This window comes from Diceros bicornis, chromosome 6 (assembly GCF_020826845.1).
Source record: "Diceros bicornis minor isolate mBicDic1 chromosome 6, mDicBic1.mat.cur, whole genome shotgun sequence".
NCBI classification, from domain to species: domain Eukaryota; kingdom Metazoa; phylum Chordata; class Mammalia; order Perissodactyla; family Rhinocerotidae; genus Diceros; species Diceros bicornis.
In genome coordinates, this window is record NC_080745.1 from 58,526,590 (window position 1) to 58,814,947 (window position 288,358).

General features: G+C 38.5%; 3 protein-coding genes across 6 annotated transcripts; all 3 read left to right on the forward strand.

Moving 5' to 3' along the window:
- Nucleotides 1-7,418: 7,418 nt before the first annotated feature.
- EXOC6 (exocyst complex component 6) lies at nucleotides 7,419-190,153 on the forward strand. Of its 4 annotated transcripts, XM_058543542.1 has the most exons (22): nucleotides 7,419-7,538; nucleotides 39,209-39,380; nucleotides 40,647-40,694; nucleotides 40,784-40,874; nucleotides 44,620-44,665; nucleotides 58,887-59,091; nucleotides 68,826-68,978; nucleotides 71,186-71,254; nucleotides 83,122-83,205; nucleotides 87,992-88,038; nucleotides 88,152-88,272; nucleotides 89,771-89,842; nucleotides 92,527-92,624; nucleotides 97,838-97,943; nucleotides 99,712-99,821; nucleotides 105,455-105,566; nucleotides 106,157-106,291; nucleotides 130,982-131,161; nucleotides 147,309-147,450; nucleotides 160,824-160,897; nucleotides 187,661-187,773; nucleotides 188,894-190,153. In XM_058543542.1, the coding sequence occupies exons 1-22, from the start codon at nucleotides 7,438-7,440 to the stop codon at nucleotides 189,024-189,026; spliced, it is 2,412 nt and encodes an 803-aa protein (XP_058399525.1). In that variant the 5' UTR covers nucleotides 7,419-7,437; the 3' UTR covers nucleotides 189,027-190,153. The 4 variants fall into 4 exon arrangements, with proteins under 4 accessions (XP_058399525.1, XP_058399526.1, XP_058399527.1 ...); XM_058543543.1 differs by lacking the exons at nucleotides 187,661-187,773; nucleotides 188,894-190,153 and adding an exon at nucleotides 163,893-164,537; XM_058543544.1 differs by lacking the exons at nucleotides 147,309-147,450; nucleotides 188,894-190,153 and having other exon boundaries at nucleotides 187,661-187,750.
- A 1,260-nt stretch (nucleotides 190,154-191,413) lies between these two features.
- LOC131407264 (cytochrome P450 26C1) lies at nucleotides 191,414-199,824 on the forward strand. The gene is made up of 6 exons (XM_058543547.1): nucleotides 191,414-192,070; nucleotides 192,621-192,845; nucleotides 193,321-193,596; nucleotides 194,981-195,136; nucleotides 197,106-197,435; nucleotides 199,447-199,824. Exons 1-6 carry the CDS (start codon nucleotides 191,867-191,869, stop codon nucleotides 199,822-199,824), a joined length of 1,569 nt encoding a protein of 522 aa, XP_058399530.1. The 5' UTR covers nucleotides 191,414-191,866.
- Nucleotides 199,825-204,078: 4,254 nt separating this feature from the next.
- LOC131406803 (cytochrome P450 26A1) lies at nucleotides 204,079-208,512 on the forward strand. The gene is made up of 7 exons (XM_058542685.1): nucleotides 204,079-204,795; nucleotides 204,993-205,217; nucleotides 205,467-205,757; nucleotides 205,846-206,004; nucleotides 206,507-206,641; nucleotides 207,216-207,368; nucleotides 207,617-208,512. The coding sequence occupies exons 1-7, from the start codon at nucleotides 204,607-204,609 to the stop codon at nucleotides 207,956-207,958; spliced, it is 1,494 nt and encodes a 497-aa protein (XP_058398668.1). The 5' UTR covers nucleotides 204,079-204,606; the 3' UTR covers nucleotides 207,959-208,512.
- Nucleotides 208,513-288,358: the final 79,846 nt, after the last annotated feature.

Below are 288,358 nucleotides of genomic sequence, written 5' to 3' on the forward strand. Positions count from 1 at the left end.
GAAAACATTAAAACACATACACACACACACAAAACAACAACTACAGCCTAAACTGTATACACAATAAAATCTTAGGATGATATACTGAAAAATATACTATAAATATAGTTAAATTCAGTTGTAGACATTCTAGAAGACTCTTGCTGCTTATATCTTCGGAAACGTAAGATTCTATTAAAACTTATTCCATTAAATATATTGATTAAGATCAAAGGTCTAAGTTTTATTAGTTGTTTGATTTTGGCCTTAGTTTCTGAAACTATAAAATGGGAATTATAATAAAACCTATCTCAAATGGTTAAATATGAAGTGCTTAGCACAATGCCTGCTTAGCACATTGTAAATGCTCAATAAATATTAGCTATTATTATTATGTCTAATTTACATCTGGGATATATACTCCAGTATAATTTAATGAGTATATACCTTACAGTGTTGAAATAAACAAGTGCTAGAGTGTCTTAAAATTCTGAGCTGGTGGGAAATATTGAGTAATATAAGTTTTATTTTCATTACATAATAGTCAGGGGACAGAGGTATCCTTTTTGCAAAATCATATTTACTAGTGCTTATATTTTATGCTAATATAATATCATGACCTCATTTAACATCTAATGAGAGTGGAGTAGTGTGCTCCATGTTGTGCATATAAAATGGAGTCCAGAGAAATTATTCAGAAATAAATGCAGGTGTAACCATGACTGAGGCCGCCCACCTCTGTAGCACCTCAGGAAAGCCTGGGGCCCCTGATGAGAGTGGGCTGTGTAGTTGCCACATTTTCACTGAACATTTAAATGATACCATTAGCTGTTTGATCTTTAGTGCAACATTAGAGAGAAGTTAAAAACATTTTTATGTTTGGGAACCACATATTCAATCAGGGAGACAGTTTTGTTTATTTAGTGGTTAAGACAATGGCCTCTGGAGCCATAAGGACATGGGTTCAAATTTTACCTCTATAACTCTGAATAGAGCTATTGAAAAAATTACATGAATTAGGCATAAAATGTATTTAATATAATGCCTCATACATAGCAAATGTTCATTTACTTATTCATTAAGTAAATAAATATTTATGGAGCATCTATAGCATGGTAGGCAGTGGTCTACAATGGTCAATGGTCTTGTTGAAACAGCAAGATCAAGACCTGGAAATTCCCTGCTCCTAGGGAGCTTGTATTTTACCAAAGGGAGCTAGAAATAAGCACACAAAAAAGTGGTAATAAGTGCTATAAAGAGTAACAAAACAGGACAAGGGATAGGGAGGTCCAGGGATGATATTTTGCAGAGAGTGGCCGGGGAGTGTCAGCTATTATTATCATTATTATTTCATTACATTACATTAGTTACATTTCCAAATCCACTTTGCTGAGAGAAGAAAAAGAAAAATAGGACAAGTGAGAGGAGAAGGAGAAAGGGCAACAGGCAATAAAGGAAAGCTAAGTGGGAAATGAGTGAGGACTAGAGAGGGCATTGAACAGGATGAGGAATAAAAAAACCAACAAGGAGGAGAAGGAAGGAAAGAGGAGAGAGAAAAGAAAATGGTGTTATAAGCTGGGGGGAAAAAAGAGGAAGGAAAGAGGGAGAACAGAACACAGAGAAAATAATAATGCTCTTTAGTTGCTTGGTGGACTGCAAAATGTTTAGCTTTGGGATAAGCAAGCTAATGTGCTTTCTGGGCATTGTTCTGAGGGCAGAACTAGTGACACAACTTGTGGGACCCAATGCAAAACGAAAATGCAGGCCCCCTTGTTCAAAAATTATTAAGAATTACAAGATGGTGATGGCAGAGCATTAAGCCAAGCACAACTGCATACATTACACACAGACGAGCCAGCCCTGTATGAGAGCTTAGCACAGAGCCTGGCACACAGCAAGCATTCAATAAAAATAGTTGTCGAATGAACAGAACCTGGGGCTAATTACGTTTGAACTTCTCTGAGGATTGGCCTATATTTCAGAAAACCTGATTTTATTTGGCTTCAATTTCAAATTTCCTTCTATTGTTCTCCACTGTGGGGTCTAGATCTTTATGGAACAACAAATTCCCGGACACGGTTTTGCAACAGGAATCCTCCCAGGCCTGGCTGGGCTTTGTTCATATTCTCTTGCACCTACAGAGTGTGGCCACTTGGGGTCATTGCACCAACCAGGCAGAAGCTAGGGGAGTGCAGCTATCTTGAAGTCCCCAAAGAGTGGCTAAAAGGCACCAGGAAGGATTAGTTTTTTAGAGCCAATGTATAAACACCCCTTGTACTTTACATTTTGATAAAGTTCTGCAATTATATAATAAGGGCTCTTAAACTCTTTAAGAAACATCTGAATGTTTCTTTAATTAATTAAAGTAATTAATGTTTCTTTAATTTTTTAAAGAAATATCTGAATGATATTAGCAAAGCCTTGAGAGGGTAAAGATCAGGAAGTCTGCTATAGGGTTCCCAGGAGTGGGGAGAGGAATCTTTTTGTAGAGATGTACCATTCCTCATGAAACATGGTTTTATAACATTAAGCTTAACCTCAGATGTATTTGCATGTGGATCATTCACTTAACAACCATTAACTGGGCTGGGTAGTAAACAATAGAGACAATTGTCCCTGTGCCTGGAAGTGGAGACAGACTCAGTGATTTACCACCAAGAGATGTGCCTCAAAGGATGAGCACTGCCTCTAAGGACAGTGAAGAGGCACTTGAATTAGAAGCAAGGTCCAGAGGGTTCACTGAAGTGGATCAGGAACCAAGAGTCTAATCCAAAGGCATGGTCCTGTTTCCCCCTCCAAAACAGGAAAAAAACTTCAGGCAGTTACCACTCATTGAGCATTCAGAAAAAATAAGGTCCATGTTCAGAGAACTCTGAATCAAAATTAGGATATTTTGTTAAGGATTAGAAAAAAGAACATTTATGTGTCTGGTTTTTATTCTTATTTTATCAAAGAGGAAGCTAAATTCTGGGCTTCCTGGTTTAATAACAAATGTCTGATAATCCTAGTCTCCAATGCTATTGTTGATTGAGCTCTGGGCTAACCATTACACATGTATTATTTCCTTTAATCCCCACACAACTTGCTTAGCTAGCGACTGTTTAATTCACGCTTGAAGAAACTGAGGCTTAGACAAGTTAAATAACTCTCCTGAAGGCCAACATCTAGTAAGAGATGAGTTGGAATTTGAACCCAGACACTTAAGCACCAGACCAGTACAGCTGCATTCTACAGCGTCCTTCTGAGGGAGGGGCTTTCCCAAGATAACTTGTAAACAAGTGACTCAAAGTATAAGTCATTAGTGACTAAGAGTTTATTTACAGGTTAAATCCTTACTTTGCTGGTTAGTTTCATACTGGACACAGAATGCATCTCCTGCCCTGCCAGTCCTCCTTTTCCCTCCTTGGAGTGCTGAAGAGAGATTTTGGGTAGATTTCTGGAAGTCAGTATCCACTGCCTGAAAAGTAACTCAACATTCGAGTGCAATCTGCCTATGTGTGCCCTACTACCCCTCAAGCTCCTCAGACCAGACTGACCACATTATTATCCCTTGGGTAAAACAACATTGGAATACTCTTCTTGGCTGACTTTTTTATTAACGGGAAGGACAGGAACTGGTTAATAACTCCATTTTTCTCCAACTCACTAGCTGCGCCACCTTGGAAAAGTGACTTAATCCTTCCAAGTCTCAGTTTCTTCAAATTAAGTTGGAGATAGTAAAATTACCCCACAGGATTAAATTATATTCTAGTAAAATTAGTACTAATTTAATTACCAGTTAAATTGCTAATTAAATTAGTAAAGATTAAATTAGATAATATAAAGGGCTTAGCAAATAGTGCTCAGTAAATAGCTATTATGGTTCTTATTTTGGCCTATAGCTGAAATTCCTTATTTTAGAGCCTTTTAGAAATGTACCACTTTAGAATAGACCTTTTTTTTTTTTGCATGTTTATGTATTTGTTATGTCCATAATTAAATTTACACAGTTATTTAGGACACTTGGCTTTAAATTCTTAGCAAAAGCCTTCAGGTACTAATGGAACTGTCAGAAGTCACTAGAGGGAACCAGCAAAAGCTGTTTCGGAAGGAGAAGTGGTAATGGACTTCCTTCCATCTTGACTTGAATTGAGGGGAAGATACTGCTGCTTACGTTGAGGTAATCTCTATGGGCAGGTGTTGAAACAGGCCTGGAGTGAGGAGCGCCTGCCTAAGCAGGGCTGGCTTCCCAGAGCTGGGGCATTTGGAGCTGCATTTGGATAGATGGTGTCAGGTTTGGTGAAGAGAAGGGGCAGAGCTCTGGATGGTGAATGCTCAGGAAATGAATGCCCCATCAGGAGACAGTTGCCAAATAAGAAGCTGGCCTGTGCCACACGCCCTGCTCTCCTCACAGGCCCTGCTCTCCTCACTGCACTTAGAACTTTTCAGAACAATGCATTCTGGCCATGCACATCGACTGAGCTAAGATAGTCTGCTATTTCCTGCAGAGAGAACTGGCTTTCTATTCTCTTTGTAGGAAGATATAAAATTTGTCCTAATTTCTTATGTTTGGGTTTCAGATTCAATTTTCAAAAGGTTTATTTTTTCCTCTCAAGAGCTGAATCTGGAATTCAGATGTGCTAACACCAGGGGGTGGTACCTCAGTAATTGGAGAGCCAGTCAGCTAAGAAAAAATTCAGTTTTTTACTACTTAGTGAAAATCAACTGCATGTAGGGCCAAAACACTGGGGTCTAGGTACAGGGATTTGGCTTGATCCAAGGATAAAATTTTAAGTAACCAGAGGAATGGATATAACCTTCGTTATATCCTCTGACCAAAGTCCATAAATATTGTTTCAACTGAATACACCCACATTATAGGATATTATATTTAATGTCAATATATAAAGAGCTTGAAGAAGTTTGTTTGTTTGAAGAAACTAACTTTTTACAATTTGATATTGTTCTAATTCCTAAGTGTTACCAATGACAGATTAACCAAACTCCTACTTTATGCTTAGACCTGTTCGGAATGCTCCTTTCTAATTCATCCTGAACTCTTTCCAATGGCTCAGAGCTTCAGCATTGTCTGGTTTCAAAACCCCTCCAGCTTTCTCTCAACTACATGCAGAACTCTATGAGGAACCATAGGAAATTGCAAAATTAAAAAAAACTCATCTCCGAACTCAAGGACCTTAAGATGATGTGACAGACCTGGTGGACTTGGGAAGATTTTTTTGTTTCTGTATATTCTTGAAACATGAGGAAGTGGGATTTCTTACAAGAGATCTGGATTCTCCTGTACCATCAAGGCTGTGGAAACAGGCTGGGGGGGTTTCTTGGTAGAATGAGCAGTTGGATCTATAATTCCTTGGTCTTCCAAGCCAGCATGCACTGAGGTCAGCAACATTTCGGTTCCCTTGGGGCTCAGTGTACAAAAACAAAGAAAACTCACAAAGGTATGAAAAGGAACCAATCAAAACAAGTGCAAACTATTAAAACAGTTGTTGGTGGAGTGGATAAATATGCTAAATTGAATCTAGAGTTAGCAGAGAAGGTTGTGATTAGTTAGGGTAATCTTTATGGAGACAAATCTGAGTTGAATTTTCCAAGGAGGACAGAAATGTCATAGTAATAGGAAGGAGAACATTTATATATGTTAGTAATATTTGTTGGGCCCTTACTAAGTGTGGCAGGCAGAATAATGGCTCCCCAAAGATGTCCATGTCATAATCCCCGGAACCTGTAAATATGTTACCTTACATGTCAAAAGGGATGTTGCAGATGTGATTAAGGTTAAGACCTTGAGGTGGAAGATTATCCAGAATTATATGGTTGGGTCCAACCTAATCACATGGGTCCTTAAAAGCAGAGAATCTTTCCTGGCCTACGGCAGAGTCAGAGAGAAATGTGACTACAGAAGAATGGTCAGAGAGATGCAATGTTGCTGCCTTTAAAGCTGGAGAAAGGGGGCCATAAGCCAAGGAATGTGGGTGGCCTCTTGAAGCCGAGAAAGGTAAGCAAATGAATTCTCCCCTAGAGTCTCTGGAAAGGAACACAGTCGTGCAGACACTTTGATTTTAGCCCAGTGAGACTCATGTCGAACTTCTAATCTACAGAACTGTAAGATGATAAATTTGAGTTGTTTTAAGCTACTAAGTTTGTAGTAATTTGTTACAGCAGCAATAGAAAACTAATACACGATGGGACAGCAATATGATGTAGACACTACTATTATGGTCATTTACAGATGGGGCAACTGAAATCCAAAGGGATTAGGTTCTTGCCCAATGTCACTCAGCAGTGAAGTGAAGGAGATGGGAATTAAATTGAGGACACCTGTCGTCAACAATCATGCTCTTAACTATCATGCAATATCACCTCCCAGGATTTTTGTGGGGAGCAGAATGGAGGGAGGCTTCTAGTAAAGGGGATGAGTTACACAGCTGGATAGTAAAGAGCTTGGTTGACTCAAAGGGAAGTTTAGCCCTGGATTAATGGAGACCAGAAAATAGTTGTCCCTCAGGGCTAGGTTTGCACTCTCTTCCGGATTAATATTCCTCAGTCACTGCTTTGATCATGACAAACTGGTTTATTCAGTGTCCCACAAACATGGCATTAAATAGGACTCTTCTACACTAGCACCTTTGCCCAAGCCACCCCACCTCTCTTTCCCATTTCTCTGATGCCTACTCCTCTCAAGAGCTTCCATCCCTCCTCATCTCAGCTACAGCAACTTGGGGGCACTAGGGCTCAAGGACTTTGGCATGAAATCACACATTGCCCTGTTGTCTCTTGTGCCTTTGCCATAGAGTGTCATAGTTTTTTGTCATTTAATTTTTCTGGCTAATTTATTTCCAAGTTGATCAGCCTCTGAACTCTGTGGGCAGGGACATGAATCCACCCAGAGCGGTCGTCATGGTGGTCAGCTGGGATCTTCTTGGTTCATGCCTAAAATAAATCTTACTCCCACACACAATTTTGCGTTTCCTGAGAGTGCGTTTTCCTTTTTTTGACTCTCCACCACCCACGGTACATCAGGCCTCCTTGTTAAACGTTCCCGTCGCTTTTGTTACAGATTGAGGGTTATTTGATTGTCGACCTCTCTCATTACTAAGCTATCCCCAGAGCACAGCAGAGGTTCTGCCACACAGAATACAAGAAAATGTGAAAGCCAGGCTAGTCACTAGTCAGCAACGAGGAGCAAGTGGCGGGGGAGAGCGCGAGGCGACGCCTCTCCACTCCTCGCCGCCGCGGACAACACCATGGCCTCCGGCAGGCGCAAAGATCACAACCTGAGGCTAGATCGCGCGCCCCTGTGCTGCCTCTCCCGCGGTCCACGCGCCCCCGCCCCGCCCCGCCCCTTCTCCCGCCCCGCCCCTTCTCCCGCCCCCTCGCGCTCGCGCTCGCGCCGCATGCCGCTCGCCCCCGCCGTCCGCGCGGCGCCGCGCTTCGCTGGCTCCTCAGCGTCCAGCCAAGATGGCGGAGAGCGGTGAGGCTCTGGGCACCGTCCCGGAGCACGAGCGGATCTTGCAGGAGATCGAGAGCACCGACACCGCCTGCGTGGGGCCTACCCTCCGGTAAAGATCTCATCCCCCCCAGGACCTCGGGCTGTCCCCGCCGGCCGCTCGTCAGGAGCCAGGCGTGGCGTCTGCCGCCGGCCGCGCGCGAAGCCGCTCGACAGGTGGTGCGCGCGGAGGCGGGCGGGGGCGCTCCAGGGCGGCGGGCCGGTACCAGGGGCGGGGCGGAACCGACCACTGCACCTGTCGGCGCGGCCCGCCTCAGCCGCGGGGGCTGTCACTGCGCAGCCGGTGGGTGTGGCTGCCGCGGCGCCTCTGACCCCCGGAGCTGCGGCGCCGCCGGTCCCTGGCCTGGGGACGGTCCTCGGGCCTGCCGGGCGCCCGGATCGCGGCTGGGCTGAGGGGGTCTTGGCCGCGGGCGTGGTGGGAGCCAAGGTTAACTGCTGGTAGCCGGCGCGACGGAGGTGCCGAGGCGCGCGCAGGTGGAACGCCTGACGCGCTGGGTTGCGGCGGGCGTGGGAGAATGAAATGGAGTGGGAGACGCGGGCACCATTACACCCCGCCCCGCGGCCAGAGGGGGCGAGAAGGGAGGGTGGTTGGCGGGGAGGAGCTGATGCTCAGGAACGCCCTGCTGAGACCGTGTGCTCACCGGGCAAGCCTCTCTGGAGTCAGGGAAGCTTTTACTTATTTACGAACGTTTCATTAATTTTGCATTAGTTTTCCCGTTTATTTTAAAAAGGATCTCTGCCCTTGAAAAATAGTACCAGGTAATGAATATTCCAGACTGAGTATCTGCTGCCCTAATAGAATATTAGCCGGGCGCTGTACTGATCTATTAGATTAGGTTAGGGACTCTCTTGAAGAATAAGTGCCTTTTAAATATAAGGCTTCATTTTTCGTAGTGAGGATAATGAAATTATGATTCACTTAGGGAAGTTAGGACTGATTGTACTTGATCATTATTATTTTCTTCAGGATACACTTCCTAGAAATGGAGTGCTGTGTGTTTTGTGGACCTGGGGATGTAGCTTAAAGTGAAGCCAGTTCAAGTTATAATGTAAATCCATCTTGCCCTGAGAGTCTGGAGACCTGGGTTCTTGTTTTGCCGTAGTCCTACCACTGATGAAGTGTGCAGTCATGAGCAAAAATCATTTATCCTCTCTGGACTTCGATTTCCTTATTCGTAGACTGGGGAGGGTGAGGATTAGATGCCCAGAACGCCCAGGACATTTGAGACCTTGCCTGTTTGTTCACTGATGTATCCCAAACACCAAGCATGTACTAGGCACCTGATAAATTTTTGTCACATAAAGTTCCTGCTATGACATGATAAGCATAGTTAATGCATTTCCTTAATTTTTCAACATAATTATTTCTTTATATGAAACACTGTACATTTGGTAATGCAAGTAGAAATCATAGATTGAAAGGAGGCTTTGTTTTCCTTGTTGCCTGGTGAAACTGAAACAGTACAGTATGTGGTATAGTTATCAGAACAGTCTATTTTTGAAACAGTATTGGTTATGACGGAGATGTTTCCAAGATGTTTCTTGGAAAAATGTGCTAGGAAATATCCTTGAAGAAAAGATGAAATTAATTTAGAAGAAAAATTTGAAATATGTTGAGAGATTTTTGTGACACAAATAGAATATATGTATGCACGGTGTTGTTATAATTCTGTTCTCTTTTGCGGGCAATTGTGTCACATACTGGTTTTGTTGAAACCCACGCTCTTTTCTTTAGCAAACTCCAGTGACTCATACTTATGCTATATATACACTTGTCACCTCTCATTTACAAGCAGACTTTTCCACACGCACATAGAAGGCACTGCTAGCAGTCCTTTCTCTTGAACGGTGTTTAAGCTACTATTTTTTTCCCTAGGTTTCACTGAGTGAAGTGCTAATATTAAAATTTTAAAAACTTTTTATTATGGGAAAATTTAAATGTTTTAAAAAGTAAAATAGTGTAATGAACCACCAGCAACCTGTCATCCAGCTTCAATTCAACCCCTGGCCAATCTCATTTGATCTTTTTCCCCATCAACTCTTCATCACCCTGGGTTATTTTGAAGCAAATCCCTGACATCAATTCATCCATAAATATTTCAGTGTTGAGATTAATTGTTCTTGTTATGTCTCAGTTATCTTTTAGCTGGCTTGTAGGCTTGTGTTGTTGTTGTTATTATTTTTCTTTTTCAGCCTGACTATTTCCTGATTCACTTTTATCAGATCTGGCTTCCTGGAAGAAGCCAGATGATTAAATGACAAGCATGTTATACACTTCTTACAGGGCCTGACATGTAATATGGTTCTTTGACCACAATGGGATTAAATTAGAAATCAATAATAGAAAACTATCTGGAAAATTCCCAAATATTTGGACACTGAATAATACACATCTAAATAACACATGGGTGAAAGAAGAAATCAAAAGAGAAGTTAGAAAGTGTTTTGAAATGAATAAAATGAAAACATAATATATCAGAATTTGTGGGATACAGCTAAAGCAATACTTAGAAATTTATAGCACTAAACACATCTACTGTAAAACGACAATTTCAAATAATGGCCTCAGCTTCTAACTTAAGAAACTAGAAAAAGAAGAGCAAATGAAATCAAAAAGAGCTAAAAAAAGGAGATGATAAAGATCAGAGTGGAAATCAGTGAAACAGCAAATAGAAAAACAACTGAGAAAACCAATAAAACCAAGCCTGGTTCTTTGAGATCAATAAAATTGATAAACCTCTAGGGGAAGAAAGAGAGCTGATACCAATTATCAGGAATTTCCATTTCCTGATACCAGTGTCAGGAATGAGAGAGGTAACATCACTACAGATTCTACAGATATTAAAAAAGATAATAAAGGAATATTATGAACAACTTCATGCCAGTACATTTGACAACTTAGAAGAAATGGACAGATTTCTTGAAAGAGACAGACTATCAAATCTCACTTAAGAAATAGATAACTAAATAGCCCTATATCAATTAAAGAAATTGAATTTGCTGTTAAAAACCTTCCTCAAAAGGAAACTCTAGGCCCACATGGCTTTACTGGTGAATTTTATAACATTTAAGGAGGAATTAATACCGGTTCTAAGATCAGGAATAAAGCAAGGATGTTGATTCCCACAACTTCTATTCAATACTGAACTGGAGGTCCTAGCCAGTATAATAAGACAAGAAAAAAAGTATCTAGATTGGAAAAACCATCTTTATTTGCAGACAATTTCATCTGTAGGGAAAATCATATGGAATATATAGAAAAGCTACTAGAACTGATAAGTGAGTTTAGCAAGGATGTGGGATACCAGATCAATATGCAAGAACCAGTTGTATTGCTATATGCTAGCAAGAGCAATCAGAAATTGAAATTAAAAAATTGAAAGCATCGGGGCGGGCCCCGTGGCGTAGCGGTCAAGTGCGTGAGCTCCGCTGCTGGTGGCCCACGTTCGGATCCTGGGTGCGCACCGATGCACCGCTTGTCAGGCCATGCTGTGGCGGCATCCCTTATAAAGTGGAGGAAGAAGGACACAGATGTTAGCCCAGGGCCTGTTTTCCTCAGCAAAAAGAGGAGAATTGGTGTGGATGTTAGCTCAGGGCTGATCTTCCTCACAAAAAAAAAAAAAATTGATAGCATCAAAAACTATGAAATACTTAAGGATAAATCTGATAAGAGATGTGAAAGGCTTGTACGTGAAAACTGTAAAGCGTTGCTGATAGAGATGAAAAAGGACCCAAATAAATGTACATGCGTTTTGTATTCATGGATCAGAAGACTCATTATTGTTAAGGTGTCAGTTTTCCCCAAATTGGTCTTTAGATGCAAGGTGATTCTAGTCAAAATCCCAGCAGAATTTTTTTTTTTTTTGTAGAAATCGACAAGCTGATTCTGAAGTTCATATGGAAAAGCAAAGGACCTAGAATAGCCAAACTAACTTGGAAAAAAGATAGAGTTGGAGGACTTAAACTACCTAGTTTTAAGATTTATTATAAAGCTACAGTGAATCAAGACAGGATGGTACTAGCATCAAGATAGACAGATCAGTGAAACTGAATAGAGACTCCATAAATAGATTCACACATATGGTCGACGAATTTTTGGCAAAGGTGCAAAGGCAATTTATTAGAAAAGGATAGTCTTTTAAAATAATGGTGGTAGAACAATTGGATATCCATATGCAAAATAATGAACTTTGATCCATACTTTGCACCATATTTAAAAATTAACTCAAAATGGATTATAAATGTAAATGTGAAATGCACAACTGTAAAACTCCTAGAAACCATGGGAGAAAACCTTTCTGACTTTGGGTTAGGCAAAGATTTCTTAGATGCTATTCCAAAAGCGTAATACATAAAAGAAAAAATTGATAAGTTGGACTTCATCAAAATTGAGAACATCTGGTCTTCAAAGATACTGTTAAGGAACTGAAAAGACAAGTCACAGACAGGGATAGAATATTTGCAAATCGCATATCTGATTTAAAAAATTGCATCCAAAATGTGTGAAAGAAGTCTTTGAGACTGATAAGAGAGCAAACAACCCAATTAAAAAAATGAGTAAATGGTTTGAACAGATACTTCACAAGAGAAGGTACACGGAGGGCAAATAAGCACATGAAAAGATGTTTAACATCATTAGTCATTAGAAAAATTCAAATCAAATCATACTTTGTATGATTCCAGTCCTTTTAAATTTACTGAGGCTTATTTTATGGCCTAACATATGGTCTATCTTGGAGAATGTTCCATGTGCACTTGAGAAGAATGTGTATCCTGCTGTGGTTGGATGGAATATCCTATAGATGTCTGTTAGGTCACATTAGATTATAGTTGTTCAAGTCTTCTATTTCCTTTCTGATATTTTGCTTAATTGTTCTATCCATTATTGGATAATGCATAGTTTTTGCTTCATGTATTTTTGGACCCTGTTGTTAGGTATATATATGTGCATGCTTGTTATATATTCCTGATTGACTTTTACCATCATTTTATGGTATTTTATATCCCTCTTTATTTAAAAACTTGTTTTAAAGTCTATTTTGTTTGATATTAGTATAGCTGCCCTAGCTTTCTTATGGTTGCTCTTTGCATATGTCTTTTTCTGTCTTTTAACTTTCAACTTGTTTTTATCTTTAAATCTAAAGTGTGTCTCCTATAGATAGCAAATTGTTGGGTCCTATTTTTTATCCACTTTGACAATCTCTGCTATTTGATTGGATTGTTTAATCCATTCATATTTAATGTTATTTATATTGTTGGATTTACATCTGCCATTTTACTCTCTGTTTTCTATATGTCTCATTTCCTTTTTCCTCCTCTGTTCCTTTTTCACTGCTCCTTTTCATTAAGTAAATGTTTTCTAATGTAACTTTTTTTTTATAATTTTATTTATTTATTTTTCCCCCAAAGCCCCAGTAGATAGTTGAATGTCATAGTTGCACATCCTTCTAGTTGCTGTATGTGGGACGCGGCCTCAGCATGGCCAGAGAAGCGGTGGGTCAGTGCGCGCCCGGGATCCGAACCCGGGCCGCCGGCAGCGGAGCGTGTGCACTTAACCGCTAAGCCACGGGGCCGGCCCTCTAATGTAACATTTTAATAACTTTAATGATCATTTCAATTACTTTAGTGATTTTTTTCAGTATTTTTTAAAAAGTTATTTCTTAGTGGTTACTCTCAGAATCAACTTCAGATTTATTATAACTTAATTCCAGTGAAATATAGAAATGTATCTCCTATATAGCTCTATTACGTCTTTCCTTTTTTTTGTGCTATTAATGTTATACATCTTACATCTATTTATATTACAAACCCAACAATACATTGTTATAATTGTTACTTTATATAACTTTTTGTCTTTTCAAGAAGCTGAGGGAAGAATGAAGTATATATTTATAAAGTTATAACCTAATTTACTATTTCTGATTTTCTTTATTTGTTGCTGGGTTTTTAGTTGTCATCTTGTGCCATTTTTTTACTCCAGGACAGCTTTGCTCCCACACACCTCCTTTGTGCTGTTATTGTCAAATATATTACATTTCTGTGTGTTGTACCCACCAATAGAATTATGTACATGTTGTTTTATGCAGTTGTTTTTAAAATCAGTTAAGAAAAATGCATTTGTATTGTCTTTTATAATTACATAGTTACCTTTACTGGTGCTCTTTTGTGTGTGTGTATTCATATTGCCACCTGGGTTCAGTGTTGTGATGGTGAGGAACTTCCATTAGTATTTCTTGTAAGGCTGGTCTGCTAGTAACTAATTCTCTCAGTTTTTGTTTATCTGGGAATGTGTTTATTTCACCTTCATTTTGAAAGGTAGTTTTGCTAGCTATAAGACTCTTGGTTGACACTTTTTTCTTTTAGCACTTTGAATATGTCACCCACTGCCTTTTGGCCTCCATTGTTTCTGATGTGAAGTCAGCTGTTAATGGCATTCCCTTGTACGTGATAAGTGGTTTTTCTTTTGCTGCTTTTGAGATTTTCCCTTTGTTTTTTATTATTTTTACTATGATATGCTTGGGTATGAATCTCTTTGTGTTTATCCTTCTTGGAATTCATTGATCATCTTTGATGTATAATGTTTTTCATCAAATTTGGGAAATTTTAGTCTATTTCTTCAAATATCTTTCTGTTCCTTTTTCTACTTTGGTGTTCCCATGATGTGTTTGTTGGTCCACATTTCCCTGAGGCTCTGTTCATTTTCTTCTTCTTTCTCTCTATTCTTTGGATTGCATCATCTCTATTAGTCTGTCTTCAAATAATCTGTCTTCTGCCAGTTCACATCTACTGTTGAGATCCTTTAATGACTTTTTCATTTCTGTTATTGAGTTCTCAACTCCAGAATTTCCATTTGGTTCTTTTTTATAATTCCTATTTATCAATATTCTCTATTTTATTAGATATTGTCATCATACCTTCTTTTACTTTTTAAAGCATGATATTCTTCAGTATTATGAACATAGTACTTTGAAGTCTTTGTTAAATCCAACATCTGGGCCCTCTCACAGGGCTTGTTTCTTTTCTTGTGTATGAGTCACAGTCTGCTGTTTCTTTGCTTTTTTCATAATTTGTTGTTGTTGGAAACTAGAAAGTTTAGGTAATATATTGTAGCAACTCTTTATACTGATTCCCACCACCCCACCACCCTCTGGGGCTTGTTCTTGTTTATGTTTGTTTGTTTAGTGGCTTGGCTGGACTATTTCAGTCAAGTGTATTTCCCTCACAGTGTGAAGCCACTGCTTTTGCTCCTCCGAGAGTGCAATCTTGGCATGTACACAGTCACTTGGAAATGATTGATTTTAGCAGAGTTCTCTTTTGTCTCCTTCTCTGATCTTTCTGTTAAGCTATCTGCCTCTGTTGGTATCACACTCAGCTGCTAGACTCCAGTAATTGCTGGTTGATTGATAGGTTGCTTTCAGCACTATCCTGGGGCATACGTTGTTTCACAGTCTGACCCAGTTAAACATGGCCCTCTTTGCAGTGGTAAGTTTTTTCTGGTTTTTGTTATGCAGGTGCTCTGTTGGGGGAATACTTTCAGAGGAAACCTGTAGAAGTGAGGGAAACAGGATAGGGAAGAGGAGATCAGCAAAACTGTGGGTTCACCTGAAGTCTAGCCTCCCCTGATCCCAGGGGGAGCTCTGGAGATAGAATGGTGTCACAGAGTTGTTCCACTTTGAGGCAAAAGGGCTTTATTTTTACCTACGCCTTCAACAATCTCTCATTGGCAGCAGGCTTCCCCCAGAATGTGTGTGTATTGGGGGGCATAACCTCCCAGGCATCATTGAGTGGAGTGCCTCCTGCTTGCAGATCTCCGGGGAAGAGAAGTGCAGGTCTCCAGAGAAGTGCAGCTGTGAGTCCTTAGCAGCTGGGAGATGAACTTACCACCAGGTAACAGGGATCTACTACACATCCCAGCAGCTAGAACACATCCAACCAGATTATGCTCAATAAATTTTGAAGGAATAAGTGACATAACTTTTTCATTTATCTTTGTATTTCACATTTATTCCTGGCTCAATGATTTTTCTAGTGGATTAAATCCCCTAATCTTCCCAATCTTGATTTTTTTAATCTTATTTCTTTAAAATTGTGTTAAAATATATGTAACATAAAATTTACCATTTTAACAATTTTTACATGTACAGTTCTGTCATTAAATACACACATTGTTTTGCAACCTTCACCACCATCCATCTCCAGAACTTTTTCATCTTTCCAAACTGAAACTGTATTCATTATATAGTAACTCCCCATTCCTCCTGGGGAGGATCCCACCAGCCCATGTCAATTACTATTCTATTTGTGTCTCTGTGAATTTGACTACTATAGATACCTCATATGAGTAGAATCATATAATGTTTGTCTTTTTGTGACTGGCTTTTTGACTTAGCATAATGTCCTCGAGGTTCATCTATGTTGTAGCATGTATCAGAATTTCCTTCCTTTTTAAGGCTGAGTAATATTCCGTTGTATGTATACGCCGCATTTTGCTTATCCATTATTCATCGATGGACACCTGGATTGCTTCCATCTTTTGGATGTTGTGTATAATGCTGCTATGAACATGGTGTCCAAATACGTGTTTGAGTGCAGTGGTAGTTTTTCAGGCTAATCTCTGATGTTTGTTTTGACTGCAGGAGGGCTCTTCTTCATCTTTTCTTTCCCTGGTTCTCTTTGGTAAACTAGCTGACCTGTGATTTAGCTTGTTGCTCTCCTGGAGCTACCAGCCTCTTCTCAATTGCTTACCACCAAAATCTGCATTGTTTTTGAGAATGCCCTTGTTTGCCCTTTGCCACACTCTGTCCTAAATAAAGTCAGTTTCTTTGGGGAGAACTGTGCAACTGTCTGCACTTCTTTCCTGCCTCTCGTCTTGGGTCTAATCTCTGAGCCACTGCTCCAGAGCAGAGGCAGGAACAGTGGCCTGCTTCTCTTAGAGTAACACCCTTGCTTTGAGAGCAGAACTCGGGGTAGGGCAGTAATCTTTGGTCTTCTTGGCTTGCCGCTCAGTGTGGAGCCTCTGTCCTATGAGTGAGCGAGGTGGGGCAGTTGGGACCCCAGTATTCTTGGCTGTCGCATCTGTGGTAGAACCTCTGTCCTGTGACACCCTTCATAGGGCTAGGTAGAGGAAGAGGGGCTGGGTGGGAGAATGGAGCCCTCACCCTCTTGGCAACACTCACCTGGATTTTAGCTTCTGCAACACAGAGCTGGAGGGATGGGGGTGAGAAATGCTGGATGCCTGACCTTTCTTTGACCCTTGACTGAAACCTGGGGGGAGAGGAAGCCCTGCCTTCTTAGCCACACCCACCCAGGATGGAGCTTCTATCATGCTGAGCTGGGGGTTAGGGAGGAAGGGTGTGGGTTGTGGTTTAAGGGCCACAAACTCTTACTGTTCTTACCAAATATTTAATAGGTATTCTTGATTAAATATTTCTTCATTTGCTGTATGCTCTTAGGACAATTTCCAGAGACTTCAAATGGTGTTTTTTTTCTTTTTTCTTAAATAATTTTCACTAGTTATGGTTGTTTCATTAGGAAGCATGTTCATGAATTCTGGAAGCTTCTTTTTCTTTTAAATAGAGATAAAATTCACAAAACATAAAATCTGCCATTTTAAAGGTACAAGTCAGTGACATTTGTACATTCACAATGTTGTACAACCATCACCTCTATCTAGTCCTAAAACATTTTCATCATTACAAAAGGAAACCCTATACGCATTAAACAGTCATTCCTCATTCCTTCTATTCTCCTAGCCTGATAATCTGCTTTCTGTCTCCATGGATTTCTCTAATCTGGATATCTAAATGAAATATCCAGATTCGTTTCGTTTAGATGGAAGCATACAATATGTGACTTGTTGTGTCTGACTTGTTTCACTTTAGCATAATGTTTTTGATATTCATCTGTGTTGTAGCGTGTATCAGTACTTCTTTCTTTTTTATGGCTGAATAATTCTCCATTTCTGTTCATAAGTTGATGGACATTTGGGTTGTTTCCACCTTTTGGCTGTTGTGAATATGCTGCTATGAATATTCATGTACAAGTTTTTGTTTGAACACTTGTTTTCAATTTTTGAGGGTATATACCTAAGAGTGGAATTCCTGGGTCATATGGTTATTGTGAAGTGTCGGTAGTTTGAAGTGCCACAAGCCTCTGAAACTATTCTTCATTGTTGGGGGAACAAACTCTGACTTATAGCTTATAGCAGAGCTTTCAGGCAAGCATCAGAGTAAAACAAAGACTATCTGTAGATGACAGAGGACTTAATGACTAGGGTTAATTTATTACTGTAACTAATAATATCAGAATGGAGGAGAGTAAAATTTTCTATCAGTACATTACTACTTAAAAGTTTTGATTAATGAAAATGTAATTATGGCTAGCAAGGGACTTCCCATAAATTGACAAATCTTCAGGGACTTCCCATAAAGAGTACAGTTTCAGAAATGTTTGTATTACATCGTTTTTTACCTATGCAAATTTAACCTAGGAAGGCTGAACATTTCTCTAATTTGACAACTCTTCCCATGCAACTTTTACTACAGTAACACATCAAGCCTAATTATTTCTAGCATATTTCCTTTTATAAGCTGCAAGAATAAATAACTGTGCTTTTCCAGGGTTCCTCTGGGAAATCGCAAAGACAGTTTTTGGTATAAAAGATATCTTGAACATTTTATTTTATTTTTTTTATATTTAGGATCCAAATTTGGGAAGGCCAAATCAAAACAGTTGTCAGAGGTGGTCTGAGAAGCAATACTTAGTTACCTATTTAATCAAAGTAAAAGTGAAGCATTTAAGAAACATAGATAACTTGATTGTGAAGAACCCCAGTTCCTTTATAAGTGAGAGGAAACCTTTTTTGTTTGTTTGTTTATTAAATGATCAAGAATATAATAAAGTCCACAAGAAGCACAGAAAATTATTCTGGCAAAACAGACTCACTGTTATCTAAGCAGATTACACAGAAGGTAAAGAATAACCTTTCATATTGTGGGCAAGTCATTAACCAGTAAACCAAGGAAGTAAACACAACAAAATTGAACAAATGTTGCTGAGTTTTAAACATATTTCACGGCTTATTTTGAGACTCAGATATTGTAAACCAAGGCAGATAAAATTCGTTTTCCATATCTGTCCTTCATTGTGCTCTTTCATGTTCTGAAACAGTTTGCTTTAGAGCATGATTCTGTGAGGTCAAAACTATTTTCAGATAATACTAAGAGGTTATTTATGTTAACATGCAATGCATTTATTACTATTATTTTAAAATGAATCAATATTTTTTAAAATTCTCAGTTTTAATTTTTAACATAAATATTGATATATCCACATATATAATCCACACGAACAAAAGCTTTTTGGAGTTCTCAGTAAGTTTTGAGAGTGTAAAAGAGACCCAAAAATTTGAGAACTACTGCTTTAGGACAAAACTACTCTTTTTCCTTAAAAATAAAAAGTGCAGTTGTATTTCTTACTGGCAGTTGTATTTCTCTGTCACTGTGGTTCCTAGTATAATCTTAACCACTGGTAATGATTTAAACTTTTAACCAAATAACTAATTTATGTTTCACATTGAAACACTGAGGTGGAACGTTGAGAACTATGTGTTATACACAAGCATTTTATCAGACTAGGAAAGCTCATGAGCACACATAATACAACTTCTACAGACGCAAACATCCCTTTTACCCCCTTCTTAAAGTGGCACAAATGAACACTTTCATTAGCGTGTCCCCAAACTGTAACTTCTCTATAGCATATAAAACTAAGCAAAAGTATATAAACTTAATTATGCTTAGTAATCAATCTTCTAAGATTCTGTTGTGCTTAAAAATTAACTAGGTATCCAACAGTTATCTGTTAATTAACTTAATATCAAGGTTTTAAGTTACCTAAAGATCTTGGAAATTATCTTCGATACATATTAAAATAAAAAGTTTGTTAGAATAATGATTCAGGGCTGGCCCTGTGGCTCAGTGGTTAAGTGCGTGCACTCCGCTGCTGGCGGCCCGGGTTCGGATCCTGGGCGCGCACCGACGCACCGCTTCTCCGGCCATGCTGAGGCCGTGTCCCACATACAGCAACTAGAAGGATGTGCAGCTATGACATACAACTATCTACTGGGGCTTTGGCGGGGGGTGGAATAAATAAATAAAATCTTTAAAAAAAAAAAAGAATAATGATTCAATTTAATTGAGCACAAATTTACTTTTTTAATCATCTTAAATATTTATGTAGGGTAATGTTAGCTTATATGATTAGTAAACATATATGTGTTTAGGACAGATAAACCTAAGTAGAATGAAATTATCAATCAGAGAGAATAAATAGCTGAATTTTGGTTTATAAATAAGCCAGTTAGAACAGAGTTCTTTTGATTTAAGAAATTTAAAATCTAAATTATTAATACCCTCTGTAGATAAATTATCACACACGATGAGAGGTAAAAGTCTTTCTGAATTATGGATGCAGAGCTTTATGTTTTTGTTTCTATAATTTTACCCACAGGTCAAGAGACATGAGTTGTAGAGATAAAAAAACTTGCTGGTCCAGATATCAAAGACCTGCTCTTGGTGGACGTGAAATTCTTAACTGATTTGAGCTCAAAATAGGCAAAAAGACAAACAAAATTAACAAACCAGGGTGTCTTTTATCTTGACCCAAGAGATCTCTGTTATCTATGTAGAGAGATCGTCAAATAAATGGTCAAACCATAAAACCAAATTCTCAGCCTTTGCTACCAGAGGTAAAAACTTACTGGCCATGTAGTAACTAGAAACCAAACCAAAGCATACAATCTGTAGAGAGGGAAAAAAACACCAGAGAAACAGAGATTCAGCAAAGTTAAAAGTTAATTGTTAAAATTGCCAGTTGGGTTTTACTTCTGGGAGCCGAGAAACGACATGCCTAAGCTTAAGCAGCCCATGAGGTACAATCCCCTGGCAATGCAGTTTCCTGGTTCTGGCAGGTGAATCTGCTGAGCATCTTGGTGAAACCTCCAAAACTATTAAAAGATAATTTTCAAAAAAGATAAAATCATGACCCTTATACAAATATAAAATGAATCCATGCCAAAAATTTTATTTAACTTGTTAATTAATGAGGGAACCAGTAAGATGTTACAGCTGTTTCAAAGGCAGTGGCAAAAAGCAATATAGGCATTTGGGAATGCTGAAATAGATTTATAAATAGGCATGTAACTGGTCAGTATCCGAAGGTCAGTAGTCAATTGCATTCCACAGGCCAAAATGTTTTGCATTTCTATGGACAAGAATAACTTGCATTACTATCAGTTTTCTACAATTTATATAGTTGTAAAATAGCCCAAAGAGAGTGAAAGGCACAGATGATCTAGAAGGATGTGCTAGATGGGACATTCAGTAATCATTTTTGTCCATTTTTCTTGCCATTAGTTGGAAATTTTTTTCTTCCTTTTGTCTTTTACTATGGTTACCCTTTTTTTTTGACCATGCAAAAGTTTTTTATTTTTATGAAAATAAAATTCATCAATCTTTCCCTTTTTTGCTTCTGGATTTTGGGTCTAAGAAAAGTTTTCCATACTACCAGATTATAAGAGAATCTACCCATGTTTTCTTTTGGTACTTGTATGGTTTTATTTTTTACTTTTACATTTCTGTTCCCTTTTGAATTTTCCTGGGATATGGTGTGATGAATGGTTCCAGTTTTATCTCTTTTTTTGCCTGAGAAAGATTAGCCCTGAGCTAACGTCTATGCCAATCTTCCTCTATTTTGTATGTGGGTTGCTGCCGCAGCATGGCTGACGAGTGGTTTAGGTCCGTGCATGGGATCTGAACCCGTGAACCTGGGCTGCCGAAGTGAAACTTGCCGAACTTAACCACTACACCACAGGGCCAGCCCCTAGTTATATCGTTTTTTTTATGTGGCAATCCCGCTATACTAACACTTCTTATTAAAAAGTAGGTCTTTTTCACATTGATTTGAGATGCTACCATTAGCATTTACTGAATTTTCATATGTGGTGGGTCTGTCTCTGGTTTTTCTATTCTGTTCATTGTCTATTTATGTACTATATCCCATGCTTTTAATTGTAGAGGCTTTATTGTTATATAGTAGTCCCCACTTATCTGTGGTTTCACTTTCCAAGGTTTCAGTTACCCCTGGTCAACCGCAGTCTGAAAATGTTAAATGGGAAATTCTAGAAATAATTCGTAAGTTTTTAATTGAGTGCTGTTATGAGTAGCATGATGAAATCTTGTGCTGTCCTGCTCCATCCAGCCCAGAACGTGAATCATCCCTTTGTCCACGCTGTATACTCTACCTGCCTGTTAGTCACTTAGAAGCTGTCTAGGTTATCAGATCTACTGTGGCGGTATCACAATGCTTGAGTTCACGTAACACTTATTTTACCTAATAACGGCCCCAAAGCGCAAGAGTAGTGATGTTGGCAATTTGGATATGCCAAAGCAAAGTTGTAAAGTGCTCCCTTTAAGTGAAAAGGTGAAAATTCTTGACTTAATAAGGAAAGAAAAACAACTGTATGTTAAGGTTGCTAAGATCTATGGTAACTTTTATTACAGTATATTGTTGTAATTGTTCTATTTTATTATTGGATTGTTGTTAATCTCTTACTATGCTGAACTTATAAATTAAACTTTATCATAGATATGTATGTATAGGAAAAAACAGTATATGTAGGGTTTGGTACTATCCGTGGTTTCAGGAATCCGGGGGTCTCGGAATGTATCCCCCTTGGATAAGAGGGGACTACTGTAATATCTGGTAGGGCTCCCCTCACCTCATTGCTTATCTTTTGTAGGTGTTTCTTGGTGACTCTTCCTGGTTTATTCTTCCAAATGAACTGAATAATAAACTTGTCTCACTCTAGAAAAATCCTCAAAGTAGTTTATTGATATTGAGTTAAACTTATAAATTAATTAGGGAGAACAGACATCTTGATGATGTTGAGTCTTCATATCCAAGAGTATGTTATGTCTTTAAGGAGAGTTAAAGTTTTCCACAAATAAATTTTAGAATTCCTTAAAATTTTGTGTATTTTTTTTGTTGTTATTTTAGTTGGGTGTTTTCTTACATTATGTCTTCTAACTGGTTTTTGCTTATATATATGAATGCTGGTGATCTTTGTTAATTTTTAACATTTTACTTTATTAAATTTTCTGATTTTGTGTAGTAATTTTTTTTCTCATTGATTCCTATGGGTTTTCCAGGAATGTAATTATATAATCCGTATTTAGAAATAATTTTACTTCTTCTTTTTCACCTCTTAAACTGTAGATTGCTTTGTCTAGTCTAACTTCATAGCCTAATAATTGCAACACAATAGTTGAGACAGTGGGCATCTTTATTTTTTTCCAGACTTCAGCAGGAAAGCCTTTAGTGTTTCCCTGTTAAGGAGGACTCTGGCTTTTGGGCTGAGGTATTTATATTTTATTATGCTGAGGAAGTATCTGTTAATACCTATTTTACTTAGTGTTTTTAACATGGAAGACTGCTGAATTTTATTTTGTCAGATGTCTTTTCTACCTTTGTGGAGATAGTCTTTGATTTTTCTCCTTTGCTCCATTAATATGATTAAATTTACTAATGCATTTCCTATTATCGAAATATTCCTGTCTTCGTAGAATAAATCCCACTTGGTCATGATGAATTGCTGTTTTTTTCTGTCGTTGGATTCTGTTTGCTAGTATGCTTTTAAAGATTTTTTTTGTGTTGATGTTTATAAGTGAGATTGGTCTGTAGTTTTCTTTTTTGGTGCAGTGTTTTTCAAGTCTTCAAATCAAGGTTATTTTCATTTCATTAAACAAAATTAGAAGTTTTCTTTCTTTTTCTATGCTTTTGAATAATATAATTAGCATTGATATTATCTGATCTATAAAGGTTTGTTAGAATTACACTGTGAAATCAACTGGGCCTGGTGCTTTCTTCTGTAGGAGAGTGTTTTGACTGTTTTCTCTATTTCTTCTGTAATAATTGGTCTCTTTTACAATTTCTGTCCCTAGAGGGTCAATAAGTTGTATTCTTTTGAAAAATTATCCATTTCTTCAAATTTATGTGAGTACAGTTGTACAAATGTAGTCTTATAACTACTTCTGTTTTGATGGTTCTCTGCCCCTTGTCAGTTCTGGTTTTGGGTATTTGTGATTTCACTCATTTTTCTCCTTGATTAGCTTAGCTGGTGGTTTGTCTGTTTTTTTGATTTTTTAAAAAATCTATTTTTGAGTTTATTCCGTGAGTTTTCTATTTTCTAAGTCTTTCCTTTATGCTTTTATCTGTAATGATTTATTTCTTCTGATTTATTTTATTCTTTTTCTAGCTTTTCGTATTTTGTACTTGATTCATTTATTTTGTTTTATTGATATAATTATTTAATGCTGTAAATTTTTGTCTGATGATTGCTCTAGCTATATCTCACATTCTGATATGTTTTTCTTATTGATATTTTAGAGAAATTCTGCTGTTTCATTTTGTATTTTCCCTTTGATCCAACAATTTCTTAATAGTGTTTTTTTTTAATTTCCAAATGTGAAGGGTCTTTTTTATTTTTAAAATTTTGCTATTAATTTTTAGTTTTATTGCATTATAGTTATATAAATCTGTATTATTTCTGTTCTTTGGAATTCGTTGAGGTTTTATTTGTGGTTAGTTTTCATGAGTGTTCCATGTACTCTTGAAAAAAAAGCATGTTCTTTTTTATTAGTACTCAGTTTTGTACACACAGACACAAACATGCTCTCCTTATTAATTAAGTTGTTTATACCTTCTAAGGCCTCATATTGTTTTTCACCTGATCTTTCTTGGATTGAGAGAGGTTTGTTTCTGTCTTTTCTTATATCTTTCATAGTTTCTGTTTTATGAGAGTTTGTTGCTAAAGTAATGGGTATATAGATATTAATGCTATATCTTTATTTTGAACTGTAGTCTTTAGCATAAAGTGCACAAATCATAAGTATAAAGTTCAATTAATTTTCTATTTTAGTTTCCATGGTGAATAGTGGTGTTTTTTTTTGGTTGTTTTGCTGAGAAGTCAATCCTTAAGTGAATTTCTCCTTAATTGTAGATTAATATTCCTGTAAAGGGCTGTGGTAGAGTTTGTAGATCATCTCTTAAACTATTAGACAAATTGCACATTAGGTCTACTCCAGGCAGTTTAATATTTTTGTTTAATTTTCTAAAGAATTCTAGAGAAGCAGTGTACATTGGCATTCATTAATCTGCTTCATTGTTTAAGCTTTTTGAATTAAATTTTATTTAGCAATTCAATTTGTTATCCTAGAGGACAAATAAAATTTGTATATATTGGGTGTTTCCATTTCTCATCTTTTGCATTTTAACAAGTAGCACAGAAGTCAACAGGAAGAGACATCTCCTTGGTCAGGAGTGTAAAAACAGGAAGGAGGAAGTCTATTGCAAATCTGTGTTAGCTGATTATCAATTCAGGGTTCACCATAGAGGATGTCCATTAATGATCATCATTATGCTATGTTATTATCCACAATTACAGTGAGTGTTAATGTGAGTATTACAAAATGTCAACCTTAGTTATAGGAAGTAATGTTAACTAACAAACTGCTCTAGGCTCTTTCCTATGCATGGAAACAGGATACTATTAGTGAGAACAAGTCATAGAAATTTCACATAGAGGGAAACAAGGCAAGTAAAATTCAACATCAGAAATATAGGGAAAATTATCCTTTATGTTTTGCCTTTGCTTGATCTTTATGCTTTGACAGATTGTATGATCTTTTAAGATATGATTTTACCCTTTTTAAAAAAAATTAGGGTATATCAACTCTGTCATTTAAAAAAATTGTTTGACGGAATGTCTTCAACTGAATTAGAGGAAGCACCTGGGCATTATTTTATAAAGCATTCTAAGAGCACATCTGGCAAACTAGATGAAATATTTCATGGGAAAATACACAGAAAGTGAATATTTTGTAAACAAGAAATCTTTTCAGTATTCTGTGATGAAAGAAATTGGATTCTCTGTTTATACGTTTTTTTTCCTCTTGGAGTTGCTAGATACTCTCAGTTCCCCTGCAGCTCCAGGTTACCTACTTCGTTTAGATACCCAGCAGTGGTAAGTTAGGACCTTATTACCTTATCCTGAATTCTTTACTTAGCTGTACAATGTTGTGGATGTTTTGCAAAACTTAAGTGTTATGTAAAAGCTAGATGACATTATATTGCTTATTATTATTATTATTCTAGAGACGTATTTGACATACTGTTTTCCTTAGGAGTCTATTAACTTAACCTATGCCTTTAGACCCTTATTTCTGGATTATTTTGTGGTAGTGCTCCCTGGCATTTTTTATGTTATGGCACGAACAGAAAGTTAGATTGAGGGCTGAGATGATCATTATTTTGATATTCTTGTAACCTATTCAGTTGGGAAGACGTGCTCTCACCTATTGGTCGGATGAAGGGGTTTGTAAACCTCTTATAATTGTAAGAAATGTGTGTTTGGGTGTGTACGTGCATGTGTGTCTTAGTCAAGGATTGTTTTTGGTTTTAGTTGTAGGTGCTACACCAACTTGAGTTAACTTAAGGAAAAGTGAAAAAAACTAGTGGAAGGTTACTGAGGTATCTCACAAAGTTCTTAGGGCAGTCGTACTTCTCAAAAGACTGGAACAAAGAAGTGGAAGACCATGTTTCTGTTTTTCTTTTATGTCTCCCTCTGTTTTCTTCATTCTTTGAAATCTGGCCCTCTCTGCTTCTCTCTGCGCTTGGTGGAGGACGATCACCCACAGCTTCCATATGTCAGTCAGCCGCATATATAGCTGGCTGTCTCCGAATTCTGATTCAGAATTCCTGAAAGAGTATATCTGAACCAGCTTGATCAGTTGTACACCTCTAATGCAATGTACTGTGATTGCAAGAGGTATTGCTCGTCCAGCCTCGTGGATGGTCAGCAGTTCTCAGAGAGAAAGTATATATTACAGTTGTGTTTGTGTGCTTTTCTGGGGAGAAGATCCATAACTTTTATCAAAATCACGAAGGAGGGTCTTACCATTCATCAGGCCATTGCCCAAATAAAGATTAAGAATGACTGCCGTAAAAAGTTATCATAAAATTCCTACTACTTAGAACAGGTATCCTTCATATCAGTTGGACTGTTTGTCTTTTTCACAATGCCATGTTTTTTCCTGCCTGTGTTTATCCATGATTGAATACCCCTCTCCTTATTTCTCCACCCACTTAAAAATTACCTATCATTGAATTCTCATCTCAGGTCCTATTTCCTCGATGAAATCTTTGCATCTTAGAACATCGCATTCTACATGGATACACACACATACACACACACGCGCGTGCGCGCATATTTTTGCTGTGTCTGAATTCTTATAGCATGGATTTTTAAAATGCTACACAATGTTATTTAGTTGCCTGTGAATGTTTGTCTTAGAATGTGTGTCTTAAATAAATGTCTTGAATGTAGGCTTAGTGAAGTTGTCCCTGAGGCCTATGATAGTCATACATGTCCGATTAAGTCCAGCTGTGCTACATAGCATAATGCCATGGGTACAACAGACTCTTAGTAAATACTTTTTGAACTGAATTAATGAAAAACAAAACCTTCATCATAGAAAACTTGAAAATATAGAGGAATAGAGAGAAGAAAAAAATCACATTTTTCCTACTACTCAGGGATAATCATAATTGACATTAATTCTAGTCTTATATTAGAAACAACATATCTATATGAATATTCATTGAATGAAGTTATGATATTCAACATATTAAATGTTATTAAACATTAAATGTTGGATATTGTTAAATATTTGTTAAATGAAATTATAATTACGTTGTATATGATTTTCATCCTGTTTTCTCTGTTTATTTGATTATTTCCTTATTGTTGCACATTTGGATAATTCTCATTTTTTGTGAAATTCTTTGAACAATGATATTACCTCTAAAATAATTTCTCAATCAGGATTTTTGTTCCCAGAAGTAAAAGTAATCATGTAGGTAATAATAGGTAATAGCTAACATCTATTGCGTATTTACTATGTGGCACTATTTTAGACACTTAAGTGTATTATTTCATTTAATTTTCACAAGAAGCAAATGAGGTGCCATTATTATACCCATTTTGCAGATGAAGCAATTGAGATGAGGTCATTTGCCCTGGGCATTCGATAAGTGGTGGACCTAGATGTGAACGCAAGCCATTTGGCTTCTGATACTATACTCTTTTTTTTTTTTTTTTTTGGCTGAGAAAGATTCCCTTTGAGCTAACATCTGTTGCCAATCTTCCTCTTTTTGTTTGAGGAAGATTCACCTTGAACTAACATCTGTGCCAGTCTTCCTCTGTTTTGTATGTGGGTTGCTGCCACATCATGGCCATTGACGAGTGGTGTAGGTTTATGTCCAGGAACCAAACCCGGGCTGCCACAGTGGAGTGCACCAAACTTAAGCACTAGGCCGTGGAGCTGACCCCTGGACTATACTCTTAATCATTATTCTTTGCCTTCTAATTTACAGTATTAGATAATGAAAGCTGCAATATAAAAACATAATTAAATTTTAACTTAAAAAAAAAGGAAAGGTTTACATTAAAGTTGTGAGTGGTAAGTAATCTGACCAGAACTGTACTCATGGAGGGAGGATCCTATATTTTGGACTTGTGCTAAGACAGAGGATGCTGAGATATTGAAATTAACTCACAAGAAAGTGATGTAGATCCACTATTCCTCTACAGTTCCCAGATACAGGCCTCCAGTAGCTTTAGGAAGGCCAATCTCCAGTTTGTTCTGTCCAGGAGATGGGGGCTGCTTGATGCAAGAAAAATCACTGGGCTTTTTATCCTCTCTCTGCCTTTTTCGGTTCTAAATGATGGGAAAAGCAAGACACCACTATCATTCTCTGCCTTCCCTTTTCATTCATATCCTCATTCATTCATTCCTATGATAAAAGAGAACATAAATCAGGTTTGTTTCTAGGCCTCTTACTAGAAGGGCTGGTTCTTTTCAGTTTGGTAGACCAGGCCTAGTACAATCTGTTCACAATGGTGTGTTTGTGATCTGTTTTTATCATGCCTGAATGTGAAGGCAGGCAACTATTCTTTGTGTGGTTTGTGAGAGAGTGTGTGTATGTATTGTCGATGTCTGGGTATTGCCAACTTCGTTATAAAGGAGCTTAATTTCGGGGGAATTCAATAGAAGCCTTGCCTTAGTAATAAGAAAGATACTCTGGAAATGAGCAATGAACATATTACTGACATATTTAAGGTAAACAGTTTTAGCAACTGGATGTTTGGTGATGTTTTGCAGTGAGCTCCTTTTATCCTTTTTTTGTGCGGTATCCTCCAACACGCCTTATGAGTCCAAGACTTGGATTGTATACATACCTGGCTCTGGCCATTAGTGTTGAGCAAATCCTTGAAAACTTCTCTGAGCCCCATTTCCTTCATCTGTGAGATGGAGATAAAACCAATTGCCCTCTCCACTTCCCGAGGGTTCTTGGCATCAAATACAATGATGTATGCAGAATTGCTTTGTGGGTTGCAAAGTACTAGTACAAATGTAAAAGGTGATTTTTACTTTTTGTTTTGTTACTTATATTCTGCCTTTGAGTGGACGCAGACTTGCTCTTCTCAACTTCTTGTTTCCTCTCTTTCGTCTGCAAAGCTGTGAAATGACCAACAGAAGTCTGGTCAGGATCGGTATTGGGAGTTGGGATCAGTCTTGTATCAGCGTAACCATGTTTCTGTTTTCCTCCATATTACTTCTGAATTATACTTATTTGGCAAAATTCTTTGTCTTTTGAAAAACACATTATAAAATTAAAGTAGTATTAATTAGTTAATATATATGTATTTTAAAACTGCATATTTCTGGAATCCTTTCTTCTAGGGTTAGAATTAAATACAGCTGCATCTGGCTTTCATTTTTAATATTTTCTGCAACTGGGGGCCGGCCCCGTGGAGTAGCGGTTAAGTGTGTGCGCTCTGCTGCTGGCGGCCCGGGTTCGGAACCCCAGGCGTGCACCGACACGCCGCTTGACAGGCCATGCTGTGGCGGCGTCCCATATAAAGTGGAGGAAGATGGGCACGGATGTTAGCCCAGGGCCAGTCTTCCTCAGCAAAAAGAGGGGGATTGGCAATAGATGTTAGCTCAGGGCCAGTTTTCCCTCAGCAAAAAGAGGAGGATTGGCATGGATGTCAGCTCAGGGCTGATCTTCCTTGCGTACGCGGGCGCACACACGCTAAATAAATAAATAAATATAAAAAAAAAATTTCTGCAACTTAGTAAAGTTCTTTTTTTTTTTTACTTCAGGATGGACTTATATAATGATATCTTTTCCAGGACCTCCAAGAATTATTTTTTAAAACATTAACTTTACTTGACACATATTTTTCCCCATAGAAATACTAATGTTATATGGTTTCGAGGTAATTTAAAAAACTCATAAATCTGTTAGAAGTTTTAAATTATTTTTTATTCAGTAATTTCAGCCTTATTCTCATATATGACACTTAACATGAATAAATCATAAAAATCATCTGTTTGTAGATTTTCCATTGCTAATAGAGAAGATGAGTGAAATACATTTTTGTTTGTATTTGACTGATTTTCAGTTTCTTTAGATCTTAGACTTATGAGTCAGTGCTAATTTCTAATCTGTTTTCAGTATAGTATATAAACCCTTTTATATATTTATTATAAATTCAAATACTGACTTTAAGATATTCTTTAGTAAAATTATTTTTGTGTGTCTTCTTTCAATATCTGAGTGTCTACAATATGTCAGGCACTATGTAATATGTAAAAGTTTATCCTATGCTAGATTGTCTGTGCTTACCCTAGGAACCCGGAATTGCCAGAGAATTTTTATGATGTTTATTGTTCTCTTCTGCTATTTTTAACCATTATATTAAAGTAATAGGTAACAGGATGAAGCAGCTTCAAAAAAGCTACTTATTTTTATTTTGATTTCATAGTTCTTAGTTTTTAATTTGATTGAGTATAAGCTACACACCATATTTTGATGCAGTAGTAAAAGAAAATATTTGGATTTCTAGAGGTTACTTTTTGGTGAAGGGTGCCCTCTAGTGAACCTGTTTTTTTAAATTCAGATTTGCAATTCTTTGCATCCTCATAGCATTTGTGAATTGAATATAGAAGTAAAAGATACCCTCAGTTCTTGAGGAATTTAGAAGATAAAACATAGACTAAATAATTGGAGAATAAATTTCATGTTTTATACAAATAAATAAAAAATAGTGTAGTATAAACTTGACATAAATAAAAAGCTGGGAAAATTCCAGAAAACTTCCAGGTAATGGGAAAGTTGTTATCCATTATGGTTATTAATGAAGTTATCCTGAAGGAACTTTCTTGAGCTGAATTTTGAAGGAAGTTTAAGATTGAGATTGAGGCATATTGTGGAGGAAGGGCATCTTGGGGGTGGAAAAAGAAGTTAAGGACAGTACCAAAAAGGATTAATGCCAAAAGGAAAAAAAAGAGAAAAAAGGAATTATTCTGGAAAAGATTTAAATTTAAATATATTTTAAATATTTGATGCAAATATCCAAATAATTTGTATTGTACTTGAAAACTTTTTTTCAAGAATTCGGGAAGAATTCGGCTGGGCAGTGTGGCTTAGGGTCTTTCATGCAGTTGCAGTCAGATATTGGTTGCTGCTTGAGCTGAAATCACCTGAAGGTTCAACTGGACTAGACAGCTCAGATGGCTCACTTGCATTGCTGGCAGTTGATACGGCTGTCATTTGAGAGTGCCCACATGTGGCCTCTCTAGCATGTCATTTTTAGGATTGTCAGATTTCTTGCACGGTGGATGGCTTTCCCCAGAGTGAGTGTCTAAAGAAGTCTAGGTGGAAGTTGCATGGCTTTTTCTAGCTTCTAAAGTAATATATTATTTTGTCATATTCCATTGGTCAAAATAGTCACAAGCCTGCCTAGATTCAAAGGAAGGGGGATATAGACCCCATCTCTCCATGGAAGGTGTGTCAAAGAATTTTGGACCTATGTTATAAAACTACTTCATTTACTTTCCTGCCTTCTTGAAGAATTAGGCTCAGTGCAGATAATTTAGGGACCAATTATTCTCTGTATGAAAGTTGCCTATGCAAATACCTGTTTTCTGCACTTGATTTCCAGTTACTATTGTACGTGGTTGGTACTTAATGAATATTATTGGAAAGAATCTTCTTTCCCTTTATCTAGATGTTACTGCCTTAGAGCTATTTCGTTTCTTGTTTGCTCTGTATTACAGAGTATCTGGGAAAGTTATGGGAAGGTTATTATTCGTGTTTGATATATTTAATAAAATGGTTGAAAAAATGTTAGGAGTACTGAGTATGATACTTTTATATTGATCATTTTCTTTCTTGCTAGTCTGTATTGCTAAGTAACTGTAGTAGAAATATTTTTTTTGCAAGGTTGAGTGGTACTTTGAGCAAGGCTTTTGTGTATTTAAGATAGGGCAAATGGTATCTTTGCTATTTGTTGTTTAAAAGAAAAGAATTCCAAATCATGTGACTTTATGGAAAAACAAGGCCTTCTCCCAAATGATAACTCATTTGCTATCTTTGAATAATATTTTAGCCCATTGTTTCTCACATGGATGTTACTGAAATTTTGGACACCTTAAATGTACCTAAAGGCTACTGAAGAGAGTCGCAGTGTTTCAAGTTTCACTTCTAACTCTAGCTGCAGGGTTTCCAGTGGGTTGTAAACTGGTGTTGAAGATACTGCTCCACTGAAAGATTAGATTAAATTTCCAATTTACATAGCCAAGGATACAAAAGCCAAGTAGTGACTCAGGTAGGAACAGATAGAATATCTCAATGTAGCTTTCTCTAGTTTCCAGGATCCATACAGGGGGCACAGAGAACTGCTGATGACTTTATCTGGGCAAAGTAGGATCTCACTGGATCTCAGAAGCTTCGTTTTTGCTATGTATCTGCCCTTTTATACTTGGGGCTTACGTACATCCCATTCTGAAAGAACTTCAACTAACAATTCATGTGCTTTTATTAAGGAAATGTTTTCACATTTTGGCTTTAAATTAATTGCCAAATGACTAATTTGTTGCGTGACCAATTTGCTAAATTTACCAAATTTAATGATATACCAAAAACCTATTTTTAAAACTATTTTTGAGGTAATGATTGAGCAAGCAATTTGTTTTAAAAGCTTTTGAAAATTTCTGATCAGTTTTTTTGTGATTACTTTTAACTTTGTCTTCAAAGCAGTATTTTTAGGAATTTTTAATATATCAAAAGCTGATAATCATAGAGTGGTTAATTGTCTTTTAAATATATTTTATCTTCAGAAGAGTATATTTCATAGTTAGTGACCAAAATTTCAGTACTAATTAGTAAGTTTGGTACCTAGAATCTGAAAAGCATTCAGTATAAATATGAAATTGCTGAAGAAGTATCATAAGCAATCTTGGTAATAAGGAAAACCAAGTCTTAATTACTAATTACTAGAAATATAAAATTAAGATTGGTATGTCAGAAATTAAGCTTGATATGCCATTTGAAATACTGTGAAAGAATAGTAAAAATGCCAATGGACTGAAAGAATAAAGAATGCTGAAAAGGATACAAAAGCAATTTTTATTACTAGAAATACAGAATTAAGGCTAATGTGTCATTTGAGGAACTGGCAAAAAAAATGTGGTTAATGTTTGAAAAAGTAGAAAATGACATTGAAAAGCATCCAGCGGAAGTCAGAAGTAGCTGATACAATTTTGTCAGCGATAAAAGAGTGACATTTTGTTTTCTGATAAATGTTTGTAGAAAGTATTGATGCCAGAAGGTAAAAGCAGTGTCAGTGCCCAGGGATTCCTGAACAGTATTTCTGCCTTTAGTTTTCTAGTATATTGAAAGTCCATTTCCTTACTAGAGTCATTGTTTTTCTTAAAAGCAATTGATTGACATTAATAAAATTCATAGGAAAGTCTGGCAATGGCTAGCATTTTAATGGTAGTCATTCTAGGTATCTTCTCACATTATTTTGTTTAGGCTTTAGCTATGCTCTTTTGTGGTTATGCAACTAGTGTATCCATTTTATTGGAGAACAGAGAATTCTGAGATAGAGAAAGGTCACTTTTATTTTGTTTAGAGAAGGAACTACAGTACTCCAGTAAATATAGGTAATTTGGAGAAATTGGGATTGGATACTTTGAGATTATACCAGTATTTCTCAAAGTGTAAACATTTTAGTAAAAGGAAGTTAAAAAATGTTTTCTCAGGAAAGTAATCCATTTTTGTTTTCTTCATAGTTATTGTGATGGGCGTTTTTTTAACAATGAAGATAGTGAAAGAAAAATACAATGAAAATAGTATAAGGATATTATGTACTTTTTGACAAAAAATAGCCTAATATGTTACCAGTAATAAGAGAATTCTTTTTCACTTAATATCTTGTGAATGTTGCTTGTTTTCCATCAAAAAGAGATGTTTTCCTTAAAAAGAAAAACAAAAAAACTGTAGAATATGATTAATAAATGTTTTATGTTAACAGAATATAGTATCTGTCCAAAAAATTGAAGTAGCCTGAGTTCCTCTAAGACATTTGATTTGATGATAAAAGCATTAATTTTCAATGAGCCAATTTTAACATTTTAATAACATCTTAGTTTTCTTATATTTGTTTTAGTACCACTAGGTGGAGCCCTATACATACAATTCAAGAAGGCTTTGTGAAAGATCACTTACTTCTTTCAATTCTATAAGCCTGATGTGTCAGATGATCAAATACTGTGTGGTAACTCATATTTGGTGTGGAAGTTTAGGTATAATGAAGATAGAAAATGTATTTGTACTTAAAAATTTTTTAGCTATGCTTTTAAGACATACACTTTGATTTTATGCATTACTAGTTGCTCAAATTAAAATATGTAAATAAAATCTTTACTGTAGCATTGTCCATCTTTGTTCTCTAGTCGTGAAGTTTTTAAGTCATCTCTTCTTTTAAAATTGATTTTGGATCTGCATTTTTGACTGATTAGCATTATATTTTGCCAGAAACAAGGTATTATTTTGCTGAGCTTTGGGAGGGATGACTGAACGCTCTTACACTGAAGTCATTATCTGTATGTGGAGCAGTAAGGTACAACCTGAATGGATGTGGGATAGTGGAAAATTTACCAACTTTCTAATGTTTGCTCTTTCTGCTTCTGTCATGTATCTGTGCGTATTTATTTATAGGAACTTGATTAAGCTTGCCAATGAACATTATAAAATTCTAGGGAAATTCTGAAAAAAGAAAAATTATTTTCATTAAAATTGTATATTGCTTGAGAATTTAGAGTAGTAATATGTCTCGCACATTAATGTATTAATTGGATGGGTACAACCATTAACCAATTTAGGGTTCAAAAAATGAATTGTGTTGAATGGTATTTCCTTTCTGGCCCTGTAAATCAGAATTTCAAAGAATAATGATTATCATTCAGAGATTAAAAAAAAAAAGAAAAGAGAAATATAGATTTTTCAGAGTCCCTTCAGTTGAAGTCAGACAAGTACAGGGCCCTCAGTTTTCTCTACTTCATGTTTTGCTCCTCCTGATTTCTGTTGGGTTTGTAATTTAATACTGCCTAACAATTAGCTATGCCTCAGTTCTCATCCCGTTTTTCTGCCCATTGGATGATTTCACCTGATGGGTGCCGCAGTGCACATCAGGGATTCCCTATTGAGTCATTCTCAATTGTTGATCTTCAAAGGTGATCTGGTTAGTTGCTGTGCTGGTAACTTCTTTACATTCCATACTGCTTATCACCATTTCTGATTGGAAAGTCTATATAATGTAATAGTTGAGAGTACTGGCTTTGGAGTCAGGTAGACCTGGGGTTAAATCTTGGTCCTATACTGTGTGACTTTGGACTTAAAGACTTAATCTTCCCAAACTACGTTTGTAAATTGGGATGCTATCAGAATCTACATCATAAAGCTTTAGTGAATATTAATGAGCTAATGCATGTAAAGCACTTAATAGTAAGTACCTGGTTGTATGTTACTGGTTTTTTTTTCTCTTCTCCACATTAAGCCAGAGGCAGCAGATATGATTCCTCTTTAAGTCAATTAAGTCACTGTGGGGAATTGTTGACAGGGAGTGCACATCTTCTTTGCTTCTCTCCGCATCCTTCCCTCTCCACTCTCTCTCCAGATTGTCTCTATAATTAAACCTAGATCCCGTCAGAGAAAAGATTGATAATTCCTTCTATGCATATGGTGTCAAGAAATTCTTGGGATGTGTTACTTTTGCTGTCTTCCCTTTTCCAGTGTTCTTATACATATCCACCCTTTCTCCCTTCTTGCCCCTCTCTATTCAGTCAGCTATTTATTACTGGCTTTATTAGCAAATTTTTAGACTAGTTATTCTTAATATTACTTTGCATCAGAGTGGGTACAGGGTTAAATCAACTGCATGTAGTGATTAATTCCATTTTGAGTTAATGCATGCTGGATTTTAGATTTGTGCTGCATCTGTTAAATTCAGAAAGTCAGAACTAGGAACTTTCTAGGATTTGTTCCAGGGCCAACTTTCTATCTTTTGATAAATTTTGGATTGTGGCGCTTGCCTGATCCTTCAATACCCTCTTTAAATGCAATTTATTCCTGTGGTTTAGAACATTTCTTCATCTTGACTTCTTTTTTTCTGTGTACTCTGCTCATAATGATCTCATTGATATGATTGTGGGTGACAAGTGCTTGTATCAGCTTGGTGCAGCTTGTACTCATGTCTGGAATAGCAAATGGTTATCAAGGGTCAGGAGAGACTAAGACTTAGTAATAGATAGATCAAGACCTACTCTTCTTTCTCATTTGCAGTACTATTTTCCTTAACGCTATTTTTATTTCCTTTGTTGGGACTTATGGTTCTATTTTAACAATACAAAGCATGGAATGTAAATAGTTTACCCATTTCAGGCTTTGGTTTTCTATTAATGGAGGGTGGATATTGCATATGTTCTGATATTGTTTTTCTCCATACTAATAACATCAATAGAAAAAGAGGCGTTCACCTGTGGTGTTGTAATAGATCCACTGGCAGTATCCTGAATTACTACTGTAAAACAGGAGTAGTTGTGGTTTTAAAACTCAAGAATAAATTGGAAAGACACACTAAAGGATGGATTTTAAGAACTTTCTAAAGTAAAATAGACTTCTGGGAAATAACTATTATTTCATCTTCCTATTTATTTATATGTTATTATTTTAAAAAGAGATTACAGCATTGTCTTTGCTCTCACAAACAGTCAGACCCTCCTTTGGAGGAACACTGTAGTAGGGCAGTCCTGAAATAGAAAAAAAAATAGCCAGTTGGGGAGATATATGAGTTTGAAGTTCAGGGCTAGAAATATACATTTGGGAGGTATCAGTGTGTTTATGGACTTCAAAGCTCCAAGTCTTGATGAAATCGAGAAAGTAGAAAGGAGAAGATGTCCAAGATCAGAGCCTAGTTCTAGCTCAGCTCTTAAAGGTCCAACTATTTAATAATTGCTGTCCTATATTATTGTCTCTAGTATTATAATAGGTACTTATTAAAAAGCTAAGGCATGGAGGCTGCCCTCAAGAAGCTTATGGTCTATGTGGAGAAACAAAATATATGGCATATAGTTGAGACATTTAAATTACATACAAAGTAATAAGGTGATTTTATGTCAGAATGAGTGGAGAGAACTATAAGTTTACCTGTCCTGTGGATGAAAAGATTACTTGGTTTGGAAATGATTGACAAAGGCCTGTTGGAGGAAATGGAACTTGAACTGAGCCTCAAATATGGGCCACAGATGGGGAGATGCACTTTTGTTCCTTGTGTTTTTTTAAAAGATAAAAACCATTTTATTATATCTTATGGTTTTGGGGGGTCATTTTACTCACCAGAAAATAACATGATCATGATTTTAAGAAATCTTTTATTTCAACCTCACATATCACATTCTGGTAGACTTTTACTGTACTGACCATGGTCTTGTGACCACTGGTAGAAACAGACCATTGTTTCATTTCTGTTGACCATTGTTCCATTTCTATTGCTATGAATTTTTTTTTATTGTGGTAACATTGGTTTATAGCATTATATAAATTTCAGTGGCTGGCCTGGTGGTGTAGAGGTTAAGTTCGCATGCTCTGTTTCAGTGGCCTGGGGTTCACCAGTTTGGATCCTGGGCGTGGACCTACACATTGCTCATCAAGCCATGCTGAGGCAGCGTCCCACATAGAAGGACTAGAAGGACATACAACTAGTATATACAGCTATGTACTGGGGCTTTGGGGAGAAAAAAAAAAAAAGGAATGGCGGCAACGTTATGTAAATTTCAGGTGTATATCATTGTATTTCGATTTCTGTGTAGATTACATCATGTTCACCACCCAAAGACTAATTACCATCCATCATGATACACATGTGCCTAATCACCCCTTTTGCCCTCCTCCCTCCCTCTGGTGACCACAAATCCAGTCTCTGTCTCTCTGTTTTTGTTTGTTGTTGTTTTTGTCTTCTATTTATGAGTGAGATCATACGGTATCTGACTTGGAGATGACCTTTCGGAAGGTCCCCAAGACTACCCTGAGGTTCAATAATTTACTAGGAGGACTCACAGAATTTAGCAAAGCTGTTATACTCACAGTACTGTTTGTTACAGCAAAAGGATACAGATTAAAATGTTAAACGACAGGAAAAGGCACATAAGGCAGGGTCTAGGAGAGGTCCAGGCAGGAGCTTCCAGTTCTTTTCCAATGGAGTCATATGGACAGCGCTTACCTATCTCAACACTCATAGAGTATTGCCAACCAGGGGAGCTCACCCAAGCCATGGTGTCCAGGGTTTTTACTGGAGGTTGGTCATATAGACGTGGCTGATTGCCCACATTGCTGACCTTTATCTCCAGCCCCTCCAGAGCTGATGCTGTGTGGCCCAAGGCCCCTACCCACCATAAATCACATTGTTAGTGTAGACTATTTGGCATTGCCCAAGGTCCCCAAGTAAATAAAGACATCTGTCAGGCAGAACATTCCAAAAACTTACCTCCCAGGAGCTGGGGGCAAGGGCCAAACCTTTTTTTGGACAAGGTTAATGTTTTCCTGCATGGCTGGTGGGGGCTGCCCTCTATGTGGAGACTGCATGAGCTGAGATACAGTAGGACTGTGTACGCCATTTTTAGAAAACATTGTGGTGACTGCAATATGGCCTTGTACTTGAGAGTGTAAACTCTGGAGCCAGACTACTAGGATTCATATCCCAGCTGTCACTTGCTAGTTGTATAATTAATGATAGTTACATAATCTGTAACTTATCTGTAAGGAAGGGTAATAACAATACCCACTTTATAGACTTGTTGTGAGGATTAAATAGTTAATGTATAAGGCACTTAGAATATGTCTGGACACATAGTAAATGCTATAGAAATCAGGAGTCTATTCATTGATTCACTTAATGATTCTTTTTTGAGCACTTCTATGTTAAAGGTTCATCTCCTGAGCCTCAGACCTTTATTTCCAGATACCTAGTGATATATCTAGAGGGCTTGTGGCTCTTTTAATATAAACATGTTCAAGAAAAAAGTAAATATTTTTCACCCATATTATTTCTACTAGTGGCAGCACGATCAACCCAGTTTATCTGTTCAGAGATTTTATTTCAAGATATCAGCTGTTGCAAAGATTGGGCTTAATAAAGAATAAATTTTGGTGAACTGGGAAATTAATGTTAGCTTTCTTTTTATATACTTACAGGTCTGTCTATGATGACCAACCAAATGCACACAAGAGGTTTATGGAAAAGTTAGATGCTTGTATCCGTAATCATGACAAGGAAATTGAAAAGATGTGTAATTTTCATCATCAGGGTTTTGTAGATGCTATTACAGAACTTCTTAAAGTAAGGGCTGATGCAGAAAAACTGAAGGTAAGAAATAGTACAAATTCTATTTACCTTTGCCCTCATTAAATTACTCAAGTATTAGTTTGTGGTGTATATGTACAAATCATTATTAAATGTACTACTTTCAAGAAGTCAATTAGTGTATATTTTTAGGAATGCTCTTTATGCTTTGTTAACCATGCTAATGACAGAAGTAATCTCTTTTTTTGTAAAGCAAGTAACGCATTGATTTAACAGGATTTCTTTCCATGCAAGGAAATGAACTAAAAAAATTCATACGATGAAAAGCCTCATTTGCAGTTTAAGAATTTTTAAAATGACAATTAGTACAATATTGATAAAAAGCTATCCTCTAAAAACTTTTAGGAACTTACTATAAATGATTGTGTTCTCAAAATTATTTAATAATACTGATACTGTTTTTTTTTTCAGTTTAATAGCAATGCATAATTTTATTAAAGAAAGTTGGTCTACATTTTCTGCCACAGCAAAACATTATTTATTAAAGGAGTCCTGGATATGTTCAGCCAGAATACAAAATATTTAGTTATAAGAACTGTCCTATTTATCTTTCTTTACATTTGGAGAGCTTAGCAGACAGAATGACTCTGGTTCACCAAAGGTTATGATTAGAAAATCATTATATAAAGGATATTCAGATAACGAGAGACCAAATACAGCATCAATGAGGTCACTGAGCATCTTTGTTTAGAAATTAATGAGATTTTTAATAAACCAGAATGTGCTTCCTTACTATGATGACCTAATGAGTCACTTAATATGTGGGAAAATTTGAGGTTGAGCTTTGCCTGCACCTGCAGCATTAAAATGTTGCTATGGATTGAGATTTCCATGTTTGATGTTAATCAACCACCCAGTGTTTGCATTCAGCAAAGTATGAATGTTTAATTACCATAAAATGCAATCACCATTTCCTACAGACAATGAATGGCACATAGACCTCATTGAAGTTATCAAAAAGGGACCAGTGGTCAATTGGGTCAGTGATTTGAATTGTTTGACAGACTTAGAGAAGCAAGTAAAGTTCAAAAATCTAGAGTAAATTTGAGAAGTTTGCCACAGAATCTGTTAAAAAGAACTGTCATAAGTAATTGAAGTTAACAAAAGCCCTTTTCAATCAAAAGTTCAAGTTCAAGCTGTAGAGTTAATTTGAATTTGCATTTCTTTGTCCTGAGTTTCTCATGAAGCATGATCTGATTACAAGGGTGAGCAGTTACATCAGGGCAGTTTTATGCATGTTTGTCTAACTAAGGTGAAATTATTTTTAAGGTGCAAGTTACTGACACCAACCGAAGATTTCAAGATGCTGGAAAGGAGGTGAGAAAGTGATACATATTTTGTGTACTCAATACATGGATGAGATTTAACTATTCATTTAAAAATATGAACATTTCCTCTTTTCTAAGGTGATAGTCCAAACAGAAGATATTATTCGATGTAGAATTCAGCAGAGGAATATTATAACTGTAGTAGAAAAATTGCAGTTATGCCTTCCAGGTGAGTTAAACTTGTCTATAATGTAACGTTTGGCTTGGTGACATTATAATTTGATGATAGTGTATAGTCATTATTCGTTATGAGAATTACAGATTATTTGGTGATTGCCCCCCAAAAGCCTATGGTTATCTTTCTTATCCACTTTATTTCCTGAATTTTCATGGTTTTCCTATATTATAAAGCCCTCGTTTGATGATCTGTCACATCAGTGTCCTGGAACAACCTCTACCTTTCCATTTCCTTTCTGCCTAGTTTGTCCTTTGTCTCTCACTGCCCCCTCCCCATCCCCAACTTTTTTTGTTTTTCCTCAGAATACGTTCCCATAGGGAGACTGTCTTTTGATTACATTTTCTCACCTTTTCTTAATTTGCCTAATTTTTTACCTCCAGTTTTCCGTTGTTTTCTGTTTGTCGCTTAAGCTGGTTCGTTGTGCTTTGCTTACAGTTTCCTTTGCTAATGAGGTAAGAAAACATCCAGAAGTGCTAGATCTTCTTCCTTCTTCAGTCTTGCCTTTCCTCCTATTTTTTGGAAAGACTGACTTTTTAGGTTTTTGAGTTTCTGGTCTATCTGTGGGGGCTCAGATATTACTGAGACGTCAAATAAATTCTGAAGAAGGTACCCAGTATTTGCTTTACCCGCATGTCCTGTTCAAACAAAAGGAAGCAGGTATATGTCATTTTTTTCTTCATGTCGTAAGCTAAATACATCTCGGTGTCCCATTTTTTAACTTATTTTTTTTAGGAAAGATCCTGAACCTCTATATCCAGGGGAATATAATGAGATGCTTTGTATAATAATTATGTAACATAAATTTAGCTTAGAGTACAAATTATCTGTTAAAACTGTCAGCAGATTTTATTAGCTAAAAAAATTGTTTTCTGACTTGTGAGAATAGCTTTTCTTTTTTTAGAATCACTGAAATTCTACTCAGTTTAATCTCCGATGGACCAGGGATATTTATTTGCACATTAACTTTGAGTAAATAAAATGTGTGCTTATTATGTTAGATTTCAGGGTTAAGAAACCTACTTCCTTACGGTAATGTTTAATACCTCTTTGCCAGCATCAGATACACTATAATAACCATGAAGACAGTCTCTAAGTTTGAATGCTTTGTCGCTGAATGGTAATAAGTCTAAAAAATGGGTACTGATAGAGTGAGAAAGGGCTGAATTCAGGTTATTCACCTAGTGGGCTATTTGAAATATAGAAATAAAGGGAAGTAAAGCTTAGATTTTTGTTACTACTACTGTCTTTGCTTTCAAGGCTGGAGATGAAATCTGAGTTCATATAAACATTGTGTTCCGAATAGCTACATTCAGAACAACCTCCTTTCCTCCATCTATCCTTCTATCTAATTATCCACTCATGAATACTTTTCTGTGTCAGGAGGCATTATGGTAGATTATTGGAAATACAAAGTTGAAAATGATATAATTCCAGCTCTGGAGGATCCTAAAATCTAATGTGAATAAAGACAAGTAAGCCATCAATTACTGTGCAATTGCTTAACTCCTCCTTAGATTAGGAGGAATATGAGAGGATGTAAGAAGTCACAGGGTCTAGAATGCATTTTCCTGATACATTATTTTTACTTAATTATTTTTGAGGAAAGCATTATTTTTATATGAAAACAATATGGAAATAATATAAAGTAGATGTGAAATTTACATGAATTGCTGAGATAAAACAGGGGACTTCAAAGGAAGTTTATACTTGTAGCAGCAGTTTTAGGCTCTTTCCCTGGTTATATGTTCACTCTAATGTTTTGGTTGGAAAATGTGAGAAATATTGCATTACAGTATAGGGGCTGTGATAAAGATATACATAGGGTCCACAGAGTTAGGGCTAGTTCACTATAGCCAGCATTGCAGTTTTTATGGTTTTCAGATAAGTAAACAATATCTTTTGTAAAGTTGAAAACCCCTGGGGAGTAGCCATAAAACTGTAGAAAATCTGGGGGAAAAAAGTCTGTCTCTCTAGTCTAGGAGTATATGAGCTGACTTGATGAGCCAGTAATAATTTAAAGTGGGTGACACTTTATACTTTGAAATTCTACTAAGGATGAATGGTAATCTATATAGTTGCATTAAAGCCTTTTTGGTGGCAGTATGTCATCTTGCTGAAGCTTATAACAATTTTATTGAATAATTGCATTTCTGAGCCTTTGATAGAAATGATAAAACGAATAAAGATGCTTTGTTTTGTTTATTTATGCCTTTATTATAATTCACTCTCTGCTGTAAGCTTTTGGGGTTTTTCTTTCTTCGGGTATTTGGTGTAAAATTTTGTTTAGTGAGCTATAATACAGTTGTGTCATTTTATAGTCATGCATTGCTTAACAACAGGGATATGTTCTGAGAAATGTATCATCAGGCAGTTTTGTTGTTATGCTAACATAGAATGTACTGAAGGGGGACAATATTTGTCACCCCAAAATGTATCTCTTGAACATGTGGATTATTTTAGGCTGATTTTTTTTTTTTTTCTTGGTGAGAGAGATTGGCCCTGAGCTACCCTCTGTTGCCAATCTTTCTCTTTTTGCTTGAGGAAGACCAGCCCTGAACTAACATCTGTGCGAGTCTTCCCTCTATTTTGTGTGTGGGTCACCATCACAGCATGGCTTGATGAGTGGTGTAGGTCCGCGTCAGGGATCTGAATCTGTGAACCTTGGGCTGCCAAAGTGGAGCGCACAAACTTAACCACTATGCCACCGGGCCAGCCCCTAGGCTGATTATTTTTAAGAAACAAGAGACTCAGAAAGTTTTTCTTGTTTAACTACCTAAAAGAATTCAGATAAGAAAAGCTGTCTCAGGAAGTGAGTTATCACCTTAGCAAAACATGAACTAGGTGGTAGAGAGGAACCTAGAAAAGCCTGTTTGTTGGGCTCCCCTCTGTGTTCTTCTGTTTCTGTGTGGCCAAACACTTGTTTTCCAAACATTTGCTCCTTTTTACCTACCTGTGAATTGCTTTCCTTCCCTTTCAAGTCCCTGACTCTCACCACCCCCAACATCTTCTTTTGTCTTTAGCTGAAGATGGTGTTGAACGTGAGGACTTTGGCCATTTTGGCGAGTTCCGTGGTTTTCCTGGGTTTCTCCCATGTACACGTTATTAAACTTTCGTTTGTTTTTCTCTTGTTGATCTGTCTCATGTCAATTTAATTCTTAGACCAGCCAGAAGAACCTGGAAGAGTAGAGGAAAGTTTCTTCCTCCACTACAGTACTTACACAAACCTAGATGGTATAGCCTACTACACACCTAGGCTATATGGTACTAATCTTATGGGGCCACTGTCGAATATTCAGTCTGTCGCTGATCAAAACGGTGTTATACAGCACATGGCTGTATTTGGTATATTGAATCAAAATCAATCAATCTCACTGTTGCTCAACTCTTTCTCTCAAATAACTAAATTCTAAACTTTCAATTCCCCTGCAGGGAAGAGATATTAGTAAGTTTCTGGATAGGATAATTGTTGGTAGGTTAATATCTCAATTATAGGTGTCAGCATATGCAAGTGTTTCAAGTTCAGTATAATGTATTAATATATATAATGTTCAACAGATGTAGAGATTAAAATGTTTTTCTTTACATGAAGTATAAAATTTTATTTGAAAATATAAGCCTAAATCAAAGTATAGAGAAAATGAATTTATAATATGCTCTTCCCTGCTTTAATTATTTTCATCTTTCAAAAAAGTTTTTTCATTTTGAAAGCTAAAATTAATTATATTTTTTAATGCAGTGCTGGAAATGTACAGTAAGCTAAAAGAACAGATGAGTGCAAAAAGGTGAGTTGGTTTCTTTCCTAATTGTTCTTCATAAGAATTTTTTTTTCTATTACGGAAGACATAGATAAACTTACTGTAAATTATAGTGAGTCACGTGAAGTTGTGCTTTCTACTTTTATTCTATGTTCGTGCAGTTTGCCCATCAGGGTCATCCAATAAAGCAATTCTTAGCCATTTATTTGTGGATCCTTGCCCTTTATAAGTGATATTAAAGGTTGATAATGTTGATGAAGAACAAATAGACAACTGAACAGGAATAAAAAATATTGATTAACTCACCAGCGTATTAATATAGCGTACAATCAAAGGCTTAGTTTGTATTATGGGTCCACAAGTGAAAAGTGTGGGTAGTTATATTTTGACAATCTGGGCTGGTATAGTTCATGTTCTGTTTTATAACGCAAATGAATGTATGACAAATGAAAAATAAAGTAATTCAGAGTAGTTTACTGATTGCCCTAGAAGCTTTAGAGGTAATAATGTTTAAAATATTTTAAAGATGAGCAATTTTAAAGTAAAGAGAAAAATCAGAATAAATGAGACATATTTGGGATAGGGAAATAATGATTTTCTCTTAGTTTATTAGTAACTACTTAATTATCACAGCACATTATATACAAATCTATACTCAAAAGATTTGTGTATGTGCTGCTTTATAGTGCTACACCTTGAATTTTATTGGGCTTTACCAATTAGTACTAATTAGTAGAGTGATTTTTTTCCTTCTTAATACATGAGCCATAAAGTATTCTGAAATAGTCTTTTATGTATATATTATTAATATATTCTATTTTTTCTATCAAAGTTATGTATACATCTTCATACGTTAAAGATCCAAATAAATAGTTCTATGTATTTGTTGCAAAAATAACCCAGGGATCACCTTCCCTACTTGCCATTCATCATTCCTCCTTCCTAGGGTGGAAAACTTTTACCTCTCTTAAGGGATTATTTTGGTATTTACATTTATGTCTTTAAATAACTAACTTTTATTATTACTTCACTATTTTCCAGTTTGGGACATTATGTATTTCTTCAATAACATAATCTAATATTTATATTCAGATTTCCCCAGTTATCCCCCAAATGTCTTATATCTCCTTTTCCTCCCTGAAACATTGGTTGGTATGTATTTTTTTGACCTTTTAATCTAGAACAGTCTTCCCACTTTCCTTTGTTTTTCATGAAAGAGTCTAAGTCAGTTGTCTTGTAGATCAGGGCATTCTGGAATTGTCTAATTACTTTCTTTCTAATTACTTTCAGATTAAATGTTTTTGGCTAGGATAGGACATAAGTGATATTGTGTACCTCTCATTGTATGACATCAGGAGGCATATACTGTCAGATTGTCTGTAAATTATGCTACATTTGATCATTTGGTTAAGGGAATGGCTACCAGATCTCTTTTGAAAAGGTGTATTTTTCTCTTTGCAATTAGTAAGTAATCTATGGGGTGGTATTTTGAGTCCTGTTTCCTAAGATCCTTTCACCCAGTGGTTTTAGGATTCTTGTTTTAATCAGTTACTGTATTGGGGTTACAAAATGGTGATTTTTATAATTCTGTGATTCCTTTTAACATTTATTAGCTGGCTTTTTTGTGTAAAGAAGAACTTTCCCCCTTTTTTTACCTCTTCCTTTTTATCCCCTTTTTTTTTCCTTCTTTTTCTGATTATTACTGTGGACTCAGGGATTTTTTTTTTTTTTGGTGAGGAAGATTGGCCCTGAGCTAACATCTATTGCCAGTCTTCCTCTTTTTGCTTGAGGAAGATTGTCCCTGAGCTAGCATCTGTGCCAGTCTTCCTCTATTGTATATGTGGGACACTGCCACAGCATGGCTTGATGAGTGGTGTGTAGGTCCGTGGCCAGGATTCGAACCCGCGAACCCTGGTCTGCTGAAGTGGAGCATGCAAACCTAACCACTATGCCACCGGGCCGGCCCCTGGATTTTTTTTTTTTTAATGAATGTGTTATATTCTGTTATTCTCATCATTCTTTTTGATACCCAAATTGTCCCAAATTTGACTAGGAGAACCCCTCAAGCTGGTTTCTTTGTCCTCATTTGTCTTTGAGTATTTTCTTGCTTATCATATGGTAAGATGTTCCAGGCTCACATTGTGCTTCTCTAGCCCTAGACCTGGAAATAACCATTCTCCAGGGTACCCTAGCACCTTTTAGTAAGTAGTTGTATTTGGAAACTAAGATCTGTGTGCTAGGTGGGCCTGTTACACACACACACACACACACCCACCCACCCACCTCTATCTCTCATGCCCTCTAGCTTCGAGGGTTGCTGCGAAGTTTGAAGTCATTCTGGTTTCTCATCCTTAGCTTGTGACCTACCTTTTGTCTCTTTTAGAATCTTCTTTTTGTCATCTGTGGTCTGTAATTTCCTGATGATGTGCTTTGATGTGGACCTGTTTACTTCCATTGTGCTGAGTGCTTGGTGAACCTACTTTTAATCTGGAAACTGTCTTTTAATCTGATAATGTCCTTAAGATTTAGGAAATTTTCTTGAATTAATTTTTTCCTTCTATTTTCTTTTTTTTTTTTTTAAATTATTTATTTATTGTTTTCCCCCCAAAGCCCCAGTAGATAGTTGTATGTCATAGCTGCATATCCTTCTAGTTGCTGTATGTGGGACACGGCCTCAGCATGGCCGGAGAAGCGGTGCGTCCGTGCGTGCCCGGGATCTGAACCCGGGCCGCCAGCAGCGAGCGCGTGCACTTAACCGCTAAGCCACGGGGCCAGCCCTCCTTCTGTTTTCTTGATTCTCTCTCCATGAGAGATATTGATAGTCAATCTTCTAGATTGGTCCTCTGATTTTCTTATTTCTTCTTTCACATTTTTGTCTTTTTGTCTCCTTGTTCTGCTTCTGTGAGATTTCTTCATCTTTATCTTTTAAAGATAATACTGATTTTATTTCATTGTGCTATCTGATTTTTAATTTCTAAGAACTCTTTTTTGATCTTCAAATGTTTCTTTTTTTTCCCAGGTAACCTGTTTTTCATTTATTCATTTCATTCATTGTTACAGTATTTTCTCTTACCTCTCTGAGATTTTAAATCTCTCTCTCTATATATCTCCTTGCATAATCTGTTTCCTTTAAGTCCCCCTTGCCACCGCCCCCGCCCCCCGCCAGTTTGTTTTTATCTCTGCCTTTCTTGTTGGAGGTGTTTCTCAAATGTCTGGTAATTCCTTGGTTGACTACTCATATTTAAGTGTAGTGGACATAAGCTGATTGCCATGGGTAGGACTTGTTGATTGTGAGTTTTACTGCAAGGTTATCTGGCTGGGCTGTTTAGTTGGGGAGCCTCTGATATTACTATCTGGTTATTTCTTCTGGGGCTGGTCAGAGGAGTCTAGAGGAGTCTAGAAGTCCTAGAGGAGACTTTTCCTGTCTCCTGTCTGGAGGGTAAGGATCTGACTGCCAGCATTCTGGGATCTGAGTTGGGGAAGAGGGCATCTATTATATATGGGCTCAACTAATCTTCTTGTTTTCACACCAGTACTGTTGCCCTCAACCTTGGGTGGTGTCCCCTTATTCATAAATTATCTATTTTAGTTTCTTTGGCATTTTGCCAAGATGGCGAAAGACAGTTGCTCAGATGCCTGGAGTGGAAGAGAGAATCTGGGATTTGTTTCGTAAACAGATTTTCAACCAATATTCCTTACTTTAACCCTCCTTTCATTCCCGCTTCCATGAGTAGTGGGATTCCTATCAGTTCCTGAGCTTTGTGGAGATTCTATAGAATAAATTAGGTTCTTAGCTTGTCATCTATGGACTTAGAATTCAGTTTTCTTAGGTCTGCTGAGTTTTTTTTTTTTTTTTTTTTTTTTTTTTACCACTTGTCCATTAGCTTTCCAGGTTCTAAAATTTGATCATTCTCACTTCTCCTTTTCTCTTCATCTGTATGGGTTTATGCTTTTTAAAAATCCCTTTGTGGTCATTTTACTGGTGTTTCAAGAAATAGTGAAAGTGTAAGCATGTATTCAATGAACCGTCTCACTGGATATTTAGAATCCCACTTCTATTTCCGTGGGCTTATGGTGCCCTGCCATATTTTTGTAAGGGTAAGTGTCCATATGGAGTAATGAAATAATGGGCATGGGCAGATGTTATTCCTGCTGATCAACTAGAGCTTGCAAATTAGTGACCTACAGAATCAAACTAGCCCCAAACTAGGTGTATTTTTTTGACTTGCAAAATGTTAAAAAGAAATTATTTTTTTATTAGTTACTGTTACTTCACATTTGTTAAAAAAAAAAGTTGGATTTATATTCAGATGACTCCCAAATCTGAACCTTGACTCTTGAGCTCAAGTTTGATATCTCTGATTCTTGTTGAATCTTTTCACTTGGGTGTTTGCTGAATAATATGGCCTTATATGGGTGTACTACAGTTTGTTTATCCATTCACCTGGTGAAGGACATTTTGGTTGCTTCCAATTTCTGGCAATTTTGAATAAAGCTGCTGTAAACTTGTGTGCATGTTTTCGGTTAGACATAAATTTCAGTTCATTTAAATAAATACCTAGGGGTGCAATTGCTAGATCATATGATAAGACTATGTTTAGCTTTGTAAGAAACTGTCAAACTGTCTTCCAAAGTGGCTTTACTATTTTACATTCCTACCAGTAATGAATGAGAGTTCCTGTTGCCCCACATCCTCACCAGGATTTGGTATTGTCATTGTTTTAGATTTTAGCCATTCTAACAGGTATATGGTGGTATCTCGTTGTTTTAATTTGCAATTCTCTAATGGCATGTGATGTTGAGCATTTTTTCCTGTTTATTTGTCATTTGTGTATCTTCTTTGGTGAGGTGCCTGTTCAGATGTTTTACCTACTTTTAAATTTGGTTATTTTCTTATTGTTGAGTTTTAAGTGTTCTTTGTATATTTTGGATGCTAGTCCTTTATCAAATATGTGTTTTGAAAATATTTTCCTCAAGTCTGTGGCTTGTCTTTTCATTCTCTTAACAGTGTCTTTCTAGAGCAGAAGATTTTAATTTTAATGAAGTCCAACTTACCATTTTTTTCCTCCGTGGATCATGCTTTGGTGTTGTTTCTGAAAACTCATTGCCAAACTCAAGGTCACCTAGATTTTCTCTTATGTTATTCTCTAGAGTTTTATAGTTTTATGTTTTATATTTAGGCCTATGATCCCTTTTGAGTTAATTTTTGTGAAATGTGAAGGTCAGTGTTTAGATTTTCTTTTTTGCATGTGGATGTCCAGTTGTAGCGTGTGGATGTTCATTTGTTGAAAAGACTACCTTTTCTCCATTAATTGCCTCTGTTCATTTGTCAAAGATCAGTTGACTATATTCATATGTGTCTGTTTCTGTGCTTTCTATTCTATCCCATTGATCTATTTGTCAGTCCTGTTGCCAGTACCACACTCTCTTGATTACTGTGGCTTTATAGTAAGTCTTGAGATTGGATAGTATCAGTCTTTTAACTTTGTTCTTCTTTAATATTGTGTTTGCTATTCTGGGTCTTTTGCCTTTCTGTATAAATTTTAGAATCAGTTTGTTGAAGTCCACAAAATATTTTGCTGGGATTTTTATTGGGATTGGGTTGAATCTATAATCAAATTGGGAAGAACTGACGTTTTGATGATATTGAGTCTCCTATCCATGAACATGGAATATCTCTTCATTTATTTAGATTATCTTTTGTTTCTTTCATCAGAGTTTTGTGGTTTTTTTCATATAGATCTTGTACATATTTGATTAAATTTATATATAAGTATTTCATTTTTTTGGTGCTAATGTAAATAGTATTGTGTTTTTAATTTCCAATTCTTGTTGCTCCTTGCTGGTTTACAGAAAGAAAATTGATTTTTATATGTTAACCTTGTATTCTGCACCCTTACTATATAATCACTTACTAGTCCTGAAAATTTTTTTGTCAGTTCTTTGGGATCTTCTACATAGACATGTTATCTGGAGACAAAGATTTTTAGTTCTTTCTTCTCAATATGAATACCTTTTATTTCCTGTTCTTGTCTTATTGAATTAGCTGTGACTTCCAGTATGGTGTTGAATCGGAGTGGTGAGGGGGGACATTCTTGCCTTGTTTCTGATCTCCTGGGGAAAAGTATCTTGTTTCTTGCCATTAAGTGTGATGTTAGCTTTGTATGATTTTTATTCTTTTAAATTTGTTAAGGTGTTTTTTATGGCCCAGAATATCGTCTATGTTAGTGAGTGTTCTATGTGACTTGAGCAGAATATGTATTCTGCTTTTATTGTCATCTATAAATGTCATTTAGATCCAGTTGACTGATGGTGCTGTTCAGTTCAACTATATCCTTGCTGAATTTCTGCCTGCTGGTTCTGTTAGTTACTGTTAGAGTGGTGTTCAAGTCTCCAACTATAACAGTGAATTTGTCTGTTTTGCCTTACGGTTCTATCAGTTTTTGCCTCACATATTTTGATGCTCTGTTACTAGGCACATATACATTAAGGATTGTTATGTCTTGTTGGAGATTGACCATTTGATCATTATATAATGCTCCTCTTTATCCCTCATAATTTTCTTTGCTCTAAAGTCTGCTTTGTCTGAAATTAATATAGGTACTCCACTTTTCTTTTGATTGATGTTAGCATGGTGTATCTTTCTCTGTCCCTCCACTTTTAATCTCTCTCTGTCTTTATGTTTAAAGTGGTTTCTTTTAGACAACGTGTAGCTGAGTCTTGTTTTTATAATCCACCTAGAATCATAAAACTTCTTGAAAAGAATGTAGGATGGTATCTTGACAACCCCAGGGTAAATAAAGATATTTTTTAGAAGAATGACAAACAGCTACTATAAAAAATTGATACATTGGACTTTAGATTAAAAATTTCCACTCATCCAAAGATACTTTTAAGAAAATTGATAGGCAAGCCACAGACTAGGAAAACATTTGCAGTATGTTTTCTGACAGGATTCATAACCACAATATATAAGGAGCTTCTATAAATTAAATATAAAAAGAAAAAATTAAAAATAAGGAATTTCTGTTTTCTGGTCTTACATATAAAGAGCTTTGAAGTCATCACTTCTGCCCCTAGAATAAGAAAAAAGCTAAACAAACTGAAAATTAAAAACCTTTTTTAAATCCATCGGAGAACTGAGATCATGTGGCAAACTGCTGCCCCCAAAACTGGAGAGAGAAGCAATACAGGCTGTCACAGTTTACTGAGAACAGAAGCCACTGCTGGAGTGTATAGGAACACTTAAAGGTGATTGAGTGTCTACGGGCTTGAGAGAGAAAAATTCCTGGGGTCCCAGCCTTGGGAGGACCCACACATTTTTGGGAATTTCACCTTCAGGAGCCCTCCCAGATTCTCAGGGTGAAGATCACAGGAAAGTACCAGCAGAGGGAGGAAGAAAAGTAACTAGTTTGAAATAAGCTCAGAGCGCTCTCTTCTCCTTGACAAAGGCGGCTGGCAAAATTTTGATATGAATTCCATTACCTTAATAGACTTTGAGCTATTAAGACTTATTTCTTCTTGAGTTAGTTTTTGTAATCTTATGTTTTTTCAAGGACTTGGACCACTTTATCTAAGTCGTTGAATTTATTGGCATAAAGCTATTCATAATATTGTCCTATTATCCTTTTAATGTCTGTAGGATATGTAGTAATATTTGTCTTTTTTATTCTCGATATTAGTAATTTGTGTCTTCTTTCTTTTTTCTTAAGGATATTTTCAAAGATCTAACATTTATTTTCTCTATTTTTTAAATAGAGAAAAAATTTGGTTTCTACCTTTGTTTTTATTTCTGTTCTTATACTTGGGGTTTAATTTGTTCTTTTTCTATCTTTATAAGGTAGAAATATAGAAAAGTGATTATATGCCTTTCTTCTTTTTCTATTTTAAGCATTTAAAATTATACATTTCCTTCTGAGTACTGCCTTAGTTGCATCCCACAATTTTTGAAATGTTATGTTTTCATTATCTTTTAGTTTCAAATATTTTCTAATTTTCCTTGTTTTTTTTTTTAACTCGGGTTATTTACAGGTGTGTTGTTCAATTTCCAAATATTTGGGAGATTATTTAGATATATTATAATCTTTATTATTAATTTTTAGTTTAATACTATTGGGCCAGTGAACATACTCTGTATGATTTTAGTTCTTTAACATTTACTGAGACTTGTTTAGTGGCCTATCATATTATCTGTCTTGGTGAGTATTTCATGTGTACTTGTAGAGACTGTATATTCTGCAACTGTAATTGGCTTTAGTGTTCTAGAAATATCAGTTAGGTCAAGTTAGTTGTTAGTGCAGTTTATTTTTTTATTTTTATTTTTTGTGAGGAAGATCAGCCCTGAGCTAACATCCATGCCAATCCTTCTCTTTTTGCTGAGGAAGACCGGCCCTGAGCTGACATCTATTGCCAATCCTCCTCCTTTTTTTTTTTTTTTTTCTCTCCAAAGTCCCAGTAGATAGTTGTATGTCATAGTTGCACATCCTTTTAGTAGCTGTATGCAAGATGTCGCCTCAGCATGGCCAGACAAACGGTGTGTCAGTGCGTGCCCGGGGTCCGAACCTGGGCCACCAGTAGTGGAGTGCGCGCACTTAACTGCTAAGCCACTGGGCCGGCCCCGGTGCAGTTTAAATTTTCTAAATCTTTAATGTTTTTTTTGTTTTGTTTTGAGGAAGATTGGCCCTGTGCTAACATCTGTTGCCAGTCTTCCTCTTTTTTGTTTTTTCTCTCCAAAACCCCAGTACATAGTTGTGTATCATAGTTGTAGAGTTGTAGCTCTGCTGTGTGGGACGCCACCTCAGCATGGCTTGATGAGCGGTGAGTAGGTCCACACCCTGGATCCAAACTGGCGAACCCCAGGCCACTGAAGCAGAACATGAGATCTTAACCGCTACGTCGCCAGTGTTTTTTTGGCCAGTTCTATCAGTGATAGAGAGGATGTTTTCAACTTTTGTGAGTTTATCTGTCTTCCCTTTTGTTCTTTAAATTTTGCTTTATATATTTCAAAGCTCTAATTTTAGATGCATTCACATTTATGATTATTTTATATTCTTAGTAGTTAGCCCTTTATAATTATGAAATATCTTTATCTTTGATAATATTCTGTGTCCTGAATTCTACTTTGCCTGATATTCATATAGTCATTATAGTTATTCGAGCATACTTATACTTAGTGTTTGCATGGTATATCTTTGATACTCTTTTACTTTTAACCTCAGTTTTTATAGTTAAAGTGTGTTTCTTGTCAATATTGTATAACTGGTTCTTACTTGAGTTTATCCAGTGGACAGTCTCTACTTTGTATGTGGAGTTTTTAGATCATTTACTTTTAATGTAATTATTATTGTGGTTGATTTTCAATTCATCATCTTGCTCTTTGTTTTCTCTTTGTCCCATCTATTTTTGGTTCTTATTATCCTTCTTCTTTTATGACTGAGTTTTTTAAATATGTATTCTTTATTTCCTCTATTCATTTATTAGGTATATTTCTTTGTTTAACTTTTTAGTGGCTACTTTAGAGATTACAATATGCATGTTTAACTTATCACAGCCCACTCTCAACTAATATTATTATATTTCATCAACAATATAAGAAACTTATAATAGTACAATTGTATTTATTGTCATCTTGCCTGTTGTACTCGTTTTCATATATTTTACTTGTAACGTGTTATAAACTATATGTGTGTACACACACACACACACACACACACATATGCATCATCATTAAAAAAACAGATTCTTTTATACTTACCAGTTTCTCCTTTCTGTTACTCTTTTTTCTTTTTTGCAGATCCAGGCTTCCAGCTGGTATAATTCCCTTATGCATGATAAACTTTGTTTAGCATTTATTGTAGTATACATCTATCAGCTGGAGAAAATTTTTTTTGCTTTTGTCTGTCTGGAAATGTGTTTATTTTCCTTCTCTTTTTCAACAATAGTTTTGTTGGCTATGGAGTTCTAGGTTGTCTCCCTCTCCAGCACTTCAAATATTATATTTTACTGTTTTCTGCTCTTCATTGTTTCTGTTGAGAAGTTCTGCTGTCATTCTTAGCAGTGTTAGAAATTCGTAATAGGTCTTTTTTTCTTATGGCAACTTTTGAGATTTTTCTCTTTATCTTTTGTTTTTATAAGTTTGACAATGATATGTTTAGGTGTGGTTTTCTTTGTAGTTACATTGTCTAGGGTTTGTTTAGCTTATTGGATCTGTGGGTTGATACTTTTCATCAATTTTGGAAATTTTTTGGCAATTATCTGTTCAAATATTTCTTTTGCTCTATTTCTTTCTCTGTTTTCTCTCTGGAACTCCAATTGTATGTATGTTAGATCATTTAATGTTGTCCCATAACTTCCAGGAACTCATTTCCCCCTTTTCATTTTTTTTTCTTTTTGTACTTCGTTAGATAATTTTTTAAACCTCTCTTCAAATTTACTGAGCCTGTTTCTACTGATGTCAGACATGACTCCTTTTTTTCATTCTTTGTACGAATGTGTTTCAGTTTACATAACTTCTGTTTAGCTGTCTTTACATTCTTGGATCATTTTTTCCCCTGTATCTAGTCTGCTATTAAGCCCATTGAATGAATGAATTTATTCTGATTTTTTTTATTTGAAGCATTTTCATTTGATTTTTTGTTACAATTTCTGTTTCTTCTCTAAAATTTCCCATGTCTTCATGCATATTGACTATCTTTTCTATTAGATTCTATAACATTTATAATAGTTATTTTAAAATTTTTGTTAATTCCAAGATGTAGGCCACTTATGTTTCCATTGACTTTTTTATTTTAATTATGGGTCACATTTTCTGCTTATTCGTGTATTTTGTAACTTTTTCTTATATGCAGGACATTGTATGTAAAAAGAATAGTAGAGACTGAAGTAACCACTTCTATCATAGGACAAACTCTGATGAATTGGAAATACTCAAGGGAAGGCAAATGAAATTTAAAACGTGGCATAATTTATACCTTGTGGACCAGAGAATTGTTAGAGTACTCACGTGTTTTCCATTTACCGATGACACACAAATTTTTTTGAAATGTCTCATATTTATAAAAACAGACAACTTGACAGAGGTTTAACATAGGGGGAAATTTACTGTGGTATTGTTTATAAAAAATAAAAAAATCAGTGATTTAAAAATCCCAACAATTAGGACATCATTAGATATGTTATAATAGACTTATAAATAGAGTAATAATCTGTTTCTAAATAATTTGGTTAAAGATAAATTCCATGATACACTGTTAAATAGGATATGAGCATATATAGAACTGGAAATGTTGTAGATAGGTGACTGGATACTCCATGGTAGCATCAGATCATGAGTGCCTCTGATTTTCTCTTTATAGTTTTTATATTTTTCCAGTGGTTATGGATTACTGTTATAATTTTTTTAAAACAGCATCATGTATACCAAAATAAAAATATAATATATTATGCAAAGTTTGCTTGCATTTAGAAATAGATAAAGCTTAGGAGATTTGTGGCTGAATTTTAGAAGGGATCCAAGGTCTGGTCCCTAGCTTCTGCTGTCTGCCTAAGATTGTAAATTTTCTGCATATCTTAGTCTGGTCTTCCCAGAAGCAAAGCCTGAGTTATAACCTTATATTTTACAACTTTTTTAGGGAGTATAATTCTAGAGAAGATTGAAGGAAAGAGAAATGAGATAGGGAACTTGGGAAAGCTGATATGAGGTTGTGTTATTGAGTTATATAATGCTTAATATTGATCAATTTCAAAGAACTTGGGCGAGTTTATATAAATTATGTACGTCAGAACATTTCATCCAGGAGAGGGAAAGGAGAATCTTCTCGTTTCCTTTTCTCATTAGTTAAGGATTCAACCCACTGGCATTAACTGCTCACATTTCTGGGTTGTACGTTTGGGTGCTAGGAAGGTCTTGTGATGTCTCATGGCTCAGTGACACAGGGAAGCCCAGGGTGGGAGGTGAGAGATGAGCAGCGTGAGGGAAGGCACAGCTGTGTTATGGACTCTGTTGATTGTGTCTATGGTATGTTGCAAAAGCTGCTGTGTAATACGTTTCGTTTAGCATCTGTCACTTATGATTTCAAACATGTTATAATTACCATGAATTTTCAGAAAGCATACCTGTTGTAGAGAGAATACTTTTGAGGTATACTAATTTAAATCAAATCAGGAAATAGTCACTTTGGCTATTAACTGATCTAATGTGCACTTTGACTATTAACTGATCTAATGTGCACTTTGACTATTAACTTATCTATTGTATTTGAAATGTTATTTTACTGAGAAAAGATATTATGCATTATTTCACATCATCTAAATCTTTAATGTCATAGATATAATCAAAATCATTGCAATGACATCTCTCTCTGTACTGTCTCTCCATATCACCTAAATATGTTAATTTCTCATGAAATGTATATTTTATTTGTTTATATTATAACAATTCTAATGATTTTAAATAACCAAGATACAATTTAGGTGTCTAATTTTTAAATTAGTGGTAAGATTTTGTGACAGTTTGCAAAATATACTCTTGTCTTTGAGAATATGGGCCAGAAAGCCAATAAATACCTTTAAAGAGCTTTTCAACGTACTGTCTTTTCAATTTACTTAAGTATTACTTTTTTTTGTTCTTTAGGTAGTGCTTTTTCTCATTTTAATATCCAATTCAATGGGAGAGTATAGAATATTATTTGATTAATTTAAAAAATTTAGCCACCTACTCTCAAATGGATTTTGGTGGTGAATATGATTGTAGGATACTGACAGTTTTGTAAAGTCTCAGTCTTACTACTAATTAATTATAATATCTTGGCCAAATTACAATAGTACCCCCTTATCTGTGGTTTTGCTTTTTGTGGGTTCAATTACTCCCTGTCAACCATCGTCCAAAAATATTAAATGGAAAATTCCAGAAATGAACAATTCATAAGTTTTAAATTGCGCTCTGTTCTGAGTAGCATGATGAAGTCTTGTGCCGTCCCTCCCAGGATGTGAATCATCCCTTCGTCCAGCATATCTGTGCTGTATATGCTACCTGCCTGTTAGTCACTTAGTAGCTGTCTCAGTTATCAGATTTATTATCATGGTATGGCAGTGCTTGCGTTCCACTAACCCTTATTTTACTGAAGAATGGCCCCAGAGCATAGGAGTAGTGATACTGGCAATTTGGATATGCCAAAGAGAAGCTGTAAAGTGCTTCCTTGAAGTGAAAAGGTGAAAGCTCTTGACTTAATAAGGAAAGAAAATAATGGTATGTTGAGGTTGCTAAGGCCTGTGGTAACTTTTATTACAGTATATTGTTATAATTGTTGTATTTTACTGTTAGTTACTGTTAATCTGTTACTGCACCTAATTTATAAATTAAACTTTATCAAAGGTATGTATGTATAGGAAAAAACATAGTATATGTAGGGTTCATACTATCTGTGGTTTCAGGCATCCACTGGGGGTCTTGGAATATATCCCCTGCAGATAAGGGGGGACTACTGTATATTCTCTTTCTCTGTGTTTCAGTTTTCTCATCTATAGATTAATAGTAATATCTGCCATGACATCTGTCTCATAGAGGTCTAGAGAAAATTAAAGTATGTATGTGAAAGTATATGTCAGTTTCTCTAGGGCACAGACTGTCCTTTGCTAATTGCTGCATACCCAGCGTTTAACCAGTGCCATGTAAGTAAAAACTAGCAGTTCCTCTCCTAGGCATTCAGTAAATATTTTATTCAATTGAAAAAAATCACTCTATCAGTGGTATTTCACTTGGTTTTTGTGACAATATTATATCTAATTGCCTTAAATAGCATAAAATTTTCAAAAAATTTCCTTAAAATATATTTTACTTTAATTTGAATTAAATATGTGCTGTGTACTTTTTGATGGTGATGGTATGTGAATGGGAGAGATATTATGAAATCACCTATCAAATAACTAAATATTTTAATTAAAAAATTAGAACTATTATACATACACATTGTATTGTGATGACTATGATAATGCTTGTGACGTTATAGATTTAGATGATGTGAAATAAGGAAGTTTTATATTAGTATAAGCCATGAGTTTTCAGCCTGCAACTTGTTCATATAGTTTATAGTTTGTGCTTAGTAAATAGAAATAAATGTTAATTTTACTTACTTTGACTATAACTATGTCCTTTTTAGTGGGAATGTTGGACTGATTAATTATTTGAACTTACTGGTAAAATTAATATAATTAGAACTTTTTATAGAGTTTTATTTTTGACTTCTCACAGGTATTACTCTGCTCTAAAAACTATGGAACAATTAGAGAATGTGTATTTTCCTCGGGTTAGTCAATACCGGTTTTGTCAGCTAATGATAGAAAATCTTCCTAAACTCCGTGAAGATATTAAAGAAATCTCCATGTCTGATCTCAAAGACTTTTTGGAAAGCATTCGAAAACATTCTGACAAAATAGGTGAAACAGCAATGAAACAGGTGAGATTAAAACGGAGAATTTTAATTTAATGTTATATAATAATCTGGGTTATAGAATGTATCTAAAATTTACTTTTTTTACCTGTATAAAATGCTTATTTTTGTTTAGTTTTTACCCTTTTCTTATCTTTCCTGATTCTTGATTAGAATGGATTTCATCAGCATTTTCTTTTGGTTTGCAGTTTATTCCTTATTTAAGTAAAAATCTAACTTGACTCACCAGCTGATCCCTCAACAATCTTCCCTGTGTATGTGGTATTACATTAACTTCTGCCAGCAGTCAAATTTGGTATAAAATTAGCTGAAAAGTGGCAGCCACAGAGGCAAATGTTAGCCCTGTTATACTAAGGTTCTAAATTGTTCTCTTTTTAAAACAGAGTATTATCTTTGAATTAATAACTACAGCTCAATAATAAAAAGACAAACAATGGGAAAAGATTTGGCAGTTATAAAGTTAACGTACCTACCTTTTGAGTCAGCAGTTCCTCTCCTAAGTATTTACCAGTGAGATATGACAAATCCTCACGATGTTCTTAGCAGCTTTGTTCACAATTGGCTAAAAACTGGAAACAACCCAAATGGACATCAAAAGGAGAATGGATACACAAATTGTGCTATACTCGTAAAATGGAATATTTCTTAGAAATAAAAAGGAGTGATTACTGATATGTGCAACAACATATATGACTCTTCCAGACATTATGCTGAGCTATAGAAGCTGGACACAAGGCACACCCCGTGTGTGATTTCATTTGTTTGCAGTTCTAAAGCAGGCAGAACTAATTTAAGGTGAAAAAAATCAGAGCGGTGGTTGCCTCTGGGTGGGAGATTGCCTGCAAAGGGACATAAGGGGACTTTCTGAGGAGATGAAAATGTTCTATACCATGATAAAAGTATAACCACTTGTCAAAAATTGTACTCTTAAGATCTGTAAATTTCAATGTATATAAATCTTGCCTTAAAGAAAATTGTAAAAAGTAATTGAGGTGTGTGTGGAGTGACTGAGTAAAGGTATAGATGAAATAAGAATGTATAAATATTACTTGCTGGAGATAGGTGATAAGTACTTGAGAGTTCTTTATATTAATCTGTTTACTTTGCTTATATTTGAAATTTTCAGTAATAAAAAGTTTTAAAATGATTATAATTTAATTAAAACTTCTAAGAGTTAGCTGTTAAAACGCCCAATAATCACAATGTTATAGAGATAAAACAATGGTCAACATGCTTTCTAACTCATGATTTTTTTTTCCTCAAGTATTACAGACTACTTTAGAGAAGCTTTTATTTTATTTTTCTAATTAGAGAAATATGTCTGTATCAGACTCTTGTCACATCAGAGGAAATAAAAATAAAAATTCAGTATATGAACTTTCTCCCAATTTAAATTTTTAAAGGACTATCTGTAAATCAGATAATCTCTATTATATTTCTGTTAATTGTTTCAGCTTTGCACAATACTATATTCTGTGTTAATTTGTTTTCTTTAATAGATTGTTTATTTTGAGGATGTACTGATTTTGAAAATTCTTTGCCAGGATCAATTTACTTTAATAAAATGAAAACTATATATAATAATGTAGGAGTCATGATGTACAATAATGTTTTTTAACGTTGCTTCTTTTTAAATTTGCAGTTAACTGTTGCTTGTCTGTAGGTAGACTACAGCAGATTTGATTTTCAAATTATTTTTTATAGTATCTCGTGTTCAGATTAGTTAAATGCTTGGTTGACAAAAATATCTTTATTTGCTGTAAATAAACAGAAGCTACAAAATAGAACTTAAGGCAAACTTATTACTCCTCTTTTCTATAGAAACTAGCCTGAGGCCATTTTCACTACCATTGGGATGAGGGGAAAATGGTTAGTTGTAGGGAGGTAGTATAGGAACAGAAATGGTAGAAGTGTAGGCCAGTGGGTTAGAGTTCAAACACCAGATGAGTAGCCTGGAAAAGAAAAAGACTAAGAAAGTGTAAGAGAATAAGATTTAAAGCCAAAGATCAGGAAAAGAATCCTGAGATTCTGAATCTAGAGACTGTAACTACCCCAGAGAACTATGTAGGTTAGGAAAGCCCCAGGAATAGAGCTAAGTAGAACCAAAAGTTGGATATTACCTCACTGTTAAGCTAGGCTAAAGTATGAGATTTCATAGTTTTCCTCTGAAATGGTAATCTTTCTTCTCCACTGTTCACACTTCAAGATACTAATAGGATTGATACATTTTTTTGATAACATGGGAATCAGAGGAGCCACTGATCCTTCCCATAGCACCTCCCATTTCTTCTCAGGATCCTAAGTTCTCCTGACTGCTTGCCTCTGGTCAGTGAGTGGTCTTCCCCACTGGAGAGCTCTTCAACATTACATTCTTGCCTTCAGTATCACAGTGTTTTCAGTACTTTTTCTCTTACGTCTGGCAAGGAATTCTGTGTATGCCATGGGGATAAAAAACACAATCCTTGGTAATGTTTTATAGTATGAGGATGTGAACAGTAGTTTAAAGTTCATGTTCCGTTATACATTTTAATTAAGAGTTTCATTATAATAGACTTATCTTCTCTGACCTGCTTTTCATAGACCAGTTTTGGACTCTCTCTGCTTAAGCAGTCCACTAAATCATGGGCCCTAGGATTTGAGGTTTCTGAGAATTTCCTGCTGGGAGAGAAGAGACTCTTCCTGGTTTTTGTTAGTGCTGTTGAGTCGATTCTGACTCCTGGTGACCCTGTGTACAGCAGAGCTGAACCCTGCCTGGTCGTTTTTGTACCATCCTCTCAGCTTCTGGTTCTATATTAGACAATGCTCTGTTGCTTTTCATGGCCAGTTGTTTCAGAAGGGGATGACCAGGTCCTTCTTCCTAGTCGGTGTTAGTCTGGAAGCTCCACTGAAACCTGTCCCCCATGGGTGACCCTGCTGGTATTTGAAATATTGGTGGCATAGCTTTCAACATCACGGCAATACACAGCCGCCACAGTATGACTGCCGACAGACCGATGGTGTGGTTCCCTGACTGGGAAATGAACCCGGGCCCCGGTGGTGAGACTGCTGAATCTTAACCACTACACCACCACTTCCTGCTTTACCACCATTTTTTTCTTATAAAAAGAATCAAGCTCCCTACCTCTGCAACTTAAACGCAGGCCTTTCATACAGAAAAACCATTCCTAATGGTCTTTCTATAGGGATTTTTTCTTTACAATTTCTCCTTTAGAAAGTGTCTCCCACTGAATTGAGAGGTTAGAGAGTTTTCTTATGGTGGGAGCTAAAGTCCTTAAGATCTAATAAGAAAAGTGGTTTTTGTTCTATTTTGGTATCCCTTCTGGCTCCCTTTTAATTTCTTGTGTTTTCTGAGCATTAGAAGTCTTCTGGAGTCTCTTATAAACTGTGGGCACTTCGGCAAAATCACAGTTTGGTTCTGGAGTATCCTTAGGCAATGTAAGTGGAAACCTCATACTTTGCAAAGTAGCTCCCTTCCTTGGATACTGTCTGTATCCTGTGCTTTATTCCATGATCTCATGTCTCATTTATGGATTTACTTGTTACATATTCACTTGAATGTCCTGTAGGCACCTCCATCCTAGCATTTCTAAAAGTAAACTTATTATCTTCTCACTAAATCTATTTTTCCGATATTTCCTGTCCCAGGTGGTAGTATATCCTATTTTCACAAGCCAGAAACTAAGAAGTACTTTAGACTTTTCAGGAGTATTTATACTCTATTTAATTTGTTATTGAGTCCTACTTAGTAACTATTAATTCTATTTTTAAATATCTGTAGATTCTGTATCTTCCTCTCTACATACCTGGACTGTTATTATATCAAATTAATTGTTCTCCTTATCTCTAGTCTTTTCTCCTTTTGCTTATTGTCCTAAAATGCAAGTATGACCACATCACTTTCTCTTTAGTGATTCCCAGTTACCCTTTACCTGAGTTCAAATTCCTCAGCATGAGACAAAAGCCTTATCTCTTGATACTCCCTCTCCCCCCTGTGCTATAGTAGTATCAGATCTCATAAGTTTTTGAATACACAAGTTGTTTCCTCTATCTGTTTGCCTTCCAGTCTTCCAAATTTCTTAGTCTGATGAATTCTTGCTTTTTTCCACCAAAAGCTGGCTTAAGTATCACCTTCTCTGTGAAATCTGCCTTCCTCTGTCTCACTAGTTCCAGCAAGAGATGGTCACTTCCTCCTCAGTGCATATATCTATTGTTGTACTTTTCACACTACATTATAATTGCTTATTTGGGTTTTTAACTAGACAATGAATTTTTTAAGTTAGGGATTATGTCGTATTTATTTTTGCCTTCCTTGGATCTACCACTGTGCCAAACATGAGTGGCACAAAAAGTTATTTTTTTGAAGGAGTTTGGAGCTGAATTTTAGCTTCTTTAGGGAGAATTTTTAAGAGTAAAAGACAGCCTTGCACTTGCAGTGTTTTTTTTCCTCATTCTAATGTGCGAGATGACTCCACTAGGAATAGTCTAATGTTTAATTAGCAGTTAAATACCTAAAATTCATAGTGTCTGTTAACATTTTCCAAATTATATTCCCTGATAACACATTTTAATGGTGTTCTTTAGGGGAAGACAAGAGACTAAATGGTCAAGTAAGTTTTAGAAATCTGGGTTAAATAAAGTTAAGCAGGTTTCCTTACTTATGAATTGTAAATCCCCTAGAAGAGAGATACAGTATGTAATATTTATCTAACTTATTTGAGCACAGAGCTCTTTTTTCAAGGAATACTTGATGATACTCTGTGAAACATTAGCTTTGTACATAACACAGTTGGGAAGCAATATGCTAATTAAGTGATTATATACTCTTAAAACAGAAAATCATTGACAAAGTTAGTTTGGACACAAAAGGAGAAAGGGAATTATTTCTTTTTTTTCAGTGGGTAGATTGATGGTTGTAATGGAGGAGCTGGGATAGTGATTTTCTCAAGTACAAGTGTCTGGAGGGCAGCCAGCATCAAGGTCTAGGTGAGAGGAGAGCTAGATTTCTGCGATTTGCATGGTCTGATTTCCTGGGAGTAGAAAGGTCTGATTAGCAGTTGTGTATCCCTTAAAGAGAATTCACTCTAAAAGAGACAGTCCTACATGCTAACAGAAGAGAGTAGCTACAATATGACCCATCAAACAGAGGGAATATTCCACTAATATGCATTATATAAGGAAATTAAAATCCTGGAATTAAGCTTATATTTTTTTCAAACTCTGAAGTGAAGTATCGCTAAAATGCATAAAGCAAAATATAAGAATTCTCAACTTCTTAATGTGTATAAGTGTTTATTTTTGTCAGTAATCAAGTCAATTGTGGGATAACAGCTTCTGCGTTCTTAGTCTTCACAAACTACAGGCATTTTCAGTGGAAAATTAAATGTGATGGCAGCTTGATACCATAGTTCCTTGCATGAGGTTAGTGGACATTTTGAGGAGTTGGGATTTTGGCCAAAGAGTGAACCAGTCCCTCTCACCAACAGACACACATGCCAACTCAGGAAATAAATGATCCCACATAATTTCAGGGCTTGAGGAAATTAAAAATTTTTCTCCTTTACAAATAATCAATTGGAGTTAAGGCCAGTGTATTTTGTGTATGTTCATGAATGTATCATATCTTTTTGATTTTTCTGGTATTTTTAAATTTATGTGTCTGGTTTTCTCCTTAAAAAAGAATTAGTGATAATTCCTTTGTAAAACTTTCACAGTGCTCTAAACCAAAAGTCATTAAAATAATTGAATCACTGTTTGACTTGAATCATTCAATGGAAGAGGAGTATTCTCTTTGGTAATTAATGTAAAGGTAACTCTAGGATGGGAAACAAAATCTAAGCAATGGAACTATTAGACATGGACTTTAAAATTAACATATTCAAGGAATTATAAGACAAGATTGAGAATTTTGGCAGATCATTGGAAACCATAAAGCAAGCCATCTGGAAATTCTAGATCTGAAAATACTTTGTCAAATTAAGAACTCAATGTATAGGTGGCAGAACTGATTAGGCACAGCTGAAGAGAGAATTAATGAACTAGAAGGTAGGTCAGAGGAAAATATCCAAATTGAAGCTCAGAGAGACAAAAGAACAGAAAGTACAGCAAAGAATTTAATGACATGAGATAAGATGAAAAGGTTTAACATATGTGTAATTGTAGTACCAAGAGGAGAAAAGAGAGAGAATAGGCCATAAACAACATGGACAGACCTTGAAGCCATGGATTCAAAAAGTTCTGTGAATTCTAAGCAGGAGAATTACAAAAACCCATAGTTAGGCATATAGTAGTAAAATGCTGAAAACTAAAAAGAAGAAAAATCTTAAAAGTGGCTGGGGGAAAAATACATGACCCTCAAAAGAGCAATAATAATAATGAATCAATAGCTAAATTCTCAGCAGAATCAATGGAAGCCAAAAGACAGTGAAAGAATATATCTGAAGTGCTGATAAACCTTATCTGCCAATCTAGAATTCTTTACCCAGCAATAATATCTTTTAGAAATGGAGTTGAAATTAAGATATTTTTCAGATAAGCAAAAACCCAGGGAACTTGTTTCTAGCAGACCTGGACTAAAGGAAATATTAGTGTTTTCAGACAGAAAGAAAATGATCTCATTTAGAAGCCCAGAGATTCAAGAAATAAATAGAAAGGGCAACTATTTTGGGTAAAATTACATATCTTTGGCTGTATAAAACAAAGCCCTCTTATAGGGTTTGCATATACATAGGCATACCTCATTTTATTCCACTTTGCTTTATTGCACTTTGCAGATACTGGGTTTTTTACAAGACCTTTGACCAGCAAAAAGATTATCACTCACTGAAGACTCAGATGATGGTTAGCATTTTTTAGTAATAAAATATTTTTTACTTAAGGTATGTACATTGTGTTTTTAGACATAATGCTATTGTACACTTAATAGATGACAGTATGGTGTAAACAGAACTTTTCTATGCACTGGGAAACCAAAAATTCACGTGACTCGCTTTATTGCGATATTTGCTTTATCGCAGTGGTCTGGAACTGAACCTGCAATATCATCGAGGTATGCATGTATAGAATTAACAGTGCAAAACAACAACCACATATAAGTTAAACTGGGATGGGAATTGATATGAGTTTAAAAGACTTTATTAAATTATACTGCTCACAGGAGACATACGTTACATATAAACATATAGGAAGATTGAAAGCAAAAGGATGGAAAAAATATTGCATGCAAACATTAACCAAAAGGAAGCTGATGTATGTATATTATTAACAAAGTAGGCTTTAAGACAAAAGCATTAGTAGAGAAAGAGCAACATTTCAAAATGATAAAAGGTTCAGTTCATTAGGAAAATAATTCTAAATGTGTTTCCATCTAATAACATAGGATCAAAATATATAAAGCAAAAATTTTCAGAATTAAAAGGAGAAATAGACAACTTGAAAATCATAGTGGGAGTTTTTTTTTTTTTTTTGCGGAGAAAGATTCGCCCTGAGCTAACATCTTTTGCCAGCCTTCCTCTTTTTTTTTTCCTCCCCAAAGCCCCAGTGCGTGGTTGTATATCCTAGTTGTAAAATGTTCTAGTTCTTCTATGTGAGCTGCTGCCACAGCGTGGCTACTGACAGACAGGTGGTGTGGTTCTGCGACCAGGAAACGAACCTGGGCTGCTAAAGCAGTGAGCATCAAACTTTAACCACTAGGCCATCAGGGCTGGCTCCATAGTGGGAGATTTTAATGCACTCCTCTTAGTAACTACTAGAGCCAGTAGACAAAAAAAAAATCAGTAATTAGTCCTTTTTTTTTTTTTAATTTTTTGTTTATTGCAGTAACATTGGTTTATAACATTGTAAAAATTTCAGGTGTACATCATTATACTTCTATTTCTGCATAGATTACATCATGTTCACCACCAAAATACTAATTACAACCCGTCACCACACACATGTACCGAATTATCCCTTTCACCCTCTATAGTCCTTTTAAATAATATGATTAACAACCCTGACCTAATTAACATATGTATCCCATGATTTCAGAATATACATTTTTTATGAACATTTACCAAAATTGATTATATTCTGGTCTATAGAGCAAATGTCAGTAAATTTCAAAGGATTGAAATAATACAGAGTATGCTCTCTGACCACAATGGAGTTGTTCCAGAAATCAATAATAGATAAGTAGAACTCCCTGTATGTTTGGAAATTAAGAAATAAAATTCTAAATAACCCGTGGGTCAAAGAAGAAACTCAATTGAAACTAGATAATATTTTGAATTGAATTATAATAAATATATGACATATCAAAACTTGTAGGATGCAGCAAAAGTCGCATTTAAGGGAAATTTATAGCCTTAACTTTATAAATTAGGAAAGAGAGACTGAAATCAATGATCTAAGTATCCGTCTCAAGAAGTTAGAAAAACAATAGCAAATTAAACTCAAAGGAAGTAGAAGGATATGACATAAAAAGCACAAGCAACAAAAACAAGTGGGATTACATCAAGCTGAAAAGCTTCTGCACAGCAAAGGAAACAATCAACAGAATGAAATGGCAACCTGTGAAATAGGAGAAAATATTTGCAAACTATATATCTTATTAGGGGTTAATCTCCAAAACACTTAAGGAACTCTTAAAACTCAATAGCAAAAAAAATTAATCACCTAAATAAAAAATGGTCTAAGGACTTGTGTAGCCATTTCTCCAAAGAAGATGTACAAATGGCCAACAGGTATGTGAGAAAATGCTCAGCATCACTAACCATCAGGGAAATGCAAAAGAAAATCACAATGGGATATCACCTCACATCTCTCAGGATGGCTGTTATCAAAAAAACAAAAGACAAGTGTTGTCAAGGATATGGAGAAATTGGAACCCTTGCATACTGTTGGTGGCAAAGCAAAATAGTGCACCTGCTATAGAAAACAGTATAGAGTGTCCTCAAAAAGCTAAAAATAGAACTGTTGTATGATCCAGCAATCCACTTCTAGGTATTTATCCAAAAGAATCGAAATCAGAATTTTGAAGAGATATTAGCACTCCCATGTTCATTGCAGCAGCATTCACAATATCCAAGATGTGAGAACAACCTAAATGTTTGTTGACAGATGAATGGATTAAGAAAATGTGGTATGTATGTACAATGGAATACTATTCAGCCTTTAAAAAGGAAATTATGAGGTATCTAAAATAGTCAAATTCATAGAGTGCAAGAGTGGAATAGTGGTTGCTGGGGGCTGGAGGGAGGGGAAAATGGGGAGTTACTAATCAAACAGGCATAAAGTTTCAGTTAAGCAAGATGAATAAGCTCTAGAGGTCTGCTGTACAACATTGTATCTATAGTTAACAATGTCTTATTAATATATTAATGGAATTCTAATATTAATATATGTTAAAAATTTGTTAAAAGGGTAGATCTCATGTTAAGTGCGCTTACCACAATAAAATACAATTTTGAAAGAAAATGGAAGGAAATAAGATAAGAATAGAAACCAAGTATAATAGAAAACAAAATACGGTAGGGAGGATCAAGAAAGTCACAAGTTGGTTCTTAGTCTTTTCAAATAAAATTGATAAATCCCTGTAATACTGTTCAAAAAAGAAGAGAGGGCTCAAATTATAAATTAAAAATGGGACATCACTTCAAATCCTACACCTACAGATATTAAAAAGAAAATATGAACAAATTCTTGAACCAATTTTGGCCATAATAAATTTTGAAATAATCTGTATTTTTCTTTTTCCAAAATAGGCACAACAGCAGAAAACCTTCAGTGTTGCTCTGCAGAAGCAAAATAATGTAAAATTTGGAAAGAATATGTATATAAATGATAGAATTCCAGAAGAAAGCAATGAAATTGTGTTGAAACACGCAATTGAGGAAGAGGATGAGAATGAAGAAGAGGTGATGGGAGTTCCTTTCTCTTCCTCTTTCTTTCATTCATTCATTCACTGGCTGAAGTTTGTCTTCTAAATTGTGATGTATATCTTTGTGACTCTCAGTCTTCCTGTGTGCAAAATGAATTTATGTGGATCAGTTTGTAGTGAGCTATTAGGACAGTAGAGTCATCTGAAGTATTAGACTGCATAATTGACAGATAAACAGGAAATATTGTAGATTATATTTCTAACCCATAGATAGTTGAATCTAAGTGTTCTGCATAATTAGCAGTAGAGTGTAAATGTAATGATTTTTTTTGTAGTGATCACTCATATTTGAATTATCTGTGGCAAACATTTAATTTCATGATGGCTTGACTTTGCCATTTAGACTAATTTTGGAGATAGCCTACCTTTTCTTTTTTTATTGGTGCTGCGATACTACAAAATAATTCCAATATGATTAAAGTTAAATTTTTTATTTCTTAAAAATGTGTTAATTCTAGAAACCTTGAAATTTCCTAAAATATTTATTTTCTTTCATCTTCTATATCCAAATTCATTTCTAGTCCTATTACTTCTTTTATTCTCTCCAGGAAGTCTTCTATTTAGCTTACTTTTATCTTTTCCTTTGAATTCCTTTTGAATTTAGTTAATACCATAAGGAGTCTAGTTATTTCCAAAAGTTTTGCCTTGTCAATGAGACTTTAAATTCTTTTTCTAAGGACCTAGTAAGAACTTTTAATTGATTGGTAAGAGGAACCATATGAATATGCACCCATAGTCCTCTCTGTGTTTGGGAAAGCAACTGAGCGTTCGCTGTGTACATATCTACTATATGCTGAGGATGAGTGAGAGTGTATGTATTTATGTGTGCGTGTGTGTGTATATAAGTGTGTATGTATGTATATATGTAAGTGTATATATATAGGTGTACATATATACGTATATGTACACATATCCAGTGGATATCTGATGTTGTTCTGAATACAGACAAATAAACAGCCTTGGAGAGTTTAATGTCCTCCTAAAATGGAATTAGTGTATCCCAATTAGTCCCTTGAAATTAATGTTTTTGAAATCTACTTTTTTGTTTTTTCTTAATTAGTATTCAGAGAATCTCTGTGTTCTCTTTTCCCTTAAAATTCGGAATGGTGAAAATGGACCATCTAGTATTCTTAACTCAATTTTCCCTAGTCTGTTTTGCATATCTTTAACTGCTGAGACCATAACCATAATGTCCCACCCCCAAATCCATACTCTAAGAAAAACTTCTTTTTTCCTCCTGTTCTTTCAGATCTAGTTTACTATTACTACATTTCATTTCTATCGTTTTCCCTAATAAGTAACAGTATAATAAAAATAATTTAAGTCTACTCTGGGGATTCATGAGAATAGAAATGTTTTCTTTTAAAAAGAGTTTATTTCTCGAGTTTGAAAAACTTGTACTACTCTGTTTCATGAATTTTGAGTTGCATTTTTAAAAATATTATAACACCTCAGAATCAGGATACATCTTAAAATTGATGATATCATAGTTTCAGGTGGTAGTGTTTTTTTCTTTCTTAGTTTTCCATAAAATAATAGTTATGATGTCTTTAATTTGATGAAATAATAATAAATCATATAACTTAGCTGTGTGAGAGAAGGAACTTTGTCTGTAGCTAAACCATAAATCCATGCATCATCTTTACCAAAAGCAATAATGATGTATCTAGTTATCCATAGCAATTTTCTGGTAATGTACCAAGCATGTTAAAGGTATACGGTCTCTCCCTTTTATTCCCTTATAATCTAAAATAGTCAATAATTGGGTCTGCCCCGTGGCTTAGCGGTTAAGTGCACGTGCTCCGCTACTGGTGGCCTGGGTTCGGATCCTGGGCACGCACTGACGCACCGCTTCTCCGGCCATGCTGAGGCTGCGTCCCACATACACCAACTAGAAGGATGTGCAGCTATGACATACAAATATCTACTGGTGCTTTGGGGGAAAAAAATAAATAAATAAAATTATAAAAAAAAAAATAGTCAACAATGAAGATAAATATATAAAGGATGAACTACTGAACAAATGCGAAAACAAAAAATGCATTATGTATTGTATGCTTTTTATCGGTGATAAATGTTATAATATGAAGTCCATGAATCTCCTTGTGTGTCTTTAACTTTACGTCATCCAACAGTGGACTAGTAGTTTGACCTTAATTTTTAAAAAAAGATTTTGTTTTTCAGGTCTTAAGTGTTCAGGATCTTGTTGATTTTTCCCCTGTTTACCGATGTTTGCACATTTATTCTGTTTTGGTAAGTATCTTTTGTATATGTGTATGTGTGTGTATATATGTGTGTGTGTGTATGTGTACATATGTGTGTGTGTGTGTATACACACATCCGTATTTGTATTATTAAAAAGACATGTATGCATTTTAGGCCTACTTTTCTAAAGGCTGACCATAAGCTCAGTGAGCTATTAATCTTCATGCAATAAATATTTGTGAAATATCCACTGTGTGTAAGGCACTTACTTTTTCTTTAACTTGTTTTTTAATTTTTATTTTTTTACATTCATGCTATACATTTTATTTTAATTTCAAACATAAATCTGCGTTTATTCCCCATTTTATAAAATTATTTCATTGAGGTCATATTGGCTTATAACATTTTGTAAATTTCATGTGTACGTTATTATATTTCATTTTCTGTATAGACTGCATTGTGTTCACCACCAATAGTCTAGTTTTTATCTGTCACCATATATACGTGCTCTTTTACCCCTTTCGCCCTCCGCCCACCCCCTTTCCCTCTGGTAACCACTAATCTGTTCTCCTTATCTATGTGTTTGTTTGTTTATCTTCTACATATGAGTGAAATCATACAGTATTTGTCTTTCTCTCACTTATTTCGCTTAGCATAACACCCTCAAGATCCATTCATGTTGTTGCAAATGGCACAGTTTTGTCTTTTTTTATGGCTGAGTAGTAGTCCATTGTATATAAATACCACATCTTCTTTATCCATTCATCCGTTGATGGGCATTTGGGTTGCTTCTACTTCTTGGCTATTGTGAATAATGCTGTGATGAACATAGGGGTTCATAAATCTCTTTGAATTACTGATTTTATGTTCTTTGGATAAATACCCAGTAGTGGAATTGCTGAATCATATGGTATTTCTATTTTTAATTTTTTGAGAAATCTCCATACTGTTTTCCATAGTGGCTGCACCAGTTTACATTCCTGCCAACAGTGTATGCGAGTTCCTTTTTCTCTACATCCTCTCCAACACTGCTTATTTCTTGTCTTGTGAATTATAGCCATTCTGACAGGTGTGAGGTCATATCGCATTGTAGTTTTGATTTGCATTTCCCTGATGATTAGTGATATTGAACATCTTTTCAATGTGCCTGTTGGCCATCTGTATATCTTTGGAAAAATTTTCATATCCTCTGCCCATTTTTTGATCCAGTTGTTCATTTTTTTTGTTGTTGAGTTGTATGAGCTCTTTATATGTTTTGGAAATTAACTCCTTGATGGAGATGTAGTTTGCAAATATTTTCTCCCAGTTGGTGGGTTGTCTTTTTGTTTTGTGGATGGTTTCCTTTGCTGTGCAGAAGCTTTTTAGTTTGATATAGTCCTATTTGTTTATTTTTTCTTTTGTTTCCCTTGCCTGAGTAGACATGGTATTTGAAAAGATACTATTAAGACCAATGTCAAAGAGCATACTGCCCATGTTTTCTTCTAGGAGTTTTATGGTTTCAGGTCTTACATCCAAGTCTTTAATCCATTTTGAGTTAGTTTTTGTGTATGGTGTAAGATAATGGTCTACTTTCATTCTTTGGTACGTGGTTGTCCAGTTTTCCCAACACCATTTATTGAAGAGACTTTCCTTTGTCTTATCATAGTCTACTTTCAAGTGATATACCACTTCATGTATATTATAAGATATTATAAGATGTATAAGATGTAAAGATGTATGTTATAAGAACTTCCATTTCTCCCTTCTTGCCTTTGTGCTGTTGTGGTATCAGTTACTTATACTTCTACACAGGCTACTTCTACGTTTGTTTATGCCACACTACATTGTTTTCATTTTTGGATTAAACAATTATCATTTTTTAAAAAATAATAGCATTATTGTGATAAAATTCATATTACAAAATATTTACCCTTTTAAAATGTACAATTCAATGGTTTTAGCATGTTCGTAAGGATATGCAACCATTACAACTAATTCCAGAAAATTTCATTACCACAAAAAGAAATCCCTTATCCATTAGCAGCCACTCCTCATTCTCCCCTCCCCCGAGTCCCTGGCAACAGCTAATTTACTTTTTGTCTCTATGGATTTTACCTAATCTGGATATTTCATATAAATGGAATCATACCACATGTGGCCTTTTGTGTCTGGCTTCTTTCATGTAGGTGGAAGTTTAGGTTATTGGTTGAGCTTGCTCTTTTTGAGCTTGCTCTTTTTTAATATAGACATTTTCAGCTATAAGTTTTCTTCTAACTGCTGCTTTAGCTGCATTCTGTGAGTTTTGGTATGTTTTATTTTTGTTTCCATTCATCTCAAAGTATTTTCTAATTTCTTGTGATTTCTTCTTTAACTTATTGGTTATTTGGGAGTGTGTTGTTTAATTTCCATATGTTTGTGAATTTCCCAAAAGTTTTTCTGTTTCTTGATTCCTAATTTAATCCCACTGTGGTCAGAGATCATACTTTGTATGATTTAAGTCCTTTTAAATTTATCGAGGCTTGTTTTATGACCTAACATATGGTTTATCCTGGAGAATGTTCCATGTACGCTTGAGAAGAACGTGTATCTGGCTGTTGTTGGGTGATGTGTTCTGTAGACATCTTTTGGGTCTAGTGTATTTATAGTGTTGTTCAAATCTTCTGTTTCCTTGTTGATCTTCTGCTTGTTCTCTCTGTTATTAAATTGGGGATGTTGAAGCCTTCAACTATAGCTGTTGAATTTTCTGTTCTTCCTTTAGTTCTTCCAGTTTTTGCTTCATGTATTTTTGAGGCTCTGTTGTTAGGTGAATATATGTTTATAATTGTTATGATTTAATGATGGATTGACCTTTTTTCATTATAAAATGGCCATCTTTGTGATGTTTTTTGGCTTAAAGTCTTTTTTGGCTGATACTACTGTAGCCACTCTAGTTCTCTTTTGGTTACTGTTGACATGGTATATTTTTTCCATTCTTTTAATTTTTTATTTATTTATTTTCCCCCAAAGCCCCAATAGATAGTTGTATGTCATAGCTGCACATCCTTCTAGTTGCTGTGTGTGGGACATGGCCTCAGCATGGCCGGAGAAGTGGTGTGTTGGTGTGCGCCCGGGATCTGAACCCGGGCCGCCAGCAGCAGAGCGCGCGCACTTAACCGCTAAGCCACGGGGCCGGTCCTATTTTTTCCATTCTTTTGTTGTGTCTTTGAATCTAAAGTGTGTCTCTTGTAGGATAGCATATAGATGGATCTTTTTTTTTTTTAATCCAGTCTGCCAATCACTGCCTTTTGATTGGAGCATTAGTTCGTTAACGTATAATGTAATTACTGATAAGGTAGGATTTATGTGTACAATTTGTTTTAATATGTCTTATGTGTTTTTTTCCCTCTATTCCTCCATTACTGCCTTCTTTTCATTAAATAGATATTTTCTCGTGTACCATTTTAATTCCCTTGTCATTTATTTATTTATTTTAGTATTTCCTTAGTGTTTACCCTGGGGATTACAATTAACATCTTACCTTAAAACAGTCTAGTTCATGTTAAACCCCCTCCTTTGTGTTATTGTTATACTAATTACATCTTCATACATTATAAGCTATTGACACAGTTTTATAGTTATTGCTTTATGCAGTTGTTTTTTAAATCAGAAGTAAGGAGTTACAAACAAAAATATGTTTATGCTGTCTTTAGACATTTACCTCTGTGTTTATCTTTATTGGTATTCTTTATTTCTCTATGTGAACTATAGTTACTGTCCAGTGCCCTTTCATTTCTGCCTGAGGGACTTCTTTTAGTATTTCTTTTAGGGAAGGTCTGTTAGCATCAAATTCTCTCAAATTTTTTTTTTTATTGGGAATGTCTTAATTTTTCCTTTGCTATTTAAGAGTAGTTTTGCTGGATATAGAATTCTTGGTCTTTTTCTTTCAGCACTTCAGATAGGTCATCTCACTGCCTTCTAAATGTGTTTACTTTTAAGGAGGTTTGAGGTTTGGCTTATTTGTGTAATTGAAAATGAATGATAATTATGTTAATTAGAGCAAATAGAACTATCTTTGTTAGTTAGCTTTTTTTCTTTTAGCCCTCTGTTAAAAGACAGGACCAACTCTGCTCTTATGAGCTGAGAGAAAAGTGATCTACAAGCACAATATCAATGTAAATTCATTGTTTTACAAATAAATTAGTGATGTTTCAAGTGTCTTGAGCTTTATTAAATAGACCTGTAAAAAGAATTTCTCTTTTTAAAGCTATAATAAATCATATTGTAGTGTAAAAACAATACTTTGTTCTATGATGAAATAATTCTTCAAATGTATGTGAGTGTAAAATACTTTAACTTCTCAGCTTCTTTTCAGATCTAGTATTTTATCTTTTATAATGTCGTGTGGTAGCATATCCATTTAACTGCATTTACAGTTGAGGCAAATAAAGGTAGGTTCTGTGAAGATTACACTGCTGTCTATAGTAACATTGAAAACTAGGCTTCCTGTTGTCTAATCTCATGTTTTTCTTTTTTTTGTTTTGTTTTGTTTTTAAACCAGATATATTGATTTCTAATCAAGATGAAGTTCTTAATTATCTCAGTTGTTAAAGTGGCCTGTGTTGTGGTTTGATTCTTTCACAACTCCTTTCAAATTAGTTGTTTTCGTATAGGTTTTTGGGTTCAGTGGAGAAGAATGATATTTTGCTTTGATAATGCTTAATTTTTCTGTCTTATACGGGCACTGTAAACTACAGTGAGTGCCAATAGGCCCTTCTGTTACTGTGTATTATCCTTGTTCTTATCTGTATGATCCACGAGGATAGAGACCATGAGAGTGTTGTTTATTGTTTTTCCCCCAGTGCCTTCTGTTGGGTCTGATACTTCATAAAGATTTGCTGAATTAGTAATTACCTTACTCTTTAACACCACATTCAGTTTTTAATAAAATAATTTTATGTTTCTTTATCTTGGTAGCTTCTATCAACAGGCAATAAGCCCTCTGGGAAAGAATATATCTTTATACCTTGTGCAACAAAAAGTGTTGAACCAACAGATATATGAGGTTTCAGTGTGGCATTCCCTGAGAGTGATACGTTGGGTATTAAAAGTTGCATTTCAGTGTTCATGGTTTAGAATTAAAGAAGTAAAAGCACAATTAAATGATCAGAATAATCAAAAGTCAATGATAGAGAACCAGTAGAATGATATAAAGGTTTAGACTCCATTCAGTCAGCTTTGTGATTATTCAAAAATAGTCTAAGATTTATTTTTCTCAAATATTCAAAATAAGTGGCATAAGTACTGATTACTATCAGAATTTATATGTTTCTGTAATTAACTGTATTAATTTATAATTTTCAGTAACTTTTCGTTCTTTGTATGTTTTTGTATCTTTATTACATGTAGAATTTAATAGATTTAAGAAAGCTACATTTTAAAATGTGTTGGTTTTTGACTAATTCGAGCAGGACTTTTTTTCCTTCTTTACTGTGTAAGTGAGGTTTTACTCTTCTATAGATGTAATAAACTTTCACTAGCATGATAACTTCTGGTTGGTATATATGACCAAAAATTATTTGATAAAGCTAATTCCTCTTTATTTTCATAATTACTCTTTCCATTTGTTATTTCATTTCTGTTAACTTCCCAACAGTATGGCATTGGGCAAATTACTTTTTTCGGTTGGTTTTCTTACTTGCAAAATATGGATAACAATTTATAAGGCTATGTTGGATATTTTTTGTTGTTGGTGCCATCAAGTTGATTCCAACTCCTAGCGACCCTGTGTACAGCAGAGCGGAACCCTACCTGGTCTTTTTGTGCCATCCTCTCACCTTCCGGTGCTATATCAGACAGTACTCGGCTGCCATTTATAGGGTTTTCATGGCCAGTTTTTTCGGAAGTGTGTGGCCAGGTCCTTCTTCCTAGTCTGTTTTAGTCTGGAAGCTCCGCTGAAACCTGTCCCATGGGTGACCCTGCTGCTATTTGAAATAACTGGTGGCATAGCTTTCAGCATCACAGCAACATGCAGCTGCCACAGTGTGATGACCAACAGATTGGTGGTGTGGTTTCCTGACTGGGAAATGAACCCAGGCCGAGGCAGTAGAGTGTTGAATCTTAACCACTAGACAATCATGTTGGATATTAGAGTAAATATAAATAATTAAGTGCTTAGCATAATACCCGGTATATGTAGCACTCAGTAAATGATAAAAGGCTTATTGTAAAAGGGTTACATTAATATGTATGATTTCAAGGACTAGGTCTTTTGACTATAAGTCCATTTTAGCCAAAAGAGCTCTATGTCTAAAATCCTTAAGGTAGCATTTTCCAAGCTCTGTTTGATCAAATATGTGTTCTTTGAAAGGAAAATAAATATACTGTGGAAAAAAAGGGTTCTCTTTGGAAAATGCTGCAACAGTATCCATAATATAACTTATCATTTTTAAGGCTTTGAGAAATCCTAAGACCTTGTGTGAATTTCCTTAGCTGGCCATGTCCTAAATTTTGTGAGTATAGGGACTATTTTTCTTAGAATAATGAGTACTGAATGTAATGTGAGAATTGCAGCCCTAGGGGTTTTAAGGGTGTGTGAAGGCTTTGCAAGGCGTTCTGGGCTAGAAATTTTAAGGAAATAATTTCTAGATCCTGAACTTTTCCCTAAAAATTATCTGTCTGGGAACCCCAGCCTACCTTCACAATAGTTCTTCTCTTACTGTTGGTGCTCTGCCCAAATCCCCTTGGATTCCTTTTCATAAGAGCTAGAAGTACCTCAGAGTTCTCAGCCCTGCGTGAGGCAATACTTAGACTGTATTGTCGCAGTGTTTTTGCACTTTTCAGACATTCTAGATAGTACATATTGTATATTGATAGTACATATTGCTTTGTTTATGTATTTGAGGTAAAGAAAGGCTTGAAACTTGAGAATATATATTTGGAATACAATGTTAGAACATTTTCCATACATGCGTTAAGGAGCTTTCACATCAATTTACATTTCATTGGGTCATCAGTTCTAGTACCTACCTGACACAGTGTCTGTGTTTGCTACTTTGTTTTCCCAATTTGATACATACCCGAACCCTAATGATGTTATGGTATTTTGAGATGGACTCTGAGTATAAAGCTGTATCATAATGCAGGATGTCAGTTGTTGATGTGACTGGACGTACTTGCATCATTAAAGAACACGTTGCTCCCCAAAAAACAACTCTGCAGGATAACTTGTACACTGAAGTTTCACTCTGGGATCAGGCTGAAGCCTCTTGGAGACTTTTTTTTTGCCTAAAATGGCCCCCTTGATTGGCTTCCTCTCATGCTTTCCTCACTTCTTGAACAGTCTTCCTTTTGAGTACTTCCTTATTGTAGCACTGGTCTCAGGGTCTGTTCCTAGGAAAGCTACCTAAGATACTGTATTAGTTATCTATTGCTGTAGTTAATAAATATTTATTATTTCACAGGCTCAGCTATCTGGGAGTGGTTTAGCTGTGTAGTTCTGGCTCAAGGTCTCTCATGAGGTGAGGGCTGCAGTCATCTGAATGCTTGGCAGGGGCTAGGGGGTTTGCTTGTATGGTGGCTTTTGGCAGAAGGCCTCAGTCGTTTGTCACATGGCTGTCTATGAGGCGGCCTGATAGTCCTCATGACATGGCAGCTGGCTTCCCCAGAATGAATGATCTGAAGGAGACCAAGATGGAAGCCGTATGTCTTTTATAACCTAATCTCAGAAGTGACATATCTTTACTTCTACTGCATCTTATTGGTCACATAGACCAACCCTGGTACAGTGTGGCAGGGGACTACACAAGGGATCCTAGGGGCCATCTTGGAGGCTACCACACTTACTTTGTAAAAGAAAGACATATCCTTCACTGATACCTGGTATTACTGTGGTGCATTGTCTTGATGTGTAAAAACTTCCAAGATGCCAAATAAAGGAGAAGTCTCCTTTAATGATTAATCAAGGGACTTTCTCTTCTTGCACAGATTAAGAGTAAACCGTGTTAGAAACAGTGTATTTTGTCCTATGGTGAGATATTCTTAGTTCTGATACATGGTAGACAGTAATGACATAAGTGGGAGTAATGACAGTTTCCATTTAATGACCTGATCTCTTTTATTCCCTAACTATTGATAATGAATATATTGCATTTTTTAAAAAATTTTTTGTTTATTGCAGTAACATTGGTTTATAACATTGTATAAATTTCAGGTGAACATCATTATACTTCTATTTCTGCATAGATGACGTCATGTTCACTACTCAAATACTAATTACAACCCATCACCACACACATGTGCGGAATTATCCCTTTCGCCCTCCTCCCTCCTCCCTTCCCCTCTAGTAACCGCCAATCCAATCTCCGTCTCTATGTGTTTGTTTGTTGTTGTTATTATCTACTAAATGAGTGAGATCATACGGTATTTGACCTTCTCCCTCTGACTTATTTCACTTTGCATAATACCTTCAGTGTCCATCCATGTTGTCACAAATGGCTGGATTTCATCATTTCTTGTGGCTGAGTAGTATTCCATTGTGTATATATACCACATCTTCTTTATCCATTCGTCCCTTGATGGGCACTTAGGTTGCTTCCAAGTCTTAGCTATTGTGAATAATGCTGCAATGAACACAGGGGTGCATGTATCTTTACGCATTGGTGTTTTCAAGTTCTTTGGATAAATACCCAGTAGTGGAATAGCTGGATCATATGGTAGTTCTATCCTTAATTTTTTGAGGAATCTCCATACTGTTTTCCATAGTGGCTGTACCAATTTGCACTCCAACCAGCAGTGTATGAGAGTTCCCTTCTCTCCACATCCTCTCCAACACATGTTGTTTCCTATCTTGTTAAGTATAGCCATTCTGACGGGCGTGAAGTGAAATCTCATTGTAGTGAATATATTGCATTTAAAAGAGAGTACGGTGAGAGTATAGCAATGAGAGCATAGGAAATTTTGAATGCTAAAACTATGTCCTGTGTGTTTAAATATAAACAATGCTCTTGGCTAATTTTAATACCCATACCTAGGATGTGTTATTTGCTATAAAGAAAAACACCTTTAAATAGCAAAAATAATATGAGTTAGTGAAGCTGAATCTTTTACATGTAACTGTATTGTTTTCTGGAGTTGCCAAAATTTTCAAGTTACGTTGATTAACCCATTCTTTCATATTCATGTAAGTTGTGATTCAGTAAAGTGATTTAAAGCTGTTTTGCCAAATTGTGTTGTAAGTGAAAGTCCAATTACATGTATGATATTTTCTACTTGATATTAAAAAGAAGTAAAAGCTGGCTGCCAGACTGATTTGTTTTTTTTGGCGAGGTAGGGGAAGATTGGCCCTGCGCTAACATCTGTTACCAGTCTTCCTCTTCTTCTTTTTTTCTCCCCAAAGCTCCAGTACATAGCTGTATATCATAGCTGTATAGTTGTAGCTCTTCTGTATGGGACGCTGCCTCAGCATGGCTTGACGAGCGGTGAATAGGTCCATGCCCAGGATCTGAACTGGCGAACCGTGGGCCACCGAAGTGGAACGTGTGAACTTAACTGCTGCGTGCCACTGGGCTGGGCCCCAGATTGATTAGTTTTTAGCATGATCATCATATCTAACAAAACTAATGGAGTTATACCTGATTTTTATACTTGGTTTTATTTACTTATTTCCAAAAATTGAACACCAAAGTTTAATGAATGCCACATATTTACTGAAGGCATATAGTATTTTTATCATACTCTTCCCTTCATAAATAACTTAGGATTCTATCCATATGTTACATTGCATTATTATAAATTAAGTAATGAGAAGCAGCATAAGTAATGAGAAACTGATTTATTACCTTGTTTTTAAGGTGCATGAGTGGATAAAACAATCACATTGGGTTTAAATAACCTTGATCTTGACTATTTTTTGTAATCTTGTAACTTATTTCTCAGTGGTTTTCATAACATATTTCCACAAAATGCATGTTAACATATTTATTTGAATTGAAATATGAAGTCAAACTTTTTCTGAGACATATTAAATACAGTTTCACTTACTAGTTTGACTGTGAGGACAAGCTTTGCTAATTAGGCTTTAGGTTTCAAGGTGAGCATTTTTTAAAATAAATACACTAAATCTGCAGCTCAGAGTTTTAACCAAAAAGTATATTGTTAATTGGGAAAAAAAAAACCCCACAAAAACCCATTCATCTTATTAATAAAAATCTACTTTTTGGTTTATTAATTATCAAAATGTATAATATACTTTGGTTTGATCAGTTATGTACTAATTATAGAGATAATTCAAGCCAGAAGAAAAAAACCACCTTAACACCTAAAGACTTATGATTTCAGAAGTAAAAACATATTACATTAGAAAATATAGCATTAGAAAAAAACACGTTAAATTAGAAAAAATTCTGTAAGGGTAATAGATTAGAAATATGAGTTTGAAAAATGAATGATGGTAGGTGTCCATTGGATATGTTTAAATGAAGATTTAAGATTTTATTTATAATATACTTGAAATGATATTCTTTGCATCTATTTAAACTCATAATGAAAAAAATTTAGTTACCAAAATAAAACTGTGAAGGGGACCATAGCTTTTTTTGAAATTCTTTTAATTGTTTGAGTGCAAAAAAATTGGAGGAACTGCCCTAGGGGATACCTAGGTAAAAATATTTTATGCATTATGAGTTTACTTTTGATGGCACTAAGAAAAGTCATGGTTTTTTTGTAGCTACTTAAGTATTAAAAATATCAGAAAATTTTTTTCAGTGAAAATATGAGTTTTGACTTTTTTTTGCCTATTGTTAATTTTTCTCTTTGTTTCTTTTGGGTTCTCTTTGGAGCCTTGAATAGAGGAATGGGTTCTCAACTTTTTCTTCTGACTCTGGATGGATTCTCTTTTAAGCAGAGAGGAAGACAGAGGAGATGAATATATAACCATTTACTTGTTCAATCATTCATTCATTCAACAAATATTTATTGAATGCCTTTCATGTGGCAAGCATTGTGCTAAGTGATGAGGATATGATGGTGAACTAGATGGACAGGGACCATGTTCTAACAGACTTAGAGTCAGGTGGAAAAGATGGATGTCTGTTTCTAATATGGTAGCCACTAGCAATATGTGGCTATTTAAATTTAAATTAATTAAAATTAAACAAAATTAAAATTCAGTGCCTCATTCCTGTTAGCCACATTTCAAATGCTCAGTAGCCACATGTGTCTAGTGGGTACCATATTAGACAGTGCAGATATAGAAAACTTTCATCATCACAGAAAGTGCTGTTGGAGAGTGGTGAGATAGACTAATAATCAGGAAGTTACAGTATAGTATGAGAAGTGCTATGATATGGAGGTACAGGTTGCTATGGGATAACATAGACAGTAACAAGCCTCAGAAAGTTGAGGAAGTCTTTCTAAAGGAAATGACCTTCATGGTGAGTCCTAAAGGGTGAATAAAAGTCATACAGGGAAAGGGAACTGGGAAGCATGTTTTAGGAACAGCTTGTACAAAAGCCTGGAAGTGAAAAGAAAATGGTATATTGAATATACTGAGATGAGGCAGGAGCTGGAGGAAGATGCCAGATCGTGTAGGACCTTGTACAACAAGTTCAGAAGTTTAGGCTTGACAGCTAATTTTATTTAGTTTCCCTCATGACAGCCATGTTTTCTTTGGTCAGTCAAAAATCTCTAAAGCCTAAATGACAAGTTGGGCAACTGTCCAATTGTTTGAAGTTACCTTTAGTCTTCCTAATTGTCATGATACTAAACAAGGTTACTATCTTTGAACTATAATGCCAAAAACTTGTTCTTGACGTTCAATATGAAAATACCATTCAGCATTTATATTCCAGTTTTCAGAAAATTAAAAATGACTCTTAAGGGGTAAAGAAGTTACCTGCTTAGCAGTGTGTGGGTGTAGGGGTGTGTATGTGTTTTTCATTTCTCTGCTGATTTTATTTCAGGGTGATGAGGAAACATTTGAAAATTATTACCGAAAACAAAGAAAGAAACAAGCAAGACTGGTATTGCAACCCCAGTCAAATATGGTACGTATGTGAAAATTTTCAATTGGTTATGCTGTTGCTTTTGATCCCCTTACCTGGCTTTAATTTCTTCTGAGCATGCATCACTATTCATTGAACTACAAATATTTATTGAACGCCTACTATTTCCAGTAATTGGTTTAGATGCTAAGGGTACAGCAGTGAATAAAACAAAGTCCCTTCTCTCGTGAGCTTATATTGTATTAGAGAAGATAGACAGTAAGCAGGTAAAATAGTGAATAAATAAAAAGATAAACAAGTAAATATATAAAGTGTCAGGTAGTGATAATTTCTGATAATCTGGTGGAATATGTACCTTGATTAATTGTCCCACTGAAAAAACAGCTAAAGATGCTGGGTAAAACATTTTTTTAAATCTTAACTTCTTTTTAAATGCACTGAGAATCTAGTAGGAAAGTATAGTCAGGACAAAAACTAAGTGAATATGGAACTGTTCTATATGTTGGTTATGGTGATAGTTACATGTACTGTTTCTATGACTAAAACTCATAGAAACAGTACATGAAAAAGAGTAAGTTTTATTATATGTAACTTATACCTCAATACATCTGACTATAAAACAAACAAAACAGGAAACCTAAGTGAAGGCAGAAATCCAGACAGGTTTAATGAAGCACTGAATGTAGCTTTTATCCTAGGGGATCTGCTGAATGGGAAAGCATGAGTTTTGAGGACATGAGAGTACAGAAGGCTAAGCCCAAAGCCACCCAAAGGAGGTGATAAGAGGTTGTCTCCCTTGTAAAGCTGAGACTCCAAAGAATTATAGCCCCATTATTAGGATGACCTAGAGATAAAAACCACCTAAAAAACCTCTCTGTTCCTTCTGCCAAATACTGTAAGGAAATTGCCTATCTCAAATCCTGGTGCTGAGTGAACAAAGAAAAAAAAATTTCTGGGAATTGATAGCAAACAGTTCCTCCTATGTGTTTGCAACCCAAATTCATTCCTCTTGGATAGTCAAAAAAATCTCAAGTTGAAAATTTCATTTAAAGTGATTCTATGCTAACATTGCCTCCAGGTGCCTAGTAGAAGCAAATGTAGATCTCTGAACCTTCATACCAGAGTTAAAGAATATCCACCATTAAAGTTTCGAGGAAAATTAGCAATTCACAGTCAAAAACAATTACCAAACAAGGGAGAATCATTAGAAATATTGACAACAGAAATAAATCCTAAAAGACGTTCCATATTTGAATTATTAGCGATAGAATATAAAATAACACTATTTAATATATTTAAAGAAATAAAAGGCAAGCTTGATATAAATAGGGAACAAGAATCTGTAAAGAATGACCACAATGTGTGAATAAAAATCAAGTAGACTACCTAGAAATTAAAGATATATTCACCAAAATTAAAACTTTATGAATAGATTTAACAGTTGATGAATTCTGTTAGTTGACCTGAAGAAATTGTCTAGAAAGCGTCACAGAGAGACAAAAGGATGAAAATAGAAGTGAGACAGAGGGAACACAGAGAGACGGTCTAACATATGGCTAGTTGGAGTTTCAGAAAGAAGATAGAACAAATAGGACAGAAGAATATTTGAGGATATAATGGCTGAGAATTTTCCAGAACAGATGAGAAATGGAAACCTACAGAGTCAGACCCAATGAATCCCAAGTAGGTTAAATAAAAAGAAATATACTGTTAGAGACCTTACAATGAAACTACAGAACACCAAAAGACAGACAAAGTAGAAGACCTGAAAAAGTTTTCAACTAACTTGATCTAATTGGCATTTATTGAATACTCCACCCAAAACTGCAGAATGCACATGCTTTTCAAGTACACATGGAAGGTTCCCCAAGATAGATCATATTCTGTTCTATAAAATAAATCTGAATGATTGTAAATCTTAAAGAATATAAAATACATGAAATCATCCCAAGTATGTCTTCTGACCACAGGAGAATTAAATTATCCATATGAATGAATATTGACAAAAAAATGAATATTGACTTTCATCTCATTCAACAATATAAGAAATGGATCATGGACCTAAATTTAAGAGCTAAAATTGTATAACTCTTAGAGAAAACAAAGGATAAAATCTTTGTGACCTTGGGTTAGGCAACACTTTCTTAGGTGAGATACATAAAGCAAGAACCGTAAAAGAAAGAAATTGATAAACCGAACATCAAAATGAAAAACTTGTGCTCTTCAAAAGGCATTGTTAAGAAAATCAAAAGACCAAACACAGATGGAGAGAAAATATTTGCAAAACTCACATCCAACAAAGGACTCGTATCCAGAGTATATAAAGAACTTGTATAACTAAGTAATTAAAGACAAACTAATGGACAAGAGATCCAAATAGACATTTTACCAAAGATATACAGATGAAAAATAAACACATGAAAACATGTAAATATCATTTTTCGTCAGGAAAATGCAAATTAAAACCACGATGAGACACCACTACATACCTATCAGAATGACCAAAATTAAAAAGATTGATAATAGCAAGTGCTGGTGAGGATGTGGAGCAACTAGAACTCTTATATACCTCTAATGGGTATAAAAGTTTTACTGCCACTTTGGAAAATAGTTTGACAATTTGTTATAATGTTAAGCATATGCTTATCTTACGACCCAGCAGTCCTGCTCCTAGATTTTTGCCCATGAGAAGTGAAACTGTATCTTCACACAGTGGCTCATATGTGAATGTTTACAGTAGCGTTATTGATAAATGCCAAAAACTGGAAACATCCCAAATGTCTATGAATTAGTGACTAGATAAATTGTTGTATGTACATATAATGAAGTACTACTCAGCAATAGAAAAGGAACTGGTAAATGCAGTGACATGGATGAATCTCAAAAGCATTATTCTAAGTGAAAAAATTCAGATGCCACAAAGTTATATATAGTATGATTTATATGACATTTTTGAAAAGGCAAAACTGTGGGACAGAATGGGATTGGTCTTCAAGGACTGGGGTTGCAGAGTGATTCACTACAAGGGGCATAAGGGAACTTTTTTATGAGATGGAAATTTTCTATGTCTCAATTTTGGCAGTGGTTACACAAATGTCTACATTTGTCAAAACTCATCAGACTCTACGTGTAAAAAGGGTTAATTTTACTCTATGTAAATTATACCTCAATAAACTTGACTTTAAAAATAAAGATAAAGAGAAGACCTTAAAAATACCCAGAGAGAAGAAATTATTTTCAGATAACTCAATGGAATATTTTCAATGCTGAGGGAAAATGACTGTCAACCTAGGATTCTACATCTAGTCAAACAAAGGCAAAAATAAACACTTGCAGACAAAGAAGAGGATAGCTTGCTGCTGAGACACCCTTACTAAGGAAATTCTAAAGGCTCTCTATGTTAGGCAAAAGGAAAATGATACGAAATGGAAGATATGAGATGCTAGAAGGAATAAATAGCAAAGAAAGTGTAAATACATGGGTAAATCTATGTTGCTTGTAGAAAATAATATTAATAAAATATTATGGACCTTAAAACAAGGCAAAATTAAAATATGAAACAAAAATAACATAAACATTAGAATGAGCTAGAAGTTAGTGAAATGAAGCTATTCTACAGTTTCTGAATTGTCCAGAAGAAGAGTAAAAATATTGATTAATTGTAGAGTTTGATTACTTAAGTATGCATTATGTAATTTCTGGAGTAACCACTAAAAGAGTAGAAACAGAGTATATACTTTCATATAATACAAAAAAGCTGGAATGATAAATAAAATACTCATGTCTTAGAGTTGATAAAAAATGGTAATTTAAACCCGTAAGCACTTGATAACATTGACTCAAAATATTGAAAGCAAAATTGCCACATTTAAAAGGATAATTAGAAAAATCTATAAGCATAGTGGATTTAAAACATGTCTCAGTATGTTATAAACCGAATAGAATATCAGGAAGAATACAAAACATGCTTAATAGGCTTGATCTAGTGGACTATATAGAATCCTGTTTCAACAACTGTAGAAACATACTCTTTTCAAGCACACATGGAACATTATAAAATGTGACTTTATACTATGTTCTAAAGCAAGTATCAAGAAGTATCAAACATCTGGTGTCATGTAGACTACATTCTCTGATCATAGTATTTTTAAGCTAAAAGTAATAACATTCCTCCCCCCACCAGGAAAAACCCCAGATATTTGAAAGTTTTGATCACATTTATGAAATATACAAAATATAACATTTGGACTTAATTGAAATAATGAAATATTTCATGTAATAAACTTTTCTGAATGAAATTCAAATGATCAAATATTTTCCTGTATGCCTTTTGTTAAAATTATAAACAATAGGCAATTATAGACCATTTTTAAAGAGTTTGACTTCTGTCATTAATCAGATGAAAGTCATTGGAAGGTTTTTAGCAGAAGATATAATGATCTGATTACTATTTGTAAAGTATCATTCTCACAGCTATCGGGAGAATAGACTGTAAGGAGCAAGCCTGGAAGCTGGGGAGACTAGGTAGGAGAATGATGTAGTAACCCAAGTGAGAGATGATAGTGGTTTGAATTAGCCTGCTGAGAAGGGGGTTCTGAAATCATATTTACTTTTTAACTTGTTTATTGTTCATCTCCTTTTGAATGCAAGTTCCATGAGGGTAAGGACTTTTATTATTTACCAGTTTATCCCTGGTGCCTTAAAAATATATGCAGCATATAGTAGACTTTCAATAAATATTTGTTAATAAATGTTGTAGTGACTTGGAACTTACTTTTATGTTACTGATATTTATTGGTTTAAATTGATTTTTATTTTTCATTTAAAGCATGAAACAGTTGATGGCTATAGAAGATATTTCACTCAAATTGTAGGGTATGTATCTAATATGGAAATAACTATTTTTATATTATGTTAAATGTCAGAAGTAATTATTTTCTATTTGGGTTTTGTTTTTTTTTTTTAACACATTATGTTACTGTTTTTAGGTTCTTTGTGGTGGAAGATCACATTTTACATGTGACCCAAGGATTAGTAACCAGGGCATACACTGATGAACTTTGGAACATGGCCCTCTCAAAGATAATTGCTGTCCTTAGAGCTCATTCAGTAAGTCAGACAATTTATGTTACTAGATTTTTAATTCAGTTACTTCAAGACCTTCTGAAATGCATAATATCAGAAGAAAACTGTACCTCCATCATTCTGCACTTTTTGTAATTGCTCAGATTTGGAAGTAGTAATGTCAGGCTTTTGTTTGTCTGGTAATATTGGGCTGTGATTTTGCAACTGACTGGTACTTCCCAAGACACTTTTAGTTCAGCATTATAGAAAATGAAGAATTAAGCTGGTCTCATTAGTCTCAACTGACCTCTTCATTAGATCACTGAAAAGCACCATGAAGCAAGGGTTTTTAATTATCATTCCAAATTCTTTGTTTCCAAAATAAACTCCACCATTAAAACTCAATAGAACTTGTTCTTCAATGTTTATAATTTGTTTGCAGTAATATAATTACAAATTTCTTAAAAATATGCAATTGTCAAAATTTGAACTCATTTGAAATAATGAACCTTTATGTAATGAGAGTTTTTTTATTAATGAAAGTAAAATAAAATATTTTTGTAATATACCTTTTATGGAAATAGTAAATATGTTAGTGTTATAAAGACTATTGAAATTAATAATTGCTCGGTGTAGACTTTTTCTTAAGACAATTTTAGTAGTTCACCTTCAGTAAAATCTTCCCTTACTTAAAATTTTGTAACCTATTATTTATAATTTTATTATTGAGAATAGAGATTGAAAATATTTTGGAGGATTATTAGTTTATGTGATATTTGGATTATAAATACACTACATTTTTATGTATCGGGAATGTAGATTCTTAATATACTATTTGTCCGATGAACTACAACTTTTTCTAACATATTAGTAAAGAACAATACGTTTTATCAGGGTTTATATTCAGACCAGCTCTGAATATGTAAAATTATAGTATGCTTCCTATTAATCCCATGATATCAAAGTCGTAATATATTAAATGCAACATATCATACTCCAAATCTGATTAAATGATGTTAAGGGGACAGTGACGTTTACTATCCCTTTGAAATTAATTATTTTCTTTTGATGAATTACTAAGAAAATACTTAAATTGTCATTCTTATATTGGAAAATAATATATCGTATCTCTTTTATAAGAAAATAAATAAATAATTGAAGAGTAGAAATATGTGGTCTATATGTAAAACATTTTTTAAGTTTAAAATAATGAGTTCCTTAAAATGTAAAAACTTTTAGAAAATAGGCATCATTACTTTGACTAAGGTTTAGTGTGTGTAAATTTCAGGAAAATTTCTTTTCATATAATACAGATACTTTAGGTATGTCATGTCATGATCTTTCCCTAAGAATTTTTACTGAATAGAGGAAGCCAGCCATGGATCTTACTAATAACCAAGATTTTTAATTTATTGTAAGTCTAGCAGATTAAAGAAAAAATTTTCAGGTTTTATTTCTCAATTTTTAATCAAATGACTCTGGTTTTTGTTTGTTTGTGTTTCCATCCCTATGTCCACCCTCCCCTCCCTCTACACACTCCCAGTCGTATTGTACTGATCCTGATCTTGTTCTGGAGCTGAAGAATCTCATTGTAATATTTGCAGATACTTTGCAGGTGGGTAGTAATCTAGCATTCAACTAATGGCTATTTTGAGCACTTAAAGATATACAAAATATAGAGCATGCTCATTTATTTTATTGTGGATTAATGTTAGTAAATTAGTAGTAACCAAATGTTTACTTATACATTGATATTCCCCTATTACCCAGGACTTTTCATACCACCTCCTTCCTGATTATGAGGTTTGGACGGACCTCAGTGAATTTTACCATCTTTTTAAATATTGGTCATTCAGTTAGAATAGAGAAAGTATTTATGTAGTTAAAAATAAGAGTACGTGGTGTAATGAAAAGAACCATGAACTAGAAATTAGAAGATACATGTTCTACCTCAAGACAACGAGCATGGGCTCTGAGAGTCACACAAACCCTCTGCTATTGACTAACTGTATGTCTACAGGTTTTCTAAACTTTAGATCTTCTTTTGTGAAAATGGGTTTATTACTAGTTTTCAGAATTTTTTTGAGTTTTAAATGTGATGATAAATATGAAAACACAGAGTTTGAAAGCTGTCTCCACTCATCTCCTTCCTAATTTCAAGTGTGCTATGACTGAGCAGATCACTTTACTTCTTTGAGTCTTGGTTTTTTCTTTTTAAAAATAAGATTAAAACAGAATTATCTCAAAACTCAATGTCTTTGTGATTTTCAGTATCAAAGTTTTAAGCTTGTCCCTCCTCCTTCCTGATCACAGATAATAAAGAATTGATTGCATTTTGTTTTCATGCTTAAATTTACGGCATTTTTTATGGTTGGAATAACGTTTCATGAAATATAGACTAGCATTTTCCAAAGTGTGATAATAGATGTTACTTAAAAAAGAGTTCTGTGGTCAAAAACGTTTGGGAAATGCTAAGTGAAGTAAAACAGATTTCTCCACTAAAAGCCTTTCTCAGAGCAAATTTATACCATATGTTTCCAAAAGGAAGATGATTGTGCAGCATTTTCCCAATATATTTGACCCTTGAATCTTTTTTTCCCCTTATAACATCTCTCAGATCTAAAGCTTCATATAATATGGAAATGATAATTTAAACTGTTTGCTTCATCATGAGTTCTTCCATCCTAGAATAATAGTTGTCTACTTTATTCTCAAACCTAAGCAGAACATTCTACAAGCTCCTTTAGTAAATTATTTTATTGCCTCATATCTTTATTAATTTGTATGCCTTATATACTGTAACACTCAGAATAATGTAGGGTTCTTTGTTTTCATGAATTTTGTGACAGGTGTATCTGGAATGCTGATCTCTCTGCAAAAAACCTTTGGAAGTTGTATTGGGGACTGCCTTCTTTTTTAGGCCCAGCTCTAAGTAACTTGAGGGAATTTTGCTATCCTTAATGATTTAAAGCATTGCTACTCAGAGTATGGTCCAGGAACAACTGGTCTGCAAATTGTTACTAGTCTGCAAATTGTTTGTGATTGATTTATAACAAAAAGGAGCTTCTGTCAGAATGTAAATCGACAACATCACTAACTACAAAGTTTAGCTTAATTGTCATTTGTTTTGTAGCAAGACTTTTTCGATGTATGTAGCAGCATTGATTTGTATTCTGGTGCAAGCTCCTTCTTTCTTTGTAAACCATAACAAACTGTTCTTGGACCGGCACTTTGAGTACTATTGAATCTAGAGTATTTGATGTGGTTCCAAGGAACTCTCCAGAGAATCAAAGAGGAGTAATAGACAATATAAAGTTAATAGAGGCATTAGAAAAGTAACAGTGGGGCCGGCCCGGTGGCTTAGCGGCTAAGTGCGCGTGCTCCGCTACAGGCGGCCCAGGTTCGGATCCCGGGCGCGCACCGACGCACCGCTTCTCCAGCCATGCTGAGGCCGCGTCCCACATACAGCAACTAGAAGGATGTGCAACTATGACATACAACTATCTACTGGGGCTTTGGGGGAAAAAAGGAGGAGGATTGGCAATAGATGTTAGCTCAGAGCTGGTCTTCCTCAGCAAAAAGAGGAGGATTAGCATAGATGTTAGCTCAGGGCTGATCTTCCTCACAAAAAAAAAAAAGAAAAGAAAAGTAACAGTGATGGGTACACAGACCCTTGTAAGTATATCTTTCTAATATTACTGCTTTGAAATAAGATTGAGGAAGACAAATAAGTCCTTATTACTTACTCAGAAATCCTGCAGCATTTTCATTTCACTGAAAATTGACAGGCTGAGTATTAGGGGGATCTTATACTGAATTAATAAATGCTGACTTTTCAAGTTATACCTATTAATTGAAGAATTGAGAGTCTTTTCAGAAAAAGTAGTTAAAGAATATTGCATAATATTTAGTTTTAGAAATTGACACTTCAGACAGAATATATTCCCTTTTTTTCTTGATCCTATTTAGGAATCACTTCCAAAGACACGGTTACGCAGATCACTAATCTTGAACTTTTCCTCTGGTCCTGACTTCTAATACTTTTTAAAGCTAACAATATAATCCAGACTGAAAAGAGAGAAGAAATGGAAAAATTATTCCAGTTTCATAAAACTCTTTCTAGACTCTCTCTTACTTAATGCAACCTAGTCGAAAGTCAAAAGGATATCTTTTTTTCATATGTTGGAATGGCATACAATGTGATATGGTGATTACTTTCAAACAATTCTCCAGTATTCCCAACATTTTTTTAATGAAGATCTTTACTTGTTTATCTGCTTTTGTGTGTGTGTGTTTTAGGGTTATGGTTTTCCAGTGAACCGACTTTTTGACCTTTTATTTGAAATAAGAGATCAATACAATGAAACACTGCTTAAGAAATGGGCTGGAGTTTTCAGGTTAGTCTAAGCCATGGTGCCTTAGTGTAATGAAAAAGTTTGTCAAATGCTAAAGTAATTGATTTTGCATTTAGCAATAAAAAATGTTTATACTTTTTTAATTGTAGTAAAATATACATAACATAAAATTTACCATTTTAACCTTTTTAAAATGTACAGTTCAGTGGCATTAAGTACATTCTCATTGTTGCAACAATTGCCACTATCCTTTTCCAGAACTTTTTCTTCTTCCTACACTGAAACTCTAAGTTAAACAATAACTGCTTCTTCCCTTCTTCTTCTAGCTTCTGGCAATCACATTCTACTTTGTCTCTGTGAATTTGGCTACTCTAGGTACTTGATGTAGGTGGAATCATACAATATTTGTCTGGATATTTCATGTAGCATAATGTCTTCAAGGTTCATCCATGTTGTAGCATGTGTCTGAATTTCATTTCTTTTTGAAGCTGAATAATATCCCATTGTATGTATATACCCCGTTTTATTTATCCATTCATCCATCTATAGATACTTGGGTTGTTTCCACCTTTTGGCTATTGTGAACTAATGCTGCTATAAACATTGGTTACAAATATCTGTTTGAGTCCTTGTTTTGAATTCTTTGGAGTATATACCCAGCAGTAGAATTGCTGGATTATATAGTAAATATAAGTTTAATATTTTATTAAAACACCATACTGTTTTCCACAGTGGCTACACCACTTATAATCAATTTTTAATTGTACTACTTTTAGTACTAAGCTCTGTAGGTTTGTTTCTCGGTAGATGATTGAGATATAAGGGTGTAAAGATTCAAAAGTATTTAGTATTAGAGACAGAAATTTATAGCTTTTAAATTTTGTTTGGGGAAAGTTCTGTTTTTACAAACAGCTTATCTAGATTAAAAATCTTAAAAGCACCTAATTAGGAAAATTACTTTTGCTTTAACCACTTGCCTGCAGAGCATGGACAAAGTATTTTAATATCTATATAATTTTGTATTGCCGTGAAAAGAGAAATCTGCTCCCTCCTTTTTAAATTCTAAAAACTTTTCTCCCTCCCTTCTTCTCTCGCTCCCCAGTTCCTTCCTTCCTTCCTTTTTTTTTTTCTTTCTTTCAAAAGAAGAGTCAATGTTGAGATCTTACATCTAGGTTACCCAAAATACGATAGAAGTAATGTAGCAATAATACTTGATGAGATTAAAATAGAAAATATGTCAGATGATTTACCATTTGGCATTTACCCTATCAATTTTTAAAAGTATGGAGGGCTGACCTTCTGAATACCATAATAGAAATCTTTAAAATACCTAAGTGGTTCACAAGGTGATACGCTTCTATTAAAATCAACTAAATAAATATTTGCTTGAGCTTTTTGTATTAACATTCCTTAGGAGTGATATTGTCAAGATGTTGTCCCACATGGATTATTGACAGTCTTGATGAGTCATGTATAAGTACCAACAATTTTTGATATTTAGTATTTTGGAAATAGAGGTAGTGCTTATTGATAGGGCTGGTAATCTATAATATATATCCTATGATGTAATGTGGTGATATAATATGATATCTTTATATATAATCTTTATAAAATTTTTATTTATATATATAAAACCTTTACTTGTAGAGTTGATGTTATTGTTAACTTGCCCTCCTCAGAAGTGTTTAAATTTTTACAATTGTTGATAGATTTGTATTGAGCCAGCTATTTCTCTCTTATCTATCTTAAGACTTTCGGTAGTGAGATTACTCCCCAAGATTGGAAGGTATTGTTTTCTCTCTGGGAAGCTAATAGGTTCATTCAGATAGAGATAGGATTAACGTTATCCTCCATTGTAATTGTGGAGGAGAACAAATGATAGCATGTCAGTTGTTAATACATAATTCACAAATATATTTTGACTTCTACTTTCAGTACCCTTCTAGATCATGCTTTTTGCTTTTTTAGGAAGTAGCAGAATTTAAGCTTTTATTATCCCTGACCTGTATTTTACAAGTACTAGTGAATTGACAATTTAACAATTAAATGGGAAAAAAGTAAAAGTTTTCATCAGTACTGAATAATTAAAATTTGACTACTTTCATGATAGAATTTATAATCTGACTACTGTCATAGTTTGTGTGTGTGTGGTTCTCTCCAACTATTGTGATCACCAAGTGTTTTATTTTTATTTATATTCTTGATTGCCTAGCCCCAATTATAGTGCCTTGCACAGAGTAGGAACTCAGTAAATGTTTATAGAATTCTGTTCAGTAAACAGATCACTTTTTGTGTGTGTGTGTGAGGAAGATTAGCCCTGAGCTAACATCTGTTTCCAATCCTCCTCTTTTTGCTGAGGAAGATTGGCCTTGGGCTAACAACAGTGCCCATCTTCCTCTACTTTTTTATATGTGGGATACCTGCCACAGCATGGCTTGATAAGTGGTATGTAGGTCCGCACCTGGGATCCGAACCTGAGAACCCTGTACTGCTGAAGCGGAGCTCGTGGACTTAACCGCTACGCCACTGGGCCGGCCCTGAAACAGATCACTTTTTTTTTTTTTTATTGATGTTTTAATGGTTTCTAACATTGTGAAATTTTGGGTTGTACATTTTTGTTTGTCCATCACCATATATATGACTCCCTTCACCCCTTGTGCACCCCCCACCCCCACTGCCCCTGGTAACCACAGTCCAGTTTTCTCTGTCCATGTGTTGGTTTATATTCCACATATGAGTGAGATCATACAGTGTTTGTCTTTCTCTTTCTGGCTTATTTCACTTACCATAATACGCTCCAGGCCCATCCATGTTGTTGCAAATGGGACAATTTTGTCTCTTTTTATGGCTGAGTAGTATTCCATTGTATATATATACCACATTTTCTTAATCCAATTGTCAGTTGAGGGACACTTATGTTGCTTCCACTTCTTGGCTATGGTGAATAATGCTGCAATGAACATAGGGGTGCATAAGCCTCTTTGGATTGTTGATTTCAGGTGCGTTGGATAGATTCCCAGTAGTGGGATGGCTGGATCATAGGGCATCTCTATTTTTAATTCTTTGAGGAATCTCCATACCGTTTTCCATAGAGGCTGCACCAATTTGCATTCCCACCAGCTGTGTATGAGGGTTCCAAACAGATCACTTTTAAGACTACGTTAACATTTTCAGAATTTGAATGTAACATTCATTAAATTATCTCTCTTTGCATATTAACTGATTTCCTGGCGTTTGTATAAAGTGAATAGTTTATGGTCTTCTAGTAGTTTTTTTCCCTGTAACTTGCCTTTTAACCCTTTATTTTTAAACACTGTTTAGAAGGAAATAGAATTACTTGAAGCCTCTCCCTATATTTTAGGTGAACAGAGCCTTATTTTAAGTGCATTGTGCACCACCATGATTTGCAAACTCGTGTCTTTATTTCCAGCCTCCCATCAAGACCCCAGACCCGTTTATCAATTAGATATCAATCATCTACTGCCCAAACCATATCCTTCCCTTACATTCCCTACCTCAGCAGATGTCTCTGATGAGGTAAGGTACACATCATTTGTCCATTTGCCATGTTTAGACACCACAGATTCATCAGGATTACACTTTCCCTCATAATCCTCATTTAGTTTTTAAATCCTATGTATTCTACTTCTTAAAAGCTCTTGTTTCTGTCACTTCCTTTCTACCCCCACTAGTACAGCTTTACTTCAAATTTTCATCAACTTTTATTCAGATTATTCTTCAGTCTTTCTAACTGGCCTCTCTGTGTTCATTATTGTCCTTTTCCCAGTTTATCCTCCACATGGTGAAAATCTTCCTATGACATTCCTCTGCCTAAAACCTGTTAATTGTATTCCATTGCCTACAGGATAAAATCTGAGTGCCTCAGTTTGTCCACCTGCCTAGCCTGATTTTATGGCCCTTCTCTACTTTACACTCCAGTAATACTGCACTACCTGTGGTTTTACTCCCCACTGCCACATTCATACTTTTCACCCCTTATGCTTTTGCATGTTATGTTCCATCTTTCTGAAATGGTATTCTCCCATAATCTCATTAGAAGTGTGTCTTTTCCTCTTTCAAGACCCTACAGAGCCCATAGCTTCTCTGTAAAACTTCCCATGAAATGTCCCCCACCTACTCTGATAAACTTAATCACTTCTTCCTTTGTCCTATTTCTAAACCTTGCACCTCTTTTACTGTATGTGTAACACATTATTATAAACATTATAATTTGTTTGCATGTCTGTCTGTCCTATTAGATTTGAGAACAAAGATCTTGCTTTTATCTTCATGAGTTATGGAGTTTTCATCACAGCCCAGAACCTAGCACATAATAGGTGCTCAATAAATATTAATCAAACTGAATTATTGATTAAAAGAAATTGATAATTGGACAGCAGGTATATTAAGACAGATTGGGTTATGCTACAGTAACAAAAATGCCCAAAATCTCAGTGGATGAACACAGACATTTTATTTCTCATTCCCATAGAAGACCCATAGTGGGTCTAGTAGTCCCAGATCTAGGCTGTTTGCATTTGTGATTCTACCTTCTCAACATGTGATCTCTCCTTTCACCATGGGAAGGAGGGTCACACAGTTAGCTCATAAATGCTTTAAACTTGAAGCAACCCGTATTGCTTCCATTCACAGCCCAATGGCCAGAACTAGTCATATGGCTGTCTGTAAGGGAGCTGTGTAGGACAGCACATGGATATTTGGTGAGTAAGAAATGTCTCTGCCTTACTAACTATAAAACGTCCTTTTCTAATTACAACATTAGGAGAGACTAAACAAATAGAAGACACATTTTCATCTTCAGGGAGCTTATGATCTAGTTGGGAAGAGAGAACATACAAGACATACAACCTGAGAATTGTCCCTATCAAGAAATACGACTGGAATACTCTTCATCACACAGCTTTGTTTTTGGGTGGTTATACATAATGAGTTTGTTCAGACTATATCATCTTGAGAATTGTTCTAGACTAGAAAACTAGAACTAAAGTGCTGAGAAGATGTAAAACAAACAAGTGGAAAGAAGAGATTGCACTTGAATTTTGAGGGACAAAGCTTATTTGGTATTGAATTTTAAAATTCTGGATGATTAGGCAGTGTTTTCCTATTTAGACCTTTAACCGACAAATGAAAAATGCTTTTGTAATAGTTGGGGTTTTTTTTAAAGTATTGTCCTAGGCACGTTAATGAAATATTTTCTAATATTAAATTTTTAATTGTCTCTTCTTTCTTAACAGGGACATTTTTGAAGAGGATAATTATAGCCCCATCCCTATTGTTAATGAAGAAGAATATAAAATAGTCATCAGTAAATTTCCCTTTCAAGATCCAGACCTTGAGAAGGTACAAGCTAGTTTTTAATTCAAGAATTTTCTTAAAAATTTGATATTCTTTTGCTACGTAATATTAACCTGATCCTGTAAGTAAGAATGGCTTCTTTTGAGGCAATTTTTTTGTTGTGTTATTTGAGGAAATTAATTATGTTCTGTTAACTTTTAAAGATTACGTTACTACTGCTACCACCACTGTTTTGGTGAAAAGTTAAGAAGGGACTTTCCTGGGGATACGAAGAGCAGTTGTTCCAAATGTTAGGTGTATTCCCAGGGCAAGTATTACTAACGCTGGGTGGATTCCAAATTAGGTATGCTAAATGTTGAATAGATTATAGGAATAAGAATAATATTCTGGGGAAAGAGAGGAGAATTTCTTTGAACCGCCCATCACTCTGGAAGATCTTATTTTGTGGCTTTTTTCCTAGAAATATACTTCTACAAAAAGTTTATCTCACTTATGTAAGAGGTATATGAAGGCAATAACCACCTGTAGATTTTTTCCTGAAGTAGGAATTTTTGGAGTCAAGATGTCTGAACAAAAGACAGGATAGAGAAAGGAAACAGACCAGTATGTAGAGTATTCTGGGAATACAGGTGATTGCACGTGTGCCCAAACACATACACAAACACACTCACTTGTACACCTATGTAGTATCTCTGGGTAGAAGCAGATCTCATGGGAAAAGGGTATCATATTTCCTGTTGTCACCTTTTTTATTCTCTTTATTTTTGTTTTTCCTCCTTACTCTTCATTATTTTTCCAACACTTTATAGGTTAGTCCTTGTCTACATTTTTATTCCTTCACAATGAACAAGAGTAAATTCTGAGTGAATTGTGTGGATTGTGACTGTAAATTTTTATGTTATATTTTTGTATACATATACTAAGCATATTATGTATAATAGTCGCTAAATATAGGACCAAGTAATTAAAAGCATAGCTTTTAGATTATAGCTAACACTGCCATTGCATATATCAAATAGTTGTATTCAAATACACACAAAAGAACGGAATAATTATTCTAATTCTATATTTTTGAAACCCCAGTCATAGCTGTCCCTGTCAAGAAATATTACCAGAATATTCTCCATCTCATGGCTTGGTTTTGTTTTGTTTTAGTTAGTGGTAATAAGTTTGTTCAGGCTATGGCATCTGTATAAAGAGCACTGGATTTGGTCTGGATTCACATGCCAGCTCTGCTTGTGGCTTGTTATGGGCAGGTGACTTACCCTATTTGGACATTTGTGTCTCATCTGTGAGGTTGAACTAAATAACCTCTAGTGTCCCTTCTAATTACATGAAACTATTCTACATAGGTTCATAGTTAAAAGGAAGTTTGACTTTTGCTTGTCGAGTGCTTCCAAAATAAGCAGTACCTCTTAGGATTAAGCTCGTTAGGAGTTGTATTCATTGGTCCACATATTACTTATCATTAAAAAGAAGAACTGTTAAGGTAAAGCCGTGTGGAAAATTTAAATGTGACAACTTAAAAAGAAATCCCCTAAATTATTTGGTATTGATATATGGTTTCTCTGCTTTTAGAAGTCTGACAATGTGATTTAAGAAACAGGTAAATTGCCACGTTATTTTCTTCGGAAATATTTTGGTTTTCTTAAGATCTCACAAATAATCTAGAAATATAACAGTGAACTTTGAGATGCAGGTATTTACTATTAATTCAAATGTGAAATCAATTTAATTTTTACATTTTTAGGTGACTAGCATATCTTTTGCTAAAATTTCAAAAACAATATTGACTTTGTTTTTCTTTCTACAGCAGTCTTTCCCAAAGAAATTCCCCATGTCTCAGTCAGTGCCTCATATTTACATTCAAGTTAAAGAATTTATTTATGCCAGCCTTAAATTTTCAGAGTCACTACACCGGAGGTAAGTTTACTAATGAGAGATGTATCTTTATCATAGCTAATTTTATGGAACATTAACACTTGATTTTCAGACCATAACTGGAACAGATTATTATCTCATTGGAAAGGCTTGCATATTTTAGTGACATTTGAGGTTAAGTTCTGTAATTCTGATGTTATATTTTTTTTCACTTTTTATTATGTAAATCTTCAAATAAACGTAAAAGTAGAGGTAAGATAATGGGAAACTCCTATGTTCTCAGCATCTAGATTTAACAATAATAAACATTTTGCCATACTTTATCTATTTTTTTGCTGAAGTATTTTAGAGCAAATTCCAGAAATAATGACATTTTATACCTAAATACTTCAGTATGTGTTTCTAAAAACAATAAGGACATTTTATCATTTAACCATACTTAACAAAATTAACGCTGTTCTATAATATCATCAATTCCCTAGTCTATATCAATATTTTTTTGATTGTCCCCAAAATGTCTTTTTGCAGTTGGTATGTTTGAATCAGGTCCAAATAAGATTCACACCTTGCATTTGATGTTCAATCTGTTTTGCCAATATCCTTTCTTATTTTTTTTTCTTTAGCTGTTTAGATCTTGTTTATTTTAGTTTTTCTATTGCTCAGGTTCCCAGGAGCTAAACAATATCTCTTCTTTATCTATGTCATTGATTTGTCAAAAAGCTGATATTCTTGGTAGTTTTATTTTTTCTCAAATGGGCTTAAAGTAAGGATTCATAAATCAATAGAATTAATAAAGAATGCTGTAGCAGCTTGGTATCATACTCAGTAATGGAGAGCAGCACAGCAACTGTTGGTGGCTAGAACTAATTTGATTTTATAGGCAAGAGAATACCATTTGTCTGGTGTGATGAAAGTAATACCCTACGTTTATGGAGATAGGAAATGTGATATTACCCCTATTTTGCTGATAAGGAAACTGAGGCTTAGAGAGGCTACATTCTTTATCCAGAATGACCCAGCTGGTTAGTTTGTGAGCTGGGATGAAGGAGCAGTTCTTCTGACTCCCATATTAATGAAAGTGTCTGGCATGTAAGGAACAATCAGTTTATGTTAGAGGAACATTAATCTTTATCTTGTTCCAGCTACCTAGGTGGACCCTGCATTTTAGTCACATGATAGATTTCTAATTGTGACTACTCTGTGGAGAAGAGAGTGGTGATGCTGGCTTCCATAATGTCTCCCTTTCTGAAATCCGTTCTTCTAAGTTTATATACTGAATAGCGGGAAATATCCTTCAGTGTAAAACTCTTCTGAATTTTAGGTCATAAAAGGCATGAAGGCAGTTCAGATACAACAATTATTTATTTTTCAATAGTGAGAACAATGACAGTTTTAATTTTATTGTATTGTATCTGTGTCTCTTATTGTAAGCTACCACTATTTTGGATTTAAATGATGTATAAATGGGGGAAAAATGTGAGTTCTGCTAGGGTAAAAGAGTTATCTGATTTTAAGTCTTACACTGCTTTTTCCTTGTGAATAGGGATTCTTTAAAAGATTTCTTAATTTTTATTCTTGAATAATAGGAGTTGGAGAGGAAAGGAAAAGAAAGGAAGATAAATATCTAATGCATAGCATCTGCTGTGCCATGTATTTCTCAAAAGCCAGTGATTCTCAAAATGTAGTCCCCAGAGCAGCAGTATTAACATCACATGGGAAATTGTTAGCAGTGCAACCTCAGACCTACTGAATTAGAAAATCTGGGGGTGAGGTCCCTGGTTTTACCAAGTTCTCTGGGTGATTCTGACGCACTCTAAAGTTTAAGAACCACTGCCTTAAGCTTCATCATATTCTACCAGCCTCTTATACCAAAGTTTCTAAAGATATATTTTAAAGACATTAGCTTTTAACCTCAATCATAAAACTCACAGAGGTAATGTATACTCTGTACTGCACAACATGACACACATATAATCTAGCATTTGAAAAAGATGAATACAAGTGAGTATTAACTGAAAAGGAATAACGAACTATTACAATGGTGGTTTTCAATAGTGGAGCTTGAATGGTCTGAGAGCCACCAACAATTTATGCCTATCTTGTTTTTCATTTTACATTCTAAAGTTCTGATCTAAGACAGAGGCAGTATAATGCAGTGTTAAGAACATAAGCTTCAGACTTAGACTTTAATTTGAGTCTTGATGCTGATACTCACTAGCTGAAGTAGGATCTTGGGCAAGTCACTTACTCTGTTTAAATTGCAGTTTCCTCATCTGTAAAATGAGGGAAATAATTCATAGGGTGGTTGTAAGAATTAAATGAGGTAATGTGTGTGTATAAAGCACTCAGTATAGTGCCTGGCGCTGGGATACTACAATATTAGACGTGATACTGGAGCTTGGAGTGTTTGTATTTTATTTTGTAAGCATTGAGGAACTGTTGAAGGGTTTTTAACTAAGGAATGGCATGACTAGAGTTATATTTTAAAAAGTTTACTTTGGTCTTAATGTGGATGGTAGATTGGAGAGGGATAAAAAAAAATAATCATGTTGAATTGGTGAAGGCAATGATTCAAGACAGAGATGAAGAAAGACTGAAATAGTCAGAGTCAGTGGTGAGGAAGAGGAAGGAACATACGCAAGAAGTGTTTAAGAGCCTGAAATTAGAGTACTTGTGAATAATTAGATTAAGAAGTTAAGGGATAGAGAACAGTTTGACTTAGATTTGGATAGACTTGGATTTGTTTATTTACTCTCAAATAGATTCTGGTTACAGTTAGTCATCTTTGAAAACAATGATGTATGCATTCATCCTTTATTTTGAGGTAAAGATATGCAAGTGAGAGGGAGAAACAAGAAGTCTCTCTTTAACAGTCATCCTACAACTTTGCTCAAATTTTATATTTGAGAATTATTCTTGAAGCTCCAATCCTGAATCCATAACATTAGTCCCTCTCATTTTTCCCTTTAAATGTAGGTTACTTTAATATTTTCTAAATTGGTAGTGTGTACAATTTGCATGTTCTAACAAGTACTTTTTATTACCTAATCTACATGTTGATTCTTGAAAAATAGGACTAATATCTAATTGAGATAATGTTACACTGTAGAAAGTATAGAAATTTAGCACTTTACTATTAAGTTTTATTTTGTTTTATTTACAGAGGAGTGACAGTGGCTCTCTATTTGATTTTTTTACTGCATTTATAACACCAAAGATAAAAACCATTTATCATAATGTTATGTATAATTTTCCCTAAAGCCTCCCTAATGACTGACTAGAACTAGAATTGCTACCTCAGTTCTGACTCTTTTTGTATACGAACTCCTGGCATTCTAAAAGATAAATGTTATGTACCAATGCTACAGAAGAAAAGATTGTCAATTTTTTCCTTCTATCTTTGATAAAAATATTTGTCACTTTTCTTAGTTCAATATCCAGTCATTGTAATTAACTGTCTATAATCATAAGTTATGCATTCAACTTTATGCTTTTATGTAAATGTAAGACTTTTATGCTTACATTTTTTAAAAAAATATGCTTTACTAAATACATTGGCTGTTTTCACTTTGTTAATGAGAGTAATACACAGTTCAGAATACAGAGGCAGCAGTTAATTTGAAAATATGTAAATCTAAATTTATTTTAGATTATCAGCTTTCTGACATATATTTTTATTTTAAAAATTTACATCTGTTACCTAAAGTTGACCTATTAGAGTTGCTTTATTTTTTTATTTGTCATTAAAGAATTAGGGAAAAATCACTTTCTGTGTTTAAAGTTCTTTTGTTATGTTTAAATATATTTTGGGGTTAGATTTTTGGAACTAGAAAATGCTTCAGAACTTTTATAGTGCAGATGTTTGGGTTTGTTTTTATACATGAATAAAAGCAAGGCTAGAGAATGAAGTGACTTCATTAAGAAACTCCAAAGTCTCAATTATTTAGCTGCAGAAGAAACATCTGGCCTAATATGATCTTTAAGAAATTTTCAGTTTGCTTAAGAGCTTAAGCTGTAAAATACTTTAGGAGATTTAGTGTATATTAAGATTTAATTACTGTGAAATGTTCTTTAAAAGTTAGGAAGAGTACAAGTTATAGGCTTAGAGGACAAGGACTTAAGAAAAAAGCCTGCTCAATTGGGATAAAAACCTCTTGGGGGAAATACTTGTCATTGTCAGGTAAATTTTGCTGGCACAAATAGGAGATAGGTGCTGATAGGTTTTCTTTCTCTTCTTTTACTTATGGAAGAAAAAGTATACATTGACTCAGCATTCAAGGAAGTTCAGGGAAATTAAACAAAAGACATTATCTATCATGGATAACTTTTCATCTGAGAAGGGAGCTATACAGGGTGTCTTTAAGCATAATTTGAATGCCTCAGAAAGGAAGGCAGAGGAGTTGGCAACCACTTCTTTTTTATGAGAGTGAGTACCTTGCTTGTTCTAGGGATGCTATTGGTAGATTAGAAAGAGTTTTCTGTCTGAGAGTTTGATGCCAAGTAACCCTGAAGCTGTACTGGTGGTATGCACATTCCCTGGGAAGTCTTGATTTTAGATATAAAGAATCAGCAAGAAATATTCTCCTCAGGTCTGCCAGAATTAGGGTTAGCAGAAATTGAAGAGTGCCTGCATTAAAATGGAGAACACTAGAGTAGTAGTGAGAAGTACCTGTGTTCTGTCAAATCTTGCTCTATTTCCATTTTTAAAGCAAATGTAAGCTAGTAAATATTTGTGCTTCATATATTTTTAAGAGTTATATTAAAAAAAACAAAGTAAAAGGGTGCTAAAATTTTAGCCTGTGTTTAAGGCAGTGGTTCTCAACTGGAGTGATTTTGCCCCGCAGTGTACATTTAGCAATGTCTAGAGACATTTTGTGTTGTCACAACTAGGGGGAGAAGTGCTACTTTCATCTAGTGGGTAGAGCACAGGGATGCTGCTGAACATCCTTCAATGCACAGGACAGCCGCACAGTGAAGAATTATCTAGCCTAAAATGTCAATAGTGCTGAGACTGACAAAGCTTGGTCTGAGGACAGCTTAACTGTTTTGATAATGAAACTATACAACAATAAATCATTATTTACTTAAATTGAAGGCCTAGTGGTTAGGAGAAAATAATAAGCTTTTTAGTGCTAGCCTAGCAATCTTTAGGATGTTAAGAAACATCATAGGATTCTTTTTTTTTGGCACCAAATTAAAACTAGTGTAAAGTAATTAAATTTATTTTTTGAATCTCTTTTAAAAATCTCAGTGGAAATGGATAGCTTAGTTATATTAAAATTAAATCTAGTAATTAATTATACCTAGAAAGAGCTCACATCAATTTGCATTTTAAAAGTAATTAGTTGTACATGAAGTGTCTTTGAAAGTGGCCCACAATGGAGTCATAATTTAAGAAGTTTTATTTCCTTAAACTAAGTACCCCATGGTTTTACTGGTTAATTGAATACATTTAAATTATACCATAAATGAACATTCTACTTTATTGAAATTGTCCCTTTTGTGAAATTAAATTGAATTGAAATTTGTGATTTAATGACTGTGGATGATTGTAATTTATTTAAGGAGATAAAGGAATGAGGTGGAGCAAGTTATTTTAGTAAATTATGTTAAATTATTTAGAAAGCTAACTGTACCCTTGTGGAAAGCTTAATAATATCAACCTTTGTTTTTAGCTCAACAGAAATAGATGATATGCTTAGAAAATCTACAAATCTGCTGCTGACCAGAACTTTGTGTAGCTGTTTACTGAACCTTATTAGAAAACCTCATATAGGTTTGACAGAGGTAGGTTAAAAAGATACTTATAGCTAAATCTTTCGTTATATGAAACAATTATAATAAATTAAGTTATTGCTGAACATCAGCCTGTAAAACTAGCCTTCTATTTTAAATTTATTAATGAAGTGGATTTGTTTTAAAATAGAAGCATCAGTGTAAATTCATGCAATGTGAGGGAAAAGAGTTTACATGGGAATGGTAGGTAATCGAAGATGTTAGATTTATAGATATGTAATCTATAATCTATAGGTTATAATCTATAATCATGTATAGATTTATGATTGCCTAACTTTACATGAAAAGTGAAAATACTCATTTTTTTTACTTGGTGAATGTATAAAATTTGAAAAACTACTTCGAAAAGTTATTTTAAATTAATTGGCAGTTAGACTCTTTGTTAGTTTTTAAAAAATGATAGCATTCATAAGCATTATTTGCAGCAGGCTTTTGAAATCAGATAATCAGTTGTATCCTGTAATGCTATAATTATGCAGAAATGGTACAGTTGCTGCAAGTAATAATCCTATTTAAAAAAATGAAATGGGCTTTGTGTACATGTAACCTGCATTTTAATAGATATATTTTGTATTTTGTAGCTAGTGCAAATCATCATAAACACAACACACCTGGAACAAGCTTGTAAATACCTTGAGGACTTTATAACTAACATTACAAATATTTCTCAAGAAACTGTTCATACGACAAGACTTTATGGACTTTCTACTTTTAAGGTATGTAAAAATCTGACCAAAAGTTTTTATTTCAATCACTGTAAGCAAACTCCTAAAAATTAGAGACAATTTATTATATTATATACATGATTCCATTATATTCCTAACAATTGAAAATTATTGGTAATCGTCAACAATTAGCAGATAAATATCAATTCCTTTTTGGCAATTTAAACATCTTATTAAAATGGAGAAAAGTATATTTTATTCACGTTTTGAAGACTTACAGTAGTGCTGAATTGGTCTAAGTGGATTTCCATTAATGTCTCACACTTCAATAATTAATTTTATATGTAATGTGTGTATGTGTGTTTGTGTTTTGAAATTAACAATGTAGGACAAATTAGATAAGTGTAAGATTTACTTTGCATCCTTTATTAGCTCTGGTCTGAATAAAAATTAATATTACATTATTACATGTTATTGTAGTCCTACTTTTTTCTGAATGGAAAGATTTCTGTTTGTGTAATACCGTGGGATATACCAAAAGGCTATTTAGTGGTTGTTGTAAGCAGAATGAAAGATTAAATAATTTCATAAATTTGTTTTATAAACTATTTTATTGATTTTGGGTTGTATAGATGAGACATTGGCATGGTTAGTAATATAAATCCTACATCTCCGTGCATTGAATATTTTGTTAAACTAATATAAACCACTTACTGATCCCTTATGTATAAAATAGGCTTGCTAGTTTAACCTCATAGCCCTTAATAGTTTATATTAAAGAGAATTCTCATCTTCCTACTCTTGCTATATTATAAATTACCCAGCTTATCTCCTAAAATTATAGTATAATCATTTACGTTTAAAAAATTCAGTATACTTGTATTTAGAAATAACTAATTTAATGTTGGTAGGAACCAGACTTTGAAAGTGTGAAGTCCAGAAATGACCCTTGCTTCCTAAAATTATCTGCTTAGCCCCCAAATCTTATGCTTCTCTTGTGATTCTTGAGTTCATGTAGTCATTGTGATACATAAGGCGCAAATGCAGATGATATCTGAGTGAGCAGATTGATAAAATTAGTTATTAAAACTGACACAGAAGCTGGACAAAACAGGCATTCATTTATTCAGATAGTATAGTATAGTAATTAAGGGCTTATACTCTGGAGTTAGACTGCTGTGTGACTTTGGGCACATTCTTTAATTTTAATGATTCCTGATTTTGTTATCTATAAAATTAGAGTAGCAATATATTACCTACCTCATACAATTATTATGAGGATTAAAAGGGATACTTTGCACAGTGCCATTTATTGTACATCATCTATGCTCTGAGCACTCTATTAGGTGTTGAGAATATAGAAATGTATCCCTGCCCTCAAGAAGCTCACAGGAGAAAAAACTATAAAAAGACACTTGACAATATGTTGTGATAAGTACCATAATATAGGAAGAAACTGCACAAGTTTTTGGACATTTGTTTATACAAGGACAAATTGATTCTTTGCTTTTAAGTTAGATTTTACACAATCTTTCTTCGTTTTCTTTATTGCTCTCTGTCCTTATATCCATGTGTTACTCATATGCTGTCCAGAAGGGATTTACTAAGGACCAGAGTTGTAAGCATATTTAACTGTGAACATTAAATTTAATAGGCTAACTCTGTACTCTGATTAAAACATGAATTGCCTTGACATCTGGTGTATCTAGGGATCTTCATGCAATTTTTCTTATCAATAATAAGTTGAAAAACCAGATACCAGAACATGATGCTTTTAGATTAAGGGATCTTGGAACTATACTTCTCAAAATCTGCCTGTTGGGAGGGAATGTTTAGAAATGTTAGCTCTGGTCCATCATTCCAGTGGTTCCTTAAGGTGCAGATATTTAGTTGAAACTACAATTGCCGTAGACTATCCCTTGGGTTTTCTTGGAAATCAGCAAATCAAGTTCAGTCTGTACAAAGAGTGGAGAATCCTGCTTTTTTGTTGTTGTTTTTTGTTTTATTTTTACACAGAACTCAGGAAACCCTTTCTGTTTTATGGTGTGAGAACAGGAGCTGTTTCAAGCTCAATATATGAAGGTCAATATTATTCATTTCTACCTTTGGTCTATTTCTTTTTTTTTTTTTGTATGAGGAAGATCAGCCCTGAGCTAACATCCATGCTAATCCTCCTCTGTTTTTTTGCTGAGGAAGACCAGCTCTGCGCTAACATCTATTGCCAATCCTCCTCCTTTTGTTCCCCCAAAGCCCCAGTAGATAGTTGTATGTCATAGTTGCACGTCCTTCTAGTTGCTGTATGTGGGACGCGGCCTCAGCATGGCCGGAGAAGCAGTGTGTCGGTGTGCACCCGGGATCCAAACCTGGGCCGCCAGTAGCGGAGTGCCCGCACTTAACCACTAAGCCACGGGGCGGGCCCCTTTGGTCTATTTCAAGAAGAATTTGTCTTAAACTGTGATATGAGGAAGCAATTCAACAGTGAGAATTGTTGAATAGATATTAAAGTGAATTACTGAGGGAGACTGGGGGAATTTCCATTCATAGTGAATAGTCTCTCTGTCACCTCTTTCACAGAGATGATTAAAGTACAGTCTTGATTACACAGACGTTAGTATGGATTGCTTAGTTAACCTCTTCGCCTAATTCTTTTCGGTCCAGTGATGCTACCAAACATACTCCTATTTAGTTGCTTAATGATTATGGAAATAAGCACTTACAGGATCCTTTTACCCACACCTCCATTTGCTTCCCATTCAGAAAGAACATATGCACCACAGTGTGCTTGATTTTATATTTGTTTATGTTATGAAATATTATGTAGACTATCTTGTTAGCTTGCCTTTCATCTTGCAAAATCTGTGAGTGATACAAACGAGGTAAAGTAAGTTAGTTCCTGCACTCAAGCAGTACTCAGCTTTTTGAATTAACCTGGACCCACACTGAGAGCTACTTGAAGCTAATATTACGACTTCTGACTGAAAAGATTTTGCAGTAGAATAGAGGGGAAAAAATGAGAATACCATTCGCTTTTTAATCTATGCAGTAGAGAAATGGTGCAATTCTTTTTATTTGGCATCAGAACTCTTTAACTTTGCTCCATGGAGCTGTTCCAACCTGCCACTCTGAAGAGTCGTTTCCTTTTTGAGTCCTGGCAGTGATTGCAACTGTAAGTACCTAGGAGGAATATGCTTCTTATTCTTTCTCTAATTTGCCTTTTTTAAAATCTGTTGATGACTGTGTAGCAAAATGTTTTTTTAGGATTATGGCTAAAGTGACAGTGGTCACTTTCTCTGATTAAGGGTTTGAAATTCTCTTCCTGTGGAGCAGGACAAGGACATGGTACATTGACTTTTAAAAAATCTTTTTTTATTGAAGTGTAATATACATATATAAACATGTACAATTTATAAATGCACAAATTATAAAAATATATAGCTCAATTAATTATTAAAAAGTGAACACAGACTTCTGGTTTCCTGTCAGGCATGTAAAGAGCTTGGAAGTTGTCACTGTGTCCTAACAAGTAAAAAGCTGAGAAAACTGAAAAATCAAGAACCCTCCTTTGATGTACCAGAGAAATGAGATCACAGGGCAAACTGCTGCCCCCAAATTGGAGAGATAGACAGGCAGATACAGAGAATCACAACTTAGTGGAGCAGAAGCCTCTGCAGGAACCACTACCTGCATAGGAAAACCTAACTTTAATTGATGAATTACTAGAAGCTCAGTGTGGACAAGTCTGAGAGTTAAAATTCCAGGGGGACCTAGTCTTTGGGGGGGTCCCACACTTTTGTGAGTTTTACCTCCTGCAGCTCTACCAGATTCTCCCAGTGAAGATTGGAGAAAAATCCTCTTGTGCTTCCAGCAGAGGGAAGAGAAAAGGAACCATTTTGAAAAATGCACCAGAGCCTTGTGTTCTTTAAGCGTTCTGTTCTTCTCACCAAGACCTAACCTCAAAAGAAATTATTTACCAGTGTCTAAACAATTGGAGTTTTATCAGAGCCTGACCTAACTGGGAGAAGGGAAATACTCAATTCCAGTCTGTTCTAGCCATCCTATCCCACCTAAGGGGTGGAAATGAGAAGCTCTTATGAAGTTCACAGCCAAGGGGCAAAGGCTTACTTAAAGACTGACACTTAATCATAGGACTGTAGAATGCATCACTTCCCTCTATGCCTTACCACCACATTACTAAAGACCTATTTACTGCAGTTCCTTTCATCTAGTACGTTATGTCTAGCTACCAAGAAAAAAATTACAAGGCAGACTAAAGGCAAAAAACGCAGTTTGAAGAGATAGAGTAAGTATTAGAACCAGATTCAGATATGTCAGGGATATTGGAATTATCAGACCAGGAATTTAAAAAAAAACAATGATTAAATGATGTCAGCCTCATGGCAGAGTGCGCTCTCCCCCTTAAACTCTCCTCCTAAAATACAACAAAACGGACATTCATTTACAAACAGTGGACATTCACACAACACAAAAGGCGTCTGAGAGACCCATGCAGCCTTACATCTGAAGGTGGAGGTGCTGGAAACCCTGGAGGAAGTGGAAGGAGGTAAGGAGAGCTCCTCTCCCTTCCTGAACTGCAGTGACTCTGGGTCTGTGCGACTCTTGGGGTGGGGGAGGGGCGGCCCTCCAAGTTCCCTCATAGCCCATGGGAAACTCCCACATGGAGGAGACTGAACTGTTGCAGGGGTGTCTTCATCAAGTTAGTACCCCAGGAGAGCAGATAACGAGGGAAGAGTGAGAAGCCTCTGGGACCAGGCAGACGAAAGAAAGTGCCCCTCCCCCTGCCTGGTGCTTCAGCTCAGCTAGTGGTTCAGAGAGCCCGCGGATTGTGGCAGACTCAGAATACACAGCTCTTGACCCCCACCCAGTGGCGGCAGATGGAAGCTGTGACCAGATATTTTCATTATGAGGAAAAACAAACCATGCCGTCAAACAGTATGCAAAAATATATTAAATCTCCAGACCAGAAGGAAAATGGCAGATACACTGAAATCAATCCTGAAGGCACAGAAATTTATAATCTAAACAACAGAGAATTCAAAATAGTTATCGTAGGGCCAGCCCCGTGGCGTAGCAATGAAGTGTGCACTTTCCGCTGCTGGTGGCCTGGGTTCGGATCCTGGGTGTGCAGCGACACACTGCTTGTCAGGCCATGCTGTGGCGGTGTCCCACATAAAGTGGAGGAAGATGGGCATGGATGTTAGCTCAGGGCCAGTCTTCCTCAGCAAAAAGAGGAGGATTGGCATGGATGTTAGCTCAAGGCTGACCTTCCTCACAAAAAATAAATAAATAAATAAATAAGCTAAAAAAAGAAATACTACAAAATAGCTATCATAAAAAAGCTCAACGAGGGGCTGGCCTGGTGGCACAAGCAGTTAAGTGTGTGTGCTCCGCTGAGGCGGCCCGTGGTTCGCCAGTTCGGATCCTGGGTGCGCACCGACACACTGCTTGTCAAGCCATGCTGTGGCGGCATCCCATATAAAGTAGAGGAAGATGGGCATGGGTGTTAGCCCAGGGCCAGTCTTCCTCAGCAAAAAGAGGAGGATTGGCAGATGTTAGCTCAGGGCCGATCTTCCTCACAAAAAAAAAAATCTCAGCGAGTTACAATAAAATACGGATAGACGATTTAATGAAGTCAGGAACTTCTTCACAGAAGAGATTGAAACTATAAAGAAAAACCAATCAGAAATGTTGGAGGTGGAAAACATAGTGGAGGAAATAAAGAAAAATCTGGAATCTTTAAAGAACAGAGCTGACAATATGTAGGAAAGAATTAGCAATATAGAGGATAGAAATGCAGAAATGCTCCACATGAAGGAAGAGAGAGAACTAAGACTAAAAAGAAATGAAGAAATTCTCTGAGAAATATCCGACTCAATTAGGAAATGCAATACAAGGATTATAGGTATTCCAGAGGGAGAAGAGAGGGAAAAAGGAGCAGAGAGCTTGTTCAAAGAAATAATAGCTGAGAACTTCCCAAACCTGGGGAAGGAGCTGGAAATACAAGTGAATGAATAGATGTCCTAACTATGTCAACATAAAAAGACCCTCTCCAAGGCGTATAGTAGTAAAGCTGGAAAAAGTCAATGACAAAGAAAAGATATTAAGGCCAGCAAGACAAAGAAAAAATAATAATAATAATAACATACAAAGGAATTCCTATTTGGCTGTCAGCGGATTTCTCAGCAAAAAAACCAATGATTAATATTTTAAGGACTTTAATGGATAAAGTAGACAATATGCAAGAACAGATGGATCATGTAAGCAGTGAGATGGAAAAATCTAAGAAAGAATCAAAAAGAAATGCTAGAAATCATAGAAATGAAGACTACCTTTAATGGACTCATTAGTAGACTAGACACAGCTGACGAAAGAATCACTGAATTTGGGAATATGTCAGTAGAAACTTCCAAAACAGAAAAGCAAAGAGAAAAAAACAGTGAAAAAAACTGAAGAGGGTATCCAAGAACTGTGGGACAACTATAAAAGGTGTAACAGACAAGAAATAGGAATATTAGAAGGAGAAGCAAGAGAGAGAGGAACAGAAGCAATATTTGATGCAATAATGACTAAGATTTTACCCAAATGAATGTCAGACACCAAACCATGGATCCCAGAAAGCTTGGAGAACAAGCAGGATAAATGCCAAAATAATTATACCAAGGCATATCATATTCAAACTGTACAAAATTAAAGATAAAGTCAAAATCCTGAAGAAAGCTAGAGGAAAAAACACTTTACCTAGAGTAACAAAGAATTACATCTGACTTCTCTGTAAACCATGCAAGCAAGAAGAGAATGGAGTGAAATAACATGTTGAGAGAAAACACCCACAAACCTCTAGGTTTTATGTACTATGAAATTATCCTTCAAAAGTGAAGGAGAAATCAAGACTTTCTCAGACAAACAAAAATTGAGGAATGTTGTTGCTAGTAGACCTGCCCTGCAAGAAATGTTAAGAGCACTTCAGAGATAAAGAAAATGATGTGGGTCAGAAACTTGGATCAACATAAAGAAAGGAAGAGCATTAGAGAAAAGTATAAGTGAAAGTAAAATAAAAACTTATTTTTCTTATTCTTAATTCATCTAATAGATAACAGTCTGTTCAAATAATAATAGCAACAATGTATTCAATTAGGTATGCTTTTATATATATGTTTATGTATGTGTATAAAAAAAGTGAATGACAGCAATAATACAGGGGTTGGGAGGAAGGAATTAGGATTATTTTATTATAAAGTACTTGTACTACTCATGAAGTAGTATAGTGTTATTTGAAAGTGGACTTGGAATAATTGTACTACATATGCATTGGAAACTCTAGGGCAATGACTAAAAAGAGTAAAAAAAAAACAAAAAGAAAGAAAAAATATAACTGATATGCTAAGAAAGGAGAGAAAATGGAATCATACACATGCTCAATTAATATCACAAAAGGCAGAAGAAGAGTGCAGCACATAAGTAGGAACAAAGAACAAATGCAATGCATAGAAAACAGTAACAAATATGGTAGATATTAATCCAGTGACATCAATAATCAGTTTATACATCAATGTTATAAAAACACCAATTGAAAGGCAGAGACTGTCAGAGTGGGTCAATAAAACAGGACCCAACTATATGTTGTTTACAAAACCCTCTTTAAATATAAAGATACATATAGATTAAAAGTAAACAGGTGGAGAACGATATACCGTGTTAACACTAATCAAAAAATTGGTAGTGAGTATGTTAATTTCAGACAGAGCAGACTTCAGAGCAGAGAAGGTTATCAGGGATAAAGAGGGGCATTACATAATGATAAAGGAGTCAATTCTCCAAGAAAACATAACAATCCTTAATGTGCATGTACCTGACAATAGAGGGTCAAAATATGTAAAGCAAAAACTGATGCACTTTCAAGGAGAAACAGATGAATCCACTGTTATAGTTGGATGACTGGGTGACTTCAACACCCAGTTATCAGAAATGGACAAATCCAGCAGACAGAAAATCAGTAAGGACATAGTTGAACTCAACAACACCATCAGTCAACTGGATATAGTTGACATCTATAGACTACTTCATCTAGCAACAGCAGAATATACATTCTTCTCAAGCTCACATGGAACATTCATCAAGATAGACCACATTCGGGGCCATGAAACACACCTTAACAAATTTAAAAGAACAGAAATCATACAGTGGCTGCTCTCAGACCACAATGGAATTAAAGAAGAAATCAATAACAGGAAGATTGCTGGTAAATCCCCAAATACTTGATGTTTAAACAACACACTTCTAAATAACACATGGGTCAAGGAAGAAAAGGATAATAATGGAATATTATTAACAGCTCTATGCCCACAAATTTGATAACCTAGATGAATAAACCAATTCCTTGAAAGACACAACCTGCCAAAACTCACACAAGAAGAAATAGAAAATTTGAATAGGCCTATGTCTATTAAAGAAATTGAATCAATGATTAACAACCTTCCAAAACAGAAAGCACCAGGCCCAGATGGGTTCCCTGGTGAATTGTACCAAACATTTAAGGAAGAAATTATACTAACTCTCTGCAATATCTTTCAGATAGAAAGAGAGAGAATACTTCCTAATTGATTCTATGAGGCCAGCATTACCTTAATACCAAAACCAGACAAAGACATTATAAGAAAAGAAAACTATATAGTGTCTTTTGTGAACACTGATGTAAAAATCCTCAACAAAATATTATCAAATTAAATCCAACAATTTATAAAAGGAATTCTACATCGTGACCTAGTGGGATTTATCCCAGATATGCAAGGCTGGTTCAACAGTCAAAGGTTAGTTAATATAATCTATCACATCAACAAGCTAAAGAAGAAAATCACATGATCATTTCAATAGATAACAGAAAAAGCATTTGACAAAATTCAGCACCCATTCATGACAAAAATTCTCGATAAGCTATAAATAGAGGGGAACTTCCTTAGCTTGATAAGGAATGTCTACAAAAAACCTACAGCTAACATCATACTTAATGGTGAGAAATTTGAAGCTTTCCCAATAAGATCAGAAACAAGGCAAGGATGTCCCGTCTCACCCCTCCTTTTCAACATCATACAGGAAGTCATAGCTAATGCAATAAGACAAGAAAAGGAAATAAAAGATATACTGATTAGGAAGGGAGAAATAAAACCATCTTTGTTTGCAGATGACATGATTATCTATGTAGAAAATCCAAAAAAAAAAAAACCTGGAACTGATTAACAACTGTAGCAAGGTTTCAAGATACACGGGTAATGTACAAAAGTCAACAGTTTTCCTATTTACCAGTGCATTAGTCAGCTTAGGCTGCCATAAAAAAAATACCATGTACTGGGTGGCTTAAACAACAAAAATTTGTTTTCTCATAGTACTTGAGGCTGGAAGTCTGAGATCAGGGTACCAGCAAGATAGGGTTCTGATGAGGACTCTCTTCCTCGCTTACAGCTGGCCACCTTCTCACTGTGTCCTCATATGGCAAAGAGAGAGCTCTGTTGTCTCTTTTCTCTTCTTATAAGGTCACTAATCCCATCATGAGGGTCCCACCCTTATGACCTCATCTAAACCTAATTATCTCCCAAAGTCCCTATCTCCAAATACCATCACATTGGGAGTTAGGGTTTCAACATGAATTTTGGAGGGACAGAATTCAGTTCATAACATTCTGCCTTGCATTCAGAATACGCTCATTTCATTCCAAGAGCCCCCAAAGTCTTAACTTGTTTCAGCATTAACTCTAAGGTTTCACATCCTGTCTCATCTAAATATCATCTAAATTATATATGGGTGAAACTCCAGGTATGATTCACCGTGAGCAGAATTCCTCTCTACCTGTGAACCTGTGAAACCAGACAAGTTATGTGCTTCCAAAATATAATGGTGGTACAGGCATAAGATAGACATACCCATTCCCATAGGGGGAAATAGGAAAGAAGAAAGGGGTGATGGGTCCCAAGCAAGTCCAAAACTTAGCAAGGCAAATTTCATTAGATCTTAAGGCCCAAGACTATTTCTCTTTGGTTTGATGTTCTGCCTTCTAGACTCACTGGGGCGGGGGTTGTGCCTCTGCAGCTCTGCCTGGAGGGGGCCTACCCACAAGGCTCTGCGTGGCTCCCTTCTGACCTATTGAAACTGAGACAGTGGTCTCCACCTTTTTGAACCAAAGAGGCAGCTCTGATGATCTCTGAATTACCTTAGTGGTAATTCTTTTCTTGTCTTAAAGAATAGTGCATAGTTAACAGCCAATAGCTCTGTGGTTCGGTCCTGCAGGATCTAAGAAGTCCAACAGCCTTAGGATGTGCAACTATGATGCACAACTATCTACTGGGGCTTTGGGGAGAAAAAGGGAAAAAAAGGAGGAAGATTAGCAATAGATGTTAGCTCAGGGCTGGTCTTCCTCAGCAAAAAGAGGAGCATTGGCATGGATGTTAGCTCAGGGCTGATCTTCCTCACAAAAAAAAAAAGTCGGACAGCCTTCCTTCATTTTTTTTTTCTGTGTCCATCTCCTTCCCTTCAAACTGGCAGTGTTTCTGCTCATATAATTCCATGATCTCTTTATCAACTGATAGTCCAGCCACACCCTTGGTGTTCTCATGCAAACACACTTTCTCATTTTTTGTAACGTGGACAAGTTGAGAATTTTCCAAATCTTTAAGTTATGATTCCTTTTTGCTTAACAATTCCTTATTCAATTCATTTCTCTCTTCTCTCATTTTACTGTAAGCAGTCAGTAGGAACCAAGCCACTTCTTCAACACTTTGCTTAGAAATCTCCTCAGCTAAATATCCAATTTCATTGCTCAGAGGTTCTGTCTTCCACGAAACACTAGAACGTGAACATAATTCAACCATGTTCTTTGCCACTTTATAACAAAGATCTCCTTTCCTCCAGGTACCAATAGCATGTTCTTCATTTCCATCTGAGATTTCATCAGAATTGTCCTTAATACATCCATATTTCTGGCATTCACCTCAAAACTCCACCAGTCTCTACCCATTATTCAGGTCCAGAGCTGCTTCCACATTTTTAGATATTTGTTACAGCAGCACCTCACTCTCAGTACCAATATCTGTATTAGTCAGCTAGGGCTTCCGTAAGAAAATACAAGATTGAGTGGCTTAAACAATAGAAATTAATTTTCTCATAATTCTAGAGGCTGGAAATCCAAGATCAGGGTGCCAGCATGATTGGGTTCTGGTGAGGACTTTCTTCCTGGCTTGCAGATGACTGCCTTCTCACTATGTCCATAGCAACCAGCAACAAACAAATGGAATTTGAAATTAAAAACATAGTACCATTTACATTAGCAGCATCAAAGTTGAAATACTTAGGTATAAACCTAATAAAATATGTATATGATCTATATGAGGAAGATACAAAGCTGTGATCAAAGAAATCAAAAAAGAATTAAATGAATGGAGAGATGTTTCATGTTCATGGATACGAAGACTCAATATTGTCAAGATGTCAGTTCTTCCCAACTTGTTCTTTACATTCAAGGCATTCCTCATCAAAATCTCAGCAAGTTATTTTGTGGATATTGACAAACTGATTCTAAAGTTTATACGGAGAGGCAAAAGCCCCAGAATAGCCAACACAATATTGAAGGAGAGGAACAAAATTGGAGGATTGATGCTACTGACTTTAAGACTTATTATAAAGGCAGTGTGGTATTGGCCAAAAAATAGACACATAGATCAATGGAACAGGATAGAGAGCCTGGCAATAGACCCACATAAATATATTCAACTGATCTTTGACAAAGGAGCGAAGGCCATACAATGGAGCAAAGACAGTCTTTTCAACAAATGGTGCTGGAACAACTGGACATCTGCATGCAAAGAAATGATTACAGTTACAGACCTTACACTATTCACAGAAATTAACTCAAAATGGATCATAGACCTAAATGTAAAATGCAAAATGATAAAACTCCTAGAAGTTAACGTTGGAGAAAATTTTGGAAGGCATTGACTTTTTAGATACAACACCAAAGACACAATCCATAAAAGAAATAACTGATCAACTGGACTTTATTAAAATTAAAAACTTATGTTTTGTGAAGGACATCATCAAGAGAATGAGAAGACAAGCCACAGACTGGGAGAAAATACTTGCAAAAGACATATCAGATAAAGGATTGTTATTCGAAATATACATACAAAGAACTTTTAAAATCCAACAGTAAGAAAATGAACAACTCTATTAAAAAGTGGACAAAAGAACCTGAACAGACACCACGCCAGAGAAGATATACAAATGGCAAATACGCATGTGAAAATGTGTTCCATATCACACCTATTAGAATGGCCCAAATCCAAAACACTAACACCACCAAATGCTGGTGAGGATATGAAACAACAGGCACTCTCATCCATTGCTAGTGGGAATGCAAAATGGTACAGCCACTTTGGAAGACAGTTTGACAATTTCTTATAAAACTGAACGTACTCTTACCATGCATTCCAGCAGTTACACTCCTTGTTATTTACCCAAATGAGTTGAAAACTTATGTCCACACAAAAACCCACACAAATGTTTATAGCAGCTTTATTGCTAATTGGCAAAACGTGGAAGCAATCAAGATGTCCTTCAGTAAGTGAATGGATAAATAAACTGTGGTACATCCAGACGGAGGAATATTATTCAACACTAAAAAGCCGTGAGCCATCAAGCCATGAAAAGACATGGAGGAACTTTAAATGCCATATTAGTAAGTGAAAGAAGCCTATCTGAAAAGGCTACATATTGTATGACTCCAACTATGTGATATCCTGGAAAAGGCAAAACTATGGAGACAGTAAAAAGATCAGTGGTTGCCACAGGTTGGGGGAGACAGGAAGGATGAATAGATGGAGCACAGGATTTTTAGGCAGTGAAACTACTCTGTATGATAGTATAAGGTGGATACGTGTCATTTGTCCAAGCCCATAGGATGTACAACACCGAGAGTGAACCCTAATGCAACCTGTGGACTTTGGATGATGATGATGTGTCAATGTAGGTTGGTCGATTATAACAAATGTACCACTCTGGTGGGGCATTTTGATAGTTGGGGAGACTGCATGAATGTGTGGGCAGGGAGTATATGGGATGTCTCTGTACTGTTCCCTCAATTTTGCTGTGAACCTAAAACTGTTCTAAAAAATAAGTTCTATTTAAATTGAAAAAAAAAAGTGAACTCACCCGTGTAATAAAGAAATAAAGCATTAGTAGCGTTGTAAAAGTTTCCGTTATCCCTCCTCCCAGTCATTATCTCTTCTCAATATGCACTGATTTTAACAGCACTGGTTAGTTTTGTCTGTTTTTGAGCTCAATTTATATGGAATCATCCAGAGTGTATGTTTTTGTGTGTCTAGCTTCTTTCATTCAGCATCACTGAATTTCCAATGTGGTATAGTATTCCTTTATAGAATTTACTACAACTTATTTATTGGTGTGTGAACTGTAATATCAATTTTGGCTGCTCAGAGACTTTTTTGCTTTTTTCTGGTTATTGACTGCATATGTGACCTCTAAATAACTGAGATGTTTACTGTATGAGTAAAATAAAATTTATGTTTATTTAGTTTTTAGTAGTAAAGATATAAATTCATAAACTGGTATAATCATACATTTAAAACTAGTAAAGTATTAGGAAGTTTTTAAATTTCTCATTTAAATTATAATTGTTCTATTACATATATGAAGTTGATTTATTATTGCTTTGCCAGAACACTTGCAAGATTACTTCTTGACTGATTAATTGCATTTCAGCTTCTGATTACTTATATGTTTTGTGTATAGTCTTTTGTATTATTGGTGGAGTGTTCCTTTGTACAGTTTCTTGTTTTGTTTGTGCAACTCCATTGTCATTTTTTAAAGGCAATACATGTAAGATTTATTTCTTTTGTCATCCATTACCAGCTTTTCCTCTTCTTATCTTCTCCCATTAGAGAGGGCTGCATAAAGCAGTTTTAGGCCTGCAGCTGATTTAATACATTTGAACGAGATAAAATCCTAAAAGGTAAAAACCAGAAGAAAATAAAAAGCAAAAGCTTAAATATTTATTGAATAGAATAATTAGGTCAATTATACAGAAAAGTAAATAGTGGGGATGCTACTATGCTGAAAACATAAAAGCTAACAAAAAACAAAAGCATTTTTCAGTTCTATAAGCAAAAGAGGGAGATCAACAAAATTTATAGACTACCTCAATCCCATTGATACATTAAAGTGCTCAGCTTCTGTTTTTCTGTAATTTATCATCAGTAATCAGTTAATCATAGCAAGTGCCTCTTATAAAGGTGGTGGAAAGCAGAAATAGAATAGGGAAGGAAATGGTTGAGGAGTACTTTAAAAAGCTATTTATATCAGATGATTTGCAAAGCTGACGACAGACAACCTAGATTACCTAAGAAGTGGCAGATGCTACTACAAAGCCCCCAGCCATTCTTTAACATTTTAAAGGTACAAAAGCCTCTGAAAACTGTAAAGGTAAAAGTGTAGCACCCACCTTTTAAAAAAGGAAAAGGAGATGATTTAGGTAATTTGAGAATTAGAAAATTATTCAATTTATGAAGACCCACAACAATCCCAGATAATCCAGAAGCTGGATTTTGAATTATTCTCGACTCTGATTCCAACTGAAAACCTATATTGCCCTTTCCTGTGTATCACTAGAAGTGGAGTAGCTAGCACATGGCTCCATGATGGATTTAGGTTTTTCTAGTACTTTGATAAGGAACAAGAAATGAAATATTTTGTCCTGTCTAAAGTAAGGCTTTGATTGTGTCCCAAAAGACATTCCTGTGAACAAAGCAGTAATTACTTGTAAATTTTCATCTAAACTGGTAGTCAGTTTTGGCCTGGAGGATATATTAAATGATGTTTATTGAGCAAAAATATATTTCTGTTGTACTGTGCTAGTTGCTGAGGAGAAGATGCAGAATGGTTCTTAATCACTAGAATTTTTTAATCGGAAAGGGCGGATAACTACAAACGAATAACTACAGTTAATAAGTAGGTAAATGTGGTCCTGTAGACATATTTGATTTTGTTTTGTAGCTTTTTGAATTTGAATACCTTTAGATGAGATTTATGCTCTGTAATCATCCTGCCTGCCACAGTCACCTTGCCTGCCATACTCATTTGTGTTACCGGCCTGGGCCATGAAGGTGTTTGGGTATTTGCATCAGTTTGGAGCATGGATAGGGTTGCAATCAGCAGAGATGAGGAAAGGGAGGAACTTCTAGAAACTCATTCACAGAAGCTAGAAAGCTCAAGATCAGAAAGTTCAGAGATCCTGAATGTAAAATACAATGACCCAGAAGAAGGAATATAAAATCATATGTGTTAATAAGCATGCATATTGTATTTAAAAGTCATATTTGGTTTACATGTGTTTTGAATGTTTATTCTGGGAAAAATATAATTCTTTGAAGCAGTTGGTGTCAGGTTCCTTAAATTTCTGTCTTCAGCTTATCTCTCATCTGGGCCATAGCTTTCTATGTGATACTTTAGCTTGCTTTATCTAGCTCTAGTTACCTGAAGAAGTGCTTTGGATTTGCCCCATGGAAATTGTTTTGGTATAATTAAATATAACTCCTACAGTAACCTGTATCTCTAGTGGAACATTTAGTATGCTATTTGTGACATGCTGACTTGAGAACTATGAGATTATGCATCCCTGACTTAAACTTCATGTTGACTGTGTTCTTTTATGAAGAAAAATATTTTAAAGAGATTTCTAGAACTTTATGAAAACTTCAAGTCTTCTAATTAATATAAGCTTTCCTTGGCTTTTTACATTTGTATTCTTAGTTCATGTGGAGCAGATCTTGAGCTTTGTTTAATCCAGAGTGTTATTGATCAAGTGGTAGTATATGATTTGCATGTGTATGAGGCACAATACAAATTCTAAAACCTCTGACTTTTTTTTTTGAATCACAATAATATAATGAAAAACCCTAGTGAAAAGTAGCCATCCCACTAAATTAATTTGAAGCATAGGCAAGCAAATTTTTTTTCATTTTTTGATTCATTTTAGGTACCAAATATAAGAATAAATTGTTACACTGACTGCTAAAATATCTAAATAAAAAATTGTAATTTCTTAAATTGGCTCCTCTCTCTGCCTATCTAATTTTTTATGATGGTACCACCATTTTTCTTGCCTCCTTTCCTGGACAATCTAGAGTTATCTTCGATGTATTTCTTTTTAACTGCTCCCATCACACTCCTTTCCCCATCATAACTAATTATAGTTTTCCCGGTTTGCTGTTATATGCTGTTTTTTTGCTTTTTCCCCCTCTGTCTGTAGGGTCATTAGTGACATTGGCTAATAAGATGGATACTATATGCTACTGACATTTAGAAATTTCTAGGTCAGGATCATAGATTATTGGAGCATCATTTCTTGAAGTAGAGCAGGAAGAAATTGTCTAGGGAGGAGGACACCTTCGTTTTGGCAGTTCCAACGTCATCTCCTGCTTAGATTTTTAAAGCTCAGAAAAGTGTCATAGAAGTGTTCCCCTTGCTCCAAATGAGTAATATTAAATGGAACTTTTTTTTCTTTTCTAGAATGTTCAATAAAATGTTTGAAATAAGGTACTTGTATTAATCAGGGCTATAAACAGAAAATTGACAAGAACTGACAGAAAAATCAACTCAGACTGTCTTAAAGAATAAAGGGAAATTATTAACTAGCGTGACAGTAAAGTCCAAGAATAGGGCAGATTTCATGTGAGGCTGAAGCTAGCTGCTCAGGAGATATCACTAAAGACCCAGAGTTCCTCCATTTTTCAACTCTGCTTTATGCAATTTTGGCCTAATCTTCAGACAGCACATGGTAACCCAGCAGCTGTAGATTCTCTCCTTCTGGTAGCAGAATGGCTGCCAGGTCACAGTTCCAAACTTCGTATCGTCATGCCCTGTGATCTAAAGGAAGAGAGAGTGTGTGCCTCCACTAATTGCTATGGAACTCCCTGTGAGTAAGTGGGTGATAATTGCTAATTGACTTAAACTCATCAGAATCCATCCTGGGAGCTAGATATATGTTCAGTCCCATCTAGACCAAATAGAGCTGTGAATGGGGGCAGAGTGATTTTCCAAAATGTATTTGGAAACTGTTCCAAGAAGAGGAAATGGATGATAGTAAATCATAGATGTTTACTAAAATGTTTAGCTATTACTACTTAACTTTTATTCAGAACACACATACTTATGGTGCAGGAGGTCTAGGGTGGAGTTTGTGCCTGTATATGTTTTAAAAAGTTCCTCAGGTAGTTCCGTTGCACACCTGTGGTTGCAAACCACTGATAGTATGGTATCATTTAATTCTTATATATTGAAATAAAAAATAGTTCTCATATTATGTTAGATACATTTCTGCCTTCAGAGGGCACTGTTTCTTTAAAAGCAAAGGAATTATTGGTTTGCTTATAGGCCGAATCTTTTAAAATTTAATTTAGGAGTTAGTTGATATGTTCCTGACATTCTGATGAGATCATAAGGATTGAGAGTATTTTGGTTTCAACTGTAGCAGAACTCCCCAGGAAGTCCATACGAATTTTCATAACAGTTTCTAAATTACCATCAGTAATCTTTTTTAGAAATGTATTACCAAATAATTCAGTGTATCCCTGTGTATAATTACAGGAAAAGTTACAATGAAAGCTTTTTCTGTCTTTCTTTCCTTGCTCTTGTTTTTTAAAAAATAAAATGTATTGAGTCAGTTCATGCAGTTCATGTACATATGTTTTCTAATGATTATATTAGTCTAGATTATAAACTAAGCAGAATCCTTAGTCCTTAGCAAAGTCCTTTTGATTGTTACCTTTAAAACATGTTCCTGCCTAGAACTGCTCTCTGAAATTTTTCTTTCACACAGCACAGCTGCTGACTCCCTGAGAATTCTTTGTTTGCTATTATAGCCTGTGGAAAGCATTAATAAACTTTTTTTTTTTTTGTGAGGAAGATCAGCCCTGAGCTAACATCTGATACCAATCTTCCTCTTTTTGCCAAGGAAGATTGGCCCTGGGCTAACATCCGTGTCCATCTTCCTCTGCTTTATATGGGGCACCGCCACAGCATGGCTAGACAAGCGCTGTGTTGGTGCGTGCTCAGGATCTGAACCTGTGAACCCTTGGGCCGCCGAAGCGGAGCATGCGCACTTAACCAGTACGACACTGGGCCGGCCCCCATTAATAAACTTTTAAAAATATAAGATAACCCTCTCCTCAAAATTTCATTTCAACATGTTGAGAAAAGTTATCTTGACCTGGATTGTTTATGGAAAAAGTGGAACCTTCTCTTGGTGTCACCTCAGAAAAGTAGATTAATTAGCAAAGTTTTAGATAGTAACAACAAAAATTAATAAATAAGTTTTTGTTTTTTCCCTTATTTTTGCTTAGTTCTTTTTCAGAAAATTAGTGGTTTTTGAATCACTTTATCCAGAAAGCATATAGTTATAATGACTTCATTCGACTATAATGTGAATGGTTTCATCATCATCATTTTTATAATTTTTCTCCCTTGAGATAAATACAGTGTTTGTTTTCCCTCGTGACTTCAAAATTTCTAGATATATCATCCCTCTCCCCATCTCAACTTTTGGTTAATGTTTTAATTGTTCCATATTGCTTTAAAAAAAATCCAGGAAAATATGAAATAACATCTTTATTTTTTTTAATAAAATTCTATATGGTAAAAAGAAGAATTAAGAAGTATAACATTGATTTTAAAGGTGGATTTAAATTAGGATTTTAAAACAATAGCCATTTTTTAACAAATCTAAAATTTCACCAAGTACTTTAGCTCTGTGAGTTTGGAAGAGAGGAGTCTCTCTCTCTTTCTCTCTCTCTCTCTCTCTTTTTTTTTTTTTTTGGTGAGGAAGACTGGCTCTGAGCTAACATCCATTGCCAATCCTCCTCTTTTTGCTGAGGAAGATTAGCCCTGAGCTAACATCTGTGCCCATCTTCCTCTATTTTGTATATGGGATGCACGCCAAGACTGGCCTGATGAGCAGTGCATAGGTCTGCACCCCGGATCTGAACTCGTGAACCCCGGGCTGCTGGGGCGGAGTGCGTGAACTTAACCACTATGCCACCAGGCTGGCCCTGAGAGGAGTCTCTTGATATTGGTTATTAAAATTTTGTTAGGCATCTCTTTCCCTTCCTGCCTACATTAGAGACATCTCAGAAAAGCAAGAGAAATCATATATAGCAGTCTGAGTGCAGATAGGGAATGTAGTAGAGGGTAGGAGCAATCAGACTCCAAGTTGTTTTTGCCTGGTGATAGAAGGGAAGTGGGTTGAGTATTATGGGATGATTATACAGTTCTGAGCTTTAGGCTTCCCTTATCTGGCTGCCTTCTGGAATTGCAGTTTGGCTTCAATTCTATAGTAATCCATATTAATCTGCCTAGATTCAGTAAAGGTAGTGAGACATGAAATAGAGGGGGCTGATGATGAATGCTGGGGCAAAATGTAAAGTGGTAAATACTCATTTTTTATATTGCTTTGAGAAATTGGTACATAAGTGGTATTGGTAAGGAAGATGTATGGTGTAGTTCTGTAGGCCGTAAGCATTTGCCTTCTTAGATAACTGCCCCTAATGCTGTTATGGCTAATGCACATTAAATATGACCCCCTTTTCCATTTCCCTATTGTTTCATGTTTAAAAAAATCCTTCTGTGAAAATAATACCCACTTGTTTTCTCCCTCACATGCAAATAACTACAGTAAGTTAAGCTAACTTGGGCAATTTGGATGGCTTGGAATTCTGATATACTAATTGTGTTCATGCAGTTCACTTAATAAACATCTATTAGGCGTTACTAGGTACCCAACACTAGTAGGTTTAAGGAAACGAACACTTTTTTGAGCGCCTAACTGTGTGCCAAGTACTGTTAGATACTTTAATTACAGAAGCTTATATAATGCTCTAAACAGCCCTCTGAGAGAGTGATGATGATTCTATTTTCATAAATGAGAAAACTAGGATTTACAAAAGTTAAGTAATTTGCTCAAGATACAAAGATAAATAAAATAGTGGAAATCAAACCCCTTCCCATTGTCTCAACCCCCTGGCCCATATTCTTTATAGGCCATTTCTCCATTATTCATTATTAGCAGGATGGTGATTGTTAAAATGGCCACAAATTCTTTGACACCTTTCTCATTGAGAAATGGAGGTCTGTGTCCCCTCCCCTTGAGTCTGGGCAGGCTTGTGACTGCTTTAACCAATGGAGTACAGTGAAAATAATGTTGTGCGACTTCTGAGGCTAGGACATAAAGGCACTGTTGTTTCCCCCTTATTCCAAGCATGAAACACATGCTTGGATGCCTGAGATGCCATGTGAGAAGTCCAGGTATCCTGTAGCCACCATGTTGTGAGGAAGCCAAGCCACGTAGAGAGGCTACCCATCCCAGGTGCCAGACATGTGAGTGAAGAAACCTTTAGGTTATTCTAATCTCCAGCTCTTGAGTCTCGTTCCCAGCCTTCAAGTCGTCTCAGCTGAGCTCCCAGATATAGTGGAGCAAAATCATCCCCTCTGTACCCTACCTGCATTCATAACCCATAGAACCTGTGAGCATAATAAAATGCTTGTTATTTTAAGGCACTAAGATTTGGGGGGTAATTTGGTACTCAGCAGTAGTAATTGGAACAGCAAGTGACTTAAGCCTTCTTTCCAACCCAACATGATCTCTACTTTTTCACTGCACTTTTACTATACATATAGTCAATACTAATTATTACTAATATATAATAATTATTACTAATATATACTAATTATTATTATTTGTTAATATTTATTCATTCTGTGATTATTTTATTTGTGGTACTTTTCTATCCCAACTAGATTATAAACTTCTTCAAGACAGGAACGATGTTTCAGATTTTTTTAACAAGTACTTAATCTACTGCCTACTCTGTTGCAAGCACTGTTCTAGGTATTGGGGATACGTCAGTGAACAAAAACAGACACAAACTTCCTGTGTTAATGGAGCTTCCATATTAGTGGATATTTTGTACCTACATTACTCAGAGTGCCAAATTTATAGTGGCCGATATAGTGTTGTTGATAAACACTGTTAAGCTTCTCAATCATAAGATTTTTCTGAGAGATTTGCATTGCATTAGAAATTTTAGTAGAGTGACACTAATAGCTTAAGTTGCTATAAATAACTTTATTTTGAGTCAGAATTCATTCTGCTACTGCCATATTTTATGCTTCATTAAAATTTCAGTTTATAACATTAACATAACTTATCTTAAATTCTTGTTTTATTTAAAGTAGTGTTTACTTTCTTCTGTAGTTGAGGAGAGATACTATTGAAAGTTTTTATTGTCTGTGTCAAATTTGTGTTAGACCTCTGAGTGGGGAGAGAAGAAAAATCTTTCTTGGACTTCCTATTCCAATCCTACTGTGAAGGCAGGCATGCACATGGAAAGATGTTTGCCAGTAGTTGGTCTTCTTCAGCCCAACGTGGCAGTGTGTAGTAAGTGATTAGATGTTGTGAAAATCGGAGAGGGAGCCAACAAAGCATTGAAATGTGAAAGTGGTACATTTTGATTGTTCATGTTTACCTTTTCTTACACTGTTCTTCTTTTGAAAATTTCTTAAGGCACACGAACCAAAATACCAAAGTGAGGGTTCCTGATTATATTTTTTAAAGTTCCAACTCAAATGACATCCCTCTACAAAGCTTTTTACCAAATAAGTACAGTCATTTATTCTTATCCACGGGGGGTACATTCCAAGACCCCCAGTGGATGTCTGAAACCTCAGATGGTACCACACTCTGTACCGAACCTAATACCAAGACAGTTGATCTGATAACCGAGACGGCTTAAAGTGACTAATGGGCAGGTAGCGTATACAGCATGGATATGCTGGACAAAGGGATGATTCATATCTCAAGCAGGATGGCGTGAGATTTCAACATGCTTCTCAGAATGGCGTGCAATTTAAAACTTATGAATTGTTTATTTCTGGAATTTTCCATTTAATATTTTCAGACCGTGGTTGACCATGGGTAACTGAAACCATGGAAAGTGAAACCATGGATAAGAGGGGACAATTGTAGTAATTATTTCCTCCTTTGTTTACTCAGGATTCTTTGTTAAACCTCTAATATAACACTAGTCATGTTTTGTAATATTGTATCTCTTCCTGGATTGTGAGATCTTTGAGGGTGGGAGCTGTCTTAGTCATCTTAGTGTCTTTATAGTGATCTTATTCATAGACATGATACAAATGATATATTAGGTTAAATTGTATTCAGAAATAATATATGACTAATCATACTTAGGTTTCTTCTTAGTCAGTGATGTGTATCAGGTTTATGTGATCCTTTAAAAGAAAATCATAGACATGGGGATCTTTTGCCTTGATTCCAAAGGCCGCAATGCATAGTCTTCAGTTCTCCAATATTTCTCATGCCATTCTATCAGAGTGCTGTTGTCTCTCTAAGCACTGTTTTCATTGCAAGTTTTGGTATTGTGTTTTTTGTTTTCATTTATCTCAAAGTATTTTCTGATTTTGATCATGATTTCTTCTTTGACTCACTGGTTATTTATTTGAGTCTGTTGTTTAATTTCTACATATTTGCGAATTTTTCAAATGTCCTTCTGGTCTTAATTTCTAATTCAATTCCATTGTGGCCAGAGGACATGCTTTGTATGATTTCCATCTTTTTAAGGCTTGTTATATGGCCTAATGTGTTCTATTCTGGATAGCATTCCATGGTCACTTGAGAATAGTGTATGATCTGCTACTGTTGAGTTGGGTGTTCTATAGATGTCTGTTAGGTCTAGTTGGTTTATATTGTTGATCAAATCTTCTTTGTCTTCTGCCTGCTCATATCTGCTGTTGAGCCCCTGTAGTGATTTTTTTCATTTCATTTATTGTACTTTTCAACTGCAGAATTTCTATTTGGTGTTTTTTTTTTTTTTCTTTTTTAATTTCTGTCTGTTTATTTATGTTCTCTATTTTGTGAGGCATTGTTCTCATATTTTCCTTCAGTTCTTTAGACATGGTTTACTTTAGTTCCTTGGACATATTTTAAATAGCTTATTTTAAAGGCTTTGTCTTCTAAGTCCAATGTCTGGGCTTCCTCAGGGACAATTTCTATTGATTAGTTTTTTTCCCTATGTATGGGTCCTAGTTTCTTGTTTCTTTGTGCAGCTTGTAAATTTTGTTGAAAAGTGGACATTTAAAATAATATAATGTGGCAGCTCTGGAAATCAGATTCTCCTGTCTCTCCAAGGTTTGTTGTGTTTTCCTGGTAGTTGGCTGGTTGGTTGTTTTGTGACTTTTCTGAATTAATTCTGTAAAGTCTGTATTCTTTGTCATGTGTGGCCACTAAAGTCTCTGCTTGGTTAGCTTAGTGGCCAGCTAATGATTAGATAACAGGTTTCCTTAAAAGCCTGGAATCAATAAGTCCCCCAGTCTTTGCCAAGGAACTCTGTGTATGTATTGGGGCAGGCTTTCAACACTCAGGCACTTGACAACTGTGCTTTAGCCTTCACTTCCTGCTTGTACAGAGCTTCAAGGTCAGTCAGAAACAGGAGTTTAGAACCTTCTTACGTCTTTCCTGAGCATGTGCACAGCCCTACATGTGTATATAGCCTTCTAGATTTCCAGGAATATGTCAGAGCTTTTCAAAGCCATTTAGGGACATCTTATTCCCCAGTTTTTTCTTTTAAGCTTTTTGGTTAGGCTGTTGTGTGCCCTGTTATCCGCCGCCAAAGGCATCTGTCATGTTAAACAGTTGCCTCTAGTTGTTTTCAACAAACGCCCCCAGGGAAAAGGCTTTTTGCACTGGACAAGCCCCAATTTAGGTCATATAAAGACATCCCTGCAAGTGGGGTCATCCAGGGAACCACCAGATAGGTCAAATAATGATCATTCTCTGGGAATGTGGCTTTGAAGGAGCTCCAAGCCCATTCTGCCCCCTTTGGTGGCTGATAGGCTGCTAGTTTTCACCACAGTTGTAGGATGTTGATTTTCAAGGGTACCGTGGACCAGGAGGTGGGGGGAGAATGGAAATAGGGGACATTAAAATGCCACAAAGCTTGTTTTCTTACCAAGATTTGGTTGTTTTTCATGAGTAAATGCTGCCTGGATTGCTGCAAGTTTTGAATTAATTTCCAGACTTCTGGAAAAGTTGATTTTGACAATTTTTGCTAGTTATCTTGTTGCTTTTGTGGAGGAAAGAATTTTGGAGATTCTTACTCTGCTATTTTTGCATCAATTCCTTCATTTCTTTTCTCCTCCTCTGAGAAGTTAACTCTCTCTCTCTCTTTTTTTTTTTTCCTCTTCAACTCAACATACCAGCAACTATTCCATTTCTTCTGTAGTAATCCAATTTAATTTCCCTTAGCGAGTCAGTGAATGGGAGTGGTCTTCTGAATTCTTGACAACTTCTGGTTCTCCTAAGGATCTTCTTAGAGCTGTGAGAATAATTCAGAGTTAATAACTCATAAAGTGTCCTACCACATAAAGATGAAAAAGGTGATAGTGAGATTGGAAAGAAGAAAAGTGATGTCCAGTCAAATAAATAGAGTACTGCCAGCCAAAAAACCAAATATTCTTGGACTTTAAATAAGTGGCTAAAATATTAGACCAAAGAAAAATATAAAATAAAATTTATAATTCGAAGAAAATTTGTTTTATTATCTGCTTCTGTATCTGTTTCTTATTTTTTGTTGTTGTTTTGTCCTCTGTCAGGATGCCCGACATGCAGCAGAAGGAGAAATATATACTAAACTTAATCAAAAAATTGATGAATTTGTTCAGCTTGCTGATTATGACTGGACAATGTCTGAGCCAGATGGAAGAGCTAGTGGTTACTTAATGGATCTTATTAATTTTTTGAGAAGCATCTTTCAAGTGTTCACTCATTTGCCTGTAAGTATAAAAAAATTTCAAAAAATTGTATTATGATTTTTCTTACTAAAGTATATTTTAGAATTCCATTTTAGTTTGAGGTTTACTTGTTTAAACCAACTTCCTGGCTTGAATATTTTTTTCCCATTATTTTAAATCAATTTGTGAAGAATCCTAACTTAACCAGTTGTTTGAAGTTTTCATTTGTTTTACTTTTTAACCAAAATAACTGCAACTCTCTTCCCACCAAAACCAGAACAAAACCCTGAAATTGACAGTGTAGACTTAAATAGAAATAAACTCTAATAAGAGTAGTTTTCATACAAGTCAATATAATCAATGGCTTTTCCAGTTAGAAAAGACCAAGAAATTATTGGACATTTTTAGGCCAGAGATTAAAAGTAAAAAGGGGCATTGTTCTATCCTGATATGTGGTTGTATACATCTTGAACAATCTATTGATGAGACATTAAGGGAAAAAAAGATGTAACAGGGACATTTGGGGATGAATAGACTGAAACATTGGATTCTTCAGATGAGGAATACAAAGACCAAAGCATGGGATGAACGTGCTCTCATTAGCTATGTTCAGAAATAATAGAATTACTGTTAAAATGTGAATGGAGTAGTTTTTGAACAAATAAAATAGGAAGAAATTTTATTGATCTTTTTTATCTCATGATAAGAGATAGCTGAAGGCAAAAAATAACGTATTTAATCTGGAGCCCACCCAACTGCCCCCAGCCGTCTCACTGGTTTAAAAAAAAAAAAAAAGTCTTATTCTGTTTACTCTTTCCCCATGAAAGGGCAGATTAGAATAGTTGAAGGAAGGTGTTTCTAAAAAATACATAGCAGAATTTCTTAAGGAGATTTTAATAGTGAATCTGTGCCAAAGAACTTCTAGAAGCTTAGCCAGGGTTGATATTATATTCCCAACTGCTGTCCTTGAGTTGAAAAAGAGAACCCATATATATATTTAATTTTTTTATCAACTAATTTCTAAATAAGTGCTCCTCATATGGTTATGCATTAAATAATTGTTTAATTAATTTGGGTTCACTTTGTCACTATAAATCTCCATACTTCCAGCCAAAAGCAATCCTCAAGAATAAACACATGTGGATGCATGCATACACACACAAATACACACACATCATGTTTTTATGTTGCAGTATCTGCTTCATGGGTTGGTATGAGGTGATGGTAGGACTTTTGTGCATAACTGGGGTAGGCTTAAGAGAGGTTATATGTTAAGAAAGTTTAGGGTAAATGCTTCACCTCTGGAGGCTGACACCTCAAGGGAAATCCTGCTTTCTCATAGAGCATACTCTGGTGACATTGGGAATGGCAGACTGCTGGCCTATTATGTGACCTCTTATGATATTTTACATAGTTTTAGATGACTCTTTGTGTTCCATTTTGCATTTTTATGTCATCTAACATGGTTTTTCTATAAAGGAAATACATTTTTATACAATGTAAACCAACAAATTTAACGATAGATATACGGCATGGCCAAATAAAGAAAATTATAATTCATAACTAAGAAAAGAAAACATGGCCCTAACAACAGTATATTCTTAAGGGATCTCAAGGGATGAATTAAAAGCATAATTCCCAAGCAAAAATATTAAATTATTGACTTCGGTTAATTTTAGCTAGAGTTGATGATTATATTATGGCTTAGTGTATTAATTCTCTGAAACCCTGAAATTGTATAAAATATTAACCTAGATTGTTTTCTTTCAAGAGAACAGAGGTGATGTTATTAAATATATTATTTTTCTAAGCAATATATGGCATTGTATAAGCTACCATTTTTACTTAAATGTCTTAACCTGAAAATAAGTTTCAGGTTACCCATGGACCCAAATAGAGAGAGGGGCCAGTTCTGCACTCCTTCAACCTTCAAAGAAGCTTCAGAAGATATTTATTTATCACATTCAGTCCCAAGTCAGTCAGCTTAAGCAGAACTAGCTATCCCACTTATAGACAAGAGGAGTTACGTAGTGGGGCTAGTTTTGGCCCTGTTCCCTATCCTTGATTTTGGCAGTGTTCAGGAACAGTGCCGTGAGTTAGAGTCAATGGGAGCTGTGAAACCAAGGGCCACTCTTTCAAATAGTGCAAAGATTGGCCAGTTGTGCAGATAATTGGACAGAAGTAGATTCTGTGGGATAAACGTGACTTTCTCACTCCCCACCCCTAAAAAGTACCTAAGAGAGAACACTTAGTTTAAAAGCTTCACTCTTAGCTTTATTGCATAGTTTCCCTATCATTGTTGCAAAAGACTATTTCCTCAGTCAAATATAGTCATGATGTGCAGTTGCTGACCACACTGTCCAGTAAAAGTTCCATTGGTTCCAGAAAAGTTATAATCCACCCAATAGAATTTTCTTCTCTGCTCACAGGGTATGAGAACAATAGAAGTTAGTGGATGATAATGGTTTTGATGGAGCCCAGGGAAAGAACATTGCCATTTTCACTTTTCTGCTACACTGTGGTAGCAGTAGAAAGCTGTAGGTTTTGGAGGACAATCAATAATGTCTGCTTTAAATACCTCTTATCTCTAGGGTTGGATGAGTGAGAGAATTGGTATATTACTTCTTTCACCTGATTCTTTTAAGAGTCAGCCAGTGCAAGCCTATGCAGAGGATGGAAAAGTAAAGAGCTCCTGATTAGTATATGAAATAAATATTATTTTATTCCCAAATTAGTACTCTTGGAATCAGCAATTTTTACTATTTCAAATGTGTAAGTGACCCTTCTTGTTGCCTGTGCTCTGTAGGTAAGGGATCATTGGGGCAGCTCCAGAAATCTTCAGTTCCTTTCCCTATTTTCCATCCTATTTCTCATTTCTTTCCTCTCTCATAGCTGCCAACTCTGCACCTCTAATGCACAACTGGCTCCCAGCTCCGCTGTAGTTCCCTGGTAGCATAAAATGGTCAGTGGCTTTCTCTTCTCTGTTTCCTCTGCTTTCTGTCTTCCAGAAAGTATCCCTTGATGAATTCTCCTATATACCTTTATTTTCTCTGCTGTTAAACATTTTATTCCTTTTTGGAATTCTGTGCTGTTTATTTCACTTGTGTCTCAGAATGGATGGGAAGCAAATGCATTAATTTAGTCTTATCATCTTGATTTTGAACAACCTGTTTCCTTCTCTTTGAACTAAAGTGATTGGATTAGATCATCTGTAAGGTCCCTATATATAATATCACGTTTCTAAGCATCATTATTTCATACAGAAGTAAAGTTCCAACCTAATGTAGATTTAATTCATTCTGGCACCTTATTTTGTCTTTTAGTCCTGGCTTTTTATATTGTTTATTCTTTGGTTCACACTTTTTTCTGAGTTAAGTGTGTGAGTTTATTTGTCCTTTTACTTGACTGAAAACTGCGAAGGAGAACTTGAATAGTTGACAGTACAATCACAGACTTTAACTGCCCTTTCTTTTATGTGACACCAGAAAGAATTGTATTAAAAATATGAGGATTGTCTTTTTTTTTTTTTTTTTTTTGTGAGGAGGATCAGCCCTGAGCTAACATCCATGCTAATCCTCCTCTTTTTGCTGAGGAAGACAGGCCCTGAGCTAACGTCTATTGCCAATCCTCCTCCTTTTTTTTCCCCAAAGCCCCAGTAGATAGCTGTATGTCATAGTTGCACATCCTTCTAGTTGCTGTATGTGTGACGCGGCCGCAGCATGGCTGGAGAAGAGGTGCGTCGGTGCGCGCCCAGGATCCGAACCCGGGCCGCCAGTAGCAGAGCGCGTGCACCCAACCGCTAAGCCACTGGGCCGGCCCGAGGATTGTCTTTTTTAAATTGTGGCGTAGACAGCTTTGAATACGTTTTAGTCCTTTCTTTATCAAATGAAGACACAACCATATATTGTATATATATGCTTACAAATTGGTTTTTCTTGTTTGGACGTTAATTTAAAAAATATATAATGGTAATGAATAGCATTGATCCGGTTTATTGACTGTAACTCATGTAAAAATGGTATGATGTGAACTATGGTGAAAGCATCACAAGTCCTATGGATTACATGGTGTTCATATGTTAAATGTTGTTGACTGACTTTTATGAACTAGCTTACTAAATTTTAGCTAAATTTCATCTTGACTTTGTGGCCTTTATATATCTCACAAAATACTTTTACATATACTTTGAAAGATTTTGTAAAAATAGTTGAATAAAATAACTGTGGTGGTGGGATAATTATACTAATCCAAACAAAATTTATTGGAAGTTAAATCTAGAAAGGACTTAGAGATTATCTAGAGACTGGTCCAGTCTTCCAGAAGAATGAATTGTCTGGCTAATACAGCTGCCAGCCCACTGCTTACTAGGGTTAACTAGGATGATTGGCCTGGGTAGTTGAGTGTCTCCTTCCTCCATTTCTCCTTGTGGTTTCTCCTTTACTCATTGTGTGTTTGGTGAAGAGGACAGCTTCCCCCATGGAGGGGGACCTTCATTGTAGGCTGTACCAGATGTTCAACTGCTACTAATAAATAGATTTTGAGTTTCATTGACCTAATAAGGTTAAATCCATGTTTCTGCGTAAATATCTTTTTCTAAAAAAAGGAAAAAAATAAATAGAGCTTTATTTGTTTATTACTGGAATTTGAAAAGTAAATTAGATAATTAAAAAACTAAACAGTACTTAGGCTATTTTAATTTAATTTTATTAATCTTTATTATTTTAAGGAATTAATATTTAATTAATTTAATTCTTAATATTTTAAAGGAATAAGCCAGTACTATATATTTAGTAAAGAACTTCATCAGGAGCTTATATGTGTTTAAATTGAGACCAATGATTTGGTTTTTACTTTGACTTGTTGTTCCTTTCTTAGGGGAGAAAATACATTTAAATGATTAGGTGTGAGATAATTTAGTGTGCAGTCTTTCCTTGAGTAATTTATTTTAAGCTGTAGTAGCAAACTATGTGGAAACATAGTGGCTTATCCTTTCAAATAAGATTCAGATTCCAGTGCTTGGCTCTAGACCTAAAGTTTCTGGAGCTTAGAAATCTGCATTTTTTGCTTAAAATTTGAGAACAACTGTTCTATAGCAACGAACCCTGTCAAAGAGCTGATGTTTTCTAGATTTGTCAGTTCAGTAGACATTTAGTAACTGCCAAAGTTCTCAGTATTTTAGTGCTGCCTAGATGACTTGATTAGGTAGATAAAAGTTTGGAGGAGGATTTATTTGATTAGTGTGGATGTAAGAACTCATATATAAATCTTCAAAATAAAATGATAGTCACATTTATGTGATAAATTAGTGCCTTTAAATTATAGCAACACACACAGAGCCAGCTTGCTTGTTTTATAGTGTATTTTGTTTTGTTACTTTAAACACTGCTTCTGCTGTTATTGGAATACATTTTCCTTTTTTATTTGATTGCCTGGCTGGCTTCCTTCTCAGACTAACAGCAGTGATCATGCAGCCATGTCGGTAAGTAGATTCACGTTAAAGCTAGCATGTGAATTAAAAAATAATGAACTTCCTGCAGGCTTATTTTTCTCTGCTTAGGTATTTATAGTACATTCTAATTATTTTGGCAATGTTCTTGATATATTTGTAGTTTTGTGGAAACTTAAGTTTGAAGATAATATTAGTTGTTTTGGTGAAGCAGTCAAGATTCTCTGGGACTTGATCGTGAAAGTTAATATTATGGTGCACCTGTGTGGAGTGCAATGCTTGGAAAACCTCTCTGTGGTCACTTCATGCATAACAGGGCACACTTTGCAGATATTTTCCTCCTCTGTAAAACGAAGTCAGTAAGACTATATACCCTATAGATTTTTGTGAGGATTAAATGAGATAGTATACATAAAATGTTTAGAAAAGTGCCTGGCATATAATAAACACTCAAAAATATTAGCTGTTATTATTATTTGCTTGTAAGACTATCTGTGGTTTTCCTGAATGCTTTTCTCTACAACCCTTACCCCAAACTCCACCTGTTGAAATCTAACTCAGTGCATAACCCAATGTGATTCATGTCCCAGTGCAAGTGTCTCTTTTTTCACTCCAAGCCCAGTCTTGCTCTCCTGAATTGCCTTAGCTTTTACCTTTTCTTATGCTTTGTCATGTTTTGCTATTTACTGTATTTGTTCATCCTTTCCATCTGCAGTTGTGAGTTCTTCACAGCCAGAATAAGAACTCAAATATTTTCTGAATATATAGATACTGAAAATTCTTCTTATCTTAAAAAAATCTCATTTAACATTTAAAATTTACATGTTCCTAAACTATATCCTCTTCTTTCTGTTCTTATACCTATTATCAAAGTTCAAATTTTGATTATTCTGATTGTCTTCTAATTAGTCCCTGCCAGTAGTCTCTCCTTACTTCAGTCCATCCTACAAACCAGTGACAGATTATTCTGTCTAAAGCACAGTCTAATCCTATTTCCCTATTCAGAAACTTCAGGGTCTCATGCTTATCTACTGAATTAAGTAAAAATTCCACAGGCTAACAAAAAAATGATCTCAGCCTCTTTCCAGATGTGTTCCTGACCATTACTGAACATGGGCATCCAAAGTGGAAAATTCATTGTGTCCTAGATCTGTCTTCGATTGTCTCCCTTGGCTTCATTTATACCTGTAAAGATCCTGGATCTCTTCCAAAAGCCGTCTTTAATGCTACCTCTTTCATGAAGCTTTTGCTAATTCTACTTAACCATGTGTGGATACTTTGTCCCACTTTCACAGTACCATTTATATTTTGTTTTGTACTATGGCTGTTTGTAGATTTGCCTTCTTTCCGCTATTAGAATTTAATCCCCTTATGTCAGAAACTGTATCTACTCAATCGTTATATCTTCTATAGCACCTAACAATGTCTTACGCAGGTTAAGTGCTTGATAAGTGTTTTTTAAGGTAATATGAGAGAAACAGTGAAGAAATATAAAAGTGATTTTCTTGTATGTATGAAGAGTGTAAAAAGTATACTGTAAAAATCAGAATTTATGAATCAAGAAATTTATTTGTCAAATATAGAATACTTTCTAGTTTCGAAGACAAAGTTTGTAGTCTGCTATTTGCAGGTAGCAATTTGGAAAATGTCTATATGAAGGTTATTTAGTAAAGATGATATCAGTAATGATTAGAAATATTTGTATGTTTACTCTTTCCTTGCACACCTCCATGAAAGAATAGTATAGTAATTCAGATCACAGTTCTCTAGACACAAATGTAAATTGAGTAGTGATTAAAACTAAATAAAAGATTAGATAGCATTAAAATAACTGTTGCAGGTTCCCAGCACTAAGGACAAATACTTTGTCCCATTGAAGAGACAGATCCTCAGGCTTTCACTTGACCTTTTTACTTATTTAATATAGTAATTGCTAAGTACTTATTAAGCTTGCTAACAGGTTTCCTGCAGATAAGCCATATACATATTCAAAATACAGAAGTGATACTAACCCTGCTATCCAAAAAAACCTCAAATTGTCTCTTGCCCTCTATTTAAGAAGACAGGGGTAGATTTTGGGATTGGCTTTAGATAAATTTTCATGAGAAATTTAAAAAGGTTTTACATTTGAGTGTCCAGTGTTTTGGAAAAGTTAATTATGTAAGATAGTTCTTTCTTTGGTGATAAATGAGGTATTTCTGTGACATGTTTTGATATCTACTTCCTTACTTTTATAATAAGTTAATTCCAAGTACACAGAAATCAACAAGAACAAACCATTGACAGTATATCAAAGCCTTGGAGAAAGTTAAAGAGCTTTGAGAGAGAATGTAAATAACGAAGTTGAAAACATTCAAAGCCCATGATTGCGAATAGAATTTATATTTTTTTCTTGAGCTTTTTCTTAATGTAATAAAACAGTTAAGTGATTTTCACTGCTAGAAGTTAATTGCAAAAAAAAAGAATCTTGATTTTAGTTGAAAAGGAACATTCTTGAATTTTATAACTTTAATCCTTTTAGGTATTTATTAAGTTGATGTCTCTATTAGCTAAATGCTGACTAATCTTGGTGAGAAATTTAACTTCATAAGTTGTAAGCCTTATGTGTTATATAGCATAGCATACTTAACTATTTCCCTGCTGTCAGAGGTTGTAGAAAACAGTATTTTGAATTGCTCTTAATCAGGGCATAGTTGCAAGAAGTAATAGTAGTAATAGAGGGCTTTTAGAAGGAAACAGCATGAGAGTTTTAGTAGGAAGCCATTACATAAGGAGAGAACTACAAGACCTGACCTGTAAGTAACAGATCAGGGAGATATAAATGGAAATAATGAAAATGTACTATTCTCAGCCTATAGACTAAATTTATGTATATGTACAGTATTAGTGTACATACATACATATGCACACTTATAATAACTTTACTCTTGAACAGCTATAGATGAAATAGACTAGTTCATTGGTGCAGGGTTTATGAGCAAAGTACCATCTTGAACTGGAAGATTCAGTACTAAAAACAAATGAAAATGCACCATCTGGCAGTTTTACTACCAGATGGCAACAGAGAATTCATGTTTAGAAAGTTACTTGAGTTTTTGCAGATAGAAATGGTGAAGTTCTAAGAATGCAAATGATATCTTCCCCTTTAGCCTGTATTCCACAATAGAAAGAAAAAATAGAAGATACTTTTTCCCCCCTGAGTTAAATGGGCAAAAGTTGAAATGGGAGAAGAAAAGGGACTAAAATATATGGATAAGAGATTGTTTGAGTGGGAATTACATGTTATCGTGAGCAGATAAAGACAGCAAAAAGGAGGTCAGATTCCTTGAAGAGAAAGAAAGGAGACGGTAGGGAAAGATGTTGGAGTCAGAAGTTTCTTGTGCAAGCCACAATCTGGTGATGCTAAAGAGCCTCTATTTTTCTTCCATTTACGGAGCGAACAGGAATGGAAGGGGTGAGCTGATGGGAGAGGTGGAACAGCCTTGGTGCATTCATATTTACAGGATGTTTGCAGGTCAGGTAGAGATAACAGAAAATGCAGCAGGCCAAGATGCTGATATATACTTGTAAAAAACATATGCAAGGTACTATAATACAAAAAGTAAAGAGATTGAACTTTGCAGAATAAAGTCCCACCAAAGGAGCATGTTCAGATGAATATTACGTATAAGGGAGGAATTCAGAAGATGAGCAATAACGTTTTAATCATTTCCTTTTCTTTAGTTCAGGAAATTTAAGGCACTGTAGGAAAGCTATCATGTTGTTTTAAATCTTTCTGCGTCTTATGGAAATGAGTGTGGTAGTTGGTAGTGTTGAGATTAAAAGCCTCTGTCAATTCTTTGGAAGCAAGAGGGGAGCAGTTGGCGAAGGCCTACTGTAGATATCTGTAAGGACTTACTCTTTACTCTCAGAGTATTGTTGAATGTTATTTGCAAGATTGTCTCTAGAAAACAATGGTAAATAGATAAGTTACTTTGATGGCTCCCTCCAACTTCGTGTGGATTTGTTTTTGTTTTAATATGTATTCTCCCTTCACTTAATATATTTCCATTACTCTTTTAAAATCCCAACCCAGGTACTCCTTCAAATGGAAATGACTCTAATAGTATCTACTGCAACCTCATTCCCACAATCTAGGACTTAGCCTAGTGAAATGACCTGTTCAGAAAGCCCTTGACGTTCTGGATGAGTATACCCCAAAACCTTGAGAATTCCCAAATTTGAGAATCCTATGTCATGTAATTTCTTTCGGAAAATGCTATAAAATATAATTGAAAACTGTAGACCTTAGCAGCAGTTACTTTATCCATTACAAAAGACGGCAAAGCCACACTGAGTTGGGGAGGTTGGGACTTTGACTGCATTCAGTCTCAGAGTGATTTTCCCCACTCATGCCCTATTCACAGAGCATGCTATTCAAATGTGTGCCTGAGCAAATGAAGCCTTACTTGTACCGGACTCTCAGAGCCATTCTTAAAAGGTTGAGACCTAAATATAAACCTAAATATAAATCTTTGAGTGGCAAAGGCCTACTCGGTGCTATTTATATATATATATATCTGTTTATATGTATATATATATGGCTATGTTTATAATACATCAGCCACCTACCTACGTATATAATAAGAGAGAGTCAGTTAGCTTGGGTGACATTTCCCCATTTTACTAATGATCATGTGGAAACCACCTGTATTGTCTAATCTGTTAATGATTCTGGCAACTTCTTTGCAAATTTTAAGTCATCCTGGGGTTGCAAAATAGTTCATTTTAATGATTATATAGCCCTGATATCTGAGCTGGATGCTTATCTAAAGAAATGAGAATATGCTAATATAATCTGTTGTCACATAGCTGTTGCTTTAATAACAGTTTCTTGGATGCTTTAGTTTTTCAATCTTAATTCCATGGGTTGTCCGTAGTACTCAGTCACCACAGGGAGAATTACAGCTCATCTTTAACTTTCCTTGCTTTTCTTACATTTGCCAAGGGAGAAGAGTTATAGGGCCTTGATATTTTATCACTTCCCTATTTAAACATATGCCTAATTGCCCAACTTGCTGTTATCAAGTAAATTTAAGAGTTAGGAATAATCCCTGTCAGCTCCCACAAACTAGCACAAACTAGCTTCCTCTTGCTACTCTCTGCAAAAGTGCACGCAGCTTTCCTCACTTTATCTAGATTTCTGATGTAATCAGTAGCTTGGAAGCAGAGGCGTTTCTTCAAAGCCTTGACCTCTTCTAGACTTTCACCGCTCTGCTTGTCCTTGCATTCTCTTTTTGCCTATTAAAGTTAGGATGAGTTTGAAGATATCATGGGACTACTGTGACAGCAACAGTGATACCTGCAGAAAGCTAAAAATCTGGGTATTACGTGTCATCTAAGGCCATGTTCAAAAGATTGTTAAAAAAAAAAAAGAAAAGACCACCAAAGTTTGATGAGCCCTATGGTTGGGATAAGGATGTTTTGAGTGAAATAGAAATATGCCATATATTACAAGTGACCTGAAGTTTTCCAAGTTTGGGGAAATTTTTTTTCCAACTTTAAGATAATTGTATTCTCTTTGATGTCTGTCTGTGGTGTGTTTTTGTGTCCCAAGAGCAAGCATCTATGTTACTGTCTCGTATCCTTATGATTGGGAATTGTTAGGAGGAGAAAAGCCTAAGAGGGGAGAATGGGAACTCATAACTGACTATGGAGATTGTGGTTAACTGATGTGGTAATCAGTTCTTTTGGGGCTAGAGCTACTTAGATGGTAACAGAGAGTATGAGAGGAATGTAGAAGTCTAAAAGAGGTATTTTGGAGAATGTTGGGGGTGTTAGAGTGAGTATATTTTGACAGACCTATGAATTTTTTTGGCATAATCTCAAAAATCTGTCTTCAAGATAGTGTTAAAATTATTATTAAAATTCACTAAAGGAATTCATCTTGATATTTAAGCCTTTATAACTCATCCATTCTGTATTACTGGGAACCTGAGACACTTCCGAGTTACGCATTTCAGTGTTATACTGAGTGAGCATTCAGCCAGGAAATAGATTAAAACCTCTCTTACTAGATAGAGGATCTTTGTGCATTTGTGAATTCATCTTGGGGAAATTTTCATGTTTTATACTAATGTTTTAGTTATGCTTTTCTTCTGATTTAATAACATTCTTTACATTTGAGCAAGATGTAGTTTCATATAGTAAAACTTTAGATTAGTGGTTCCAATATAAAATAGCAAGAAGAGTAATAGATTTCTTAAATTAAAATGTCTACTTTTTAACTAGGCATCTTTTTTCATATTTCAATTAAGAATTTATTTCTAATTTTGTTAACTCCACATTTGATGAAAGACCTCACTCTTTCAGTCTATGTGTCTGAAAAGGCTATAAATTGTGGCTCTTTAGGAGACTAACGAATTCATCAAAATACTTTCCTTCCTCCTTTGCCTTCCCTCTGAAAAGACTATTTCACACTCTCATAATGGAAATTTATGTAGCAAGCTGAGAGGCAGTGAGTTTGAATAATACAGTAATATTTACCTGCTTTAATTTAAATAACTTTAAAAAATTAATAACTAAAAAGCCACAGAGAATCAGAATTAATAAGGTCACTTACCAATGTTAGATTTAATATTCAAATTGACCATGATTTTATTTCAGTTTTCCAGTTTTTCCTGACAAGAGTTATGTAACCTTTTAAAACAAAGCCTGTTATCAATTTAAAAAATAATAAATACAACGCATAATATTTCTGAGTCTATATATTTCTTTTTACTTAAATAAAAAAGTAGTTTATTGTGCAAAGTTGACCTTTTATGAGGATATGAATAAAGGAAAATGGTCTCTCCTGGGATCATTAAGGAAAGCAGACCAATACAGAAAGAATGGTTGTGATTTCAAGAGCAGATTTTCATGTTAAATGTACTTGAGAGAATGAAAGCAGCATTGAAAAATGCTTTCAAATAATTACTGTTGAAATCAAACCTTTTTATTAGATCTTTGAAATAAGAGAATGGTGAGACAGAAATGAAAACTTCAAATGAAAATTTAAATGTGTCAAATTAGTTTTTCAGTATTCTACGTTTCTTCTAGTATTATATTAGAGCAGATCTGTCAAAACATTACTTTGAAAGCAAAGCAGTTGTGAGCCATAATCTGATAAATGTGTTGTATTTTTGTTACCATGTCATTATATGGTGTTTCAAAGGAAACAGAGTATCTTTAGCGTAATCTGTAATAGTAAATTATTTTGGAAATTTGGCTTGACATACAAACAGATGTGTTTTCTTGATTCCTTTTAAACTGAGAGTTGGTGGTTTGTGGTTTATTGTTCCTGTGATTGGCATTAAAAGCCTTATTTCACAGCTTGCAGTGAGGGACTATTGGGTAAAGAGTGGCTGTGTTCCACAAACTAAATTCAAAAAATGTCAATCAAGGTCTCGCGTAGGTTACTTAGAGAATGAGTTTTCTTACTGATTTCACCAAATGTTGCCTCATGCTGTCTTTGATTGGCATAGCCTGGCAGGGAGGATGGATGAATCTGTCACCGACTGGTTAATTGTGTTGCTGGTCTCAGTCTGACACCAGGTCTTTGACTCTTAAGTGGCTCAATACAAAACAAATTAGCAGATTGTAGTCATATTTCTCATTCTATATGCTTTGACTTTGTTGAATGCGGTCCATAAATCATATTGACTGACACACAAGTAAATGATGAAAGCTGCTTTTGAGACATGGATCTAGAAAGCAGCACTGTGAAGGTGCCATGGAAGGATGCATATGGTTGACCCTTTGAGAATTTCCTAGGAGCCAAATGTCTCTTTACCACAATTGTTCTTAGAAGAAAAGCTTTTGGGTAATGCAAAAAGGATCTAATATGTCAGCAGATTCTCTTTTACAAGTTCCTTTGAAATATAAGAAGTTTGTCTTAGGGTTTTCTCTCTTTGCAAGTTGTTTTTCAGCAAAATGTTAGAGCAGGGCAAAAAAGTAGTTACCTTTAAAAGTTTGGCAGGTATTTTTACTTATTTATTGAACTTTATATTGTTAAAGAGAAAGATAAATGTTAAAAATAGCTGCAATTAATTTTTCAGATGGGGCAGCATAAATTTCTAGGTGCTTGAAATTTATTAAATGTGCTGTGTTTTCTCAGTCACTTCACTTAGTTATTTGGGCTTTGTTAAAATATTAAAAACTAGAGCATCTCAAATGAAAATAGCTAGTTTTTAAAGATGATTGTAAAAGTACTTAGACTATTTTTATTCTAGAAAATGATATATTATTAAAAACGTCAACCATAACAGCAATAATAGTGTTCAGAAAGGGGTGTTTTGGTTATACCAAAGTGTACTAAGAGCTATAGACATCAGAAATGAATTGTTGAAGATATTTTTTGGGTGTGCAAATTTCTGGAACATTAAAAATTTTCTATCTAAAAGTAAGGACATGAAATTTAAGAATATTTGTGCACATTTTATATTAGGAAGTAGATATTTTAAAAAATACTGTATAATCTTATAGAATATAACTTTTTAAAAATTTAAAGAATCTGAACCTTTGATATTAACTTTAATTTTGAGCTATAAAAGGAAGAATTAATCTCATTTGAAGATTTATAAAATATTTTACAGATATTTTAAACTTTTATCTTTGAGAACAATAAGCCTGTATTTAATGTGCATAATAAAAATAAATTTAATATTAGGATTTTATTATTACATGTGTTATTTAAACAAAAAGCTAAATTTGTGTGTGTGTGTTTTCATTACCTGTTTCCACCAAGTTTATGGAATAGCCTGTATTTCTATACTCTTACCATCATTTCGGCTCCAGTACTATTGCTACATAGTCATTTGAGCATCACCTAAACCCATGTTAAACTTTAAAGATCACCTTAAAATAATACAACATGTTCAGTGTGTTTGCTTATGAAATGAATATAGTAGTATTTTTTTTGGCAATTTATTAATCTGCTTTTGCAGTTAGTACGTGATAGTGGCAACATAAGTAGGACATGCAGCTGATTTGACGGAGAAGTACATTAAACTAAAATGTACTCATTCCGTTAGGTCAGAATGACATTTCCATTAAGTATTTTTCAAGCCTATTACATTGTAATTAAATTACATGCCATTGATTTCTCCCTTTGCTACTTTTTTCCCCCTCCCATTCATATTGATATTATTCTGCTTGGGGAATAGAGCTGCATGTCTCCTAGACTAATTCCTCTTGGGTTTGGGGGATTTGGAAGCATGCTGGGTTTTGCATTGTTTGTTACATTCCTTTTTGGCAGTTCATCAGTATCTGTCAAATATATTGTTTGCATCGGCTTTTATCTCTAAAGTTTTTGATTGAGAAATTGACATTCCATTTCAGATAGGCAGTTTTTCACTGTGCATGGTGTCTAAATGCTAAAGACTCATTCATAAAAGTTGCTGGTTTCTAGTCTGACTTTAAATGTGTAATTTAACGAACAAATCTTCTAGTAAACATCTTGAAAATATATTTATGTTCTTTCTTACTTTTCTAACAGATCAACTCTCTGTAAACATTTTTGTACCAATATATTGCAGCATTTATATTTGGGAGATTTTTCATGATTTCACTTTATTCACCTTTGTGATAAGTAGGAAAAAACATAATTATTAAATATCGCCGGGTAAATATTTGTTAATGCAAATGAGGCAAAATATGGCATATCTTCCAAAAGTCATTATTTCTAATCATGTTCATAGATCTTTGAATCCTATCATGGGAGTCAATGCATCACCAAACCACATAATTGTGGGTTAAAAATAGCCATAGTAGGAGCAGTATTACACTGGAAAACTTGACCTAAAAAGAGTCTTTATAATATTTTATCTTAAACTTCTAGTTGAGATATCATATTGTAATTCAGCTATGTAATCTAGAGGCTAACCATTTAAAATGATCATTTTTATCATTTTTTAGAAAATATAGCCTTAATTAAGCCTATGAGTGAAAATTCATGTAGTGTTTTAGGAGCTTATTATAGTAGAAAATATTTTATAATGATACATATAGTGAAAGAAGACCACAAGTATTTGTAGTATACTTAACTCCATATTTCTAAATTATCAGATGGTTTTAAAACTTAATTTCTAAAACTAAATGTAGATCTGTAGATGATTTTGAAATCATATTAGTAGGCAAGCCTTTTTTTTTCCCCTCGCTAATTGAAGCTATGCTACAAGCTAACGTTCTGATTATAAGTAAGGACTTATGACTCAAAATATATTTTGAATTTTAGGTACAGTTTAAATAATAATAAATTACACTGTTTATTAACTTCCTCTATTCTGGCTTGGTTAATTATATAAAGGAAAGCTTTTAAAAGAGTGTTATATGAATAAAATGTTCTATCAATATGACAGTTACTTTGTGTCATAAATGTCATATTTTAATGTGCATTTTTAAAAATACTTGAGACATTTCAAGAGATCTGAAATAATAATTAATGGTTTTTTTACTTGTATTTTAATTTTCCTGTGTGCAATTAGCACCTTAATGATACTTATATCCTGAGAAGGATAAGTGAACAAGAATATTAATTTTAATTTGTATGCTAAAAGGCATAGCCACTCAGAATACAGAAACAGAAAGGCCAATAGTCACTATCGTACCCAAAATAAAAGCAACAAAAAGAATGCCAGGCATATAATTTTTCTGATACTTTATGATGTATTTCTAAGTTTGTTTATTTGCTGTTTATTTTTTGGTTTGAATATTTGTTTTAAACAGGGGAAAGTTGCCCAGACTGCTTGCATGTCAGCCTGCCAGCATCTGTCAACATCCTTAATGCAGATGCTACTGGATAGTGAGTTAAAACAGATAAGCATGGGAGCCGTCCAGCAGTTTAACTTAGATGTCATACAGTGTGAATGTAAGTACCTTATTGGTTAAATCTCATGCATTTCTAGGAATCTGTATTTGAATTATATGGAAAAAAATAGTATGTAGTAGGACAGTTCAGAAAGGAGGGAAGAAGCCTGATTCAGCTAAACTTTTGGCAGCCTTAGAAGCAGCTTCCTTCCAGGAAGAGAAAAATATCTTAGCTTTACATTCAGGGCCTCTGGAGAGGCACTGAAGTGGCAGTCAGACTGGGATAATGAAAAAGATGCTTCATTATTCCCTTTATTTCTTCTTCTGGTCATTCTTGCCAGAACTCTCCTAATATTTGTCATAAATGGACGAAATCATTCTAAGTTTGTCATTCTTACTTTCCTTATAAATAACTTTTTAGATACTTGCTAGAAAGATAATCTTAGGACCCTGCATTCCAAATGAAGCTTCTTTTATATTCTGAATTTTTGGTTCTCTTCCCAAAGAACTTCTCAAGCCTTTACCTTTGCCATTGTTTTTCACTTTATTTTCTTTAGTTAATGAGTTAAGCAGATTCCATAATCTTGTGTTGACATTAGCCAGCCAGCTTCAAAATTTGATGTGCTCTTTGGTTATTAACCTTGTTATATGTGCTTCTGGATGTGGGTTTTATCACCCTTAAGTTATAACTCTTTAAATATGGGACATGAATATATGGAGCAATTTTTAAGCAGTGCTTTCAAATGAATGGTACACTGATTAAATGATGAAAATTCATCATTTTGCAGTTGACAATTCAGTCAGGCACCACTGTTGATAAATTGAAAATCGGTGGGGCACAAGAAGGATTATAAAATATTTGAGGCAAATTTTGCAATAATATATTCTGTGCTAAAGACATTAAAAAATTAAATGTCAGCAGCTTGCAACTGAAGCAGAAGTGACAGATTTTCTTTTCAACAAATATCAAATATTTGTCTGGCTGCTGTGTATAAGGCATTCTGCTAGGAGAAGCATAATATTAAAAAGAATAATTTTGTAGGCTCTTTGATCAGGATCAATTGTTTATTACATGAAAAAATAAATCCATAGTTTTTTGAAACCTACCTATTTCCTTCAGAAAAAGGGAAAGGCTTATCTATAAAGCCAAAAGATGGTTTTTCCCTAGGGAAGAGAAAAATTTATTTTCTTTTCCTAGAAAGCATTTCTAATTTTCTCAAATTAGAAAACCTTTATTATATTTCTTTCTCAAATTAAAACTATCATTTACAAAATGATATTTATTTTGTATTTACAAAAATATTTACCAAAAAACACTTTTTTACAAATTTCTAAGCTCAAATTGTTATTCCATTCTACAAATACTGATTTCTTAAAGTTTTTTAAAAGTCATCTTATGAAATCATTGCGTCTTATGAGATCGTTGCATATGGCGTTGCTTATATAAACATCTTACATAAATATTGCTTGAGTCATTTTGTATTGTTACATCTTTAATGTGGGTTCAGAATAAGTGGTTGAACCCTTTATTGGCATTTGGTTGTGTCTTCTCAATTAGATTTTTTGTTCAAAAATGGAAATTACCATTTGGTTAGGCAACTTCAGGTATCTAGATCTTCTCTCTGTTCTCTTACTTCTTCATGAAGGGCTAGCCTCACTATACTTAGAGAAAGGCACATAAAACCTGAAATTTTTGCCTCTCTATCGTGCCATAAGATGGTTTCTACCTTTAGTTACTTCTTTGGGTAGAGTTACTAAAGGTTCCTGTTAAAATGCTCATGTTTTCTTAAAGGGCTAATCTCTTGGAAGAGACCAAGAGAGATCCTAAGTATGAAATATAACTCAGTTAAGGAAGTCTAGGGTCAAGTGCAAGGGGGGTAAACCCTAGCCTGTTGGGGACCAAGGTTCTGGCACTATAGATATGGAAAGGGAGAGACTAGAACTCAAAGACAAACCACAGAAGATGACTCAGCTTCTTTTCAGATTATGTGTAAGGGTGGCTCTGCTCCTTAGTACTTACTGTGTCTTACTTAATCTATTTAATTAATACAATATCATGCATTCAGTACTCGCTGAACAAATATAAATTGACATTACATTTTTCATGTTTATGCCACTCTCTTTCTGGTGCAAAAGAATTATCTACCCCCCAACTCATGACTTTTAGTGATTGATACATAAATAATTTAAAAATGAAACTTAGCTGTCTCTAATGAATATGTTAAGAGAATTTTAAGTTTTCATCCTATTTTAAGTAGTGTTTGTGTTTTTTTAAATCTGGATGAAAGCAATTTTTTGAAATAGAAAGTTTATTTTCAGTATTAATGCAGCATGTTTTATTCTACATAGTGGGACAGGGAAAGGAGAAGAAAGAGACAGGAAGAGGAATTTGTCTAGGTGAGAGGAAGGCTAGAATGCATGGTAAATTTGTGAAGAGAAGGGATCTGGATACCATAGGAAGCAACTGGGATATGGAGAAGATGGGCAAGTAGTTGAGGTGCAGATCTTAGAAGCTAAAAGATCGTTGAGTTTCACCACTCACTTGATAATATACACACACGCACTCCACTACCTTGAAATCATCTCTGAAATAACCCTGCGAGGTAGTTGTCCAGCTATTCCTTGAACATCCAATTTGGGGGATTAACTACTCTTCAGAAAATGCATTTCAATACAATACATCACTCTATCAATTTTTTACATTGAGTTGAAATCGCTCTCTCTAAACTTCTCTTTATGGACCTAGTTCTACTTGAGGGCTAGAGTCACCGCTAGTCCATATTGTGCCTTTGTGCAAATTAGAAAAGTTAGCTCCACAAAAAGGAAAAAGTCCTCCAGAGTTGTCACCTTTATATGAATTAGAAAAAGTTTACTCTTTTTCCAGCTGAACTCAACTCCCAGCAAGGCACATGCTTATCAACTGAAATATGAGTTAGATAGCAGCCCTCCCCTTCCCCACTCCTCTCCTAGCTGGGCACCCGTGTGTAGTAAGCTGTCTGACAGCTATATGTGGCAGTTCTCCTTAGGGTCATACAGAAAAAACCACATCCTCATTCACAAGCCAATTATATGAAAACTCTTCTTATATCCATGTGAATTTTCTGAAGGCCAGACATCAGCAGTTCCTGTTACTGTTCTCAGGTGATATGATTTTATATCACCTTTGAACAAACTGGTTTGACTACCTTGTGTTTAATGTCTAATACCCAAAGTTGAATACAGAGATACTCAGGTATGGGAGAACCAGTATAATATGTAGTTGGACTATCAAATACGCTGTTCCATATTCTATACTTTATTAGTAAAGACTAAACTGTTATTAGCTTTTTTGATTGCCAGAGTATACTCTCAAATAGTTGAAGCTGTAGTATTCTAAAATCTGTATGTTTCTCTCTTTTTTGTGATTGTTAAGCTCTGTTTTTCTTATCCTATACTTGTATGATTAGTTCTTGTTTTAGGATTTTAAAATTATCCCTATTAAATTTTAAGATTTGTCCCACAACTAGCCTATTGAGATCTTTTTATATCAAAATTTAATATTATCTGCAGATTTGTGATCATGCTTTTTACATATTTAGCAAGGTTATTAGCAAAATGTTGAACAAAACCTGGTATCTATATCCTGAGATACAGTACATCAGGAATCCTCCAAATGTGGGCCCCAGAGAAGCAGCAACAGTATCACCTGAGAACTTGTTAGAAATGTGGATTCTTGGGCTCCACCTGCTGAATTGGGAACTCTGGGCACGAGACCCAGCAATTTCTCTTTGAATAGGCCTTCCAGGTGATTCTGATGCATGATAAAGTTAGAGAACCACAACATTACATGGATCGATCCCTTCATATTGACTTAGACCCATTATTCAGAATCTTGTGGGTATCTTACAAGTTTTTCCAGCCAGTTACTAATTCCCTAATTGAATCTAACTCATAATTTTGCTCAGTGTTATGAGCAACTTTTGTCAGATGCCTTGCTGGTATATAGGGATAATAGTGACTATTGAATTTTCCTCATCTACCAGTCTAATTACCCTTTCAAAGAAGAAAGTGATACTACCCTAATTCTTCATAAACCTATATTGATTCATAGTAATTACTTTCTCTTCAAGAGGTTCAGAAACCATACTTAAAAGTCTGTGACTGTTCTTGGAATTAACATAAAATTCTCCTAGTCTGTTTTGCACTAGCAAGAGATCCACAGTCCAAGGAAATCAGGTAGCAGGGATCAGGAGCTAGATACCACGAATCACCAAAGATCCTGGGCAACTCAGGAAAGGCTTAAGTCAAAGAATTTAAACAGTAGGGGGTGAGCATGAAATATGAGCATCAAGAATGGCCTTGATTCTGAGTTAGATTTTCCTTTGATTTGATCAGAAAGTTTCTTTTTCCATCCTCATTACTTTATAAAAACAGTATACATATGTTTCCTAGGCCTCGGAAAGTCAGTCCATAGGTAGAAACAAATACCACATCTAGCTGAGGTTGGGGAGGTGGAAAGTTAGAAATAATTCAGCTCCTCTTATCATTCAGCCGTGTGTTTTTAGTTTTTGTTTGTTTTGTTTTATTTTTCTGGTGCTGAAAGAATTAGCACTGATCCATCTGTTTGCTCACTTGTTTTTTTAAACCGTGTGTTGGTGCCCTTTTTCCCTGGTATTCCTTGTGACACACATAACTTGTGAATTCCACTGGCTTGAGCTAAAATTTCAGTCTGTAACTGAATATTTTCCATGTAAAGTCAACTGATTTGTAGGAAGATTCATTTATTCAAATGTTTAATGGGAACCTATTATCTGTTATACACTGGGAAATCAAAGATGAATCAGGCTTCCAAGATCTCACAGACTGGTTGGGGAAGAGACAGACGTGTAAATAACTGTAATAGAACATAAATTCTGTATCGAAGTATATAGTACTTGTAGAAAGGGAGGAATTAATTCTACATGGAGTTGAGATGATTGACTGTAATGGAAGTGAAACTTGAGCTGGATCTTAAAGGAGGAAGTAAGATATCATCAAAAGCAAGGAAGGGCATTCTGAGCTGAAAGAATGGCATAGGCAAAAGCACTGTGATGAGAATGCTTAGGAACTCTTCAAACAGTCTTGTGTGGCTAGACTACAAGATGCAAGATGAAAGTATGGAAAGATATGGCTGAAAAAAGTTAGACTCCTGAATGCTTGGACTTTATTTAATAAATTTTTTAATCAGGACCACTACATGGTGAAATCTATGTTATGGAAAGTTAACTCTGTGTCATGAGGAAGTAGAACTGAAATGAGAGAGATATTGCAAGTAGGAAAACCTGTTGAAAGACTATTGAACTTTTCATGCGAAGGATAAAGGGAACTTGACTTTGGTCAGTGAGAATGAAGAGAAGACAGATTCCAGACATTTTGGAGGAGGGAATACAGAAAATTAGTGAATGAGTAAATGTGATATGATTAAGATGGTTAGAACCCAAGAATCCTATGGAAGAGACCTGAGACTGCATCCCATGGTTGGGGTAGGGTTGGTGTGAAGAGGGAGAAAAGGAGAGAGGAAAGGGAAAGAGAGAAGAGATTTAACTATCAAGGATAGGTAGTTATTATAATTGTAGGCACCCTGCAGAATGCTGTGCTCATAGCATATTTGTTGAATAAATGAACAAAGTAACAAATTAAGAAGTCTCTATCATCTACATTTGTCTCTTCCAGAGTTCTTCCACCGTTGCTGTCAAAAAGTTAAGGCCAGCCAATACTGCTATACTCCAGACCATTTAGCTTCTTGATATGGATGTAACTGATCATTTATAAAAATTCTTCACGTATTTGACTGTGTTTAAGTGACCCTTTAATTTTACCTGTTCTGAGCTAAATAGTCATTTTCTTTTTTTAATGTTTTCTTAGGGGATTATTTTCACTTCCCTTTTGGTCTTCTTTTTTTTTAATCTTTTTCTGCTGTTCTTTTTTAACCCATACTAGGTCAAACTTGATAAAATGCCTGAGTTCAGGAATATAAAATCATATGAACTTATATGGAACTGTTTTTTTAAGTGCATCAAATCAATCTTAAGATGGTCTGAGCACTGGTGAGGAAGTTGAGACCATGGTTCTAGTCCTGAGCACTGCCTGTGTTTTGTGCAGGTGGCTTTGGACAAACCATTCAACAATCGAGAGGCCTCAATTTTACTGTAAAATAGGAGATTTGGAATCAATAATATCCAACATACATCCTAGTTCTAAGATTCAGAGGCAGCAAAATTTAAGGCAACGAAGGGTGTGGGGCTTTGGAGTTATATGTTAATTAATTTCTTCATATCTACTGTGTGCTTGGCATTTAGGGGATACAGTGATAAATAAAACAGAAAAGGTCCTAACTCTCTTGGGGTTTAAGCTCAGTGGGGAGGCAATCAGTAAATAACTGCAGTAATAAATATGATTATAAAGTGTTAAATTCTATAAAAGAAAAGTCTATGGTACTATGAGAAAATATAAGAAGCAGACCTAATTTAGATAAAAAGTTATATAGATTGAGAATCTGTGCATGCATGAAGTGGATACTTTTGGTTAACTTGATCATAACCATAATACTACTATAACTACATGGTTGGAGAAATCAGGAATGTATGGTATCCATTTGGAATTGCAAATGTAGCCCCCTCTGAAAACTGCACTGAACCTTTGATCCTATTATAGATTTTGTATAAGTTCAAGAGAAATCACTTCTTAGTTGGAGGAGCATTTGCCAAGCTTGGCATAAAGCTGATGTTCTAAATCTGTGTATGTGCTTTGTTTTATATTTTATACTTATTAAACACCTCTTATGTGTTGGGCCCTAGTAAAAGTACCTCACAAATGCAACTGTATAGAGGAAAACATCAGAATGTCCTCTTAAGTTCCTCTAAAGCTATCTCAGAAATCCTTCACTTCCCTAACAAAATACAGAATATTTCCAAAGCATCAGGCAATCAGAAAGATTTGAAGTACCCAGAATAGGTCTAGAATGTGCTTTTTCATGCATTCTACGCAGATACCTAAATGAAGTTACCAGCTCCTAAGAGTTTAAAATCTTAAATCCAAAGGCATTAGAAAAGCTCCAGTTTGAAGAGTACTGGCACCTGTTTCAATGGTGAGTATTGAGGAATAGGTGAATCTCTAGGTTTGAAGGCCTTGGTCTTTTTTCATTTTAGATAAAGGCTTAATTTCACCTCAAAAAAAAAACAAGATGAAACTTCTTTATAGGGGTGTGTGTGTGTGTGTGTGGCTGTGACCTCAGGGCCTCTAATTCTAGCTTTGAAAAAGGCCCAAACCCCAAAATAAAAGTATTCAGGGGACATCAGGTGGATGGTATGAGAAGAAATTTCAATGTCTTTGTTTAAAGTAAGCTGGATGCTATTACACTATTTCCCTACCTGGATTTCTTCCTGGTTTTAATGGCATTTAAGATATCAGATTGAGGCTACTTTGCCCATGTTTAATTCCAAGAAAGGGAGAGGACTAGAAACTACCTTATATAAAAGTGGGGTGATGAATGTAGAGGGGCAATTGGTCCTAGAGGCTTGCATCCCACTGCCGCCAACCACATGTCACAGAATATAAGTCTAAGAGCCAAGAATTCTAACTCTAAGACCCCTGACTCCCAGGCATGAATTCTTCTTCATCACCAGAAAAACCACTAGATGGTGCTCTTAGTCATTCCTTCTAATAACACATCTACTCCACATAGGATACTTACTTTGCCTCTCCGAAATTTGAGTTCTAATTAGATACTTTAAATCTTTAGAACTAGTAAGAAATGGAATTATAGGAAATCTATTTAATATGCAGACTATTGGTAAATGTATTCAGTCATTTATTTAGTTAACAAAATTATTCCATTTTATATGCCCTTGCCTTGTCATCCACAAGCAAAGTCTTGAGACTTGAGCCTAACCTCCTCACCTTCCCTTTCAATCATTTGTCAGTCTTTTGGTCTATTTGCTCTTATGATTCCATGGACACTCTTTCTTTCCCTTCCTGCTGCCCCTTGACAATTCTTCCTACCCTGTGTAGATGTTTTCCAAATAATCCACATTCTCTACCTTAGAGTAAAGATAACTGTCTGCCTAGGACAAGATTGTTCAAAGACTTATTCCTTCTGCGTTTAATTTCAGGGAAGGTTTTATATTTTCATGCCAGAATAAATACCTACAGCCTGACTTCCTAGCAATCTTCTTTCCCCACCGTACCAAACCCTGTGCATTTATGTATAGATCCTGAGGGCAAGAAGGGCCTATTTTCCTACTTATGGGAAAATTTTGTTATATATACAAATAACTCATGTTTTTGCTTATGGATATTCTTTATTCTCTTAAAACCTGACAGATTGCCAATTTGGAAGACTTTTTTTGTCATTATACTGATATAGCAAAGTTTTACCTTCCCAGTAAGATCAGATACCTCCCTCTGTAATCTTTCTTTTAGAATACTTTAAAATTTGGAATCATTTATTATTATTAAGTTCCATATTCTAGCGTAAAATAAGAGGAAATGAATATATCATGAAGTTTTGTTTTTAAAAAGAAATGGTCAAATTAGAGGCATTAAGAGAAAAGACCCAAAGATTCTGCCTAGCTTTCTTTAAAAAAAAGAACTTTAGAAAGCTTGGAAACTATTTTTAAGTATCTTATTGGAAGAGCAGGATCAATGTGTGTTTTTTAAAAATACCCTTTATGGCATGGCTAAATGACAAAGATATCATAATAGGGAAGTAGGTGTTATTAAATAAAAATAATAAAAAGATGAGCCAAGGAGGAGAACAAGGAGACCCCAAAATATGACAAATCATATACAAAATGAGAATCTGGATGAGCCAAGAAGGAATCTGAAGACAATATTTAAAGGGATTCCAAAAATTAGTCATCAAATCTTTAAAAACTTCAAAGGTTGAAATCTACCTCCAGAATTATTGAAACTATTAGACAATATTAGTAGAAATGAATTATTTGTATTCATTCATTAAACACATTTATTGAATATATCCTGTACACCAGGCATAGGGTATATAAAGGTAAAAGAAATTCCCTCTACCTCCCACGAATTTCTTGTTTGGTGAAAGAACTCACAATTTAGTTTGGGCTGAAGAAAACATTAGGGGTATTCTCACTCACCCTCAATTATTTTGAAATAAAGACACTAAATATTCACAGAATGTTCTCGATTTACACTGTCCAATAGACATATGTGGCTATTAAATTTAAATTAATGAAAATTAAATAAAAACTAAAAGTTCAGTGCAGGTATAGAACATTTCCATTATTGCAGAAAGTTCTGTTGGACAGCGTCGTTCTAGATCTAATCAACAAGCTAGATAATATATCAACTACTGGAACTGGACAGCATCCCCTTAGAATTTATTTGTTCGTTTGTTCAGTTTTCCTTCATTCATTTAAGAAACTTTCATTGACTATCCATTATGTATCAGGCATTGTGCTAGGTGATAGGGATGTAGAAATGGAAGTATATTCCCTACCTTCAGAGAGTTTATGGTCTGGTGGGAAGACCCAGACAGATAAACAATTATAAGACAGCAAAATGGATGGTGTAGTTAGGCTGTGCACAGGAGGTTGCAGTGAGAGCACAGAGGAGGGACCTAACCCAGCCTGCAGGGTAATGGAAGTCTTCCACAGAAGATGATGATTGAATGGAAGGATAAGTAAGAGTTATCCAATGGAAAAGAAGAGGAAAGATGCACTAGGCAGAAGGAGAGACTGTGGCATATGCAAGAAAGTGCAGGTGGTTTGGTATGGAAAGAGTTGAAGGTGTCTCTAGGGAAATGGTAAGAGATGAGGCTAGAGAGATAGGCCAGATTATAAAGGACCTTATTTGTCTTGCTTTATTGTGAAGGTGAAGGGGAACCATTGAAAGATGTTCAACTATAAAGTGGCACAAATCACATTTACATCTCAGGTAAATCACACTGGGAGAAGAGGATGCAGAGGTGGCACACAAGAAGCAGGGAGACAGATAAGAGTGTGTTTTAGTAATTCAAGCAAGAAATGATGATATTTTGAACTAAGGTAGAGATAGATTCAGACTCAAGACATTTTAGAAGGTAGAAACAACGGTAGTGACTACATTTGAGTTTTAAAGAAGGAAAAGAAATGAAGCTTCCTATCCCTAAAAAAAACATTTGATAAAAAGCCCTGAGGGCTATAAACTAGTGAGTTTCACTTCCATGTTGGTTAGGTTCTTGTGAGAGATGGGATAAAAGATGAAGAAAGAGGCTGAATACTTAATCAGATTCTGGATCAATGGATTCAGTGTCAGGAGATCTGAGTTAGCTATGTGATCCTGGGCAAGTCACTTCACTTTTAATTTTTCGACCCTATAAAATGAAGACCTGGGACCGGCCCCGTGGCTTAGTGGTTAACTGCGCGCGCTCCACTACTGGTGGCCCGGGTTCGGATCCCGGGCGCACACCGACGCATCACTTCTCTGGCCATGCTGAGGCCACGTCCCACATACAGCAGCTAGAAGGATGTGCAACTATGACATACAACTATCTACTGGGGCTTTGGGGGGAAAAAAAGGAGGAAGATTGGCAATAGATGTTAGCTCAGAGCCAGTCTTCCTCAGCAAAAAGAGGAGGATTAGCACAGATGTTAGCTCAGGGCTGATCTTCCTCACACAAAAAATAAATAAATAAAAATAAAAATAAATAAAATGAAGAACTGGGTGAGTTTTAAACTGAGCCTTCAGGGGACTCTTGGAGGTATTTCAAAGGAGGTGTCTCTTGTAGTTACTAAATTTTATGATCCATCATCTGCATGCCCTGTTTACTAAGAAAAGTTATTGTGATGATCAAAGCAGATGGTGTGTGAGAAAGTGCTTTGTAAACTATAAAGTGCTCTGTAAATTTATGGTACTATTATAATTTTGACACTAAGCTCTTTGGTTTAATTCCAAGCAGTGGGGCTTAAACTATAGTATCTTAAACAGGAACTGAGGGAGAAGAAAAAGACAGATTATTTTCAGTGTAGAAAAATTCTGGGAGATTAAGTGGATAAGAATCACAATATAATTGAAATGGAGCTGACTTTTATGCCTAGTATATAAAGTAAGTCTCTCTGTGTTATAGGAAGTCTTTGTTTATGTGTGTATGTGTATGTATATGTGGTGATGGAAGAAGCTGAGCTAACATTTACAGCCTTGGTCGGCGACCACTAGGGATTCATAGTTAGCTGTAACTTTGAAACAGTAACCTGAGGCCGTGGCCAAAAAAGCCAACAATATGCTGGATGGTCTTAAGAAAGGTATTTTTTAAATAAAAAAAAAAAAACTTTTAATAGCTATTATAATTTTGCTTATTATTTTTCAATTAATATCTGATAGTACTAGAGAAAAGCAACTCAATTATCTGGGATATGGTAGGGGGTGATGGGGTTGCCATGGTATAAAAGCATACCACTTTTCATTGAATGAAAAGACAGTGATGTGAGTAAATTGTACTAAATAATGAAAAGTGTGGCTAGATTTGCTCAATAAATCTTAGTTTTCTGGAAATAGGGGGCCTGAGAAAGGTGAGTATAGTCACCTCTCTAATGGCTATAACTACTTAGTATCTAGCAGAGAACCAATAAATAAGGGGAAAAAAATGTTGTAACTGAGTAACCAAAAGATTACTCATACTCAAAAGGTACATATACTCAACGACACATATAAAACCCATTCACCTTACTTGTGGGAGAGGCCCTTGCTCAGGCTGTATTTGCTCTTACTTTAGACACAATTCTAGTAATTGATTAGCTGACTTATCAGCTCAAGAAGATTAAAGATAACATAATAAGAGATGAGCAAGAGAGAGAGGAGTAGAATTTATGTTAAAAGTGCAGGAGAGGAGCAGAAAAATTATAAAAGCTAGACACACAAGAACTCCAAACTATTTAGTGGAACAGAAAACAGCTCTTGATGCCATAGCAGCCCTGGGAATTTATTGTATTGTATAGAATAAAAAGTGTTCTTGATGGTGATCCAGAGAATTAAGAAAAGTTTAATAATATTTAGTATACTCAAAAAAATAAGGGAAGTATTATGATGCAGTTTAAAATTCCATCAAAAAATGCTTAAGAAAAAAAAAGTTTGGATGCTTAAAGCAAAAATTAATCATTATCTTGAAAACAACAGCAATAACAAAAACTTAGTTTGAACTCTTCAGTTCCCAAAAATGCAAGATAAATTAAGCTATGCTAGGCTTCTGTATATTTATTGCCTTTAATTGTTGATTTTGAGCCTTTCTAAACTATATTTCACACAGAATCCACTAAACTTAATGTTTATTTTTGTTTTTCCAAGAACTATATAGGCTGAAAATTTAAATGGTTTCTAACATTCTGGCTCAGATGAATTCACAAGTGGGAAATGTATAATGTTCTCTAAGAGAACTCAGATATTAATGGGGAGGGAGAATGATTGCAGGCGTTCTTATTCTGATCAGAGAAGCTTGCATGTAAAATGATAATGTATTTTTAGGAGCCAAAAGTCTTTTGTCTTCAAAATAACTAATATTGGGTTTGTGTTTAACTTACTAAACAAGCTCTATTACTAGTACAGTCATGCATAACGACAGGGATACATTCTGAGAAATGCATCGTTAGGCATTTCGTCATGCAAACGTCATACAGTGTACTTACACAAACCTAGATGGTATAGCCTACTATAGCTAGGCTATATGGTACTAATTTTATGGGACCACCATTGTAAATGCAGTCTGTTGTTGACTGAAACATCTTTATGCAGTGCATGACTGTATTAAAATTTTTAAAGTACAAAAAAATTGTTGAAAAAGAATCTTTCAAAATATTTTTTTCAATCTTGTCATAAGATATCTTTTAGTTTTTAAAGAGGTGGGATTCTTTTATGGAAAATAATTATTAAAAGACAAACAGACATTCCTGCATCATCCTCATTTTGCTACTTAGAATATTTTACCTGTTGTCTGCGTGTAAAGCTGACTTCTTAACGTGTCTGCCTATTATTGCTGTTAGCTAGAAGAAGGATTTTTATAGAGCATATTCTGTAACAAAGCAGATGTTTTGAAATATGTTGACAGCCATGGAATTGGTATAGTTTCAAAATGCTTCTGTAATCGTTCACCTAAGGCTAAAAAGAGTCAGAAAACTTTTCTTGATTGAAGTATATTGCTACTCTTGAACTTTATGTAGGATAACGATTCTAAATTTATTGTAATTAAGGATTACAGTGATTAAATGGCAGATTAGAAGTTTAAAATTATTAAAATATTTGTGGTAATGGGTGTGGAGAACATTCTCAGTAGTGGAAATAGAAAGTTATAAATAGTCTTCATTGGAAATGGTTACTTGTAAATATTATAATACATTTGTAATGAGTAGAAATTAATTTAGTGGTTAAACCCTTGTATATTTTGCAATCTTGTCTGTCTTTTTTTTTTTTTAATAGTGTTTGCCAGCTCTGAGCCTGTGCCAGGATTTCAGGGGGATACCCTGCAGCTAGCATTCATTGACCTCAGACAAGTAAGATGTAATAATGTACTTCTCATTTATTGCCTCTTAGCTCTTGCATTTTTTTTTTTTTAATGCTACAGGAATGCTTGTTTGCCTTGAAACAACTTTTCTTTAGAAAAATACTTCTTTTATAACTGTGTGTTTAGTCCTTCTCTCTGAACCTATGTCCATTCAGTGTCTCAACTTCATGGAGCATTCTCATCGGTGAATATCTAACTTAGTCATTACCTGCTAAGCAGATGACTAAATAATAACTTTATACTTTGGTTTAGTGACACTTGAAGTTTATTTCATAATGATTTCATGGTCATATGTGAAAATTGGTGGTATAATGTTGGTGTCAGGACCCAAGTTAAATGTAACTTATTACAACCTAGAAAGGAGCCCCTTGCTTAAAATTTTGTCACTGGTAAAGAATGCTATTTTTATAAATTTTCTATATGCCTCCAGAAAAAAGAATAAAACTAATTTTAAAAAGGTAGTTATACATTTACATAATTCTTTTCTGGTCACATAACTCTAAGTGTAGTAACAAATATGAAAAATTTTAAATCTCTTCATTTTACTTCTCTTTAACATCTCTATTATCGTTTTCTTTATTTTCTTCCTATTACCTCTTTTCCATCTCCCTCATATTTTTTCTTCTTATTCCTTTCTTCCTCTTCCCCCCTCCTCCTTTTTCTTTTTCTTCCTTAATCCTAGGATTAAGGAGCTTAATAAAGCTGGGAGGCACAAGAGTGTGGAGGAGGGGTGGATCTAAGTTAGAGGGCTCAGGAGTACTAGAATTGACAACAGGAGTGACTGCTGCCCTTGGCAAAAAGAATGAAATGGAGATGGAATTAAACAAAGCCACTGTGATATCAGCCTATTAATGGTCCCATCCGCTTTGGGGGATGGAAATAAGTAGAGATAGGGCTGTTTCCACTGTTGGTAGAAATAGACTCTACCACAGTGATGTTTGGAGCAGGACCAATTTGAGCAGTTAAGGAGCTCTGATGTCAGTAAATGTTTGAGGTTAGAGCTATTTTTGCTCTGATTCCAAACAGTGTTCAGTAAGTATTTATGAACTACTATGTACTGACTATTTGGAGAGGAGAAGTGTGGTTGAAATAGACACAAAAGTAATATAAGAGGTAGTGTCATACTCATGAAACTTAAAAATCCTTTAGAGAAGCAAAACACCCATGAACTGGTTAGGAATACTTATAAGGCATTCAGTCATGTGGAAATAAATGGTATATCTTCAAGTAAGGTTTAGGAGGAAACTGAAAAAGCCATTTCTGTCTCCCAAGTATGTCTGTAAAGCACTGAACGTATAAAATATATTCATATTTATTTCTGTTTGCAATCAGTACTCATGTATTATGCCAAACAAGGAACACTGTTATGGATGAGCTAGATCTATAGAGGATTAGCCTTACTAAGTTAGGAAAGATAGTAGAAAATGAAGAAGTTTTATTCCAGTTTACCAGAAGATATTTTTCCATTCCAGTTTACCAGAAGATATTCTTTCTATTGAAGATAGATCCATTTCCTTTAGAAGGAGTTCTCTCTGTTGCAGTCCTGTTGCCCTGAACAAGATGATCTAATATAGAAAACTGAGTCCTTTAGCAAGTTGGAAATAGGTTTGGTTGTATATTCATTTCCCGATTAGGTTATGGCCGCTTACTGGGGTAAGTTTCCCTGTTACAAGGACCTGAATATGTTCTCCAATCCAAAGAGTATGTGATTTGAGGATAGCTCCCATTATATATGAATATTCTGTCCACAGAAAGTTTGAAATTTATTAAGTGCTATTTCCTCAGTTTTGTATGAATTTGTATGGTCTTAACTAGTTTGTTATCTCATTGTAGGATTGTGAATAGCACCACATAATTTATGAAGTTGTTGGTAAAGATTCTGTTCCTTGATTTGTCCAGATAGGTAATTGGTTCAATGCAGAGTAAAACTCTGATCCCTTTCTTCCTTCAAAGACAATCATCGTTTGACAGCAAAGAAAGCCTCTTTACAAGTGTTTGACTCACTAGGGAATTGTTACTAAGGCATACTTATAAATATTAATAAACATCTCCAGTCTTTTTGGTTGAATTTACTTTTCAAGTATGTGCGCTTAGAGGCATTAAGTCCTGGTTGACTTTTCTTCATCAATGTAATTTCTTTAAGAGACTTTTAAGTGAATAAAAAAATCTATTATGAAAGATTTAGAATCCCTGAAATCTTTTATGACACATGTAGAATGTTGAAACAAAAGATTTATATAGAAATGACTAATATAAAACAATTTTAAAGTATAGTAGTTAATATGCGGTAGAAGTGACTAGTGCATAGAAAATTTTGATGAGCTGATTTTTTATGTGTTAATTTTTCTGGTTTTAAAAGGGGCTTAAAATCATTTTCCCTGATTATTAATGTGAAAATTTAATCATACTCTATTCTTGTACTTCTATATTCTAAAACAAGAAGATGCAACTAATTCTTGTCTTTAGCTGCTGGACCACTGTGACATAACTTGAATTTTATGTTTTCAGAGGCCTTGGTTTAATAACTTGATAAGGATAGTTATTTTTCACCTATATTTGTTTTTCAAATTAATTTATAGACAGTTAAGTGCTGAAATGGTAAGTATGGGAAGTGGCCAAAAATAAAATTAGCCTTGAAAACTAAAGTCTCATATGAGGTGATACAAGTTTTTTGTATCAGATATCAGTGATTATTTAAGTAAGGATGCCTGAAAATTTCAATAGTGTTTTTATTTCCTGACTTCGTAAAGATATTTCATAGCATATTATTTTAACACTTTTATATGAAGTAGTATATCACCAAACATAAAGAGGGTGCTAACACTTTTATTTATATTTCAGTTGGGTTTCTGCACTTTTTTTTTTCCTAGTCTGTGATCCATTTCTGTCTTAATAGGGTAGCTGACAGTTCTTTTCAAGTATACTTAGAAAGGCAAAAGAGCCCTTTCATAGTACTTATAAGGGGTCATGCTTCTGTTTTTTAGTTTGAATTTGATACTGCTTCATGAATTGCTGGGTATGAAAGATTAGGAAGTAGGTCCAGTGGTCAAATTTTACCTGCCCACCCGGACTTTGCCCTGAGGTCAAACTCCTGATACTTGCTGTTCTGAATAGAGGAGTTGATGACAAGTATGAGCTGATACAAGAGGAAAGTTAGACCATATCAAAGCTGAAGGCAAGAGAATTGGGACTCAATGAGAGACTGTAGCTAAAAGATGGATCATCAGAATTGCCCCCTTCTAAAGAAAAGGAAATAGCTGACCTGTGAGTGAAAAGACTCTATCATCCTGCCAATCACATGCTTGCTAATGGAAGCCAGTTATCTCAACAACGTCTGAAAGCCTACTGCCCCAATAGACAGTGTGGAGGATTAGCAGTCCTGGCGCTGCATTATGTGAATATACTGCCTCAATCAATTTTAAATGTGTTGTTTGAACATGATTTGTATGTGTAAACTTGTTTACAAATAAAACCTATCATTCTCCTACCCCCAGTTCTGAAATTAAGTCACTAAATGATGAAGGACTTTGATATTCTTATGTGTGTCTGTTTTCTTTTGCAGAGACCATCTATTTTGTTAAATATAATCTTTCAAATGGATTTCAGATGAATATGTAAAATTCTTTTGACAATGCATGAAAATGTTAAAAATTTTAAACTATTTTTATTATAATACTCTATATAATACGTAGTATTCAGTGATAATTTTTTTATAACTCATTCTTAATACCTGGAAATATTTCTCTAAATATCACTGGAAAATGAAGTGTCCTATATAATTGAGTTTTCCAGGTAGATTAGTTTTATAATCACCAAAACTTTTAAAATGTAGCCAATTTAATGGGAAACTTTAAAAATATCTTTCTGTCCTTCATAGCTTCTTATTGAGCATAATTCTCACAGTAGATTGAGCATCCTTGGCTCACTAATCCTAATACTAAATCCTCTTTACTTGATCCTATTTCACTTTGTGATAAGTTATACTGGTAAGATATCATTGCTGCATTTGACAATATCTTGATAATCTTTTAGACAATATGGAGAAGTTTAGGTAGGTTGGATGATAATGCAGTTAGGTGTGTTTAAAACTAACAAAACAATCTCTTGCCCAAAGAATGTTGACTAATGTATAACACCCTAGAGCAGTATTTCCCAAAGTGTCTTTCCAGGAACAGTGATTTCTCGAGATGAGAAATGATTTAAAATGAGAAAAGATTTTTAAAAAAATTCCAAGTCAACTAAGTTTGGGAAACACTTTATACTCTAATTCCCTCTTAGAGACTTACCATGTGCATTAGAATTGTAAGAACTGAGAAATTTGGGAGTAACCCAGCATTTCCCAAACTTATATCACAGAACACCTCCCTCACTCATTTTGGATTGTATTACACGAAATTGGGAAATGCTGCTTTAAGTCAGGACTCTGGCAGCACCCTCTAGATGTCTGTCTTTGACAGTTTGGGATCAACATATTAATGACTTGGATAAATACATAGAAGAAATACAAATTATATGTGTAGATTACACAAAGCTAGGAGAGTTACCTAAGATGATAGAAGACAGAATTATAGTGCTCACAGTAGGCTTGAATGATAAGCCAAAGCCAACAAAGTTAACTTTAGCAAGGAAACTATTAAGTGCTGTATTTAACATTTTTAAAATTAAATTTTAAAAAATGTAGGGTGTAGGAAATCTGATTTATAATATGAAAAAGATCTGGTAGTCTTAGTTAACTTCCAAATGAACCAACAGTGTGCTGCGAATTCTTAGACTACATTAATGAAAGTGTGGTATTTGGGTTACACCACTGTGATTTTGGGCTGTTAAGACTGTGCCTCGAGTACTACATTATAATATAGACATTCACAAATTGAAGAACACATAAGAGGATTACAAGGCTAGTGAGGGATCAGGTGTCATATGAAGAGCCTTTTAGAAATCTGGGAATATTTCATCGAAAGCCTTAGAGAGGTATACCTTTGTAAGAAAATCAAATATATGGTTCTTATTAGCTTAGATTATGAGTCAAGTCTACCATTTTCTTCTTCCTATTACAATCCTAGGCCATAAAAATTATCTTGTAATTTTCCTTTCCCCATCCAGGATTAAATCCTGTTTTTAAGTATTTTATTTTGGGCAAACTAGGGAAAAAGAGGAGTGATCATTCCTCTGAACTATGTGTAGAGAATTTGAGAGAGAATTTTAATTGTGCAAAATATATTTGAATCTCATGGCACTTTTCAAATAAATGTTTTATTAAAGTATAACATACATTCAGGCAAATCATAAGTGTAGTATTGCTGATTTTTCACTAAGTGAATATATCTCTATAACAAGGTCAAGAAAGAGTACTTGACCAGTAAGTACCTCTGAAGAGACTCCCACCCCTCACTGCACTTCTTTTCAGTCATTACCCTTCTCCATCCCAAAGGATAACTACTATCATGACTTCTAACACCACAGATAAATTTAGCGTGGGTTTTCAACCTTGTATACATGAAATCATGCAGTATTAACTTTTTAGTTCTGCCTGCTTTTGCTCAATATTATGTTTGTGAAATTTATTCATGTTGTTACATGTAGTTGTGGTCCATTCATTCCCTCTGCTGTGTAGTCTGCCCTCATACAAATATACCATAATTTATGCATTCTACTGTTGATGGATATATGAATTGATTCCAATTTTACTGTTACAAACTGTGCTAATTATGACATTCTTTTCCATGTCTTTGGGTGAACATATGCATACATTTCTGTTGAGATATTTACCTAGGAGTGGAACTGCTGAGTCAGGGGGTATGTATATGGTCAGTTTTAATAGATACTGGCAAATAGTTTTCCGAAGCAAGAGTACTAATTTATATTTCAGCCAGCAGTGTAGAAGAATTCTTGTTGCACTACACCTTGTCATCACTTGATATCTCTCTCTTCCTTTTTAGCCATTCCATTGGATATACATTAGTTTCACATTGCGATTTTAATCTGTATTTCCTTGATGACTGATAAAATTGAACTCCTTGGTGCTGGCCCAGTGGCATAGTGGTTAAGTGCATGCTTGCTCTGCTTTGGCAGCCCAGGGTTCGCGGGTTCAGATCCCGGGCACGGACCTACACACAGCTCATCAAGCCATCCTGTGTTGGCGTCCCATATTCAAAATAGAGGAAGATTGGCACAGATGTTAGCTCAGGGCCAATCTTCCTCACCAAAAAATAAAAAAATAAAGAAAGAAAGAAAATTTAACTCCTTTTCATATGTTTATTGCTCATTTAAATATCCTCTTGTGTGAATAACCAGTTCAGATTTTTTCCATTTTTTTCTATTGGCTTGTCTACTTCTTACTGATTTGTAGAAGTTCTTTGTGTATTCTGAATATGAGTCCTTTGTCAAATATATGTGTTCAAATATCTTCTGCTCTGTGGCTTGTCTGTTCACTCTTAGTGATGTCTTTTGATGAAGAGAAGTTTGTAATTTTAATGAAATCCAATTTATCATTTGTTCCCTTTATGGTTAGTTCTTTTTAATGTTCTGTTTAAGAAGTCTTTGCCTACCCCTGAAATTATAAAGATATTTTCCTATGTTTTCTTCTGAAAGTTTTATTGTTTTACCATTCACATTTATGTTTACAATCCATCTGGAATTGATTTTTGTATATGGTGTAGGGTGTAAGGTTCAAGATTAATTTTGTTCCATATGGTTATCCAATTGACTCAGCACCATTTATTGAAAAGAATTGGATCTCATAGCATTTTAATGTAAAATAATTGTAAAACACAAGACTGTGAGACAGAAATGGTGTGTGCTTCTAATATACAAGTAAAATGTTTTCTATTTTCTTCCAGTTAACTGTATGCTTATATTTTATGGTTCATTCCATCCCTCATTAGCAAATTAGTTGTCGAGTTGAGGTTTTTTAATACCAGCCTAATTATACTTTCACCACATCAAACGTATTTTTTAAAAATAAAGTAATTTTAAGTATTCATAACAATATTGGCAATATAAAAGAAAAAAGCTAAACTACAAGCCCATGAAGACAAGAAATCATGCTTTTTTTTTGTTCTCTGCTGTACATCCATCGCTTAACACTATTCCTGGCACATAGCAAACATAGCAAACAATTAACAAATGTTGAATAAGTGAATGCAAATTTTTTTAGCTGTACTCACAAGCATATTTTGGTGTACAGAAACGCCTTATTATGAATTGAGATATTCTACATAAATTAATGTTCCTTATAAACAAACATTCTTTAAAAGCACTAATTTTTTTTCTATTTCAATTATTTTTGATGAGAGTATTTCTAAAAATACATGATACTTTTCTCTGCCTTCTCATGTAAAAGTGTAACAAATATAAACATATCTTGATTTATCTCGGTCATCATTAAGGATACTAAAATAGTAATATAAGTTATTTCTAAGAAATATCATTGCTCCAAAACCAACTGCTTATTCTTTTATGGTTGAAGAAATATTTTGGACAGGAGAATTATAGAAATTTAGATAAAGGCACCTTAATTAAGTGATCAGCAATCTTTGAATATAAAGCAGAACTTAAATAAAGCACGTTTCCTAAACTACTGTTGTTTGAAACAGTGAGTCATGAAGAAAGTAAATTATAGTCAAATAATTTTAGGAAATCCTGCATGTTGTGTCCCTCTCTTGTAAATTCACAATTTCGTTAGCACATTAAAGGCTTTGAGAGGTCCTGGAGTAAAGGTGTATCTCTTTTTTTTCACCTAAACCTGCTTGAGTACTGAATACTTTCCACAAATGAAAATCTCTTACTGTCCTGCAAAGCAGTGTTCTATGGCACACCCTTTGAAAACACTGAATTACTTGGACCAGTATTGCATTGTATTAATCTATGAATTCCTAGAACTATGATCTGGTTAAAACAGAGGGCTATAATGGCATATAGATAAGCCTTTCAGTAGATAGATGAAATTTAAATATTAAGATGCAAATAATACAAAAATGGTGAAAAAAGTAGTAAGTTTTCAAAAATAATTTGTTGAACTTCCTTTTTTTTAAACACTTAGATGGTTTTATGAAGGATGATAATTACTAGAGGATTAATGCTGCTTAGATGCTGTGAAGCAGTCAGTCAGTCATACAGAATAACTTGTTTTTAAGAAACATGAAACAGTAACACAGGATTGCTTGTGAAGAATGAAAAGATTTAAGTGGGAAATTAAAATACCAGCTCATGTGGAGTTCAAATCCTAACAGTTGTCAGATTCCTTAGTGAATCATCAAGACTATTGTTATTGAGCCACAGTATGCATGCTTGGAGGGAACTAAGATTGTATTTGCTGCTTTTTTTCTCTTACTAATACACTCTAAATGAGATGAGAAAAATTCGAAGGAGAGATAATTTTGATAAAATCATCAAGGTAAGTTCCATATTTTCTGTTTGTTGTAAAGAACATCACCTAGTATTAAAAAGGAAATACAGTTGAAGTGACTTTTTTCAAGATAATTGCACCTATCCTTTAGACAGAAGATCTACTACTTGCCAAAATAAGAACCTTAAAACAAAGCCAAAACTTCCACAAAGAAAATAGTGCATATTACTATTTAGTGGTACTAAAAATGTGGTGAAAAAATTCTAAGTCCTTTAGAACTTAGAGAAATTTTTTGCCCGGATGGTTTACTTTACACATCAACTTAGCTGTAAGCACCTACAGATACAAAAAGAGGAGGGATAGAGGAACAAAAGCTACTTTGTTCAGTTGGTCTCTTTTATGTGACACCAAGTCCTTCCTAGCAGGCAAAGGGGGAGTTTTATACTTAAATATATTCTTTTTCCTTCCATCACTTCTTTGATCTGACATAATTTAAAGAATACATTTTTTAAAGTTGTTTTGTGACCCTACACATTCATCTTTTTATTAATGGTACCCAGGAAAGAGTCTCTGCCTCCAGAAGAGTTCATGGACATTCTGAATATTAAGCCAATCTTTTCTAGTTTTTTTTTTAACTTTATCAGTTCCTGGAACTTGACTTGTTCTATCCACATCCTGATCCAATATGATCTCATTTAGCTGGAGCAAGTGTATATTCTGTACCATTTTTTAAAGAGACTACCCGTAAAACTACTCCTCCCTTCACAGATCTCTTTTCTTACTCTGTATGTCATCAACATATATGCCATTCTCTTTCATGATAAATTCTGAATCTGGACTTCTCAATATAGTATGCTGTATGAGGGTACTGAGCAGCCATTAGCCATGGCTATTACTCATTTAACTACTCTTATATTTTATCACTTTGTAGAGAAATCTGTTAGAAAAGATTTCCAGCTTTTTATTGATTTTTTTTTTTTTCCCCTCAACCTTCAACTCAATGGACAGGAATTGGTTATAACATAAATTGCATTGCATTAAGGATCTTTAGATGAGGGATTCTTACCTGGGGCCTATGGGTTGGTTTTAGGAAGTTCGTGCAAAATTTTGTTTGTATGTGCATTTTTCTGAGAAGAGGGTCTAATGTTTTCAGCGGATTCTCAAAGGATATGACCTAACAACGGTTATCTACCCACCACTGCTCTAGTGAAACTGAAAGCTGTCCAGATTAAGCTAGATCACCAAGAGCTGTCCCATTTTCAGATATTTCTTCATTTACTCAAATATTTGAGCACCTGCTCTGGGCACTGTTTTAAGTGCTGGGGATACGGTGGTGAACAAGGTCGGCAAGATTCCTTTTCTCATAATCTCATTTTGTTGGAAGGAGATCCACAACAGTGATGATTTCAAATAGCGTTAGATAGAACTTCAAATAGATTTAGATCCTGTGAGAAAAATAAAATAGATTAGTGTGATAGTCACTGGGGGTGAGGTGGACCACTTCAGATTGGGTTGTCAGGGAAAACCTCTTTAAGGAGGTGACATTTGAGTAGGTACCTGAATGAAATTGGGAGACATGGGGAAGTGGCATTCCTGGCAGAGGGAGTGCAAAGTTCTAGGGTGCTATCAAGGAAGAGAAAGGATAATAGTATGGCTATGACGTAGTGAGGAAGGGAAAAGAGATGCAAATAAAACTGGAAAGATTATCAGACCAAATCCTGTAGGGCCTTGAGGGCCTTGGCAAGGAGTTTGGGATGTTAAGTATGTTGGGAAACCCTTCAGAAGTTCTAAGCAGGTTAGTATCATGCTCTGAATTAACATTTTAAAAAGATTATTCTGGCTGCTCTAAGGAGAATAGATTGAAAAGGGACAAAATTAGAATCAGGAAGAACAGATGATTATTTTGGTAGTCTAGCTACAGATGACTGATTGCTGTTAATTACTGATAATGTGGTTCACTATATTTCACAGTGCCTTCTGCATGTGGACTCGGGAGTTTCTGTTTTCAATATTAGAAATAGTTGAATTTATCCTGAGCAAGTAGTTTGTTTTTATCTCAAGAATACTGTGAGTTATCTAACTAATTATATTTTCTTTATTTTGGAGCTAGAAAACTCAGGTGTGTAGGATAGCATCACATGCATTTTGTATACTAACCTCATCTTCTCTCTTACTTTCAGTTTCTCTTGGCCCTGGCTTTTTCAGTTACTAAGTTGTATTTATCTTGCATGTATTTTTGTAGGTTGCCTTAAAACCCCTTTGGAGCAAGGCAGTATGTAAATAAATAACATTTGTTAGTGGAATCCTAAAACTGTTTGCAGCAATAAGCATTATTTATGTATGGATTTTCATTTATTTCTTCATTTACTCATTCATTTATTCAGCAAATGTTTATTGAGTGCCTACTATAGCCAGCCACTGGGGACACATAGTTGAATAGTAGATGATAAAATAAGAGCTAGACAATTTGAGAGATGAGTTAGTTGGTATCAATGAAGATAAAGTTGAAGATAAAGACTATTAGATTCGGAAAGATATCTTGGCTAAAGGATAGAAATTAAGGCGTGTAAAAAGAAAGCCACTGAAGTATTCAAATGGTGTGTTGACAAGAACACTATTGTATAGTAGGAAACAGAGTGGAGTCCTACTTCTCTTAATAACTACTGTATGACCTTTGGAAACTGTTTCCTGAACTGTTTCAACTATATATTTTAATAGTTTAATGAAATCTGTGAGGAAAAATGTTGTACAGTTTACTTCTGAGAGAGAGATTTTTCATGGCATGCTTTAATCTTCATTGCTAAAATTAGTGAATTATGTAAAGCTTGCGTTGCACAGAAGTCATTAATTGATTGAGTCAGCAGTTACCATCTCTGTATTTACCATGCTTCATCAGAGTGACGGCAAGGCTGGTGTGCCAGATCTACATCATGGTGAACTATGAGGAGCATAGTTCCTTCCAACAGTATTGCTTGCTAAAGGAAGTACCCTGGGCACCCACCTCCTTGTTCTCATTATTCCCCTCACTTACCTACTTCGACTCTTTTATACATAGTCTGATAATCCCTCTCGCCATACCCCCAAATGGTTATAGAGTTTAGGAAAGAAGTTCAGATGTAATTCACCAGAGAAAGATAGGAGAACCCTGATAAATATATACTTGTGTTTGACTCAAAATGAACAACTTTGGATTCTACCTAAAGGGACATGAACAAGACTTGGAAGTTAATGAAGGAATTGTTTGGCCATAATGCTTGCCATGGAGACTGGGCGTCTGCCAAGACTTTACTTTGAAATTTCTGTCTTCTGTTTCTAATCTTAAGGCATCATAACATACAATTCTTTTACCAGTAGTCCAGTTTATTCTTTTATGATGAGGAAGAAGGCACTTTTAAATAACAATTATTTCCACTATAATTAAGCAAATCTTCTTTTGTTTGCATTATATTTGTTACTATATTGTATACACACTCTGCTTGCTTAAACTTGTCCCTGTGACTACTTCACAGGAACTTTCTTTAGAAGTTTTAAAGTCTTTGACTTCTTAAAGTATTAATGGGATTTGCCAAAGTTGTAGTATCCGAATGCTTGACTAGATATAGTAGCAGGACAACAAGCTTGTTCACACAGCTCCTCCAGCAAGCATTTTTTACTTAGACAATCCTAAATTCATTTGAAGTGCCAAAGAATTAAAGAAAGATGTATTTGGGTTTACTCCTGAATATAACAAGACCAGACATCTCACAAAATTTACCTCAAGGTCCAGATATTAGAAAAGTATGCTGCCCTTTGGGAGAGCTTAGATTATAAAGGATTAGTCTAAATCTAAATGACTTTTGCCTTTTTGTCCTCTTTTGTTCCAGTGTCATAATTCTGGAAGTTTGCGGTTTATGTGCTTAACTGCATATGTGATTTATGTTTATACCTTCAATTATTGATTTAAATTTTAAACTCAGATTTTTGTGATTATTTTAAGAGTAAAGATTAGAGCTGTTTTGTAGTTTGGAAAAATTGCCCTCTAAAGTGATTTTTTGAAAACCACAAAAACAAAAAAGCAAACAAACACCATAATAATTACAAAAATAATATATGCTGTTTCTTTTAATTTTCGTTATTAAGTAATTACAGACTCACAAGAAGTTACAAGTATAGTTCAGAGAGGTCCCATGTATACTTCACCCAGCTTTCACCCATGATAACTTTTTTTTTAGCTGTCTACAATTATCAAAATCAGAAAATTGACATTGCATGCTCACTGTTTAAAACAACAACAAAAAATAAAACATGTAGAAGTGTTTAAAGAGAAAGGTCTCATTTTTTTCCTCCTTCAATTTCTCAAGAGTCGTCAGTGTGTTTCCCTGCAGACCTTTTTTAATGTACAAACATACACGTATGCACCCACTTGTGTGCACACGTAGAGTTCTCTGCTTTGGGGGAAGAAATGGATCATTTATGCTATAATTACATTTTTTATGCAACACCACATGATTTTATATTGGTAAATGTGGATCTGCTTCATTCGTTTACATTTCATCATAATGTTCTATAGTATAAATATACCATAATTTATTGAACAAGTCCTCTTTTCTTGGACATTATGGAGTCTCCAGTTTTTGTATATATAAATAATGCTGCAGTTAATATCCTTATGCATGTATATCGAGCACTTGTGTAAGTATTTCTATAGGCCTTTAGAAGTAGAATTACTGGGTACTGCCAGAATAATACTCAAGAAAAGTATAGCAATCAGAATTATTTTCAAGAGAAGTGCTTAACTTAACAATAGGACAATAAAATTAACAGATTTTTGGGAAAAAATTATTTGTGTAAGTGTACATTTGGGTAAATATGGAATATTCCTTATTGATAATGTAAGCATTATCATACTGTGATTAATTTTGAGGTAAATTTTCAGTGTGTTACACAAGGAGTAAGTCTTTGTCTCCGCAGACTAGGAATTATAAGCCAATGCATAATGTAAAGAGCAGCAGTCCCAAATTTAAATGTTTTTAATCATCAATATTCTTGCTATTTTTTTAACTGAAAGGGATAGGTTAAAATTTTTAGAACAGTCTGTCAGCAATAAAGGATAGTGATATCTGACCTTTATAAATATTATACACCCATTAAACTAATTAATAGATGTGCACTCAGGATTAGCACGGAAACTTTATCCTTTCTCTCAAAATTAATTCACATTTTTGCCAAACTTCCTATTATTCATTTATAAGAAATATTTTTCTCTAATAATTGTTTTCTTTTGTTGAATGGAAATGTTTCTTTTTTGTTTTTACTGTTGTAGATTTCTTTGAGTTGGGAGGATAGTTTATGAATGGTTTAAATATTTAAATGCTTTGTCAGAAAAACAACAGTAATGCACTGTTTGTTGCACATACTAATGAGAATTATAACCAGAACCACCATAATCCCTGTTAAGATCTTTTTGCTATATAAAACAAAATTCCCTAGACTGCCTATATGAGATTTGCCATATCCTCTCTAGTCTCATTCTAGCTATTTCCAATCTCTTTTTTCTCCTTTGCATCCAGAATCCTTAAAAGAATGCTTTGTAATTGATCATATCCTTATTTCCTCATCTCTCATTCAATCCTCAATCCACTACTCTCTGCTTTGCCACACTGCTCAAACAGTATTCACTTAGGTCACCAGGGAAGGCCAGTAGATGTTTTTAACCCTTATCTTACTGGTTCTTTCTGCTGCATTTGATGATGTTGATCACGGCCTCCTTAAAATTCTCCCTTCCTCAAAGGCTGTACTCTCTTATTAATGTTCTTTTTCTGTCTCTTTTGTGGCTTCCTTTTCCTACCCCCCTAAATGCTGGCTTCGCTGAGGTTTTTGTTCTTAGAACGCTGGTCTCTATACACTTCACCTGGATGAACTCATCCACTCTCATCATATCTCTAGCACAAATGCTGTGTGCCTTACATACATATCCAGTTGCTTGGTGGACATTTCCACTGGGATGTGTGTCCCACATCCTATATGGCCTATGCTGTCAACATATTATCTTCCCTCACTCTCAAATCACATCTTCTTTTCATGTTCTCTGTTTTGGTTGATGGCACCACTTTGCCATGTCCCACATTCAATCAATCATCATGTCCTAGGGATTTTTCCTTCTAAATATTTCTCAAACTCATCCTGTTCTTTCCATCCTAACTACCTGCCTACTACCTATCCGTCCTCTTCTCTCTGTCCCAACTACCTACCTGTCTGTCCCAGTGTATTTCAAGGTTATCACAATAGTCTCCTAATTATTTTTCCTGCCTTTAGTTTTTTTCTCCTCAAATCCATTCTTCACAGAGTTGCTGGAGGTACCTATCTAAGTGATGAATCTGACCAGGTGAGCTCCTTTGTTTAACACTTTATACCAGTGTTCCTAAACAAGGCATACATGTTCTTTTTTGGTCCAGTCCCTGTCCCCTTCTCGAGCCTATCTTGTCCTACTCCCTTAGTTACATTTCAGTTTAGTAACACTAAAGTGCATGACACTCTCTCTAAGCACAACCATTTCCTGGGTTTACTTCTCACCCCCCAAAGAAGATTGAATGCTCTAATAATAATAACCTATACCTATAATAACCTATGGAGTTATCATCACTGTAGTTAGCATGTTGGTTCATAATTATGTTTGTATGAATATCTCTTCCATTATGCTTATGAAGTCCTTGAGTCCAAAGACTGGGTCATCCTCGTGTTTTCATTGCTAGTGTCAAATAGAGTGTTTGTCACATACAAACATGGTACCTTCATTTTACAGAAGAGAAAGTTGAGACCGAGTTTACAACTTCCTTTAAGGGTTAATTCAAAATGAAAGTAGCTTGAGTTTTTTAAAAAACTGAGTTGGGAGGGAATTGAATAGGGCATAGACATAAATACACTACTGGTATCATAAAAGAAACAGCACTTTTTATCCAAGTGAAATATAATCAAATAAGCAAATAATATCCATAGAATATTGATTAGGTGAGATATTGGAGGAGCTAGTTTTTTCCCAACCAAATGGTGCCGATTTCTAACATTCTGAAGCACTGTAACCAAATATTAGATATTTAAAAATTATTCTGAAAAAAAAAATGCTGACTCGTTTTAAGTTGTGGTATTTGTTGAGTATTTCCTTAAAATCATTGAATACTCTGTTTATTACCCCAGGTTGTTTTTAAAAGTATTTAAAAAGAATTAAATTCTTTTAAAAAGTATTTGGTTAATTTATTTTCAACTAATCTGTAAATACTCAAAGAATGCTTCCAACTTTCTTACCTGTTTGTTATCCATCTCTCCCCTTCTTCGTCCTAATTATCAACAATCTTTACCTCCTCAACTGTGTTGAGGGCACTGGGCCAGGCGCTGTCTTATGTGTTACAAAGAAAAGATGCTATGGCTTGAGTTTTTTCTGATGGCCTAATGTAAGATGTTTATGCAAAGTGTCAATGGAAACAATTATCTCAACAGGATGACACAGGCTGTTTTGCTTAGAAATATCCTAATTTCCTGTTTAGGTTATCCAGAGGTCAGGTACGGATTTCTATTTGCACTCTTATAGTGCAGATTCTCATCATGCAAGCGTTGTAGGACACAGACCACAATCCATTTAATTCTACTGGCTGCATTTATCTTACCAAGAAAATAAGTCCTTCCTCTGCTGTTTTTATTTAGTTTCTCTTTTTGTATTTTACTGCTTTAACCTTAGTCAAGGTGTGATGCCAATAGCTCTTTACCAATAACTGCTTCTTAACTAAGCTGTATCTTAAAGTTTGTCTGTTGCCCATTTTGAAGTTCATGTGGAAACCTACATTAGTCAGAATGTCACAGTGTTGTCACTGGTACCCTGTCCCAGAAATCTTTTATTAATTAAGAACTCTGGCAAGCATCAGGCCACAAAGTAAGTCATATCCACATGGTATACACTCCTGCCTTAGTGAATCTGCTTCAGTGTGGTTTGATAACTGCCCTTTTTTTTTCATATTTAACTATGCCTTGAAGCTGTGGAAAGAATGAATTTATCTGTTGAAACAGACTAAGCAGCAAGTGTTGTGACATGTTTATTGAGCAAATTATTATACCTGACAAAAGGTAATTACATGTATAGTCAGGTCTAGAAGTAACTGGATAATTAGGGGTTAATAAAATTGTCTCGCGTAAGAGAAGTGCCTTTTAGATTCTAGAAAAGTAAGCTAAATACGTATCTTTTTAAATTGTTTGAGTCTGGATTACAAAATCTCTTATAAGATTTGAAGGAAAGAAATGAGTAAGGATGCAAGCCCCCTTAAATACAAATACTCACCAAGATACTGTAATATTCTTTGTCTTTAATAGGAACCACAAGATCCTTATTTTCTTTATTTCATCATGCTAAGTATGGTGATCTAGCTAACTCTGCATTCCTTTGGGAATCCAAGGCAGATGGTGAAGGGTCTGTATTTATATTCTAGGACATAAAACTGAGACGTTGTCTCTAGAAAGCCAGACAAATGAGATAGGCATCTGAGATTCAGTTCCCCACTCTGCCAGAGATTTCTTGCAAGAACTAGAATGAGGTCTCTACTTTTGTCACTGCCTGCTAAGGTATTACCATAGAAACTATCCCCCTTTTCCTTCTGAGGCAGTTGGAATTTAATGGTCTTGGTTTGTTTCATTTATCTCAATGTCCTGAGTTCCATTTTAAAGAATAGAATGATAAGGTGGCTCTGGGGGCTGAAATATTTGTTTTTTGTTTGTTTGTTTGTTTTTTTGGTGAGGAAGATTAGCCCTGAGCTAACATCCACTGCCAATCGCCCTCTTTTTGCTGAGGAAGATTGGCCCTGGGCTAACATCTGTGCTAATCTTCTTCTACTTTGTATGTGGGATGCCTGCCACAGCATCGCTTGATAAGCAGTGCATAGGTCTGCACCCCGGATCCAAACCTGTGAACCCCGGGCTGCTGAATCAGAGCGTGCGAACTTAACCACTACACCACTGGGCCAGCCTCTGAAATATTTAGTTTTAATTTTAGTTTAGCTTTGTTTTTTCAAAAGCTGAAAGTCAGTGTTTATAACTAATGGCAAGTTATAAATAATATGTATTACTAAAATTTTAGAGTAAAACATACGACTAATTTTATTGAAGGCTAAATTAATCCATCTATTAGATTCACCAAGTTTTCATTTGCCTTATTTTAAACCACAACCATGGGGAGGAGGGGAAAGGAATATCTACTTAGATTCTTACAAAAGTGGTTATTCCCTCCCCCTTTTTCTTCTTTACGATTGCACTATAAAGGAGTAGGTAAACCCCAGTCTAGTCTAGCTTCCTTCATTGAAGCAACTAGTATTTCATGGAGTATACACACGTACGCATACAATTTTTCTTCATTGGCTAATCCATATTGTCTTCCTTTGTTGTTCAAGTTCTTCCAAAGTCAATTCATACAAGCAGATCTTATTTCTTCATAGCTTCAGTGAAGCAAAATGACTCATCAGAGAGAATTGAGTCTAGTGAACACCTCTCATCGTGAGTTTCAAGGTTTGATTTCCTTAGTATTGGAAGTCTGAGCTTCATTGGTGAAGTCATTACATAACTACCTGTTATATAAGTGTGGCAGGTGATGTAATGAATCTGGACAGAAAATTAACTGTATGACCCGGGAATGTTTATTTAACATGTTTGATGGTGGCATCACTGGTTTACAAAAGGTAATCTCAGTAGCAGAACTTTGGTTGTGAAATATTTTAATGCATTCTATAGCACAAATGAAATCAGTCAATAGACTGGCTGTCTTTCAGAATAGCTATAAGACATTACTAAAAATTCAGAGATGTCTTAATGATTAATAGTTTACATATAAAGTAAATGATAACATGGCCATCTTATTAGTATGTAAGATGTGGGTTCAGTGTAGACTTATAAAATTTTCTGTCCAAAGAAACATATGCAGTTATCTGAACATATGTTAGCTTGGCGTGTACTGTGTACCAGGTACTGGGCCAAATGTGAAGATACAAATATAAGCAAAACAAGTTGCCAGGTTTGAGACACTTACAAACGTACATTATTAGGAGGAAGTAGAGGCGCTTTAACCTATTGGGATATTGGAAAGAGACAGGGCTGAAATAGCCTTGAATCACCCAAACTACAAAAGGAATTATTGATATTTGATTCTTTAGTGGGTAGGTAGACACATTAACCCATGACGTCAATATACTGTGATAGAGGTATATGGAGAGTGCTATGAGGACATGAAAGAGGAACAGCTAACCCCAACCAAGGTGGTCTGGGGAGGCTTCCAGAGAGAGGTGAATTTAGACTTAAATGTTATGGAATAAGTAAGAGTTACCTGGGTAAAGAAGGAGGCGAAGGGACTCCACATAGAGGAGAAGAAAATGAGCAGTGTCCTGGGGTCATCATGGATTGTAAGAGAACTGTTAGGAGTTCCTTGTTTAGGAGCTTAAATTACAAGGCAGGAGAGGAAGCTAAAAGATTGACCTGAATCAGGGGCAAAATAGTTTTGCCTGTCATGTTAAGGAACTTGAACTTTTTCTTGTAGGAGTTGAGAAGCCATTGACAGTTTTAAGCAAGTGAATGGTGTAATCACATTTGTATTTTAGCGGGATCTCTGTGGCAGCAGTGTGGAGGTTGATGAACCTGGGGGGTTAAAAGGGAGAGGCAAGGGGATAGGCAATACCAAAGGCCCCAGAGTAGAGATTATGATATCTGAACTAGGACAGTAGTAGTAGTGGAGGGAGGGAAAGTAGGAAGCAAGTAGATTCAAGAAATATTTAGGAGATTAAATTGACACACTTTGGCCATAAGTGAGATGCAGGAGTTGTGAGAGAGGGGAGTCAAAGCAGACTGAATCCAGATTTCTGGTTTGGGTAATTAGGTTAAGAGCCTACCCCTCAATGTGTGACATGCCTACAATATCAGGAAGCTGAACTAGGTGCTCTTGTGACTGAAGAAAAGCAAGCCACGTATGTATGTAAAGGTATTATAAAAACCAAAATCATACTCAACTATTTGAGGTAAATCTACTTGAGGAAACTATCTGAAATGTTCTTTCCTGTTTTGGATAATTGTAGGGCTTTTTGTTTTTCAGAAATAGAAAATAAAAATTCTTGATAATTATTAACATCTTTCTGTATTCACAAAGAACTTTTAGGAAACTTTAGTTCAATATCTAATGTTATTTGGGCTCAAATACATAATATAAATATTTTATTTTATTTTATTTTGGCTGAGGAAGATTCGCCCTAAGCTGACATCTGTTGCCAGTCTTCCTCTTTCTTTTCTTTTTACGTGAGCCACCACCACAGCATGGCCACTAACGCGAGTGGTGTAGGTTCGTGCCTAGGAACCAAACCTGGGCCACTGAACCAGAGTGCCCCGAACTTAACCACTAGGCCATTGGGCTGGCCCAGTGTAAATATTTTAAACCCCAGTTGCCAAAAGAATTATTTTAAAATTCAACTATTTAATGTGCTAATATTCTTATATTACTAAGTGGAGTGTCAAAAGATCCTCTTAAAAGTTTATGGAAGAAATTCTACTCCCAGGTATGTGCCTAAGAGAAATAAAAACGTATGTCTACACAAAAACTTGTACATGAATGTTCATAGCAGTATTGTTCATAATAGGCAAAAAATGGAAATAACCCGAATATCCATTAACTGATGAATAAACAAACAATTGTGGTATATTCATACAATGGAATATTATTTGGCAATAAAAAGGAGTGAGGTACTGATACATACTACAATTTGGATGAACCTTGAAAACATTATGCTGAGTGAAAGAAGCCAGTCACAAAAGACCACGTGTTATATAACTCCTATTTGGAGAGTGACTGCTAATGGGTATGGGGATTCTTTTGGATGATAAAAATGTTCTAAAGTTGATTGAGATGGTTGCACAACTCTGTGAATACACTCAAAACCATTGATTTATACACTTTAAGTGGATGAATTATATGTGAAATATATCTCAAAACTGTTTAAAAAATTTTTTTAAAGATGATATAAGAAATAGAAGTTTAATTATATTAAAGTTATAAAAGCAAAAAAATAGGGAAAAATTGTTATAGCTACTAAAAATGAGGCAGTATAAGTAAGGTAAACCCTCATATGTAGTTGCCACAAGATGATAAATCAAAAATTAGAAGAGAAAGCATATTTAGAGACATTGAGGTAATGACCATAATTAAAAACAGAAGGAGTTAAATGTGTTTGCTTCTGAGAATGGAAAGGGTGGGCAGTGGACTGTTAGTTTTCATGAAATGCTGCATTTGATTATTAACCATGTATTACTTGATAAAATTAACTTTAATAAAGAAACCACATAAAATCATACATATGTATGGATCTGTATGCCATTTTAGCCATGGTAGTGATCAAAAAAATTAAAGATAAAGCAAATATGGGTATGTATAAATCTGATTATGTAAATTCCACTTTTTGCCTCCTTTCCCAAATTCCAAACCCACCTAGTAGTTATCTAGGACTACTACATAGCTTACCATCAAAAATACTTTAAGAACATTCTACTCCTGCTGTGTGCAGTTCACCTGAGTAAAGTGACTTGAAGAGGCCAGCGCCTTTAAACAACCTGTACAGCACAGTGTACTCAGAGCTCACTCCTGGTCCTACATAGGTGGGAGTGGAAAGGCTGGCTGAGGGCAGGCGTGGGTTAGGAGTCAGGTGTATCAGAGAGCATGAGGCAGCATGAGGGCAGTTAACACCTGAGGGCAAGAAGTGAGGTGGATGGAGGCACAATACTGCTTTTTTAGTTTTTGCCCAAGCCCTTCCTGGCTGCTACTTAAAATTTTCTTCTGTGCTGCATGTGGGGTTTTCCAAATGTGGTGCTTTCAGATAGCTGGAAAGGAGGTAAAGCCAAGAGCTTTAAAAATCATATGGAGCTCGTCATTTGATTTCAACATCTATTTAGAAAAAAGACTTATATTTTCCCCCATTGTGGCTAATTTCGTAAGACCCATTTTTCTTGAACCCCCAGTAATGACTCATATTTCTTCCTTAATGCTGTGTTAAGGTTTAGGATTTTTGTTGTTTAAATCTCTGAAGCACTCTAGGAACCCTTGCTTTGGTTTTGTTTTTTGGAGGTGAAGGAAAAATGATCCCCTGGTTTACCTTTGGAATCTGCAAAGCAACTCTGAGGTCCCAGGTGGGTTTGGTATTTGGAAAAGGGAATTTGGGGGACTAAGATTGACCCTGAGCCCCCAGGTCACTGTTCACATTTACAAAAGCAAACCTGGTATCCCCAATTGCTTTTCTCTTGAGGTTGGCTTAACTTTATTTATCTTCTGTCTTGGGTCATTGCCCCTGAGGTGCTTCAAAAGCCCAACCCAAAAGACCCAAAACAAAGAAAGCTAAACCAGATTCAAGGGAAAAATGACCTGGCACTCTGGGTTCACTTTTACAAAGGCAAAACGTCACTTCAAGAGTTCCACAGAATGGTTTTAAGTCGGCCTAGATTCATTGTGTCATTTGCACAAAGTGATCTCAACAGGTCTGAGACCCCGAGTTTCTTGGGTGTAGATCCGGAGTGAGCCTTAGGATGGAAAACTGTCAGCAAGCTAAATTCGATGACACAACGAATTCTTCAGTGATTCTGAAGTAATTCAACTATTTTGAGCATATAAATGGGACCACCCATGCAACCATTTCTTTCCTTAAGCTGAATCTTTTTGTTGCTGGACACACACGGGGAATGCTGAGGAAGTGAAACTTATAACTCACTCACAAATATTGGCATAAATCCACCTTATGTTATCAGATTAGTTATGAAGGGTATTTTTGAATCCTTGGTGAAAAAAAAAGTTAGGATACTAATTTTAGGTAATCTTATAAATCATGATGAGATAGAACTGAGGCACATTATTTTGCTATTCATTTTTATATGATCCATACTTTGCTTACTTCCCAAAAGGATTTAAGGTGGAATTACTTTACTTGACTATTGGAACAAACTCATTTATAGAACTTAATACCAATTTTCATTGTAATATGCCTGACTTTATCCTTTAATAAGTAATTGTAAAATTGCTTTTAGATAATCTAGGAGAGATTTTTGTTTTTGTTCATGTTTGATCTACATCTTTGAATTTCAGGTATATGCGTTAACTAATAAATTCACCTGTTGAGACTGTGTCTTACTGTTTATTTACAAGACTGAGAGAGATTTTGTGTGATTAATAACAAATGCATTGTTTGTGCACTGCCATCTGAAGGAAGCAAAACTTGAGATAGAGAAGTGAGGTTTTCCATAATTTAGGTTTTACTGTTAAGGGCATAGTACATCCTGTGAAACCTGACCGAATGTGAGAGGCAGACCTCAAGACAATGACAATTTACGTGGAGTGAAGGTGAGTGTCAGTGGTTGTACCTGGCACCACTCTAGTTTCCTTGTCCCTTCCTGTCACACTCTGCCTCCAGAGCAGTCATGTTCTTTTTAAACCATCCCAAAGACCAGGGATTGTGCTGCTTGGTCAAAACAGGCATGGATAGCACCCTATAGAAATGGGCTCAGTCCATAAATCTGGCTTGGCATAGTGTTAGGTAGGACCCAGGAATAATGTCCTAGTTTTTTTGTTACATCTTTCACTTCAATAGAACTGTGCTTTAAAAAGTCAAGAAGGACCTTATAATTGTTATGGATGAGGGACACTGGTGGACCATTCAGAAATATTAGTGCTTCTTTCGCCAGGAAGATCATTTAACTCAATTAACATTAGACCCAATGCTTTATCATCAGGGAATCTATCCTCTTTACCAATGCCCCAGTGAAAGCCTGGGAGAGATGAAGGGAAGTCAGTTGACTGCATTACTTGCCCTAGTTTGCCTGCAGGCCAATATTGGCCTTTTTCAGAGAGCTGTCAGCATAAGCCAAAGTGGTCTGTAGGTTGCTCATTTTTTGTACTGAGGAAACCTAAGAAAAAAGCTCCCAAGTAAGCCTGGAATAATGGTCTGGCATCATCAGTCAGTTATTTCTTGAATATATACTGAGTTGTTAGATTCTCCTGGACACACTTGATGAGTTTGTCTGCCTAGCTCTGTGAAGTTTGTTTCTATTTATTAAATGCAGTATTAAATGCATTCTATTTATTAAATGCATTTGAAAAACCTTTAGACACATGGAAATGAGAAATCAGAATATGAGATCAGCATGCTTGCTGGCCCCATCTTTCCTCTCCACCTAGATCCACCTTTGGGCATAGACTCTGAAATGGTGCTCAGGTCTACAGCCGCTGAATTCATGGTCTAAGAATAATGAGCAAGAAGTCACCAGCTCCTTCATAAATCAGTAGTTTCCATCTTCGTCTTAAATTGATAGTAGCTTCCTCATGTGTTACTGTAGTTTAAATTACTAGGATTTTGTGTGAATAGCATTTTTTCTTTATAATTTCTTCATATTAACATCAAAATATTACTTGTTTCCTCGTTAACTGTCTGCCTCCCCACTTGCCCCACTTAAAATGTAAACTCTTTGAGGACAGGAAGTTTGTCTCATTCAGTACTGTATCTCTGGGCTGGCCCCGTGGCTTAGCAGTTAAGTGCTTGTGCTCCACTGCTGGCGGCCCGGGTTCGGATCCTGGGCGCACACCGACGCACCGCTTCTCCGGCCATGCTGAGGCCAAGTCCCACATACAGCAACTAGAAGGATGTGCACCTATGACATACAACTATCTACTGGGACTTTGGGGGAAAAAAATAAATAAAAAATTATAAAAAAAAAATACTGTATCTCTGGTGCCTAGCACAGGAGCTAGCACGTTATAGGTGGGCAGGCAATATTTGTTGAATGAATAAATGAATCTTATCTACGTTCTTGGCCCTTTAATCCACACTGGCAATGCATTCCTTAACCATGAATGTGCAAATTTATGCAGATTTCCATAGAGTTCTGCAAGTTAACTATGCACGATATGTAATTCTGTGAAGTATGAGTGTAAATTTGAAAGCATGTACATTTAGATTTGTCTACATGTGAGCAGGTAGGTTAAATTTTATGATTCCTGTAATTTGTAGTGATAAGAGATTTGCATATGAGTCTGTTACCATATGTGAAAATTGTAAGCATAATATTTCTTTATCTAGGAAAGTCTGTTTTTGTGCTGTAGAAGAACCAGTTCTGTATTCACAGTTGGAGTTGGTGTAGGTTTTAAATTCATTAAGTGGGCTCCTTCTTTCCCACTTGGGGGTAAGTCAGCCCAAGAGAAAAAGAGACTTATTTTAAGGCCTCTTCCTCTTCCAAATCCCAGAGGTCATGTTGCTAATGCCTTTGGAAAGAAAGGGAGATTACAGCCAGTGTATTAAGTGGTTACTTTCTGCTGACTCTGCGCATGCCCACACACACTTGTGCAAATACATGCATATACCTGAAACAGGAGTCTTTCAAAATGAGGCTTTTGTTAACAATTGTGTGAGTATTCATTATTGAAATTTATTTTAATATATAAATACGTAAACCTTATTTCTAACTCTAGAGTTAACATGTGTCTGTTCTGGAATATTATGAAAATGAAGAAGACAATAACAGTTACCCATAATCCCACCACACAAATAACAACCATTCTTAACATTTTCTTCCAGTCTTTCTTGATGGGTTTTTTTGGTAATTTTAGTAGCAACATTTATCATAAGCATCTTCCCAAACTATTTGAAATTCTGTGTAAACATCCATTGTAATAACCACGTGATATTCGTCTTGTAGATAGATATACTTTACTACTTAATCATTCTCTTAATATTGAGATTGAGGCTGTTTTCAGCTGTATTTTTTTCGTTCAGTTTTTGATAACACAAATAACATTTTTGAGATTAATATCTTTGTTCATAAATTTTTGTTTACCATTTTTATTATTTCCTGAAGTTAGATTCCTAAAAGTAGGATTACTGAGTGAAAGGAATGGCCATTTTTATAAGGTTCTTAAACACATATTGCAAAATCACATTCCAGAGAAGTTATACCAATTTACATTTTCACCGTTGGAGTGTATGAAAGTAACTTTTCCTCCTTGTGAGAGAAGGGAAAAAAGTACTTGTTTCCAAGCAACAGTCAGAAATTACACAGAACTTGAAATAAGTTTCCTTTCTTTTTCAGACAGTATATTCTTTTAATATCATCTCAGTGTAGTTTCTATACCAGTGTTTTAATTTTTGGTATGGCCTAGAATGTTGTCTGAAAGAAGATAGTGTGACTTTATTAATTTAGGACTTAATATTTTCATTATAGAATTTTCCTCCTTTTACAGTGAAGTCTCTATTATTAGCTATCTGTTGGATGGAAATGAGTCACACAAGTCCAGTACCTTCCTAGGAAGAGCTGGTTTCTTGTAGCCTTTCTTTAGGTTTTAATCACCGCAGAAGTTTTATCTGTTGCAGAGTCAGTGGGTTGGCTCACATATCCTATGAGTAAATACAAATGCTTCCTTCATTTGAAAGCAAACCCAATACAATCCTTACTTATCAAGTGAGTTAAAACAAAAAGAAAGAACAATATAAAAACTGAAGGAAGGTAGTAAGTAAAGCATTTAACTTTCTGAAATGATTCAGATGGGGATAGGAAGTGGGTTTTAAATGGCTTAAAGGGGATTAGGGTTTTAAAGTTGGATAAAGAGTTTGGTGCTTTGGTTTAGGCATGGCATTGCTTTTAAAAGATTACTTCCATATTTGACAACAGTTCTAACTGGAGATTATAAAGCAAATAGTCGATTTTAAAACGCTACAGAAAACAAGAGGGTTTCTTTTTTGTTGTTGTTTGTTTATACAAAATGATCTGCTCGAGTTCACAGGCTGAGTCCTGAAGCCCTCATTTCATAACACTGTGGAGGATCTATCGCCAGGGAGAATCCAGCAGAGCTTGTTTAATGCACTTAATTGAGATTATCTGAGCTTTTGTTTTAAATTACTTTGGGAAAAGTCTAGGTGCAAACGGCTTCTTTAAAAAGGTAAACATACTTAACCTCTAAGAAAAAAAGGTTAAATTTAAGTTCTTTAAAATTCTTCAGTTAGCAGCACCAACCCTTATTAATTAAATTTGAGTAGGAACTGAAATTTGAGTAGGAACTGAATAAGTATAAAGATTAAATCTCTATACATCAGTACAGTGTTAATGTATTAACTGTTTTCATTATTTTCCAATTATTTGAAAACGCAATCAAGTATTTTATTAGAAAAGCAACCCCTGACAATTTTAGTAATTTCAAAAGTAAAAAGATAGTATATTTTATTTTGGTTATAAAGTGTAGTTAATGAAGTTTAAAAAGTGAATTTTCTTATTCTGTTCCATCTAAGAAGCAGGTCGTATTAAAATGGATCAAGAATGGCATATACTTTACGTATTAGCTGTGGGCAAGTAGCCAGAGGTTGGTTTAACCTTTTCCCCCATCTTCCTCAGCTCCTTGACCTGTTTATGGTTTGGGATTGGTCTACTTATCTAGCTGATTATGGACAGCCAGCTTCTAAGTACCTTCGGGTGAATCCAAACACAGCCCTTACTCTTTTGGAGAAGTGAGTATCTTCTGAAAACTTTTTTGAGTAACATTTTAGTATTTTGTGATTCAGTGATAATTGAAGAACTAGAGATCTTCATCAAAAGAGAAGTGTCTATATGGAGCTTAAAAACTCAGTCCATTTTAATGACCAAAGCACAAGCCTCTTTCTTTCTTGCCTTTCAGTGTTGGTGTAGTTTTATACGAGATTGCTGTTTATGTTGATATGAACAAAACATTTTCCCTATTATATCCTCAATAGCAGGCTTAATTGACCTTAAAAATATGTTTATGGAGATAAGTGAGAATTGGAGCTATTTTTTAAAAAATACTATAATAACAGGAAAGAAAGTATTTTGTGAAATGTGGCTAGGAATTGGAGTGTTTGCTACCAGTGCTGTCTAAATCCTACCATTATGGACTTGGATTCTTTGCAAGTAGAGAAGTATGTAATTTGTAAAAATAATATAATAAAAACTGAAGTAACAGGACATTTACTGGTACATCTTGCCCAATTAAAAATAACACAAGTTTAGGTGTTACTTTTCCCTCTCATTATGTGGCAGAGTTTCTTTTCACTCAATCATATTTCAAGTATTGCTATTAAAATTTTCAATTCTTGAATTAAAAGTGTATATTATTTTCCCAGATTTCAAAATATCTGTGGTGTATTTGATTTGAGAGGACAAAAAGAACTTTTAAAATAAATGTAAATTTATTTTCCAATGCCATGAAACACCACTGAGGCAAAAAAAATTGCTGCTTTAAATTTTCTAATGTTATTTTTCCTTTCACCTTGTCTTGCTATGAATGTGATTTGCAGAGTCCATAGAGGGTATGTATTTTAGCATACTTTATGGAATGATATTAGAAAATAGTATGATATTAGAAAACTTAACATATTTTAGATTTACATACTAATGCAAGAACACCACTTCATCTAGAATGTAAAATAAAGCTGCTAATTTTTTGTGTGGTTGCTATCTTTGTAATTTTATTAGTACCTATTTTCTTTGAAGTATATTTTTCAAGCATAGGATTAGTGTGAGATAATTCAGAGCATGCCAAGATATTTTACTTGTGACAGCATAACTTTTAATATCCTTTTACTAAGCTTCTTCATTCACATATATTCCTAGGATGAAAGATACTAGCAAAAAGAACAATATATTTGCTCAGTTCAGGAAGAACGATCGAGACAAACAGAAGTTGATAGAGACAGTCGTGAAACAACTGAGAAGTTTGGTGAATGGTATGTCCCAGCACACATAGACTTCACGTCGCTTGTACTCGGTGACACCAAATCCATGACTCAGCGTCGATCTCTGACAGGCACTGGTCGTGGTACAGTAATTTGCAGAATTCAAAAATAGAGAAAAGACACTGATGAGAGCTTAAACAAGAAACAATAATAAATATCATTTGTATGGATTTTTAAATAATTGAATACTATTTTATATATGGAAAACGTGACATTAATTTTTTTCACTTTTAGGGAAGAAAGGCAAAACTGTAATACCTAAATCAGGTCAAAAATTGTATATGAAACAGATTGTAAATACATTAGAAAAACTTATGCCTCTACATCTAAGTATTTTTTTCTATTCAGACTTGAATGATTTTTCTGTTTTTTCATCAGTATCTGGTTTTCGAATGCAATCATGTCTGATATAGGAGTATTTCACTGTCATTTTCCAGCTTTTAGCTCTTATTTTCACCTAAATAGAATTTAAGTAGACTAAATTTTCTAATTCTGCTGGTTCTGAGGGGTAAATAGACAAATCTTTAAAGGTCCCTGAAATCAAACTTGATTTAACTCAGTGAGAATGTAATTATTTGTTCTACTTGGGTGGTTTAATTTAATCATTCTGAATATGAAGAAAAGGTGTTTGGATTTTCTAAAGATGCTCTGTTATTTCTGTTCAGCAGGTTTAATATTTCTAACTGTATTGTTTGTAGCTGACCCCATTCTAGGATTGGTTTGGTTTGGTTTGGTTGGAGTTAAGAGAGGACAGGAACTAAGTGGGGCTCAGCACTTCAGATTCGGCTTGTGCTGGGAGAGGGATGTTCCTGCGCACATAAGCTACCACAGGGGTCAGGTTACTTTCTTCAAGTGGATCTCAGTACCACATTCTCACTGTGGAAATAAGCCAAACCAAATAAACTTGGGAAAACCTAAAACAAATGTACACTTTCCTTTGTGTAAATTACGGTGGTCCAAATGGTAATATCAAATCTGATCCTTACTTTCTCTTCATTGTATTTATGCTGAATACTCCTTTTGCATTTTCAAGATTTATGCCTGTAAGAAACTTATACTTGACTCTGTAAAATAAGTATAAAGAATATGTACATTTCTTGATTTTGTGATGAAATATTAAAAAGGTTGAGCAAGTAGTTGAAAATGCGTTATTACATCTCTTCAGAGCTTCCCGATTTAAGACAATTGCTTCCTTTAGAAAGGCTCTTATTCCCTACTTACTGGAAAGGGAGTGTCATCAAAACAAAGAAGATAAGCATTTATTCTCTTGACCATCTTTTAACCTAAAATATTTCACATTTTAAAAAATATTACATGGAAAACAGTAATTCTTCAGGCACAATAAAGTCTGGAAGTTATGAGAGGAGCGGTGAACAGCTAGCTCTCTGAAGACTGGAATGCCCCTCTCGTGCCTTACCCAGCGCTCCAGGGCACTCGAGATGTCTCCCCGCCTTTGGCTGAGACATCCCCGGGTTCGCCGAGACCTTTGCCCTGCTTGGAGCAGACCATTGTATGTCCTCTGTGATGGTCTTGAGGAGTTCACTTGACTCTTCTCAGTAATACAAGCACTCTGCATTTACCCCCACCCCTCGGGTTGAACTATAGGGACAGGGACGCGCGAGTCCTGGGGCATTTGGAGCCTTCAGACGGGACACAAAAAGCCCGAGACGCAACCATGTAGGCTGGGGCAGAGGGGTGAGGGGGTCTCCGGAGGGGAGCGAACGGTGAATTCGGTCCTTCAGACCTGAAAGGCGCCCGGAGGTATCTGTTCCTCGTGGGCTTAGGGTGTCTCTGTGAAGCTTTGGGCAGGAAGGACACTACCATCTTTTGAAGGATTTCTGAAGTAGGAGATCAGAGACTGGGGAGGGGTGTGGGTTGGCGGAAAAAACGACCCCGGCTATCCCTTGTGGGCGCTTGCGATGCCAAGGCAACCATCGAAGACGGCAATTTCCCCGAAAGAGAAACAGAGCGAAGGGGAGAAACCCCAGCCCTTTAACCTCGGAGTGCCTGGATGGGAAGGGGCACCCAGAAGCTAGAGAGTGGGAATCCCATAGTGCCCGCATTAGCTCGCTGAGCTGAACTCGCCCACCCGCCGAGCTGCTGCGTAGAGCCTCAAGTTCTGGCGCGAAACCGCAGGCCCCGCCCGAGGAGCCGCGGGGCGCGGCCCCCAGCCGCAGCGGCTGCCACTCCCTCCTCCTAGCCCCGCGGTGAGCGCGCCGCTGCCCACCGCCTCCAATCGTTACTCTGCGTGGAGCGCTTTAAATATGCATAGGCGCGTCACGTTGAGTGAATCGGGATCAGTCCGTAGGGAGGGAGCCAATATCTATATAAATGTGTCTAGAGTGGGCCGAAAAGGGTTAAAAGACTGCAGGAGAGAGAGAGAGGTGGGGTGGGGGTCTACAGGCGGGGTCTACAGCCCTGGTGATCGCAGCCTAGGTTGGCAACACCGGTGAGTTGCTCCTCTCTTTGCCCTCCCTCGCTGTTTCTATCCAAGGAATGCTGACCCCGGGAGGAGGTGGGAGGTGCGTGCGGATACTCGGCGTGAGCGGTCCCGAGGCTGCCGGCACCCGGCAAGGGACTGGCATTTTGGCCTGGAAGCCCTCGGACTCCGGGAAAAGTCCTGAGTGCGCCGGCATAGAGGAAGGCATTTTCCCTGAGGGCGCGTGGTCACTGCTGCTTTCCACTGCCACTCTACTTTTAGAGCGAAGTCCTTGTCCGAGGTTATAAATCTCGGTTTTGGCCTCCAGTCCCCAGGCTTTTTCTGCCCAGAACAGGTGAGCCCTGCCCGCTGCCGGCGCCCCCGCTCTTGCGCCTCCTGCTCTCTGAGGGACCTGACCCCCGCATCCTCGCCATGTTCCCCTGGGGGTTGAGCTGCCTGTCGGTGCTGGGGGCGGCGGGCACCGCTCTCCTGTGCGCCGGCCTGCTGCTCAGCCTGGCCCAGCACCTCTGGACCCTCCGCTGGACGCTGAGCCGGGACCGGGCCTCGGCCCTGCCCCTGCCCAAGGGCTCCATGGGCTGGCCCTTCTTCGGTGAAACGCTGCACTGGTTAGTTCAGGTGAGCAGTCCGTCCTTCCCCGCACCCCAATATGGCCCCTTCTTCCCTGGCTCCCACTGGACTCTCCTCGCTCTCAATGCGCCCAGGGTTATTAGCCAGTCTCTTCCATCGCCCAGGGCCCCAGGGAGCATCCCCTCGCCTTTGGCCAGCTGCTGCCTGGAAGTGACTGCATGACACTGGAGTTCTCCCCAGCGCAACTTAAACACATCCCAACACAACGCGGGGGTGAACAGAAGGGTTCTAGGAAGGAGTCTGAGGAGCATGTCACCCTATTCCTGCAGGCGTAGAGTCGGGAGTCGGGGCGCGTCTCAGCCACGAGCCTTCGGGCGCTCACGTCCCCCTTCAAATCCCCACTTTCCTCATCTCACCAGTGGGAACAGGAGCATCTGTATTATTCCCATGGGGTAGTCGCCAGGCCCATTTGCGGCTCTTTTGTAAAGAGGAACGCGCCAGCTGGAGCAGGGAGTTATCAAGGGGCACTCGGGAGCCTGGGCCAGATCCCCACCCGAGGCCCAGCGGCCCCAGCCTCTTCGCTCCGCCTCGCTCGCAGGGCTCGCGCTTCCACAGCTCTCGCCGGGAGCGCTACGGGACAGTGTTCAAGACGCACCTGCTGGGCAGGCCGGTGATCCGCGTGAGCGGCGCCGAGAACGTGCGCACAATCCTGCTGGGCGAGCACCGCCTCGTGCGCAGCCAGTGGCCACAGAGCGCGCACATCCTGCTGGGCTCGCATACACTGCTTGGCGCGGTAGGCAAGCCGCACCGGCAGCGGCGAAAGGTGAGCCAAAACTAGAGAAGCGGCCGTCAGACCCGCGGTGTTCAGGCTTCTGCTGTGGGCCAGGCCGGGGCTAGGTGTTAGGAGTACACTGTGAACCTGGTCGGGACCCCTGGCTAACGAGTGGGTGGCCTTGAAACAGTCCCTTACCCTCTCCGGCTTCGGTTTATAAGGCCAGGACTGGGACTTAAAGGTCCTTTCATCTTCGATCTTCTGTGACTCTGATACCAGAAGCGCTGGAAACAGACTTGGAGAGGGGTCAGGTACGACTTCCTGGAGGAGGTGGCAGCTGGAGCCTGGATGGATGGGAGGGACTGTGTACATCAGAGAACTAGAGGGAGTGGTGCGAGCAAAAGCCAACACGTTTAGGTCCGAGTCGCTTAGAAGAGAAGGCCGAAATTGGCCTTCCGGCTCCTCTGGAATCGCCAGACAGAGGAGGCCGGGCCGCGGCCAGAGCTGACCCCGCGCGCCCCCACAGGTCCTGGCGCGAGTGTTTAGCCGCGCGGCGCTGGAGCGCTACGTGCCCCGCCTGCAGGGGGCGCTGCGGCGTGAGGTGCGCTCCTGGTGCGCGGCCCGCGGGCCGGTCGCTGTCTACCAGGCCGCCAAAGCACTCACCTTTCGCATGGCCGCGCGCATCCTACTGGGGCTACCGCTGGACGAGGCGCAGTGCGCGGAGCTGGCCCGGACCTTCGAGCAGTTCGTGGAGAACCTCTTCTCACTACCCCTGGACGTGCCTTTCAGCGGCCTGCGCAAGGTACTGCCGCCCGGCCCCAGACCTTCCTCTTGGGGATCCCCGGCGTGGGCGGGTCTCCCAGACGAAGACTAGGCTCCATCGGCGCGTCCCACGCGTCACATCTGCTGGGGGACGGAGGCACTGCCCAGGGTGGGGAGGAGGCGTGGTGTGGCAGTGGGCGCCGGGCTAGCTTCTGTCCTGACTCGCTGCGTGACCCGGGGCGGGCCACACATCCTCTCTGGGCCGCGCCTGCCGGGACGTGCTCCGGCCCCAGCAGCCGCCGGCTTCCCGACTTTGGGTCTCGGTGGCACGCGCCCGGCCAGTCAGCCCAGCCCCTCCCCAGAGCGGCGCCTCCTGGCCAAGCCTCCATCGCCTCTTTGGAAGCCCGTATGGCTGCGCAACGGACGGGAACAGTAGGGCCGCAGACAAGCCCCAGGCCCAGCCCGGCGCCAGTCCGGGTTGGAGAGGGGTGGGTGCCGGCTCCCCGCCAGCGGCCCGGGGCCCGCTAGTTGCTGGATCGGAGAACCGCGGCCTCTTCAGACTTAAGAGCGACGGGCCGCGCCCAGAGAGCAACTAGGAGGCCCCATCCTGCCTTTCCTATCTCCCTGAGCTGGGGCCTCTCACTGTGCCAGAGCACTGGTTTTCATGCACCTGAATAAAAATAAGTTATGTCTGAAGGGGCATGCTGTGGGCTCATCGCCTTGGGTACATTTTCTGATTTAATCCTCTCAACCTGCAAAGTTAGTACAGTATTCTCATTTTATTGATGAAGAAACTGAAGCTCAGAGAGGTTAAATGACTTACCCAAGATCACACAGCTAGTACAGGCAGAGGCAGGATTTGAACCCCATCTCCTCTGACCACAAAACCCGAGTGCTCAGATGCCTTTGCTGTGCTTGCTCCCTGAACTCTGGAGGGGCACCCGGCCTCTTGCCTACCCCTTTACAGAGGCTGATGCTTAGAACATCCAATAGTGTCCTCCAAACCAGAGCTTTTCTGGGTGCATCAAGGTGTCCCGTCCTCTCTGCACTGGTGCCCACTGCCCCTGCTTGAGCCTAGTGCAGGGAAAGGGCTCTAGGCATGGGCACTGACAGCTGTGTGACTCTGGGCAATGGCTTGACCCCTCTGAGCCTCAGCATCCTCCCTTCAGGATGACAGTAACTGTTTGCCTTGTCTCAAAGGGGGCTTGTGATACTCAAGAAAGAATGATGTGTAGGGATAGTGGACACATTCCTGAGCATTTATTGAGCCCCTACTGTGTGTCAGCCATGGAGCTAAGCTGGGAAACTGTTAACACCAGGTTCTTAGCAGAGCCAGAGCAGCCCCGGCAAGATCTGGGGGGAGGTGCCCAGGCCTAGCCCTGTCAGCCTTCCTGCCCCACCTGTCTTCTCTCCTTGGGCATCAGGGCATCCGAGCGCGGGACCAGCTGCATCGGCACCTGGAGGAGGCCATTGCAGAGAAGCTTCATGAAAACAAGGCTGTGGAGGCAGGTGACGCCCTCGACGTGATTATCCACAGCACTAGGGAGCTGGGCCGTGAGCTCTCAGTGCAGGAGCTGAAGGTGGGTGGCGGGAGGGCTTTCCTTCTCCCCTCCTTTGCATTCCTAGCAGGTCTCTCCACTCCTGCTGCATCCCGGGACGGGAGCAATGTCCTGTTTGGCCCGGGTTTAAGCCACAGGCACGTCTCAGGAGGAGGGGAAAGAGGTGCCTGGGTTCCAGTCATGGCTCAGCCACACTCACTAGCTCTGTGGCCTTGGGCCAGTCGCCATCCCTCTTAGTGGGAGCGTTGAAGGCATGAATCCTAGGCCCTTCCTTATAGGTTATGGCCACAAACAGCTCTGCTCCCTCCTCCTCCTTCTCTGTCATTCTTGGCCTTTGCCTCTGCTGTCCTCCTGCCTATGAAGGGGAACTTCACTAACAGCTCAGGGTCAAAGTCCACATCCTCCCTGAAGCTCCCCTCTTTCTCTCTCCTTCCATGACCCACCTTGGCACTGCTACCTGTCTGTTTTGCCACTGCAGGATCTCCCTTACAACTAGAACCCCTCCCCATGGTACGCAGAGCACATGTAGTGGAGGTAAGGAGGGAAGCTTCAGAATGGCCTCCAGGACCTGCTCAAGAACCCAAAAAGGAGTGGAGAGGTTAGGGGGCAGGGGAAATTTGGAAATGGGACACCTCAACCCTTCTGAAAGCAACTCCCATCCTTTCTCTGGGCCTCAATTTCCCACTTTCCACCAGCCATGAATGGTGGGACTTAGCCTTAGCTTCTTCTCTAAGAATGGGGTTAATAATGTCTGTCCTGACTTCTGGGTGGTTGTGCGTTCTGGCAGAGTCAAAGGGGTTAGAAGTAGATGACATATCAGTGCCCATGTCAGAGCCCACTCATGTGGGCTCATGAGTCCTGGGGGAGCCCGCGGATAGGAACAGTTCTGGGCTGTGAGGAGGAATGGTGTGGAAAGGAGTGGACCGTCCCTCTGCCTTGACAGGGCTGAGGAGGGGGTGACAATACCTTCCAGGTTCTCAGGAAGAGACCCACTGGCCAGGAATCTTCAGTTCTGGTCTGGGTATCAGGGGCAGGCCAGGCAGGCTAGACCTGGCTAGGGAGGATGTTGCGGCTGCAAGGTCTCTGTCTTAGCTCCCCATCATGTCCAGGGCAGGCAGGCAGCCTTGGATTATGTCATTTATTCCACAAATGTTATTATGTACCTATCTCATGTCAGGCTCTGTCCTGGGACTGGGATATAAGGGGAGCAAAACACAGCCTCTGCCCTTGAGGGGCAGGAGGGGAGGGGTACACATTCATTCTGTGATCACACCATCTGTATGAACCCAAACTGTGCGTGCTGCCAGGAAGGAAGACGCCGGGAGCTGGGAGGGCAGAGGCAAGCGGTGAGGGCTGGGGCCTGGAGGATGAAGCCACCAAGCCCCTCCTCTGTCCTTTCTGGGCAGTGCAGGCGGGGCAGAGGTTTAGTCACTCACCGGGACCTCTCCAGTCAGCGGGAGGAGGCAGCCATGAGGCTGGGGCTGCTGCAGATGCCTTCCTCCGCAGTCACTGTCAGGACGCCGGGCTGGGGTGGCAGACAGCACCACCCGGTGGAAAGAGCCCTGGAGCCCGCCCGACCGCTGGGACTACTAGCTGTAGGGCCCCTGAGCACCTCTGGGAGCCTCAGTTTCCAACCCTGTAGAACGAGGGCAGTAACTGTGCCTCTCAGGGGTGGGGTGAGAATCGAATGCGTTAATACACTTAAAGCACTAAGAAGAGCGCACAGAATAAGTTCCTAGCATTATCTCTGGGAACCCTCCCAAGCAAGAGGAGCGATCCTGGGTTTGCCGGTTGCTATATGTGGCTTTCCCAAGTGGCTGACTTGGGATTCCATCGATTCCGGGACCGCGCGCGGAGCCGCCACAGCAGCACATGCCGGCTCTCTGCCCTGTGCGCGACGGTCAATACGGGCCCTCTGCGCCTCGGCCGTGGGGCCGCGAGGCCAGGGTCCCACCGACGGAGACTCAGCGCCGCCCGGGCTGTCTTGCAGGAGTCGGCCGTGGAGCTCCTCTTCGCCGCCTTCTTCACCACGGCCAGCGCCAGCACGTCCCTCGTCCTGCTGCTGCTGCAGCACCCGGCGGCCGTCGCCAAGATCCGGCAGGAGCTGGCGGCGCAGGGGCTGGGGCGCGCGTGCGGCTGCGCGCCGGGGGCGGCGGGGGGCGACGCGGGGCCCTGGCCCGACTGCGGCTGCCAGCCCGACCTCAGCCTCGCGGCGCTGGGCCGTCTGCGCTACGTCGACTGCGTGGTCAAAGAGGTGCTGCGCCTCCTGCCGCCCGTGTCCGGGGGCTACCGCACCGCGCTGCGCACCTTTGAGCTCGACGTAAGTGCGCCGCGCGCACCCGCCGGCTGCCTGCCGCCTCCGCGGGACCTGGGCGGGCGGAGGGCGGTGGATCAGGACGGCGAGGTCTCCTCTTCCCCTCTCAGAGCCTCCGTTTTCCCGACTGCAAAACGGGCTGAGCCCTGTTCCCTTTCCTGGATCCACGGGAGGGGCGCAAAGCCTGGCGAGCCAACAAGGTTAGGGAGCCCGTGCACTTCACCTTTTGGCAGCAGTGCGGGTCAGTCAACTCGAATAGAGCCGAGTTTTAGAATAAAAACATAATTTTCTTCCCGCAGCACCCCCTTCTTAGCCAGTGAGTCTAGGTGGGGTACAAAGAAAGCCCTCCACTTTGTCTCATACCCCACCCCTCTGGCTCCCTCACAAGATCAAGGAACCAATCATTGTTCGCTGTCTAGCGCTCTGGCTAAGGCCATATTCCAGGGAAACGGGGCAATGAAAATATGGGTTAGAATCTGTTAACGGTCCTATCAGGGTGGGCAAGGATGTTAAGGTCTAGGCCTGGCTCCATCTCTGGGAGACCCTGGGCAATTCCCTCACCCTGGGCCTCAGTTTACCCTCTGGATGGAAGTGTCTTGGTCCCTTCCAGCTCTGACACTCCAGGCGGGGTCAGGGCTGTGTAGCACAGTGGCAGCATCGGGGAGTGGAGCCCTAGCATTGCCAAACTGAGGGTGTTTGCCTGAATGGCTGTCGTGCAGTCCCCTCTACCCCCAGCTCAGTAGCTGTGAGGCTCCAGGCAGAGAGTGGCACCTCCTTCCCTACCCTTACTTTAAACAACTAACATCGTTGCACATTGTGTACTAGGCTTGAGGGCATGGTAGGGACTGGGATTCTGCCCTGGAGGAGCTCCTCATGGAGAGAAAGGGGACCAGGCTGACAGCTTCATCCCAAACAGTGCTGTGAGGAAGAGATTGGTCTCCAGTGCCGAATGGCACCAAAACATTTTGGGAGCTGGCATTTGAGCTGCAGCAGTGAAGGGTTAGGATGGGGACAGCACACCACAGAGAGGGGACAGCCCAGACAAAGGTGAGTAGATCAGTGAGGTGTTTAGAAATGTCTTGGATGCTACATCTTGGAATTCAGTCTCCATTCTGCAGGCACTGGGGTGCCCTACGGGACCTTAGGGAAACAGGGAGAGGAGCACAGGTCTGCCCAGTGAGCAGAGGGCAGGGGTCTTAGCCATCCTCCAGTTTACAGGTGGGAAAACCGAGGTCTAGAGAGCAGAGAGAGCTCCTCGGTGATTCTAAGATCTTCTGCCCGCCTGTTGAGAACCTCCAAGTAGACACTCTGGAGCCTGTTCAGGCGAGGGAAGCAGCTGATAGTCAGGGAGTTGGAAGACATGTCAAAAAGTGGAATAGTTGAAACAGCTGGAGGTGGGCAGAGGGAACATGAAAGCTGCCTTCCAGCATTTTAAGGACTCGCCCGTCTAATTCTCCTGCACACTTTCTTAAAGTGCAGCTACCAGACCTGAAATTATGGTACAGCTGAGGGATGGGGAGGACAGAGAGGCAGCTTTCAGTTCAGTGCAAAGAAGAGCTTTATAATAAGCTGACCATAGAGGAATGGGGGTCCTTGTCTGCGTTGTACGGGCCCAGGCAGCTGGTAGGTGCCGCACTAGAATTTAGGTCTCCTGATCTAGTGTCAGAAGAAAAAAGAAAGACAAAAACAAAACAGAAACAAATGACAATAGATCACATTTACTGACCACTAATATATATGCCAGATCCGTTATTCTATCCTCACAACAACAAAATGGGCATTTTTGCTCTCATTTTATCAAGAAACTGAGGCTCAGTGAGATTATCTAGCCCAAAGTCACGCATCTCACCAGAGAAGGAGCTGAGGTTGGAACGCAGAGCCGTCTACTAGCTTCCGGGTTAGACGCGCGTTCCTGCCGGTTTTCAGAAGCTTGTTGGATGCATCCGGGGTGAAGGGTCAGTTCAGGCCCCGCTCCCAGGTGCCTAGTGGTCAGGCGGGTCTCCTCACCTCCCCGCAGGGCTACCAGATCCCCAAGGGCTGGAGCGTGATGTATAGCATCCGAGACACGCACGAGACGGCCGCGGTGTACCGCAGCCCTCCCGAGGGCTTCGATCCGGAGCGCTTTGGCGCGGCGGGCGAGGATGGGCGGGGCGCCTCCAGCCGCTTCCATTACATCCCGTTCGGAGGCGGTGCGCGCAGCTGTCTCGGCCAGGAGCTGGCGCAGGCGGTGCTCCAACTGCTCGCCGTGGAGCTGGTGCGCACGGCGCGCTGGGAACTGGCCACGCCTGCCTTCCCCGCCATGCAGACGGTGCCCATCGTGCACCCGGTGGACGGGCTGCGGCTGTTTTTCCACCCGCTCGCGCCTTCGGCAGCGCGAGATGAGCTACGCCTCTGACTGGCTGCGCGGCGGGACAGGACTTGGCCAGTGGCAGCGGCGCCCTCGCAGCGCCGCCCATCTGCCGTTCCCCAGTGCCAGGTCGGGCACTCGTTCAACAAACGGTCACCGAATGAGGCTCTGTGCTGGACTCCGAGGGAGGGGAAGCACGAGCCACCGGCCGGAGAAGCGCCCAGGCTGGTGAAAAGGTGCCTCCTGCGCGCTCCGCGCCCTGGGGAAGGAAAGGTCATGCCTCTTAAACCCTTCCCAGGATCTCGAAGCGGGGATAGAGGGAACAGATCTCCACTAGGAGCTAAGGGGCCTCGCCTTCCCCCGCCAAACGCGGGAGGGTGCATGGGACATGGGGCCGCGGAGAGGACTGCGCCTCATGGACCGTGCCAGAGAATCAGCGCACTCGGCCTGCAGCGCTTGCGAGGAAGCAGGGACGCCCAGAGCGCATCCCTGGCCTGGCTTTGGGCCATAAGAAGACACACCGAGAAGGTGCCCAACGGAAGGCCCTCAGGCTGCTGGCCTCCGCTTTGTGCGCCATGGCCACTCTGCCGGTCTTGGCGGAAACTCAGAACTGTGGGCGCTTCCAGGGCTCTAAACGGCTCAACATCACCGGATTCTGCTGGAGACTTCATAAAGGAAAAATTCATACTTCAAGTACGCGTTTAATCTTCCCATTTATACAGGGGAGAATAGGCCCATGGAGATGTCTCCAAGGCTGGATTCTTTTCATGGGAGGTTGAGACATAATCACAGAGGTTTGGGATATTTGTACCCAAAACAACAAGGCCAAGAAATAAAGTTTCCTGGCAGCAGTTGAGCCAGGAGACTAGGGCTTAGCTGGGCAGCTGCTCCCTGTTGCAAAGGCATGGGGTGGAGTGTGGGGGACACGTGGGAAAGACCCCCCTGAAGGACCCACCCCAGGGTATACCCAGAGAGGGGCTGGGAGCTGGGGCAGCTGAGGCCCAGGCTGCCAAAACTTCCTTCCTGAATTACCTTTGTGATAGCTGGCTGCAGAGGCCTTCTGGTTTGCTACTTCAACTTCCTCTGTTAGAGGAGAAACTGGGGAAAGACTCTCCTGAGGAGCCAGCACTGGGCTCCTGGACTGCTCCGCCAGTGTTCTCCACCCCATCACTTATCCCCCTGCTCCAGCCTCTGGGCCTGTGGCCACCATGTAGGTCTCAGCCCTTTCGTCTTTTTGTAGTGACGCCCAGGTTGTCTTAAGTACTGTCTCTGGACTTTTCCAACACAGAGGTTCCACCACTGTTTAAATCAAAGACAAGAGCCTCCAGTGTCATCATTCCCAAGAGCCCACTTCATCTGCCACCCATCTTCAGACAGGCAGAGGCAGCTGGACCTGACGGGTGAGCCAGGAAAGTGCTACCCAGGCCCGAGCTGACCCCTTAGTGAACCAGAAGGAAGCTAGTGCCCTCCTGACCTTACGCTTAAGGTGGATCCTGGGGCCAGAAGGAAAGGGGGAAGCAGCAGGCGCAGGCAGGGTCGGTGGTTCAAGAGCGCAGCGGGCCCTTCCTAACTAGGCTGACACCGCCATAACCCTCATCCAGGGCAATTCATCACTGGCTGCTGACCGCAGGCCCAGCGCCAGGCCATGGGCTCGAGAGAGGCTGGAGCCAGCAAAAGTGGTAGAGCTGGGACCTGCCCTCAGGGCGCTCCTGAGGCTGCAGAGACAACAGCCTGGCCTGCCTGAGAAGCTCCACCAAGGTGAGGTGGCAGGAGGACCAGGGCTTGGGATAGATTCTGATTTCGGGAGAGAAGAGAAATAGGGGGAGAGGGCTCTCAAAAGCCCTGACGGTGTAGCTGGTTCCAAGAGACCTGGTTTACCTGCTCTGGAATCTGTCCCAACTATAAGCCCCAGTTGGAGGGGCAGCTCCAATTATACTCTAATTTCCTGTGCATATGTCATTTTCAGTAGTTTCAAGCACTATCTGAGCTCCTGTTTTAGTAGCTCCAGACTCTCTGAGGAAGGAGCAGACGTGGTCCTTGCCCTCCTGGACTCCACATGCTCACGAAGGAAGGACGTAGACAATGAATAAACTAGCAAACAGAAGAGTAAGAACATGTCGGATGGTGCTAAGTGCTGTAGAGAAAATAAAACAGGCCTGAGGGCTGAACTCGGGGCGGTGGGCGGAAGACTTCTCTGAGGAGGTGACAACTGATTTTGGAAGGAACCAGCCAGTGGTGACCTGGGAGAAGGGTGCCCCAAGCAGAGGGAACAGCAGTTATAGAACCCTGAGACAGGAATGAGTGCTCAAGAGATGGGAAGACGGGGTTGGCAGGAGAAAAGCGGAGGAGAGGTGCCCTAGGTTACCTGACTCCAGTCTGCCTCTGGGTCCCCACTCCCCTCCCCCAGAAAAAAACCACTCCCCCCTCCTCAACTCTTAGCAACAGAGAGGCTGTTTTGTAAACATCTTGGAAACATTTTGTTTTCCAATGAACCAACTCCCCTCCCCGTCCACCACTACCCAAAAAAGCTTGGCGAGATTTTCAGGTCAAAGTTCTTATTGGGCTGGTAATTTATTGACCTCTTCCCCCTTCAAGATGTTCTTTAATGATCTTCACTCTCCCAGTTAATCCTTTCCTGCCGGACGTCCCCCACCCCCGGACACCCCCGCGGGTCTCGATGGGCAGATAGATTAAAACATTTCTCCCCCCGTGGCAATTTCCAGAGCGCAGGCCCCGCTCATCTTGTGACCCAGGGCGCGCTGAACTTGGCGAGGTGGCCCTGCAGAGTTCACTCGGATGTCACGGTCCGGCCTGCAGGGGTCAGAGGCGGGTCAGGCCCGAGGACTGGGAATGGGCCCCAGGTCACGCCCCCGCTCACCAGCTTTGCTCACCCGCCCCAGGCACTGTCCAGAAAGGGGCGGGCCCGGGGTTTCTGAGAATTACCTCTAGTGCATCTCGGCCCTGTTCCTGCTGGTGCCTAGAAGTTAGCTGGCACCGTTCACAGTCGCCAGATCGTTAGAAGAAATGACAGTGGGAGAGACCCTTCCCTAGAGCCTCTGACAAGCCAAGTAGGGTTATCGGAACCTTTGGCTCTCCGAAACATGCCCTGTGGCAACCTGGGCTTGGAGCGTTGCAGGGACTGTGTGGTCCCTACGACTCTGCAGACATTTCCCGATCCCGCCGGCTTTGGGGACCATCGCGGGAGGGCCGCGTATTTAACAGCTCTCAAGATCAAAGAGTTTTCTGTCTCCAAGGGACGCTTTCCAAGGCGTGCGGCGTGCTCCTGCGACAGCCGGTGTTCAGTTTTAAACAAACGTACATCATTCTGTTTAGTTTTCGGCGCCTCTGGTGCGTTCCGCACTCAAACCAAGGGAGCGCTGACTGGTTCGAGACGGTGTGGCTCGGGTGAGCTCCCCGCGGCGTTGGCGATCCAGGCATTGGCTGCACTGGCAGCAGATTGTAGTTGGGCAAAGGACAGAAGACCCGCTTCCCAGTACGGATTCCCTCAACACTCCCATTAGCGGCCGGCAGAGGCCTGGGTTTAGGACCCAGCACCCCTCTCACCTGGGTGGCTTTACGCTGGGTGGGAGCTGGGACAGCGAAGGAAGGCTCCAGTGCCCCCGTGCAGGTCCTCCTGGTAATGTAGCCTAGCGTGCCTGGAGCTGGGAAGAGTATTTGCAACCACAAGCCCCTTTTGGAAACTCACAACTACGTCGAGGTGTATACAGGGCGGGAATGAGGTGTGTACAGGGCGGGAGTGATCGCCTCCATATTAAGGGGTGGAAACAGGCGCAAGGATGTGTGGTGACTTGACCAAGGTCAGGCAAGTAGAGATGGAGCTGGGCCTCGGAGCCCCGATTCCCGGACTTTCTTTCTTCTCTGTCTCCATATCCTGCTAGGACTAAGGACTGGCTTCCCCTCTGCCTAGCTGAGGCCGCAAGCCCCGGGGCCCTCGGATTGCCGCCTGCTGTGGCCTGATCGCAGAGCGCTGGTTGCCGAGCCGCGGATGAATTGCCCCTGCGGTCCCCTACTGAGGCGTCAGGGTCGGGGCTCAGACTTGTGCAGGGTTGCACTGGAGTCCCGAGGGACATGAAGGCTCTCGTACCCTTAAGTAGGTGCTTCCAAGACTTCATGAGTGCAGGCCTCCTTGAGGGGGTTGGGGAGCTGGGATCCCGCAGGTCATGCCTAACTCCCCGCAGCTCTCCCTCGGGTCCTGGCCCCGGGCTCTTCTGCGGGATCTTAGGAAGAGTCGGGAGGCCTGCCTTTTGCTCTGCGTTCTGGACCTCAGTTTCCCGACCAGTGGGACGAGGCAGCTGGACAATCCCTGAACACACTTCCCTTTGCTTCCCTAGCAGGTGGAAGGGAGCCCATGCGGCGCCTGTAAACGGAAAACAAGTGAAGGCAGCTCTGGGCTGCGACCGCCCGTCGGACCCGGCGGGAGGGATTCCCAAGGGACCGCCAGCAAGCCCAGAGCTCGGAGTTCCCGCTGCTTGGAGCCGGGTTCGGCCCCTGGCGCCATCTCGGAGCTCCGCACACCTTGTATGGGGGAGGCAGGCTGCTCCTAGCCCCGCGCCCCAGGAGGCGCGCTCCGAGGGAAGCCGCCAACGCGCCGCCTCTGCCTCGGCGCGGAACAAACGGTTAAAGATTTTGGGCAGCGCCTCGCGGGAGGGAGGAGCCAGGGGCCCAATCCGCAATTAAAGATGAACTTTGGGTGAACTAATTTGACCAAGGTAACGTGGGCAGCAACCTGGGTCGCCTATAAAGCGTGCGCGCGGCGGGGTTCGGAGGGCTGGCGGCGGCGGCAGGTGGCGCGGGAGGCCACGGCGCGCCATGGGGCTCCTGGCACTGCTGGCCAGTGCGCTCTGCACCTTCGTGCTGCCGCTGCTGCTCTTCCTGGCCGCGATCAAGCTCTGGGACCTGTACTGCGTGAGCAGCCGCGACCGCAGCTGCGCCCTCCCTTTGCCCCCTGGAACTATGGGCTTCCCCTTCTTTGGGGAAACATTGCAGATGGTGCTACAGGTAAGGGAGCTTGGGGCGGGACAAGACTATTCTCCCGAGCCCGACTCGGCTCCGGGCTTCCACTGAAGCCTGAGTAGGCGCCCCCGGGAGGGAGGTGAGGAGGGAGGTGACTATGGTTAGGATCAGGACTAGTCGGAGGCGCAGCGCTCCCCGGCGCCCCCTCACGCCCGCCTCTCTCCTCCGCTTTCCTCTCACAGCGAAGGAAGTTCCTGCAGATGAAGCGCAGGAAATACGGCTTCATCTACAAGACGCATCTGTTCGGACGGCCCACAGTGCGGGTGATGGGCGCTGACAACGTGCGGCGCATCTTGCTCGGGGAGCACCGGCTGGTGTCGGTCCACTGGCCTGCGTCGGTGCGCACCATCCTGGGCTCCGGCTGCCTTTCCAACCTGCACGACTCCTCGCACAAGGAGCGCAAGAAGGTGAGGGCGGGGGTGCAGGCGCCTGGACAGGAAGGGGGACCCTATTCGCTGGAGGGGTTCAGGCAGATAGATGCTGGGCGAGGGCTGGCTGCATGAGGCGTCGCCTAGGACCCTCTCAAGCGCAGTTTAGCTTTCTCAGTTTGGAAGTGCCTTGGGTCTGGCGGGATTGGGGGGTGTGGAAGGGGACCCCGGAAGGCGAGAGGGGCAGATGGGGCCCAGTTTTAAACCTCTCCCCTCCTCGGGGCTCAGGTGATTATGCGGGCCTTCAGCCGAGAGGCGCTACAATGCTACGTGCCGGTGATCGCGGAAGAAGTAGGCAATAGCCTGGAGCAATGGCTGAGCTGCGGCGAGCGCGGCCTCCTGGTCTACCCCCAGGTGAAGCGCCTCATGTTCCGCATCGCCATGCGCATCTTGCTGGGCTGCGAGTCCCGGCTGGCGAGCGGCGGGGACGCTGAGCAGCAGCTGGTGGAGGCCTTCGAGGAAATGACCCGCAATCTTTTCTCGTTGCCCATCGACGTGCCCTTCAGCGGGCTGTACCGGGTAAGGGCAATATGCAGGGTGCAGAGCTAGGGGACTGGGGACACGGGTGATTGGGGTCTGCTTACTGCCATGGGCTCTCTGCGCTCAGGGCGTGAAGGCGCGGAACCTCATCCACGCACGCATCGAGGAGAACATTCGCGCTAAGATCCGCGGGCTGCGGGCGGCGGAGGCGGGCGGGGGCTGCAAAGATGCCCTGCAGCTTTTGATCGAGCACTCGTGGGAGAGGGGAGAGAGGCTGGACATGCAGGTGAGTGAGGAAAGGCACTGCGGAGTTTGTATCCGCTGGCTTTCCAACCGCGGTTCCCGGTGTCCCCAAAGCGCCCTCCTGGGGCGCAGCTTCCCAGAGTGGGCAGCCCGCCCAGACCCCAGCGATGGGACCCCGAAGGTTGAGACACCGGATCCGGAGAGCTATGGCAGAGGCTGCAGCGAGCAGGGAGAGTACTCTAGCCCTTTCAGATTTTAAAGGGAAAGTTGAAATTTGCAAAATGTAAATAAAGAATCTTGGGCGATTTAAATACAACCAAGGCTTTAACTCAGAGTTCCTGGTAGAGTGGGATCTTACTGGCCTTCCTGCTCTAGCTGAACTAAAGAGATTTTGCATTTTGTTTACAAATGTTGCTTTCCTTGACTTTCTGTCAGCAAACTTTTAGCCTTTCTCATCTTGCCTCCAGAAGTCTCAGTTCGGTTCTGAGTAATCACTCTAAAACTGCACAGAGACTTGTAAAATCGCTCTCTTATTCCGTTCTCAGGCACTAAAGCAATCTTCAACCGAACTCCTCTTTGGAGGACACGAAACCACCGCCAGTGCAGCCACCTCTCTGATCACTTACCTGGGGCTCTACCCGCATGTTCTCCACAAAGTTCGAGAAGAGCTGAAGAGTAAGGTAGGGGGAATCTGGGGGTAACTTGTTAGCTTAAGAAACTCATCTGCTCCCTAGCTAACTTCCCAATAAGTAAGTGTGCTGCCTCCAGGGAGTAATTTCAAAGTGAAGGGCCAAGGGGTGGGTGGGCCAGTGGGGAAAGACAATTAGCCTTGTGAATAGAAAGGAGGGAATCTTGAGCTGTGATCCCACGCCGGCAGGCAGGGTTTGACCTTGTATTCCTACCCCTCCAACACTTTTTGCAGAACCTTGGATATTTTCAGATAGGTTCCACTTTCTTGGATTTGTGTGTTCAAGGGCATGAACAGGGGACTCCTAGGGGGGTGGTGGTGATGGGAGGGAGAATGCTTGGTGGTTCTAAATGGTGAGCAGCATTCACTTGGAATTGTAAATGGATAGTGGATTTGCGCCAGAGGGTGGAGGCAAATGGTCACTAGCTGCTCACTGTTTCCCCCTCACACTCTCCCATCATGGGGCCCTTTGGGTTTAGCCGCCACTTAAACCCTGTTTACGTCTGCTGGGCTGATTTTATTGGGGCACAAAATAACAGTTCACCTCTCTATGACTGTTTTGATAGGGTTTACTTTGCAAGAGCAATCAAGACAACAAGTTGGACATGGAAATTTTGGAACAGCTTAAATACATTGGGTGTGTTATTAAAGAGACCCTTCGACTGAATCCCCCAGTTCCAGGAGGGTTTCGAGTTGCCCTTAAGACTTTTGAATTAAATGTAAGTTAAAAGTTCTCCCCTCCCCTTTTGTTGTGGTTTTAAATCTCCCCTTGCTTCCCTGTGCATTGGCTTAAATTTCTTATCCTGCCCCATGTGCACACTGAATGTCTGTCTGTCTGTCTCTCGCCACTACCACCCTTCCCCTTTCTTTCAACTCATAACCCCTTCAAGGATATCAGTGAGAGCTTTTTGTTGTCGAAAGTCAAATTCCAGTTTGTCAGCCGTTGGGACCTCATAATCTTTTGCAGGGATACCAGATTCCCAAGGGCTGGAATGTTATCTACAGTATCTGTGATACTCACGATGTGGCAGATATCTTCACCAACAAGGAGGCATTTAATCCTGACCGATTTATGCTGCCTCACCCAGAGGATGCTTCCAGGTTCAGCTTCATTCCATTTGGAGGAGGCCTTAGGAGCTGTGTAGGGAAAGAGTTTGCAAAAATTCTTCTCAAAATATTTACAGTGGAGCTGGCCAGGCATTGTGACTGGCGGCTTCTAAATGGACCTCCTACAATGAAAACCAGTCCCACCGTGTACCCTGTGGACGATCTCCCGGCAAGGTTCACCCGTTTCCAGGGGGAAATCTGATGGGTGTGAATGCCCAGACCTCAGGCTTATTTGAAGTGTACACATGAGTTTTTACATAGTGTCCTGTTGATTTTATTATATTTAATTGCAAAATGTATATTATAATATTTATATGTCTCTACTACAGTACCACAGTCTTTAAATATTAAAATAATGAATTTGGATAGTTTCCAAATAAATTAAAATTTGAAGGTGCTTGTCTTGCATTTAAGATTCCTGTGGGGGAAAACTCACCGGTTTTGTATTTGTATATTTAACTAGATTTGTAAATGTCTACATGCGTGGTTTTGTCATCTGTGCATATCTATTTTCTATGAGGAAGAAACTTTAGCTGTTTTTTCTCTTAACAATTAGAAATATATATTATATGTGTGTGTGTGTGAGTTACTCCAAAGGTAACTTTGTAAATTTTTCTATGGTAATTTAGATACCCTATTTGGAAACTTTATCCAAGTTAATTTTAGATTTTTTTTTGTTTGCTTTACGTTAGAGAAAGATGAATTTGAAAAGATAACCCTTTGAGAACTATCATGTTCTGATCTAACACTTTTAGTCATACACTTATTATGTTTAATAAACATAATGAATCTGTGTTGTTGCATAGTGCCAGAACTGTTTTCTGAAGTTAAAGTTTTAGGTGAGACAAAGCCAGTCACTCTGATCATGAACAATTATTGACTAAAACGAGACCAAAAAATCTCTCATTGGTTTCCTTGACTCAGAAGTGGCAGATGAAAACAGTATTGGAAAAGGACAGTCTCTGGTTTAGATAAGCTAGTCCAGGTTTTCTTTATTGAAAATAAGGCAGGAAGAGTAGATTTAGCAAACTGACAGATAAAGTTTTTATCTATGCCAGGCAATAGGGTGTGAGCCTGACATGACTGATAAAATGGCCCAGTCGTGACCCTGTGAACCTTGGCTAACCTCCGTGAAAGTGCAGTTTTGTCCCATTTCTGACCCTGGCATAGCCGTGTTCTGAACTGAAGGCCAGACTCTCAATCCAGAAAGGTTAGCCCCGGTGACTTGCTGATGCAAGCACATTTTCAGTTTTGAAATGGCACAATCTGCTCACTGAACCTCTGATGGCTTGTAGGTTTTGGACTTTAAAATTTTCATTACAATTTTAGAATTTGGCAATGCTGCAGCAACTGGGTGGTCTAAATAGGTGTTTGAAAAGGGTTCTGTCTACAATTAGAGTTACATGTTCTACCTGACTTTAGTTTTTTAGGGAGAAGTTGGATTGTACTTATTGTTGGAATCTTCTGATTTTTAAGAGGTGTTTACATAATAACTTATAATGCCTTTTAATAACCTAATAATGCCTTTTTAAAAAAAAAACGAGAAATTACAGGCATATTTAGTTCCAGCCAAAGCTTTAGTGTACTGTGGTGTGCAAAGATGACCTCTCCCCCCATAGCTTTCTCCCTGGATCATTCCAGCTAGGAGCACATTAGCCTGAGGACATTATTTCAGATAATTTATACAAAGCATTTTTTGAAGGTTTCAATACTTTTCATTTTGCCAGAGGATGGTTAGCATTTCAAAACACCGTCTTTGGTGACTCCGTGACCGCGTGTCTCTGAGTGTAGAGCAGAAAGAAATTTGAACCATTTTAGCATATAATTCAATTCTTTAAATCCACCTTTATTTTTTATCTGGAGAGCTTTGAGGAAAGTGCTTCTGGCTTGCATTTCCCCGGGGCTATGTTTAGCCCAATTATACTCATCGATTACAGAGTAGTGCAGAATTTACCTTGAAAATACGTTAAAAACACAATCTTTGATAATGCGCCTAGTGCTGAGTGAAGGCAGTTTAGAAGCGTGTGAGGCAGAATTGATGTCTGTGGGCTGCCGTTAAACGGGCCTGGGTCATGTCTACCTGGGACAAGCATGTTTTTGGCACAGGCACTTCTGGGTCAGTGTCCACACATCACCCAGTGGAGAAGTGTTTCAGGAGGAGGTCATTGTTCTAGATTTAGACTTGGCCAGAGTTGAGGAAGGAGAAGAGACCACTGTAAGAAATGACTCTTTGGGGCTCCCAGGGGCATGGCATACTGATGGAAGGGTGCTGTGCTCTCCAGGGCTTTCGGTGGACCTGCCAAGCTGGTCAAGTTGGTGCCCTCTGCCTTCCCTTCCACACGTGCCCTTTGCCCTGGCCACCTCCCATCCCCTCTTCTCTTCAGTCAGGGGTGTGGTGCCACCAATGACAGACCATTGTCAGGACTGGCATGGGAATGCCTCCAGCTGGGTCTATAATGCCTGAGCATTCAGAGAGATCGGAGCCTTCAACCAGCTCAGCCCTGAGAGGCCCAGAGAGGGACTGTGATGTGCCTGGGGCCACCCGGGGAAAGGTAGAACCAGGAAAGGCCTCCTGCTGCCTTTTTGTCCTTCTTCCTTTTTTTTTTTAACAACTAATAACACCTGCCTGATTTCTCTCCAACTTTCTGTTGCTAGACAACCAGACCAAGGGGTCTCCACCTTCTAACTTCCTTTTATGTCCCCTGCCACCCCTCCCCTGCCCTGTGACAATCCAGATCAATTCTCTTGCAGGCCACCAGAGGCAACTGGTGAAATGGGAGTAGTGACAGGAAGTGGCTGCTCCCCCAGACCCCTCCTCTCCTGAGAGGTTTCAGGGTGCTTTTCGTACCATGCCACCCCCCAGAGGTCCACAAGGGGGCGGGCTTCTCCCTTCTATGCCAAGCTCAGGGCCCAGGGGTTTTCCCCACTGGTGTCCGTGAAATCCAGTGTCCACAGACTCTGGCCTAGGGCCTGCTTTTACCCCAGACGGTGAGAGGCCACAGGCCACCCAGGGCTTAGCAAGTACTCAACCTTAGGCCTGGTTATGGCTGCCTGTCCCCTCTGGAAGAGTCACCCTGGGCTGGGTTGGTCTGGATCATCATTCAGTTCCTGAAGTAGCCACCATCCTGCTGTGATCCCTGAGGTCAGCTGGCTTGGGTTTCCAGCACTGCCCACAAACTGCCCATATCTGACCTAGGTTGTTCTCACTATCCCTGGAAGGTGGCTCTCAGCTTTGAGGGAGGAGGGAGCACGTTTTTTGAAGGACATGGGCATACGAGTCAGTGTTCAGATGACCTTAACCAGGTCCAGGAGCCAGCCCACAAAAGCACTGTGTGAGGAACTAGGGGTGTTTAAAGAGATTGTGGTGGCCCCGCCTTCAAAGAGTTAAAGGACCGTTGCAGAAAATACAGGTTCAGACCTGTTGTGAAGGACAGAGCATGCACTTAGGAGGGTAAGTGAAAAGGAAGGAGATGTTAGCATAATATAAGGAAAACATTTTGAGACAACTAGAACTCTTTGATGATGACACAGGCTACCTTGTGAGAGAGCAAGCGCCCTGTCAATGGAGGCGTCCAAACAGGAGTTGGATAACTAAGCTGCCATAAGGATTCTGACATGAAGGGAGACGCTGGGTTAAATGACCCCCAAGTTCCCTTCCAAAATTAAAGAGTTGTGATTCTCTGAGATTTGATTCAGTTCAGTTCCTCAGATACCTGCTTTACTTTGAAGGCAGATTGACTCCAATCTCGGGAGACAAGACGTCCACACATCCCCTTCCAGGGGCATTCAGCCGGCCGTGGTGATCATTCTGCCCGACCTCCCAGCCAGATGGGAGGTGGGAGCCCAGGAGGCCTGAGTTGTGACCTCACAGAGATGCTGAGTCCCCTGTGTTGATTGCTGGGAACCTCTCTCCTGCCCTGTGACCTGGTGCTTCCAGCTCCAGTTCCTGTGTCTGCCCCAGCACCCGCTAGGCCTCTCCCAGCTGTGCCATGCTGACAATCCACTTGCCCTAGCTTCTGGGTAAGGCCCTGCATGTTTCCCTAGCGTTCCCTGGCCTCCACGATGCCATGCATTGACACTGGACTCTGCTCAACTGTCCTTTCTCTCCGCCTCCTGAAAAGCTACCAGAAGGCAGGAACTGTGTCTCTTCATTCGAATCTTGTAAATTTAGCCCATTCTCGCGCACCTCCCTGGCCTCCCCAGAACACACTCACACATAGTAGGTGTTCTTTGGGAGAGAAAGCTTCTTGGGGCCAACTGACACCGTTTACCTATGTCTCTCCAGCTTCACAGTACCATGTTTTTCTTTGAAAAGCGAAACTTTCATCCTTGGAAAATCTCAGCGGCCGCAAGCTTACACGGCTGTGGTTTAACAGCATGTCACATTCCTGAAACCGATGCTGCATGGGTATTTGGCCAAACAAGCTTTCCTTCGTTTGAAGTAGAGTCAACTCGAGTTAGAACCCTGGGCCAGGGTGGAAACTTAGCCCTGGATTACGTGGTGGGTTTTCTGGGTGAGAGTTATCATGTTGCAATATTCCTAACCATGCATCCGCAGCACAGAAGCCGACCTGCAACGTACAACTTCTCACCACTGCCAAACTCCTCCCTGGTCCATCAGGGGTTAGAATCTACTCACTCACTTCCGACCAGAGATACTTTAAGATTTTTATCTGAAGTCACTAATGGCTTCACTTAACTCAAATGCATTGTGAAAAGAGGACAAGCTACTTTGCTTAAAATAGGTATTTGACAAAACGCTTTGATTGATTAAGTACAGTTATACCATCCAGTGTAACAGTGATTTATTTAATGATGCAGGAGGGGATTTGGTATTCTGAAATGGAAAGTTCAGCTCATTTAATGTCAGTTAGTCACAGACTTTTAGAGCTGGAAGGGAGATTATGGACAAACCATCCACGCCCCTCCGTTTACAGCTGAGAAATCTGAGGCTCAAAGAAATTTAAGTTCATAACAGAGAATTAGGCCTGGCAGTCCAGTGTCCAATACATTGTAAGATTAGCCCTCAATTAAAAAAAACTATATTGGGGGCTGGCCTGGTGGCATAGTGGTTAAGTTTGCGTGCTCCGCCTGGGCGTGGACCCACACACCTCTTATCAAGCCATGCTGTGTCAGGTGTCCCACATATAAAGTAGAGGAAGATGGGCATGGATGTTAGCCCAGGGCCAATTTTCCTCAGCAAAAAGAGAAGGATTGGCAACAGATGTTAGCTCAGGGCTAATCTTCCTCACCATAAATAAATAAATAAAACCCAAACAAAACTATATTGTTTATTTTTATATGCATCAGGAAAAAAGGACAGGCAAGTGGATTATTTGAGACCAAATTGCTTCCAGGTTCTTGCTCCTCACTGTGCCTTGGAGAGTGCCTGACATCTCAGAGGTGCCATGAACTTGGGGTTGTGTGGCCACTAAGGATTTGACAGGAAGCCTGGCAGAATGTACAGAACTGCTGGCATTTCTGGTGGGGCTGGGGGCTGGGTCTGCATATTGGTAGAGCTGGACCCTCAGACGTTTTGAGCCCCTACTACTGAACAGCAGAAAATGGTTTCTGTTATGGGTTAAATTGTATTCCACACCCCCCTTCCCCAAATATGTTGAAGTCCTAACCCTCAGTACGTCAGAATGTGACCTTGTTTGGGAATAGGGTCTTTACAGAAGTAATCAAGTTAAAATGAGGTCTTAGGGGAGGCCCTAATCCAAAATGACTGGAATCCTTATAAAAAGGGGACATTTGGACACAGAGGCAGACATGCACAAGGGAAGATGATGTAAAGACACACATGGAAAACACCATGTGAAGATGGAGGACTGAAGTCACGTATCTACAATCCAAGCAACGCCAAAAGTTGCCAGCAAACCACCAGAAGCTAGGAAGAGTCAAGGAAAGATTCCCCTACAGCTTTCAGAGGGAACCGACACCTTGATTTCAGACTTCTAGCCTCCAGAACTGCGAGACAATACATTTCTATTGTTCTAAGCCACCCAGCTTGTGATACTTTTTATGGCAGCTCTAGGAAACTAGTACAGTTCCCAAAGGTGAGATATTTGTGGAAACAGTGGTTCTCAATTTGTGGGAAACAGTAGTTCTCAAACGTTAGCACGCATCTGAATCCCCTGGAGGGCTTGTCGAAATATAGATTACTGGGCTCCACCCCAGAATTTCTGGATTGACCCAAGAATTTGCATTTCTAGCAAATTCCCAGATGATGCTGATGCTGCTGGTCCTGGGACCACACTTTGAGGACCAGCTGTGAAAAAGTTTTTGATCTCTCAGTTGAAGATCAGAGACTCAGGAGGGCCAGCAGGTAATGTTAACAGGGGACATGCTCCAGGGAGGAGACAGCTGGAGATGAGGATGTGCTGATGCAGGGTGTACCAGTCCACTCTTGAGGGGCAGGTGCTGCTCAGCCCCAGCCTATCCTCAATCTGTAGGAATGAAAGTACTTCCAATTTTTGCAGATTTGCATGGGAAGATATCCAGAATTTGCATGGAAATATCTTGTTTTTTGGATATCGTAACTAATTCGCATGTAAAAAGAAAATTCTGCAGGCAAAATAAAACTTGTTTGTGGCCCTGTTGGCTGCCAGTTTGCAACTTCTTGGGTCGTTGATCATAGGGTAGTTTTCAGAGGGCTTGACTGAGAGTGGCTTAACTGAGTTGTTCCCTCTATGAGGCTCTCATAAGGTTGCAGTTAAGACGGTGGCTGGGGCTGCATCATCTGAAGGCTCAGCTGAAGCTGGAGGACCCACTTCCAAGATGGCTCCCTCCTTTGCTTGTTGGCAGGAGGCCCCAGTACCTTGCTATATGAATCTCTCCATAGGACTGCTTGGGTATCCTCACAACATGGCAACTGGCTTCCCCCAGAGCAAGTGATCTCAAAAAGCAGTAAGACAGAAGCCTCAATTTCTTCTATGACCTGGCCTTGGAAGTTGCACTGCATCATTTCCACAGTATTCTATTGATTACACAGGTTAGCCCTATCCATTGTAGGAGAGAGCCACATGAGGATGTGGATACCAAGAGGTGAGAATCGTTGGGGGCTGTATTTGAGGCTGGCTACCACACCCAGTTTTTGAGTGAGTGAATAGACTCTTTTCCTGCCCTCTCTTTAAAGCATTTTTTATCTCCTTTCTGGGCATTCCTTGATTTCTAATATTTTCATTGTGACCCATCACATATGGACACTTACAGCTGCCATCAGAAAAAATCTATTACAGAATTTCTCAACTGGATGGAGTCTAAGGGGTCCTCTGGGCCAAGGATGCAGGTTGGAGACTCTCGGGCGGAGCCTGAGAGAGTGGGCGTTTAAGCTCTTCTGTTTGCCAAAGTCTCCAACCAGCCTACTTGATTCATGTATACTACTTTTCAGGCCCCTGGGTTATCTGACCCTGATCTAATCCAACTGGCCTGGTTTCCTGGGAGTCAGAACTCAGTGCGAAAACTGAGACAGTGCTGAGAAAAGTCAGATGGTTGGTCACCCTAATCAACCACATTATTTGACAAATGAGGAAAATTCAGTTCAGGTAGCAGATGTGAATTGATCAGATCCTTACAACTCAAAGAGTGGGCCATGGACCAGCAGCAGCTGCATCACCTGGTAGCTTGTAGAGATGCGACATCTCAGGACCCACCCAGACCTGTTGAATCAATCTGCAGTTTAACAAGAGTTCCAGGTAAAATCTTATGCACATTGTGGTTTGAGACTCTCTGGATGGGGGAAAAACCTGAACTTGGGCTCTCTGAGGATTCAGATTTCCTGTCTACGTGGATAAAATAAACCTAACAATGACCCACTTGTGCTGTGGTAACCTGACCTTGACATACACATCTTATTTTTTCTTCCTGCCTCCCCCAACTCCCGAAAATGAAAGGCATCTAAAATTTCATTGGTGGAAGGAACCTAAAAGTCCCAGTTCTCACCTGGTTTTGAGTAGTGGTTTTCATAAAACACTTTTCACAGTTGAAATTTCTCCTCTCCCCAAACAAAATGCCATAAACACAGATCAGGAGAGACTGCTGGGCATTTAGGGTATTTCCAGGTTCTGATACTGCCACCAACGTGTATACACATGTATACATGCAACCAAGTATCCTTGTATGTGCAGCCTTGTGTACAAACTAGTGCTTTATTTCTGTAGGATTGATTTCTGCAAGTGAGGTTTCTGGGTCAATGACAATGTGCATTTAAAATTGTAATGGATATCCAAAAAAGTGCCTGTCCAAAGACAAGTCTTAGCAAAAATAGTGGTGCATTTATATTATGGAAAATTATGGAGCTATAATAGAGTGAGTGCAATCGACATCCCTTGACCTTGAGGGATGGCTATGACATGTAGGGAAAGCAGGTTGGAGAGGGACTTAGCTAATTGGCAAGGAGAATTGAGGAGGATATTTTGCAAAGAAATTAATCACACTTTCTGAATATATTTATGGATGCTTCGTCTGGTTGTAAAGAACATGTGTTGATTTTCTAATTAAGAATTTTAGGAGAGAGAAAAACTGAAGGTGCCACCCTCCCCACCTCCATCCTTCCCTCTCTCTGCTTTCAGAGACAATGTCCCTGTTGCCACTTGTGAGCATCGGAGTGGCTGGGCCCAGGTCACGTGCCCACGCACTGGCTGCCATTTGCTGGGAGAGAGAATGTCTGACCTCCTTTTGTCTAAGGGACCTTACCACCCACCTATCTGGGGATGCCCCCCAAATAGGAGGTGTATTGTAAAGCGACTTGGCCCCTAATCAACTAAAGGGGAAAATCTTACAGCTCTACCCTTTTGAAAACCTCCATGTAGTTGGGGAAGCAGTTCTGAGTTAATTAACCTTATTTTTGTAGAATGCAAGAAAAAATAACAGCCAAAACTCACTGAGCATTTACTATACGTGCTAAGTATTTTACATTGTCTCATTTCATTCTCACATTTCCAGCATGCAGGAACAACTTTTAATGCCCCTTTTACAAATGGAGCCACTGAGGAACAGAATGTTTACTTAACTTGCCCAGAGTCACACAGCTAGTAAGAAGTAAGAAGTGGAGTCAGGATTTGAACCCAGGCTGTCTGAGTGAGAGGTTCTGATCATTACACTATACTGCCTTCAGGTTTGTAGTACTTGGACCTGGCACTGATTTCATCTGGAATAATAATGATTCCTATTGTCACTGAGCTCTTAATACGTGCCAGGCATTGTTCTAACTGCTTTACATGAGTTAATTAATTTAATCCTCACAACCACCCCGGAGGAGAAGATGGAAACTCAGAGGAATCAGCAACTCCTCCAGGGCCCCTCAGCTGGTAAGAGGCACAGCCAGGGCACCAGCCCAGAGGGCCTCCTCCAGAGGCCCCACACCAACTGGACACTCCAGAGTCATCTGTCCCTTTTACTTATCAACACACCAACATGCTTTTTCTCCCATATTGATCCAAAAGTGGTTCTCTTAGTGGATATAGAAATTTGGGCAATTGTCAGGATAATTCGGCAGACGTTATGGATCTTATTTCAATTTTCCATTTCATTTCGACACTGAGGATCTGGCCCTCAGCTGATGTCAGCTAAAGTAATTTAAATTAAATCTGATCTCTGTCATTTGTGGAGATTTGTTGGGAAGAAATCTGAAAAGGCAAAGGAGGTGTGTGTGTGTGTGTATGATTGTGCAGCTCTAGGTTTCCATCATTAACGAGATGGTGGGAAAGAATAAAAAAGGGAACAGAGATCAATAGCATTTTCTTGTTAAATCGTTGCACATATAAAGATATGGCTCTTTTGCGGAGGATTTATTCAAAAGAGAATTTTATTGCTAGAGGGAATGTGTTTTTCTAAGTGAAAATACAGTTTATCCTCAATTTGAATTGCAAATCCTTCCAAAAGCAGAGTGGGAAGGAAGGATAATGCCTAACGGGAACGAGTTCTTTCTACTTTGTTTTATAAAAACTTCCTGAGACAAGCTTTGAAAAATCAAAATTATTTTCAAATATTCAGGTATCCTCCTGATCTGAATATTTTAAATAAATCAAAATAACCAGATAATTTTATACAATATCAACTTGGTTTAAGATGGAAGAAAAAGACACTCAATATCTTGCAGCTGGACGATGGGAAGCAGAAAATTGCAGAGTGTATTTGGCAAACTAGGACTCTAGAAACCAGATTTGTCTCTAGAAGGTGAACCACACGATGGAGAACAGGGCTGAAGAAGTGAGGGCAGGAGAGATGAAGTGATATTTGTTTGGCACACGCTGAGCACTGTGCTAGGTGATTTATATTTATTTATGTCTCACCACTGCCTTTTGCAGTGAGCATCACTGTACCCATTTTGCAGAGAGGGTAACTGAAGCTCAAGGAGGTAAAGTGACTTGCCCCAAGTTCCCCAGCTGGTAGTTAGTTGTGAGGTTGTTGGAAAAGCTCAGAGGAGAGGAAGTGAGGGCACGACGGGGTGTGTCAGAGAGAGGACGGAAGCCGAAGACATCCAGGAGCTGGACGTCTCAGGGCACGGTGATGCTCTTGATCAGGGAGTGATGAGCAGGAGGAGCCCAACCTTGAGACCCATGGTGACCGGGCACAGGTGAGGTCCCTGAGAGGGAGAGGCACCAGGAGCAGACGCTGATTTGAGAAGGGATGGTTGGGTCTGTGGAGCGGAGACCCACAGGACGCTAGGCGGAGGTGTCCCCAGGCAGGTGCCGGATCTGCTTCTCAGGAGCATTTGGCTTGTGAGACAGCTATGGAGGGAGAGAATGTCAGTTGGGCACGATGTGTAGAAAGGGAGAGGGTGCAGAGGAGTCGGGAGGAGGGGGACGAGCCAGAGATGGACTGGCCAGAGAGGTGGGAGAGAAGCCAGGGAGCCAGGATCTCAGAAGCCAAGGGGAGGACAGAGAGAGAGAGGCTTCTGTGGTTTTGATTTTTTAAAGGCTCTTCAGGAGGCAACTCCAAAAGGCACAGAGCATGATTTAGGAGTGAGAGAGAGAGAGGAGCTATAAAGGGAAGCTTAGACATTAAAAAAAAAAAAAAAGACATAAAAATTGGATTTTGAGGAATTAAGCTTTCATTATCAAAACAAACAAACAAGACCAAGATCTGCTTTGTTGTCTCTGTCTTCCGTGTTAATGAACATGGTGGACTTCCTGCGAGAATGCAAACACAATGGGTGTGAGCTTCAGGGGAGGCAATGGGTCAACTGAGATGAAGGAAGAGAGGGGAGGAGAGCCTTTGTGTAAAGTCAGGGTGTTTGCAGCCTGGTTGGAGGAGGTTGGGGGTCATCTAACCCCCACCACTCCATGGGAGCCTGTCTGGCACTTTTCCACACTGCCCAGCAGGAAAGACTGCCGAGACAAGGCAGGAGGGGTCAGTTCTCCTTACCCAGTTGGTCCTGGGCTGGGCCACCAGAGTCCAAGGCTGCCCATTTGTCAAGGGAGGCTTCCTTGGCCAACCAAGAAAGCAGCAAGAATGCACCAGAGGAGGCTGGATGGACACCCAGAGGGACTGGCATGAATTGTCAGCTCTGGGATCCTGGTGGTGGGGTGGCTGAGGGCTGAGGGCAAGGAAGGTTTTGAGGCTTGCTGAAGAATCTCCCTGCTCATACCTCTCGGGAAGCTAGTGGTTGCTGTCCTTGGAAGCAGGCTGTGTGTTGAGGGATGCTGGGCAACTATCACCATATAAGAGCCCCCTCTGCCCAATTTTGAGGAAGAGGTGATGTCTTAGTCAACTCGGGCTGCCATAACAAAGTACCACAGACTGGGCAGCTTAAACAACAGAACTTATGTTCTCATAGCTCTGGAGGCTGGGAAGCCCAAGATCAAGGTGCCAGCTGATTTAATTCCTGGTATCTCTTCCTCTTCTTATAAGGATGCCAGCCCTATAGGATCAGGGTCCCACCCTTACGATCTCACTTCACCTTCATCCCCTCCTTACAGGCCCTGTTTCCAAATACAGTCACACTGGGGGTTAGGGCTTCAACACATGAATTCAAGGGGGCAGACAACACAAACATTCAGTGCATAACAGGTGGGAAATTTAAATTTGCCTCCCAACTTCCAGTCAGACTGCTTTTGTCTTCAGGAGCCACAGGCTATAGAGCTGGAAGAGGCACTTCAATAGTTTTCTAGATGGGGAACCTGATGCCTGAGGGCAAAGTGTTTGTCTAAGTCCTCCCGGGCTTACTGCACAGCCCCTCCAGGATGGCACCAAGGATTTGTTAGCACATCTGACTCCTCAGGTGGATGGGCTCCTGGAAGATGGAGACCACGTATACCATCAGATTATCCTTGGTCCCCACATCTAGCCATAGAAGGAGCTGATACATGTTTGTGGGACTGACAGCTTTCTCACTTCCCCCAGCAAATGGCAGGACGTGGCTGTGCAGGAGCTACGGAGTAGACCTACCCCTCCTTCCATCTGCTTGCCAAGGCCGATCAGCTGTCTCGCAGCTGAAATCCACATTCCTGGGTGAGAGTTTCATTGGTTCACTGGGGTAGGTGTCCCCCTGAGGGCATGGTAGGAGTGGGGCTTCCAGGGCTTCTAGAGAAGAGATGAGAGTGTGTGAGTTGGGAAGATGCTGCTGATGTTACTTTAGAATTGCTTGAGAGGATTTGCTTTTTCTTGTTAGCAAATGCTTTTTGCCTGTTTATATTATCTAGAAGAGTCCGATCACTTTTTTCTATTATTTTGAGAAGAAGTAGGATCTTTCCCTTAGTGGGATATCATAAATTCAATTATAAATTTTTTCCTATTAGCTGTAATAGAAGTGGCGTATTAGGCAATTTTAAAGAAATGTACAGCAAAGGCAATTTTAATTGGTATTTCCATGAATTTTGTTTTTCCTTTTTCTATTATAACCCCAAATTGAGCTAAAAACATAAGTATAGAATTCCTTTGTTTTGGGGAGCTACCTGGAAGGAATACAATATTTTTGTTCTCTCCTTCTTTCTCTGTTTTTAAGCAGTAATGTGACTCTCATGGAATAAAGAATTAGCAGTAAACAAGCTCCTACACCTTTTTATCACATTTTCAGATATAAACCTGTTAAAATGCTTGGACCATATAGCAATGGTTATTGGTGCCCTTTGAAGTTCTGAGGGAGTCCAGGAACCACTGGTGCTGACAGCTTTTTCCTGTGATCTCTCAGACGAGTGAACATCCTGGGAGCTCAGGACCCCCCAGCAGCTGCTACCCCCAGCCCCTGGCAGCTGCAGTCCCTGCACAGCCCTGCACAGTCCTGGACCACCTAAGCAGGAAGTCCCAAGGTCCCTGCTTAGCTTTCTAACTCATGGGGTTTTCCCTTTGGTTCTTAGACCCACTGTGGATTTCCCTTCCCCAGGGCCTTTGCACATGCTATCTCCTCTGCCTAGAATACTCTTCTCCCCCAGTTCTTTGGGTGGTTGGATCTTTGCTCAGGTTCACTGGAACCATCATCTCCCTAGGAGACCTTCCCAGTTAGTCTATATCAACACTGTATCCTTTACAGCTCTTGCTACAGCCCGTAATTATTTTCTTATTTATATGATTGCTTGATCATCTCCCCCAGTAGGCAGCAGGCTCTTGATTACCTTGTTTACTGCTCTGTGTTCAAGGAGCCTGCTACACAGTAGGAGCTCAATAAGTACTTGGTGAGAAGAAAAAAAACCAGTGCCCGGGGAGAGGGCAGAGGCGCTGTGCCCGCAGGACAGGCTTCTGAAGTGGGCTCTATGTCTTGCCGGTCAGCCAGATTACTAATCCACCTGCTTCTTCCTTCTGCCTGGCTGATCTATTAGCCACAGTCCCAGCTTCCTGAGGCCCTGCTAACTGCGTCCTCTTGTCCCCTTCCTGCCTTCTGCTTTTCACAGACCCTCAGCCTTAGACCCAGACATTCAATTCACTCACTCAAGAAATGTTTATTGAGGGCCAAGGTTTCATGACCCAAGGCCCCTTGGGCCTGACCTGATGTTCCTGGCCCGGTGAGGCTGCCCCACCCCTATATCCCCCCGACAGTTTGTTCTCCATACGGTGGCCAGAATGATCCCTTAAAAATGCAGGCAGGATCAAGGCGCTCCTCTGCTCCAAACCCTGCCAGGGATCCGCATTGCACTCCGAGTAAAAGCCAAAGGAAAGTGTGACAATGGCTGAGGAGGCCCCATGTGATCCCGAGCCCCTGCCCTCCTTGCCTCTCTGTCCCCACCTCCTGTTTCTCCCTGCCCTGCCCCAGCCTAGGAGGGCCCCAGAAGCACACAGCTGCCCTGGGAGCTTAGCGCTTAGCTCCTTAGCAGACAGAAGAGGCCCCAGTCATCTGTTTGCATCTCATCAGCCCAGCAGCCAGGAAGAATTCATTAGAGGCCACCCCCACCCCTCCTGCCCTTGCGTCTGCTCTGTCAGCCTGGCTATCCATTAGCGTGTGTGACAAACTCCTCAACGCAAACAGAAGCTTTAAGCAGATCCAAACCGGTTCAATCTCCTTGGAGTGACAGCAGGGGACTTCCCCAGAAGTGACTGACAGAGGGGGCTGGGGTGGGGCTTTGAGGGATCAGGGAGGGCCCTGAAGGTGCTGTCCTCAGTGTAGGAAGGTGAGAGAAGAGCCTGGAGCAAGAGAAGGGGGTCCCCACTACAGACACTCCAGCTGCTGCTTGGGGACAACTGATAAGCTGGGCAGAGCTGTTACAGCCACACACTGAGAAGGGCAGGGCAAAGGTAGGGGCTGGGGGTTGCCCTTCCTTTCCTGTGAACTGAGGAGGTACTGGTATCTCGCTTACCACAGCCACTCCAGCCCCCACCTCATTCTCTATGCAGCAGGGAGGGGAATTGACCGGGAAAACAGCTGCTGCAAGAAATTCTGAAAGAAAATGCTGATTCTGGGCAAATCTACGTATTTATTATTTTGACAGCTTTATTGAAGAATAATTCACATACAATAAACACACATATTTAAGTATACAATTTCATACATTTTGACGTTTGTATACACCCATGAAACCATGAACACAATCCCCAGGAAATCATCAGTCTGTTGTTGTGGAGTAGTTTGCATTTTCTAGAATTTTCTACAACTGGAATCATACAGTATACTCTTTTTTTGTTGGCTTCTTTCACTCATAATTACTTTGAGATCATTCATGTTATTATGTGTATAATAACTTGTTCCTTTTTATTGCCGAGTTGTACTCCACTGTATGGATATACTACAATTTGTTTACCTCTTCACCTGTTGGTGGACATTTCAGTTCCATTTTTTGGCCATTACAAATAAAGGTGCCATGAACACTCATGTACAAGTATTTGTAGGGACATATGCTTTCATTTGTCTTGGGTAAAGACCTGGGAGTGGAATGGCTAGGTCACATAGTGGGCATATGTTTAACTTTTAAAAAACTTCCACACTGTTTTCCAAAGTGGTATAATCATTTTACATTCCCACCAGCAGTCTACGAGAGTTTCACTTGCTCCACATCCTCCACATCCTCTCCAATACTTGGTATGGTCACTTTGTTTGATTTTAGACATTCTAATAGATGTGCAGTGGTGTCTCTTTGTGGTTTTAATTTGCCTTTCCCTAATGATAAATGATGTTGAATATCTTTTCATGTGAGTATATTTTCCATTTATATATCTTCTTTAGTGAATGCCTATTTGAGTCTTTTAGCCACTTTTTTTGGTAAGGGGAGGAGTTGTTTGTTTTCTTTTTCATTTAGTTTTGAAAGTTCTTTATACATTCTGGATACAAGTCACTTATGTGACTTGCAAATATTTTCTCCCATTATGTGGCTTGTGTTTTCATTCTCTTAACAGAGTCTTTCAAAGAGAAGTTTTTAATTTTGCTGACATTTGGCTTATAAATTTTTTCTTTAATGGGTCATGCTTTTGGTGTCATATCTGAAAACTTTGCCTAACCCAAAGTTACAAGGTGTTCCCCTATGTTGTCTTTTAAGGTTTTACAGTTTTAGGTTCTACATTTAATTAATGTCTGTGTGTGGTGTGATGTATGGATCAAATTTCATTTTTTTGCATATGGATATGCAACTGTTCCAGCACAAGTTTTGAAAAGACTATTTTTTCTCCACTGAATTGCCTTTGCACCTTTGTAAAAAATCTGTTGTCCATATATGTGTGTCTATTTCTGGACTTTCTATTCTGTTCCATTGATCCATTTCTCTACTTTTACAGCAATACTACACTGTCTTAATAGGTGTAGTTTTATAATAAGTCTTGAAATCAGGTAGTGTAGTCCTACAATATTGTTTTTATTTCTCAAAGTTGCTTTGTTTATTTTAGATCCTTTGTATTTCTATATGCCTTTTAAAATTGGCTTTTCAATTTCTAAGAAAGTCTGCTGGGATTTTGATTGGGATGGTGTTGAATTTATAGATCAATCTGAGGAGAACTGACATCTTAAGATGTCTTAAGACATCTTAGATAGTATTCCTATCAAAGAACATGGGCTATCCCTCCATTTTAGTTTCTGTTAGGAATATTTTGTAATTTTCAGCATACAGGTCTTGCATATCATTTGTCAGATTTATCCCTAAGAATTTCATGTTTTTGGTGCTATTGTAAATGGTATTATTTTATTTTCACTTTCTGATCATTCATTGCAAGCATATAGAAATAAAATCAATTCTTTGAATATTGCTCTTGTATCCTGCAACATAGATGATTATGCCATCTGTGAATTAAGACAGTTTTACTTCCTCCCTTCCAATCAAGAGGTCTTTTATTTCTTTTTCTTAGCTTATTAAACCTCCAGTACAATGTTGATTAGAAGTGGGGGGAATGGACGTCTTTGCTGTGTTCTTCATCTTAGTGTGAAAGCATTGAGTCTTTCACTATTAAATACCATGTTGCCTGAAGAGTTTTCATAAATGCCCTTTATCAAATTGAGGAAGTTCTTTTCTATTCTTAGTTTGCTGAGAGTTAGCATTATTATTATTTTTGTGTGTGTGTGAGGAAGATCAGCCCTGAGCTAACATCCATGCCAATCCTCCTCTTTTTGCCGAGGAACACTGGCCCTGAGCTAACATCCGTGCCCATCTTTCTCCACTTTATGTGGGACGCCGCCATGGCATGGTCTGACAAGCGGTGCGTCGGTGTGCGCCCGGGATCCGAACTGGGGCCCCCAGCACCAGAGCGCGAGCACTTAACTGCTATGCCACGGCACCGGCCCCAGCATTATTTTTTTTTAATCATGAATGTTGGATTTTATCAAATGCCTTTTCTATATCTATGGGGTGTTCATATGATTTATGTTTTTTAGTCTGTTACTATGGTGAATTACATTGATTAATGTTAAACTAACTTTGCCTTCCTGGGATAATGCTTACTTGGTCTTGACCTTTTAATATATTTTTAGATTTGATTTGATATAATTTTGTTAAGAATTTTGTGTGTATGTTCTTGAGGAATATTGGTTTGCAGTCTTCTTCTCTTGTAATTCTCTGCAAGGTTTTGGTACCAAGGTAATACTGACATGGAATCGATTGGGCAGTATTTCTTCTTCTTCATTTTTCTGGAAGGGTTTGTGTTCAAGTCGTATTATTTTGTCCTTTAAATTTTGAGGGAATTCACCTATGAAGCCATCTGGACCCAGAAATTTCTTAGTGGGAAGGTTTTTAAACCATAATTTCAATTTCTTTAATAGTTACAGGTGTATTCGGGTTATATTCCATCTTGAGTGAGCTTTGGTAGCTTTTGTCTTTCAAGGAATGTGTTCATCTAAGTTTTCAAATTTCTTGCCATCAAGTTGTTCATAATAATTCCTTATTATCCTTTAAAAATCTTTAGAATTTGTGGTGATGTTACATGTCTTATTTATGATAATGCAATTTGTATCTTTTCTTTTTTTTTTCCGGTCAACCCGGCTAGAGGTTTATCAATTTTATTGATTTTCTCAAAGAACTAGTTTTTGTTTTCATTTATTTTCTCTATTTTTTATTGATTTCTGATCTGATATTTATTATTTTCTTTCTTCTTTCTCCTTTGGATTTCATTTACTGTTCTTTTTTCTAGTTTCTAAAAGAGGAAACTAAGGTCACTAATTTGAGACCTTTTTGCTTTTCTAAGTAGGTGTTTTAGTGCTATAAATTTCCCTTGAATGCTTTTTTAACTATTTCCCCACAAAATTTGATATGTTGTTTTTTCATTGTTATTTACTTCAAAATACTTCGTAATTTCTCTTTTGATTTCTTCTTTGATCCACAGGTTATTCAGGAGTGTATGATTTAGCTTAAAATACTTGGGGAATTTTTCAGATACTTTTCTATTATTGATTATAATTTAATTCTTTTGTCATCAGAGAAGATAATTTGTTTGACTTGAATCCTTCCAAATTTATTGATACTTGTTTTATGGCTCAGTATATATTCTATCTTAGTAAATGTTCCATGTGTACTTGAAGAAAATGTTTATTTTGCTATTTTTGGGTGGAATGTTCTGTAAATATGAATTAGGTCAAGTTGGTTGATAGTGTTGTTCAATTCATCTATATCCTTACTGATTTTCTGACTTGTTCTAGCAATTATTAAAAAGAGGATATTAAAATCTCCAACAATAATTGTGAATTTGTCTATTTTTCCTTTCAATTCTGTCAGTTTTTACTTCATGTATTTTGAAGCTGTATTATTAGGTGCAGAAACATTTAAGATTAATTATGTCTTCTTGATGTATTGACTCTTATATCATTATGAAATAACCCTCTTTATGTCTGGTAAAATTTTTTACCCTGAAATCTACTTTTCTACTTTGTCTGATATTAATATAGCCATTCCATATTTCTACTGATTAGTGTTAGCATGGTACATATTTTTCTGTCCTTATACTTCTAACATTATTGGTTCTTTATGTTTAAAGTGGATTTCTTCTAGGCAGCATATAGGTGGACTTTGCTTTTTCATCCAGTTTGGCAATCTCTGCCTTTTAATCTGGATATTTAGACCATTTACATTTAACGTTATTGTTGATATGGTTGGATATAAATCCACCATCTTGCTATTTATTTCTTTTTGTACCATCTGGTTTCTTCCCCACCTTTTTACTTTTTCTGCCTTCTTTTGGATTGAGTATTTTTTATTATTCCAGTTCATTTGTTTAGTTGGCTTATTAGCTCTAACTCTTTGTTTTGTTATCTTTAACTTATTACAGTCTACCTTCAAGTGATATTATTCCACTTCATTCCTGTATAGCATAAGAGCGTTAAAACAATATACCTCTACTTCCAATTCTCTCCTCTAAGCCTTTATGCTATTGTTGATAAATATATATATAACGTATTATATATAAACATATGTTATGAACCTTTCAATATGTTGTTGTTACTTTTTTGTTGAAACTATCATTTAAAATATGTATTTGCATAATAAGAAACAAATCTTATGTATTTGCCAATGTAGTTAACATTTTTGATGTTTTTCGTTCATTTGTGTTGATACTTAGTATCTGGTATCATTTACCTTCTGCCAGATGGACTTCCTTTAACTTTTCATGTAGTGTATGTCAGTTGTGGTTAATTCTTTCAGCTTTTGTATGTCTGATAAAGTCTTTATTTTTGATAGACATTTTCACCACGTAGAGGATTTTAGATTGGTAGCTTTTTGCTTTTGGTACTCTAAGGATATTAGTTAACTGTCTTGTCACTTGCACTATTTCTACCAAGAAATCTACTGTTATTCTTACTTTGTTCTTCTGTACTTAATGTCTTTTTTTCTCTGAATGCTTTTAAAATTTTCTCTTTATCACTGATTGTGAGCAATTTGATTATGATGTACCTTGAAGTAGTTTTCTCCAAATTTCTTGTGCTTGGAGTTTGTTGAGCTTCTTGTATTTGTGGGTTTACGCTTTTCATTAAATTTGAAAAAATTTCAACCATTATTTCTTCAAATATTTTTTCCTTTCTTTTCTCTTTCCCCTCCTTTGGGAGCCATGAGCTTGAAGTCTCATGGGTCACTGATGCTCTTTTCATTTTTAAAATTCTCTTTTCTTTCTTTATTTTTTTTTAATAATTTTATTTATTTGTTTATTTTCCCCCCAAAGCCCCAGTAGATAGTTGTATGTCATAGCTGCACATCCTTCTAGTTGCTGTATGTGGGACGCAGCCTCAGCATGGCCAGAGAAGCAGTGCGTCGGTGCTTGCCCAGGATCCGAACCCGGGCCGCCAGCAGTGGAGTGTGCACACTTAACCACTAAGTCATGGGGCCGGCCCTCTTTCTTTGTTTCATTTTGGATAGTTTCTAGTGTTATTTATTCAAGTTCACTATTTTCTTCTTCTGTGGTCTTTCATCTACTGTTAATCCCATTCAGGATATTTTTCATCTCAGATGCTGTAGTGTGCATCTCTAGAAGTTCAATTTTAGGCCCCTCGTCACTTTTTTTTTTGGTAACTTCTTTGCTTCTACTTAACTTTTTGAACACATGGGATATAGTTATAATAACTGTTTTAATGTCTATCTTTGCTAATTCTGACATCTGCCTCAGTTCTGAGTTGGTTTGGGCTGGTCATTTTTCTCCTCATTTTGGATCATATTTTCCAGCTTCTTTACATACCTGGTAATTTTGTATTGGATGCCAAACATTTTAAATTACATCTTGTTTGCTGTCAGATATTTCTGTATTCCTATAGATATTTTGTTTATCCATTCATCCATTGATGGATATTTGGACTGTTTCCACCTTTTGGCTATTGTGAATAGTGTGGCTATGAACATGCCTGTATATGTGATTGTTTCAGTATCTGTTTCTAATTTTTTGGGGTATATACCTAGTGATATATACTAGAGTGGGATTGCTGGGTCATATGGTAACTCTATGTTTAGCTTTTTGAGGAACCGTCAAACTGTTTTCCACAGGGGCTGGACCATTTTACATTCCCAGACTCTTTTTTTTTTTTAAATAGTCAACCTTTTCAAGGCATAACTTACATACCTTAAATTGTACACATTTTAAAGTGCACAGATCAATTAGTTTTTTTTTTTTTTGCTGGGAAAGATTCACCTTGAGCTAGCATCTGTTTCTAATCTTCCTCTCTCTCTCTCTTTTTTTTTAGCTCCCCAAAGTCCCAGTGCATAGTTGTATATTCTAGTTGTAGGTCCTTCTAGTTCTTCTATGTGAGCCGCTGCCACAGCATGGCTACTGACACAGATGACAGGTGTGGTTCACACTCAGGAACTGAACCCAGGCCACCAAAGCAGAACTTTAACCACTAGGCCATCAGGACTGGCTCTCAATTAGTTTTATCTGCATATTTTATGTATATATTTGTGTAATCATCATCACAATCAAGAAAGAAAACATTTCCTTTATCTTAGAAAGTTTCCTCATGTCTACTGAAGTCAACTTGCCCTCCAGTCAACCACTAATATGTTTTCTGTCACTGTAGATTAGTTTTGCTTGTTCTAGAACTTCATATAAATGGAATCATGTGGTATATACTCTTTTGGATTTGACTACTTTTGCTCAGTATAGTGTTTTTTAAGATTCATCCATGTTGATGTGTGCATTGCATTTTGTCCTTCTTTATTTCTGAGTAAATTTAGTTCATTGATATATCATAATTTGTTTATCCCTTCATCTGTTGATGTACTTTTGGGTTGTTTCCAGTTTGAGGCTGAATAAAGCAGCTATAAGCATTTGTGAACAATTCTTTCTGTGGTCATATGTTTTCATTTACCTTGAGTAAATACCTAGGAGTGGAATTGCTGGATCAAAGAGGAGGCATATGTTTAACTTTATAAAAAACGGCCAAAATGTTTTTAAATTGCTTGTCCACTGGGTTGATGATGTTGCTCTTATATTCTGTGTCCTTAATGACTTTGTTGTCTATTCATTCTATCAAATTTTGAGAGAAGGTGTTAAAATATCTAACTATGATTACGGATTTGTCTATTTCCCCCATTATTTCTCTTAGTTTTACTTCATGATTTTTGAAGCTCTATTATTAGGTGCATATGCATTTAGGTTTGTTATACCTTCTTGAAGAATTGCCCTTTTTATCATTAGGAAATGTCTTTCTTGCAGTACTCTTTGTCTTGAAATCTACTTTGTGTGATATTGATATAGCCCCTCCAGATATCTTGTGTTGTTTGCATGGTATATCTTTAAACATTCTTTTATTTTCAATGTATTTGTGTCTTCATAATAAACATTTATCTCTTGTAGACTGCATATATTTGAGTCTTGTTTTTCATCTAGTTGGATAATCTCTGCATTTTTATTGCAGTTTCTACGTTTAAAGTAATGATTGATATGCTGTGTTTAAATCTGTTGTCTTGCTACATGTTTTCCATTTGTTTATTCAATTTTTTGCTTCTTTATTGCTCCTTGTCTGCTTTCTTTCGGGTTAATCAAATACTCTTTGATATTCCGTTTTATTTTCTCTATTTGTGTCTTAGTTATACATTTAAAAACTATTTTTAAACGGTTTCTCTAGGGCTGACTGTATGCAGCCTTATCCTACTGAAGTCTGTTTAGAGTCAATTTTACCACTTCAGACTTCAGACATCACACTTCATACTGACACCCCATACTGCTGACTTCCCGCTTCACAAATGCAATAACTTTACAATAGTATAGTTCTATCTACCCACCCTCATTTACCAGAGGCCTCTTATTTCATAGAATAACCCTGATTAAGACATGTTGCCTTCTCTCAATGAGCCCAGTACAGAGGAAAAGATGGATGTGTAAAGGAAGAATTGTATTGCAGGGAGGTAAAGAAAGAGGGAAGCCTCAAGTGGAGGCAGAAGTAGCCTCAAGGAGGGACTTATCCGATCTGATCAAAGAGGCTGGAAATCTAGGAAGGCTTCACAGAAGAGGTGCTAGAAATAGAGTGTAAAAATAGGTATAACTTACGAGGTGCAAAAAGAAAAATGGTGCCATGGACAGAAGGAACTAGAAAGCACAAGCAGTTTAGTGAGGCTGGAGCAGGCAGCAGGCAGCATGGAAAGGGTGAATAGATGAGGCATTATCTTCGGCTCATGGAGAGCCATGTGTGTCCTGCCAAAGTTCCAACTCCAGTGCACGGGTAATAGGGAGCCACTCAACAGGAATCTTTAAGACATTCAAATTTGTTTTAGGCAATGGAGGCTGGACTGGAAGGGACAAGGCAGAAGGGCAGAGAAAAGAGTTTGTGGGTGAATTTGGTTGTCCCTCTGAGAAACAATGGCTGCTCCAAAGTGCCTGGAGAGAAGGGCTGCAGAGGCAGGCACTACCAGGAAGTTGAACCATAGGACGTGGTCAACTGGATGCGAGGAACAAGAGTGAGGGAGGAGTCTGAGATGACTAGAGGTGGAAGTAAGTTTCGCTAGGATAGAGAAGGCAGACCATGGTTGTTGTCAGGAGAAGGGGAGATGAAGAGTTCAAGACGGGACATGTTGCGTGTGGGGGTGTCTGTGGGAAGTTCAGCTGGAGATGTCCCAGAGATTGCTGCAAATATGATCTGGTCTTCAGGGCGGAAAAGAATAGAATTGGGATTCATCAATGGATGGAGGTGGGGAGGTGCCTGGCAGCTGTGGTTATGGATGAAACTGACCAGGCTGAACATGTAGAGTCTGAATAACAGGCGAGAAGGGAGGCCTGGAAGGGAGCTGAGGGGAAGCCATCCAAGAAGAGAACAGCTTGCCAAGATTCCATGCTCTGAGGGAGCATTACCGGTTTTATTCACTTATTAAATATTCCATTTGCCTTTTCGCTTAACCTAAGAGGACATTTCATGTTAATTGAGCATGTAGGGTTTTCACTCCTTATTAATGTACCAGCATCTGCTTCTCAAAGCCAAGAGGATGGGTCATGTGACCCAGCCCAATGGATCACAACCCCTGCCACTGCACATGGCAAGGAAGGATGAGGCACCCACTGTTGCCTTTCTATCCCCACTGAGTCTCGCCTTCGTGGACAGAGCCTCAATGAAGGTGAAAGAAGCCACCCTTTCCTGAGGACCTACTATGTGCTAAGCACTGTATAGGCCATTTACCGACATTATTTATCCTTCAAACCTCGACAAGGAAGTGAGAAAGCTATTGGCTCCTTCTATTGGTAAAAAACCCCAAATGCTCATAATTCTGGAATGTGCTTGTGGCCAGAATTCTTTGCCATATTAACCTTTTTTTCCCCCTTTTCTATTATTTTCCGCCCTCATCTTCTCCTATTCAGACAGAGAGTCTGCCCTGTGCTCCTGAGCTCACGGTAGATTTGAAACAGAGCTTCCTGGTTTTTTTGTTTCCAAAAGCTTAAAAACTTTAAGAATAGTATTTGAGGAGGGAAAGATTTTATTCACACTAAAAAAAAAGCAAACAAAAATAATTCCTGAGGCTGGAGGTAGGAAGTAAGGAGAGTGGAGACCCTCTTCCCCACCAGAACTGCCATGGAGGGCTTTGTGGTGAGTCTCGAGTGAGGGAACAAGGGCAACCTCACAGAGCGTCCCCGCTCCAAAGGTGGCAGAAGGGGGAAGCGAGAGGTGTACTGCAGATGCCTTGCAGATAAGAACAAGGATTATCCTGGGGGTGATCTGAGTGGAGCCATGACTGAAGACTGATGAGCCCAACTCCATTACTGAATTTGCCCCCGACCCTCATCCCCTCTCAACCTCCATGCAGGCCCTGGGAAGGGAAGGGGACCTGTGGCATCTGATGAGCTGGCTCTCAAAAAAAAAAAAGAAAAAAAAGCTATGAGCCCTGATTTGGGTAGCACTTGCCGATTCTGTGGTGTAACTACCACCACCATTGCTGATTTCAAGCTACCAGCGTGAGGTCACTGAATGCAGAGTTGGGAAGAGCTGTCACAATCTGTTCTCGTAAGCTGGTACAAGCTGGCTCTGGTGCGTTGTGAAACTCTCCTGAAAATCCCTTCAAAAGACTAGCATTGTCATTTCTTATCAGCAAAATAGAAATGAAGTTGTGCTTTAAAAAACATACTAATTTATTTTTCTTGCCCACCTGATTTATGGACAAAGATTGTATGTGTTATTTAATCTAAACACCAAGAAAGTGGCTGACCTGGGATTTGAACCCAGGGCTACCTGACTTTAAAGCCTTGCCAGCCTTCCAATGGACTCTATTCTCTAGGCTGAGGCCCTGTGGTGGTGCTTGGCCTGTGTTGCTGTTCGAGATTCTGCCCCCATTCCCCACTCTTCCCTTCCGTGGTCCCATGAGAAGAATATCCTTGGCTGGAGGTAGGGCAGAAGTCAGGGGCATCCTTTTAAATCATGCTTCTCCTTGCTCTAATGAACATTTCCCAGGAAATCACTGAGCGAGGGGTCTAAATTCTACTTTCATATTCTGGACACAACAACCTAGTTATGAACATTAGGTCAGTGACTGCTGGCCAGGGTGGGGAAGGGAAGGGAAGGGTTCTGTGGGTCATCATCTTTGATTCTGTGGCTCATCTTGCTTCTGTCCATGCTCTTGGAAATTGGAAAGCAGTACTCACTTCTCATGTTCACTGTGCGGGTAATTTATGTGGCATTCATGCCACCATTTCTCTTTTCTAGGCTTACGGCTGACATCACCAATTTATCACAAGATTTTTTTTCTGCTGAGTGCAGACTAGGCCTCATAAGCCTCAATGTTGCACTCCAGGAAGCTATCACCAAACCAACTGAAGGAGGCTGAGCCAGGTAATGAGCCCAGATACCTTTCTCTCACCTCCAACCTCACCCTTCTATACCTGCTTTGTGATGCTGGGGCTGGGACTCTGCCCACCAGGGGGAGCTAGAGGGAAGTAGCCAGGCTGGAGGAGAGGAAGGGATTTGCTCCTTACTGTCTGCTTTCCTTACCCGTTGCATCACCCAGGCAATCCTCCCTCACTCCAGCACAGTGGTTTCTTCCTGTAGCAGAAGCTGAATCTAGTTTGCAGTTCTCCCAACACTTATAAAACCAGCCTTCTGTGGCCCCTTAGCGACACCGGCACCAGCCTGCCAGCCCCTTCCTCAGGGGGCTGAGTGTTGCCTCTGTGGGCCCCTCCTCGGAGCTTCTGTGTTTTAATAATTCCCTTTGGGCCCTGGCTGTAGAGGTGGTAGCTGCTTCTTGAAGTTGCTACTTTCATGGTACCCTAGAGTTCTCTTTTTACCCATTTGGTTACCTCATTAACAATTCTTTATATTAAATTCTATTTATTAAAATAACTGGTGTGGTTTCTGTCCCCTGACTGGACCCTGACTGATATAAGGCAAACAAAATAAAACCTATTTACCATTGCTGAACTGAACCATTATGGCAATGTCGGTGGCATAGCTTCTGCTACATAAAACTTGAGGCTCGTCTGCGGTTCCAATACAGTGCAAATATAGCTCAACAAGCTCAGTGAGGCAAGATATAGGGCCCTGAATAACTTAGCGCTCTCGGGCTGGGGTGTCCAGGAGGCAGGTTCCCCTCCCAGCACACCAATTAAAACTCCAACTTGATTATTTATTTATTTATTTTTTAAATGATTCAATTTTATTTTATTTTTATTTATTTATTTTTTTTGCGAGGAAGATCAGCCATGAGCTAACATCCGTGCTAATCCTCCTCTTTTTGCTCAGGAAGACTGGCTCTGAGCTAGCATCTATTGCCGATCCTCCTCCTTTTTGCCCCCCAAAGCCCCAGTAGATAGTTGTATGTCACAGTTGCACATCCTTCTAGTTGCTGCACGTGGGATGCGGCCTCAGCATGGCTGGAGAAGCGATGCGTTAGTGCGCACCCGGGATCCAAACCCGGGCCGCCAGTAGCAGAGCGCGTGCACTTAACCACTAAGCTATGGGGCCAGCCCTAAAACTCCAACTTTAGAGCTGGGTGGAGGGAATCTGAGAAATAAGCCTCCTTATCTAGAAGAAGAACTTGAGGCTCAGAAAGGGGAAGGCAGTTGACTAAGGTCACACAGCAGGTGAATGATAGGGTGGGATTGGGTTCCAGGTCACCTGAACCACTGGGCCTCCTTGGATCACCAGCTGGTTCATAATTTTCTCCACTTAATAAACATCCAGGCTTAAGATGGTGGTTGTGCCAACTTGTTTCTCTACTACATCCAATAAAATAAAGAGAAACACATTTCTTTTCAAAAAATGCATAAAAATGGTTAAAACACTTGTTTTTTATGCTTAAAATGACCTGATCACTAAGTGTAAATGCACCACCCCCAATTCTAAATTTTTAAATATAAGTTAAATGTGACAATATAATATAAAAGAGCATGTGCATACCCAAGTGCAGCTAGTTGTGAGACCGTGGGTGAGTTCGTTGACTTTGATTTCCTGTAAAATAGCAGTTCTAATCATATTTACCTCTCAATGTAAATGTTGGGGCAAAGCATTTCCTTAATAGATGGGAGCTGTTCATGATGATTGACTTTAATACTTGTTTCAAGTGCAGGATATCCACTTCTTCTTCCTATTGGTCTTTTTGATTCTGAAATAACTCTTTTCTCAGAAGCACTATTCCTGGCATAAAGCCTGAGCTTGATAAATTTTGGAGATTATTAAGCTGTCAGTATCAGCATGTGGTGTTTTCCTAAGAGCTCTATGAAGTACAATTCCCACCCAAAGAGACAGTGGAGACCATTTCTTTTGGGGAATTGAGGACTCTTCTCCTGTCACCTCTTCCTAACCCTGGGAGAGGTCCCTTCCGGTGACTGAGCAGGCCGACTGGTCTCACACTTCTGGTGATCCGTCAATGGGGTCACTGAGTGTGGGACCTGCTGGGCTTGGCCTCCAGGAGAAAGGGCTCCAAAGGCCATCACCCAGCCCAGATGGTTCACATCCTGTGATTTACCGTGCATTGGGGCCACTGACACCTTTTATGCCCCCTCCTCTAGGCCAAAGGGAGACTGCGAGGGGAGAGGTGGCCGGGAACCCATCCCTGGGTCACCTCCATAGAACTCTCCCATCATTGATGGTGTCCCTTTGCCCTGGAAAACAAAACCTAGGCCCCTTGACTTTGGGTTACCAACACTTTGGCACCACCTTTGAAGCCATGATCTGAATTTACGACATAAGCGTGAAAGACTATTTCAGGCTCTGCTGTCTTTCCCAGCTGCTGAACGTCATGTGGTCCAGAGTAAATCACCCTAACGGCCATGGGGCCGGCATTGTTGCAGCGTGTTTTATACTCACACTGGCAGTTATTAGGGTGACCAAATTGAATTGCCAAGTGTCGAGTTACAGTTGTTGCCCTTCCTCGCCTTGTGCATAATTATGAAGAGACCAAGGTAGGCTCAATGCAGGACCTTTCAACAACGAGGTTCGTAAAGGGGAGGGGAGAAAAGCAAGGCAACCTGTCTTCTAGCCCATGAAGGGACCTCCTTTCTTCAACACAGTGGACAAAGAAGCCGCTTTCTCTTGGGAGAAGAGGTGCCACACACCACCAAGTGGTCCCTAGACTCTCTGCCCTGATGAAAGGACTGTGTCTTCCGGGCCTCCAGGTGGCCGGGAACCGGGCCTACCTGGCTTTGGGTCGTCAATATGCACAGGTGGGGAGGGGGAGACGTGTCCCAGAGACACTAGCCAACTGAAGCTGCGGTCAGGAAAAAAAAGCCCTTAATCTCTTCTCCACTCACATTTGTGCCTGGTGCACATTTTTATTATGAGTTGATTGTATTGCATGTGGGTAACTGTTTACACATCTGCAGCTCTGTAAGGGCCATAAAGGTGCATAAGGCCCTTTTCACTGACAGAACCCTGGGGACAGAGCTGCTGGAATCGCCAGGCCCCAATACATGTTGGTTATGGGGGTGTGAGCCTCTTAGAACAATAACCGTACATCCTTGGTCAGGTAGATTCAGCAGATGGTCCCAGTTCTCTCTGTTTTTTTTGCTAGTGTCAGAGCGGAGGATGCCTCTGCTTTTTCATCCAGTGACGGAGGATGCGGAAAAGCAGGGAGGATGGGGAAGCAGCTTGTGCTAAAAGGTACCTCAGCAGCTCTTCCCCATCTGGGTCCCTCTCCTGTCCTCCCTGAGGGCCCTGACCTAGAGTGCCTTCTTAAGGCTTTCTGCCCTTGATGAACATTTTGTTTAGCAACTACTTTATTATTACAATATAACTGAAAAACTAATACATTCCCTTAAACAAAGGGCATTTAGTGAAAAGAAGTCTCTTTCCCTCCTCAGACCCAGGCTCCCCCTCCTTACTCCCCAGAGGAAGCCATTGTTACTGGTTTCTTGTTTGAGATGTCCATGCTTGGTATTTACTTTTACTTGTATGAACACGTTGGGGATGAAGAGGAGGGAGGAGTTGTGATTTGCTGCTGGCCCTTGTTAAAGGGCAAGGACAAAGCCGACCAAATCAACAGGCGGCGCCATGTCTAAGAGCAGAAGGGCTGCTGGCGTGAAGGCTTGGGGAGGTTGGAGTGGGTCTTTCAGGAGGGAGTAGGGGGAGATAACTTGTGTAACAGGTGCATTATTATTTCATAAATCTGGGGTCTGGGGTTCCAGAGTTGAAAGGTAGGCCTGCCCTCAGTCAAGTCTAGTAGGGGGGACACGCAGAGAACTCAAATACAGTGCAATGATGACATGCAGGTGCAACGCTCACACAGTACAGAGGGAGCAGAGGAAAGAGGAGAGTAACTTAGTTGTAATAGGTTGGTGAGGAAAGGCTTCCTGACAGTGGTAATGTGAGAGCCGGGCTTTGAAGGATCAATAGGAGTTGACTGGGCTGGTAGGAAGGCTGTAAGGGAAACCAGGTGTGCAAACGTTTGTTACTTGGGGAACTGTGGTCTGATTGGCATTGTTGAGCCTAAAGTGTATGTGTGCATGCGTGTGGTGTGTGTGTGCATGCATGCACATAAGTGCATGGCGGTGTGTGTGGGTGTGGGGATGAGGTTGGAGATTAAGCTTGAGAGGCATACAGGGGTTGGATTATGAAGGGAACTCCTCTGACTGATGGTTGGCGACAAAAAGTGTTTCCTTCACTCATTCTTCATTCCACAAATATGTATTGAGCACCAACATGTGCCAGGTATAGTGCTAGATTTCTGGGAGATGGTGGAAAACAAGGCATCAGGGTCCTTGTCCTCATGGACTGACATTCAAAGTGTGTGTGTGACAGGGGGATCGGGTGGACAAAAAAACAACAAATGCATGCTAACTGTCAGTGCTGTGAGAACGAGAATAAGGGGGGCACGCAGGGGATCCTCTCTGAGGAGGTGATGTTGAAGCAGAGACCTGAAGGATGAGAAAGATCTATGCATGGGAAGACGTGTCAGGCAGGGGGACAGCGAGCAGGTCAGCTGTTTGGATGAGAAATGAAGGTGGGAGCTATGATGTTCCCAGGTGAGTAGAGGTGACCAAGCGAATGATTAAGAATCCTGGTAGGTTTGGGGGAGCGGAGGGGACCAGTTTAGGATGGTATTTGGAGAACAGAATCTGGCTGCCAAGTGGAGGGAGTGTGGGAGCAGTGGAGGCTGCAAAGGGGAAGACAGGCTTAGAGACACAGTATGGTCCAGGTGCAAGTGGTCAGGGCCTGGGGGATGGTAATCACTCCCCCACCTCACTATCCAGTCCATCACCATGTCTGGCTCACTGTTCCTCCTAAATATCTCATGAATCCATCCATCCCTTTCCATCTCCAATTCCCACTGACGTACTGGATCGGGCCACTATCCCACCTGGACCTAGTGCCTCCTGGCTGGTCTCCGTGGCTCCATTCTTAACCCCATGCAATCCAGTCTGCATGTAGAAGCCACAGTGATGTTTTAAAATGGGAATATGATCACATCACCACCCTGCTCAAAATCTTTCAAGTGTTTCCTATTGCCCTCAAGCTCCTTAAAATGATCTGGCCTTGCTGGTTCAACATCATCATCTCACAGAACTCCTTGCCCCTCCCCCACCTTCCCCAATTTCTCCAGTTGTAAGAAGCTCTTTTACTGCCCTGAATTGGTCTTGCTGTCTCTCTTGTTTCCAGGGCTTTCTGTGATCTCTTCCCTCTTCCTGCAATTCTGTGTTCTTTACCTTTTGTCTCCTGTGCCCCCTCAGCTGTCTCATTTCTGCTCATCTTCTGGGTCTTTTTGCTCAGGAGGGCTTTTCTGGTTCACCAAGGCTGGGTCAGGTGCCCTCCATGGCAGCACCCCTATCCCCATCCTAGCTCCAACCATGCCACACTGTAACTGCTTGGCTTCTTGTCTGTCTACTGTGCTGGATTCCAAGAGAATCAAATTGTGTCCTTAGCCTTTCGCACAGTAGCTGCTCCTCAGTAGGTCTTTATTGTTGAACGGCCGACATCTGAGATGTGAGAAGGAAGAATTGGTAGGGCTGAGAAAGAGGAGTTGAAGGTGATGCCATCAGAAAGGGATGATGGCCATGGGACAGCAATAATAATGATAGTGAATATTCATTGGTCCTTACCGTGTGCGAGGCACTATGCTAAGTGCTTTATGTGTATGAGCTCATTAATCCTCCTGAAGACGATATGAGGAAGATGCCATTAGTATCTTTGTTTTATAGATGAGGAAACCGAGACACAGTAAAGTTAAGTAACTTACCCAGAGTCATACAACTAGTAAGTGAGAGGGTTGAGATTCAAGGCAGGTACTTTGGTTCCTACACTCTCTGTACACTGTGAAGATACGTTTAATTGGGGCACTTCAAACTTCAAATGACAATAAACCAATACTCTCAACAGGTTGCACTAGCCTCATGGGGTTGTGAACAGCTCACCCTGTGCGAATTGGACAAGCTAAAATATCCCACTAGAATTAGAATCCCAGAGGTGACTCCTAGGCCAATATGAGAGCTCTAATTGGGCCCTGAACTCCAGTCCAATGACACGGCCTAGTGGAGCAGCGGTAAAGCTGTCGCCTCATGCTGGTGGCACTCCTCCAAGTGACTTTCTAAACCAGGCAGGTTGTGAATAACTGGATTTTGTTGACAAAATAGACTATGCCAGTCAAGAAACTCCATCCTGCTTGGTGATATAATAGCTGGCTATATTATAAGCCACTATTAAAAATTTTTACATCTGCTTATGGACCCTAAAACAACTCTTGTAAACTTGGGGGGCAGTTGTGGTATAGGAAGCTCTTTGAAGGACAAAGATGAATCATCAGTCATTCAACAATATTTATTGAGCACTTGCTCTGTGCTGGGCAGGGGGCCAGCAGCTGGGCTTAAGGTGATGAATAAGGCAAGATGGTCCCTTGTGGAGCTTACATTATAGTGGGCGAGACAGACGAGAAACAAGGGAACAAAAAGTTACACTTGTGATTAGTGTTATGAAGCCAACACATGAGGGGCTGAGTCAGCTAATAATAGGGTGGTGGTGGTGGGTTCCAGAGTGTTGTTATGCGGGCAGGTTTGTTTTAGTACTGGTGCCTTTGGGGTTTCACTAAAAAGATGGTGGAGGGATTTAAGGTAGTGTCAGGCCGTAGGAGTTGTTTGAAGCATGACGTCTCTTTAATACGCCTGAGGTTCTCTTGGAAAACGTACGCAGCAGGAAGCAGTGTCGACTCCTCTCCAATGCTCTGCTGAGTAGCCCTCACAACCTCTACTCGGATACCACAGTGGCTCTTTCATCAGGACCCTGAGACTAAAGGTGGACCTTTTACGTCTCTCAGACTTTGCTGATGGGATTGTAAAGTGGGACAAACTTTCTGTAAAAATTTTGCAATATCTGCCAAGAGTCTTAAGAGGAGCATTCCTTTCTGACCCCAGCACTCTCCTTCAGAAATTAATCCCAGAGAAATCTTCAGAATTGACGACAAAAGATTTCTGATAAAAATGTTGACTTCAGGGTAGTTTAAGTTGTGTAAAATTGGAAACAGTGAAGAATATGTAAATAATTATGGTATATTTGATTATGGTTCAGTCATTTTTTATGAATATTTAATTCTGGGAAGTGTTCACTATATAAGTTAAGTGACAAAAACAAAGCACAAAAATATAACAAAAACATTAAAAAATGGTAGGAGTCTATTTTTAACAAACATAGAGATATATACATATGGAAAAGATCACAAATGTTATTAGCGGTTATCTCTGGGGAGATAGATGTTATTAGTGGAAGTCTGAGGGGATTTCAGGTGATTTTCATCTTCTTTGAACTTTCTGTGTTGTCCCAAATTATCCTCAATAATCAAGTCTCATTTATAATCAGAAGAAAGACACTTAAAAGTATACCTTTACTTTAGGTAAAAAATAAAAGTGTGTTCAAAGGTTAAACTGCTTCTGCTAGTTCCCTACATGAAGGATTTGTGGAGACATGGAAAATAAGAAAGAAGAAAAGTGAATCTCCCTCGAGAAAAGTCCTACAGGCTCCTTAACCCCATGAAGGCTTGTTCCTCCCTTCTGCTGTTGGTGCTTTAGCACATCCTCTGGCAGTAGTGAGAATGAAGAGCCAACGAGTATTCCCCCCAGTTTGCTGGAGGAGGGGAAAGACGCAAAGGAACTGAAAAAGCAAGAGCTAGCATTTATTGAGTGCTTACCCTGTGCCAGCCACAGTGCTAAGTATGGCAGACACACATGCTCACTGTTTTCTGAATTTATTCATGCATCTTATCCTCATAGTGATCTTATGATGCTGGGACTGTCATGACTCCCATTTCAAAGATAGGAACAAGAGGCCCAGAAGGATAGCATACCCCACGTCACACACCTAGTGAGGGGTACTGCCAGAATTTGAACCCAGGTCTGATGGTGCTAAGTTGGGGAGTGGGAAAAGCAATGAATAGGGAGGAGAGGAAGGAGAGAAAGACAAAAGAGGGGAGAAAACCAACGTGGGTATGAGCAAGAGGCTAGTAACTGCAGGGTCCTCTCCACTCTGTAGAGCACATCACAATAGGCTGCCAAGGAGTCTGGAGTAGGAAGGATTGCTACCTTCACATACGTGGTCCTCAATGATTCCAGCACCGGCTCTCATGAGGGCCACCCCTTTAACCTGGCTTTCTTTCCTCCAAGAGCAGCAAAAGAAAGATTAAAAAAAATTGCTTGTGACTTATCACGAGTGCTGGTAATTGAGAAAGCTTTTCTTAAATGTTAAGAAAGAGGCACACGTTTCTGCAGCGATTCTGAAGAGAACTTCTGGGCACCTTCAAGGACTTTCCAGGTTGATAGCAATGCTTTTTATTCCAATTTCACTTTTGAATAGACAGCTTTTCCGTTCTGTGCTGCATGCAGATAGGAGAGCCCCTGGAGCAACCCTTCTGCTCATTGGCATAGGGTATTGAGGTTGGTTTTTGGCTCCCAGATGGAACACAGATAGAGAGTATTGGGGGAAAGTAAGTGGAAGTATTTTCAGAGGTTTCTGAGCAAAAGAAGGGAAAGAAAGGAGTTAGACGTTTCTTGTGAAAGACAATGCCTGTTGCTAGTAATAAAAGGGGAAACGGTGACAGAAAAAAAGGACAAGTGCGGTGTGGGTATGAGCCCCTTGAGGGGAAAGAAGAGAAGAGAGGATCAATTCTTCATACCTGTCACCAGGTGGAAGCACTGGCACAATACAGCTTGGTTGTGTCTAATTTTCTCTGATGGAAGTCCTGTGTGACTGGGGAGCAGCAGTTTGGGGGCTGGTAGAGACGGATAATGGCAGCGTGCATCTGAGCGATATAAGAATGCCAACACTGATAGCTTGTATTGCCCTATAGGGTTCTTCATTGGGTCATTTTTCAGCAATATGAAAGGTGAAGGGAATTAATAGTGACTGCACACTTACAATATGTCATATATTGTGCTAGGTTCTCTCATTTACTTACCTTATTTAGTTCTATAACAATCTTGTGGTTGATGTCATAACCATTTTACACACAAGGAAAACAGAGCTTAGAAATGTTCGTTACTTGTTCAAGGGCTTAGAGCTAGTAAGAGGCAAAGCCAAGATGCAACCCAACAGCTGCCTGCTGCCAGAGCCTGTCTCAGCTTCCTTTCCCTGTTGACTCCAGAGATCAGCTGCAGGCACTGTGCTCACTGTGGAACCATCCTCACTCTCAAAGTCCGAACTTGACTGAGTCAGTGATTTTTTTTTTTATTTTTTTAAAAGCTTCAGTGCATGGTTGTATATGCTAGTTTAATTCTCTATGTGAGCCGCCGCCACAGTATGACAACTGATAGATGGGTGGTGTGGTTCTAGAACTGGTAGATGAACCTGGGCCGTGACAGTGAGGGCATCAAATCTTAACCACTAGGCCACTAGGGCTGGCTCCAAGTCAGTGTTTTTTAAACTTATGTGAACATAAGGATTCTTGGGGTGCTTGTTAAAATGGGCTTGTTCTTGGGCTCTACTCCTAGAACCACTGATCAGAATCTATGCGAGAGGAGCCTGAGAATCTATTTTTAACATGCTCCAAAAGTGATTCCGATGTGCTCAGGCAAGTTTGGCCAACATTGGTTTAGGCAGATTTTCATATTTATGGATATAAACTCAGTTGGCTGTAAACTGTTTATCTCTGCAGGGTTTTATGTGGTTCAGGAAGTAAAATCTCTCATGTTATATTTATGTACTTTCCCCCAATCTCTGTCAAATACTGCTCACATTTTTTACATTACCACATTATTTAAAATAATCAATGGAGATTATGTTTAGATTTGGCAGTAAGGCAAAACACAGCAATATTTCACCCCCTATGGTGTCATTCCCCATTTTACTTTGTATGTTAGAGCTGAAATATTTATTTGCATGAATTGAATTGAAAGGAATTCTCTGGCTAAGTGGCAGAAGTCTGAATTTTGGTTAACACTGAGCAATAAAAGGCTAAGGTACATCTTTAACTTCTTAGTCTTGCCTTTGGTGACCCTGGTACTCTTCCCAGCTTTGTCCCTCTGAATGGGTTTCAGAGGAAGTTGTTCAATCTACATCCATAAAATCAAGGAGAAATAGAGATTTGGGGGAATTGTCTAGATAATTAGGCCAAAAACATTTTGGTCCAAAATACTCAAATGTCAATTCTAATAATTGGGCTATATATGGTTTACATGAAACTTTCACAGTATAGGAGGTCTTCTGAGATCCAGTATTCTAGTCCCAACAATTGGCAGGTGGCAGAGGGAAGCAGAATTCCCTGATAACTAACAATTTAAAAATTAATACTCCCTTTGAATACCTCTGTACCCCTCCACCCAACATAACATCAGCATCTATCCAAGCTAACAACACATTTAAAAAAATCTTGCTATGCAGGATTTCATGAAGCATTCTGAAGGGTGATGTTGGAGAATTCCTACGGTTTCAGACAAAACTGTTAACAAATGTGGCTCTGGCAGAATTAGTTCAGTTAACAATCGAAAGAGAGAAAATTGACAGGATGCTTTGAAAGGGAATGATTTGAATATGAGATATTAAGAAAGCCTTTGGAAAATGGATGAAGTCCTCTAATATTTTTGTGAGAATTACTGTTTTTATGATTGTGCTACAAAATAAAATGTGAAGGATATTACTCTTGTGCTATCATGTAATGCTGTCAGAAAAATTGCACCAAAAAACCCTAAAACTTTCATTTGTTGTTTGTTCTAAGAATTAGAACACATTTACTGCTATTGTTCAAATGTGATTTAATCTAAGACAAAATAAACTCCTGTTCACTTAGTTTCATTGTTAAAGATAAATTTCCATCAGCTTTTGTCACTATTTATTATGTCACTATTTACATAATTTTTAAAGTATTTTTATTTCATTAAAAAAATTTACTTTAGGGCTGACCCTGTGGCTTAGCGGTTAAGTGCGCGCGCTCTGCTACTGGCGGCCGGGGTTCGGATCCCGGGCGCGCACCGACGCACCGCTTCTCCGGCAATGCTGAGGCCGCGTCCCATATACAGCAACTAGAAGGATGTGCAGCTATGACATACAACAATCTACTGGGGCTTTGGGGGGAAAAAATAAAAATAAAAAAAAATTTACTTTAAAATTTATAAAATATTTAATTTTAAATAATTGTTTAAAGAGGATTCACTTCAAGTATGCGGATTAAATGAGTTTTCACATGTAAATCATCTAGAACAGTGCTAGGTACATAGTAAATACTCTGTCATTTCAGTTATTGTTGTTGTTAAAATGTAATTTTTTAAAAAAAAACAGCAATTACACACTTGGATAATGAGGGCAGCATGTTTTACATTTGGTCTTAATAACTGTTACCATTTACTACATACTATTTATTAGACACAGTTTACACATACATTTCGTCTGATTCTTACAGGCCATGCTAGGAGACAGGTGCTATTTTTAGTCCCATCACAGTTGGAAACTGATGATAAAAAACCTTAAGTCTCACAGCTGGTGAGTGGAAGAGACAAGATTAGAATCCAAATTTGACTGCAAAGACTAGGATCTTCCTTTTCCTTCTCTCTCTCTTTTTCTTCCTTCTAAATTTTTCTCATAGAAAATCTCAAACATATACAAAAATAGCAAAATACTACCAAGAACCCCTAGAGAGGCTTTCCCAAGCTTCGGCAACGATCAGCTTGAGGCCAATCTTCTTTTATCTCTACCCCAACCACCCTCCCCACATCCAGATTATTTGTACAAAATTCCTGACGTCGTATAATCTCAGCTGTAAATATTTCAGTGTATATTTCTAAAAGATAGGGACTCACTTAAACACAATCACAATATCATTATTACACCTAAAAGAAAACAATCATAATATTAACCAACATTCCTACAGTCTTTGAAATTTTCCTGATTATCTCATAAATTTAACATTTGGTTGGTTTGGATCAGATCCGCACAGCGCATCTGGTTCATATATTCCTCAGATCTCTCTCGATCTGTAGATTTCGTCTCCATTTTTTTCCCTTGTGATTTATTTGTTGAAGAAACTGATGTTTGTCCTGTAGAATTTTCTGCAATCTGGATTTTGACTATTTCATCCCCACAGTGCTGTTTAGCATCTGTAAATTGGTTATTTACTTTATTTTAAACAAATTTTTGTTGAATTTCTACTGTGTTTAAGGTGCTGGGTTCCTATCCACCTAGTTCCCTCCCACATGAGGCTTAGGGCCTAGTGAGGGACACAGACGTCAAGCAAGCAAACAGGAAATTTTATTTATATTATACTTATATAATATAATATATAAATATGTATCACTTAGGACGTAAATATAACTCTATTTGGTCTTCAAAACACCGTGAACTAAAAGGTTTTTATTATACCAAGGAAGTCATTGTGACGTCAAAGAGAACCAGACAGGATTCAGGTCTTCCCTGTCGTATCAACTATTTGTGACCATGTGGTGGGGGTGGGGTTATGGGGAGGAGTACTATGTCTGGATTCTGGTGTCTTCATCTTTAAAGGTTTGATAGGTTTTGCCCAAATAAGTACTTTTCCAATCTTCTGAGAACAATGGAATCCTTTTTCTCCCCTACATGGACTCTCCTGCTGAATCCTAATATATAAGTCAGGTAACAGCAGAGCTCCCTTGGGTGAAGGAAGGGATGGCTATTGATCCTGGCCCCATCTCACTCTCTCCCTACCTTTCCTGCCCACTCTCTCACCCCCTAGGACAGCCACTGAGACACATCTTTAGAACCTGGGTCTCCATGGAGCAGTCAGAAAACCACGGGATCAGGTCATATTTGATGTTCTTCTAAGCCTTACCAAACCATGAAAGGCCTAGGCGAGCAATGCCTTGGCTTCTCAATGAGGTTGGAGCTCTATGTAGTCTGTGTGTGCATATGTGCACATGTGTGAATTTGTTTATCAATGGAGTATGAAGTGCCAGAGCTAAATGCTCTAATTCAACCTCTCCTTTCTAGTCAGCCCGTCTTCAGTTGCAAGTGACAGAACCCAAGTCAACTAACTTGTGCATAACAGGGAAACTGTTGGCACATTTAAGTAGGAAGTCCCTGCATGTATCTGGCTTCAGGCCAGGGGTTCAAGCCATACCATCAGGATGCTGGTTCTTTCCACTTCACAGTTCTTCTGTAGTCTGCACCGCTTCCTTCTCTGGCAGGTGTTCCTCATGTTGTGGCCACCAGCAACTCTAGGCTTACATCCTACAAAAAAAGTCCAGCAACTTCTGTGGCAAGAGAGGACGTCTTCAGGGGCTGGCCCCGTGGCTTGGCGGTTGAGTGCGTGCGCTCCGCTACTGGCGGCCCAGGTTCGGATCCTGGGCGCTCACCGACGCACCGCTTGTCTGGCCATGCTGAGGTGGAGTCCCACATACAGCAACTAGAGGAATGTGCAAGTATGACATACAACTATCTACTGGGGCTTTGGGGAAAAAAGGGTGGGAAAAAAAAAGAGAGAGGACGTCTTCCTTGATAGTTCCTACAAAAGTGTCCACCTTCATTGGCCAGGTGTGGGCCACATGATCAGCTCTGAACCAATCGCCAAGGCCAGGGGAATTCAGGATGACATTTGGCCATCTTGGGCCACCTAAACCATATGGGGCAGGAGGATTCCTCAAGAAACATTGAGGTGCTGCTACCAAAAGAATGGGGAATATCCTCAAAAGAGGAACACTGTACTTAAAGTGACCATATGACTTATCATCCAGAATGGAATACTTCGGAGAGTAAAAGGTGGCTCCATTAATAGTTACAATGGGACAATAGATGTATACTGTCACTGTTCTGGGAAAACTAGAATATACAGTCACCCTAACTCTACCCCTCAGAGAAGTTAATGACTTTGCCAAGTCAGTGAGTAAGAGAACTGGGTGTAGAACACATTCCAGTATTTTCCACCAAAAGATCATTGTTAGCCATCAGAAACTTGACTATAGCGGAGTCGTCTCAATAGAATAGAGTTTAGTAGAGTAGATACTACTGAAAAATAGGACCCCTGATGAAATTAGGCCAAGTGAGGAGTCATCTGTTGTATTATGTCAGTGACCACCTCCAGCAACTTTCCACCTCTGATATGTTCAGATATCTTGCACTAAATCTTTTGGGTGCACAGGCAGGTACACCCTACAATGGTATGGCATAGTCAGTGGTTAAAGTGTGGGTCTGGAATTCGCTGAGTTTGAACCCATCTCTACCACTAATTAGCTGTGTGACTTTGGGCAAATTGCTTAACCTTTCTGAGTCTGTTTCTTTGTCTTTAAAAAGAGACTAACAACAGCTCCTACCTCAGAAGTTTATTGTGAGGATAAACAAGACATTGTTCATCAGGTGCAGTGCTGGAACGTGGTCAATGGTCAATGAATGTGACTTATTTTTATTAATTCTATTATTGGCATCCCTATAGAAACTTGTGCAGTCCCTGGCTTGACCTCGCACCAGCCATTGTTAAAGTCTGGATGTTGGATGCTCTGTGGCTATACATGTAGGAGGATCACTGGACAATGTGATGGGTGTAGTGACCTGTTCTGTCTCCAGGCACACACCTGCCCAGGTGTTTCTCCTCTGTGAGCAGCCCTTCTGTGACCCGATCAGGCAGCTGCAGCCCCAGCCCCAAACCCAATCAACTGGCAAGCGATCAGTTTGCGTGTGTGGCATCGACAGGACATTGAAAAGTGTTGGTGAGTAAACTGCAGGGATTTTACAGCATCTCTAGGGAGTGTTAAACTGCAGGGAGGAAAAACTGTGTAAAGGACAGTCAGAAATGTAATAAAAAATCAAGCAGAGCCATCCCTGAGCCTCTGCAGTTTACAGTGCTAAATTCCAAGCCAAAAACAGAAATATGAGCCAAATATTTTAGCAAAATGTCTTTAGCCTCAGACACCTGGTTTGGAAACACTCCACCACCTGTGCTGCATTAAACCTGTGAAAAACCCAGGAAGGAAATACAGTGTATGGGGCCAGAAAAGGGCGGGCTCCTGGATCCCTTAGGTCAAACAGCAGGCTGTAAATGACTCTTTTCAAAACAGACATATTACTTCCCAAGATTGCTGCCTGCCACAAAGAAGGTACACACAGCGGTTGTCCCCAGCAAGAGTTATACTATATGGCTATTAGGAGGAACAGAAGCAGCTTGATTCTCACCAATGACAGGAAATAAGGTCAAGTAAAGATAACAAGTCTTTGAATTAAAGAGGCTTTAAACACACATCCTGGCCTCACGGCTTTAGTAGCAAATAGGAATTATGGAATGAAGCCCTGGGTTTTCTTACTCCCTTTAAGCTGGACTCCTGAAACTCGCCCTTTCCCTGATTAACGCAAAGGAGGCCTAGGTGAGAAGGCACCAGCTTCCTCAGACCTCCGGCTTGTTTATGCTCTTTCTAAATAGACCTCACCCCCATGTTGCTAGTGAGATATGGACTGGGATCATTCCACAAGTTAAAATCCCACAAGTAGCATAGTGTTGGTGGTAAATACCTCTAGATGTAGAGGTCAAGACTCCATTACTTTAGTCTAAGTAATTGGGGAGGGGGCTCGCAGACCCCAGGAATAGTGGGCCAGCGTATTTCTATGTTGCTATATTTTTCAAGGACAAGATATCCAAACAGGCTTGACTTAATTCAACAAGACAGAGTATCAGTTCAGGGAGAAAAAACAAAAACAAAAGCAAACATCAAAAGGTTGTCGTCATGCAGAGAAACACCTGCCCTGTTGTGCAGACTGAATTGATTATATATGTATCTTGATTTTCTTCCTTCCGGGGTGGGAGGGAGGGTGTAGCAGTGGGAGCAGGGAGTAGAAGGGGGGAACTTAAGTCAAGCAACCCATTCTAACATTAGAAAAAGCAATCCAGTTAAGTTAGTTAGCCAACTGGCTAGTCTGCAAATAACCAGCTGGTTGACCCACTCAATCGTTTTTTGATGCCTGCTGGCATTGGTTCTGGTGCCCATGACCATTACAGCTGGGTTAGCCTTTTCCCCTCCATAACTACTGAAGAAAGTACACAGATTCTTTGTGCTTTCTGATAATTAAAATAGAAAAAAGACCTTGATTTTGACAGTTAAGCCAGGACTCTGGCCTAATATGGCAGAGAGACATTATTATTGGAGACATCCAGAAGGTGTGGCACTTAGAAAAGTCAAATGAAAGGATTCGCACATATCCAGGGACGGGGTCCAGGTTGTCTGTTTGCTAGTGGTGTGGCCTTTGGGAAGTCACTTGAAATCTCTAAGCTTCAGTTTTCTCACCTGAAAACTGGAAATAATAGTAGTAGCTACTTCATAGGGTTGTTAAAAGATGAAATGAGATGATTCAGTGCTTAGCCTTATGCCTGGCACAGAGTAAGGAAGAATTCTGAAGATGTTAACTGTTCATTGTGTTATCCTTGTGATCGCTGTAGCTCACTTATACCTTCATTGGCTTCATGGAGAGTCTATAAATCTATAAGTTTCAAAAATATTATTTCTATTATGAAGAGAATGGTTCGAAGCTGTTTCCTTACTGTGGTTTGATTTTAAATAGATCTTTGGTTCCTTGGTTTTTACTTGAATTAAAAGCACAATTCTAGGTTTTGGAGTGCTTAAAGATTTTTAATATACATAGAATAACTTTTTACAAAAGCAATTCATGTTCATTGTTAAAAATATGTAAATGAGTTAGTGAAAAGGAAGAAAATAATCTGTAATTCTACCATTTAGAGACTATCACTATCCACATTTTGGTGAATTATTGTTGCATATGTTTTGCAACTTTTCACCTAATTATATATCAAATGTCTTTCACATCATTAACTAGTCTTCAGTGTCATGTTTAATAGCAACAGAGAATTCTATCCATGAAGCAACTCATTTATTTCACTAACCCTACTATGGACATTCAGACCCTTTCCAATTTTTCCATTATCAAATAACATCATTGTTAAACTCCAAATCACCAAATTTCAAGATGTGCTTTTCAGCTTTGGGCCTTCACACCACCTCTTCTGAAACTTACAGATTTATCTGAAAGTTAGAAACCCCCTACATCCAAAACTAGCACCAAGGATACCCCTTCAAAGAGTTGGGATGTTAATTCCTCCCTCGTTCCCCGGTGAAAAGAGGCAAAATTGGGGTCATTTCATGACAGCTTTTACCGCGTGAGGTGTCCAGAGAGGCATTCTCCTCCTTTCACATTTTCTCCTAATCGTAGGCAATTTCCTTGCTGCAGCAGCAACTCCACCTTTCATGGGGACGTCAAAACGCACCAACCAAATAGACGGTCCCTAAGATAAGGGGAAAGTTCACACATGTGTGTTCTGTGCAATGCTTTAGCGCCTTTAGACAATGGCTCACCTTCTATTCTGGGGCAGAATTGACTGTCTTTTCCTGTTTAACTGAGATTTGGACTCATTTCAAGGATATATACTTGACTTCATTTGCAGTTGAAGACAGGTTGTTTCATCTAGGAGTAGGGATTTCAAAGGGATTTGGATGTATGAGATGAACTGCTCAGTAAAGAGAAATAGCCCAGGAGAGCACAGGAAGGCTCCGTGGGAAATTGTGATTGGCTTCCCAGCTCTGGTTAAGACCTAGGCTAGTCCTGGGCAAAAGTGTCAAGTAAATGAGGGTTGTCTTCTGGGCCACGTCTTGCGTTTCACTGCCCCCAAGCACTTAAGAGCATCATGGACTTCATGGGGACCTCTGGTTCCCACTGAGCCAGCTGCCCAGGCCACCTTTTAGGGAAGCTCCTCACTGCAGGCTGGAAGAAGCCCAACCCTTGTCCTAGAGGAAGAGAATACTTTTCTTTCTGCCGGGACACCAAGGTTATTGTAAGGATAAACCACCTTCCTATGAGTAAAGTTGGTACTGGGGATACTTAGGATAAGGAGTATGTATAGGGATCACTAGTAGAGTGGCCAGTGAAATACAGGACACTCAGTTAAATCTGAATTTCAGAAAAACAACAAATAACTTTTTAGTATAAGTGTGTACCCTGAGTACACAGTCTCTTATATTTATGATTTCCCACTATTTCTTGTGGTTGTTTTTTTCACATCTAATTTGAAAGATTTTTTGTTTTGAGGAATCTTTTGAAAGTATTGAAATGAGATTCAAAGAAGCAGTAACTCTCTCTTCTCACTCCTACTTCTTTGCTGTACATAACAGTTCATTAAAGCACACTCATTATAACAAGGATAGTGGGCATAAGCCGGCTTGGGGACAAGTACACCCTATTTTCGAAGAGCATAGAACTCACTCGTAGGAACAGGATGCAGGAATCTACTGGAGAGAGGCCAACTCGGCTGGATGGTCAGCAGGCTGCAGGCAGGATGTTTTCCAGCAGGATGATTAGTGGTCAATCGGTGAGTTTGTTAACTGGAGAAAAGCAAGAGAGTGACTCTTGTGTCAAGTTCTCGGTGCCAGGCACACTGTAAATGTTTAATGAGCATTACTGTTGTTATTAACTAATCCATTGTTAGAGGCTCAATTTGTTTACAGTTTACTGACTTTTAAAAAAAAATTCTCAGGCTCTTTTTTTTTAGTTTTTATTTATTATTTATTTATTTATTTGGTGAGGAAGATTGGCCCTGAGCTAACACCTGTGTCCATCTTCCACTGTTTTGTATGTGGGAAACCACCTCAGCATGTCTTGATGAGTGGTGTGTAGATCCGTGCCTGGGATTTGAACCTGTGAATCCCGGGCCGCCGAAGCAGAGCTCAGGAACTTAACTGCTATGCCACCGGGCCAGCCCCTACAGTTTATTGATTTTATAAATAACAGTGTGATACATACTCTTGTAGTTTAATCTTTGCACAAATCCTTAGTTGTTTCCTTAGGATAATTCCTAAAATTTTACCGATGAGAAAAATGATATTAGAGCAGCAGTGTTGTGCTGGAGCCAGCTTGTGAGAGTGGATTGTTAAATTTTCAGGAATTCTGTAATCCGGTTGCTAAACACAGCCATTATTAAAAATGAAATTATATAAACATAACTAAACTACATTAAATAAATTACATACTAAGTAAACAAAGATCATAAATACCCCAAACTCATCATTTCCTAATTATTTTACTATTCTTGAAGCTCTTGAGGCTATTTGTGTCTACGGTATGTGTATGGTGGATGTGTTAGAAAATGATGAGCTACTGAACGCTTCTTCCCAGCTGCGGGTTCAAAGTGATGCCAACGACAAAGTGACGTCACGTTACCTAGAAATCAGCCATGGAGGGAGTATTTACACCACAAAAATCGGCAAGTGGTACAAATTAAGGCCATATTTTACGTTTTTAAATATTTACACCACTGCAGAGAAGTGAAATAGCTAAGTAGCTAATGAGAGAACTGGAAGTAGAATCCATTTCTTCTGACTCCCACCATGTTTTGGAAAGCTGTTTTTTTTTTTTAATCCTTACGTTACTGGCATACTCTAATACCTACTAAACATCTCTAAACATCTAAACAATCTTCACCCAAAAGCATGAAAGTGTTTACAGGCTATTGAGAAAGTCCTAGAACTTCATTCAACAAACGCTCACTGAGTACCTGCTGTGTGCTAAACACAAGGGAGACAAAGATGAGTAAGACATACCGTGTTCTTGAATAGTGGTGCCCAGACTGTGGGTCATGGAGTTAATGAAAGTCCTTAAGTCATTGCCTTGTATTAAATTAAATAATGTAAATCAAATAATATACACATATATAACATAACAGAAATAATTTATGTTAACATATTATGTAAAATATACATATGGTAATATAAATTAAATATATACACACAGTTGCTTTACTATCATGTGGTTGTCTACACTTAAAAAATGTAAATAGGGTCCTATAACAGAGTTAAGGGAGGCAAAACAGTGTAGCGATTGAGAGCAAGAGTTTTGAAGTCAGACTAACTTGGGTTCGAGTCCTGACTTGATCCTCTGCTAGCCCCCTGACCTTGGGTAAATTACTTAACCACTCCAAGCTTTGGTTTCCTTGTGAGAATAAAAATAGTAATCCCTTCATAAGGTGTATTTGAAGATTAAACAATAATCTATATAAAGTGCTCTATGACTGATACAGACTCAGCACTCAGTAAATGCAAAAAACAAACTTTGAAAATATAAATCTTAAAAGGATAATAATGCTTTGGAATTACAAACAATTCATGTATTCCTGAAGTTTGAATTTCTGTTAAGTGAATCCCTGGGGATGAGCACCTCCAGATTTAGAGTGGGGGGCTTAGAGGAGCTCTTTGCAGACACACAAGGAACTCTTAGCCCTCTGTGCCTGTCCTTGTGCCTCGTGTCCTCAGCCCCTAGTGAACTGACCCCACATCTCACGTCTCGCTTATCCCTTACCTCTCCCTGGCCCCTTAAGACAGCCTTCTCACTTCCAACCTCGGCAATCCACCGGAAGAGCTCTTATGAGGTCACCGAAGATTTCCGGCTGATCTTTTGACGGCGTATGACTCTCTGATGCCTCCTTTCATCTTTAGGTAAGATTGGGCCACTTTAGCTTTTAATTTTATGTACCGAAAGATATGGTGGTGGTCAGTTAATGGAGAAAGTGAAGGTGGGGAGGCTTGAGGAAAGAAGGAGAGAGGGGTAAAAACATTTGTTAAAGCTGTGTTTTCACTTTGGTTTCTTTTAAGAATGAGTATTATTCAGAGAAATATTAGAGTGGAGCGTTGCTATATTTTTAAAAAGTGAAGTGCTTCTGGTTGACTTTATTAGTGGTGATTTATACAGTCAGAATTATGTAAAGTTACTCCCCTGTATACCATATGTTTCCTCCCCCTTCTTACATCTCAGATATTCCTCTGGAGTAGTTTTCCTTTTTGAGGTATATCCTTTACGAAGCACTTTTAGTGAAAGTCTGTTGGTAAATTTTCCCAATTTTTGTTTATTTATAAATGTCTTTACTTTCATTCTTAAAAGATAGTTTCTCTAAGAACATAATTTTAGGTTGAAAGTTATTTTCTCTCAGCACTTTGAAGATTTTATTCAACTGTCTACTGACTTCTATCACTTGTTGAGAAATCTTCTGTCCACTTAATTTTCATTCCTTTGAAGGATTTGTCTTTGCTTTCTGGCCACTTGTAACATCTTTTCTCTGTCTAGAATTTATCCTGCTTCAAATTCATTGGGATTCCTGAATAAAGGATTGGAATCATATCAATTTGGGAAAATTCTCAGCATTCTCTTTTACTTCCTTCTGGAATGTCAGTTAGATGTCCATGGGACCTTCTTACTATCCTCCTGCTTACTTACCCTCTCTTTCATATTTTTTGGTCTTCTTTCTGTGTTGTCTTCTATTTAACGTCTTGAGATCTGTTTGGTTTCTTTAGTTGTGATTTTTTCCCCCTGTGGTTTAACCCTTTCATTGAATTTTAAATTTTAATCTTTATATTTTAACTTCTAGAAGTTATAGTTGGTTCCTTTTCCGATCTGTTATTTGTGGTTTTTATTCTTTTATTTCTTAAAAACATATTAAACATTCTTATTTTATCCAGTAATTCTGATACCTGAAGTCTTTATGAATCAGCTTCTATTATTGGTTGTTTCTGCTGACTTTCATTCTTGGTGGCTTGTTTCCTTTTGTTCTATGTAATTTTTGATTGTGAACTCATTTGCTGAAACTCTTTATTTTAATTTTTTTTTTTCTGAGAAAGATTAGCCCTGAGCTAACATCTGATGCCAATCCTCTTCTTTTTGCAGAAAGATTCGCCCTGGGCTAACATCCATGCCCATCTTCCTCTACTTTATATGGGATGCTGCCACAGCATGGCTTGACAAGTGGTGCATTGGTCCGTGCCTGGGATCCGAACCTGTGAATCCTGGGCCGCCAAAGTGGAGCGTGCAAACTTAACTGCTATGCCACTGGGCCAGCTCCTGAAACTATTTTAAATAAAATTTTCCTTGCCTTTTTTTTTGGGCAATATAGGTATTACAATTTGTGGCCCCAAACCTCTGTGTGTGGCCAAATTTGTGGTTACAAAATCTCAGCGAAGTTTTTTTTTAAACAGTTTTGTTTATTTATTTATTTTTTTGTGAGGAAGATCAGCCCTGAGCTAACATCCATGCTAATCCTCCTCTTTTTGCTGAGGAAGACCGGCTCTGAGCTAACATCTATCGCCAGTCCTCCTCCTTTTTTTTTCCTCTGAAGCCCCAGTAGATAGTTGTATGTCATAGCTGCCCATCCTTCTAGTTGCTGTATGTGGGACGCAGCCTCAGCATGGCCAGAGAAGCAGTGCGTCGGTGCGCACCCGGGATCTGAACCCGGGCCGCCAGTAGCAGAGCATGCGCACTTAACCGCTAAGCCACAGGGCTGGCCCTCAGGGAAGTTTTATTGTTATTTTTGTTATTGTTAGCTCCACCCAGAGCCAGGGCTGAGACAGACCATTTTCTTTGTTGTCTGCCACTGCTAGGTGGGATTTCTTCTAGTTCACCTTTTTCTCAGGGTGTAGCCTACTTGAGTCTTGGCTTTGCGCAGGGTGGTCTGGCTCTTCATCCTGTATGAGACACCTGAAGATCCATAGATGCCCCAGCGTAGGCAGTGGTGGAAGTAGTCACTTAGCTCTGGTGTCCTGCTTCAATCTTGGCTTCAAAGAGGTGAAGTACTCTTATTTTCTTGGAAGCTTACCTGTTTATTTTAAAGAGGACTTTCTATATTTTGTCTAGAATTTTAAACTTTCTTTGTAGCCATAGTGTTTCAGGATACCTAGGCCACTATATGAATGGAATGGAAATCTGTGTGCTTTTCTTTCAATTGCTGACATTCTGAGTGTGCTTTTATTATATCTTGCAGCTGTTATTTCTTGCTAGCCCAAGCAAAATTAATTTCTGACAATGGAAACCAGGAGAAAAATGGAATCACTTAATGGAAACTCACTTTCTAGGAAACTTGACTATTCTGGCTAACTCTGCAATCTAGCCAGCTTACATAGCAGTCATTCAACATGTATTTACTGAGCTCCCAGGACTGCTAAGGAATGGCAGAGCTCTCTGGCAGACATAGGTCAGCCCCTCCTGTTGATAAGAAATTCATAAACCAGCATTATAGATTCCCATGATGCTTGGATAGGAAGGGCCAAAGAGCTCTCTTAGACAAGCTTCTCATTTGCAGATGAGTGGACTGATGGCCAGAGAGAGCATTTTGTTCAGGATCACTGGTTAGCAGTGCCTGAGACTTCTCTTAAAGATATAAATGCAGAAACTCATTGTTATTCTTTAAAATTTGCTTGTGAATTCATGCAGACTTTTGTTCATTGAATGTTAATTGAACACCTTCTCTCTGCCAGGTGCTAGGATGCCCTTTAGCTAGTAGGTACTCAGTAAATGGGTAATATACACACATAAATTGCCTGTATATAGAAACAGACCCTCAGCTGCTTATATGTAGCTCTCTTCCCCTCCTCCTACCTCCCACCCTAACACTGAGCTACATACTTCTACATGTAGGTGAGAGGGTTTGTGGCTGGTGGGGAGGAGGAAGATGAAATGGGAAAAGCCATTATAGAGCCCGTGGGACATGGGTAGGATTGGCTGAGCTCAGAGACTTTCCTGTTGGGACCATGACCCAGGAGTGAAAGAAATCAGTGAGAAATGGCCCCTGGCGTATATTTGAGTCCTGACACTGCCACATACTAGCTGTTAGACTGGCTCTGAGCCTCGGTTTCCTCTACTGTAGGTGGGAGTTACTACTACTGAGTGCTAAGCACTTAACAGACACTGTCCTTGCCTTTAAGAACGTGTGTGTAAAAGAATCAGAAAAGGGATTTCCACAATATCTTAAGTAACAAGAAAAAATCATCCTTAATCATTAATGCCAAGAGGTCTGTGTGGATCTATTTAGCTAGGATAGATGTCTCTACAGCCTGGCTTACACTGGCAAGGATGGACAGTTGTTCCTGTAAGCCTGTCACTCTTCCTCCTTGGAGAAGAAATTTGCCAAGTTTTGTCTTCAGCTCTCCTTCCTCAAATGGAGGCTACTATCATGTAGACTACCCAGCCACTAGGGGGCCAGAGTCATTCATGAAAGGCTCTACTTAGCAATGAAATCATAAAAATCTTAAAATATCTCGAAGTTGGGGAAACTGCTTTTGTGAAACCAAATCCTGTTTGAGTGTAGAAGCCAACAAAATAAACAAGAACAACCAAGAAAACAAACATCTTGACACCCCAAGAAAGAGCCATAGCTTATTGTTTGATGTATGAATGGATCCAACTCTGCTCCCAAAGATAACTCTGCTCATTCAAGAACTGTCAAGGGTAATTTTTCATGGCTTCAAAGTTAGGTTTTAAACTCCCTTCCAGTTCCCACCGTGAAAGCAAGGTTCCTGGACAGGTCTGTTTGAAACAGCCTGTGCATGAACTGAGCAGCTGATGTGGGGTGGGGAGTTAGCTGGCTGGGATGGGGTATGTGAGCATGGAGTTTGGACACCCACGGGCTATGGGAAATATGGGTGGGCTGGGGTGAAAAGTTTCTTGCATTGAGAACCTCTTACACCCCATGCATGGAGGGTGGCATCCCGGATGGACCTCTGCTGGGTCCGAGCCCATGAAATGGTTCAGCCTGATCTCTCCCCTACTCTGAGGGTAAGAAGAAAGTTTGCTTATTGAGGAGAGTGAATTGGACACAGATGCTGCAGGCCGTGGCTTGCTCTGGCATGCCCATCTTCCTGGCAAGACAAGCGTTTATTAGAGGCTAGTGACAACTCCCTGTGTCTGGGGACGAGCTGTCTGCATTTCTAGGAGCCGGCTCCTTCCCAAGGGGAAAGAAAGGTGCCAGGCTGTGGAAGGTCCCAATTACTGGAGGCTCTATTTTGCAGAATGATTGTCTTTGAGTGAAGTATGTGTTGTAGAATCAAACTTGGCATTTTTAATTAACGTAAAAGAATCTCAGTTCTTACATACTGTGTACGTGTATAAAAAAGGAGAATTCTTTCCACACATCTTGGGAAGTGGCTTCAGAGCTGCGTTGTTGCTCTGAGAGTCTTCTCGGACAGTGATTCATGGGCAGTTGTGAACACTTGATTTCATAAATGGGTTTTTCTAATTAATTTTTTTTGAAGGATACTTTTATTCAACTTTCTAAGGATTTAAAAAAATCCTTAATATTACTACCAAAGGTAGCCATTTCCACTGACATCGTTGTAATCAGATCTGTGGGGTTGAATGGGCCGAAGGCATCTTATCAGGGCCAAATACCTGTGACAGAAGAATTTTGTAGATGCTTTTGGGATATGTATGTATGGCCCAACTTTACAAGCTGGAAAACTGGCAACCACATTCCAGGGTCTCAGTGTGGGTCTGTGGTTGGTGGCTAATGGTTCAGAGGACCATTCTGACCTTGACTTTGAGTAAACCAGTGAGCTAATGCCATTGACATAACACCGTGACTGCAACAACGAGCAACTCTGGATTTTAGAATCTCATTTGACTTCTAATCCTAGCTCTGCTGTGTACAAGCTGTGTGACTTTGTGCAATCTAATCAATCTCTCTGAGCCTCGTAAAATGGGGAAAGAATCCCTTCCTTATAGGGCAGTAGTGAGGAGAATAAAATGAGATAATGTATATAAAGTGCCAAATTCAAAACTTGTCAAATTGACAGTCAGTGACTTGCTAGTGTTCCAACTGCCTCCACACCTCGATGTCCACCCCACTTTGAAAAAAGGGCCCAATTAGAAAGGCTGCAGGTTCTGTCTTTTTAGGCTCAGAGAACAATTTTATCCTCTTGAAGTAGATGATTCCCAAATTTACATTCCAGCCTTGATATCTCTTCCAGGCTTTGGGTTTATGTGAAATATTTACAAATGGTGGTTTTATCACGTTAATCTTAAAATGTCCAAACATAAATCTCATCTCTGCTTCTGTCACCCCACCCACAACAAACACACACAAACTCCAACCAGCAAACCTGGTTTTCCTTTCTTACTTCTTTTTTTCTGTTAATGACAACACCATTGTTCAAGATGCCCAGACTTAAACTTAGAGTCAGTTAGCTCTGTCTCCTCTTTGACTTTCATCCTTATCCAATCTACCTCCATTCATTACTTCTATGCATGCCATTTTCAGTGCAGCAGCTCAGATGTGATAGAAAGTGTCTGTGGAGATTGTTCAGGTCTTCTCGCTCCATCCCAGATTAAAAACTCAGAGCCTTCTCTGACTCTGGCATTGACCTCTCCCATCCACTCTGTCATTGTCCACTCTCCCACTCCTCAATGCTATTTTTCCTACTCATGATCCTTCAAATGCTCCACATGGTCTACAAGAAAGATTCTTTGGTTCAGTCTGCCCCACCTTCCCTTTCTGACCCAATCTCTTACTCTCTCTGCTCCAGCCGTATATGTCCACTTACTTGAAGTGTCATTCTCTTCCCTAGCTAAGCTCTCCCATCTACCCACCTCTAGTTCCACCTAATCTAGGAGGGCTTCTTGACTCTTTCTTAATCAATTGGCTGGAATCACAATCCTTTCTGACATTCAAATACTTCCTTCAATGTGCATTTCTTCATTCCATTCTTGGGGCTGCTGTCCTAGAGTCAAATAAGACATGATTTGTGAGATGCTCTCAATAACCACTATGACACCCTGGGAGGTGATGCAGCTTAGCAGTTAAGAATTTGCTGCTCTGGGGTCAGATGGATCTAGGTCCAAATCTCAGTTCTACCATTTACTAGTTGTATGACCTTGGGCAAGTTCTTTAGCCTCTCTCTCCCTCTGTGCCCTCATCTGTAAAGCTGAGTATTAGTAGTGCCTACTGCACATGGTTGTTCTATGCTTAGGGAATAATGCATAGTAAAGCATAGCCTCGTGGCTGGCGCCCAGTAAGTGTTCAATAAATGCTTGCTATTATCTTTTAATTCTTGCTTTGTTTAACATTCCATGGCTGGTTTTTCAGTAATGAAGACTGACCGTGATACCAAATTTATTGTTCTAGGGCTGGGTAACCTTTAAGATGGGCAAAAGACTGCAAATGGAAGTCAGATAAATGGAAATGATAGTTTTCCAGGTTGTAAGATTTTCAAGGACAGGGATAATGTTACTTTTATCTTTGTGTCTGTAGTCCTAGCATGGGAATGTAGTAAGCATTCAAAAATATATGTTTAAGTCAAGTAAATGTGGAATTGCAAAAACTTCACTGCAATCACCTGTGGTCAATTTCATTTCTGCCTCTCAATTTCTCATAGTTGTCAAAGTGATCTTCTAGAATGCTGGGATTCACTCATTCTCTGCTCTTAAAAAAAAAATGTATATGTGTGTGTGTGTATACATATGTGTGTATGTGCATGTATGTGTGTGTGTGGTGTGTGTTGTATATGCATGTGTGAATATACACACACATTTAAATTCTTGCTGTCCTTCTAGTCTAGCTTCACTGGGTTTAGTGTGTGTTCCTCTCCTTCTTTTCCCACCCTAGGCTCCCTGGGTTTGGGTCTGTCCCTAGGTCTCACCATAGGTTTGTTCTTGGATTATAACCAAGTGGAATTATAATTCCAGCCAAGCTGGAATTAAATCCACAGGAATCCAGCTTTCACAGTGAGCTGGAAGAGGTCGTGAAGGAGAGGCCCATAGGTCTGCCGATTACTGAGGAGCTTTGCCATTTTTTTGAAAATCTACTACCTTTATTTCTGGGCCATTACACTGGACTTGTCACCACGTGTTTCATGTACTGTATAAGTTCTTGGTGTAGATGCATAGATGGGCATTCAGAGTGCTTGCTTTGTTGATACTCCTTAGGTTCTAAGAGCTTTAAAGATAGAAATTCGATGTGTAAATTTTAACTAAATTCAACACATTCATTGAGTGTTTATTATGTGTCAGATACCATGTTGGTTGTATTTTCTGGAAGGATTGAGACACTTGACACTTAGGTAGTTACTAGGGTGATGGCTGAATGGCAGATTGGGTTGTTCTTCCTCTTCGTTTCCTTCTTTCCTTTCCCTTCTCGCCCTTTCCAGTGTAGAAAAGGAGACTTTGTGAGGAGGACAATGCATCAGCGTTATGGCCATTATTACCAAGATAAGCATTTGTCTGTATTACAGATGTTTACTGGGGACAGCATGAAAGATCTGGTGCCCCCTAGAGGTCTGGAGGACCTCAAGGATCTGCTTTACCCCTCCAAATGGAACCAAGACCCTGTGGGAGGACTGGGTTTGTAGAAAAGACCCAGGTGTTCATGAGGGTGGAGGGAAAAGAGAGACTAGAGAGGAAAAAAGGGAATCCAGGAAAAGACCTCAGAGTCTCTCTTCAGGCACCATCATTGGAGGGCTGGCCTCTTCAAGGGTTTGGGAAGGAGGTGGTTGGAGAAGCATTCATAGGTCTCATGGCAAGTGCCTTGTGGCCACAGTGGGATAGGTTACACTCATACTGTTCAACTTTGGACAACACTTCATGAAGGTCTGATCATGTCATTCCTTCTTAAGCCTTTGATTCCCTAAAACTATCACTTTATTCCAGCTATGGGTTAACACACACTGGTTCTGGCTTTGGCTGAGCTGGCATAGGTGGGGCCTGTGAAGCTCTTTGAACTTCCACATCTGGATTTTGTGTCTGTAGGTAGGCTGCTGACCTGGGCCAAGGGTTCCTGAAATGCAGCCCCTCACTGTTCCTAGCCCTGCTGACTGCCTCCTTCCCACAGAGGGAGTGAGGGGACTGCTATGGGCCCATAGCTTCTCCTGGCCCCATTAGAGCAGAACCCTCTTCTGGGGCATGTCTGGTGGAGAAGACGCCTTCTTCTTTGGTTGTGAGCTTTACAGTTAGACTGTCCTGGGCCCTTTTTCAGGCTTTGCCAGCTATTGTCTTTATGGCTTGAAACCTCTGGCTTAGGGAAGAAGAGATGTCTCAGGACTGAACTTGGGAATGGAACAGGCAAGGGGCATCCACCCAGTTAGGGGTGGAAGAGGAAAAATAAGCAGTAAACGAGACTGAAACAATAACCAGAATTTGAATTTATTAAATAATAAAAATGAGAAAAGGAATTAGAAGCTCTTTACTGTTTCATAAGCCAAGGATGAGGAGAACTGCAGGAGTGCGAATCTTCTAGATTGCCCCATGGTGCCAAGTGGTCCAGAAGGAAGGAGGCCGGAGAGGGGTGCTGGGAGTTCACCAGAGATCACAGACATTGGAGGGTGCAGTGCAGGGAGGAGAAGCACATATTAGCACTCACATGGGTGAGTGGATAGGAAGGTCTTTCCCAGGAAAACACAAATGAAAAATTTAGTTCTACACTAGGATTCCTGCCCCTGAATTTACAAACAAGGTCTGAAGCTCATTCATAAACCCATGCCATTACATTTCCTGTCTGTTAAGGAGAGAGTCTAGAGCATGCAAACAAGAACTCAGCTCTGAGTTTGACTGCATGTGTTTAAATTCTGGCTCTGCTACTTGTTGGTTGTGCAACTTTGAGCAAGTATTTTCCCTCTCTAAGCCCTAATTTTCTGATTGAAAAATGGATTGAATAATAGTACCGACTTATTACTGTTTTGGGAGAATTAATGGGTTAGGCTGATAGGAAATGCCTCCCAAATGGTAGATATTATTATATTCAGAACTAAAGTTTTAATATTACATGCACTTATTAGCAAACATAGTTGATTTGTCATTATGTAGTAATAATTCCTGACCATACTAGGCTGTGTTGCCCTGGCTCTAGAGCAAAAGCTGCCTCCTAGGTGTGCATGGGTAGTGAGGGTGGGAGGTGTACGCTGTGGTCTGGGGTGAGGCAGGGCTTTCCACAGACCTAGGCCTCTAGAGAGACCTCAGAATGATAGGCCTGTGGCTATTTCCACGTGGAATAGGATGTTTGGGATGTGGTAGAGATAACCATCTCTAGAGGGCTTCTGTATGCTCTGGACACAAGTGTCTCTTATCACGGAATGTCGTGGGAACTTCTTTTCTTTCATGGACCATTTAGGAACACTGAACTAGACGTCCAACATCATCTTATTTATTGGGACCTGGAGGGGAGACTTGAACTTGGCTCACAATTCAGGTTTGGACATGTTAAGTTCTGTCTGGTAGCCTGGGGAGGGGGTCTCCAAAGGGGGTCAGGCTTGAGGGACAGACCATGGAGTCCCTGGAGAGAAAGTCACCTGGAGTGAAGGAGTTTGGCAGAGATAGTCAGATTAAGCAGTGAGGCTAAAAGGAATCAGGGGTCTCCAGGTAAGCAGTGGGTCTATTCCCATGCCCACTCCCTCCCCTCCCCTCTCCCCAAAGGATGCTCTGAAAAAGGGCTGGGTGCCGACACCTCTGCTGTGGGAGCCCCAGGGAACAGGAGAAGATCCCTGGAAGTAGGTGGTCAGGAGGAGAGTGGTGGCAGCCCAGGCAGCACCCTGTGGGAGTCAGGACAATAGAAGCCAGAGCAATTGTAGGGCAGGGAGGCAGTGCAGGCCTGAGCGGGAGGCTGCCAGGCTATACTTTATACAGCTAGACTGGTGTAATGTGAGTTTCCACCTCTCCATAAAGGGCGTAATGCTAGTACCTCCCTCCTAGATTGTGGAGGGCCCAGAACAGTGCCTGGCACACAGTAGTAAATGCTGCCATTACTGTTGGAGAGCAGGCTCCAAGATGGAACTCTTTGAGGGACTAGCTGGGAGTGAAATCCTGGGAAAAGCCTGGGCAGTTTGGCGTGTGGCTACACATGTGACCCATTATGCTCGCTGGAGGGTCAAAACAGGGGATGTCTGAGTAATGTGCCTACAGGCTCTGCTTCTCCACCATCTCTCTCATCAGCTCTTTGGTCCCTTGGCCTCTGATCCCGGGGCTGGGCTCAGAGACACTAGTTTGTGTAAAGCTCGTGGTTGATTCTTCTGCATCAAACTGATGGCTCTCTTTGGGCTTGTTGAAACAACCTATTCTGTTTAGAAATTCTGTTTAGAAACAGTATTTCTAAAAAGGCTGGACTGTTCCCTGTGCTTTGCATTTGGTGCAGGGGTGTATGTGAGGACAAACCTTGCTTGGTTTCCTTCACGTTGTTCTATCAGCGGGGAGATTCCTCTCTTCACTCGTCAATTACAGCAGCTCATCTCCCTCCACCTGCCGAAATCCCCTTCCTGCTGAGATCTAACTCACTTTTCAAGGTCCAGCTCATCTTGGGATAAATCATTCCTTGCTCCCAGAATTTTTTATTTACACATTGCCCTTGGTCATTATCCCATTCATTCTGCAATAATTCATGTACCTCTGCTTCCCTTATTGTCTTGTAAGTTCTTTGAGAGAGCATGCATGCATGTCCACATGTGTGTCTCTTATTCATCATTTTATCCCCCAAGGGGTCATGTAATATTTACTAAAATTAATATGCAGTCCCATGAAGTAGGCAATATCATCAACCCCATTTTTCAGATGAGGAAGCTAAGGCTTAGAGAAGGTAAGTGCCTTGCTCAAGGCCACCCATCTGGTGGGTGAAGGAGCCAAGATCCAGGCAATCCAGGGTCCCAGCCTTACCCACTACACGCTACTGACTTTCACGGGAGGAACCTAACTATTCGATGAATTGAATCTGGTCACTTTCACAGGCTTTGTTCTGAAGATGATCTACAATGCATATTCCTGCCATTTGAGGGTGATAGACCATTTTCTCTTCCAAAAGACTCCCTAGATCAGTGTCTTCTTGAATTGCCTGTCATTGCTCAAGAAAAAAAAAAAAAGAAAAAAAAACTGCCAGGGATTGAAAAGAAAGTGTCGTATAGTGACAATGCTGCTTCATCCCTCGCGTAGACAGGCCTCTCTGGGACTGCGAAACACATCAGGAATATCTCAAATGATAAGCCCTCCAGTTTGAAAGATTTTGAATAAGCCTGCTTATGACCAGCATTTGGAAAGTGTTTCTTCTTTCTTCCCCCAGCTAACATTGTAGTTCCTCTAGCTGAGTAATTTATCCTGGAACATTAATATCTAGGGTCTATTCGTGTCTTAGGAAAATGTTCTAGTAATGCTTTTTCTCTTTTCTGTTAAAGTCATTGAATTGAATCATCTTCTCAATGAAAGTCTTTTAAAAATCCATTAATGAAAATGTTAGTATATTAACAGAGTACCACGACATCCATCTAGATTTAAATATTTATTGGGAAAACAGGAGAAATGATGAAATCCCCTTATGAAAATCAGTCAAACCTGCCCCCCGCCAAAGCCTTGTCTTGGAAATAGTGTCAAATACCAGCCACACTTACCCTCTCATCTGCTTTTTTGGCAGTAAAGTCAGTCAGCTGAGACCAAGCTACCATGTAAGGAACAGATTAAACTAACATCCATCAAGATGAAAGATAATTATTACTTGTGTCAGACAACACCTGTTTTTGCAGCATTCCTCAACTTAGTTAAACTGGAGACAGGCTAAACTTTCCACTGAATTTTCCATTTGACAGTTGCTCCAGGCAATGTGTCTGCAGAACACCCTTGCTGTGTTTACATTTTTGAGGCAGATTAAAAATGTCATCTGTGAAATATAACCTGAAAATCTCAAACTGTAATATATTCACATATATAAATATAGGGGCTGAATGGGAGTCAAGCTGCAGGAGAAGGCAGACCCTTAGCTGCTTCTCGAGCAGAAATCTTTCATCCTACATCTATTATGATGTTAAACGTGCAGATTCTCCACAGATATTCTTCATACTTCAAATCGTGGTGGCATGGATCGCTCTTCACCTTACAGTTTTAGGACTATTAGTCATTTCTCAACAGCTTGTGGTGTTTTCTTACCAATGGAGAGCCAGAAGTCAGGTGCCATTTGGAATATGTGAGCTCTGGCTTTCCTTTTCATAGTCCCATTTCCATGGCTATAATGACATTTTTACCTGAGAAAGGAATCTCTGACCTGGGGCAAAAATCTGAAATGAAGTTTTTTTAATTGAAAAATAACACTGGTGTGGCTACTGCAGAAGTGCTAATGTCATTGCCAAGTGCGCTGCTTGGGTTGTCCCTTGATGGAAAACAGGAGAACAAAAAGTAGAGAAAAGGCCCTGGTGTGCTTCCAGATGTTTAAGCTGGGACACGTTTTCATACACGTCCACGAGACAAAAGAATAAAAAGGGAGAACATGTTGGCTCCTCTCTCTGGGGGAAGGTTATGGACCCTGCAGCTTTTCTGGGTGTTAATCTTACTCTTAACGTCTGTGTTGACTTCAATCACTATTTCTTTTGACGTACTCTAAATACAGGCTCCAGCCCTGCTGAAGGTGGAGGGGAAGGAGGCTTGACGCTTACCTTTAATAGAGGTGTAGACATTAAAAGGCATTTAAGATACTTAATTCTTAAGATTACAGTAATGAGTATATTTTTAAAACTCTTGTAGTCGCCTCCAACTTCTCATCCTCCACATGCACTCATATTCCAAACTCTCTGATGGTACCTGAACCTGGTGCCTCCTCTGTTTCCCCACCTCAGGCCACCCTGTTTGCTTTCGTTCAGATCTTTTAGTCCCTCACCTGGGCTGTTGTGGTAGCCTTCTATTCTTCTCCAATCCAGTCTCTCCCCAGTCCCAGTCTGTCTTCTGTGCACCAACAGTCATTTATCCCAAACACAAGTTAGAAGATCCCTCCTCTGTTAAGAATGTCTAATCCCTTGATGTTAGGCGGCTGCATTTCTCATCTCTTATTGTGGCCTTCAAGTCCTTTTGTAATCTGGCTGCAATCTTCCTAATCAGCTGTATTAGTTAGGATGCTTTTGGCTGCAAGTAACAGAAACTGTGACTCAAACAATGGGAAAATGTATTCTCTCACAATACAGGACATGTGCTCATGGGGCCAACTGCAGGTTGTTTCAAAGACTCAGTGATATTGGTAAAGAGCCAGATTCTTTCCACCTCCCTGCTCTGCTCTTCTTTGTGTGTTGACTTCATCCTCAAGCTGGGTAGCAAGATGGATGTCTGGAGGGGTTCCAGCTGCCACAGCCAGACTTAACAACATACGGGTGAAGAGAGAAGGAAGCATTCCTCAGAGCCCCTTCCCTGGCAGACTTCCCTTCATCGCTCACTGGCCAGAACTGGGCTCATATCCACTCTCCAATCAGCCACTGGTGAGGGGCTGGCATCACTCTCAGGCCAACCATCCCCTCCCACCCCCAAGTGGGGTGGTGCCAGCTTCCCATGAGGCACATGGCTTCATGGGGAAAGAGGAGGGACCTGAACAAAACTGTGATTTTGTTAAGAAGGAATTAGGGGGAACTGATGCTGGATGGGCAACACACAGTGTCCACCACCAGGTTTTCTGGCACCTGGAGGAGTTTACTCTTTCCTCAGCCCACCATGTTTTGCCACACCTATCATGGCTTTTGTATTTGTTCTCAAAAATGTCGTTTCCCCACTTTTTGTTTTCTGGAAAACTCATCTTCATTCTTTAAGACTGCATTAATTTCTTAATGCTGCTGTAACAAATTATCATAGACTTAGTGGCTTAACGCCATGCAAATTTATTATCTTACAGTTCTGGAGGTGAAGTCTGAAATGAGTCTTAAGGGGCTAAAATAGAGGCGTCAGCAGAGCTGTGTTCCTTCTAGAGGTTGCCTGCATTCTTTGGCTCATGGCCACATCATTCTGACCTCTGCTTCTGTCATCACATCTTTTCTCTTTCTGACTCGCCTGCCTCTCTCTTAAAAGGACCCTTGTGATTACATTGGACCCACCTAGATAATCCAGGATAATCTCCCATCTCAAGATCATTCGCTAAATCACATCTGCAAAATCCCTTTTACCGTGTAAGATACCATAGGCACAGGTTCTGGGTATTAGGACATGGACATCTTTGCGGGGGGTGGGGGAAGGGGCATTATTTTGCCTACCACAATGACTTACCGTAAATGCCACCTTCTCTGCAATGTCTTCTCTGACTCTGTTCCAGAAAGATCACTGTGGCAGAAACATAAAGAAGAGATTGGAAAGAGGCAAGACATTTGCCAGCCTTGGGGCACTGGTCTCAGTGCCACCTCTCCTGGCTCCAGGGAAGGTGGATGGTGACGCTCTGTGGCCACCGCCTCTCTCAGACCTGCTCTCTGGGCGTGTTCTCTCACCTCCCTTTCCCTGTTTTTTAACCTGACGTTGAACTTTAGGTCTGAGTCAAAGAAACTTTATACCCAACCCAATGAGGTTTATGGAGGCATTCACTAAAGGAAACAAAAAGGAAATTCTACCCACAAGACAAAGTATTGGCTTTCTCTGCCCCCAGGTTACAATGATTTTTCTAGAGTAAGCCTTCTCTTCTGACTGTATGCTGTCCTGGCCATGCCTGGGTTCTTGTCTGTGAACAAAAGTGGTTCAGGTCGTGATAGAATGTCCCTCTGTCTCTCTCTCTCTTTCTAAATATTTGTCGTGCACCTGTGAGCAGCATGGTGGTGGGCACCACTGCTGTGAGGCATATGGCTTCTCAGACACAAACGCTGAGATGTGGAAGATCCTTGTCAAGTGATTTGTTCACAAGTGTTCCCAGGAAAAACCAGAGAGAGTTGGGAATAGGGCAGGGAGAGAAGGAAGCCAACAAAGGGTGCTCTCTTGAGCAGAGTGCCGTAGAGGGTAACTTTGGATCAATCACCCAGAGGCACTCTGAGATATGTAGGTCACTCCTGGATTGTCCTGTTCAGGGGCAATTGTCGTTGGTTAAGGGCTGCCTCCAGGGAGACATAAATTCCCAGGCACTCCAGGCTCTCCAGGGCACCCAGGGAAAGCAATTCTGACAGCCTGAGGGGAGCTCTCCATCAAAAGAAGCTCAGGTGCTCTTGGGAATGAGAGCCCACTGGGAACCAGTGTGTCCGGAGATGGCGTTGGGGTCTGAGCAGGTCTGGGCAGAGGGCTGACATCCTCTGCTACACCAGGGAAGGCCCTGTGTTCAGGCATTTCCTCTTCTTATGTGGCCTAGTCATCCCCACCCCCTAGCCTGTCGTTGTTAGCCCCATTCCTAGTCAAGGCTTCTGTGACACCTCTTGCCTCTGGAGAGAGCTGATCTTCCCCAGCCCAGATACCCTGTGTAAGCTTCAAGTCATGCTGTGCTTCTTCTCAGGTTGTCCAGGCCTCAGAATCCTGAAAGAAGAAGCCCATTTCTTTGTAGAACCCTAAAGTTTCTTTTGCTTACTTTCTAGTCACCTCAGGAAAAGCCTATTTCTACCAAAAACTATTTCTTTGCCTAAGGATGGTGGATGTATCTGTCTCCGAGGGAGGCCAGGGCTCTACCCTCTGTCTATTGCTGTGAACCGGCAGTTGGGTCGGTGTCTTGGGCACCCAGACAGTGGAGGAGGCCATTTTGTCCCTGTCTGGTCACCTTGTCTCCTTTGAGGTTCACCCTTACTTTCCCCTTCCTTGGAGTGTGACCCCGCTCTTGGTCCTGCTCACTTGGTCTAGACTTCTCTGCCACTCAGCAAAGGCCAGTTCTACACTTGAGGTAGACAGTTTTACCCAAAGCTTCTAACTACTTTTCTCTGAGGCTCTACAGTCATTAGGTGCTACAATCGCTTCCTTGAGTATTAACAAATGATACTGTCCACGCAGGTAACCCAAATTTTCCCAAAACACATCATTGGTTTTTTTTAAATGCTATAGCTACTTTAGCATAAACGGATATAAGTAATAATAATAATAAAGTATAACAACAGCTAATATTTGAGTACTGTGCCATATACTTTACATGCGTCATTTTATTTATTTAGCCCCCAACAATTCTACAAGGTGAGAACTGTCATTATTACCACTTTACTGGTGAAGAAATTGAGGCTCAGAGAGGTTAAGTAAGGCTACAGAGCTTGCAGAGCTGAGACTTAAATCCAGGTCCATCTGCATCCATAAAGCCCATGCTCTGAATTATTACCCTATATTGTCCCCTACCCATAGTGAGGAAAGAGTCTCCTACTCAGAGTTGAGGACATGGAATAGGTATGGATGGATCTGGCAAATGAGAGTGTTTCTTCAGAACTTTGGATTCCAATGGTGCTTAGTCACCCCATTTACTAGATTCCCTAACCAAGAATTAAGTAGAAAAGAAGTTCTTTCTCCCAAATCCCTTTCAGATGTGCTGGCCACCAGAGAAGCCTCCATCACCCCAAATGAGTCACTATGCAAACCAGTTTTATTTCAATTGTGCTTTTCTGGAAGAGGGGCTTAGACCCTCCACATCAGCTCTTTCCCAAAGAGGTTTCCTGGAAGCCCCACCCAATTACACTGCTTTTGTCTCTTTGGCCAGACTGTGTCAAATGACTACCTACCCTTAGCTGCAAGGCAGGCCGAGAAATCAAGTTAATGTTTTAGTTGTTTTTTTAAGCTTGGCCTCCCCAATGAAATCAGTATTTTATTAGGAAGAAGGAGACAATGGATACTGAGTAAACCACTAACAGTGACTGGTATATCCCACTCTTATTTTCACTTCCTTTTCCAATTGAGAGTTCGTGGCCCATTATTTCAAACAATCTTGGGTCAATATTCTAAATTCCCTGGCATCTCTCTTGTGAACACATTTAGATGTCCCAAAGACATCCAAACTCACTGTGTCCTCAACAGAATTGATCTTCTTCCCAAATATATTCCCACTCATCTGAGTGAATGGCACTACTGTCAACCCAGGTATTCAAACCAGAAATATAGGCATCATTCTTGTTTATTCTTCAGTTTTCACATCCAATTAGTCACCAAGCCTGTAATTTTGATTCCCATTTTTCTGATCTCTACTTTTCTATCCTTTCCCTCCTCCATCCAGCAGTGTTAGAAAAGCATCGTGATCGTGATCAAGTAAGGCTTACGGCAGGTTTACAAGGATGGTTCAATTTTAGGAAATATATCAAGGTAGTTCACTATATTAACAAATTAAAGGAAAAACCATAGATCATAGACTGAGAAAAGCATTTAATAAAATTTACATCTTTTCCTGTAGTTAAACAAACGAATAAGAACAAAATACGTAGGAATTAGTTTAGCCAAGGAGATGCAGGACTTGTACAGTGAGAACTACAGAACATTGCTGAAAGAAATTAAAAGGACCAAAATAATTGGAAAGACATCTTGTGGTCATGGATCAGAAGGCTTAATATTGTTAAGATGGGGATACTACCCAAAGAGATCTACAGATTCAATGCAATCATTATCAAAATTCCAATGTTATTTTTTTGCAGAAATGGGGAAGCTGATCCTAAAATTCATATGAAATTGGAAAGGACTTCAAATAGTCAAAACAATTTTGAAAAAAAAGAACAAAATTGGAGGGCTTACACTTCCCAATTTTAAAGCTTATTTGCCAAGGTTAAAGCTACAGTACTAAAAACAGTGTAGTCCTAGCATAAGCATAAAAATATAGATCAATGGAATAGAATTGAGAGTCTAGAAATATACCCAACATCCATGACTAATTTGTTTTTGACAGTGGTGCCAAGATCATTCAATGGGGGAAAAGTAGTCTCTTCAACAAATGGTGCTGGGACAATTGGACATCCACGAGGAAAAGAAGAAAGTTGACCCTTATCTGACTCCATGTACAAAAATTTAGCTTAAAATGGATAAAACACCTAAATATAAGAACAAAAATCCTAAAACTCTTAGAAGAAAACAGGAGAAAATCTTCATGACTTTGGATTTGGCAATGATTTCTTACATATGATACCAAAAGCACAAGAAATAAAAGAAAAAATAGATAAATTGGACTTCATTAAAATTAAAAACTTTTATACATCAAAGGACACTATTAAAAAATGAAAAGACAGCCCATAGAATGGGAGAAAATATTTGCAAATCATATATCTGACAAGGGCCTACTATCCAGAATATATAAATAACTCTTGCAACTGAATAACAAAAAGGCAAACAACTCACTCAAAAAATGGGCAAATGATTTGAATAAACATTTCTCAAGAAGATATACAAATCAACAACAGGTATATGAAAAGAAGCTCAACATCATTAGTGATTAGGGAAATGCAAATCAAAACCACAATGAGATACCACTTTACACCCACTAGGATAGTTATAATAATAAAAAAAGGAAAATAGCAAGTGTTGACAAGGATGTAGAGAAATTGAAACTCTTATACATTGCTGGTGGGACTGTAAAATGGTACAAACACTGTGGAAAACAGTTTGGCAGTTCCTCAGTAAATAAACGTAGAATTACCATGTGACCCAATAATTTCGTTCCTGGGTGTATACCCAAAAGAACTGAAAACAGGTATTCAAACAAAAACTTGTACATGAATGTTTATATGAGCACTATTCACAATAGCTAAAAGTTGGAAACAACCCAAATCTCCATCAACTGACAAATGGATAAACAAAATACTATTTGAATAAAGAAATAAACTACGTGCTACAACGTGGATGAACTTTAACATCATGCTATGTGAAAGAAGCCAGACTCAAAAGGCCATATCGTGTGACTCATGTATGGAAAGGAATATTTTATTTTCATATGTATAAAAAGGAATGTTGTATGAGTCCATTTATATTAAATACCCAGAATATGCAATTCCGTAGAGACGTAAAACGGATTGATGGTTGCCAGGGAGGAAATGGGGAACAACTGCTTACTAGCCATGGATTTCCTTTTGGGGTGATAAAAATGGTCTGGAACTAAATGGTGCTGATGGTTGCATAACATTGTAAATGTACTAAATGTCACTAATGGTAAATTTTATGGTATGTGTACTTTACCACAAAAAAGCAAAACAGCCCCAAAGCAAACAAAGAAACATCAAACTTTCAGTAAAATAGGAATAGAAGCTAACTTCCTCAAACTGATAAAGGGTATTTACTAGGAACCTAGACTAATAATTCTAAATGATAAAGCATTAGAAGTCTTCCCACTATAGTTAGGAATAAGCAAGGATGCCCATATTGTCCCTACTGCCAGCACTGGGCTAGAAATCCTAGACAATGCAATATGACAAGAAATAGAAAGTTCTTTTGGCTCTTCAAAACTGTGAAGATTTTCAGTATCCTCTGCATGAAGATGATAATTAAAGCCTTCAGCATAGGTGAATCTCAAAGGAGATATTGAAGTGAAAGAATAACAAGAGACCAAGCTTTAACTTTAAAAAATTCTCATGTGTGTGGAGGATGGGGTAGAGAATGGAGATTAAGAATCAAGCAAGGACAGAAAAAAAGAACTACATATATATTACCATGGAAGCCAAGGTTGGCAGTGTGGGAAGAGTTTCAGGAAGATTATAAATTCCATGGTCAGGATATAAGTTCTATGGAGAGGCTGAAGAGAAGAAAAACTGAAAATGCCATTTTCTTTGTCTAATAGAGGCTATTGGTGACCTTTGAGAACATGGCCTCAGTGGAGGAGGTAGAAACTGGCTTGAAGGAGAGAAGGGAGAAAGAGAAGCAGTGGTGCAGACCATTGCTTTGAAAAGATGGGTGGTGATTGGTAAACAGTAGTGGTGCCTGAGACGGCTTGTGTGGCAAGGAATGGGATTGGGGCTTTAGTTTTCCCATCAGCTCTATTAACCCTCACAAAACTACTCCAAGTAAACAATCTAAGTACAAATAGTGCTCTTCAGAAAAGCCCCCAATTCAACCTTCTAAGTAGAATATTGTCGCCAAATCACTCATATATTAAAATCCTGGAGCCACCACTGTTGAGAAATCATTTTAATTTACTTGTTTAAGCACATGCCCTTAGCATCTCTATCAGGGCACACTCTGAGCCCGGTTCTGGCTCTGAATTATTCTCTGTGCTTTGTGATGAATCCCTAACTGGATAGGTGGGGCAGCAACAGGAGTAGCAAAGCCTGTGCAAAAGTCAGTTGGAGGGAAGGCACAACCCCCCAACTTTCTCGTTTTCATCTTTCTGCATGATGTGATGAAAACTGCTGGCCATTTGCATATTTTCTTTCATTTTTTTGGCAACAGGTACATTCTTATCTTATTAATAGATTAAGTTATTTGTCAAATTGATCCATGTTACTCGTAAAGTGACACGTCAACAACCACCCCAGGTGACTTACTGAATTCTGATCTTTGTGTCTGCTTCAATACTGTATTCTGCTTTGTAGAATTCACTTGAAATTCTTTTGGTCCAAATGTTAGTTGTGATATATGATCCCAAGGGAGCAGATTGTGATAATCTCTCTTTTGGTAAAGAAATATTGTGCCCCATCTTACACTTTACACAGTAAGTTTTGATTCTATTTATTCTAAGTATATATCTGGTACAGAATTCTGTAATGGATTCTGTAGATGAAATAGCCCCACTCTCATTTCTCCTCAAGAAATGCTAAGAAATACGTTCACATTTACCTTGTTGACTTTATGCAAGAATACTCTTGTGGAATGTTCTCTCCACACCCCATTCATCCACAGATTCATACTCATCCAGTTGTGCTCAAGTTATCTACCTCTGTGATGGTTTCCCTGACTTCCCCACACTGGGTTTACCTTTCTCCTCTTTGTGTATTTAACTTTTCTGTAAATTGTATTTTGCTTTTCTGATACATATGTTTGTGATGATGGCATTGGTGTTATTGCCTCCATTGGGCTGGGAGCTTCTCGAGAACAGAGACTCTGGCTACTTCATCTTCATGGCCCCAAAGCGTGGTTCTTTGCGCAGCACTTGGTTGCTCATGAAGAATTCATTGAATTGGATTGCACTGAACCACTGTTATGGGGATATAGGCAAAAAGCCATGGGAGCTCTGAGGAAACATTGGCCAGGCTTCAAATTGTCTATGCGTGGGGAAAGGGTTTTTTTGGCAGAAGAAACAACAAGTGCAAATGCGTGGAGATATGAAAGACCATGCTTACTCAGAGAAAGATGGGAAACTCAAGTGTGATGGGAATGTAGAGATGAGGCTGGAGAAGATGGCTTGATCCTGATGATCTGTATCCTATGACATGTGTATGCCCAACAGAGGTTTTTAAGCAAGAGAATGACATAATAAGACTTGTCTTTTATAAAGCTAACTCTAGAACCCTAATGTAAACTATGGACTTTGGGTGATAATGATGTGTCAATGTAGGTTCATCAATTGTAATGAATATACTACTCTACTAGGGGACACTGATAGTTGAGAGGACTATCAATGTGTTGGGGCAGGGAGTTTATGGGAAATCTCCATACCTTCCTCTCAATTTTGCTATGTACCTAAAACTACTCTAAAGAATAAAATCTATTTGAAAAAAAAAAAAGAGAACTCTAGCAGTAGTGGGCTTCTAATGGGTGGCCTTTGTGAGATCATTTCCTTTGTGGGTTCCAGAAGTAGGAAGGGCTAAATTTTTCATTGGGCATTATGACTGTCAATTGTCACAGTCCTACAAATCACGCTGGGTCTAGGTATGGTCTTTTGACCAGAAACTGGAAGTGAAAAGGAAGACCTTAGCGAGGTGTGAGAAGATTGAGCCTAGAAAAATAGATCTCATGTTTTTCAGTGGGAAGTATTAAACTGGATAAGCAGAGGGCCAGAAGGATGAGGCTGTGTCCAGAAGACACCTGGCCAAGAGACAACAGAGAATTGGAAGGGATGAGAACAAAGGCAAGAGTATCCTTGAAGTTGAGAGTTTCCACAAGTGGCCAGAAGATGTTAGTTTCTTTTAGGATTACAGATGTGGGCATTCAAGGAATCTCTTTGTTGCTTCTAAGGGAATTATTGAAAAAGCAGTGTGGTATGGGCATTAGAACAAATAATCTTTGTTTTTAACCCTTTCTCTACCATGTCCTAGCTGCGTTGTTTGGATAAACTTCTTAATTTCTCTAGTCCTCAATCTCTTAATCTGTAAAAAGAGGATAATGACACCTCACGTAATGATGCAGGATTATTGTGAGAATTAGAAATGTATGTGTACAAATATTTAGTAAAATGCCTGGAAATAATACAGGGATTGCTATTATTCTTAGCCTGCCTTTAAAAATCTCGACTTTCCCAAGGGAGGAAGATGTGTTGAAGTCTCAAAGTCTCTTGTTTTTAGAGGATTGACATATTGCTCATTTAGGAAAAGCTATTCTTTTGCCAATCTGAGTTTCCTAGAGTGGGTGGGTCATAGTTCTCATGCTACATGTTGTCTGTAGAAGATACTGCTGGTGGCTCTGCTCCCCAGTTGGGCCGCCCTGAGTGAGGAGGCCTCCACATAGTATGGCTGTGGGAGGCCTGGCCTTTGGTTTTGTGTATGCCCAGTGTCTGCTGAGGCTGCTCCTGTTTGTGGCTTGGCCTCTTTGCTTCCTACTCTGCCTATGAGGAGCCACACTGTCTGTTCTAGGAGCCAAGCCTGTCCGCTACTGCTGTTCCTGGGAATCAGCCACATCCCTCTTCTGGGGAAGCACATCATCACAGCATGGATGACCGCCACTGGGAAATTCACCCCTGCCTGAAATAAGGCAATTTCAAAGCAGCAACGTGGGAAAGCAAATTATGAGCTGAACATACTCCGGTGTGTCTACTGAGTGTGTCATTCCAGCTCGGCCATGGTGGATACCCACAGGTGGGCAGAGAGAGTAAGAGGACCTCAGATCACCATGAAGTCCTCCAAAGAGCCAGCTCACGGCCAGGATTCTTGACATGGAACAAGCTATCTATAAAATTCAGTGTAGTTGAGAGTTGGATGAAAAATCAAATAACAGCAGGGATAAAAATTCCCCTCAGGTAGGAAACTGTTTTTGTTTAAGAAAATACCTAAAAAAGCCTCTCCAGGTAGAAGAAAGATTCTGAGAGCATGAGTCAGCAAAGTCAAGGGAACAAACATGACAACCAAGTTGATTATTATTATAAAGGAACAGAAAGGGAGACAAAAGAGGAATGGAGAAAAGAGGGGGTGGCAATTGCAGAGCAACTGGGAGAAGCACTAGGGCAGGGTGGCAGGAGACTTTTTAAGAAAAGGAATATTTAGTATCAGCTTAAAGTTGGGTCATAGCATTTGTTCTATCATGGTGAATATGCCCTGTGCACTTGAAAAGAATGTGTATTCTGCAGTTGTTCCATCTTCGATAAATCTTAATTAAACCAAGTTGTTTAATAATGTTGTTTAAATCTATACCTTTATTGACATTTTGTCATCTTGTTCTATCAGTCACAGAGTGAGGAATGTTACAGTCTATAACCACAATTGTGGATTTATCTATTTCTCCCTTTAATTCTGTCAATTTTTGCTTTGTGTATTTTGAAGCCCCATTACTAGGTGCATATACAGTTAGGATTGTTATAGTCTCTTCATTAGTCATTGTGAAATGTCCCTCTTTATCTCTGGTAATTCCCTTTGTCTTAAAGTATACTTTATCTGCTATTAATGTGCTCAGTGTTTGTATCCTTTTTTCATCCTTCTTCTTTCAACCTGTCTGTGTCTTTATATTTAATGTGTCTCTTGTAAATAGCACAAAGTTGGATCTGACAACCTCTGACTTTTGATTGGAGTGTTTAGTCCATTTATAGTTAATGTAATTATTGAAATGATTGTGTTCAAGTCTATAATCTTGCTATTTGTTTTCTATTTGTCCCCTTCATTTTTGGTTTCTCTGTTCCTAATTTTCTGCCTTCTTTTGGGTTAATGAAAAAATTTTTTTTAGTATTCCATTCTATTTTAATATTGAATTTTTAGCTATATCTTTTTATTTTATTCCTTTAATGGTTGTTTTAGGGACCATAATATGCATATTCACCCTAATCACAATCTACCTTAAATTAATATTATACCACTTTGCATATAATTTAAGAAACTTGCAACATAACTTGATTTTATTTACCTCCTCCCATCCTCATGCAATTACTTTCATGTATTTTTCTTCTACATAAGTTGTAAACTATACAAAAAAATGTTATTATTTTTGCTTTAAACAGTCAATTGTCTTTTAAGGTATTTAAGAAGAGGAAGAAAAATAGTCTTAAATTTACCCATATATTTTCCATTTCCAGTGCTTTGCATTCTGTCGTGTAGATCCATATTTCCATTTTGTGTCATTTCCCATCATCCCAAAGAATTCCTTTAGCATTTATAATAGTGTAGTTCTGGTGATGGGTTCTCTCAGCTTTCCTTTATCTAGAAATGTCTTGGTGTTACTGTAATTTTTGAAGAATATTTTCTTTAGCTATAGAATTTTAGAATGACAGTTGGTTTTTTTCCCTCCGGCACTTTAAAATTGTATTTCATTGTTTTCTGAAATCTATTGTTTCTCATGAGCAGTGTGCTGTCGTTTGTATGGATATCCTGTTGTATGTAATATATCTTTTTTCTCTGACTGCTTTTCAGATATTATCATTATTTTTGGTTTTCAGCAGTTTTACTCTGATGTGCTTAGATGTGGTTTTCCTTGACTTTATTCTGCCTGGGGTTCCCTTAGTGTCTTGGGTCTGTGGGTCGATCAAATAAGGAAAAACTTTGGCCAATATTCCTTCAAATATTTTTTCTACTCAGTTCTCTTCTCTCACTTTTTGGGATTTCAGTTACATGTATGTTAGGCCAGTTGATACTTTCCCAGGGGTTATCAAGGCTGTATTATTTTTGTCCCCAATCTTTTTTCTCTCTGTTATTCAGTTTGTGTAATTTCCATTAACCTGTCATCAAGTTCATAAATCCTTTTTTCTGTAATGCCAAATTTGCTTTGATTCTTCAATGAATTTTTTTTTCAAGTATCGTATCTTTCAGTTCTAGGAATTCCTTTTGATTCTTTTTTAGAGTTTCTACGTCTTTCCTGAATTACCCATTTCTTCACCCATTATATTCATCTTTTCCAATAAATTCTGTAACATCTTTATCAGAGTAATTTTAAAGTTGTGGTCTGCTAATTCTAACATTTGGTCACCTCTGAATCTGTTTCTATTAACTGCTTTTTTTCTCTCTCCATGTCTTAATCACATTTTCCCACTTTTTCACATATCTGGTAATTTTTGCTTGACAATGATACATCAGAGACATTATGGGTTTTGTTTTCTTCTTGCAAAGAGTATTGAATTTAGTTCTCACAGGCAGATCACCTTGATCCTGTGAAGGCTTAGCTTATCCTTTGCTAGAGCAGATTTATTTGGACTTTGCCCTTAGTTCTAGGGCATAGCCTTTGGTACTGGGCTGTAATCCTCACTCCTAAGGTGGGGCCTTTCTGGGTTTCAGTGGAAGGCTCAAGGTGTTTACCAGCTCCCTGTAACTTTCTGGGACTTGAACTCCAAACTCTGGATTTCCAGCACTGGATAGCTGCTTAGTTTTTTCAGTCTTCTGGTTGTTGCTTTCCACTGGGCTCCTGTAGTCTTTCCCAAGCATGCACAGCTCAGCGGTTGGTCAAGGATTTGAGAAGAATTTATATGGAAAATTTGAGGCTTCCCCTCTGTGACTCATTGTTTCTTGGATTTCTTCCTTCAATTTTCAGCTGCTGTGACAATGCTGAATTCCAAACTCTGACTCCTCAGCCTGATAAAACCTGATACTTTCTGCTTGAGCTCCATCTGTCCTGCACCAGGAAGACTGAGGAGTGCCCTTAGGTGAAAATCTGTATAAAAATAGATTTCATCCATTTTAGTTTCCTTCTTTAAGAGTCTATCCCTTCTTGTTTCTGCTAGCTTTTGGTTGCTCTAGTGCCTTTAAATTGTTATTTTTGTATTTTTCCAGGGTTTATAATTATTGATAGGAAGGTTAGTCCAATATAAGCTACTCCATCCTTACTGGAAGCCGGAAATTCCTGAGTAATTCTTTAAAAATACAGATTAGATTTCCTCCAGTGGCTTCCCATCTTTCTTGGTTTGAATTCCCTCAGAAGAAGATTCTGAGATAAGGATTTTTAGTGCAAATTGTTTATTTGGAAGGTGATCCCAGGAAATACCTGTAAGGGAATGGACATGGGATGTAGAAGCCAACAAAGGGTGTCTTATCAACAGTGAGCTACAACTGGAGCTCAGTTCTGCTGAGGAACTCTGAGAGACGGTGAGGCCATGTCTCAGTTATCCTGACCGAGGTACATGGTGGGGTATTTATCCACCAACTACCTGTATTTATCCAGCAATGGTGGTGGCAGTTAACTACCAGTGCCCTGCCAGAGAGCTGCTCCCAGGGGCATTGATACCTAGAACTTTTGGTTTACCCTGCATGCAGGCCTCAGGCAACCACAGGAGTTTGCAATAAGCAATAAGCAATAAGCGTTTGGTGTTTAGATTGAATGAGAAGATATGGGTGGGGTACCCACATGTCTACTGTTCCATCCTACCAAGAAAAAATCAAAACTTTCTATCTTGTCTTAAAAAACATTGTCTACCATTCCTGCTTCATTCCTCATCATTCTTCCTCTCGTCCACTGGGACCAAGCACAGGCCTTTGTTTTTTTCTTGAACAGAGAAACTTGTTTCCTCTTTAGGGCCTCTGTACTTGCTGTCTCTCTGCCTTGAATACTCTTCACCTGTCGGCTCCTTTTTTACATTCAAATTTTAGCTTATATGTTACCTTGTCAGAGATGTCTTCCTTGAGCACTCTGTCTAAAGTAGCCTCCAGTATGCTTCTATCACATCACCCTATCTTAACTCTATGCATATCAGTTATCATACTGACTATCTTTTTTGGTAATTTATACATTTGCTTGTCTATTTTCTGCTTTTCCCAGCGGTATAAAAGCTGTGTAAGAGCAAGAACCTTGTTTTTTGTTTTGTTTTGTTTTTTGCTTTTTAAAAATAACTTTTACTTTTTATTTTGGGAATACGAATATATACAGAATTAGAAAAGTATAATGTTCCCATCACCTGTTTCAATAATGAGCAACATTTGCCATTCTAGTGTCATCTATCTCGCTACACGTTTTTCTGGAGTATTTTAAATGAATCCCTGTCATCATATCACTTTACCCGTAAACACTTCAGTATGCATTTCTATAAGAAAAAGGTATTTTCAATATAATCACAATGCTATTATCACACTTAAAACTAACAATTTCTTTTTTTGTTATTATTATCTTATTGGGGTCATATTGGCTAACAACATTGTGTAAATTTCAGGTGTGCATCACTATATTTCAGTTTCTGTATAGACTGCATCTTGTTCACTACCAACAATCCAGTTTTTGTCCGTCACGATACGTACGTGCCCCTTTACCCCCTTCGCGCTCCTCCCACATCCTTTTCCTCTTTTAACTACTAATCTATTCTCTTTATCTATGTGTTTGTTTGTTTATCTTCTACATACGAGTGATATCATATGGTATTCGTCTTTCTCTGTCTGATTTATTTCACTCAGCATAACATCCTCAAGTCCATCCATGTTGTTGCAAATGGCACAATTTTGTGTTTTTTTATGGCTGAGTAGTATTCCATTGTATATATACCACATCCTCTTTATCCATTCATCCGTTGATGGGCACTTGGGTTGCTTCCACATCTTGGCTATTGTGAATAATGCTGCGATGAACACAGGAGTGCCTATATCTTTTTGAGTTGTTGATTTCAAGTTTTTTGGATAAATACCTAGTAATAGGATAGCTGGATCATATGGTATTTCTATTTTTAATTTTTTGAGAAATCTCCATACTGTTTTCCACAGTGGCTGCACAGTTTGCATTCCCACCAGCAGTGTATGAGGAAGAACCTTGTGTATCTTGTCACAGCTGTAAACCCCTGAGCTTATAATAAGAACTCACAAATATTTGTTGAATGAATGAATAAATGAATGGATGAATGAACATACTAAGGTTTGCAAATAAAATAAATTGCAAATAAAAAAGTTAAGTTGGAAGCAAGCCAAGTGTCCATCAACTGACGAATGAATGAACAAGATGTGGTATATACATAAATGGAATGTTATTCAACTTTAAAAAGGAAGGAAGTTCTGACACATGTTACAACATGGATGAACCTTGAAGTCATCAGACTAAGAAAAATAAGCCAGTCACAAAATGAGAAATATTGTATGATACCACTTCTATGAGGTACATAGACTAATTAAATTCACAGTGAAAGAAGGTAGAATCATGATTGCCAGGGGCTGGAGGGAGATGAGAATAGGGAATTCATGTTTAATGGGTACAAAGTTTTAATTGGAGAAGAGGAAAAAGTTCTGGAGATGAAGGGTGGTGATAGTTGTACAACAGTATGAATATACTTAATGGCACAGAACTGTACACTTAAAATGGTAAATTTTATGTTATGTATATTTAACCATAAGAAAATTTAAAATTAAAAAGTTACTCCTCAGTCTCCAGAGAAAGATTAAGCCTGGATTTGAAACCTGACTCAGTCCTTACTGACTGCATCATCTTGAACAAGTTGTATTATAAAATTTCTATAAACCAGTCTCCTCATCTATAAAATGGGAAGAATGATAGTACCCACCCTATAGGTTTGTTATAATAATGCAGTGGTTCCTGGACTTATAAATCATTTTATGAATGATTAAAACTTCAAAATAATTTTGGGGTCTGGTATTAGATTGACATTATTTTTTGTCAAATAAGCTATTAAAAACAGACCACACAAAAACAAAACTTTCACCCACTCTAATCATGACTTCATAAAAGAAAAAGCATTTTAATGCAAAAGAAATCTAGAAAGAGAAAAATCTCAAAGTAAAAAACATTTTTTAAAAGTTTGAAAACTTCCAATATCAATAATTATAGATGAGGTAATTCAGACCAACCCTCCTGCTGAGGATAACTAGAAAAGCTAAACAAATATCTAGAACTGAAAAATCTAGGACTAAAAAACACAATAACCCAAATTAAGAATATAGTGATAGGCTTTATAGAAGATTAGACATGGTTGAAAAGAAAATTAGTGAAAAGCTATATCAGTGGAAAACACCCAGAATGAAGCATAGAAAGACAAAAAGAATAGAAAATACAAAAGAGAGGGTAAGAGACATAAGGGGTGAGAAGATCTAACATACATGTATTTGGAATCGAGAAGTAGAGAGGAGAAGAAATGGGGCAGAAGTAACATTTGAAGAGATAAAAGGCTGAGAATTTTCCTAAACTGGTAAAATCACCAGGCCACAGATTCAACCCCAACATGTTAAACATAAAGAAACACACACCTGGATACATGACAGTAAAACAGCCAAAAACCAAAGACAAGATAAATCTTAAAAACAGCCAGAGCAAGAGCATAGATTACCTACAAAGGAGCAACAATTAGACTGACATTGACTTCTCAAAAGAAATGATAAATGACTTCTCAATGAAACAATGGAAGCCAGAAAACAATGAAATGATATCTTTGATGTGCTGAGAGAAAAAACTGCCAACCTACTGTTCTAAACCCAGGAACATATCCTTTAAGAATGGCAAACTAAAGTCAAGAAAATGTGTCATCAGCAGACTGCAAAAAAGGAAATATAGAAGAGTGTTCTTCAGGCAGAAAAAAAAAATCCCAGATGGAAGCTCAGAGATGCAGGAAGACATAAGAGCAACCAAGGCAAATATTCGCTAAATCTAAATTAATATTGACTGTATAACCATTATGATATGTAGGGTGCTTCTTTAAAATACATAATCATGGCATAACATCGTGTAGGAGGGGTTAATAGGGAAGGGGTAAAAGTATCAAGTAACACTAGAACTTGGTAAATCAAAGAGGCATGTTATAATCTCTAGGGTGGCCCCTAAAAAATAGTCTAAGTGTATGTATTTCCAAGCAAATGATGGGACGGGTGGAGTAATAAAACAATATTTGAGTAATCCAAAAAAAGACACAAAAGGAGGCGAAAGGAATATAGAACAGGTAGGACAACTTTGAAAGCAAATTATAAAAAGGTAGCTTTAAACCTATATAAATCAGTAATTATATTAAATATTAATGGATGAAGTATTCAATTAAAAGACAAAATTGTCAAATTAAAAAAAAATCCAGGGGCCGGCCCGGTGGCGCAAGCGGTTAAGTGCGCGCGCTCCGCTGCGGCGGCCTGGGGTTCGCTGGTTCGGATCCCGGGCGCGCACCGACGCACTGCTTGGCAAGCCATGCTGTGGCGGCGTCCCATATAAAGTGGAGGAAGATGGGCACAGATGTTAGCCCAGGGCCGTCTTCCTCAGCAAAAAAAAAAAAAAGAGGAGGATTGGCGGATGTTAGCACAGGGCTGATCTCCTCACAAAAAAAAAAAAAAAAAAAAAAAAAAAATCCAACTATATATTGTTTACGACAGGCATATGTAAAATGTAAGAGAGACAGCCTGCTGGACCCCATATGGCTGGGGTGTGATGTGCATGTCCTCATTTTCAAAGGAGGAATAATAAAAATATAATAATAGGTAATGTTGTTAAGCATTTACTAAACGTCTAAACTAAGCATTTTATGCAGTTTACCTCAATTATTAGTGTCCAGCAGACTTTCTCTCTTTGTTAGCTTTCGGGGAGCAGTCACACCGTAGGTTGGAGGTGGGCACGAAGTGATAACAGGAGTTAGCCCCACTCTGCAGGAGAGCTTTCTGGACACATTTGCTCCCCAATCCAGGAGGTGACGCTTTTGATCTTAAAATAAAAACTCTGCAAGAATCAATCTGATATTAGTCAAGCAAAGAAACTTTCCTTCCCATCACCAACCGGCCAAGCCTTACTTTCAAACTCAATCAAAATCTGGGATGTGGAAGCAAGGAAACCTAAATGACATCCCATCGACTTGGCAGTTAAGAGGTGAAAGGAGAATAAGCTTTAAGTCAGGGATTCCACCCTAACTGTGCTCTTTCCAGCTGTGTGACCTTGGGCAAGTCAATTAACCCACCTAAACTCAATTTCTTTAGTCAAGTGCTGGTAATCCTACCTGCCTCATAGGTTGTGTTAGGGTGAAAGGAGATACTGTGAATGCAAGCTCTTCCGTCTTCTTCTGCATGGAACTTTCCCTCCCCAATTGCCCCACGTGCATAAGCCAGCACCTAAAACCTCAAATCTGAGATCACTTTGTCCAACTTTTTTGTTTTGCAAACTGTTGTGCCTCAGAAAACTGAGGCACAGAGAGGCCGAATGCTAGCTGTGTGATCTTGGGCAAATTGCTTAATCTCTCTGGTCCCATCTCTAAAACGGAGATGGTAATAGCAGCCTCAGTGAGTTTTTGTGAAGACTGAATGAAAAAATGTATGTAAAGGATCTGGTACTCGGTAGCCATTTGATGCATCATAGCAGCTACTATTTTTTAAATGAATATTGCTGTCATTTTGTGTGGCATTTGAGAAGTCATTCTGCTCTGAGGTATTGAGCTGGCAGGCTGCAGCCATTCGGTCACAACCCTGGAGCTGGTGGGTTATCCTGGGGAGACCTTCCTCGCAGGGTCAGGTAGAGTTCAGTGAACTCGCAAAGAAGCGTGATTTTAGACGCTCCAAGGTACATCCACTCATCTCCTCTCCACTCCCTCTGCCTGTTATTAAACTAGTAGTTTTTACAACATCAATAAAGAACTTTCCTACCCAATTACCCCAGACAATAGGCTGAAAAGCAGTTTCGACTATGAAAACTTCGTGTTGGGTTCATTTAGATTGTTTTGCTGTGTCAAATCCTCACTTGAGTTCAAAAGTTCAGCTGAACCATGAACTTTGTAATTTCACAGCAGGCAGCTCTACAAATATAGTGGAAAGTGAAAAAACATACAATATTTAAGGTGGGCTTGTCGCATTGTATATAAGCTGGTTAGGAATGGGTGTACGTAAAATAGCCATTAATTTACAGCACGTAGTAACACATCAAAAAGAAAGGGAAACAAAATTAAACCAAACTGTTCCTTGAATTACCTGACCTCCAAGGCTTCCGAGGGAAGGCACATTTGTGACTAATCATTAGTGGACAAACTAAAGCCAGCTAATCTTCTTAATAAATTGTGAAGTCTTGTATACCTCTTGGTTTTAATGGTGGCTTTTCTGCCTGTCTGGAACAGGCAGCATAGCAAAACAAAAGGGTCATGACTTGATGTATTTGTTAAAGTTAAAATCCACGTTCTCATGTAGCTCAGGCTTGATTTGACCTGGTTACACAAGTGTAGGTGGAGCGAAAGTTTCACAGGAATGAGAATAATGCTGTGCTTTTACTCGTCCTTAATACACACACACACACACACACACACACACACACACACGTTAAGGTCAAGAACCCCTCGTTTTGTAAGCCTCGTGTTTGGGCAGCTTTACATTCAGGGGTAAAGCAAACAAGATAACAAACTCACTTGGGTAAGGGTGTCCTTCGGCTCGTTCCCAGCGAGTCCTCAATACCACGGAACGTGATTTCATGTTGCATCAACATTTTCTTCATTTGTTACGAGAAAATGTGTTTCTTGTTGGTTTTTAGGGTGCAGCGTATCAACGTGAAGGACAACTTGAGGCAGACAGTTTGGGGCAAGGGGGTTGGTCTGAGCAAGATGTGTTTTTCTACGGTAGCTGTTTATCCCCCTTTATTTACCAAGGGGTTGGTCTGTGGGGTCATGAGAGGAAAGCTATGCTTAGTCATTTGTGGAAGCAGAGAGGAAGGGAGGGGTGAGAAGGTCATGTCCTGTGACAGATGGCTCGTCATGAGTTAAATGGGACTGGCTTTTTGAAAGCAGTTTCCCTTTTTCCTGACTTTTATTTCAAAATTGCTAGGATTTTAGCTCTAGCCAGCTCAGGACATTTTTTAGAAAAGTCCCCCAGTGCAGACAGTTCAGTGCTATCCTATTGTCCCCACTGGTGTGCTTTTCCATACAGGAAGATCTTGTCCAGTTCAGCCAAGAATCAGTGAAACTCTGTTTTCTTTCAGGCATAAATCATCACAATAAATTTAGTGCCTCCAACCGAGAGCCACCATAATGAAGGAGAGTGAGTGGAGCGAAGACTGTGAATTTGGTTGACCTAGTTAAAGGTGGTCTGTCTTCCCGGGGTTGTGAGGCTGGAAGGAGAAACAAGGGTCACTGCCTTTGTGGCTGGATGAGCTGGGCTGCCTAGATTTTACAGCCGGCTTCTGGTTGACCTGCCTTCCAGAGTGGGGCTGCGTGTCTCCTGATGAGGCCAGGACCGGAGGGGAGTTGGTGGCATTCTTTTAAAGGGCTTGTAAGATAGTGAATAACGACAGGAGTTTTTGTTCATTCAGAAAGCATTTATGGAGAATGCACTTCAGCGGAATGACGGGGATCGGTCAGGCAGAGGTCGGGTGGAAAGAGAAAGAGACTTCTGTGAGGAGACACTAGGAGGTGAAAGTGGGGAATGGGGGCTGTGCTCTGGTCTGCGCTCCTGGGTCGTGTCTGTAGAACAGTGGAAAGGGGACGTGGGTTCTCAAGGGACAAAAGTGCACATGGCAGTGACTCCAGAATAACAGGGAGATGTAGGGGAAAATAGGAGAGAAACAAGACTTCCGAGGGGGTCAACCTGAGAAGGTCTGCATGGGCTTAGGAAGGGCTGAATTTAGGGTGTGTTTGTGTGGTGGCAATGCAGGCGATGAGGAGATGGCATTTCAGATGCAAAAAGAGTCCAACTCTCTGCTCACTGTGGATCTCTGCTCTGTCTCCATGACTTACCTGCCTATGTGGATCTCACTCTGCATTAGTTTTTAGGATCGCCCAACAGCTGTCCAGAGGTCACCATAACTAACAGTTGCTTGTCGTCTTCTCTGTATCAATATCTTTATAATATTATCTGTAATCCTTAAACAGTCCTTAACAATATAAAGATATCAATATCTTTATAATATTATCTCTAATCCTTGAACAGCAAGGTATGTGTTAGGATCTATAGGTTATGATTGAGGAAATTGAGGCCCAGAGGTTAAATGACTTAACTAAGTGCACACAGCTAGAAAGTGGCAGAGATGCTCTGGGAGCCAACTCCCCTGATGTTGGGCCTCAAGGGGAGAGGGACTTCACTTGAGTCCTTGGATGATGGGGACAGAAATGGCTATCTTTGTGGATGGCCGCGGGCCACCAGGAGGACTGCTTGGGTCTGCACTGCCATGCTCTGGGGATGGATACGAGAAGCCCCAAGCTGTCCTGGGGTGATGTCCTTGGCCAGGAAGGTCCCAGCATCCTTCCTGCAGCCACGACTGGGCAAGGTTTTGAGTCAGGATTCCTGTCCAGCATGACTTCGTAAAAAAGAATAAAGCTCTTTTTAAATGGACTCATTGAGTCCAGGATAATTTGTGAGACTGTCAGTGATGAGTAAAGCAAAAGTAAAAAACGAGCTCGATTCGCTACGCACCTTTCAATTT

Excerpts from the sequence above, each read along its gene's own strand:
- EXOC6 (XM_058543542.1), top strand. The coding sequence starts at position 7,438 with ATGGCGGAGAGCGGTGAGGCTCTGGGCACCGTCCCGGAGCACGAGCGG. Across the intron at positions 44,666-58,886 it reads GAACAGATGAGTGCAAAAAG|GTATTACTCTGCTCTAAAAA; the intron begins GTGAGTTGGTTT and ends GACTTCTCACAG. Across the intron at positions 99,822-105,454 it reads TCAGAGTCACTACACCGGAG|CTCAACAGAAATAGATGATA; the intron begins GTAAGTTTACTA and ends CTTTGTTTTTAG.
- LOC131407264 (XM_058543547.1), top strand. The coding sequence starts at position 191,867 with ATGTTCCCCTGGGGGTTGAGCTGCCTGTCGGTGCTGGGGGCGGCGGGC. Across the intron at positions 192,846-193,320 it reads CGCACCGGCAGCGGCGAAAG|GTCCTGGCGCGAGTGTTTAG; the intron begins GTGAGCCAAAAC and ends GCGCCCCCACAG. Across the intron at positions 197,436-199,446 it reads TGCGCACCTTTGAGCTCGAC|GGCTACCAGATCCCCAAGGG; the intron begins GTAAGTGCGCCG and ends ACCTCCCCGCAG.
- LOC131406803 (XM_058542685.1), top strand. The coding sequence starts at position 204,607 with ATGGGGCTCCTGGCACTGCTGGCCAGTGCGCTCTGCACCTTCGTGCTG. Across the intron at positions 205,758-205,845 it reads CCTTCAGCGGGCTGTACCGG|GGCGTGAAGGCGCGGAACCT; the intron begins GTAAGGGCAATA and ends CTCTGCGCTCAG. Across the intron at positions 206,642-207,215 it reads GAGAAGAGCTGAAGAGTAAG|GGTTTACTTTGCAAGAGCAA; the intron begins GTAGGGGGAATC and ends CTGTTTTGATAG.